At 35.7% G+C, this 288,358-nt stretch overlaps 1 long non-coding RNA gene and 1 pseudogene across 3 annotated transcripts; one reads left to right on the plus strand and one right to left on the minus strand.

The window, feature by feature from the left end:
• Positions 1–21,248: 21,248 nt before the first annotated feature.
• LOC123642239 lies at positions 21,249–177,541 on the plus strand. Of its 3 annotated transcripts, none has more exons than XR_006736409.1 (6): positions 44,719–44,874; positions 45,655–45,777; positions 55,925–56,145; positions 56,628–56,732; positions 166,753–166,826; positions 177,482–177,541. It is a non-coding gene; the product is annotated as an uncharacterized LOC123642239 (long non-coding RNA). The 3 variants fall into 3 exon arrangements; XR_006736407.1 differs by lacking the exon at positions 177,482–177,541 and adding an exon at positions 169,772–169,835; XR_006736411.1 differs by lacking the exons at positions 44,719–44,874; positions 45,655–45,777; positions 177,482–177,541 and adding exons at positions 21,249–21,427; positions 169,772–169,835.
• LOC123642231 lies at positions 61,697–62,706 on the minus strand (annotated as a pseudogene).
• Positions 177,542–288,358: the final 110,817 nt, after the last annotated feature.

The following is a 288,358-nucleotide window of genomic DNA, read 5'->3' on the forward strand; positions in this document are numbered from 1 at the left end:
ATTATCCTTATTTTGACAATTGAGGAAACAGGTTAAAGAAGTTAATTAAGCATTGCCCAAGGTCAGATAGCTTATAAGTGGTAGGAAACTTTGATTCCTGGTTCCAGGGTCTGTCCTCATAACCACTACACATTACTGCCTCTCCAAGTGGTATTTTAGACAATCACTGTCCTCAGCTGCCTCATGGGGAAACTCCTGCAACCCACAGGCCAGTTTGAAAGAGCAAGTGATCAGGTTTGTATCAGATAATCTCCTTCCTCTGCACACAAGGGGTTCAACCAAAGAGATATACCTCACAAACAACCTTGATCTGTTATATCCTGGAAACATGAAATTAGAACAATAGGGATTAGCTGCTTAGCCAAAGGAAACTACAATGAAAGATCTTAGAGAACTGGGGTAGGTTTATAGCATTGCTGTCCCAAAGCTATGTGCAAAACGCAGTTATGGAAGAACAGAAACAGGGTAAACAGAGGAATTCACTCTAGACCACAAATACTCTCTTGGTTTTAATATTTTTGCTTGACTTTCATAAGGATTGTAGCAATTTCCATTTTCTGCAGCTGTTTGGGAGTGCCTCCTTCCCCGACCTTCATCCATGCCAAGCTGTCCATTTTGTGGCTGCTGTTTACGCCAATTGTTTAGACAAAAATGGCAGTTTTTATTTCCACATTTTGGATTAATGTTAAGTTGAATATTTTTTTATAAAATTTTATGTTTTCTTTATAACTTGTATTTCTCGTTTTGTGAAATATGTGTTTACATATTTTGCCATTTTTTCTATTGGTTTGTTGTTTCAGTCCCCCTCAGTTATATATAAGAATTCCTGGTTTATTAATGCTGTAACTTTATCTGTCATATGTTTTACAAATATTTTCCTATTTGTTTACATTGGATATATAATTAATTTCTCGGACTCTTACTTTGTACCTTCCCATACCTGAATGCTCTTTCCAAAATCCCAAAATAATCATGACTCTCGTCTATTTTTAAAACATTTATTTAATAGCTCTTCTACATTTACCAATTAAATTGGAAAAATCATAGATTGGCATACAAACTTCTTTATTGCTTGGTTGCCATCTCCCTTAACCACTTCATTCCTTGTATAATTTTAATAATAGCTATTTTAAAAATCATTTTATTGAAGTATGATTGACATACAAAAAGCTATACATATTTAATGTATAAAACTTGATTAAAGACAAGTATACACCTGTGAAGCCATCAATACCATCTATGCCATAAACCAATCCATCACCTCCAAACATTTCCTCCTGTTCTCTTTACTATTATTAATATTTGTGATAACACTTAATATGGGACCTACCTTCTTAGCAAACCTGTAAGTGTACAATATTGTCAATTGTAGGTACAATGCCATAGGGTAGATCTCTAGCACTTACTTGTCTTGTATAACCAAAAGTTTGTACACCTTGACTAATTAATACCCCCCTGTTTCCCCTCCCCTCAGCCCCTGGCAACTACCATTTGACTTTCTGCTTCTATGAGTTTGGCTATTTTAGATTCATCATATAAGTGAGATCATGTAGTATTTGTCCTGTGTCTACCTTATTTCATTTAGCATAACGTCCTCCAATTTCATCCATCATGTTACAAACTAGAGGGTTTCCTTTATTAAGGGAAAATAATATTCTGTTGTATGCATCTATCACATTTTCTTTATCCATTCATCCATCAGTATACATTTAGGTTGCTTCCATGTCTTAGCTATTATGAATATGCTTCAATGAACATGGGAATGCAGACATTACTTTGAGATCCTCATTTCAATTGCTTTGGGTATATATTCAGAAATGGGATTGCTGCATCATAAAGTAGTTATATTTTTGATATTTTGAGGAACTTCCATGTTGTTTTCCATAGTGGATACACCAATTTGCATTCCCACCAGCAGTGTACAAGGGTTCCCTTTTCTCTACATCTTCACCAATATTTGTTATCTTTTTTATGCTGATATTTGTCTTCCTAACAGGTGTGAGGTGATATCTCATTGTGGTTTCAATTTGAACTTCTCTTATTGTGATGCTGAGCAGCACATTCTCATATATGCTTGTTGTCTATTTGTATGTCTTTTTTGAAAAAATGGCTTGTAGTTCCTCTACCCATTTTTTTAATCAATTTTTTCTTCTGAATTGTTTGAGTTCCTTATATATTTTGGATATTAACTTCTTATTAGATATTATATATGGTTTGAAAATACTTTTCTCTCATTCCATAGGGCCGATTTTCATTGGATTGTTTTCTTTGCTGTGCAGAAGACTTTTAGTTTGAAGTAGTCACATTTGTGTATAGTTTATTTTATTGCCTGTGTTTTTGGTGTCATATCCAAGAATGCATTTCCAAGGCCAATGTCAAAATTTCCCCCATGTTTGTTTTCTTCTACTAATTTTACAGTTTTAAGATTTACATTTAAGTCTTTAATTTATTTTGAGTTAATTTTTTAAATAATTCCGTGACAAGGAATACTGTTTCAAAGTAGCGTTCTTTTTTTTTTTTTTTTTGCAAGAATTAAACAAAATTAGGTTTATTTATTTATTTTACTTTTTAAAATTTCAGAATATTATGGGGATACAAAGGTTTTGGTTACATGAATTACTTTTATACAGTTTGAGTCAAAGTTATAAGTGTGTCCCTCACCTAGATGGTGTGCATTGTACTTGTTAGGTGTGAATTAACCCATCCCTTCCTCCCCCCACCACCTGTTTGATTTCATTGAATTTTACTACCATATGTACACATGAGTGTTAATCATTTAGTTCCAATTTAATAGTGAGTACATGTGGTGTTTGTTTTCCATTCTTGTGATACTTCACTTAGGAGGATGGTCTCCAGTTCCATAAAGGTTGTTACAAAAGGTATTAGTTCACCTTTTATTATGGCTGAATATACATGGTATATGTATACCACATTTTATTAATCCACTCATGTATTGATGGGCACTTGAATTGTTTCAACATCTTTGCAATCGTGAATTGTGCTTTTATAAACATTCAAGTGCAAGTGACTGTTTTGTAAAATGACCTTTTTTCCTTTGGGTATATACCCAATAGTGGCATTGCTGGATTGAATGATAGGTCTACTTTTAGTTCTTTGAGGTATCTCCATACTGCTTTCCAAAGGGGTTGAACTAGTTTGCAGTGCCACCAACAGTGTATGAGTGTTCCTTTCTTACTGCATCCACACCAGCATTTGTTGTTTTGGGACTTTTTGACATTAGCCATTCTCACTAGAGTTAGGTGATATCTCATTGTGGTTTTGATTTGCATTTCCCTCATGATTACAGACACGGAGCATTTTTTCATGTTTTTTGGCCATTAGTCTATCTTCTTTTAAAAAGCTTCTGTTTATGTTTTTGTCCACTTTTTAATGGGGTTGTTTGATGTTTTCTTACTGATTTTCTTGAGTTTTTTGTAGATTCTGGTTATTTGCCCTTTATCATGTGTATAGCATATGAATATTTTCTCCAATTCTGTAGGTTCTCTGTTTGCTCTATTGATTGTTTCCTTGACTGTGTAGAAGCTTTTTAATTTAATCAGGCCCTGCTTATTTATTTTTGCTGTTGCTGTGATTGCCTTTGGAGTCTTCTTCATAAATTCTTTTCCTAGGCCTATATCTAGAAGAGTATTTCCAACCTCTTCTTCTAGAATTCTTATAGTTTCATGCCTTAGGTTTAAGTCTGTTTTACATTGTGAATTAATTTTTGTGAGTGGTGAGAGATGCAGATCCTGTTTCAGTCTTCTACATGTGGCCATCCAATTCCCCCAGCACCATTTATTGAATAGGGATTCTTTCCCTCAGTTTATGTTTTTGCCTGCTTTATCAAAGATCAGATGGCAATATGAGGATGGTTTTTATATCTGGGTTCTCTGTTCTGTTCCATTGTTCTAGATCTCTGTTCTTGAGCCAGTACTATGCTGTTTTGGTTATTATAGCCTTGTATATAGCTTGAATTCTGGTAAAATGATGCCTTCTGGTTTGTTCTTTTTGCTTAAGGCTGCTTTGGCTATTCGGGATCTTTTCTGGTTCAATTTGAAACATAGAATTGTTTTTTCTAGATCTGTAAAATTGATGTTTATATTTCAATGGGGATTGTTTTGAATCCATAAATCACTTTGAGTAGTATAGACATTTTAACAATGTTGATTCTACTCATTCATGAGCATAATATGTTTTTCCATTCATTTACATCCTCTGTGATTTCCTTTCTCAATTCTCCCTGCAGAGGTCTTTCCCCTCTTTGGTTGAATATTTTATTTTCTTTGTTGCTATTGTGAAATGTACTGAGTATTTGATTTGATGCTCAGCTTGACTGTTGTTGGTGCATAGGAATGCTACTGATTTGTGTACATTGATTTTGTAAACTGAGACTTTACTGAACTTATTAATAGTTTTCTGTGTACAGATCTTTTACTTCTTTGGTCAAATTTATTCTGATCTATTTTATTTTTGATCCCATTTTGTAAATGGTATTCTTTATTTAATTTCTTCTCTGGATAGTTTGTTGTTAGTATATAGAAATGCTACTGATTTTTTTATGTTGATTTTGTATCTCACAATTTTGCTTAATTCATTTGTTAGTTCTAACTTGTTTTCTTGTGGAGTCTGTAGGGTTTTTTAGATATAAGAACTTGCTATCTGCAAACAGAGATCATTTTACTTCTTCCTTTTCAATTTGTATGCCTTTTATTTCTTTTTCTTGTCTAATTGCTTTGGTTAGGGCTTTCAGTACTATGTTGAGTAGAAGTGGCAAGAGTCATTCTGCTTGCCTTGTTCTAGACTTAGAGGAAAGGCTTTCAGTTTCTCATCATTGAACATGAATTTAGTTGTGGGATTTCTATATATGGCCTTTATTGTGTTGAAAAAAATTTCTTCTGTACCTAATTTGTTGAGAGTTTTTAATCCTGAAAGCTTTTTCTGCATTAATTGAGATAATCATGATTTTTATTCTCCATTCTGTTAATGTGGTGATCGACATTGATTGATTTGCATATGTTGTGTCATCCTTGCATCTCAGGGACCAATCTCACTTGGTCATGGTGTATGATCCTGAATTCAGTTGCTAGTAATTTGCAAATTCAGTTTGCTTATATTTTGTTTATAAATTTTATAACCATATTCATCAGGATATTGGTCTGTAGTTTTCTTTTCTTGTGATGGCTTGTCTAGCTTTGATATCAGGGTAAGGCTGGTTCTATAAAAAGAATTTAAAATTTTCCTACTTATTTTTTTGAATAGTTTAAGAAGGATTGGTGTTAATTTTTAAATGTTTGGGGAATTTACCTGTGAAGTCATCTGGTAGTAAGGTTTTCTTGGAAGGTTTATATTACTGATTCAATTCTTATTTGTTATTTGTTTGCTCAAGCTTTCCATTTGATTCAGTCTTGGAAAAGGAAGCGTGTATGTTTCTAGGAATGTATCCATTTCTTCTAGGTTGTTCATTTTTGGTATATAATTGTTCATTATAGTCCCTTAGGATCTTTTTTATTTGTGTGGCAATGGTTGTAGTGTCCCTCTTTTATTTCTGTTTCTCTTTTTCTCTTTTTTTCTTAGTGAGGCTAGCTGAGGGTTTATTAATTTTCTCTATATTTTCAGAATCCAGCTTTCATTTAATTGATCTTTTCTATTGTATCTCTATTCTCTACTTCATTTCTTTTTGCTGTAATCTCTATTATTTCCTTCCATCCGCTAGCTTTGGGCTGAGTTTCATCTTCTTTTTCTAGTTCCTCGAGGTGTAATGTTAGGTTGTTCATCTGAGATGTTCTTGTTTTCTTAATGTACATGTTTATCTCTATAAACTTCCCTCTTAGAACTGCTGTTGTTGCATTTTATAAGTTTTTGTATGTTGTTTTTTTGTTTGTCTCGAGATATTTTCCAATTTCCCTTTGTATTTATTCCCTGACTCAATGACTATTCAAGTGTTTGTTGTTTAATTTTCATGTATTTGTGAATTTTCCTATTTTTATTTTGTTATTGATTTTTAGTTTTATACCATTGTGTTTGGAAAAGATACTTGAAATGATTTCAGTCTTCTAAATTTGTTTTGTGACCTAGCAGGTGATCTGTCCTTAAAAAGAGAAACTTGTGCCAGGGCCACCTTATCAAATGCATGCACCTGGTTGTCTGAGCAAAGTGCTCTGAGCCTGTTTGTGGAGATTTTGAGGGAACAGAAAAATAAGAAGTTTTAAAATTTACAATATACAAGTATTTCCCCCAAAATGAGGCAAGGTAGCTACATATTTTTACATTTTATATATCTGAAACATCTTCATTCTAGTCTCAGATTTGATTGATAATGTGTCTGGGTATAAAACACTAAGTTGAACATTATTTCCTGTTTTTTTTTTCTAGATTCTTAAAAAATTTTAAAAGTAGTATGTCATTTTTATTTCCATTTCTTGGTACATGACCTCTTTCTTTCTCTGTGGATACATTATTGTATTCTCTCTGCCACCAATTTCCTGAGACAGCGTGATGATATGTCTTGATGTAAGCCCTTTAATCTATTGTGTGGGAGTCCTCAGTGGGTCCTTTCAGACCTGGACTCTCATGCTTTTCAGTTCTGGAGAACTGATTGGAAGCATGAACAGAAATTTTCTTGAAATTTCTTTCTCTACCCGGAAAATGTCTATTCATATTTTAAATTGAAGTTTAAAGATTACATTCATTGAAAAAATTTTTGAACTACCGTTCCACCTCAAAAACAAAGCACACCATCACTACCACCAACCCAGGGCTATTGTTCTGCTTTGTGTACACATCTGTTGCTCCATTTCATAGTAATGATTTTTACTGTTTATTTCCCTGTCCAGACAATGAGCAATTTGAAGATTGAGACTATATCTTAAAAAGACAAATCTGAAAAAGATATTCCTGACAGATACATATTTGCCTTATTGAAATAAATTCAGTATTTTTGAAAAAAATGAAATGCCCCTTGTAAGATAGCAAGTACTATAAGAAACAAAAGCACAGAATATCCTATTTCTTAGTGCAATGAGTAAGAGCTATGGGCAGCTGAGCTGGGATGTTTGTGGGACAACTTCAGGGGTCCTGCTGCCAGATTTAAAAGGGCAGAGGTTTACTGGAATCTATTTGCATTACCTTGAGTGTACTAGATATGACAATCTCATTTCCTAAAGAGAATGTCTTTCTAATGACACTAGCACGAAGCTACCTTTTCCCATCAAAATGGCTAGGTACATGAAGAACATAAACAGTTCTTTCCATGGCAAGTGAAAGAAAATCAAAGTGAAATTTAAAGACTAAAGATAGGTCATCTGGAGGGATCAGCAGAGAAACTAGTGAGCATGCCAATTCCTTGTTTTGGGAGGAATTGGCTGTTTAAATAAAGTATATATATAAACAACTTATTAATAGTGTTGGAACTCTACTGTGTATAAAGTGCTTAATACATATGCCTGTTATTCTAAGCAATACATGTATATGAAGTTTAAGTAAATATTCCGTGTTTAGAATTATATTGCTTATTGAAAAACCTGGAAAGGCATTATGCCTAATTCAAGATGATGCCTATATACAAAGTGATCACTAAACTAAATATCCAGGTTGAGACTGACAGTGCTTGAGTTGTCGTATTTGTTCTGCTCCTCTGCCATCCCCTAGCTTTACTGAGGTATAATTGACAAATAAAAAATGTACATATTTAAGTAGTACAGCATGTTGTTTTGATATGTGTATATGTTGTAAAATGATTACCACTATAAAGCTAATAACGTACATTTCACCTTACGTAGTTACCTTTTATTTTTGTGGTAAGAACATCTAATATCTACTGTCTTAGCAAATTCTGAGTACACAACACAGTATTGGTAACTATAGTCCCTGTGCTGTACATTAGATATGCAGAACTTATTCATCCTGCATAACTGAAGCTTTGTACCCTTTGATCATCATCTCCCCATTTCCCTCACTTCCCAGTCTCTGGCAACCACCATTCTACTCTCTGCTTCTATGAGTTTGATTTTTTTAGATTTCACATACAAGTTAGGTCATGCAGTATTTATCTTTTTGTGCCTGGCTTTTTTCACTTAGCATAATGTCCTTCAGATTCAACCATGTTGTCACAAAGGACAGGATTTTCTTTTTTTTAAAGGCTGAATAATATTCCATTATATTGAAGGAATTGAGAATATGCTATCCCAAAATATGTTTCTCCAGTATATTGACTATTTTGAATTAAAGGCATTTAAAAAAACAGCAGGTGCAAGAAGATCACTCTGACCTTCATTCTGTTTCTTGACAGTAAAAGATGAAATTCTCTTGTGAGGGATGTCTTCCCTGCACAAAAAGGAATAACATTCTTATAATTAAAGAAGAGAAGCTGAAACTATTTCTGTGAAAAGTGCCATTGGAATTTTGATAGGGATTGCATTTCATTTGTTTATCTCTTTGGTTAATATGGACATTTTACCAACAGTAATTATGAACACATAATGTTTTTGTATTTATTTGTTTTTTAAATTTATTTCATGAATATTTAATGGTTTTCAATGTATAGATCTTTTATTCTCTTCACTATATTTATTTGTAAATGTTATTTTTTGGATATTACTAGGTTATAAATTAGATAGTTGTCTTGATTTCTTTTTTTGGATTGTTTGTTGTTAGTGTATAGAAATGCTACTGATTATTATATATTGATTTTGTATCCTGAAACTTTGCTGAATTCATTTATTAGTTCTAACTGTTGTTGCTGTTGTTTGTGAAGTCTTTAGGGTTTTCTAGATATCAGAACATGGTATCCACAAATAGAGAAAATTTTACTTCTTTTCTTACATGGATGCCTTTTATTTCTTTTTCTTGCCTAATTTCTGTGGTTAGAACTTCCAGTACCATTTTGAACAGCATCGATAAGAGTGAGTATCCATGCCTTGTTCCTGATCTTAGAAGAAAAGCTTTCAACTTTTGACCATTAAGTATGATGTTAGCTGTGGGCCTTTCATATATGGCCCTTATCATGTTGAGGTTCATTCCTCTTATTCCTAATTTGTTGAGAGTTTTTATCACAAAAGGATGTGGAATTTTGTCAAGTGCTTTTTTTTGCATCTATTGAGATTATCATGTGATTTTTATGCTGCATTCTGTTAATGTTATATATCATATCATAGTTATTGGTTCATATATGTTGAAGCATCCTTACATCCAAGGGATAAATTCCACTTACCATAACATTTGATCTTTTTAATTTGCTATTGAATTTGATTTGGTAGTATTATATTGAGGATTTTTGCATGTATTAATATGTTCATCAGGGATAGTGCCTGTGATTTCCTTTTCTTACAGTGTCTTTGTCTGGCTTTGGTATCAGCATAATGCTGGTCTTGGAAAATGGTAATCATGAGACTTGCATAAAACTTCTTATAGTTATAGCAATCTATTTACAAATGATAACAACTTAACATGTACTGCACGCAAAAACCCTGCATATTAACTTCACTTACCCCCATATTTTATGTTATTGATATCATAGTTTATAAAAGATATAAATATCAAAAGACAGCTTATATCTTTTTATATTGTATATCCATTAAAATTTATTGGAGCCATAGTTTTTGTTAATACTTTTGTCTAACTTTCTTACTATAGTTAAAAGTGATTTATATACCACTATTACAGTATTAAAGTTATCTGAATTTGACTATGTTCTTACATTCACACTGAGTTTTATACTTTCATATGTTTTCATGTTGTTAGTGTCCTTCTACTTCAACTTGAAGAACTCACTTCAGCATTTTTTGTAAGGCAGATCTAGTGGTGATGAACTCTCCCAGCTTTTCTTTGTCTGAGAGAATCTCTATCTGTCCTTCATTTCTGAAAGACATCTTTGCCAGGTACTTTCTTTCTTGGCATCTTTTTTCTTTTAGGGTTTTGAATGTATCATCTCACTCTTGCCTGGCCTTCAAGGATTCTGCTGAGAAATCTGTTAATAATCTTATGTGGATTCTCTTGTATGTGACACACTCTTTTCTCTTACTGCTTTCAAAATTGTGTTTGACTTTTGAGAATTTGATTATAATGTGCCTTAGAAAAGATCTCTTTATGTTTCATTGTTTGGTATACTTTGGGTTTCATGGATCTGGATGTTCATTTCCCTTTACAGATTTGGGAAGATTTCTGTCATTATTTCTTTATATACACTTTTGTTCCTTTCTATTTTGCTGTTCCTTTTGAGTTTTCCATATGCATATATTGGTTTGCTAGATTGTATCCCACACATCCATAGGCTTTTAATTGTTTTCATTCTTTTTTATTTTTGCTCCTCTGACTGGATAATTTCAAATGACCTATCTTTGAGCTCACTAATTCTTTCTTCTTCTTGATTGAGTCTGCTGTTGAAGCTCTCTAATTAATTTTTCAGTTCAGTCATTGAATTTTGCAGCTCTAGAATTTCTGTTTAGTTCTTTTTATGATTTCTATCTCTTTGTTGAACTTTTCATTTTAATCACATATTGTTTTACTAATTTTGTTTAGTTGTCTATGTTCTCTTGTAGCTCACTTATCTTCTTTAAGATGGCTATTTTGAATTTTTTAGGCAGTTTGCAAACCTTCATTTCTTTAAGGTTGGTTACTAGTGCTTTATTTTTGTTTGTTTGGTAAAATCATGTCCCTGATTCATGTTCTTGTGGCTTTGTATTGATGTCTATGCATTTGAAGATGCAGAAACCTCTTCCAGTCTTTATAGACTGGCTTCATCTGAGGAAGTCCTTCACCAGTCATCCCACCCAGAGATTCTGGGTAGGCTTGCTGATGGAGTCTGCAGGCTGGCTGTCCTGGTGCCTGGGTCAGTGGGTGATTGGGCCTGGTACTTGGGTTCATATGTGCTGGCCTGGAGTCTAGGGCCATGGAGGCCATCCTGGTGGTTGGACAGGCCTAGGTCCTGGTGCTACAGGGACAAGCCTGGTTCCTGGATCCATAAGGATGCATTGGGGCTTGAGGTTGTTGAGGCTGGCCTGGTGCCTACAGCCTGAGTCTACAGGGGTGGGGGGCCACAGGGATAGTCCTGGGTCCACTGGAGTAGCCTGCAGCTTGGGGCCATGGGGGGTGGCCTGGGCCATGGGGGTTGGCCTAAGCCCTAGTTTTATGGGGCTGACTGGCCTGGCACTAAGGTGGATTTGGAGCTTGGGACTAGGAGATGGGACTAGGTGTTGGGCCCATGGGGGTTGTGCTGGACTCTGGAGCTGCAGAGGCTGTCTTGGTACTGGGATGGGCCTGAAACATGGGGCCAAACTGGAGCCTGGAGTTGTGGGGGTCTGACTGGCACTGGGGTTCACTGGGGTGGGCCTAGTGCCGGGATCCATGGCAAAGTCAGGTGCTTATTTTACTCTCCGTTTCCCTCATAGATGGTATCTCTATGTTGCACTGAGTGGCTTGGAGGAGGGGCAACACAGGTAAGGTACAACTGTCCTTTCTACCCTCTTCAATGCATCTTTTCTTAATTCTGTGCTCTACCCAGATGCTATAATCTCTCATCTGTATTCCTTACATTTTGTGAAGGTATTTTCATGCATGCATGGTTGTTCAAACTGATGTTTCTGTGAGAGGACATGTGTTGGAAACTCCTAGCTGCCATCTTGCTGGTGTCTATTTGTTTTCTATAAAGGTATGAAAGAAAAATAAAAGGGTGGAAAAATGTGGCATCAATAATTTAAATAATTCATTTGTATTTTATCAAACAACCTAAGAATAAACTCAAGGAGCAGTTAAAAACAAAATGTTTACCAATAAACTGGGTTAGTTCATTTTTAAATCTTGTATTTATTTTCATAACAAAGCATAACAATGCCCACAAACAAATATCCTTAGAATATCACAGTTTACCAAGCACTTTCATATATATATATTTTTTTCTTCAACTCTCACTGGTTAAATAACAACTCAGTGCCATAGATTGCATTATTATCCTCCTTTTGCTGATTATGAACTAAGACTCAGAGAGAGAGAGTTTAAATGTTTTTCCATGTTTACACATCCAGTCAGTGGTAAAGTTGTATCCAATTGAATTTTCCAAGTCTTTTCTACTAAACCATAGCTAGCATTTGATTTGTGGTATTTTATTGAATTCTAATATGCTGGCTCTGAGTGAATAGTAAAAAGAGTTTATCTTGTAAAGAGGGGTATAACACAAATAGTTCCCTCCTTCTTTTGCCTCCCTCTATGTCTCTTTATCTTCCTTTTAGTCCTCTCCTCCTCCTCCTTCTCTTAGCTTTTTGTGAAACACAGACACTTTTCAGCAAATCTGATGTTGTGCCTCCCCATTGCAATTCCTTTGCCACAAAGACCATGGGGACCCTGGGGTATGAATAGTGCATGCTAGGAACTAGAGTCAGATATGCCATTAGGTTACTGGCAAAGTATTTTTGGACTACATGTTTGTCGGTAAGTGTGTAAATTAGTACTGTGAACTAAAAAGAAAATCCTAAGCCTTCTGCTAACTGAATAGGCCCCTCTTGGCCAAGGGGACCCCCCCAAACACATTAAAACTGTGTTCCCAGCCATGATATCATAGGAGAGATAAAGCACAATTACATAGGTACGTGATTTCCCTTCATAAATACTCATGACTCTTCCTATAGCTTGTTGAATGTGTATATTTAGCCACCTCACTCAGTATAAAATCTTGTTCCTTTTTCTGTTCCTTTGAAACACGTGTTCCTGACTTCTGGCTGGGCTCTGCTTTCCAACCTATTGGAATGGCTGCCCAACAGGCTGCTACCCTTTATGAGAAATAAAGCTCTCCTTTTCCCAAAGTATTAACCAAATTATTATTTTTTTTTTCAGTTAACAGTTCCTACTATAGATCAAAAGAAGGGGGTAAAAAAACAGATTGCTAAGCCAGCATACAAGAGAAAGGAATAAAAGGGGAGGAAGTAAAAACATAGGATTATATGTATTAGAAATTTGGGTCCATTCAAATTTTTTAACACTTTGAAGTTTACATATTTTCTTTTTCTTTTCTTTCCATTCTTCTTTCTTTTTTTCTCACTTTCTTTTTTCTTCTTTTTTCTAGTGGCAGGATGAACATATTCTAGCTTTAATCTGGTGATTTATATTTAATGAATTAAAAAGTAAATTAGAATAATCATTGAAATTTAATTGGAAATAGACCTAAAGCAGAGGAAAACTTTTCCTCTTTGGTTTTCTTTTCTGTTTTCTGTTCTCTACTGCTCTTTAATTGATTGGGTTGCTTTCCTAGTCATAAGTGAGTTGTTTCTTATAAAATTAAATTGATATTGTCATTTCTGGAGATGGCTCCAAGTGGCAAGAAGATGTTTTTAAAATCAAAAGCAAACTGACAGTTAAAAACAAAACCCAGAATCTCCCAAAGTTGTCTTGGGGAGAGTGTGTGTATGTGGGGACTATGTATTCCTGCTATGAAACCTGTAATCATTCATCCATGTAAAAAGGGATCACAATGTGTGTGTTTTTGCATGTGTCCTCATAGCCTGCCTGACTCCTATTTTTTTATACATGCTACAGTGGTTTGTTTTTCCTCTTTCCTGTAGGAAATAATGAATGAGAATTACAGAAAATATGCTAAGTAGCTGTTTGGGTTAAACTTCCTTAGCCTAATTGTCTGAATATGAGTAGTCTCATAACATGCAGGAGATGAGGTGTTGGTAGGCAAGGAAAAATCTGGAGGAATGCGTGAGTATTTTGCATTTCTAGTTGGGAAACTTAATGAATCACATATTACAGTTGATGACCACTGCTGTGTTCTGTACACAGCATCTGCCAGGCATGGTGCAGCAGGGTGTGCTTATTAGAGGCCATTTGTCACAGAGAGATCTTAACCTCCCTTGCTATTGCTCCCAGGTGCCTGGGTTGAAGTACTGATGAATTAATTGACAAAGCTAAGATTCTTAGAAACAAAACCCACAGAATATCCACAGGCTTTAGTAGCACTTTAGTGACTATGTCATTTCCCTAGCTTTGCCTCTGTTTTCACATCTGAAAAGACAGAGGCTCTAAAAAAAATGACTTGCCTGAAGTCCTAATTTAACCTACATCTTATAACACCAAGCATCAAAGTTTTCTCGTTGAACCATAGAAATCATAACTGTGAAAAACGCAAGTCTGTGTTTGCTCTGTTACAGAAGGCTGAGGCTTCTATTATGCTATTTTAATACTCATCGTAAGAGTGAAAAAGAATGGTCTGCTGATATCTGATGTGCAACCTGAAAATTCCAGTCTCCAGGGGCTCCTGAAATTTCTCAGAATCTATAAGCTCTGAAATATTTCAGGGAGGAATAGAGAGTGGAGGTCAAGAACACAGATTCTGAAGCCAGACTGCTCACGTTTATGGCCTCAGAGTAGCTATTAAATTTCTTTCTTCATCTTTCTTCATCTTTTGTTTGCAAAATGGAGAACATAATAATATGTCCTTCTTAGTTTAGGGACATTACTATGTGCACATCTCATGGACGAATGGCTGTGAGTACTACTCAGAAGTATGGGCTTTGGAGCCTAACTACTGGGATAAAAATCTAGGTTCCTCCACTTGTTAGCTCTATAATCTTGAGCAAGTTACTTAACCTCTCAGTGCCTCAGTTTTCTCATGTGTAAAATGAGAATATTAGCATCTATATGAATTATTTGGCATAAAAAGGGAGAAATAATATATACAAAACTCTTATAATAGTCCCTTGCACATAAGTAGTCAATGAATATTAGCTGTTATTATTACCATTTATACTTAGAATTACCATATAGTTTATCATCCACACTGGAACACCTTTGGAATTTGAAAGGGAACACTATTAAGAATTACACAAGAACAATAGAAATTAACAGTGACTTTCCCATGGCAAACAGAAATGTTGGGTCACTAGTTTAATACTGATCTAGGCAGGATTCACAGGCTATTTCTAGGTAGAAGGGTAGCCTTTCTTCAGGTCTTTGACTCAGAATGAGTCAGAACTCTTCTGAAATGGATTCTCGAATTCTTCCAGCTTTCTCAACTTTCAGCATTTTGATGCTTGGTGTCACCTATGGCCTTCTCTTCCATGTGGCTTCTGGTGATGTGCTCCAAGGCTCAGCCAGGAGGTCAGGCCCTTCTGTTTCTACTCCACATTCTCTTTATAAGGAACAAAACCAATGAAGTTAGAATAAAATTCATAGTCAAATCCTAAATCAGCTTACCCTTGCACATTTTTCTTCCCCCTTCAAAAATATCTTTCAAGGAAAAAGGAGTGAAGCTCAAAATAATACCACATGCATTTGTGATGTCTTCCTCTATCTGCAAAGCCCAGGACAGAGTGCCCCTGGCCTTTTCAGATGAGCCCCCAGGGAAGGAGCAGAAGAACACAGAGAGAAGACAGCATGTGGATGCAAGCTCTATGAGGAGCTTTCTCTGAGCTCTGTTAGAGTCTTTTATCACTCTAAAGATAAAGGAGTCAGTGGGGGGTGTGGGTCTTATACATTAGGAAAAAAGTGGCAGAATTAATTTGACAGTGCATCTGGAAGTTCATTTTATCTTCTCCTGGATTTTGGCAGTATTAAAAGTTTTATCAAATTAACCATGCGGTAATATGATAGGAATGTTTCCCCAAACCATTTAAAACTACTTATGTATATAACTGCAGAAAAGAGGAAAAACAAGTGGGCACAAGTACCAGAAAACTCATTTGTGAGTTGATAATAGAAGTGAATTTTGACTTTAATTTACTTTTTTTTGAGACAGAGTCTCACTCTCTCACCCGGGCTAGAGTGTCATGGTGTCAGCCTAGCTCACAGCAACCTCAAACTCCTGGGCTCAAGAGATCCTCCTGCTTCAGCCTCCTGAGTAGCTGGGACTACAGGTGTGCACCATAATCCCCTGCTATTTTTTCTATTTTTAGTAGAGACAGGGTCTTGCTCTTGCTCAGGCAGGTTTTGAACTCTTGACCCTAAGCAATCTTCCCACCTCAACCTCCCAGAGTACTAGGATTAGAGGTGTGAGCCGCCATGCCTGGCCTAGTTTATATGTATTTTGAATAAATTGGAAAGTTATGGTCGATCCTGCTAAGTGCGAGGGGAGTGATACCACCCAGAGGTATGCCTAGATTTCCCGAAAATACTGTGGCGATCTTAGAGAGCTGAGTTATATATTGAGATTTCTGAGTGGGCTCAGCACCTAGTAGTTTCTCACTTTGGGGGTCTTCGTTACACTGAGGAGGCCTTTGCATTGGGTGCCTTGTAGCCCACATGCATGTATTTTTAAATAGATTTTCATTTTCTTCTGGTTTAGGAGATTAAAGTGCTCATTTGTATTATGAATCTTGTTCAAGATTTACCTCCTCTGTGAAATCTTCTTATCTCTCAAAAGATGGAATTAGACATGTCCTAATTGATCTTAGACTTTACTGCTATGATAACATCTTTCATGATTGATTACAAATGCTGGCTTACAAGTTTATCTTCTGTATTAGTCTTTGAAATTCTTGGAAAAGGAGCTGAGTCATCAGTGTTGAATGAATTACAGAGTCCTAGTATGGACTCCTCAAACCTTTTTCCAAATTGAACAGAAACTCTTTGTGAGCTTCAGAATTACATTTGAAAAGTTGTACCTAGATCCTGTGGTGAATCTGTTCATATTTTCTTAGGCCAGCCTAGATTATAATGTGATGTGTTAGAGATGCCTAGGACCTGGCTTGCATGCAAGTTACGTAAAATTCTTTGGTCTATTGGTTGGCATATTCATTGGTGCTCCTAAATAATATTTTTTTAAAGTATTGACTAAAAACCATCTGCATTAGAATTGTATGGGCAGGTTTTTATAATTATAGATTTCTCTACCTTATCACAGAACTGAGAAATCAGAATAACAAGAAACGAGTCCTGGGATTCTGCACTTTCACCAGACTCTTAGGTAATTTTTATGCTAAGTAATATTTGAGGACCAATGCTTTAGTGTATTATAGGATGGTAAATTTCTCATACTTAAATACACTGAATGACATAAATATTAATAATAATGGCTAAGTTTTATTTAGTACTTATTAGGTGATGGTAGGATCTATTACTATATTATAATTTCACAGATATATTATGAGAATTATGAATTAATGTACCTGCCTAAAAGATACTGCATAGCTGTGAAGTACAATTATTGCTTTATTTCCATGAGCTCACAGAATAATTTGATAGTAGAATTAAAAACTGAATCCAGGAAACTCATTTTGCATCCTTCACTGCTTACTAGAGTGACTTGCAAAAATAAAGAGGAAATGTATTATTTACTACTCTGCTCTAATATTATCTCATTTTTTACTTCTTTTTCTTTGATTCTGTCTATGGGTCCTCCCTGTACAGATGGCCAACTACATATGGCTTGTCATCCTTCTACATTTCTCACGGAAAGCAAATGTAGTTTCACGGTTTTGATGAGGTTCAGGACATACTGCCCCAAAATGTTTTAAGCTGAAGGAATTTGATACAACTACAGAAGCAGAAAGGCCTTTCTGACCTTCCCTGCCTTTCTCCCCTGAAGCAGGTCCTAACCTGGGAAGGATTTTCTGATTTTCCTCTGAAGCAGGTCATAAGATCATCAGGTGAGAGGCCCCCTCCCTATCCTCAGAGGAAAGAAACATCCTTATGTTTGAAGACAAAGGGTCACAGAGAAGAATTTGAACAAAAAGGCCTTGCCAACTTTCTCCCGTTTATTACCATTAGCTCACATCCTTTTTGCCCAATCATATTTCTCCATGACTATTCACTCCTCATTAAACCTACTATAAAAAATATTAGGTTTAAATATTTCTTTGGTTCTTCATTTTCTTAAGAAGGCTCCCATGTCACATAAAACTTACATTAAATGAATTTGTATGCTTTTCTCTTGTTAATCTGTCTTTTGTTATAGGGACCTCAGTCATGAACTTAGGATGGACAAGAAAAAGATATTTTTCCTCCCCTACAGTTTCAAGAAATCATAATTTTTGGATAGTGACACACGCTTATCATTGGCACATGCATGGTACAATGGATTTATTCACTTATACAGGTGAACCTAACAAACAACGGAAGAGATAGAATATTAACAATAACTTCCATCTACTTATGTGCCCTTCCTTTTATTGTATTCTCTTAATTTTATCTGTCAATTTTTTTTCAGTAGTTTTATCCTAAATGTATATGCCTAAATAATAAATTATTTTATTTTAATTGTTTTTAAATTCAACAAAATGGTATTAGTCTCATGAAACTTCTTATTTGCTTAATATTAATGTACTGCATTTTATCCATATTATTGTGGGGAGCTAAAGTTCATTTATTTTCACTGCTATATAATATTTCTTTATTTGGGTATACCAAAATTTTTATTCTAGTCTCCTTTATATAGGCATTTTTAATGTTTACAATTTTGTTTTATTATACACACTCTTTCCAAGAATATACATGTATATGTTTCCTGATGCACATGTGTAAGAGTTTCTCATACATACCTAGGGGCAGAAGTATTAGGTCATAGAGTGTGCATACTTCCAAATTTACTCAAAAAATTTGACCTTGAAGAGACCTTGTCTGTTTTGCCTATTTATCTTAGTAAAGTTTAATAAAAATCTCTAATCTCTCCCAAAGAGATGCAAGACAAGTAAAAAATGTAACTCCAATCACTTTTCTCCATATTAAGTAATTATTATTGCCTACATTTTTTTCTAATTTTTCTCAGATATTGTTTCCCTTACTAACTCATAATGGCAGGACAGTGTACTGATGAGCGTTATGGGTTCAAATCCTGGGCCTACTATGTGCTGTAATTTCTTAAGCAAGATATTTGGTGTATTTTGGCCTGGTTTTTACATCTATATGTGAGGATATTAGTAGTAACTATCCCATAGATTTGTTATGAGAATTAAACTAGTTTACATATTTATACATTTAATATATAAAGCACTTTAAATAATTTCTAGCAATAGTAATACATTAGCTATTGCAGTTTATATTTTATTTGTTCCTAATTGTTTTATCCCTAGATAATTATTGTTAGTGCTTTAGACAATTAATACTTGATTAGATTTACTTATGCTTGCTGTTTCCTCTGCTTACCATTGGTTCTTGCATCCTACTCCTTCATTACCATAAATTTCTAACCTTCTTCCTGAATTGTCTTCTAATCATTTCTTTAGTAAGTATTTGTGAGTACTAATTTTTAAAATTGGTAATGCTTTTCTTTTGCTTTGCTTCTAAGTTGTGATTTAGCTAAGCCTAGAAATTAAGGTTGAATGTTTTAACTCAGCACTTGGAAGATTCATTGTCTCCTCTCTTTATTACTGTTAATGAGCTGCATTCTAAGAGTCTGTTTTTGTTTGTATGAAGATGACCTGTCTTTTTTCCTCTGGGTGCTTTTAGGATATTTTCTTTTTGTTTCTGGTTAACTCAAAATATTATGAATTATATATATTCTTAAATACAAGACTTTATTTTTTTGTTAATTGTAGATAATATTCAGCCATTTGTTTTTTTCCCACAAATTAGTTTATCATACATATCCTGCAATATACCATAGCCTATAGTTTCACAGTTTTAGTAGCTGAGTAAGCTGAAACCCAGAGGTTAAATGGGTTTTCTAACATTAATAAAGAATTATCTACAATGAGTCAATAGAGGATTATTTTAGTAATAATGATAATAATAATTACTATTATTATCACCACAGAAATGAACTCCTTTTTCTGAGTGCAAAGGCCCAAGATTCATCTTTATCTCATTAAATGCCAACCCATACAGAAACGACATTTGAAAAATGAGATCATCCTGAAAAAACAGATCTATTTAATGTTTTAAGATATTGTACTACTTCTGACACTAGGATACTGGAATTACAATGGCGTGGGTGGTGGTGGAAGTTGGTTCTAGTGACTGATTGTAGAGAGCTTTTTGGGGAGATTCTAGGAGGGAGGTCCAGTAGCTCTCTCTAAGTTTATATAAATGTTTCCATTTGTCTTCTAGATGTTCATCAAGAATTCTATTTCAGGTATTCAAATTATCATCCTCTGCAATGGGTTGAATGATGGTTCTCAAAAAGATATATCCCTATCCTCATCTCTAGAACCTGTGACTATTACCTAATCTGTCAAAAGACACAATTAAGTTAAAGATTTTAAGAGAAAGATGCAGGATGGTCCAGGTGAGCCCTAAATGCAATCTCATGTATTCTTATAACTAGAGGCAGAGGGAGTTTTATGAGAGAAGAGGAGGCAATGTGACCACAGAGTGATGTGGCCACAAGCAAGGAGCACCTGGACCCACCAGAAGCTGGAGGAAGCAAGGGACAGATTCTCCACTAGTGTCTTTGAAGGGAGCACAGCCATGAAGACATTTTGATTTCTGACTTTTGGCTTTCAGAACTGTGAGAGAATATATTTGTTATTATAAGCCACGAAGTTTGAGGTAATTGGTTACAGCAGCCACAGGAAACCAATATATCCCCCATCAGAGACATGCTATGTTAAATTCTTGGGAGTTGGGCTTCCTATTTCTCTTGGAATTTTCCAGAGTTTCACTATTACCCCTGGGATTACTGCTGCATCCTGGCACTGGTGAGCTTATAGAATGGTGTGGAATATGGGATGGGGAGAATCCACAACCAGGGAGCTTGACAGTAGGACTTACTGTCAAGATGGGGAAGCTGGGTTGCCATGGATAGAGGCACCTCTAACCCAGATTCACACAGGGGCAAAAAGAACTATTCCACTGAGTAGCTAGAAGTTTTGTGCTTAAAAGATGAGATGATTTGGGAACTAGAGAGGGTGGGTGAGTGTCAAAGACAAGAGGAATAGGACACAGGTGAGCTTAGGAACATTGTGTTCTGTAGTTTATGCAAGGTCTTCACCACTTTTAATTGACTCAGACTTGTATTTGGAGACTCTCATATCGGAGCCTTCTTTCAAGGTACTTCCCACACTCATAGTTATATCAGAGGAGAAGACAATGTCATATTCTTCTTTAACTGGGGTGTTGGGTACTTGGGTGTTTGTTATTGTGTGATTATGTCTTATATGATTTTAGAAATAATCATACATGTCTTATGATTATGTAATGTATTTTTAAAATCCCCTCTACTAGTCAAGGAGTTACAATTGAAATTGACAATAATTGCTATTCTTTTTAGAGAAATAGCCCATACCCTTAACTAGATTGCTATGTATGAAGCATCTGTTTGTGTGGTGCTTGCCAGCAAGTCTAAATGAGCAATATTGAATAATAATAACTTACCCCTCTACCACTGCAGATCCCAGATGTGAACTGACACTTCCACTCCAATTTTTGATATTGGAAAAGCTCCCTGGCCCACTTCTATAGTTATTAGGACATGATCCCAGATTGGCTTCAAGCAAGCATCATGTGGAGCCAATTCACAGGCCATGAGCATGATTTATCTACCTAGTCAAGCTGATTTTCATGGGTAAACCGTATTCTCTATTAATAGAAGGGTATTATAGTATCTTGGTCTGATACGTGCAGCACATTCCTGGGGTAAGGGCACATGATGAAATATGGCTTTAATCATCATACTTTAAATGTGAAAGAAAACTAATACATATCTTGACCCATAACAGGTGTTTAATACATGATCGTTCATTCTGACAGGCATTGACAAAAGTCTAAGTCAGGGGTCCTAGAGTATTTTCAGAGTGGAAAGGATATAAACAACCAAGGCATGTGCCAGGATGTTTGGTACAACCTGTTGAACACTGGCATTTTTCTCTGAGATGTGACCAAGAAGGCTTAGTCTGAATCTCCATGGATTCTGCATGACTTTCATGGGGAAGCTTCCAGACTGAGGCATAGACTTTGGTGGGACACATCAAGGTGCTCTTAGAGGCTTCTTCTTGTCCCATTCTTTATGTAGAAAGCTTAAATCCTTTCCAGTATCTTCCCTGAATGGTCATCCAATCTATGTTCAAAGATCTCCATGGTATCTCATCACTCTTATTTCCACTACTAGAAAGTTTTATCGCTTTTTTCATAGCTAAAATTCCTTTGATTTATTATCTCACACTTTCCCTGGGTCAGAGTCGAGGCACATCTTAAGTGAGTCCTCTGCCCAGGGTCCCACGAGGCTGCCTGCAAGGTGTTGTCCAGGCTATCCCACTTTCTGGGCTTGGAGTTCACTTCCAGACTCACGTGGTCAATATCAGAATTCAGTGCTTGCAGCTGTGTAGGCCTTGAGGTCCTTGTTACCTTGCCGACTGTCACCGAGGACCATTCTCAGGCCCTGAAGGCCTCCCAGTGTTCCTTGCCACAGGCCACCTCACAACATGGCAGCTTACTTCTTCCAGACATTTTTCTAGGTGTTTTTATCTCTATCTTTTTATTTTCTTTTTTTTTGCAACTCCATTTATATGTATACTAAATTTTTGCATTTTTTTCTCCTTGTCTCTTAACTCTTCTTTCTTGTTTTCCTATACCTTTATATCTCTGGGCTGTACCCTGGGCAATTTTTTCATATCTGCCTTGCAGGTAACTAATTCTGTCTTTGACTGTGTTTAACTTTTGTTTTTTAACATACTGACTGAGTTTTCAATTTCAATGACTATATTTTTTCATTTGTAAGTATTATTTATATTTTGTTTTTTCCTGTTCCGAACCTTTCCTGTCTTCCTGTTTGCTAAATGGTGGACCAGCCCTTTAGCCTAACATAAAAGGCCATTCAAAATTTGTCCCCAAGCCCCTGACAAAGACTCTACTTATTCAGGATCCTCTAAGTTCTCTTTTTGACTAGGACTCACCCTTGGACTCTGTCCTTGGGCCACTTCCTCCAGTTTTAGCAAGATTTCTGGATCAGTTTACTGAGAATCACCTACCCTGAATACCTGATCAAATTCCTTATCCCTCACACTCAATATCTCATCACCCTGGCCTGCTTTCAGCAAGAATCCTGTTGAGTCAGTTTAGCCTGAACCCCCTACCCCTGACGTTTCCTCTTGGCAATTTTTCATCCACTGCCTCCCACTATGCTCCTTGGCTATAAATCCCCACTTGTCCTTATTTCTTGTATACAGAATGGAGCCCAGTTCTACTTTTTCTCCCTATTGCAATCGTTCCTGAACATAATCTGTCTTTGCCTCTTTAACTCCTGTCCAGCTCTGGTTTCCTTTTCAATTTGTTTCCTTAGCACTTCAGTGTTGTCTTTGATCTTGTATCTTAAGTCCTCATTCTTCTCCCCATGTGTCAGCCTTCAGAACATCACTATTCCTTTACGCATGCTACTCTTGTTGGAGATCATTTCCCTTCTTTTCCACTTGGTGAGCTTCTGTCCATCCTTTAAGACCTCGCTAAGAAATCCTTTCTTGTCAACCTTTCATTGATTCCTTTATTATTCTGTACTTCTATGACACCATGGACGTAACATTTTTACATTATTACCTTATTAGTCATTTTTCTATTTCTTCCACTAAATTGTGAGCACCACATCATTACCACCCATGTCATATTCAACTTGTTCACCTTTGTATTTCTGCGTTTCCCATTTAGTGCCTAGCACATAGTCAGTACTCCATGAATTTTATTGTTAGATGAAAAAATAAATTTATTTAAATTCACCTACACTACTAAGTACAGACTACAATTAAGTAGTTAATTGTGGTCTATACTCTGTGTATTCTGACACATTATACAGAGAATAAATCTCTAAGGAAAACTATTTGTAAATGAAATTGAAAAGTGAAGCATAACTTCTTATTTTCCAAGTTGCTAGATCTTACTGTTGATAAATCATCAATCATTCTTACCAGCTTTTTAGCTGTTCTGTGACAAAATAGAAAATAATCTTTAAATACTTAATGAACTATAAGATGTATTATATTTAATATAATACTTCTATGAATCCTTTTATGAACCTAAAGAAATTGTAATGTGAATAATTACCCCAAATTGTAGCTTCAGAACTTCTTAAATTGTGGGGTATGTTATAATAGCAAAATGGACTATATTCACTTGTTTCTTGTCAAAATTCACTTGAAGCATTTTCTTGCAATGATTGATATATTGAGGACACTGAAACTCTAGTCAGTAGTTTAGAAATTTCTAACTTTATATCATGGAGTTTTCACTTATTGAAAATAGTTTTTTCTTGTTCACTGCTCTTCTTCTTGGGGGCAACATACCAAATTGGATGACTTAAAGTTCAGGCTGAGAAATTTTGTATTAATACTTACAATCAAAATATCTTCTCTTGTCTGCCAACCTCTGGTTTTATTGTTCTTCTTCTTTTAAATCCTCTTCCAGATTCAATTTAACTTGATGTCAATAAAGGGAGATTTTCTAAACAATTTTTAAAGATTTGAAACAAGCAATTCTACCAAAAAATTAGCTGCTATGACACTTAAAATGTGATATGTCTATGTATTTATATAGTTATTTGAATAAAAAAACCTTTGAATATCTAATAAGGGATGCTTTAGTAATTTTACATCAATAAATAAATGTTATTAACAGACAATGCTTAAAATGACTTCAAAATGTAAATGCTAACATTATCTCTTGGAAGCAGCAGTAAAAGTTGACTCATAAAATTAATCCTCAGGGTAGCTGTTTTTTGTGTAAACTGTCCCTCCAAATATATGAAAAATGAGAAATATTGCTTCTTAGCTAAAATTTAATAAAATGGTCACAGAAATGTCTTTCTGTGAAAAGGGTAAGCTCTTAGGCTATCTGGGCAAAGAGAATTCAAGGAAATGAACTCATTGCTGCTGCTGCTTCTTGTCAAAATTTCATTGGGATGAAGATAGGTCTCTTATCGAAATAAACATGAGATGAATTCCAGAGCTCACTATTCATTTCCTTGCTGTTGGAGGTGCTGTTGGTTTTTCTTGCAGCTGTAAATGATGCTGAAAGAATGCATACTAGAATCTAATGAATTTTATGCTAAGCAATCACAGAAGCAACATACTTTCCACTGTCATCCTATTTATGGAGGGATTTTTTAAAAAGCTATTGATACAGAAAAGTCTATAGAATTCATGATATTTGATTAAGTCTGGCAGGAAAATTCTATCTTTTTGAGCACCGAGGCTCTAGTTTCTGTATCTCTTTCTTTGGAGGATGTTAAAATTATATAGAAAGGGTGCCTTTTAAGTAAGGTAATGCTAGTCCTAGATTATATTTAGAGGTATTTACTTAAGCACAAAGCTACTGGTAAAAGCCTTATAACTCAGTAAAAAGAAGCAATAACAGCTTTTAACTCTGATTGCACTGCTGCAAGATATGAAACAAATGAAACAAAACAATTTATCTTTTTGATGGGAAGAGTGTTCATATTTACCAGAAAGAACAAAACCTACAACATTAAATAACTTGACTTAAAAAAGACTCAAAACTCCAAATAGCCTGATTTGACCGTTCTTGTTCAATATAAAACCGTTCTCTGTGACTGTTTTGTAAGGGGCTAATAACTCAAATGATTTGATCAAAATCTTTCTGTGCACTCATCTTAGCAACAGGAACTAAAAACTATTTCTGATGTGTTATTTTGGATTTTTTGAACAATGCCTCAGAAATATTTGATTTGGTGGCCATACGGAGGCTGAGAGAATAGTTATTTGTATTTAAGGGGACTTTTTAAAAAATGGTGTATTTGCATATAGAGTAATTTAAGAGGGGTGAAAGTAAAGAGAATTCTACACTTATGTCAATTCCATCCACTGTTTTAAGCCACAATTCAATCTTAATTTCAGTTTTAGTTTTCTTTTTTCCAATTAATAATACATAGAGCCAACTAGGCATGAGACACTGTAAGGGAAGCAAAATAGGAAGAAAATGGTCTGGTCTTGGAGGAGTTGCAATCTAGTCAGTTTAGAGAAGAGTCATGAAGAATTGACTTTCCTGCTTGGCGTATAAAACAAGACAAAGCTAGGCAAACGGTTTATAGGAGTGTCGATGGGTGTGGCAATGACCACCGATTTATCAACCCCGTTTGGTTTTTCCAAATTTGGAAATTCATTGGTCAAACTGCAGATGAGGTTGATATAAAAACTGGTATGTTGAAATATTAGTTATGTGGTTCTTAATTTACTCTTTCCTACTTTCAAAGTACTTGTTAACACTGCTGAACCAAAGATCAATGCTGTCTCTGTTTTCTTGGATTGATTTCATTATAAGTAATGGGATGACAAAATTTCAAAGACGTACACATGGGATATGTGACCAGAGTATGTTAGAGTTGAGAATATTGTTTGTAAAAACTATTTTTTGAACAAAGTACATTCATTGGTATGTGTTCCTTTCTTTTGAAAAAATTAATAAGTTGAAAGCTAATATCCACAAGATAAGTTATTTGAGCATTTTTATAACTATCTGCTACTTTTGGAAGACCCCTAAAAGGCAGAAAAAATAAGATAGAACAAAACTACATATGTATACATTTTACAAATGACTATTCTTACAAAACTGATTGGATACCTAATGTTAATGACCCATGGGTTGGAAAGAAGGGGTAATTAATCTATTTCCAACATGTTCCCTCTGATTACATTCATAGGGCATAATGTAGCACTGAGGACAGCAGCGAGAGCTTATGTATACATACACTACCTGGGTTTATTTCTAGGGACTAGGTATCAAGTTACTCAGTATCAATGATTGTGATCAATAAGGTATGAACAACCCAGAAAAGTTTTAATAAACTAAAGGCATTCCATTGCTTTTAACCAGCATGACGGCTAAATGCACAGGCAAAATTTCCAAGACTTATAGAGGAAGAAAAATCAAAATCCTGTAGTCATAATATTTGATAATGATGAAAAATACATTGAATACAATGGAAAAAGGAAGTAGGCATCATTTTTCTCCTGTTGTATTCTTGCTTAAATAATCAGTGTGTTTGGAAGAGTGATTTTGGGGTTGAGATGGATTTTTTTTATAGTTGGAATTTTTTAGGATTAAAAAAATGGCCTTGAAAGAAAATATATACTGGATGCTGAGACAAAAACAACAACACAAAAGAAATATCGCAGTTTTAGTTCAGGTTAGTCTTTTTTCTATAATTATTATGCATATATCACTCAAGTTAATTTATTTTTCTCTAGAAATGGCTTATCTAATATTCATGTGTTAAATAATATCTTTATGAGTTAAATTTTGGGTTTATTTGCTCTGCAAGGTTATTATTGAAAAATGTTTTACAATCAGTTCCTTATAATCTGTGAAGCCTCTGCCTTGTAATGTAATAACCAATCACATTGGTTAATTAAAGTTTTAGTGTATATGCATTTGTATGTCTCATTAAGAAGTAGTGTGGAAATTTATTTTGTATAGTTAGCACTATAATGCCTTAAAAATCATCTTCAACTGTAGAACATAAAGATATTCCCTTATACTTTCTTACAAAATCTATGAAGTTTCACTTTTTGCATTTAAGTCATGAATTTATATGAATTGACTTTGTGTGTTGAAAATTATCATCATTTATTGAGGAGAACCTCATTTCCCCAATGATCTGAAATGTCACCTCTCTCATACGTTGTTTCCATTTATATGTTTCTGGGCTCCCTAGTCCATTGCAGTGAGCAGTTTGGTTTTCTCTGAACTTATATCACATTGCTTTAATTCATCTAGCATTACAATAAGCTCTGTTTTCACCGAGGGCAAATCTGCCCTTCTTATTCTTTTTCTTTATGAGTATCTGGATATACTTGGCTCTTTGTTCTTCTATTAACATTTTAGAATTATGTTATCAAATTTGACCACAAATTCTGTGGTGATTTTGATTAGGATTGCATTGGCTCTTCAGATCAATTAGGAAACAATTGACATTAAAAATGCCTCTTTATTCACAAATGTGGCATATATTTTTATTAGTTTATCATCTGGAATATTTTTTAATGCATAGTTTTCTCTATGGGTTTTGAAATGTTTGTTAGATATATTCCTAGGAAACTTGCAGTACTGTTGCTGTTGCAAATGTTATTTTTTGAAGATGTTTTTCTAACTTTTTTGATGGGATATTAAAAATGCAAATGATTTTTGTGTATTAATTTTATAACCAACCACCTGGCTATATTTTCACTAATTTCTACATATTTTAGGTAGATTGTTTTGAGTTTTCTCAATTATATTATCTGTGAATAATGTGTTTTGTCTCTTCCTTTCACACCCTAAGTCTCCCGGTACTTCTTCTAGCCTGAGGGTTGGGGAACCTGCAGCGTTGGGCGTCACATGTGGGCTTCTGGATCTTTAAGTAAGGCCTTTGGACTGAATCCAAATTTTACAAGATTTAAGTTTGTTCTGTGAAGTTTGGATTCCGTCAAGGGTCCACACTTGGGGATCTGGAGGGCCAGATGTGGCTCTTAGGCCACAGCATTCCCACCCCTACCGGGACGCTTCTAATATTTCACTATTAACAATAACATCTGCGATAGGTTTCTGGCAGATATCTTTTATCAGGTTAAGTTCATTTCTCTTCTTATTTTGCTAAGAGCTTTTATCTTGAATGAGTGTCTATTTTTTCTCAAATGCTTTTTTCTCTCAGTTAAGATGATCATATGCATTTTCTTCCATTTGCTGTAATTTTATTTGTAATGTCAAATCATTCTTGAATTTTTGGGATAATTCTAAATTGCTCTTAGTAGATTATATAGTTTATCAGTTTTTAAATTTAGATTGGCAATATTTTTCTTCAAAACATTTGTTTCTGTGTTTATGATGAGACTATCCTGTCATTTTCCTTTTTTTGAGCTGTCCTTATCAAATCTATATATTAGGATTATACTGGTCTCATTGAATGATTTGGGCAATATGCTCCCTTCCTATATTTTCATTATCTGGAAGACTTTATTTTATTTTATTTTTTATTTTTATTTATTTATTTTTATTATGGGGATACAAACATTTTGGTTACATATAATGGCTTTGCCTCACCCAAGCCAGGGCTTCAAGCTTGCCCTTCCCCCATATAGTGCTTACCAGATCCATTAGTTGTGATTTTACCCAGTCCCACCACCCCCTGAAAGACTTTATTTTATATTGAAGAGATAATATCATTCAAAGTATATTAGAACTTGCATGTTAAATCATTTGGGCCTGGAATTTTTCTTTCTTTAGGTATTGATCAATTTTTTAACAATTTTAGGGCTATTCAGATGTTCTACTTCTTAAGAGTTTGAAGCTCTATTTTTAATGAATTTATTAATTTTACCTAAGTGCATAAGTTTATCGGCAAGTCTCTCTCTGTTTTTCTAGGACTCCACTGAATAGTCATCTTAAAATATGTCAAAGAAATATATTTTGGGGTAAAATATTTTGATTTCCTTCAGTAACAATTTAGAAATTTTTACTCTGAGGGCTTTGGGAGAGTGTCACAGATCATGTAGCCTTTCTAGTGGGTGGCTTGGCTTAGAATCTGAATTTGAAGCTATGTGCTGCCTCTTCCAGTTGGTAGCTTCATGTAAGCTATACCCTCAATCAACTCTTTGCAACAGTTTTCAGTCACCTTTCCAGCACCAAGATCCATCAATCCTGCCTCAGTTCTAAGCAATAAATCTGTAAACTAAATATAAAATCCTAAATCCTCCAACTGACTGAATGGACTCCCTCTTGGCCAAGGGGACCTCAGAAAAACCTTAAAACTGAGTTCCCGGCCATGACAGAAAGGTTGGTCAGACATGCCTCACAATTGATGACTTGCTGGTGTGATTTAACCTTTGCTCTGCATGGCATTAGGTCCTGTTAATAATTTAATATTTTATTGTCACATAGAGTCTGTTTAGTCAATCTTAATGAGCTCTGTTTCAACATTAATGCTGGTCAATTGTTATCTAAGCTCCAGCCCCTCTAAGGGAAGGGATATAATGAGATGTGTCTAACTTCTCTTTTCTTCATGGCCAGGACTAGACAACTAAAAAAAACAAAAACAAAAAAAATATATATATATGAAATTAGCCGGGCATGGTGGTGCATGCCTGTAGTCCCAGCTACTCGAGAGGCTGAGGGAGGAGGATTGCTTGAGCCCAGGAGTTTGAGGTTACTGTGAGCTAGGCTGATGCCACAGCACTCTAGCCCAGGGAACAGAGCAAGACTTTGTCTCAAAAAAAAAAAAAAAAAAAAAAAAGATTTTACTGGGGTCCTCTTAGCCAAGAGGGGGTCTGGTCAGTTGGCAGGAATTTTATTTTAGAATTTTATTTTACTTCACATTTAACGCTCTCAACCAATTGCCAACTAAAGAATCCCTAAACCCACCTATGACTTATAAGCCCCTGCTTCAGGATGTCCTACCTTTTTGAGCTACAGTAATATATACCTTCCATGTATTGATTTATGGTTTTACCTGCAGTTCCTGTCTCCCTGAAATGCTTAAAACCAGACTGTAATCCAATCACCTCAGGACCATTTACTCAAGGCTTCTGGGGTTTATGTTTCCCTTGACCATGGTCACTCGTATTCAGCTCAGAATAAACCTCTTTAAATTATTTTACAGAGTTTGTTTTTTGTCCAATAACAAAGTCTGTTAAGGTTTCCCTCTTGCCTTGGTCACTTTTATTCCTTGGCCACTTTTGCCTGCTTCTGAGCTCAGAACAAGTAGGCCTACAGCCTACTTGGTATTTCACTACTTGGTGTTTCTCTTCCATTTTCCATACACAGAAATAGTTTCTTAATTTCCAAGAAAGCATTTTGATTCACTTATAATTAATTTAAATATGTGTATCCTGGACCATATAGAAATAAAACATTTTTATAACAAATAAGCTTTTAATAATTATTTTTATAATATATAATAAAATTATTTATTTTGAAAATGATAGAGATAAATTGACTATGCTTGCTGTATTCAGTAATAAGATTAAATTATATATGTATAGTATATATGTATTTTTTTAAATTTGAAAATGTTTTTCTTCCATGTAATTACCGCTGGAGGTATCTCATTATACATCTTTGGTTAACTGCCTTTCCTGCTTTATCTAAGTGCTGCAAAATGATATAGTAAAAGTAGCATAGATTTTATTGTCAGATAGAAGGAGTTTCCCATGTCAGCTCCCATAGCAGAGGGATTGAAAAATCTAAATTTCAGTTTCTTTCTAAAAACAAAACGTGACTTCAAATATTGAAAGAAGAATTAGATCAACATGCTATATATTTTTTATTCAACATTACTCCATACAAGAGGCATAAAGTACTTGGTACATAGGTCTTCATTTATTTATCTTGTGATCATGGAAGATTTTTACTAGTTAAACTTTGTAGTTTCTATCTGAGCCAAGATCCAGCTACAGAATTCTCAACAAAGAGCTTCTACCAAATTATAAGGGATGACACTGCAGAAAATCTGTATGTAATTTTAGCTCTAAATCTATCCCTTTCACCTTTTTCTAATACGTTGCTTTTATTTATTGCTGATATTCATCTAGCAAATGAATGTACCATAGGTTCAAAGAAGTGTTAATGTCTCATATGATTTAATGTCAGATGTGTCACTTTTCTTAAACACGCTAGGATATAAAATAAGTCATTTCACAGAATAAATTCTATTTGAGTGGCAATAACTATCAACTGGTAGAAAAGGATATGGACAGAAATGGCTTGCTTGAATAACAGTTTAGCAAAAAAGCACTTGAAGGAGCAGTTGCAAATTGTATTCTACAGCTTGTAAATAGGTGAGGCCAGAGGAGGAGGGGTTTCATGAGTACATAATTTCATGATAAAATAAAAGTATAGATTTAATAAACCTAAGGATTTTTTTTGTTGACAAGAATTCTCAAGAGGAGGAAATGATAAGCATTATTTTCCAAAGGTAGTTGTCTATGAAACACTTTTTCTTAGGGTTTTTATCAGCTTCCCTATAGAACTAGGGCTAATGTGTACTGCTGTCTTGTACCAGCCAGCATCCTTTCTGACTGCTGGGCAATCACTTTAATAGTTTCCGCCTGTGGCATACCAGTTGTTAAGTATTTTGAAAATCACCTTGTATAGTATGCATTTTAGAAAATGGCATTTGAAAGGTGGCATCATTGAAGAGTTATATATAATATTGGGGACATTTATCATATTTGTCTATTTTTCTTTGCTTCAGATTTTTCTTTTATGCAAAAATTTGTATATTGTAATATAATAATAAGTTTATTATTAAATTTCAATTTGTGTATTGATAACTATGGGACATATAAAGTACCAGTCTGGGCATTAAGTTGAAAAAAACACATTTATTTAAAGCACAAGTAATTCATGTCCAATGGAAAAAAAATTGGAAAATACAGAATTCGAATTAAAAAGTAAAATTAAAAAAATCAATTAAAAAATAAAACTTAAATTAATTTGGGAGTTTCCCCCTATTTTTCCTGCTGAGTATAGCTAAAAACCCTGCACGTTATGTATAAAACAAATGGAATAAGAGTCTGAAAGGTTGAAAGAGGAAGTCAGGTAAGCTAGGAATCTTGGGACCCATCACCGTGGTGAATTCCTTGGGTTTTCTTTTTGCCCCATATATCCCAGACTTGAAGCTGAAGAAGCCAGCAATCTGAAACACAAGGGGCAGAGATGTAACAAAAGAAGATCCAAAAAAGTAAACACCGTCTTTTTAATCACCCAAAACACTGCAATCTCATAACTTTTTCTGAAAAGATTCCTTCTTTTTTAAGTCATCAATAAATTATCTATTGCTAAATTTAATTCATATAATGTATTAGTTTCCTGTTGCTGTTGTAACAAATTACAACAAAATTTGTGGCTTAAAACAGTATAAATTTATTGTCTTACAATTGTAAATGTCAGAAGTCTGAACTGGATTGGCAGGGCTGTGTTCCTTCTCTCTAGGGGAGAATCCATTTCCAGGCCTTTTCCAGTTTCTAGAGGCCATGACATTCCTTGTCTTGTCTCTCTCTCTCTCTCTCTCTCTCTCTCTCTCTCTCACACACACACACACACACACACACATTTCTGTTTCCAACATCACATCTTCCTCTCTGACTTTGACTTCCCTATTTCTCTCTCATAAGGACCCTTGTGATTAGATTGGGGTTACCCAAGCAATAATCCAGTACAATCTTATCTCCAGATGTTTAACTTAATCACATCTGCAAAGTCCCTTTTGTCCTCTAACATCATATTCATAGATTCTGGGGATTGGTATGCAGACAGTTTTGGAGGGCCATTATCTTGTCTACCAAATATGGCATCTGTTCTCCTTGGACTCCACAACACTGTATTTCCCTGTTTTATATCTCTTAAATATCTAGTCATTTCTTCTCAAGTTTTTTTTTTCAGATTTTAGTCTCTGCTTTTCTCTTGATTATTGAAGCTTCTCAGTTTCTCTTTTTAGCAAGTGAATCCTAGAAATCTGTTTTATTTCTGACTCTGCTATTGAATTTTCATACAAATGACCCAAAGACATCTGAAATATAGCATGTCCCAAACTGAAATAGTATTTACCCTTTCAAAGGTGCACCATTTTTTTCATTTCTTTAATGTCATCTCCACATACCCTTTGCCTAAGCCAAAGAGTAGTTATCCTTGATTCCTCCATCTCCTTATTTTTAGTGGAAGTCTGTGTTACCAATCTTGGGAAAGGAACTCTGTTTCCAAAAATCAGTTTACTCATCTGTAAAAGAGGTTTTTGCCTAGGGAATCAGTGATTATGAGAATTTCCTATTTCAGTGGATATTGCATGTTTCTGACATATTGTGAGTGAAAATATCAAAGGGAGAAGAAAGGGGGCATGGGGTTTCTGTGCAAGAGGCAGTAAACATTTGCTATATTTTGGGGGTAACAAGTAAGGACATCAGTTCTCACATGTTTGTTTCTAACAGTTGTGAGAAAGCAATGCAATTAGTGTTAGCCCATATTAGCAAATGTGTATGACCCCAACTATTGACAGCTTGGCTTCAAACTCTGGAATATCTGAGGCTATGATTATTTTGCATGTAAACAGGTGTTGGAATGGAAAAAAAATTAAGAACTACTGATCTACAGGGATAGGAAATAAAAAATAAATGCTTCAATAGGTCTAAATGTTAAAAATTAATGATGAAAACATTAAAGCAAGCCTCATTTGATGATATTTTAGTTAAATATCAAAGTTTTTTCATAGCTTGAAATGCTCAGGACAAATCTCTTTAAAATGTCATGGATGACAGCTTTGTAAAACTGTGTGAACCCATCATCCTCACAAAATGTTAAACACTGATGGTTCTAAAGAAAGTAAATGCAATTCTCTTGAATTTAATACAAAATTTTGATAGTGGTTTTTTTGAACTGAATGTACCACCACATAAAGGTCAAAAATTCTTAAAGTGAAATGAAATGAAAGTTATGCCAATTTATCTCTTAAAAGAGAATTAACTGGTAAATTAAGAAAGATGTAAAAAAATGGGTGAATGAAGAGTTAGGCACTAAATTGTGATAAAAAAATATTGAGAAGACCAATTGAGCATTCAAACAAGAGTGAATAGGTATGGATATTGACAGCTTCTCCATTGTGTCCTACTGTTTGTAAAACATGCATGATCTCGAGATCACATTTGGCAGCTATGAAACCAATCCACTTTTTAAACCTACAATCATAGAAAAGAACAAAAAAAGCTTTCAGATTTTTATCATTTTATTTGGCTCCTTTTAGCTCAATATTCCTCTGTGATTTACCTCATTTTCTAATTGTGTGGAGTGCCTTTGATTTTGGACTATGAAACCAACTGGACATTTTAACAACCTGTTTCTCTTGTTCGTCTCTTCAGGAATAATCTTAGAGATGTTTTCAAACCACATAAGTCAAAAAACCTTGGATGAAGTCTATCTCACATCTTCTCTTTGATTCTACTTCCTATGTCCTTGAATGTTTCTGCTCATTTCAGAAAGCAAATAGAGTTTCAACTTTGCATGGCTGCTTTTCCAGAATGACTTTCAAAGACATTAATCGAATCCTTTCCATTTCACTGAAAGTGATTTTGCCCTGCTCTTTCCCTTTCTCAGTTATTAAACAAACACCCCTGAATCATTAAGTTTTGTGGTGTGCTAATATTAATTTGGAATATGACATTACTTTTGAAAATGGTGAAAATCCTAAACTATTTAGGAAATAAGGAGTAATGATGCCACCCTTGAAGGGCATAAAGGTTTTTAGCGTCATAACAATTTCTAACTTCTTAATATACTGCAGTTAATTAAATCATCAACTAGACATATCCTGTTTATTGCTCTTTTAGATTAAAATAAATTAAAGCAGAAAGGAAACACAACTTAATTGGCCTTAGATAAGTTGCTATATTGTTACTGCAACAGTTCTCTTGGAATTTCGTAATCATAATTATGCAAATCTTAATTAGCTAATTATTGTTTTGCAGTTTTTCTTGACTTAAGGGGGAAAATCCATTGGCACAATCAACCATATCATGCTGTGTCAGAAACTTTAAATCAGAAAAATTTTTAGAATAAGTTGTAGAGTGCTTTACTATTTACTGGAGTATAATTCCCTAAGAAACTAACAGAGAAAAAAATCAGAAAATACTCCTTGGATTCAATATTTGTTCTCCTTTGTAGCTGCCAGAACTTTGCTTTGATTTGTTGGAATAAGACTGATGGTAGGGAGACAAGTCATCACGTATGGGTGATTTTTTATCAAAGTAGATACTACCAAAGAGGTTAATGGAGACGTGGTTCTTCCAAGAATACAATGTGAATAAAATTTGAATTAATTTTTGTCTTAGCCCGTCAGAGGTTGAGTTCAGCCATTTTATTTCTACTTTTGGTATACAAAAATCACAAAAGGGGGAGAAACTGTTTCTACTATAACACATCATATGCATTCTTGGAAATATATGTACACTGTATTCTGCAAGGTGGAAGAATGTATATTTTGAGAAAAATATGGTTAAGTAAAATAAAATAAAAATTAACCAAAGTATTAACTAAAACAATGCAAAGTATTTCAGGAGATAACTTGAATAATCCAGAAAGGCAGCTGAACATGGATGTAGAGGGAGAAAGAGTAGAATGGCTTGTGGTAAGGAGCCAGTACAGATGCCAGTGGATATCTGAGCCAGTACAGGTTTCATTAAGTGGGCACAAAGGAAGAACAACCTGCTCTGAGGTTGAACCTTGCAAAGCTGGAATGCTTCTTCATGGAAGGAGATCTGGGTTTAGGCATTCATTTTTATTTATTTTACAAATAGAGTTAATGAACCAGTTTTACTGTCTTCTTAGTTCCTTGGTTCCTTTATCAATGAGTTAATAAATCTTTTCAGAAGTTCGTTGTAACTGGAGTTTCCATCAAGTTGTCCAAGTAAATGCACCCTCTAGAGCCAATTAAACAGTGTAGCTTGGGAAGTAAACATCCTTTCTTGGCTCCTGTAGCAAATTTCAAGGGGCACTAGCACTTTACTTGCACTGATTCTTTGTTTCTCTTTCCTACTTAATTCTGTGCTGTTTTTGTTTCTAGTTCTAGTTTTTAAATAACTCAGAAGTTATTTCTTACTGTGCCAGCAATGTCTGTGAATTTGGTTGTATGGCCTATTGGATGATCTTTTTCAGGTAGAGACCTATTCTGTTGGGTGAGAGATGACAGAAAATTTTATTTCTTAGGTTTGTTTGTTTGTTCAAGAACACATTGACCTTCTGTTAGAAAGGAGAAGAGCTCTTTGAGATCTAGACTTGTGAGTTTTTGTTTTCTTTGTTTATTTTAGTCTATGACCAAAGGTATAGAACTCAAGTTGCATGCTGAATGTCTGTCTTTTCTCCTCATTTTGTGTTTGAAATATTCTCCTGCCTCTGAAAAAATAAGTAAATTAGATATAAAATCATTTGAGAAGCTCTGTTTTGATTGGTTTATAGAAGTTTTTAATGTTTATATAAGTCTGACATGAAACATTTTTATAAAGAAATATATAAATTCCTAGAAAATAAAGAAACTACATATCTAATACCCTTAGCTCATTAAATATGAAATGTCTGCTTTTGAATCAAAACTGTAGTTTATTGTATCATATCTGAAACAAGAAGCAGTAAAATTAATCAAAGCATGTGCTTGAACTATCCACACAGTTTTGCCATCTTAACGGTAGCTTGTTTATGCCAGCAGCACAGAAGCCTGGAGAGTGAGTGGTGATGAAATCATGAAAGGTGTTTTCCACAGCTTGTTGAGAATTGAATATTTTTCCTTGCAAGAAGTGGTCTAAAGCCTGAAAGAAGCGGTAGTTGGTGCAAGGTTTAATGAATACTATGGATGACAGAGAGTTTCTAAGTCCAGCTTCTGTAGTTTGAGCAGTGGTATTTTTTGCAACATGTGATCTTTCAAGAGGATTGGCCTGTCTCTATTGACCAATCTTGGCTGCTTAATCACAAGCATCCTCATTGTTTCATCCAGTTAGTTGCAGTAGATATCCGCTGTCATCAATTGATCAGGTTTCATGAAGCTGCAGTGAATAATACTAGTGCTGGACCACCAGATGTTAGCTTTTTTGGATGAATATTCTGTTTTGGACTGTGTTTCTGTACTTCATCTTTATCCAGCCATTGTGCTGAACATTTAAAATTGTCAAAAAGAATACATTTTTCATCACACATCACAATACAGTATAGAAATGGTTCGTGTTTATGTTGTGACAGCAAAGAAAGGCAAGCTTTGGGATGATTTCTAACACTCATTTAATTCATGCGGTACCCATCAAACCAGCTTCTTTACCTTGCTGATTTGTTTTAAATGGTCCAATATTATTGGAATAATAATGTCAAACCTTGCTGCTAATTCATGTGTAGGTTGAGATGGATTCGCTTCCACTACAGCTTTCGGCTCATCATTATCCACTTTAGTCTCAGGTCACCTATGTGGCTCATTTTCTAGATTAAAATCACCAGAAGGGAACTTCTGGAACCATTGGCATATTGTGTTCATTGACCACATCCTTCCCAAATACTTCCTTGATATTTTGCGTTTTCTGCACAGCATTGGTTCCACGATGGAACACATATTAAAAAACAACACAAATTTTTTACTTATCCATGATTTCACAAAAATTGCTCTAAAAAAATCTGAAAGATAATCACAAGCCAAAAACCATGTATTTGAAAGAATGAGGATGTACCTTTGCAATAAAAATAAAACAAGAAGTGTCAAAGTGAAAATGTCAGAAATAACAACTGTAAAACTTAGTACTTAAGAAGAATATTGGACATTTCATACTTAATAACCTATATATATGCATAAGAACAAACACTCTTGTGTCTTACTTTTATGTTATAGAGTTGCTTTAACCTCTACATGGTAAATACTGTACTGTGATATGCCACCCAGATTTTCTTTTAGGAATAAAGTACTTATTTTCCCTGGAGCTGAGGGTACTGCTGAAATCAGAAATCCGTTAATCCTTTTGGAAGAGCAACTCAGCTAAAGAAACCTGACTCATCCTTATTCACACCTCTTCCAGGTGCAGCTGGTATCCAATGACTGATCAATGTTGGCATATGAAAGTCCTTTGCATCAACTTAGGACAGCTCTGAATGGCCGGCCATCCCAGCACTAAGATGTGTGTTGGCCTGCATTCCAGATGTACTCCCCGCCGCTGCCCAGTACTGTTTTCCTTTCCCTCCCTTACACAGCTTTTGACCCAAAAGAATCTCTCTGCAGAGAAATTTAGCCTGGGGCACGGCACTTTTAGTTTCTTTCTTTCCTTCCTTCCTTCCTCCTTCCTTCCTTCCTTCCTTCCTTCCTTCCTTCCTTCCTTCCTTCCTTCCTTCCTTCCTTCCTTCCTTCCTTCCTTCCTTCCTTCCTCTTTGAGAAAGTGTAGAAAGAATGTGTTCATCAAGTGCATTTATGGAAATTCTGGTATCCTAAATTCTTGCATATGACAGAGAGCTCCCAATTACTTATGTTCTAGCTCTCTGAAATAAAAATTAGTTACTTTGCTGAAAGTTATAAAATACATGGGTGATTGCAGCTCTCCTAGGAGCAACAGTGGCAAATAAATTTAGCTATGGATGTAAGGTTTTGAGATGTATTTTTGTTTATCAAGAGAAATTAAGAGCTAATTGGTCTTATAGGAACATGTGTTGATGTAGAATAGTCTGTACCCTGATAGGTCTTGAGAATGTCACAGAGAATTTTACTGAGGGAACTGCAATCAGTAATGTGAGGGTGATCCTTGGCAGAAAATTCTGAAAGCTCAGTGTAGATAGAAATCTTTGGTACCTAAGCAACAATTCAGAAAGGGTTACCGATGTTAATTACAAGTAAATAAATCTTTCTTATTTCCCAGTGTCTGTCAGAGGAGGGCTACTTGAGCAGTATTTATTTTTCAAAAGACAGGAAATAGATGCAGTTGGCCAAGGCTCCAACTCTGATTTGTCCATTACCTTTATGCAAGATTCATGCAAATCCAGAACCTTATGACTATCACTATCTCTACTGGAATCATTAGCAATAGTTCTATAATTTTTATTAATCCAAGTTCCTTCATCACCTGACCCTTGCCTATCACTTCTGCCTTACCAACTGTGTTCCCTTCTTGCCCGTCCCCTGCTACTCACCCCATAAACCATATGTGGCTTCTGATGTTGGGTTATTCTCTGTGCTCTTGCTCCAAGAAATATCAAGTGGTTAACAAGGTGGAACCTGCAGCCAGTCCAGTCCCTGAATTCACTCTGCCACTTCCAAATTATTAACTATGTGACCTGCAGCAAGTTACTTTGCCTTCTTGTGCCTCAGTTTCCTCATCTGGAAATTGAGAATAACGTTAGTAGCTACCTCATTTGGTTGTGACAAGGATTGAGTGAAGGATTGGTTTGTAGTAGCTCAAATATTCTTTGGTGCTTTATCATTTAGTAGTAATGACATATTCCTGCCTAGGGACTCTTCTCCATTTTTCACTCTGAATCTATTACTGTGTTTATGAGCATATTAAATGTGTGTGCTCAAACATTTCAAATTCTACTTTATGAATATGTATAATAAAAGGTGTTTGATAGAGTACTTGTACATGTACATTATTGCATAATTGTTGACATATTAGTGAAAATTTTATTTAAAATATTCCTGTTGCCTGGAGACAGCATAGGTGCCTAAAAGCATCACTACCAATTTTGTATTGAACAATTGAGGAATGTATGTGGATTTGTTTCTTTCCATAAACAGAATTAAGTGTGTAGAAGACCTAAAGAAAATAAGTCTCTTTCCTTTTATCCTGATCTGCCCAGTACAGAGATAATGTGCATATGCTGGACTTCTCTGGTAATAGGCCCCAAGTAAGACTAGGAGGAGGGGCTGATAGGTTCAAGGAAACTGAAGTGCTCATTCACATGCAGTTCCTGTCTCTGGCTGTTGTTACCACTAAAGGGATCACCCTGTGCTCAGTCCTGCTGCTGTGGCCATGTCTTGCATAAATTCCAGAAAGGCTTCAGGAAGGCTTTAAAATGTAGATATATGTCTTTTCAGGGATTCATGGCACCCTTCTTTGTCTAAGTAATGGACTTTACATTTTGTATTTTAAACTTATTGAGCATTAGTTAATTGCTATAATCCATGCCAACAATGTGACTAAAACTAATTTCCATTAGATCAATTGTCTGATTAATTGGTTACCAGTTAGCCTCCCCAGGCACAATTTTTCTATTCTAAGCACTGAAAATAACATCTTTATAGAAATCCCCCCAAATGCGTACTGTAAGCCAGTTGTCATAGCCCAAAATGAAATTATTTATTCAAGCATTTATTTGCATCTGAATGTTTGACAGTTGTGGAGAATAGCAACAAAACAAATACAGGAAAATATTTGAATATAATTTTTCCTCTTTAGACACTTAATTTGCTGTCACACATTGACTTTAAAACCCTCAATGTGATATACAGAATTTCAAAACATTCCTTTTATTTGTTTGTTTTCTTTGATTCCTCATTAGCTTTCCATGACTTCCCACAGACATTGTACTTTATGCACTTTTCTTCACATCTAAATCTTTCTTTTTTATGCTAATCCCTGTGAGAAAAAAAATTAGCAAACCAATAAAACATGCATCAGTTAACTAAAAAAGACCACCCACATTTAAATATATATTTCTATAAATATATAAGCCGAAGAATATTATAATTCTCTTCTGCTCACTCAACGAATCAGTCAATATATCTTGCAGCTTCATCATTTTTTTGTTGTTCTTTTTCTGTTATACCACTTCAGTCTGGGCCTCCTCATTCTCTGTCCACATTACTGCAATAGATTCCTAACAGGTCTCCCTATGTCTGCTTTGTCACCTCACTGCGTTCTCACTAGGGTCTTCCATTTATCCCGGCCAATGTAATTCCCCACCTTCATCTTGGCCATTTCTCTGCTTAAAAACCAACAGTGCCTATTACTTATTAAAATGAAATTCTTCAGCTTTTCTACCATAAAGTCAAAGACTGAGTTCTGGCCAGTAGGATGTGGGCAGAAGTAATGTGCTCATTTTCCTGCCTGGACCACAAATCCTCCCATACCATTCACCACATGCTTTATCTCTCCCATCATCTTCTGTCTAAATGTAGGGGATCCAGGAGAGACCTATTAGGAGATAGGGGATGGAAGATCCAATAGTTTTAAAAGATTAGAGTCCCTGAATAACTTTGTGGTGCAGAGCTTCTTGCCTCCACATACCATTCCTATCTTGGACTCAGACATAAGCAAGAAAGAAAAGTCCATTGTGTGAAGACAGTAAGGCTTTTGGGATATTTGTTGAAGCAATTAGCCCATTAGCCTCAAACGTCCCAGTTCTGCAATAATAGTGATTAACAAACTTGTGGGAGGATAATAAGTGTGTTTGGAACTTTTTGTATGTAGTTTTTAGAAGTTCCTGGTTATAACTTTTGAATCTAATGGGTTTTTATTTTTGTAATTCATTAAGCAAGTCATTTTTAATCTTATTTTGGAGCATTTGAAAATAATGTTAATTCATTTTTTATTCATTCATTCATGGAATAAACATTTATTTAGCATCTATTATGTCCCAGGTACTATGTTTACACAAAGAGGGAATGAAAACATGTTTATAATTTTAGTAAAAAAATTAACTTAATGAATTATATTACAATCTTACCTTGAGCCCTTTTGCTACCTAATTTTTACACTCAGCATAAAACCTTAACAACACTGTCACTCATCTCAGAATCCCAAGTTACTACAGTCTCATTTTCAGGCCTTATCTGAGACACCCAGAATTGTTCTGCTGCCTGATTTTTCCTAGGGTTTGATGCTAATGAAATAGGTTTTTTTCATCACTAATTCTGAAGGAAGAATTCTCTTTTACTGAATTCCCACTCTAGTACAAATTCAACATAGATTTTCTTGTGCAAGCACTCTTTATTTTAAGCATTCCTTTTCAAATTGTGAGCACTTTGATGGCAATGCCATAGTAAAGAAAGCATCTCCTCTCCCTTCTGTCAGGTGAGTTTTTGAAGTTAGATAATTAGATACAACAGACAGGGAAAGGAAATCATGTTTCAGTACATGGCTCCACCACTGAATCAGTGTGTAATTCATGACCAGTTCTACTTCCAACCATCCTTCTCCCTGTCATTTGATAAAGTTTATCTCTTACCTGAGGGCTTAAAACTGGCATTGACCAGCTCACCAATTTTTACTCCACATCTTGGACGAAATATAGGAATTTCAAGAAAGTCTTGATATTTTGTTTCAAAATTCTGTTTTGCTTCCTAATAGCGCCAATAATTCATTCTTCATATTTCCTGTAATTAGAAAAAATATATGTACATATATGCCAAGAACTTTAGATTTGACTCTTAGTTTAACTAAAATAAAATGCTGACCTCATGGGTTACCAAGTGAACTCAGTTAATACCATTCTCAGGTGTGTGTAAGACTGTTAAACAATTCTTCATAATATCTTTTCACACCTTTCTAAGGGTGAGGGTGGTGGTTGGGGAATGTCAAGAGATGTCAAGAAAGAGGAGAAGGGGATGAAAGAAACCTGGTGACTGGTTTCTGAGCCTGGCTCTGGCACCTGAAAGCTCTAGGCACCAGCCATCATGGGCACCCCACTGCTAACTGTCTGTTTTTCCTGTACTTTAATGGGCTCAAGAAGATGACACTTACCATATTGTACTGCCATTAGCTGTTTGTGTGTCATCCATGCTTGAAGGAAAGGACCATGTGTTACACACCTTTAAATCCTGAAATAAACACATTCAATAGCGTTTTGGTGACCAAGGGAGTGAATAAGTAAGGTGATATCTAAATTTGACCATCACCATAGAAAAATAGGATGATATAATTGAGTTATAAACTTGATTGCTGTATGAATCCTGATTTCCCATCTAGGCTTTTATAAAAAAGGAAGAAAATTAGTACCGGGAAAGAGGAGTGAAGGATTGGGCAGTATAAATGGGAAGGAATGGGTGAAAGTTAATCAAAAAACAAAGACAACAGAAGAGATTGAAAAGTAAGAGGAAATAGGATTTATAGATGAGATCACAGAAAGAGCTATGAAAGACATTAAATTGTTGGTGGGATCAGCCAGTAAGCATCCAAGATTACAGTCAAGTAGCTCCTTATCCCACCTAACAGGATATTGTAGAGATGTAATACAGCAAACCCCAGAGTTTCTCAGAGGGAAGCTGCTCTGCAGATAAGAAAGACCCATTATTTCGTGTTATTATTTTCCTTTCATGTTGGGCGGATGTACCAGTGACAGTTGGAGTCTCCTTTCAGCCAAATAGCTCCCATATGCTACATAATGCTGCTGCTGATTAAAATCCTATGGAAGATTCAGGCTGTATCTGGAACAATAGCAGTATGAATTCGATTTATCAGTCTTCTGGGGAAGCAAAGATAATCAAATTTCCCCCTTCAGCAACTTTGGGACCAAGCCATTTGCTGAGATGACAATAGATGTGAGTCGCATACTTTCAGTTTATATACCTGCTGCCTGTTAATCACTGTTTCTTAAAATTTTGTGAGGATTTTTTTTTCTTCCTAGTCACATCTTAGGGGCTTTGTCATTTAAAGGCAAGGGCACTTCTGTGAAAACTAGTTACAGAAACGTGTGGAAAATTAGGAAGATCTATAGGGAGATAAAGTTATGGGTAATATGAGGAAAAACACTATTTTAGTCAGAAATTTGAGTTCCAGTTTTCTCAGTGTGTGTGCTGTACAAGTGGATTGAGCCCTCTGAGCTTTGATTCCTTCACCTGTAAAACGGATAATGATATTGACATAGAGGGCTGCTGTTGTGGATCAAATTACATAATTTATGTTTGGTTGTGCTTTCTGGAAAAAATCTAGGTAGTCAGACCTGCAAGGAACTCTCAGCATAAATGCTCCATTGAAACCCCTGCACTGGGACTTGACCAAACTTTAACATGGCTTCTAGCAGCCTAAGCCCCTGTCCCTGGGACAACCCAGCTCCCTTTTGAGTTCCTGTGTAGAAAAGCTCTGGGCTGTCAAAAGAATTTTCCCTTTGTTCTAGCCAACACCTAATGCTAGGCCTCCCTTTCTTGGAGTATTTATTTAAAAAGGCTTACAATTGTGAATCCTTTCTCTGTCACTTTGAGATGTATGTTTATCTCCTACAACTCAGGAGTATCCTTCTCAAGGACCAAGAAATACATTCCTTTGAAATGCAATCATCACTGAGAAGAGGGCCTCTCTCTCCCAGGCTCCGTGGGAGGATAGAATTCCAACTTTAGTAATTGTCAGCCAACAGACTCAGCTGGCCCCATGGCATTTACACTGACCAACTCTGTACTCTTTTACTTGAGTCCCTGCTTCAGAATGCCCAGTCACCTCTGTGAAAATCAAAATGTGGCTCAGCATTTTCCCCTGGTAGCAATTACTGAATAAAATCTGTTTTCAGTGCTTTAACTACTGTCCACCTTTGGTTATCTTTGACAGTAGAGACTGGCTTTGTGCTAACACCTACCAAACCCCTGTCCCCAGATCTCTTTTCATGGTAAGTACATGTGTTTATGGATGTGTGTGTTTGTGTTCTGAAGAGGGTGAGGTTAAGCCTTGTCAGGAAAGGTCATGGGAAGAAATTAGGAAAATATGGTAAGGTTGTTTGTTTTCTGAATCTGGTACAGGGGAAAAGGTCTGAGGCTTAGTTTCTGCTCATAATTTTTTAAAAGTCACAAATATAACTTAAAGAAGCTTTCATTATTTTAGCTTAAATCAAAATGAAATTTAAGGTGGCTCTAGCTTTAGACAATGCTGGATCCAGGGATCTGAAGGATGAAATTAGGACTCTACTCCTTCCTCTAGATCATCCTGTCCAATAAAATGCTCCACGATGACAGAAATGTTCTATATCTGAACCGTCCAATACAATTGTTGCATGTGACTATTGAGTACGTGAAGTGTGGCTAATGGCAACTGAGGAAATGAAGGTTTTAATCTAATTTGAATGAGTTTGAATGTAAAATGCCACATGGTAGCTACTCTGTTAGAGAGCACAACTCTGAATCAGGCTGTGCTTGTCTCTTCTTGGCTTTATTCTCAGACGGACTGTCTCCATGTGGTATCACAATGGCTCATGGAAGCTCCAGACTTAGCTAGTTATTAAAAATTATGATCTTACAGAAGGAGAAAAACCATCCCTTCTTCATTAGCCTTGTCAACCCCTGAGAAGGATTCTACTTGGCTTTGCTTGGGTAAATGCATGCAAGCGGATGGACACTCTCACAGTCCAGTCTGAGTTGCATCCTGCTGTAAGCCTTTCAATTCACTGTTCTAGAATTGTTCTGAGGTCACGCAGAACACTTACCAAATGGAGGTTAAAGCAGAAGTGGAAGGACTTTGTGAAAAAGGGCAAAACGTGGAAACACCTCATGGCCTTGGTGACAAAGTGCCACACAAGGTTAGTGACTGGAATATTCTCTCCACAGACAACCTGAAGTCCAGTTCAGACAGCAGCAGAAACCATACAATTTATGGAGCAAAGTACTCAAAATATTATTATCAGCAGCAGCAGCAGCAGCAGCAGCTGAGGTGCAGTCGAGAAACCTCATGTGTAGAGAGTCCTAAAAAGGGCAGGAAAAACATGGAATGTGTCATGTGGCTGCTGCAACTGGTACTCTGCTTCATAGCTCATGACACACATTATCCAAGACTCTCCAAAATAGCGTGAGTGGGGTGGGGTAGAATACCTTCAAGTAAAGGTGGGAGTTAAATACAGGAAATAAGACTTTACCATTGATGTGACAATATCTGTATTCAAAGCCTGGTAAAGCTGAGACATTTGGGTCATTCATTCAAGCCCTTGGAATTATTAGGTACTCAAATTTTATCTGCCATTTCTAGCACAGACAGACATACACATACTATGTTTACCTCTCCTTGAATAAGTACAAAATTTTTCTGTGCTTTATTGATAGCAGTGGCATAAAGAGACATGATAGAGTTAAATTCAGGATTTAATGTATCCTTTAGAACTATGAGGATTCATTTTCTGAAACTCTACGTGTTAGAAAGATTTATTATTGAGAATGTTGGAAGCAAATCTATAGACCAGGATTAGTATTCAGCATTGTATAACAATATACCATATCAGTTGTTAAAATATAAAAATGATTTTTGACCAATTTTATATAGCAAATTTCCTAATTCTCTCAAGTTTTCTCCTATCTGTTATTGCTTTGTTTCTACCTCTAGCCACAATCCAGTAATTAAAGTTTTAATTCCTGATGCAGGCAGGGGCTTCCAGGTCCAAGATAATATTCTAAACTATTGATAGCTATGTTCTGACTGGCCAGTGCTCATGTTTCCCTACTAAGTTTCCCTAAAATCCCCATTGCTAAGCACCATCTTTGAATTCCCAAGGAAACCCAAAATAACCATTTCATGCTCGACCAGCATTTTACTTTATGTGTGTCTATTCATTCATCCAAGTTGTTACTTATTTGTTTATTACATAACTTTTAAATCCTCTTGTGAGCACAGAAATAATGTAATTTGAAATATGTTGCCATATTTGGGAAATCCGTAAATTTTTTACTTTATAACAGATGAATATAGTGAAGAGAAGGAGTTAAATTTGATTTTGTAGTGATGTAGATCACAGTAGCAATTGGAGACAATATAGCAAGTTGGCCAGGAGACCAAGGCTTATCTAGAGACCAAGCCTTATCTGAAGACCACTGCCGACGGTAGCTGTAAGTTACAGTCATGATCAAAAAGTATGGCTGGATAGGGAGTACAAACAGCTGAGACAAAAACTATGATCGATAATCTCCATCATTTTCAAGCATGTAGCCTCAAGTTCCTGCCTTCAGGCGACCATTGGGATCACAGGTAGAGAAATTTGTGGTGTGATTGGCTAAAGATAAATGTGCATGTGTGTGCGTATGTTTGTGTGTTTATATAGTCTTAACATAATTATAGTTATTGGCTTACATAGATTTGCTTAGTTAATTCCTTTTAAAATTGTTAATGGAGACTTTTGTGGAGGTTGAGTGATGAAAGTGTATGGAAAAATGTTGTGGCCTTAATTCAAGCCAGATTGGATCAATAATGCTGAAGACAAAACTATAGCTATTACCAAGCCTAAAACCTTGAGGGAAACAGAATTTTGCAGCTTTTGGCCACTGGGAATAAGAAAACATCGTTTTACAGTGTGTTGATGGTTTGAATTTTTGACAGCTGCTCCAATATAAGTCTCAACTCTTCTGCCAGCTGACAGACACATCCTGCTAGAGATGAAGCGGTGGCTTCAAATAGGTTTTTGACTTCTTTAGACCATCTCGCCTCTTTCCTCACGTACAAATCAAAATCTAGCAAGGTGACTTTTGTCTTTTCTACCTCATTATCCTAAATTGTGAAGAAAATTTTAAGATTGTAAATTCCAAATTTGAACATCTCGGAGATCAAATTTCTATAACTCACAGTCATGCCGCAAGACAATAATACATGAGCCAGCAACTTAGATCTATGTTCCTTTACTTAGATTTGTTTGCTAAGGAAAACTATGGCAACTGCTGTGACTTGTGAAAGTCCAAACTCAGCATTTGAGAGCATTTAGTATTTAGGCAAGTGGTAGAGCAGCAAACTCATTTTGAGTAAGATATTTAAAGAAGAAGGAAGTACCATATGTCATCAGCTGGCATAATTTAACTTGCAAATCACATGTTGGCAAAAGCTAGTTGGCAACAGATGGCTGAACTCTTCTGTGTTTCAGACCCCAAACCTATCCTTTCCCATTTTGTGTTAGAAATCTAATTAAAAGCCTTTTTCTCACCATCAGATTAATTGTAAACAAGCCTTTTTATCTGGTAGGAAACTGACCTGTGTTTAACAAGCTTTCCCCCAAACCCTCTATTTTCCAAGATATTCTTCAAGAAGTATTTTTTCCAAATTGATTTATTCAAACAAGATACAATCTTTTTTTCTTAAGTCTAATGTCCTACTACTTAGGCCAAATATCAGTCACTTATTTATCAGTTAGGACATAAACTGCTATTAACCAAAGACTACTTGCTAATTTAATTTTAGTATCTTTAGTTAATTTGGTGAAATTTGTTGAAAGACACCTCTCTTCCAGTTTTATAATTGCTATCGCAAAGAGTGTTTTATAAAGCCTAATTTTAAAGTATTTTATCATATGGTAACACAATTAATATCAGAAAAAAGGACATGTGTTTCATTAATTTGCCTGTCACTCCCCTAGTTTATGATGAGAGGACTGACACTTCTGGGCCATCTGTTTGTATATAACCTAAAAAACCTATACATGCCAATGGACTGAAGTATTTTGACAGAGTAAATCCAAAGGCATGTGCTGAACATTTCAGTAAGTATTAGGTTATTTCCCCAAAGAATTTTATCATTATTAGATTAATTCTTTTTTATTTTTTAATTTCATTGTAAATTGACAAATTATAGTTATATATTTTGGGAGGTACACAGTGATGTTATGATATATTTATACAATATGGAATGATTAAATCAAGCTAATTAGAATATCTATAAACCTCAAATACTTATTATCTTTTGTAGTGGGAACATATGAATGTATAAAATTCAAAAATTCAAGAAAAGCAGTGCTGTAAAGAGTGGGTAATGTGTGACTGTTTCTTTCCCAACATACAAAGGAACTGTGTGTTTAGTGGTTATGAAAAGAGAAAGTTATCTTCTGGCTTCTGCTTAGGATATGAAAAGCTGGGAAAAAGCATCATTTCTTCCCTTACAATATAAAAAAAATAGATAATTTGCAAATTCACAGTTGTCCTCAGACTCATCAGAGAACTTGTATTGTGAGACAACCAACTGACCTAAAATCTAAGGAAAGATTTTCACCTGAAAGGTGAAATAGACTATGAGCATTTTCTTTCCTGGAGTAGATGCCGGACCCCAAAAAATCTGTTCAGAAGAATTCAACTAAAATTTTTGACAAATTGCTAAAGCCTGACTTTGGTCTAGCATGAGTATATAGAATCCCGGGGAGCTGCAGTCACAAGGGGAAATTACACATATGTTCATGATCTCTATGTTAGGACATAAAGCATGTCTTAAAATTCTCCTTGTTGGATAGTCTTGAACAATTTCTGTCTCTTCAGCAGGGGAAGACTGCAGTAAACTCTGTTTTTTAGTTGTTTCCTATTTAGCTTTTAATTCTTTGCCCCATGTAGCTTAATCAAATATAACACATTGAAATCTGGTAGCATCTGACATACTTTTCTGGGCCTCCCTTTCTCTATAGGATCTGGGATTTTTACATTCTGGATCTATTGAAAGCTCCATTTTTCTTTGTGTGTTTTGTCCCAAGAGATTGCTCAAAGCTCTGTAGTAGAGCTTTATAGAAGCTGCTTTATAGAAGCCATGAAACTCCTGGGTCAAAGTCAAAGGACAAGGGACAGTAATAGCAATAACTCAGAGTATCATAGCATAATTTTCAGTGCCTATTCCCCAAACCCTGATATTCAGAGGACCAGGTGACATCTGTACACAGTAGGGGTGTGTAACCCTCTGACTTGGTTCTTAGCATTTAGCCCCATTCCAAGAATTGGCCTGGGAGGAAAAAATGGCAACCAGAATATCTGCTGACCTCGCTATGGTTCCAGAGTCTCTATGATCTTGGCTCCTCACATTCTCATAGATTCAGCCAATTGCTAAACCCTTAAATCAAAAGGTTCATTATTTTCCTTGTATTTCATCTGGCTTTTCTACTTTTGCTGGAGCTGCTTGCAAAATGCTTCCAGTTAGCTACATTTAGCCATTACATATTTGTTTCTTGTTTATTTTCCATCTCTGTTAGGAATGTAATTCAGGTTCCTTTGGCTTATTCTCTTATAAAAACCCAGTGCCTTGAAAAGCACGTGGCAACTAGTAGGCATTCAATAATATTAAATAAATCGGTGGCTGAATTCAGATAAGTAAAAATAAATAAAACCACAATTTTAAAATTTTGTATTTTATCTGGATGCCTACTGGCTTATATCTAGTAGTTTCCATGTCTAATCACATCTTTGTTGATATATGTTTTCTCAGTAAAATACCCATGTGCATATTTTCAGGACATGGGTTTATTAGTGCTTAGTTATGTCTTTAGATTTAATCAAGAGGCAACGCATGAACGTTCTTTGAGTTTGGAAACGTCACGTTTTTCCCTAGGACCTAAAAGAAGGTATAAATAAACGGAGATTATTTCATTCACATGTTTGATTTATCCCATTTTTGTAGAGTGCTTTCAACTCCCTGCAGCTTTGTGCTTGCTGTCTTCTTCCTTTGATCAAAAACTGCACTTATTTTGGATACAGTTAAAAGGTCACCTTTTATAAGAAGTCTTCTGAGACTTTTTCCAGGTGACTCAGTTACTCTCATCTCTGTGCTCTCACAGCTCTGCGAAAGTTCTTTTGTTAAAGCACTTATTACATTGCCTATTAGTTATTTGTTTACATGTCTGGCTTCCTACCTAATTACTGAGTTCCTTACATGAATATCTTTGTATCCTTTGTACCTGGCACATGGTCAAGCACAGGGAAGTATCTTAGAAAATGTTGGCTGGATGTTTTATTAAGCTTAGAATGTTATTTAGCTTAGGCATATGTACATTTTAAAAAGACAACAAAATGAAACTTTATAATTTTGAAATTTTAGTTAGTAATTCTCTGTGTATAAAAGCTACTGTGACAACAGAGAGGTCTTTTCAGGGCCACTGGACTCTACTATTTTGTTTATTCCTGAACTTATAAACTTTCAATTCCTTTTCATAGCTGATATCCTTGGAATCAGCCTTAATTTTCAGAGATAGGGCTAGTGGTGTCATTTAGATGCTGTAATTTTAAGCGAACCTGAAAGACTCTCCTTTCCCTAAATTGCCTGTATTTGTGTTTGGAATTCCACACATCTGTTGCCTTGTTTGAGCTCTGCAGTCATGCTATAGACTAATCTTAAAACAGAAATACTTCTATGTAGAGACATCCTTCAATTTATTAACCAGATAATTTCTCTTCATGAAAGAAGAAATCTGGTCAAGCAGGAGCTCTGTGTACCTGGAGAAGGGTGGGAACAGCAGGAAGGAAAGAGCAGAGATAGCAAGGATGGCAGCTGGGGACACCAAAGACCAAAGTGAATTACTGACAGCTTTGTCACCAACTTCATCTTCCCTTGAGATGCTATTTTTATATTTTATTGTCCTAATCTACCAAAAAGGAAAAGGTGATGCAAATAGTACTCCAAACATCTTCTTTGTTTAGTGGAATATGGTATATACTATATTATGGTCCAGATGGGGAAAAAGTTAGGGTTTCCAAAAAGCATAGGAAGGCCATTTAATATAGGAAGCAATTTACAGAGATGAAAATATCCCAATATTTTCTATTTCTGATTTAACCATTCAAATCACATATGTAAATCAGAATTATCTGATTTTTGCTGTTTTTACCACCAAATGGTAAGAATTATAATAGCTTTAAGTTAAATCATCTGATTATCTATATATTTCAGTTTGCTTTTCATAGGTAGATGGCAATGTAAGTATCTTGGACCATAAGTACTTCCATTTGGCATGATGTTGCTCTATATTTACAACAGAACATACTTTTGTAAACAGACTGCTATCTCTCACCATCAATATTTAAAGGATATAGATATAGGTAAAAGGGTGATATGGTTTAAGGCTTATGTACGTTGGCCACAACTCAAATTAATATTTACAAGCTTTGGCTTTGTATGCTCTTAGAATATGTAACTAATATATTTCATATACATGATATAATTAACCCTAAGCTTCTATGAAAATATATTTTTACATTGAAGAATTTGTTTAGCAGAGAACTCACTATCTCAGGGAAGTAGGTGAGAACTAAACCAAGGGCGTTTTGTCAGTTCTCCTGCCTGACAATATGTGGAACTTGAACTCACTTCTACCCTTACCCAGTCTCTTTCATTTCCTGGTGGAGCGTGAAGGAACTCGCAATCCTCACCTGTAAGAGACAGAAGAGTCTAGGGGTTTGAAGCATAGACTCCAGGCTTTGGCTTTTAATAATATGATCTTGGGCAAGACACCTAGTCCCAGATTCTGTATACTGATCTGTAAAAGTGAGGTTTAAAAACAATACTTACCTATTAAGTTGTAATGAGTGTTAAATAAGATAATGTAGACAAAGCACAATAATGGCAGACAATAAACACATAGTATTAGTTGCTATTATTATTATAGTTAATGTAACAGTATTCCCACTTCCATTGCCCCCCATGTTTCCATGCAGGCGAAAGAAATCCTACTTCACTCTGCTAGAGAAAAATTCATGGTGGGTTAGAGAGCTTCTATCTTCCTGTTTACTCCTACCCATGGGTGGGAAAGTGTGTAATTTTATTAGGAAGATTCTTTAATTCCTAATGTGTCCAGTTCAGCCCCTTCTTACTTTTCAGATGTGGTTTGCCCACAGGACATAAAATCCTGGTGTTCTCTCCACCAAACCTACCCCAATGGATGAGGCTTGTTGTTGTCTAGCTGTGTCAATGTCTAACTTAGGATGAAGTCTAAGCAAGTCTATTTTAACTGCAGATTTTGAGCCGCATTCTGCAATAAGCTTTATTAGTGGTATGATAATTTTATCACCACATCTCTAACTTTCCTCTTTTACTATTTGTTTTGAAGTTGAATGGGGAAGATAAAAGGGCTATTTATTTGCCTTCCAACTCCCTGAAGTTTTTGTTTTCTAAGTCACTGCTGTGTTCTTTGGTGCTGGTAACTGCAGTTCTCACCATGGAATTCCTTTACATTCTGAGCCTTAGGCAATTTTCTCCATCTGCCAGCTGCCCCCTTGCCAGGCAGTGGCCATTGCCCCTGTTGTACTGTGTTCACAAATGCCTCTGGCCTGGATCCATCACAACTGCCAGGCTGATGTGAGAGATGGTGCTGCCTTAGACGCTTTTTCAGTGTTTGTTACTGCCACTTCCACTGTTGCCATAACAGAGTCATGGGCACCTCGTGTGACCAGCACAAGGAAGGCACATGCCATGCTTCTCAAGAAGCAGTATTGTCTAGTCCCAGACATCATGGCTGGGCCCCAGGAGCTCTCTTCTGCAAGAGAAGTCACACACTTCTCCAAATATTCAGCACATGCATTATGTTTAGTCTATCCACACTGCAAAACCATTACCTTTCCATTCCCATGTAGATTTCCCAATTGGTTGCAAAGATTTTCTTCTTACAAGCATTGCCTTTATTGAGTATGCACACTAAGTCCCTCCCTTTTGGGGACCCTCTCCCCTATAGTGAGAAGAAACCTCCTTTCTTCTGGCATTAGCTGACAGCTGCTAAAATCAATATCCTAGGCAGGGATTGTGAGGCCAGAAGCAAAGGTGTATTGTCAGTCATGCAGGATTTTTAATCATGCAGGATTTTTGGTCATGCATGTTTTGTGCAAACAGCTGCTGCATTTTTAGTTTTGCACTTGGAAGACCTTATCTTAAATATGCTTTGCCAAAGATTGTGGCTCATTTGCTTTCTTTTTCTCTTCTTCCAATTGGAAAAGAAGAAAAGGTCAAAGAGAGAGCTAAAGTGGGGTCAATATGGAGTTGAACCTCTAGCAAATGATAGTATTTACTTATCAGCATCAGATGTTTTTGAGGTATTTGTGTAGGCAGTTCCATTTCAGTATGTATGAATGTATGCATGCATGCAGCAAATCTGCCATAGGTTTTAACAGAGTAGACGATCATGAAATTAATGGTTTGTGATGATTAGTTAATGCCTGGTGAGGTTTCCAGTCTAGTAAAATGTACCTATATATGCTCCCTTGCAACTCTGTAGTGGTGTTTATTTCCTTTCCTAAAATTTATTGTACCAAATATCTTTCTTAAAATCATGCCCCACCAATTGATTTGTTTATTTTATTTTAGAAAATAAGGAAGAGAATTTATGGCTCATGAGACTCAAAAGTCCCCATTCCTTTTGGTTGCAGTTCATTTTTTTGAAACTGTAACTGCTGTGGTGGACATAGTTCTTGTGGTCTGTTTTACTGAATCTCCTTTCTATGCACAGTGTCTCCTCCCCTGTGCACTTTCCATATTACCATGGGTGATATATAGATATTATTCTGACCATGCCACACTCTGCTGTTTTTAAACACTTGCTGGTTTCTAATTTTCTACAGAATAATTATTTTCTGCTCTTTCTTTTGGTATAAAGGGAAAGCCCTTCAATGCCCAACATGGGACTCTTTCTACCTTCCATCCTGGAACACCTCTTTCTTGTCTCCTCCTCACGTCTTCTTCACCCTTCCCTCCCCTGGTGCCCATAATTATGATTAAATGTTCTTTTTTGGAACATATCATTTACTTTTATGCCTCTGAGAATTTTCTCTGACATTTGCCTCACATATTACCTTTAAATTCCCTTCTTTCCCTTGCCTGCTTGGAGAATACTTATCCTTCAGGACTCAACACAAATAATATCTCATTATGAAGTCAGTCCTCCAGTTAATTGCACAATATTGTTCAGTTTGCATGTTTGTCTTACCAAGTAGTTGTGAGCCCTTCAAGGGTTAGATAGTAATTTATTCACAAAATACCCTCCCAGTACTTATGCTTATCGTATTGGGATGGGAGGGAGAAGAGGAGTACATGTCTATCTTCCTATAGTACTGCTTGCTATGGCGTTGCCTTTTCTTTCTACTTGTCACCACCGCAGGTATATATTGTCGTCTAAGGCCCAGCTTGTGTGGGTAGTGGCCACAATAGGGCCTGCTTCTGTGGTATTCAGACCCAAGCTGCCCCCTCGGGTATTTTGAGCCCTTGTCTTCTGGCTGACCCCTGCTGGTGGTCTCATGCTCAAGCCCTTTCCCTCCTGGGGGCTAAACTCTGCCCTGCATTGCATTGGTCCATGACGAGCAGGGAGACTCAAGTGCCGTCGGCCCTGCATGGCTCAGATGTGTGGGCTGAAGGCTGGTACTCCGTGCAGCTTCTTCCCTGGCTGATGAACTCCTAGGTCCTCTCTCCCCAGGACAAATAAATAAATTCCATTTACCCACATAACAACCCTATGTAGTATGTACTGTTACTGTCTCAATCATACAGACTGAGAAACCAAGGCACAGGGAGACACAAAGTCAAAAGAGCCAGGATTCAAACCCAAGCAATCTGGCACCAGAATCCATGCTCTTAACCCAGTGTACCATAGCATCTTTTATGTTAAATCTCATGCTACAGTTGGAAGAAAAATTAACCTTTGTTTATTGCCTACAACATGACAGTTAATTTGTGTATGTATATAATATATATATTTGTTTATTGATTGAATCACTGAGCCATTGAGAAAATGATGGAGCCATGATACAAATCCTGGTTTTATGACTCCAAAGTAAATGATCTCTTTACTAAATACAACTATTTTTGTGGTTCAGATGCCAAAAGTTGTTTTTGAAGATTTATTTTTAAAGAAGGAGTAACTATTCCCCACTTTACAAAAGCATCCATAACAAAGGTGGCTATAGAAAGGATGAATAATTTTCGGCCCTAAAAGGTTTTGCTGTGCACTGACATTTTATCTTCTTTTTTTTCAGGCTGTATTACCAAATGTCTGACTTAAGAAAAAAAATTATAAAAGAAAGACAGACTGAGATTGAAAGCATCCGAATTTTATTCCAGCGACTCAATCCCCATTGTGTGGAGTAGACCAGAATGAATAAATTGAACTTTGTATATTCAGCAGCTCAATTATTAAACATATCCACAGAAACTCATTCTGTCAAATTAACTGTGGAGGTTGTTGTTGCTGTTGCAGGTATGAGAATTTATTTTTTTGTGCTCTGTCATCATAACCGGTTTTCGCTTTTTAAACAGAACATCAAATTAACCCATTAAGCAACGTCACTAACTCCCACAGAATATTTGAATTATGTACAGCAGGATGTGTTTTAATCATTTATTTTAATTTTGTTCCTCATTCAAGTTAAAAAAAAAGTTATTGAAATCAAAGGGTGTAGCATCAAATGACTGTAATTGTTTCAGATAGATTACAGTTGTTAGTACCTAAGTAGAAATATGTTTTTGTATATTTTTGTTTTTGTGTTTATTTTGTGAAAGGACTCTATTTTTCCTATTATTTTCTCTTAAAAATGTGTTAGGTTACAACATTAGTAGACGCTAGAATATTTCGTTTTGTTTTATGCCTGGATACTGTTTTTTCGGACTAACTGACTTTCCTGGGGACTCTGATTCTGCCCACAGCATGAAAACTGACAATTTTCCTTTCTCTGTTTACAGAGGAGAGCTCACTGCACTCATGGAGAGGGGAGAAAGGACCTGACTTTTGGCATGACTGCTTTTGGCCCTATGAACGAATGTTCTCCTAGCACTGGAAAGCTGGTGGTAAGATATGGGAACCACAAATGGGCTATGAGGAAATGTTTTCAATGAAGAAAACAAAATCCCTGACAGGATCCAACAAATGACCAAATCTCAGCATCTGCTGTGACTTGTAAACCCGAATAAAACACTTCTTTGTGTTCTCTGGCACATTGCAACCAAAGGCTTTTCATGAATGAATACTGTGACAACCAGATCCACTGGCCATACAAAAACAAACCATTCATTCCTCATCCCCATGCTGGAAGGTTATCTGGCTGGCTTATCAGCATGACCTCAGAACGTCAGCTGATTATCCTATGGTGCATTCAGCCAGGTCGTTGTGCCCTGTTAGTGGCAATCACAGAGTTCCATCTGGACAGAGGTGGAACAAATTACTTTCACCTTGAATTATTTTTTTTAAATTTTCAAAGATAAAGACTATTGATATTGGCTTTTAAGAGACACATCTGCTGTGCCTTGGGCTGGAGGCCAGATACTTCTGCTGTTGAGTTTTTGTATCATTGTACAGGCTTCAGAATTTCAGAATTACTATGCATTTGTTAAAATCGACTTTTCTAAAGTTTTAGGGAGAATCTTTTGCTTAGGTTCAGCTGAGTAATTTCAGTCCAATACTAAAGATGACATACTGTATATAAGAGAAGTTAAGTGACCGATTCAAGGTTGCACAGCTAGTTCCGAATAGATCTGGAATAGAACCAACATCCTTTGGCCCTTTGTCAGGTATTCTTTCCTTGATATCACACTGTTTTTAAGGATGTTTAGAATATTTTAAGATAAAATTGTTATTTGAATCTGCTTAAACCAGACAACTCTAATTGTTCTCAAATATCCATTATCCTTTTCTTCTCTAGTAATAGAACCCCTAATTTTAACTTGGCAACATGGCCACCTGGAGATGGTAGAGAGGAAGTTAGAAGGAAGTTGGATCCCTGATACTATTCATCTGTCTCGCCAGCCCTAGTTAGCCTATGTTTAGACTTTTATGCAAGGGAGAAATAAACATTTATTTGTTTTAACTGCTGATATTTAGATCTCAGTTACAGCAACTGAACATACAGCGCTATTTAATAACTTGCAAATTTTATGCTGCAAGTTAATATTTTATAACTATCAAATTTAAATGCAATAAATGGTCATTATGCCTGTGTAAATGTTTGGCAATCTTGGCATTAAACTGTTACTATCATCTATTACATGAGATGGCTTTCCATCCATTCCATTCGGAGTCTGTACAATATGTGACCCCTGGTGTGACCTCTCTAACCTCACTCCTGCTGCTCTCTCCTCTCAGCTGGCTCCTGCCATGCTTACTTCTTTGCTTTTCCTAAATATTCCAGATATGCTCAGTGCCACTTCCTCAGGGTAAAAGTTGTTTTGTTGGTATTGTTGGTAGTTGTGCTTTTTTATCCCTCTGTAGCAAATCTCTTTGCCTAGCAATCTGCATATGGTATCTTGTTTCCACAAATTTAGAATTTTGCTCAATTGTTATCTTTTCATTAAATCCTCCCCTGATGGCTTCAATAAATTTCATTTTCCATCACCTGGCATTTGTATACCCTTTGCATTCTTAATTTTTCTCCATATCATTTATTTCCACTTTTTCCCTTTTCATTGAAATAATAGCTTTCTGAGAGCAGGGACTTTGCTGTTGCTATGTTCCCAGAACACTGTCTGGCACCTAAAATTCACTAGATAAATATCTGTTGAATGGATGCATGAGTCAACAATTGAGTGTTTTAACAGATATGAATGATGTTATGATCTACTAAGGGGGATATGTTATGCTGATAACTCAGTTTGTTTTCTGAAATATCTATAAAATGAATATGTTGGCTCCTCTAGAGGTAGAATCTCTTTTGGTGGAAGTATAACTGATTAAAATTTTACATACTGGTAAGGTAAACGTCATTCATTCACAAACATCATTGGATTTCATAGCAGATTACTAAAATCTGATCTTGAAATAAGTAACAAAATCCTAAAATTCTGAGGGCCTTAGGGAACAATTTATCAAATATATTCTCTAACGTATTAATAATTATATGTTTTACTATATTTCTGATCTTTGTTTTCCCAAAGTAAGAAATTATGTGCTGAATCAGCCTTGAAAATAAAAGTAAAATGAAGAACAAATAATCTTTTCTTGTAATGTCATTAACCAAAGGCTCAACTGGTATAGGGGTATAGTGGGAATGGATTTTTTATACTATGATTGTTTTCCAAAAATGTCACATTACTTTACTTTTACAAGTCAAGTTATATCCAGCACTGAAGCTTGAGTTCTGAGGTTAGACCAGAAATCCAGTATCAGGCATTTGTAGGATTCCTTCTTCCATTTGAGAGCTTTGGGCTTACACAGGTCTGGGAAACTAGGAGTAGGGCTGAATCCTAGCTTACGGGAGTTGGAATCCGTACTACCACATTGTCAGCTACCCCAACAGCTGATCGCTGGCTTTCTCCATATGGAGCCTACTGCTCTGCACGGGGTGGTGCTGTCCTTCACCGCCGTGCGCTCTTTGGACCCATGCCCAACCATAGGTCTTTTGTCTCTGCTCTCAACATCATGCTGTGAAGTTTCCTACTCCATCAACAACCATTGCTTTTTCTCCTAGAAACCCTTGTTTCTATCCCTATTGGAAACTTCCCAAATCCTATCTTCTTTCATACTTACAGGGAGCTACTTTTTTCTTCCAACATAATGAACTTTGTGTGAGCCATAAAGTGCCAGGCCACCATCACTGATAGTTTTGAAAAACTAACACTATTTATTTCTGCCTTAATTAGGACACAAGTTTAAGAAGACTTTTAAGGAAAGATTTTAGTGCCAGAAAAAATTGGGAAAGACCTTGAAATAGGCAAACGTAATTTCCGGGCCTTTTATCTAGTACACCCTTCTCAGTTATGTTTGGTTGTTTTCTTTGAGAGCTATTTTTGAATTACTGATGATAATGCAAGTGATTTTTGCTCAGAGAAATATAAATGAAATATGTCAGGTGGACTTCCATTGATTATTTTCCTATAGATGATGAGCAGTTTTGTATTTATTTGTAAATTTATTTTAGAATTCCTGATTGCCTATATGTGGGAGCATTTTGAATTCTTTTTTTGAGGAAGTTGTAACATCTTACTGGTTTCCTCATTTACTGAGTTAAATATAGTCTTGGATATGTGTTGATTTTGTATTTGTATGACAGCCATGTTTTTATCTTTTAAAAAATTATCTTTTATGTTAAAGGCACAATGATGACCTCTGCTTCTTATGAACAGGCTATGGAAAACATGTATTTTATTTTATCTTATTTTTAAGCTTATTTGACCTCCACCATTAGATGATTTATTTTATTTCTAATTTAAAAAAATACAGTTGATTTTGGCAAATTCAGGTTTAAAACTAAGCATGCCAATAATAAATGAATAATTTCTCCAAGTACAAAGGATTTCTCTTGGGAAGGACTGTTATTTTAGAATTTTTTTTTTCCAATTTAGGAAGGAAAATAACCTTAAAATATTATAATACCTAAACAGTGATACCAGTAATTTAGTTTTTATGCTTGTAGATGCTTGTAGAATAAATAATTCAACATTTATTATCACCAAGACTAACTTAAGCCCAACTCCTTTAATAAGGAGATTTCCTTCTACATTTCAGTACTAGACTGATATGCTTGAATGTTACTGAGCAAGTGAAGGATGTGATTTATTAATAAATTGATTACTGATGAAGAGTTTATACACTATCTCCTTTATCATTAGCTAGTACATAGACTTAAGAAAACAAACAATACAATGAACAAAAACAGAACCCCAGTCCTTACCCTCTAAATGGTTTAGATTTCCCTTCTACTTACCTGAAAATATAAAAATATAAATGACCATGTATAGAGATGCAGCACTAAATATACTTGAATGGTTCTATTTTTGTATTTAACTTTTTACTTATTTAATTTGAAAAGATTAGAAAATTATAAGTTTGAAATTAGAGTAGCTATCACTTACACTGGGGGCAACAAACTAAAGAAACAAAAAAATCCAAATGGCTAAAAATAACTAAGTTATAAAAGTATAGCTATAATTTATAATACCATGTATCTCATAAAAAGGAAAACATTAAATGTTTTTTCTTCTAGGTAATGACGATTGTTTTCTCACAGAAAGAAAAAAAAAAAACCAAAAAAACAAAGGCAACTAACGATTTGAGATTAAAATCAAAGGTAACTGGTATTCACCACAGCAATGTCAAAATGACCCATCCAGCACAAAACTTTCTCATTCATAATCATACACAGTTAAGTTACTTTTCCCTGAGTTACATCATAGTCCTCTTAAAACAATCTCCCTTTCAAAAACTATCATATTAGTTAAGCCTGATTATTCTTTCTGTGAAGTTATTAATTTCTTTTATATAGGCCACACAAGTTTAATTGAAATACTTTACTTAAGGATAAGACAAAATAAGTCATTTTCCTTTAAAAAAATATAGGACCATCTGTTTTCAAAGGATAATCACAGCTAGTTCATTAAAATAAATTTTGTACCATGAGCAGTCAAGCTTTTTGAATGATCACTAAGCGTACACCTGAAGATTATCGATGCTATATAAAGTATAAACTTGTTTTAAAGATTTGCGTCCATTTAAAAATCAGAGACAGTTTGTACTGAAGAGTTTTTAAAAAGAGAATCCCGACACATACTGTTAATTTGCCTCAAGTAACTTCTTAGAAATACAGTATAAAAAGTTAAGAACCATAACAGTCATGGTTCAAATTGCAACAAGATTTTCCTGAAACCCAGTACAAAGGTTACTGGCTCAAGACTATATCGCAAAGTAGTATTGGTTTGAGATTTGATTGTAAGACTTTACTTGTTAAAAAAAAAAAAAAAGGTGCATGCTTGGTTATATATGACTTTTAACCTTGAGCTATAGTTATGCTACAAATCATTCCACCCTCCCGATCTAAAGTCAGTCACGTGGAGATACACACATTCTCTGAGCATTGTTTGGGGTCCTCAGTTTTCCAGTTTTGATGGAGATTTAGAAGGCATTCAGAACTCAGTGTGCTTTCATTCAGAGCAGGATGAATTTTACAAATTCCACTTTCCTCCATTAGTGACAGGCCACAGACCCCCAAGTATGCATGCAAAGCATGTGGATGACTGTCTGGCTGGTTGGCAAATTCCTCCACAAGGCGATCTTGGGGTGATAAGATTTCTATTTTCCTTAAAGTTAGTGTGCTGGAAAATTTTCCAAAGCTTTAGAGTTGTTCCCACCCAAAATGAATAACAGGTGTTTACAAGCTTATTAGGCCTTCTAGGATAAGTATTTTGTTGCCTCCTTATACACCAGTTCTTTATCCAGTTGAATTCTTTTTCTAAGAAAACAACTTCTAGTTTACCCATCAGACATAGTAATGCAATGCCACAAAAAGTAGATCCTTCATGAGATTCAAGTTCAGATCCCTGTGCCAGCCCATTGTCATAGGACATATTTTTTCTACTATAGGTGATGGCTTTTTTCATATCCATGCTTGACCAGATGTTGAGCATATAGCAAATACAGGAAACACAGTATACAAATTGCATGTCATTATCACTGACTTCAAGTGTTGCACAAAAACTCTCATCTTCCAGCTGAAGGGCTCTCAAGCCTGCTAAGCAAACGTCTTTATTTACTCAGCTTAAGTAGTCTCTAAGAATAACTAAGCATGAAAGGCTAGTGTAGGTCATTGCTATGTAGTCACTACCGTAAGGACAAGCTGTTCCAAGATTCTTTGATGGATTGAATGGAATACCTAGGTTTGAAGAGCCTTGGAAATCACAGTGATTTAGATTTGACCCTGCTGGTCTAGAGTGAAGAATAGCACTCCAGAAAGACCTGGTGACAGAGGTGAAAGAACCACACATTCAGGCACCTCAGAAAATCCAGCTGCTGTCCCTAACCGCTCCCTGCCAACCTCTGGTCCTCAGTGGCTGCCATTCTTCTCAGAAAAGCATTTATTTTAAATGTTTGCTTTGTGCATTCATTTCATTCTTTCTTAGTGCACCAAAATAGCTTAAAACAAAACGGAACAAAATAAACATTAACAAAGGACATCAGTTAGTCATATTTTTCTTTTTAACTCACCATTATCTGATCTTCATATCAAAATTCTGAGCTTTAATAATGCTCATAAAAACATTTGGGTAAGATCATACCATCAGGAAAGAGTGACAGTTTGACTTCTTCTGCCCCCATTTGGATGCTCTTGATTTCCTTCTCTTGTCTGATTGCTTTGGCTAGGACTTCCAGCGCTATGTTGAATAGAAGCAGTGATAGAGGGCAGCCTTGTCTGGTTCCAGTTCTAAGCGGGAATGCTTTCAATTTTTCCCTGTTCAGAATGGTGTTGGCTGTGGGTTTGTTATATATGGTTTTTATCATTTTTAGGTAAGTCCTGTCTATGCCTATTTTGTTAAGCATTCTTATAAAAGGGTGCTGAATTTTGTTGAATGCTTTTTTTGTATCTATTGAGAAGATTATATGGTCTTTATTTACTTGTATTTATGTGGTGAATTACATTTATAGATTTGCACATGTTGAACCATTTCCTGCATCTCTGGGATGAAGCCCACTTGGTCTTGATGGATTATATTTTTGATAAGCACCTGAATTCAGTTTGCTAGGATTTTGTTGAGAATTTTTGCATCTATATTCCTAAGGGATATTGGTCTGCAGTTTTCTGTTTTTGTTACATCCTTTCGGGATTTGGTATCAGGAAGATGTTGGCTTCATAAAATTTATTGGGGAAGATTCCTTCCTTCTCGATGTTGTGGAATAATTTCTGCAGGATAGGCACCAGTTCTTTGTAGGTCTGATGAAATCTGGGTGTGAAACCATATGGTCTGGGACTTTTCTTTTTAGGAAGGTTTTTTTATTGCTGCTTCAGTTTCAGTACTTGATATTGAACTGTTCAGGAATTCGCTTCTTCCTGATTGAGACTAGGGAGTCTGAGTGTTTCTAAGAATTTGTCCATTTCCTCCACGTTTTCAAGCTTATGTGCATAGAGGATTTTATAGTATTCATACATGGTATTTTGTATTTCTGTGGTATCAGTTGTAATTTCTCCTTTCATTCCTGATGGAGCTTATTAGAGTCCTTTCTTTTCTGCTTCTCATTAATCTAGTAAGAGGTGCATCAATTTTGTTTATTTTTTCAAAGAACAAAATTTTTGTTTTATTAATCTTCCATATACTTTTTTATTATCAATTTCATTTAGTTCTGCTCTGATCTTTGTTATTTCTTTTCTTCTGCTGGGTTTGGGGTTGGTTTGCTCCTCCTTTTCCAGTTCTTTGAGATGATTCATAAGATTGTTGATTTGTGATCTTTCTGTCTTTGGATGTAGGAATTTATGGATATAAATTTTCCTCTCTGGACTCCTTTTGCTGTGTCCCAAAGATTTTGATAACTTGTGTGTCCTTTATAATTTCATTCAAAGAATCTTTTGGTTTCCATTTTAATACCCTCCTTAACCCAGTAATCATTCATCACAAGGTTGTTTAGTTTCCATGACTTTGTGTAGAGATGAGAGTTTCTATTGGAATTGATTTCTAATTTGATTCCACTGTGGTCTGAGAAGATGCCTGGTACAATTTCTATTTTTGTAAATTTGTTCAGACATGTTCAGGTATGCTTTGTGGCCCAGGATATGGTCAATCTGAGAGAATGTGCCATGAACTGATGATAAGAACATATGTTGAGTGGTTTTGGGGTCGAAAATTCCATAAATGTAGGGCAGGCCCATTTGTTCTAAAGTTCTGTTTATGTCCATTGTTTCTTTGTTTATTTTCTGTTTGGAGAATCTGTCCCATTCTCTCAGAGGGATATTGAAGTCCCTGGCTATTATAGTGCTGCTGTTTATAATTTTGTTTAGATCAAGTAGGATTTGCTTTATAAATATGGGTGTACCTGAGTTAGGTGCATAGATATTTAGAATTGTTATGTCTTCTTGTTCAATTGTACCCTTCACCATTAAATAGTGACCATCTTTGTCTGTCATTACTTTTGTTGATTTGAGGCTAAGTTATCTGAAATCAGAACTGCTATGCCAACTTTCTTTTGGCTTCCATTTGCATAGGATATTGTTTTCCATCCCTTCACCTTGAGTTGGAATGCATCTTTGTGGGTTAGATGTGTTTGCTGAAGACAGGAGATACTTGGCTTGTGTATATTTATCCATTTGGCCAGCCTCTGTCTCTTTAGTGGGCAGTTCAAGCCATTCACATTTACTGAAAGAAATGATAAGTGGGGCAGATTTCTGTTCATCCTGTTGAGTTGGACTTTGTTGCTTGTCTTCTCTCTTGAGCCATTGTGGTATCTGACCTTTGTTTTTTACCTTTTGGATGATTTTACACTGGTGAGTATTTCTTGTGCTCTAGAAAAAATAATTCTAAACTTTGTAAGGAACCAGAAAAGACCCCCTTATAGCAAAAGCAATCTTAAGCAAAAAGAACAGATTGGGAGAGGCATCAATTTACCTGACTTCAAGCTATACCATAAGGCTATAGTAACTAAAACAGCATGGCACTGGCACAAGAACAGAGATATAGACCAATGGAACAGAACTGAAAACCCAGATATAAAATCATCTTCATATAACCATCTAATGTTTGACAAAGCAGACAAAAACATACACTGGGGAAAAAAATCCTTGTTCAATAAATGGTGCCGGGAAAATTGGATAGCCACATGTAGAAGACTGAAACAGTATCTTCATCTTTCATTTCTCACAAAAATCAACTCATGGTGGATAACAGACTTACATCTAAGGCATGAAACTGTAAGAATTCTAGAAGAAAATATTGGAAAAACTCTTATAGACATTAGCCTAGAGAAAGAATTTATGGAGAAGACCCCAAAGGCAATCACAGCAACAACAAAATTAAATAAATGGGACCTGATCGAATTAAAAATCTGTGCAGCCAAGGAAACTATTACGGGAGCAAACAGACACCCTACAGAATGGGAGAAAATATTCACATGTTACACAACCGATAAAGAGCTGATAACTAGAATCTATATAGAGCTCAGGAAAATCAGGAAGAAAAAATCAACCCCATTAGAAAGCACACAAAGGACATGAACAGAAACTTTGCAAAAGAAGACAGAATAATGGCCAGTAAACATATAAAAAAGTGCTCGACATCTCTAATCAACAGGGAAATGCAAATCAAAACCACAGTGAGATATCACATAACTCCAGTGAGAATGGCTTTCATCGAAAAGTCTCAAAATAATAAATGTTGGCATGGATGCAGAGAGGTAGAAACACTCTTACACTGCTGGTGGGACTGCAGACTAGTACATACCTCTGTGGAAAGCAATATGGAGATACCTCAAAGAGCTAAAATTAGAACTACGATTTGATCCAGCAATCCCTTTACTGGGCTTCTACCCAAAGGAAAAAGACATTCTATAAAAAGACATCTGCACTAGAATGTTTAGAGCAGCACACTTCACAATTGCAAAGATGTGAAAACAACCCAAGTGCCCTTCAATACATGAGTGGATTAATAAAATGTGGTATATGTAATCCATGGAGTTCTACTCAGCCACAAAAAACAATGGTGATCTCGCACCTCTTGTATTGTCCTGGTTAGGGCTGGAACCCATTCTAGTAAGCGAAGTATCACAAGAATGGAAAAGCAAGCACAACATGTACTCAGCATCAAATTGGTATTTACTGATCAACACTTATGTGCACATATAGTGGTAACATTCATAGGCTTTTGGGCAGGTGGGAGGGCAGAGGAGGGGATGGGTATATTCACACTTAATGGGTGCGGTGCACACCGTCTGGAGAATAGACCTGCTTGAAGCTCTGACTCCAGTGGGGCAAAGGCAATATATGTAATCTAAATATTTGTACCCCTGTAATATGCTGAAGTAAAAAATAAAATAAGATGAATTAAAATAAAAATAAGAATATCTATAATTAATTAGGATTGTATTAAAGTGGAATGTGTAGCATTTCATTCAACTGGGCTAAATTTTACTTTTGTATATAAAGGTTAATATATTTAGAATACTGTTTTATTTTAAAAGAAAATTCATAAGTATATAAATGAAAATATGATTTCAGGAGATATAGTTACACTCTTAAAAATAGAATGGTAATTGATATCCAAAGGAAATCCTTGTATATTGATATGTTTGTGTGCAAAAATACTGTTAATTATATCATACATTATCCCTATCTCTTATGCAATATATTCCCAAAGGCAAAACAGTGAACTGGTTCAATACTAATGGAAATTAGTGTTGATAAATTATATCTAGTTTTTGATAGATAATAGCCTAAATTTATTTAATTTCCAGATATCTCCCTCAATTTACTTTATGATAGAGAAGGTTTAACAGAGTTTTAAGTTTTTCCATTGCTGTTATTTAAGAGGTCCGTGGAAGAAGAGTAAAATTGATAACTGACTTTTAATATTTCACCTTCACTTTATTCTTCACTGTACCTGTTTGAAAAGACTCTGTTTTATTATTAAAATTGATAAAATAAAATATTCAAGAAGTTGCAAGAAGAAAAATAAAATATACTTATAAATAAAAATAATAATCTAAGACCTACAAATTTATTTTATGAATGATCAAAAGTTGTTCAAAGATAGGGTAGAAACCTATACTTAATCATTTTATTGAGGGGGAAAAAAGAATTATGTTGAATTCACACATTCAGAATAACTCTTGCAATAAGCAGCATGACTAAGGAAAATTTCTGAATTGATTGAATTATAATTATATTAAGGCCTTCAGAATCTATTCAGTATAACTCTTTGAGAGCTTTGAGTAATTTAAAAATTCAAAAGCCAACTAAAATTGGCAGAGATCTGAACATTGTCACATACTTTTCGAGCTAGATAAACAAAGGGTAATAAATTGGGGGAGTAATAAGAAAAATTAAATTGAGGAATTAATTTTGGGGAAAAATAAAATGTAATAAATAAACTGAGCAAATATTAAAGAAGAGCATCTTTCATTCAAATATGTTTATTTATATGATGGCATAAATTTTTTATGGCCACCACATAAGACCTATTAATCTGTTAAAAATATATCCTATGAGAAAAAGAGTTACAGCCAATTGGAACAAACTGTTAGAGGATAGTTTATACTGTGCATTTTCTGAATAAAATAAACTCTTCAAAAAGCTTTTTTACTATTTACTAGTATTTGTCTTTGGAAAAAGTTGGTTGTGAACTCAAATAAATTAATATTGACTACCTATCAGGGCTTAACTGAATACCAGATACCAGGCCAAGTAATTTTTCATGTTGCACCTTTTTTAATCCTCCCAAATATCTCTATGAAATGGCACTGAATTCCCAGTTTCCATAATTCCTTGATTATGCTACTGTTAGCATTCTGACTTAACTACAACAGCTTATCTGCTCTGTTATTCTTTTATCCTCATCCATCTCTCTCTCTCTCCTTGTAGAATATCATGTATTATATTACATTGCTGAGTAGAAAACAGCTCAGCATAAAACCACTATTTTCCTTTTTTTAAAAAAGAAACTATTGCACTTTAATCTTAATAACTTTTACCACATTTTGAGCATATTCTATATGCTAGTCACTGTTCTAAACCCTTTCCAAATATTTTATTACTTAAGCCCCAGGATAATTCTATGTGGCAGATATTATCACCCCCAGTTTCTGACAGGAAAGTATTGGCTCAGACATGTTATGTAAATCATCCAATACCACAAAGCCTGTAGGTGGAAGAACTGGGATTATAAATTCTCTTTGACTTCAAAGCGTGTTCTTTTACTTTTTGTAGTATACTGTCTGCCTGGAAATTGGTATTGCATGCTACTCCAATTTTATATACATACTGTATATACATTTGAAGTAAAACTTACATAGAGTAAATTCACAGATTTTAAATGTACAATTCAATAAATTTTGATAAATGTTTATATCTGTGTAATCACCACCCAGTCAAGATATAGAACATATAAATCACTTAAGAAAACTTGCTCAACCTCTTTTCAGTCAATCCCTAAATAGACAAAAACTATTAAGATTATTATTATCATGGAGTAATTTTCCTCCTCTTGAACTTTATAAAATAGAATAATATGGTCTATATTCTTTTACAATTGGCCTCTTTAATTCACCATAATGTTTTTAAGACTCATCCATGTTGTATGTATTAGTAATTTATTGCTTTTCAGTATTATATTGCATATATTTTGTGAATTTGTGTGTTGGTATTTTCTAGTTTTAATGCTATAGTAAATAAAATGTTTTGTGTTTTAAATTTTATTTTCTATTGTTTTGCTACATGAAAAAACAACTGAATTGTGTCTATTGAGAATATATTCTTGAAAATTGCAAAATTCACTTATTCTTATTATGAGCCAAATCGTGTTACCCCTAAATTCATATGTTGAGGCCATAACCCCTAGTACCTTAGAATGTGACTGTATTTGGAGATAAGGTTTTTAAAAAGGTGATTAAGTTAAAAAGAGGACATAAAGATGGGCCTAATTTAATCTGACAGGTGTTCTTATAAAAGAAATTTAGACATACACAGAGACACCAGGGACACAGAAGAAAGATGTAAAGATATAGCAAGGAGGTGGCCATCTGCAAGCCAAAGAGAAAGGGTCCAGGAGAAAGCAAACCTATCTGCAATTTAATCTTGGATGTTTAGCCTCCAGCACTGCAAGGAAATAAATTTCTGTTGTCACCCAGTCTGTGGTGCTTTGTTATGGCAGCGCTTGCAAACTAATACAGTTCTCATATTTTGGTGGTTCCCTTAGGAACACTTATACTCTCAGCAAATAAATAAACTTTCATGTTTTCCTTTACGCTCTTCATATCTTCTTTTTACTGTATTTGTACTAGCTAGTTGTGCCATAATAATGACGAGAAGAAGTAGAAAATAACCATTCACTCCTTGTTCCCAAACTTAGGAGGAAAATGTTTCATATTTGGATACCATTTATCAATAATGGATGTTCCTATTAATCCTAGATTTCTGAGTTTGCCTTTGTTTCTTTTTTTACATTCTCATTTAAATTTAATTTAATTAAAATTTTTTTTTAGTTTTTAAATTTTATTTATTTATTTGTTTTGTTTCACAGTATTATGGGGGTACAAATGCTTTGGTTATATAAATTGCCTTTGTGCTGCTGGAGTCAGAGCTACAAGTGTGCCCATCCCCCAGACAGCATGCACCACACCCGTTACATGTGAGTTTACCTATCCCGTCCTCCCTCCCCATGTGCCCGACACTTGAGGAGTGTTACTTCCATATGTGCACATAGTTTTGATGGATTAGTGCCCCTATAATGTGTTTATTTTTCCACTCTTGTGATACTTCACATAGTAGAATGGGTTCTAGCTCCATCCAGGATAATGCAAGAGGTGCTAGTTCACCATTTTTTAATGGCTGAGTATACCCCATGGTATACATATACCACATTTTATTAATCTACACATGTATTGATGGGCACTTGGGTTGTTTCCACATCTTTGCAATTGTGAATTGTGCTGTGATAAACATCCGAGCGCAGATGTCTTTTTTATAGTATGTCTTTTGTTCTTTAGGGTAGATGCTCAATAATGGGATTGCTGGATCAAATGGTAGGTCTACTTGTATCTGTTTAAGGTATCTCCATATTGCTTTCCACAGAGGTGATTCCTTTTGAACTGAGTCTATCATTACACTATTTGCTTTATATTTGTCCCATCTGTTGTTTCCTCTGTTCTTTGTTTCCTGCATTACTAGAAATGAGTTTAATAGTCCAGTTTAATCTTCCAATTTAATTCCTCAATTGAATTTTTAACTCTATACCTTTGTATTGTTTTTAGAAGTTGCTGTAGAGATTAAGTATGCATCTTTAGCTCACCATAGTTTACTGAAAGTTATTATTGTACCATATTATCCTTCTGTCTTTTGTGCTATTGTGTTCATATATTTTATATTTATATGCATCATAAATCAAACAATATGTTATCCTTTTTTTGCCTTAAACAATGATATGTCTTTTAAAGAAATTAACAGAGAATTTTGGTTTTCATATATGCCACATATTTAGCATTTTCCTGTAGATTTATATTTCATCTTGTATGTTCATCTGTAGTTATTACACTCCCTTTTTCATTTTTTATAATACAGGTTGTAATGGTGATGAATTCTCTCAACTTTTGCTTATCTGAAAATGACTATTTCTACTTAAGTTTGGGTTATATTTTTGATGGAAAAGTAATTCTGGGTCAATTTATATTTTGTAGGATGTAGGACTCTTGTCTTCTAGCCTTCTTTGTTTCTGGTAAGAAGCCAGCTCTCATTCACATATTTATTCTCTTGTGCATAATTTGTCTTTTTCAGTTTGGCTGTTTTCAAGATTTGGTGTTTATCTTTGGTTTCCAGCACTGTGATAGTAATATGCGCAGGTGTGGTTTTCTTTGTATTGATTCAGTGTGGAGTTAATTTAGGTTTATGAATTTGCAAATTGATATTGTCACAAAACATGGAAATTTTTGGTCATTTCTTTGAATATAGTTTTACTCCCTTTTTTCCTTCCTTTCCTTTTAGGATTCTACTTCATATATTCTAGACTGCTACATATTACCCCACGGGTCACTGAAAGTCTAATCTTAATTATTCAATCTTTTATTTCCCACTTCTTCAGAGTAAATGGTTTTCATTAGTATCTTTTTAATATCATTGACCAGTTCTCTTTCCTCTCCAATCTGCTTTTATGCCTATGAAGGAAAAGATTCATATAATATAGTGTAATTTTCCATTCTATATTTTTCATTTAGTTCTTTTTTATAGTTTTCATTTTTATGCTAAGATTTCCTATTTTCTATTCATTATTATTTTTTGTTTACTACCTTGAGCCTATTTTTTTTTCCCGTCCACAGTCTCAGAGATCAGAGCCTATTTTCAATAGCTATTTTAAGTTCCTTGTCTGCTATTTCCACTTATTAGTCTTAATTATATTGTTTCTGTTTCTATTGACTACTTTCTCAGAGAGAAAGAATTGGTCACAGTTTTTTCACTTAATTGATTACCTACTAATTTTTTCTTTCCTGGAAATTCTGATTTATTGTAGAGACTATTGGTTTTGTTATTTTCCCCTGAAGAATATTGCTTTTTATTCTATCAGACAGTTAAATTATTTGCTGATCACACTGAAGTTGTGGAGTCTTGTTTTTGTGTTTTATTAGAGTGGGTCCGTGACAAACCTAAGACGTATACTAATGCTTTTTTAACATGGAAGGACTCACAGTCCAAATTCCAATCCAACTGTTGCCTCTAGAATTCTTCAAGTCCTCCCTATGTGTTTGCCATTTAGGGGTCAGCCAAAAATGTGAGAGAAGATTATATAATTATTTTGAATCTTCCTTCATTGTGGATCCTTTCTTTATGAGATTTCCTTCTTTAATATCCACTTGTTTTGGTAGCTAGACTACTTATTCAACATCTGTCTTTAAACATTCTTCTTTTTCAAGTGATGGGTAATTGACAAAACATTCATGCATACTATGTAAAACTGAGATTTGTGGCCAGATTATTTCTGTCCCAATAGGGAAAAAAGAAAACCAGGCAAAATCTTTCATTATTTCTATTTTTCTATCCTAGTCATTACAGAGAAAGCTGGCTTTGTTTGAAATTGTTTTTAAGACTTATGTAACATGGAGCTGCACATAAAAGCAAAAAGACATTTTTACCCTTATCAAAATAAAAAGTGAGAACTAAGCTAAACACTTAAAAAACTTTCAGATGGCAAGTTTGACCTTGGTTCTAGGTTAATATTTTATATATGAAAAGTCATTCTGTTTATTCCTGTTGGAATATTACTAGGAAAAAGTTATATAAGGAGGTATCAGATAGAATTTGAGACCATTTTAATATGATATGGAAACTATATTGTGAAGAATTATGAAACAATAAAGCCATATTAAATTTCATTATTAAAAATACACTTAAAATCAATAAAATTATTTTTAGGTAGTTTTCTATTTAGTATTACCTAAATTTTAGTGCATTTTAGTTTTTCACAGAATTTTTGTCTCTTAAATATGATATATCTACATTACAAAAATCAATCAGAAACTATAAGAAAGAAAAATATGTCCTATTTCTCACTCTCATAATCTCCTGTTGGGTTTATTTGTTATAATTTTGTTGCATTATTACTAGCTTTTTAATGACTTCCTTTCCTTTTTTCCTACGCATATTTGAAACAAGAGTTTGCATATACTTATGTATGTTCTTTTTATTATAATATGCCCATATATTTTTTCTTGTCACTCTATTTTTTTATAGTCATTATTTTAATAGCTTCACTATAAGAGAGCTTGCCACAGTTGACTAGTTTTATTAAACATTAAAATATTTTCCAAATTTTATTATATATTATGTCATTCATATAACCATGGGGTTTATTTATTTATTTATGTCTTTAAAAGGGAATGATACCTATCTCACAGGTTGTAGTGAGGAGTAAATGAAATATTCTATATTAAACATTTAGTATACTAGGAAACATCTTTGACTAAAAGACAATGTTAGTTCCCCTTATCTTTTGAGACAAATTCTTAGGCCATAGATACCTTGCCACATATCAGTATACATATTGTAGACAAAATGAGAAAGCAAATAATGGTAGACTTATGTAGCATGTGGAATAGGTCACACACTAAACAAGAAATTGGAAAAGCTATGTTCTCTGGAGGCCACATGGCTACAACAACATGGAGACAGGAATCTAGTTCAATTTAATGTGTGAAAATTAAATTGCAATTAACATAAAATTCATATATTTTTTGGCATTAGATATTTGCTATTATATGGGTTTGGGGAAGATAGATAGTATATTTTCTTTATGTCTCACCTCTTTATCTGTGCAAATAGTATTTTTTGCTGCTGTAATTCCGTGATAGAAATTTGGACTTAGAAGTTGACCATGACTCTTTACTCTTAAATGAAATGTACATGTTTTAAAAATTCAAACTGTCACTTCAAGTACATGTCTAAATTGACATACACCCACTCCATAGGAGATTCCAGAAGCAAAGTGACATATTAAAGGACACTGGATCAGGAGTCAGAGCCCAGTTTCTGGTCTAGTACTGTCACTGACATGCTCAGAGATTAAGGCTAGTTAATGGGCTTCAGTTTCCCCATTTATAACATAAGATGCATTTGATTATTTCATTTTTGAGATTCCCTGATCAGACTTATATAGAGGAAATAAATGTTTTAAACATTTAAATTTAAGTGTCATCTAGCTGAGCAGATATTTACTTTTAAAAATAAATAGCATGGGGAATATCTAATGGCTAGAACATCTTTCACACAGAAGTACTGATAGATTAAAATTTTAAAAATCAATTATTTTCACAAAGTGAATGACAGTGGAAAATAAAATAATTCCATTTTACCCTCCTATTAAACTAGATTCCCTTCTCCATGTTGTTGTAGCTCTGTGGCCTTCAGAGAACATACTTTTGTTTTGACATTTAAAGAAGAAAAGTTTTATTGAGTGTAACTTCCAATTAAAAACTAAGGATCTTGACACAAGTATCAATAATTTAGAGCCACCTCAGTGGGGTTACTTCTAACCAAATGGTTCTATCAGTGATAAAAATATCATAGTTTGGGCCAAATTAATTAGTAATTATATATATGTGTATATATATTTTAAACTATACAACTAAATAAGTATAACAATAAAAATATGAGTTTGAATCTGATTTTTCTGGGAAAACTTACAATTACAATCCTGGAAATCCAGTTTTAAAACTCCCAGCATTAAAGTGAGAGTATGGGTGCCTCTATTACACAGAATATGAGTAAATTCCACTGAAGTATTGTCTAACACTAACGGAAGAACTAAGAGCTGGGAAGATAAAGCCAAATTCACTTAGCTAAGAAGTCCTCAAGAAATAGGTGCACTTTCTTCCTCTATAGCTACATGAATGGAAAACTAAATGTACTGTCCTACAGCAAATATCTGTGCTACAGAAAAGGAAACCCACAGAAATTGAAAACCCAATTGTTAAAGTCAAGAGACATAAGTAGATAGGGATGTCAGTTGTGTTAAATGTATGGTGGGGAAAAAACAAGTGAATAAGAATGTAAGAAACGTCTTGCTATGCTGGACTGTTGTCTGTGAAGTTCATAAAGAAATGGAAGTTGACATAGTCCATTACCTACAAATAAAACACATTTTTAGATCAAACATTCATTTTTCACAAGGTCACAAAAGCTCAGCCAGCAAGAAAGCCAAATAGGAATGGAACAAATGGGCTTACTTAGATCATTTTAGGCTGATTAGTTATTCATATCATTTTCAGTTCATAGACTAGTTAGCATGTAAAGATTAGACAAAATGATGGGAAATCTTAATTATATGTATTTAGATCAGTGAAAGAAATGATGCAAGCAAAAAGAACATGTGCATCAATTCCATTACCCTGGCCTGCATTATAAAGCTAAAATGGAATGTGAACAGTGCTAGTGATGGTGGCCATTACTTGTTTAGAAAACTCTGTTACTGGCTTGATAGCAAATACTTCTTCCTACTCTGTTAAACACACATTCTGGCTGTATTATGCAAGTGTCTAAAAGCCTAGGTTATGATGTCCTGAATACTCCAAATCATAATTCAAACCCACCGCATTTCTTCATTGTAGGAGAATGTTCACTCTTGTTATTATTAATATATACGTAAATTGTTTTTCCATTAATTATAGTAAATAAAAATCTTTACCACATTTCTGGGAAAAGATGTAGTAAATAAAAATTAAACTAAAAACCTTAAGGAAATAAGAACATTATTCTAACTATCTATCATTTGCCCCAGGAAGGGTTTGTCTTCCAAAATGGTCAGATATTTTGAAAGTGATAGTAATACATTATAGCCGCGTAGTTACAATGGAGGGCTGGGTTTCATATCTGCCCTACCCCTTATTAATAGAAAAACTTTAGATATATTAAATTTAACAGAGTTTGAGCAAAGAATGATTCACGAATTGAGAAGCACCCCAGAACCAGAATAGGTTCAGAAAGACTTGGGCACTGCCACAAGGTTAGAAAGGATATTTGAACAGAGAAAGGAAGGTGAGGTATAGAAAATGGAAGTGAGATGCAGAAACAGTTGGGTTGGTTACAGATCAACGTGGTTTGAACAGTTGATTGCCTTTGATTGGCTGACACTCCGTGATTGGTACAACAGTAGGTTATAGTCTGTTTATATATCTGGTTAGGTCACAGTTCACGATGTATGAAAACCTTTAGGCCAAACCTAAAATATATAAGAAGGCAGCTTTAGTCCAACCCTAACTGAACATCCCATGTATATACACTGTGGCTTTCATAGTTTGAAGGCGATTATTCTTCTGCTGAGGGATCCAAGCCTTCACTCCACAGCTGATGGCTAGATGCCTTAAAATGGGTGACACACCGTTCCCATCTCAGTGGCCACCCAGGGTATGCAGGCATCAGGTCAGCTTCTACGTGGGCCCCTGTCCTGGCGATGCATCTATCCAGATGCTGCTTCTCTCTTTGTGGTTAGGCCAGGTGCCCCACTCTGGAGTTGTCCCCTGTTGTAAGAGCTCACTGTTCTATGGTCTCCTTCCTGTGCCCAGCCCAGGTGATCTTTACTTATTCTCCAGAGATAATGAGCGCCCACTGGTTATTCCTGGAAAATTCAGTCTTTGGTTGTTCTTGGGAGGCTCACTGAATTGGGTGAACTGTGCTAGGCACATATTATCCAGACTTTTAGGAATAAAAACCTCATTTTAAAGACCAAAGTAATTTCAAGAAACTGCAACATAATACTGCTGGCATCCATTGGCTTCTAAGAATCAGTACCTGCTTTTCTTGAATTTGTATTTTATTAATCATAGCAATGTCTACATAAATGGGGAAAATACTGGTTTACTGTAAGAAAGGCAGTCTAACACTAAGAATACAGGCTGTGGAACTGTTCTGCTTGGATTTAAATATGGCTATGGCTCTACCACTTAGTAATAGTGTGAACTAAAATAAAATCTCCCCCAACTGAATGGGCCCCCTCTCAACAAAGGGGAACCCAAAGAAACCTTAAGCTTGAGTTCCCAGCCGTGAGGGATGGGAGGTCCCACACGCCTCATTACCCTCTCCCTTGCTATGGGCCATCAGGCTTTTGTCCTAAGGGCTAAACTGAAACCAGTCTCGTGATCCAGACCAGAATTCTTCCCTGAGAAGAGACCACCACCCATGGAGTGGTCTCACTAGTCTAGGGAGCATGAGCAGAGAGGGTTTTTGTGTTCTTTTTTCACCTTTTTGACATGAGAGGGAGGCCATTGCTGAACATGGATCCCATAAAAGGGCAAAAAGCTCGATTGCACAGGCACATGTTTTTCTTTTCATAAATATTCATGACTCTTTCTATAGCTTGTTAAATATGTTTATTTGGCCATCCTACTCAGTAAAAGTTCCTGTTTCCGTTGTTCCTGCCTCCAAGTATATGTTCCTGGTTCTGGCCGGGCGCTTGGCTTTCCAGCCTGTTGGAATGGCCACCCACAGGCTGCAACCCTGTGTGAGAAATAAAGCTCTCCTTTCCAAATTGTGAATCTCATTATTTCTGCAGTTAATGGTTGTGTGGCCTTGGGCAAGCTACTCAAGATTTCCATGCCTCAGTTTCTTTATCTGCAAAATGAGCTTAACAATGGTACCTGTCTTGTAAGCTTGCTATAAGCACTGAATAAATTATTACATGTAAGGTGCTTAGAACAGAGTAAGTACGCAGTATGGGTTAGGTATTATTTTTAGATATGAAGCATATGTACTGTTTATTGAGCCTACAAAGCTTGTTTATAGCACAGCACCTCTAAGTTACTTAAGGACAAGCATTTTGGAGATTTGCTTAAATAACATAACTTATCTAGAGCACATGTCCTTAATCTCTACTAAGATATCTGTTTGGTGGTCTTATAAGTTAAAGATGGAAGAATTAATAAATTGGCTCTTGTCATTATTAAGAGACTTTGTATTTTACACCTAGCTGATTTGGAGGCGGCAAGATATAATTTGGAGGCTCATGAAAGATCAGCATTAATCTGCGGATCTATGTGCCGGAAATCCCCACTGCCTTTAGCCAGGTTAATAACATCTCCCTGGGCTCCACTTCTAACCATTAAGAAATTATCTCTTTGTCTCTTCTGGGGCTGACAGGCAGTTTTAGTGATAAATAAAGTTGAAGACTTTCAAAGTAAAGTTTGAATTACTTTGCATATATTTACACATAAACAAAGCAACATTTGGCAATTTAGAATTTGTCAGGATAAAAGACATTTAATAAATTTATCACCACCTAGTTGTTCCAGAGGCAAACACTAATTTTGACGTGATTAATTTAAGCATTCAAAGAGTGAATTAATGAATTTCTAAATAACTTACTATGGCTTGCTGCTACCTTTGCAAATCTTACATCCATTCATGTTGAAATCTCTTTCTCATTTAATTTCTCCCACCTCTCTTAAATTTTTGGGACCCAAACAAATAAACAAATAGTTAAAGACAGATGGAAAAAAGAATTTCTCATTCTTCTAAATGCAAAGGTACATGGAAAAGAAGATGGTGTCATATTTTTTATAATTTACCTGATGTCTAATACATAATAATGAACCACTTTCATGAATCAGAGATTGAGAGAAAAGATTGCCTCTTCTTAGTTTTCTTAACAGAATGAATTTGGCAGTGTTCCTTTGATAGCTTGCCAGTAGGTGAATAAATGTTACTAGCTATAAATAGAGATTGTCAGAAGAGGCTAAGTTATCAAAACAGAGGACAATTTAGTCTGTTCTGGGAAACCAAGCATGAGACTATCATTGAAGTATGTTGTGATAACCTTGGGGAATTTTTGATGTTTATTTAGCTAGCAACTTAGCTTGAGAGCTCACCCTCTGTTGTTTGTTGTCCCTCAATTGAGTTGAAAAATGCAAGGTCTTACTGTCATTCTTGAACTTGAAATCACTATTTGGGTGGTTTCAAGGACCTACTAGGACAATGTGCGAAAAGAGAAAGATCTCCCTTTCAGCGATGGTGTAGATATGCAGGAAGTTAGCACAAACACAGAGCAAACAGATACCTCCCTGGCTTGGGAGAACACACAAGTAGTTTGGAGGAGTTTTCATTTCTAAAGCAGTTAAGCTCTCACACCTATCTCTAACATCAAAAAACTCCCCACTGCTTAGAATAAAATTGAAGCAGGCAGAAAAATATCAAGTCATCAAATATCAAATACCTAATGAAAAATCTTAGAAAACATTAACTATCTTCCTGGGTCTAGAAAAGAGAAGCTAGACTATGAGTTTAGACAGAATAAGTAAATTTCTCTAGGTAACAACAGGTGGTAACAACCTCTGACCCAACTGGGATTCCAAACCAAGACTGTATGAATGTATGGTTTCCTCACATCAAACAAGTGGTTTATTTTTATGAATCTAAAATGTTTCCTCCTAAAAATATTCCAGAATGTTACCTTATTGCAACACAACATTGCATTTGCTGTTTTGAGTCATTTGTCCATAGAGTTGTTCTTAGCCCAATGCAAGGACTTGGCATTCCAATTCTTGTCCAGATGTGAGGAAATAAAGCCTTTGGTCTTTGATCATTCTCTCCTGCTAGCCATCTATATTGACAATCATTTTGCTAAAAGTAAAACTAATCAAGTAAACAACTCATGTTTAAACTATATAAGATTTTTCCTGCAGAATGAACACTGTTAAAACAGTAGTACTTGAGCAAAAAATAACTCTAGACGTTCAGCCAAATATCTTAACCTCCCTGAATATAGTCTTTCTTGTTCCTGTAGCACAGTCACAATGGGACTAACACCAGCCTTCAGGGTAGCTGAGAAAGGAAAAACTGAATCCAGAATATACAAACCCTCACTTGAGAGATACCAGTTTTTTCTTGTCAACTGTTTTTTATTGTTTCTTATGTGGAGATGGGGAGGGTATTGGCAAAAGAAGAGCTGACACTCACAATGGTCTCCAGCCACTTATTTTTTGGTCATTATTATTCCAAGTGTGTTATAAAATTGCTCCCTTTTTACACTCTTGTCAATGCACTTCCAAAGACCAAAGAGCACCAGGAACACACCTGCCATTGAACGGAGTTGGGTTTATTGACTTGCTGCAGTCAGGGAGAACACGTACTATGGGAAACAATGCCTCAGCAGGAGTGTTTCAGAGAGGACTGCTTATAGAATTTTGGCTTCTGTTAGGTGCTGTAGGGGGAGGATTCCAGGAAGTAGGACTGTGACCTGGATTGCAGGCCTTTAGAAAGCAGGGATAACTCTATGTTTGCATCATAACAATTCCGATCTAAAAGGCAAAAAGAATGAATCAAGCCTAAACCATCTTTGGTAAAAAAGTAACAGTTACTCACATTAGCCAGGATAAGCAGATGTTTGGTCATTTTTATGACTGGAAATGTGTATGATGGCATCTATGATCAGACAATATTGTTCAGTGGTCTTATTTTGGGTCCATCTGATTCATCACTGCCAGAGTGGCCTTACATCAGGTTGGTGTTGTGTGAAACTGTTTATGTTCAACAGGAGATTACCATGGCCTCGCCATAAATGCTAGTCTAACTCCTGGCTGTCACAGGCTGTTTTTCTCTTTTTCACTACTAAGCACATCCTTCAGGAAATATGGAAATTCCAAGATTAGTTGTTACTATCCGAATATTGGTTGGTCTCATACTTCAGCACAGAAGGTATTGAGGAGTTAAGATGACATATATAATCTAAGGACCAAGGATGTGGAAGAACAACACATTTTTCTAATAGATCTTTAATTCAGACAAGGTATTCATTTTCCCAGACACAATTTTCTACTTACTAGAACAAAGAGCAGGGTGCACAAATATAAAAAGGTTGAAGCTGTTAACCAATTTTGTGGATATGTCTCTATATAAATGTATACATCTATGTGTATGTTCAATATTTAAAGTAGATGTTGATTGCCACTATAAGGTGAGAATTATCACAGTTACACTGTACATTGGTATCAAATTTGAGAATTCTTTTACTTAATTGACTCCAGAGCACTTTCTAGTTTAAGGAAATTTCTCTAAAAAGTCATAGTTACTACCTTACCAAAGGACTTTGATTTAAGAAAAGTTAGAATGTAGGCTGTAGGAAAAAAAATAGCTCACTTAAATTCAAGAGTTTTGTATTCTGGACTTTGCCATTAAAACACTGTATAACCATGGACAAGTCATCTCACATCATTCTCTCATAGTCTTTTCTTAAAAAAACAAAAAGGTTGACATACAGCAATGGTTTTAAGATCTTGCTTTAGCCTTAGTTACAAAGATACTTCACAGTTCCTGTACATCCTTCACACTGTATTCTTTCTTCCTCTAATGTTAACATCTTATGTAACCATGGTAAAATTATCAAAACTAGGAAACTAACAGTGGTACATACTGATTATTAAGCTTAATAATTAGTTATTATTAAGAGCTTTCATTTCTTATCCACTAATGTCTTTATTTTGTTCCAGGGTCCAATCCAGGATCTGACATTGCATTTAGTTGTCACGTCTCTTTAGGCTTCTCCAATCTATGACAGTTCCTCTGCCTTTCCTTGCCTTTCATAACCTTCACACTTTTAATAGTACTGGACAGTATTTTGCATAATGTCCTTTGATTGGTGTTTGTCTGATTTTTTTTTCTCATGATTAGATTGAAATTATGAATTTTTAGTAAGAATACAACTTCTAAACCCATTATATCAGGGATATGTGACATAGATATGTCTTATTTGGTGATGTTACTCTTGATGGTTTGGTCTAATGCCATCTGCCAGTTTTATTTATCACTCTTTTGGAAGGTCTATGGTTTTGGAAAATGCATAGAGTTACCTTCCCACCACCACAATAACATGCAGAATTATTCAATCGCACAAGAATTTTTCTCATTTTGCTCTTTTGTTCCCACCCTTTCCTATCCCCAATCTCTAGCAGACACTAGTCTGTTTTCCATCCTTATGGTCTTTGACTTTTCCAGAATGTTATTATATATAAAAAATAATACAATATGTAAACTTTGTATTTGACTTATTTGACTTAAAAATGCACTTCAGATCCATCTGTGTTATTGTATGAATTGGTCATTTGTTCCTTTTTGATTTTTCAATTTCATTTGTCAATGAATAAGAATAATAAATATAGATTTTGTCTTATAACCATGAAATATGAGATAGAAGTGAAAACAAGTGGCAAGAGTGATTGTTTTACATTGTTTTATCCATATCTTTCTTTATGACTATCATTGATTGGCATTTTTAATCATATAAAGTTTTTCTCATGGATTAACTATCAATTGGGGACAGGCTGAACTTAATTTTCTGGAGAATTTAAAATTTTCCACATGCCTTATCAAATCCAGTCTTTGCTGTATTTTTCTTATAAAAGGGAGGATGCTCAGTAATGTCTGTTAATAATGACAATATGCTAGCAGCAACTCTGGACTAAAAAAATGTAAAGTAGTACGTCATGCCATTGCCTGGGGGAGGGGAGGTGGGCATCAAACTCCGTTTAACATCTGCAATCATCTTGGAGTTGTTAATTTACCGGATCTCCCATTTCCTACTTATTCAGCCTCATTTCAGTGACTTAGAAACTTTTGTCTAAGAAAATGACCCACATAAATGGAAAAAAAAAAGCAGCAGAGCTGAATATACCTTATAATAAAATGGGGGTTAGGAAATAATCAATGTTAAAATAAAATGATCATCTAAGCATACAGTGATATTGGAGAAAGCTTATGTTTTGTAACTATTTTTTTCTGAAAAGTCTTAGCAATTAATTCTGTTTTTTGTTAATTTTAGCACAGATAATCTTAAGGGTTTGTCAGCAATTTCCTATAAAGTATAGGCTGTGGAATATCTTATCAATAACCCCTGCATTATTGTTCTATAATAATATGCGTTAACTTGATAGACGAGGGGCCATTACAGTCTATCACTGCAGTGATCCATACATTGAAGACTCCCTAAGTAGATGTTGACACAATATTGCAGCAGTGATCCATGAATTAAATATGCTTTGGATCTGAGTCATTACAAGTTTAATGGGAAAAATGCACCAATTCTACTGAAAAATGCCAGTTTTGACTCTGTGATCAATTTTTACATAAACACATTTTCAACATCTCCCAGTAATGAATGTTCTTTCTGAACCATCCTTGCTTATTGTTATGTGAATTCTTCAATATTCAAAGTCCCATTTTATATTGCCTATTTGAAACTCCTTGAGTGTCACAGAAGAGATCTATGGAATAATTGCACAATAGTATTCACATGAATGTAATTTTTTTGTGAATAATGGCAAGCACTTTTTTTTCCTTTTTAAGGCCTAAGCATAATAAATACTCAATAGACTTAAAATGAAAGAAAATTAAAATTTTATTTGGTCATTATTCAGTCTATTCTTCATTATAAAACATTTAGGAACTTATTGTCAAGGCACAGTGAGCACAAGAAATGTGACAATGTTCCCTTGTACTTAGCATTTACTTCCTTTATTCCATCATTTGATTTCACATATATTAAATTTTTCTTAGTACATATTATGCAGGATAATATAATAGTAATAGTTTCTCAAACATTTATAATGGAATTGTTATTGTATTCATATTAGATTGACAAACATTCTTTACTCTCCTGAACACATACTGAGTATTGCTTCTGAAGAGAAAGGATGCTAATTATGGGGACAGAAAATTGAAGAAAAAGGAAAGGAATGAAAGATAAAAAAGGTTTGAAGGAATAACCCGAAATAATTGGGTAAAACATTCCTTTGAACTGGGAGGTAAGTTGAAGAGAATAGGTAGAAGAACAGGAGACAGTGAGAAGGAATTTAGACAAGACAAAAATGTTCTCAGTGGGCTCAGGTTGATCATGAAGCCAAGGACTGAGTTATTTTGCCATTACGCTCATATAGAAGTGGAGACCTGGAGAAAATAAAAACCAATTTAGATGTTCTGTTGTTAGCAGCTTTGTAGTCTCTTCCCGCAGGAACGTCCATTCTCCAATTCTTCCCCAAAGCAGCTGCCCCCAGGACTGTCTTGTCTCTCGGCTCTGCTTTCATGCTCTAACTTTCTAATCCCTGAGGTCTTGAAAATAAAACAAAACCAAAAACAAACAAAAGCTTTCTCCTATTTTTAATTTTTAAACTAATTCTCATTCTATTTGTCCATTTGTTTTCTTTCATGCCTTTTCAGACCCTGTAGGGTTTTTTTTTTTCCTATCTTTTTTCTGTCCTTGCCTTGTCTTTTCTTCTCTTCACTTTGTCAGAATCATAATGTTCAGAGTATTCCTGTGAGTGTTCATTCACGTGTAGGATGTACCAGGGATCCCACTGCTCCTGTATCAACCTGGGGAGGCCAGGGATGATCCTGCTATGGTAGCGGAGGGGGTTGGTCTGCATTGCCAAATGGTGTGGAGAGTTGTAGGGGAGAATCAGAACTGGGATGTGCGTGTGTGAGTGGGTGGCACTAGGTAACCGTGAGACTGAAGCCTGGAACAGGGAAGAGAAAGAAGAGTGGCAGGTCTAGTAAGAAGAGGTAAAATAAATGCATAAAAGGTTGAATCAATGAAAATGCACCCCTTACCTACTATTTTCCAGGGCTTTGCAATGTGCTTTCATATACATTATCTCATTCATTTCTCACAACAATCCTGTAAGGCCTACATGTGTGTCTTGGGTATGAAATTGTCAATTTAGGTGGCTTTAGCAACTGCAGCTTTGCAATTCAGTGGCCACCTGAGACTAAATGCGAGCCGTGATCATTGAGGATAGACCTAGGACATCTGAGCAGTAATAAAACTAGGAGATAATCACTAGGGAAGAAGACAGGATAGATACTGGGAAAGATGAGATAATATTGCACGTATAAAACACTGCACTATCATTACAATATGTGCTTTAAATATCAAAATCTGTCTTTAAAAAAGACCAAACGATCTCCTCCTATGAGTCTAAATATATAGTGGAACAAATATAGCTGTGTCTACTTATAGATTGGCTACTGACCAAGATGGCCTACGGCTCCCCTCAGCTTGACTAAACTTTGGACAGTTTTCTTCTTAACTATAGACCTCTGATCTCCCTTTTCTCAGAGCATTTACTTTAGAAAACTTGTAGTTGCAAATTCTTCTTCTGTTCTTTTGAAGTATAAATCTCCTCCTACCTTCTTGGCAGTTTTACAAACCAGGAATATCTTTCTTTAGGACCTAGGAGCCATCCTTTTGAAATGTAGTTAACCAGAAAGATAACACCCAGACCGCCCAGTCTCCATGGGAGGGCAGGAGCCCAACTTTGATAACGGCCAAGCAGCAAACACAGATGGCCAAACACATTGGCCAACCTACCCTCTAAAGTCCTCCAAAATCTTTCCACTAGCCCACCCCAGCATTTAAAAACCCTCCCGCCTTTTGATGCAGTGGAGTTGGGTTCAGTCTCTCTCCTGTACAGCTGCAGTCTTGATCCCTATTGCAATAGACTGGAATAAATGCTCCCTTGCCTGTTTAACTCCATCAGGTACAATTTTTCTTTGACATGACTCACCCTAGGTAAGTGTCCATTTGTAAGGCTAAGTATACAGCATTCTTCATCTATCAAAGCATAAACTTCAATAAAATAAATGGCCCTTGATCTGTAATTATTTGAGTGTAATACTCTAGAGATAAAGAGATGGTTCAGATGATCTTTGAGGGCAGTAAATCTTTTGATCTTTGAAATTTAACCTCACGTGGTTAAAAAGAAGTACCCTTCACTGTGCAAAGAAGCACTCCTTCAGAGAGATGTAAAATATATTTTACAAATGTGATAAAGGAAAACACGATCAGGTGAAGTTTAACACTACACACACACACACACACACACACACACACACACACACACACACATGCACGCATGCATGCACACACACATTTTAATTTGCTCCTAAAGAGATTTTCTATGTTACAGGAATATAGTACAACTGGCAAATACAAATAAAGAAAGAAATTGGAAATTAAAGAAAAATTAAAGTGAGAAAACAAAATAAATCTAGTGTTTTATGGGAACCATGCCACTAAGCCTGCACTATTACTAAAAGGGCATCACAATTTGGCCTTGAGCTTCCAAGTAACTAACTAAAAAAAGAAAAAATGGTCAGTTACAAGATCCCAGTACCTGGAAAAGGAGAAAAGCAAATAAAAGAGACAGTTTGCTTTGGAGTAACCCAGGATATTTAAATATAGAAGAAATTTAAACTAACTAAATGTGGTTAGTATTAAACAACATCATCAGGTGAAGTTTAATAACATACCCCCCGCTTCACACACACAATATGTACTCTAGTAGGCAAGTTATGAACTGCACTCTAAACTAAATGTAGAAATATATTTTGTAAGATTATTTTTATGTCTCTTGACATGGTGTTGATAGAAAAATTCCAAGGTTCATTTTTGTAAAAATAATCATATAAGGGACACCTGGTTCCTAGCACCTGGTTCTCTGAGAGTCTTGTCCAATCTTTAATTTGGCCTAGCTAAAAATATAAATACAAATCCTTAAGAATATGAATTCCCACAAGTTGAAGTTTTCATGAAAATTGGGCTGTAAAGAGATTAAGGTTATATCCTTGGGCAAATTTCTATGAACTCTAGATTTAAGGCAATTATGTATGAATCAAGATTAATAGAAACTGTGATTTTGACCTTAAACAAAAAATACTTTGTGTCATAATGATTATATATGTTAACGTAAAAACTTGGAAATAAAGAAAACATGCAATAAAAATCATAAATTCCATCTTTAATGGAAGAGATAGAAATATAGAGATCAAAATATTGATGTTTTGAGTATGTGCTTACAATATAAAACCATCAGACTGTTTTGAGAGGTAGGATAGCATAGTTCTGAAGGCTTAGACTCCCAGAGTTAAATTGTTTATCTGTTCTTCTCTCTTTGTATGACCTTGGGTAAATTATCTCAACTCTTAAATCTGCCTTTGTGTTTTAAACTTAGTTTTTAAAGCTTTTTTTTCATAATGTCTTATTCTTACCTTATAAATTCAACTTTTTTTTCTTCATCTCTGATTACTTAACATATTTATTTAAATGTATTTTAAGTTTTATTCCATTATTGTATTTTTTTTTTTTTTTTTTTTTTGAGACAGGGTCTCACTCTGTTACCCAGGCCAGGGTACAGTGGCGTCATCATAACTCACTGCAACCTCCAACTTCTGGACTCAAGCAATCTTCCTCCCTCAGCCGCCTGAGTAGCTGGGGCTACAGGTATGTACTACTATGCCTGGCTAATTTTTCTACTTTTTGTAGAGACGGAGTCTCACTCTATTGATCGGGCTGGTCTCAAACTCCTGGCCTCAAGAGAGCCTCCTGCTTCAGCCTTCCAAAGTGCTAGAATTACCAGTGTGAGACATCACACCTGGCTACCATTATTTTATTTCATAAAGTTTGAGTTCTGCTGACTCTCATAGTGATTTGTTTCTTTGTATAGTTCGTGACTTTTCCCATGAATTTAGGTTTGGCATGCCTCTTCAATGGTTGTTCAACCTACTCTGAATTGTAGAGACATACCCATGAGGAAGTGCTATTTTCCTCTGCTGGAAAATACTATTTATCCATTTTATGCCATGGGGTTTCCATCTGGGTACTGTGATTTCGGATCCAATATCAATAGATGGTGTACTGGTGGGGCTTGATTTCTTGTACAAGCTCTTTCTTCCAACCATGGCTCCTAATGAGCAGCTCAGATTTTGTACCATTTTCCCTAGCCAGTGAGTAGAATTCCTTTATCCTTATTTCATGGGCAAACAGCCCATTTTGTTTTCTGGATTGATGCACAGAGCTTATACCCAATTCTTCACTTTATACAGGGTTTAGGTTTCATCTCCTGAATTAGTGAAGGCATTAATACCCAGTTCTACCAGGGTGTCTCAGCTCCAATAACCCCAAGTTTAAGCTCCATTCATCTCTGTAACTTTGATTTATCTCTGTTTTTTCTCCTGGGGTTATTCCTTTCTTTTATATGGTTACACTTTATCCAGCACTTTCATTTGCCTGGTGCCATTGGCTGGAGGGGTGAAGATGGGATGGGAGTGTGGAGTAGACATTCCACTATTAACTGAATCCACTATTTCAACTGAGAATTGATTTACCCTACCTACAGCTCCATTTCCTCATCATATTAATATCTATATCAGAAAGGATTTTTCAATAATTAATAATATAATACATGCAAAGTTCTTAGCACAGTGCCTGGCACATCGACAGTGTCCATATTAGCTATTATTATCACTAACTAATCATCATTAAAAATTTTATATATAAATACAAGTTGTCCCAAAAGTCACCATACATAGGGAAACTGGCAGACACGTGTGTGCGTGTGTGTGTGTGTGTGTGTGTGTGTGTGTGTGTGTGTGGATGGATAGATAATGTTGGTGAGGATTTAGGGCACCTGGAAGTCTCATTCACTGTTGGTAGGAGGATAAGATATTACAAGCACATTGGAAAAAAGTGTGGCAGTTTCTTATTAAACCTAATATGCACCTATTCTGTGATTCATCAATTCCATTCTAACAGAAATTAAAACATATGTGCACAGAAATGCTTGTATAGTAATGTTCTTAGAAAGTGTATTCATAATAGTCCAAAGCTGGAAATGTCCATCAACAGGTAGATGGATAAACAGACTATAGTACATTCAAATGATGAAATACTATTTAGTGATAAAAAGAAAAAAGAACTACTTATAAACAACAATATGGATGTATCTCAAAAATATACTGTGTGAAAGAAGTCTGAAGTAGAATGTTCATATTACATAACCTATTTTTATGACATTTTAGAGCAGGTAAACTAATCTTTGGTGGAAAAAAATTAAAAACAGTGTTTTTCTCTGGGAGGAGTAGGGTTAGGGAGTAACTGGGATGGGGCATGAGGAAACTTTCTGGGGTGAGGTAATATTTCACCTCTTGATATTTTACATCAAATACTAAGAATGAATCTTTAAAAAATGGGATTTAGGTCATACAGGTTATGCATCTGTCAAAATTAATTAATTGGTACTATTAACATTGTGCATTTTATAGCAGGTACATTTAATCTAAAAATTGTAGATAAAATAATGATACAATGTTGAAGTGTTTAGGTAGAAATCTGCATCTTACTTGGAAATGCATTAAAAATATAGATAAATTGATGGCTGTGTGGAGATATGGACAGGTGAATAGCTACATGATAAAGCAAATATTAAAAAGTGTTAATTGTGGAATCTTTAGTGGTTAGGATGCAGGCATTTATTTAAACCCTTTTTCAATTTTATTGTGTTTTCAAAAAATTTTATGGAAGACTACTTAGAAGAAAACTGGAAGTGATCAAAACCTTGTTAGTTTTTTTCTTATCTCTTAAAACCGTTCAAACCATCCCCTGGCTTCCTATGATACTGTAGTTCCAGCTTTGTATGACTGTTGAGAGCTGAGGGTCCATTTTGAGCTCATACAGCCTCAGTCATAATACAGGTAGTTTTCCAGTGCTAAAGACCAAGGGAAACTGGCTTGAATTTATTCTTAGAGTGCCTCTTTTTCTTGCAATTTATCATGGTCTCTGTGATGGCCTAGAGTGTCTTGTTTGATGTGATGAAGGCACGTGTGCTCTTTTGAAGTTATATATTTGTATTCTGTAGCCCTTAAGGACTTTGCCTGACTTTAAACCATACTACATAGAACTAATGTATAAATGTTTTTTATCTATTGGTTTTTCATTTCATACATGCACATCTTGATTGAATGCTAAAGTTCTCAGTAGGGTCTGTATTCTATTTATTTTGCATTCTCTACTCAGAGAATATTGTACGGGGCCATAGACACAGGGGATACTTAAATGACAACAGTGTCTTGTTATTTAGGTGTTTAAAACCTTCTGAAGCACCCAGGTAAGGCTTAGTTCACTCAGAATTTGGTTGGCTGGAACTAAGATTGTATAATTTCAGTCAACTATATAGTCTTTAATTAAAAAAAAATCTGTATTAAAAAAGTTCCAAATAGTTTTTACGTGGACATTTATTTCATTTCTATAGAGGAGAAAAGTTATCAACAGCTATTTAAGCCCCCTGGTTATAAGGTCCTCCTATACCCCCAGCATGTCTATGATAAAGATGCCAATGAAGGGTGAGAATCCATGTGGAGACAGAATTATAAAAACCAGTAAACCCAGGACAATTAGAGATCAGATGAAATTATAGGTCTTAAGTGGTCATGGAAGAAAGAAAAGTATATGCAGGTTCATAGCCCTGAAGTAATGAAATTCTCTTAACAATATGTTTACTGTACAAATTGCCAGGGAAATGCTTAAATAAATAAAGAATAGGAGGCAGGATTATGTATAAATATGATGATAAGTTCTGAATCAACCTTCCAAGTAACAAGAATATTTTTACCTTTGAAATAAACTATTCAGAGCCAAATCTCACATAAAAGAAATCCCTTTACCAATAGGTAAAAACAACAATTAAATATGTTATAAGTTGTTTCAAAAGTCAATAGGCCATAGAATATCAGTTCAACTGTACCTTTAAGATCCCAAAACATGCCTAAAGTACAAATCAAAAAAATATCAGGCCACTTACCAAGAGCCACCATGTTATTATTATAAGGAACAAGAATCCCAAGGGTTGAGGTTAGCTATGTTCAGGAAGGTCTCCCAGAAGTAGGCAGTTCTGTATTAAGATTTGTAGATGTTATTTTTGAGAATAGTGAGGCTAGCAGAGAAGGCAATCATTGAAAATGCTATAACATGTGACATGATGAAAATATGCTGAAAAGGGATATTGAAAATATAGAAAATGGCGTTGGGACATCTGGGGGAAATAAAAACTTTTCAATTATTAATATTTCCCCCAAATAGATTATCTAAAAGAGATAAGTAGTCTTGTCTCTAGAAACTCAAAAGATACTCACCCATTTTTTACTTAGATTGAATGAAATAAAATATTCAGTAAGACCATAAACATACTAGCAAGAAAATATTACAATTACTCATTTGATTTCTCAGATATGAAAAATTATTATGACACTGAGGAAAGGATAACCTTAGTAGGAAATAAGAATATTACAGTCTACTTTTAAGGTTTACTGCTAGTTTTAAATTAATTGAATGTCTGGACCCAGATAGTTTACATTTGTACATTCTGTGTCTATAACCTAAACTTCAGATGACTCTTAGATCAAAAAATATAGAATTTTCAGACTCGTGGAATCTTATAATTGAGTTATGCCTGGCATTTACACAATCGTCCTGTTTATTTCTGGGCTTCTCAGATATTAATATATCAGTAACACAAATTTTTATTTAATGATATTTATGGCAATTCAGAATCATTCCCCAAAACATATATCTTCATCTAAAGCTTTTTGTGTGTATGTAAATACACCAATATGAACGAATATAATTTTAATTTTTTGCCAAATAAATATATCCTTATCAATTATTTCAAATGGTTTTCCACCATTGTGTAAACTGTGTAGTCAAATTTTTGTCACAGATGTAATCATGGTTTCTGATTAAAAATACTAATCAAGGCCGGGCGCGGTGGCTCACGCCTGTAATCCTAGCACTCTGGGAGGCCGAGGCGGGTGGATCACTCGAGGTCAGGAGTTCAAGACCAGCCTGAGCAAGAGCGAGACCCCGTCTCTACTAAAAATAGAAAGAAATTATCTGGCCAACTAAAATATATATAGAAAAAATTAGCTGGGCATGATGGCTCATGCCTGTAGTGCCAGCTACTCGGGAGGCTGAGGCAGTAGGATCGCTTAAGCCCAGGAGTTTGAGGTTGCTGTGAGCTAGGCTGATGCCACGGCACTCACTCTAGCCCGGGCAACAAACCGAGACTCTGTCTCAAAAAAAAAAAAAATACTACTCCGCTAAGAGAGCATGATGTGCCTTCTTTCCCTAAAGCCTTCACCTATAAAATTTGAGGGACGATAGGACTAGTTATTTTTCTGTTCTTGTAATTTTTAGTACTCTTACATGGCAATGGGAAGATGATGGTGTCTATTATCTATTAGTGGTTACATATCTGATTATTTGCTTTTAACATATCAATCATAAGGCTAGGGCTAGAATTAAGTAGATTTTTATTTTTAGGGTCTTACTTGATCTATGACATGTCTGCTGGCTAAGAGGCAGTAATGAAGGCTATTTAGCCCACAGTGCTTCAGGAAATAGGCTTAGCAATCCATAAATCCTATGTTTTACTTTATTTACACCATTCACACATGCAACCTTTATTCTGTTCATCTACTTGGAGTCTAATTTAATTTACTAACGAATGTGCATTACTCACTCAACCGTGAAGTGGCCTTGATTCAACTATAACTATTGTAAGCTAATTGTGCTCTGTTGGATTTAAAGCTGATAATGATGTGCAGTGACAGGTTTAACAAATTTTCTATTACCACATTCAATTACTTTTGGTGCATCCCACTTATCAGTGAGCCAAACACTTAATTCATTTAAAGTTTTAACAAAGAATATGGGATGAGATGATTCATTAGGGAGACTCCCAGGACAGGTCTTGCACTCTAGATGTTATTAAATAACTCCCTCTAGGTTGCTTTACAGGTTGATTTTAGAACTTGGCTGTGTTGTAGAAAATGTAGTGTTTATTTGCCATGTTCCTATCTGGAAACAAATTATCCAACATGCTGTGATTGTATTAATATATATGTCAGCAAGTTAATATTTGAGGCTTATGAATTCATAAATAAAAATGGAGTTATTTTCAGAGATCAGTGATAATACGAGGGTTAATTATTTATTTTATAATTGACTCATTTCTGAGTCTATATTTATCAATGCTATCCTATTAAAAAGAAGTTAAAAATAAAGATCATCTTATCTCAATTACATTTCTGTAATTATCCAAAGATGAGATTAATACTTAGCAAAATTGACTTACAATATTTCAGTCTTTGAGCAAGTGGAATATCTACTAAAAGATCATTTTAAGGTATGCCTATAGGTGAAGACAAGTTTATAAATCTAAAGGTTGATGAGAATCTGGATGAAGATTCTTAAGCTAGAAAAAAAAAAACCAAAAAAAACCCAGAAGATGGTGACAGCTTTTTTCCAAATAAGTTAACATGTATATCAAAAAGAGGCTCATTACCCTTTACAAAATAAGATATGACTATGTATGCAATGGTTAGGGTCTCTTCTTTATTTTGGCCTTTCTTATCAAGAAGGAGTTGAGTAACGTAGACATTCATCACTGTGGTCATGGTAGGTTTTAAATTACAGAATAATCAGATGCGGGGTTGTAGGTCCACCTGTCAGGCTTCGTATAGGACAGCTGGTTTATTATTGGATATATATACCCAACATGACAGTGATAAACAGTGATTCATAATAGGTCTAGAAATCTCTTTGTGTATGTATTTGCTAAAGGGCAATTTTAAAATCAATCTTTCCTATACTTTCCAGGGTGTAATGATTATCAGTTACTTGAAAGTATTGGCATATTCAGGAGAAGATGTAACCAACATTGTGACTTCTATAATTAGTGATGCAATTTTACTAGGTTACATACTAGTTTGTTTTAAGTTTGTCTTCTTTCCTTCACAACCCTAGCCCAGTCTTTGAAACTTCTCATATTCCAGACTGATGCATTTGTATTCATCCAGGAAAAGTGTGATCTAAAACTAATGTCTGTTCTTGAGAATTTTATTAATAGTTTAAGGTTTAATTTAAGGTCCAGTTCTGACCTAGACTTTGGGAATAATCCTCTATAGTAGATGCTATTGTGAATGCCCCAACTCCCTTGTCCCAAGTGCTTTCACCTCCAGCTGCTGAACCTGTTGACTCTTAATAGCTCACATGTGCCCCCTTTTGAGTAAGAGAAGCAAAGGTACGAAGATGGACCCCCGCCTCAATGTGAGCCCACCTCTGTGGTGTAACTCCTGCTCTATGACTGCCCATGGGACCAGCCTAAAGCTTGCCCCCACGACAGATGCATCTGTGTTTAACTTCTTCTCCTGCCCTATCTTGTTTGCTTCACTTGCCTTCTAAAAGCACACCTTCAATTAATCACTTTCACTAAAATCTACCCCATTTTGTGCTGTGCTTCTAGGAAAGCCAACTTGGGACACTCCAGATAAGATATACAGTTTAAAAATTAGTCACTCAGATAGATTTCATGATGATCCATAATTATTGGTCATTTATATATTTGACAGTGGTAATAAACAGTATTTTAGATATCATTTTCCATGCCCTCTGGGAACCTATATTCTATGAATACTATTAAAATCTTGCCTTGATAAGAGCATGAAAATGTGTCCAAAATGTTTTTGAATTTTTACATTTAAAATGGTAATTTGAGGGACTTTCTCATACATGAATAATAACTCATCTTTTGGCCAATGGAAGTTGCAGGCAATAGTGAAAAAAAGAGACTAGAGGCCTGAAAATTTAGTCCTCATCCTTGGTGTTTTTTTTGTTTTTTGTTTTTTGTTTTTTTTTTAATGTGAACTTTAGGCTAGTCATCTAACTTCTTTATGTTTTATGTAACTCACCAGAAAAAAAAAATAGCAATAATAATAAACAGCTAAAATTCTTTCAGTTAGGATACACTATGGACTGGCTATTTAAATATTCATTCACTTGGTTATTTCAACAACCCTTGTTGACTTGATTGTCTTCACCACAGAAATAAAGAAATTGAAGATTAGACTCTTCATGTACTCTGCTCAGTATCACACATCCTCTATGCCACAAAGCAGGAATTCAAACTCAGATCGATTGAATTCTTCAGTTCAGGCTTTCCCCACTGTCATGCCTTATCTCTCTGTACTTCCTAAGTATCCTGAGCGGGCAATTAACTAACGGAGGTGCAGTAATATAGACAGTGGTTGAAAGGGAGAACAGACGGGGGCAATCATTGGCTTTCTTGCATTATTCCATATTTCCCACACTTTCTTTTGCTCCTCTGCTGAAAGAAATATTTTTTCACTGAAGCAGAATAGTTTTTGCAAAATTTCATTAGTAATTATAGTAGTATTCTGTGGCTGCTGTAACGATTTACACAAAGTTAGTGCCTAAAACAACCCAAATTTATTATCCTACAGTTTTGTAGGTTAGAAATCTGACATAGGTTTTATTTGGGATAAAATCAGGGCTTCATTAAGGCCAGGTTTTTCTCTGGAGAGTCTAGAAGAGAATATTTCTTTGCCTTTTCTAGCTTGGAGAGGCCATATCCACTCCTTGGCTGATGCCCCTTCCTCCACATTCAAAGCCAATAACCTCACATCCCTCTAACTCCTCTTTCATCATCACATCTCTTTCTCTTACCACAGCTGGGGAAAGAGTCTGTTTTTAAGGATTCATGTGATTAGAATTATTGCTACCCAGATAATGCAAAATAATCTTTCCACCTGAAAGTTCTTAACTTTAATTATATCTGCAAAGTCCCATTTGCCATATAAGATGACATAGTCACAAGTTTTAGGAATTAGGACATGGACATCTTTGGGGAGAGGGTATTATTCTGCCAACCACAGTGATGGAGATGTAGCAATAATTTTCATCAATGTAAAGTTTTACAAAATAATGATGATACCAAATTTTGAGAAGGATCTTTTTTCTCTTCTAATTATTTCCTAGTGTTTCCTATTCTACTTTCACTTCTCCCTGCCAGATATTGGGAACAGCAATATGACAATCCCAAATCTGTTTATAATGGAGACCAACAGAATGATCTCTCCTTCCCTGGACGAAGTTCCTTAGGGAAGCAAAGCCCAGGGGAAGAGCTAGTGAAACAATCTGTGATTAGACTATTGGATTCAACAGTACTGATCATGACTAAACTAATGGCAGCAATTATAAATATACTCAGTATCTGGAATCCCACAAGTATACAAGCTTAATTACACTCATATACATCATGATTTTTGATCTCATATTTATATGATCTCATTCTTTATCTGCTGCACAAAACCCTTGAAGACTTCTAAATTTTTCCTACAAGGTGAGCCTGGCTTGACCAGGTTCTATCATTAAGGGTTAGTTCATATACCTAGAGACACATGCCAGAGAAGATATAAAAGTAAAAAAAAAAAAAGAAAAAAAGGGTTAGTTCATTTGCATGAGATTTTCCCTAATTATAAATCATTGCCGTGAAATGAAAACTCTGCTACCAAGTTCACAGGGAGAGGTGAATGTGCAGCTCACTCTTATTAAGACTTGAAAAAAAAAAAAAACAAAGACGAGTTCTGCTTGGTCAGATTCCACTTCATTTTGTAGAAGCAAAAATGTAAATTGTTTTGCAGCTCTACTCTCTCTCCTTATTTTCTATGTTTCTCTACAGGGTCTTTTTGATCTGAATATACCTTCCTACATTTCTTACCTTGACTCAGTTAACTCCTCCAATTTGATTCTTTTTCCTCATTTAATTCAATAGATTCTCATCTAATCAATTTGGCCATTCACCTCTTCCTGCAGGAAAGAGTTTATGAAATATTATGGTTTTTCTTGGCCTACATTTTTTTTCCATAAGAGGTACTAATTGCCATATACATTGTGCACTTATCACAAATCTAAGGGCTCTATTGTTCAATGATTTTGATATGCTTAAAAATTAGATTCTCTTAAAACATTACTATAGTTTGTTCCTTGATTATGTCTTGATACAGCCATAAATTAACCATTATGTTATTTTCTACTTTATCTAATTTTGATTAAGGTAATCCTGTTAGTGTAAAGGATTTTTGCTTCTTTCAAAATCAAACCTTTTACAAACTTTCTTTTTCATTTTCTCTTTTATTTTCCAAAAAGTGATACATTTTTTGCAGATAAGTTCATGTGTGTATAAATATGTGATACCATCTTATTATTTTTTAGGTAATGATTTCCCTTGGCAACCTAGGTGTGTTAATAATCATCTAGGAGTGTTAGTAATTGTTATTTTCCTTAAATTTCTCCATAACTTTTCAGTTGCAGTTTTCAGAGATGCTTCTTAAGCTTAGCTAATTATTGTATCAGAAGCAATGTCTTCTAGGCCTGTATTTGGATATTTTATAATTTAGTGGGTTTTTTTTTACTGCTGTTACTATTTTTTCACCCTAATGTATATACTTGGAAAAGGCAACCTTGGACAAATTGCTGAGATGATGTGCTAAATCCTCAAGAAATTAAAATTGGTACCAAATGTGTACTCAATGATATTTTAAAATGCAGGTGCTTGAAGAAATGTTAAGGTACATTGAAGCATATTCTCAGGCTCAATTTAAATAAACACTCCAGTTAACATTTGTTTAGTAATAACAATAATTATAAAATTATAATAAAATAATAGCTTTGGTGGGCAAAATACTAAGATGGACCACACAGTTCATACTCTCTGCTAGGAATTCCCTCCCCTGGAGTTCAGGAGAGAACTGTGAATATAATGGGATGTCACTCCCGTGATTAGGTTACTTTAAGTGGCAAAGGTGGGTGTAATTAAGGTCCCTAACCAGCTAGCTTTAAGTTGATCAAAAGTATATCCTTGAGGGCCTGATCTCATGAGGTGAGCTCTTTATAAAAGGATTTAGAAGTTGGAGATTGCAAGATAGGAGGAAGAAAGAAGCAGCAGCAGATGCTGGCTTTGAAGAAACAAATCCCCATGCCATGGAAGAGCTATGTGGCAGGGAATGGGGGGACTCCTCTAATTGCTGAGGTCCTCTGGTCCCCAACTGCAAGGAACTCATGTCTGCCAACAACAGGTGAACCAGGAAGAAGCCCTGACCCCCCATGACACTGCACCCCCAGATGAAACTGATAATAATCTAATATCTTGATTTCCTCTGGGAAGACCCTGAGCTGAGGACCCAGCTAACCCATACCCAGATCCTGACACATGGAACATGTCATGTAATAAAATTGTGTTTTCAGCCAGTAAGTTTGTGGTGATTTGTTATATGGTGAGAGAAAACTAATACAATTGGTAACACTTATTTAACTCTTTCTATGTTCCAAACTTTGTGCTATGGATGTTACATAGAGAATTTTGTTTAATACTCATGACAGCCCTATGTTATGAGCCCTATGGAACAGGATTTATTATTTTCAAAATTTTACAGGTGAGAACATTAGGCCCTAGAGAGGTTAAAACACTTGGTGCAGGTCACAGAGCTGGTTGATGAAGGAATTAGGATTGAACGTGTGCTTTAATCACTTCACTGGATTATATTCTTTAATGTGAAACATTTCCCGGAATAATGCAAGTCAATTTTGTTCTGATTACCACCTGTTCAAATACTGTCTCTTTCTGAGGCATATCCAACATAATGTGACAAAATACCAAAGAATAAACAACCTTTCATGAAATCTATTTTTTCTAGATGATTTCTCAAAGACAGCTTTATATGACTACTTCACCAATTATAGAAGAAAGTCTTCTGAAAATAAATCCTTTTTAAAAAGTTATTTAATTGCTGTTTTACCTAGAAGAAGAACAATCTATTTCCATCTATCAGGTAGTAATGAGAAGTCATTATCTTGCACTCTTCTTTAATTAACATCAATCCTGATTAGTCAGAATAAATTAGGCTCTTTGTCTTTTTCCATAGCTGTGATTCTTCTGGTACAGGAGCCATTCAATTATGTGTTATCATGTGTTATCACTTACAAAAGATGTCAGTCTAATTATATTACCTTGTTTCAAATTTTACTTTTAAGCATATTTCAATGTTAAAATGCAAATTTTTGCTTCTTTTTTCTTAAAAGGTATGAAAGAATACAGTAACGTTCTATAAAATAATTTTTTATATTAAAACAAATTGCACAAGGTTTAATGAAGCTTGGGGATTTTAGTAGGAATTCTGATGAACATAATGGTAAAAATATCCAAGGTATGATTGACTGTTAGTACAACTGGGCGTGCACTGTAGGGCAGGACAAAGAACTATTCTGACTAGAATATGGAGGAGAACTTTGAAAATTCAAATTGATAGCTTGGTATATCTATATGGAAACTAACCATCACCATTTAAAATGGGTACATGGACACTATCTAGGGGATGGGCACGCCTATAATTTTGACTCAAATGGTACAAAAGCAATTTATGTAACCAAAACATTTATACCCCTGTAATATTCTGAAATAAAAAAAGAAGATATTTAAAAACATTATTTTCCGTTCCTTTGTAGGGTTTTATGTATTCATTGAGAGAGCTACTATTTTTTGTGCTTTGTGATCAAAATGATACCCTTCTACTGTGATCACTAAAAGCTGAGTGATGTAAATACAACCGTAACTTTTTGTTGGTGGGACAGAAGTATCTATATGGGACCTGCATTGCCTAAGTAATTGGCCCTGAAATAGAAACAATTATTGGCTGAGGCAGGATGAACACATGTAAACATCAGGCCCCTCCAACCCCCATGTTATTTCCTGGGTTAGGGCTGAGCCAGTTAATATACCAGTTTGAACAAAAATGAGAAATTGCACTGTACCTCACCTTGTTTGAAGAGAAAACTTTATTCTCTAATCATATCTAGAAAATCTTTTTAAGATCAAAGATCCTGGAGCAGGAGAGATTTCTAGGCCTGTAAGGTGGAAGTCAAAAGGTTAAAAACAAAGGGTGGTTTTAGCTGCCCTGGGCAACACCTATAAATTACGCTTCTTCATGTGGCTGCAGCTTTCTTCCTGTGCGTCCGTCATTTGCTTTCACATTTTCATCAGTTTGGCAGCTCTACAGTGACTTACTACCCCAAACTCCCTGCATTCCATTTTTTTTTTGTAACTACAGAAATAGACTTAACATTATTTTCCTCTAAGAATTTTAGGTTGTGCTCTTTCTGTGGCATTTATTTGTTATTTTTAAGGTTAACTGATCATGTTTGAAATATAAATGAAAATGGTACAGTCTTCATCTTTCCTGAGCTAGCAATATTACAGATCATAGACTTTGCCCAGGAGAAACCATGCTCTGTGTTTGCAACTGAAATGATTTTTATTGGGAATTTTTGCTCTCTTTCCATTATTTGACATGACCACCTGACAAAAAACTTAATGTTTGGGTATGGCACCATTACAAAGGATAAAACAATCTTAAATGTAGAGTCATCTCCTGCTGAGATGATTTAGAAAGAGGAAGGGGAGAATGCTTTTGTGAATTTTGCATTCTTCTATTAGTTAATTCTTAATTCTTCTATTTACATAGAAGAGCAAAACATATCAGCATTATTGTAGAAACTTGAATATCAGAAACAGAATAGACTACAAACATAAAGACATGTCTTATAAAACAGTATTAAGCTTGAACTGCTGTTTTATCTTTGATAAGCAATTCAGTAATAAGTTTTTGGTATTTATAAATTCAGTTCTATTGACTATAACCAAGATTTGTTGAGCACATGTTTTGTACTTTGTGTCCTAGGTAATCACAGTTCAAATGGGCACAAGAAGTTATATATGGCACATGTATTTAAATTTTTCAGAATAATTTTGGAGCTAATATTGAGACTCAAGAAAAAATTTTAGTTATTCAAGCAGTAGTTTCCAGACATAGGAGACTAGTTCCTGCCAGACTGTGTGATGCCTCTGTGCCTAGCACAGTGTCTAGCACAGCATTCGGCACATATTTGTTCATTTGAAACAGTCTTACTTAAAAGAGTAGAAATCTTTTCTTCTCAGTCTGTGTAACCTTAGCACCTAATATAAAATCCAAAGCACTAATTAATAATAAATGCTGACTAAATATTTGTTTTCAAAAAAGTAAATTTGGCTATGTCCTTCTAAAATCCATTTTAATTTGAGGATAATGTGTTGTTTTTCAGCCTTATTTTGCATCTTTCTAAAATTACAAGGTGTGTTAAAAAAAATGTCCAGGTGGTAGGAATTAGAAAACATGTGTTAATCTTAGAAGGAGAGACGGATAATGGAGAAATCTTTATGAGCTCATAAATCAGTGCTTTCTAAAAGTGTTGTCTGAGCACCATCTGCTTTGGAATAACTTACATTGCTGCTTAAAATGAGGATCCCTAGGCCCACTCTGGGACTATTGACTCAAGATCTGGGGGTAGGGCTCAGAAACCAATAGTTTTTCAAGCTATGGTGTGTAGATAAGCAGCATCAACAATACCTGCAAATGCACAGTCTCAGGTCCTACTCCAGAAATACTGAATTAGAACCTGTATTTTAACAAGATCCCCAGGGGATTTAAATGCATTTTAGAATTTGGGAATCAGTACGTTGAAGTTTCAGAACTATGACTAACCATCTTAAATTATGGATTGACTCGCATGCCTAAGGATCTACTTATCAGTTTCTATTATTAGGCCACACTCCCACTATGCTATTTCCTGCTGAAACTGGAAAAAAAAGTACTTATTTTTCAAACCTGTTCCCATGAGCATATTATGAGATTATACTATAACTGTCTTTCTCCTAGACTATGAATTCCAAAACAACAACAGTACCTTTTCATCTTTTTACCTCCAACATCTAGTGCTTACAGAGTAAGTACTTAATGTTGAATGGATAACTAGAAACCACTCTCAGATCAGGGAAGACACACACATGTCAAAAATGGGAGAAAAATAAGAATATTTTTATGGTTTTTGTTTGTTTGTTTGTTTGTTTTGAGACAGAGTCTCCATCTGTTGCCTGAGCTTGAGTGCTGTGGCATCAGCCTAGCTCACAGCAACCTCAAATTCCTGGGCTCAAGTGATCCTCCTGCCTCAGCCTCCCAAAGAATATTTTTGTGAAGTTAATAACTGCAATTCTGATTTACACCTTGTTCTCTGCTGAGGCATAAATTGGCTAATATGGAAAGGTAACAATTTTTGTGATTGTGTGATAAGAGGGTATAACTATGTCACTAGCCTTCACCTTTTCCAGGCTCAGACATCACAGGTTAGCTCTGACTGAGTTCCAACTGCACAGAGCTAACTCACCATTACTTTTAGCCAGTACTTGTGTTTCTATGCCTCTCAGATTATAATCCTGAACTCCCCATTTTAATAGCCATAATTCTAATGTCCCATAACCATGGATATGTGGGAGGCAGAGCTCGAAGTGGTGAGCAGGCATGGGCTGGGAGAAGCAGAACGTAGGCAAAGCTCTGGTGTTTAGAGACTTTTTTTCTCAATTTCAGCCTCAAGGCCATGTTTCAGAAAACTACCAGAAATCTGAGTTTTGATATATATTATTTTGTAACTATATCTATTAATCAATCTTTCTGATGCTGTTGTTTATGTTGTATTTTATATATCACCTCAGATACATTGTGCATATTTAAACATCAAGTACAGTCCATTCTCATTATTCCCAGTAGTCATATTCTATAAAGCCACCCAAACATTGAGTTAGTGAATACTGACCATTATTCATAGGGGAAATACAGGATTAGGTTCCCTGGAGCTTTTGTTTACAACATTTTCCTCAACCAATAAATATATACTCTTGTTTTATATGTCTTTCTGCTTAAAGACACCTTATTTAATATATATTGTTGATTCATTAATATTGACTTCACAACCAATAAGCACTAAAACTGATACCTGAACTAAGCTTATCCAGGTACTTTAACCATAAGGCACATCACAGCCTTCTTGCGCTTACCCAAGGCAGTACTTAAGCACTACAATTGGGGGCCAATTTAAATATCAAAATAGCCCCTCCAAAAGACACTTGTTTACACTATGAGACCGACTGGAAATAAAGTAGAAGTTGCCATGATCCTGGAACAGGTACATCAGGTGGTTCAAAATTTTTGCTGCTTTGTACATGTTCAGGAATGACCACAGAAGTGGCATATTTATTTTGGGGTTACTAATAAATTTTAGTGAGTTGGTGAATTACAAAATATGGAATCTGCAAATGATGAGGATACAATATACTGTCTTTTGGGTATTCAAGGACTTTCCTTAGTGTTTAGTAAAATATCTACACAGAGATACAAATTGAATTAATGAAATGAGTCCATCTTTTTCCTGGATAGAAAAATCTTCAAAATTAGCCTGTGGCTGACAGGTCAGGATTAGGTAATACAAGTTTGTAGACATACATATAAAGAATTATGTAAAAATATAAAATTATTAGGCCATATTCCAAGTAAACATAACTAAAATTTGTTAGGTCCTAAATTAACTTGGGGCAGGCACTATGGTGACAACTTTACATATACTATCTCCTTTACAATGCTCATTATGGTAAAGTCATATGTTCAAGTCATACCTCTAGTAAGTGCCAAATTAGAATACAGAATTTTTGTTCTTTCTGAATTGTAATTTTTTAATTAGTGGGGATTATTATGTCCACATTTTTAAAAAAAATTACTTTTAAAGCTTTTGTTAATTTTCACATTATAACTTTTAATGTTATTTTCCATGAAAAAATATTTTAAATTCTTCTTGCAGTTTAGTGCTTATTGTATTTGTTTTATATTTATTTTTGATGTTGACTTTCTTTTCTTATGTGTATGCAGTTAGTATTTAAGATTATGAGAAGCTGCATTAATAGTAGATATAAAAATAAGCTTTAGTGGGTAATCATTAACTCATCCTTTTGTGGACAGAAAATATTTTATATATCTGAAGAGGCTAAATTTAAAGCAATTTGGAGTTGTAGGGCTTGGACTGTGTGGTAGATTGTCTTTTACAAAGATGGTCACAAAAATATCTCTCGTCTGCATTGAGCCCTTACAATTCTCCCATCAAGAGGTAGAGTTTATTTTTCTACCCACCTGAATTTGAGACAGCCCCGGACTGGTTTGACCACTAGCATATGCAGAACTGACACTGTGCCAGTAACAAGCATAGCCCTTACGTAGCTTCTGCTTCCTGCCTGTTGAAAGCCAGCCACCATTTAATAAGTGTTACTACCCAAGCCCAAGCCCATGTGGAGAGGCGTAAAGGATGAGAGGCTATGTTAGAAATAGAAAAACCAGGGAAAACTAAGGTGCCAGATATGGGGTGAAAAAGCCATGTTGGAAGTTGATTGCTCAGCAGCAGGTTGATACCAAGCACCTGGTTGATACCAAGATAGATCAGAGATGAACCATCTACCTGAGCACTTCCTGACTTCATAACCTATAAAATTCTGAGTAAAGTAAAATAATCAGTTGCTCAAAACTCTTGTATGCTGGCAGGCACCTGAAGCTGGAAGAAGCAAGGAATGGATTCTCTGAGAAAAACCTCTGAGAGAGCAGCCCAGTGATACCAATTTCAGAATTTTGGCCTTCAAAGCTGTGTGATAATAAATTTCAATTGTTTTAATAAAAAATAAATAAATAATCAGTTGCTTTATGCCACTTCATCTTGAGGTAGTTTTTAATGTAGTAACCTATAATCAGAACAGTGTCAAGAAAGCGTACATAGCTGCCCTGCTAAAGGGTCTTTATTTTTTTAAAATATTTGATTGGCCAATGAGAGCCTATTTGCCCAGTGAATTTGCTTCAGCCTAACCAGTTTGCTACTCCTGTTCTGGAACAACAGGAAATGGAGTTTACTTCCCATATATATTACTTACTATGTGACTGGATAATTACTCAACAACCTAAAGTCTCAATTTCCTCACCAATCAAATGGGGTTCCAGTGAGAATTTAATAGTTTAATGAACGAAAACCACTGCTATCAATTATAATCATTCTTCCCTTATTCTTTTAAATATAGCCATTTATTTTCAGGGCTAGAATGAATGAAATTGAATTGCTTCTTGGTTTAAAATAACTGCTGACATTTTTACTGTGATACTAGGTGTGTCAGTGATGGTGAAAGAGCACTGCTTAGAGAGAGAGAGAGCATGGGAGAGTGTGTGTGTGAAAGAGAGCACCTTTTCCTTTGGTTTGGTTTATGAAGTCATTCTGTTAAATCACAGGTTTCTATGTGTATTTTTCATTATACTTTTATGTACTGTAGAATACATACCTGCTCTACATTTTGTGAAATTTGAAGTGTTAACATGTGTTTATATTTCTACATACACACAAATTCTGAATTTAATAACTTTTGTATATTTTTCTAGCACATAAAGTAATTTTTGTGTCTTTGAATAATTGCTTACCTATTAAAGATAATGAGGTTTATAGTTGCAGTCGTTGTCATTCTCTAATTGTACTTTCACCGATTAGCCTCCAGACCAAATCTATGTGAAGCAGCTCCTTCACTTTCACTTTTCCCACTTCTCTCTCTCTGTCTCTCTCTCCACATACACATACATGCACACACACATATATACATATATAATTAGGTTTGGCTTTTCAAGTCTGTGCCTTTGGTCAGGAATCCTACTTACAGCAGTACCCTGAGATATTGAGTTCCTCTTATTTCAGTTCCTTATGACCATTTGTCTGCCTACGTGAGGTATAATAAAATATGACAAGGCTCAACATTATGGGTAGTGTTTGTTTTAGGGAACCCTAAAACTGGATCTCCATAAAAGTTTCACATCAGGGTAGACATGGAGAATAGATATGAACAGAGAATAAAATTAGCAACTGATTTGAAAATCAGTGATTTGTCTTATTTCCATGCTGTATGTGGAGCTCTTGTACTTCCATGTCAGTAAAGTCTTAATTTTCTCTGGCATCTGCCATCATGTTTCAGCACATCATGCTAATTCATCCTGCTATATAAGTTATAAAATGCAGGAAGCTTAAATAAGCCCAGGAAGGGCTATTCATCACTCCTTTTTTTTAATGAAACACAGAATATATTTGCTTTATTTACAATGTTGGCTTCATGCAAATCAAATTTATGTGAAATATTATTGCATCAAAAGGGTGTAATGTGCATTTCTTGCATGGTACTAAATTTATCCTTAGGAAACAAAGACAAGTAAAATGGCAAATAATCTCTAATCCAAACTTGTCAAACAGTCTTTTTCATCAAATTTGTACTTTTGTGAGTTATATGATTATTTATTCTATAAACTCCAGTATTACACAGAGAATCTGTATTCTACTAATTTTCAAAAAGTTTCATTTCATTAATCAGCTCATAATAGGGCAAAGGGGTTTCACTGTATTTACAGATGAGACACATTCATTGTCTAGCCTGGCTATTGAAAACCTGGCCCAACACCAACCTAGGGGCCACTGTCCAGCAATGAACTCTGGGCCCAGCAGCCTGGGTTTGAATTCTGACTTCCCCTAAACTATTGAGTAAGGTCAAGGAACAATGGACAGTGCCAATAATAAAGGGGCTGATAAAGAGGTATAAGACTTAACCCTTGCCCTCATGAATTTCTGGGCTAAATCTCTGAGAGCTTGTTTGGAGGTTCTAGCAGGGGAGCACAGCTACTTGTATACCCTTGACTGAAGAGAACGGTCCTCCTCTGTTGGAGAAGGTCATCGTCCTCTTCGACCAAGCGCACAACTTCAGGAGGGACGTACATGGAGCAGTGAGGGAGGAAGAAGATACTGGCCTAGCCAGCCGGATCAGCTGAATCAACCGTGGCAACAAATAGGGTGACAGGTGTCACAGCCAGATCGCCCTCACATCCTGGGCCAGACCTTTGGTCAGTAGATATTGAGAATGTGAACATGTAAACATCTACACCATTCTCAGAGCATTTCTTACACAGGTTGGAATGGGATATAAACATAAAAACATAATCTATGTTTTTTAATTGAAGAGAATTCAAGTAATTAGCTAAGCATTCAGAAGTACAGGTTGAGCAACCCTAATATATAAATCCAAAATTCAAAATGCTACAAAATCTGAAACTTTTTGACACCAGCATGACACCACAAGTGGAAAATTCTACACCTGACCTCATGTGATGAGTCATAGTCAAAACACAGGCACACAACACAGTGTTTATTCAGAGTCCCCAAAGGAATAAAGACCTTCTCGGCCACCTTGGTATTCAATACCCAACCTATGCTGCTTTCAAGTAGTCTATGTACAAATATGAATGATACCACAAGGGACTATTATAGGTGCAAATCAAGATAATGACTAAAATTTATGATAATCAACTTAGGAATTTAAATTGATGAGTGAATTTCAAATGACACTGGAATGTGTCTTTGTGATTTTAAAATTCCCCCATTTGTAATATTCTCTGCTTTTACTTCCTGTATTTCTGTGGGTGAAACTTAACATTTAACTTATAAAAATGTTAAACTAGTATAAGGAAGAGTAACACAAAGGTTCAGTATGGAGCAGTGCTTTCTGGTTCATTCACAGATAAGCCAGAACAGTCCAGGATCTTCAGGAGAGCACCAAAAAAGGACATCGATCAGCCTGCCCTGCTAAAGATTTAGAAGTAAGCACAAGGAGCCACTCCATTTGGTTCAGGATTACAGAATTAGACGTGAGTGGGTGAGGCTCCATGAGCCCCTGTCTGTTATGTAATGAAGATGATTAACTTTCTGGCTTGCTGAGTAAAATGGCCTTTGTAACAGAATCAAAACCTTTTCTGAAGGTCAGACATGCTATATTTATTGCTTCCTCGTTGTCTATAAGCCAGAACATTCTCTCACTGTTGTGATACAAGCTAACAAGAGCCAAATAAATCTTTGATCCTTTTGGCTCACTCTGCCATTAAACACAAGCCATTGTAAAGTCATGAGAATTACCTGAGAAGGATGTGGAGAAATTGGTTGGTTCAGAAAAGACCAACTACAGTGATGAAAAGGATGAAAAAGATGACCTGTCTGAAAACACTAAGGAAGCTAGCATTACTTAGCTGAAAGACGAGGAAGCTAAATGGTAGCTTAATAACTATCTTCAAATTTCAAGAGGGCTATTACTTCTGTTTTATCCATTTCTACAGAATTTGAAACAAGGAATTATTCTGAAATTTTTCTGTAACTAGTATATTTGATTCATTTTATACTAATATAGTTTTTTTCCCATTTAAAAATCTGAACTTGTATTGGCATTGTTCCATTTGAAAGAGTAAGTTATGGCAAGTGATAATCAAATGAAAAGTATTATTCTCTTTTGCTGCTTCTTATATCTGAGGGATGGTATTTTTTTTCCTTTGGCATAAGCAATCTTTGACAAGCTTTTGCCATTTATCAAACTCAAATACCTAGAATTAAATTTTTCTGTTACTTGGCTCCAGCTATGCTGTGAGTTATTATTGCCAAGCCTTAATAATAATGACAAAAGAAGGAAATAAACATGTTGAAGTTAAACTGTAATCTTTGTTACTTTATAAACTGAAACAAGACTTGGAATCATTATCTTGTAGATTTCTGGATAAAGATTAATTTATGGGGTCTCTAACTTATTTTGAATCAATTAGTGAACATTAAGTGTCAAGTATTGTTCAGTGCTAGGTATTTGGATGAAAGAGAAAAAAAGAAAGAGTAAGGCATGACTTCAGAGCTCAAGATGCTTATAATCTGGTAGCAAGGATAATTTAATGAATTAGAGGCTGGTGAACAACATCTAATCGCATACATGTTTAGTACCTCAAGGGAAGTACCAATCCTGGTTGGGCCAGTGCACACACAGCTAGGAGTCTAAATATTAACAGGATTTCTTGTCTGTTAACTCTAGTATTCCCACTAACATAGCTCAGTTCATTTTAGTGCCCCTTCCTGCCTCCGCTGTCATCCCTGGCATATTTCCATGAGACTATTTTTTCTGTCTGTTTTTGTTCAGTTGATTTTTGCTTTGTTTGTTGTTCTTTACATCTGAGTTTCTCCTTACTCATAATTTCTTTACAACTTTTTGCCTGTAAAAGCCTCAATTCTATCTCCTGGTTCTGCCATTTGCATCCTTTTATTTCCTGTTTCTGTGAGCCACCCTCTTGTAATATTTCTTAATTCAAATTCTAGAGAAGGGGCATCTGATTATGCCCACTCATCTGCATAACAGATCACATCACAGGTCCCAAGCTGACCCTGGGTCAGGAGCCAACATACATCTGACTTGCTCAGTAGGGCTCTCCCTGTGACAGAGGCTATGGCCCTGGCGGTCTCCTTTGGAATGAGTAAGACATAGCAAACATCATAATTTGCCTTTAAATTTTGAAGAAAGTATGGAATTTGGAAAATTGAAAAGAAAAAGATCAAGATTGAAGGAACATTTAGGGAAGACCTAGATATGCAGGTGAACACAGGGATGACAGGGCTCAGAGAGAAGACCCACTTTGTTTAGGGAGAAAGCATGCTCGGGGCAGCGGTATAAATTCATCTGGTTAGGCAGGGTGAGGAAAGGAAGGAGAAGCTCTCTAAAGCAAACTAAGACTTTATACTAATTGGTCTTGAGTCAAGAATTTAACAAAAATAGTTAAGGGACTATAACTGGTCCCATGTACAAATTAAATATTAATACCCGGTTAGGGGTTCTAAAATCAATTTACAAGAAACAACTTTAAAAAAATTACCTTTGACTGTGATTAGTAAGTGAATCTTTTAGAGAGAAACTCAGGACATATTTGACTATAGGAAGAGCTTATATTCCTTTCACTTAGAGAAATACATAACATTGGAGGAGCTAGAATATGATAAGCTGGGAAATGAAGAAATAGTATTGTAAGTGTAGACAGAGGAAATTCACACTTCAACCTGACTTTAACCCTAACTGAAACCCTAACCCTAATTCTAATCCTAAAAGAGATCACCTCTAAAATATCCCTTTATTCTCTAAGATATGAAAAGCTAAACATTTCTAACATCTTAATCTTTAGAGGGACAATGTTATTTATAATTAAGTCAAAAATTTTACACACACACACACACACACACACACACACACACACTGTCACTGTCTTGTGCTTTTTAGTTTGAAGTGGCTATGAGATTATACTATTTTTTTCCTCTATTTAGAAAGACATATGTCATCGATCATTATTTTATCATATGGTGACTCTACTTTAAAATTTTGGTCTATTTCCATATTAAAGGAGGAAAAAAAGGTAAATGACAATGTAATCAATAAAATTGAATATAAACTTGCTGATTCTTCTAATTGTAGAATTTAGTGTTTGTGGATGCCAATTCTCTCTTCCTAGACAGGTGCTTTGTATCCAGGAACAAATCAATGCATGGCATTGAAAATCTTCTGCTCTCAACACTATGCAATTTATCAAGTGATATCTGAAAGTATAACTGCTGCCCACAATAAATTCATAATTTATTTGAGCACGCAAAACTCATATACATAAAATAATTCATGAACGAGACATATTCATGCATTTTAGGTAGACAGAATCTGCTTTCATTGTGTTTGTAGAGATCCAATTTTAAAATATATTACAATAAAGTAAATTCTTAACTGGAAATATATATTCTGAGACTATTATCTTTGTCTTTTGAGGCATATTTGGCTTGCATACTAGTTAAAGAAAATTAGTTAAGAGAAATTGTTAATTTCAAATTTACCTAACATACATTCTCTATTATATGTTATGTAGTCTCATAGTATATTATCTCATTTAATCTGCAATTTCAGCACACTATATGTTCTTTATTTTTAGATAAGAAATGGCTTAGAGAAGTTAGGTAATGTGGCCAAAGTTACACACCTACCAAATGTCAATGCTGAAATCTGAAAATTGATTTTTCTCATTCTAACTTTAGTAGTCCTTTTACTATCTATCTACTATGCTGTGAATGTTTGTGTCCCCTCTAATTCATATGTTGAAACATAAGCCCCACTGTAATGGTATTAAGAGGAGAGGACTTTAAGGGTTGATTAGGTCATGAGGTTGGAGCCCTCCTAAGTGGGATTAGTGCCCTTATAAAAAAGGCCTGAGGGAGCTAGTTCACCCCTTCTGCCACTTGAGGACACACAGAAGATGCTATCTACAAGGAGCAGGCCCTCACTAGACACCGAATCTGATGGGCCTTGATCTTCCCAGCCTCCAGAAGAGTAAGAAATAAATTTCTGTTTATCAATTACCCAGTCTTAGAAATTTTGTTACACCAGCCCAAACAGGCTAAGATACTATCTCATAGCCTTCATCCAATGACTCTATGGTTAAGTGATTGAGAATTGATTATAGCTCTTTACTAGGCATTATCAATTATCCATTCAAAGCTGTAAAATACAAAACATAGAGAAGTGCCTACTACTTGCCCAGATATAATAAATTCTATCATTCAGATGATTAGAGTTGAGCTGTTAAGATGTTAATTGAGTGATATAACACCAAGTAAGGCAAAGGTCAGAGAGAGTATAGTTAACATGGATTAGCATCAGCAGGAGGACCTCATGGAGAATTTGACTAATTTCTTGAAAGTTTAGTAATAACCATATGAATAAACATCTTTGTTTTCACTTCTTTCTTTCCTCTCCCCTTCTTTTCTTCCGATCTTTCTTCTATTTGTTGCATAACTAATATGTGTCACAGACTACTTAGTGGGATTTTCAAGTGTAAATTACTTTCATATATAATATCTCATGTTATCCTTGTAACAATCTTTTAGGTTAAGCACAGCTGCTACCTCCACTTTCTGATGAGTTAATTTTTAGACATTGTTTTCCTTGTTTGTGCCTTACATTCTAGTATAGGACCCCAACCTCATATAAGTCCCATCAAGAGTTGCTTGCACCAGTGTTTATGAACCAATCTACAGTTAGCTGATTTTCCAGGCTCTAGTAAGGTTTCTTCTGGACAGTACTTCATCTGCTGTGTTACGTTCACTGGGTATGACCACCCAAGGGTGTCTTTGCTGTCACTCTCTGGTTCCCTTTGGGAACCAAAACTGAACAAAGCTCTCTAGAACAGTTAGGAGACTACTTTTTCTCCCTCTCTGCACAATGCCTTCGAGAATTCCAAATGTCTCACAAATTTTTAGGAGTTAGTTTTTAGTCAGAGCAGAATTTCAAGATCCAAGATGTGAGTTCACAGGGAGCTCAGGTAAGAAGAAACACTAGGGCTTGCTTCACTCTGACCATTAAGACTGTTATTGCTCAATCTTGTGCTAGGCTTGCATTCCCTAGGGATGGTTTCCTCAGTTCCTTTTGCAAACAGGTTCTTAGACATGCTTTGGTGGTTTTTCCTGAGTCCTAGTAGTGATAGATAAGGGTAGAAACTATGAATGAGGGGTAGGTCTAGAACTAAACTTTTAAATTCCAAAAGTAAAAATCTTTTATGTTTTTTAAAAAATTGATTAATAGTTGATATATTTTAACCATATTCCTTTTCATTCTAGGATAGGATTTAGAGGGATAAACAGTGGGAGCTCAGATAGGAACAACTTTGACAAAGGCACAGAGAAGTAAATGAATTTATTTTATAAGAAAGACAAGAGTTCTCATTACCATATAAGATTGCTGCTGGATAAGGAAATGTGTAGAAGTTTGAATGCCAGACAAAGAAATTTCCAAATCTTTTCTCAATCTCCTTTTAATATCCCATTAAACACTTTTCAAGCCATGGTTTATTTGTAGCCTCCTATGATGTGCAGGTTATAGTTTCCTCTTGTTTCCCATGATTTCAATCACTTCATGCTTATAAATACAAAGAGAATTCCTGTATTAACTCAAATATTTTAGGAAGATGAATTCCATCAGTTAATATTCTTTAAGGTTATAGAAAAAACATACCTTAAATTCAGTGTTTATAATAATACAAAATGGTTTACTTATAACATATCCATGTCTTCTGGCAACCATCTGCTGCACTCGGAGCCCCAACATTGGCTTTTTCTGAAAATAAAAAAGTAATACAAAGAAAATATTTTAGAGCTACTTTTAGATCCAAATTCAAAACTTTGGCTTGGACTAGGACTCAGTGGGACTTCATTAGAATTGCTGCAGAGGATTTGATTGAAAACTCAAAAGAGTTTCTGCATTCCTTCTGCAGGCAGCAGGTCTGCAGAATTCACAATAATACCCCTGAGAAGCATTAAGCAATAAGTCATGGTTTCTCACTTTCCCGTCCCATTTGTTTGAGAAGGTAGTTTTTCTTTTGTGAGAGAGGGTGAAAATGAGGTTATTAGTTTCAGTTTTCGCTCTCGTCCAGAATCTTGCCAAGTTTAGATCTTAAGTCTTCAGCTGTTTCTCTGCCTGATGAATAAAGAAATGTGTCCTTTATAAATAAGATTAGTATTGAGAATTGACATATTAACAGAAAGCATTTTAAATCGACAGATTTCCAAGTTAACCTATGATTCACAAATCAACTTCTATTATTGTTTTCTCCTATCTTCCATACCACATGAACAGTGGCCAGGGACAGAACCCAACTTTTCCTTTCCCTTTTTTGGGTTAACTACACCATGAAAAGCTCTTTTAAAGCACTGATTTTTCTAGATATGAGTTGCACATTCTAGATAACCTATAGCATATTTGACTACTAATGTAGCACTGGTTTTTTAAAAATTGGTAGTATAAGCTATAGCATTACTTTAAAAATAAAACAGAAAATATTAACAGTAGTGACTAATGATTATTTTTTTCCTTTCCAAAATTTTTTGATTCCAAAGATTTTCTGCTGTGATCAAAGATACTTTTATATATAAAAATAGATTATTTGTGGCCAGGCGGGGTGGCTCACGCCTGTAATCCTAGCACTCTGGGAGGCCGAGGCGGGCAGATTGTTTGAGCTCAGGAGTTCAAGATCAGCCTGAGCAAGAGCAAGACGCCGTCTCTACTAAAAATAGAAAAGAAATTATACGGACAGCTAAAAACATATATATGTATAGAAAAAATTAGCCGGGCATGGTGGTACATGCCTGTAGTCCCAGCTACTCGGGAGGCTGAGGCAGGAGGATTGCTCGAGCCCAGGAGTTTGAGGTTGCTGTGAGCTAGGCTGATGTCACGGCACTCTAGCCCAGGCAACAGAGTGAGACTCTGTCTTAAAAAAAAAAAAAAATAGATTATTTGTGGTCTGTGATTTGAGGGACAGGCACCAAGCTCAGCTTCCCAAGAACAGCCTCCTACTCATCAGTGAGAACTTCTGAAATTCTCTTCTTAGTGATTTCCTTTGGGACTTAATGAGGGCATGACTCAGCATCAGAGGCAGCAACATTACTCTCTCAAAGAGGAGAGGGGTCGTGATCTCCAGGGTTTCTTAATGCCTCTGTGCTGTTAGGTATCACAGGTCTTATTCTGTACTTTATTGCACAGCATTGCGTGAAGGAGTTTAGTTTCCGTGTTAAACTGTTAGATGCTTCAGGCAGGCAATGAGGATGTCATTGATAAAAAGAGATGACACATACGATGAAAGGAGATTAAATGGACCCTAAATTACAGGAAGAACAATAATGTGACAGACCAAAGTTAAGATTATGCACCAAGACATTTAATGCATTAGTTTGAGAAGGTGGAGTAACTAGGAGACCACCACGGCCAGTTCCGCTACTGATCCAGACAACCAGGGCTCCTGCTCTGGGTCCTCGTGCTTAGGAAGGCCCCACCCTTCTGTCCTCTGACTGTGTTCCTCCTCTAAGCACAAGGATTTGTGGGGTCCAAACAGGGGTGGGGAACCTGCAGCCTTGAAGCTACATGTGGCTTTCCAGATGCCCTACCAAATACAAACTTCACAGAACATATCCATTTAATAAAAGGATTTGTTCTGTAAAATTTGGATTTAGCCAAAAGATGGCACTCAAGGAACTAGAAGGCCACAGGTTCCCCAGCCCTGCGTGATCCTAGAATTCGTTACTTCACATCCAGTGCCTATGTGGATCACTTCCCTGTATTCGTCCATCTGTATGCATGTGTTCCCCTAGATCCAAGCAGGATGTCCATTTATACTCTTTTCCAGGCCCAGATAATGTTCCCACAACCTGACCATGTTTGTTCATAATACAAATTAGGCTGAAAATGGGTACCTGTGTGAGCCTGGAGGTTATCAGAGAACAAAGGAGAAGGGAGTCTAATAAGTTCTTTACTTACGTTCCTAGGGCTTGGCTAGCTTAGGCCTGGATTTGCTCCCACCTGTCAGCAAATTCACATAGAAAAGATCAATGATGTATATATGGAAATCTGAAAAGCTCAGTTTTACAACTTTGGAATTGGTTGGTCCTATTATAGGGCTGTAGGGGAAAAGGTAGATAGAGCATCATCCCTGCAGATAAAAGCCCAGTAACAGAAAAATCAGTAGTTAAAAGGGATAGCAGGGTTGAGAGAGGATTTGATTTCAAAGAGGGGTGTTGGAACATGCTTATTAGGCAGAGAGAAAGGAATGAATGGAGGGGAAGGAAAAATTACTTTATTATATATTGCTATTATCAAAACATATCCTTTGAGTTTACTGGGTAATAAAATTTTCCTCTATATTGCAAATACCTTACCATTACATTTTTTGGGGTAGTATATAGAGTTTTCCTATGATGTATTACATCTATATAGAATATTCTACATAAATAAATTTTAATTTACTACTCCTTAATGTAGGACTGGTAATACTAATTCATCTAGTGTTGGTGACAGTTGCTTTGATGTCCTATGAAGGAACCTATAACTTTGCAGATTACTATGGACTGAATCATGTTCCCCAAAATTCACATGTTGAAGGGCTAAGCCTTAATGTGTTGGCATTTGGAGATGGGGACTTTGGGAGGTAATAACGTTTAGATAAGATCATGAGGGTAGATTCTTCATGTGGGATTAATGCCCCTATAAGAAGAGAGCTTGCACGCTCACTCGCTCGCTCTCTCTCTCTCTCTCTCTCTCTCTCTCTCTCTCTCTCTCAATCGCTCCACCATGTATAAACATAGCAAGAAGGCAGCTGTCTGCAACTCAGAAAGAGAGCCTTCACCAGAAACTAACCATGGTGGCACCCTAAACTTTGACTTCCAGCCATGAGAACTGTGAGAAAATGAACTCTGTTGTTTAAGCCACGAAGTCTATGGTATTATTTTGCTGTGGCAGATGAAGACACAGATACAGAAATAACAGTGATGATGTGAGGCATAGGGATGAATATATGCTGAGCCCTGTAGGGCCTTTCCTGTAATTTATTTTATTTTAAAAGGCCCTAGAAGTCACATATTTTTTCTTTGACTACAAAAAGAGGCTTACATAACTGCATGCCAGAACACAGTAACATATCTGCCTTTCTGTACAATTAATTAGAGAGTCTATGGATATAGCATTTTTCTTCCTGGTGATGCTGGGCCCCAAGAAAATCATTTTCTCTGCTATTGTGATCAGTGTTCTCCAGCTGGACACCATTCAGAACCTTGACTCTGATTTATGTATCAATGACCCGGCAGACCACAGACTTGCATATTCACTTGAGCAAGTTTATTTATCTTGCATGCATGGTTAATGGAAGGTAAGGAAGTTAGTCCCCACTATTTTAAGAACATCTACATGTACAACTTGAAAGTAGCTTATTTCAAATCATAAATATTGGTCTCAATCAAAATAACTGTTGCTAATTCATCAGATATGGCATGAGATGCATTGCTTTATCCTCTGAGCAGAAGTACAGGTATAAACAATAGTAAAAACCGTGTCTTTTCCCATAAGATTAAAAACTATGATAAACGGTTGAATAATAAATCAATATAAAATAACATTTGTTGTGATGGCTTGCATTCTCATCCTTATATCAAGTCAGTGATGTCATATTAAAGAGAGAAAAATGATTTAAAAATAATTCTCACCCTGTGTTGTTGACTGGAGGTAGGTTTCCATTTTTCAAAGACAGTTTAGAATGGGCGATGTGTGCTGGAATGGAATAGGAGTGTGGAGGAGATGATGTGATCAGAGTTCTTGATGCCCCACTCCTCTCAGGAAGCTGAACTATGAGGCAGCCTTCTATTAAGCAGAAAGCATATGAATTAAGAAGGATCATGCAAGCTGGCTAGTCCTGGTTCCTCTCTGGGAAAGAAGTTGCTATCATTCAGAGCTGCAGCCAGCCTTTGCCTGCATCACACCATAGATAAACTTCTTAAAATACATTGGATCTTGACTTTAAGTCAGGAAAAAATAGTTTAGACCCATTTTACCCTGTTCTTTCCTGTTAAGCACAACTATGAAGCATAAGAAGCAACCAAAGGATTACTCTAAAAGATGTTAAAGCTGGCTTGAGATCCCAGGGTCAAAGGAGTGGCACAGCAGCAGAGCATTTTGCACACTCTCACCTAACAGAGGATGCTCACTAAGACCTGGCATTTCTGAATACTCAAAATAGCAACTGTCGGCAGCTCTGGTGGGCTCATTTGTCCCTAGATTCAGTGGGAGTCCCATTGACCACACCTGACACTACTAGCAAGGAGAATTGATTGGGACTCCTGAATGAAATGCTAGATGAAATGTTAAATGCTAGTATGCTGAAAACTAAAAATTGCTGATGAAAGAAATCAAAGAAGGCCTAAATAATTTGAGAGATGTACCATGTTCATGAATTAGAAGACTCAAGATAGTAAAGATATCAATTATCCTATAAATTGTTATATAGGTTTAATATAATTTCTACCAAAAATCCTCAAAAAACTTTTATAGCTATAAACAAGCTTATTCTAAAATTTATGTGGAAAGACATAGGACCTACTATAGCTAAAACCATCTTGAAAAAGAAGAACAAAATGGGAAGAATTAGTCTACTAAATATTAAGTGTTATATAATGTGATATTGGTAGAAAGATAAAAATACATACCAATGGAACAGGGTGCAAGACACAGAAATAGAACTCTGCAAAAATGCTCAACTGACTTTTTACAAAATGCAAAAACAACTCAGTGAAAAAATATAGCCTTTTCAATATATGTTGCCAGGAAAATTGAGTATCCACTGGCAAAAAATGAATGTTAACCTTAACCTCATACCTTATAAAAAAATCAATTCAAAATGTATTATATATTTCAATGAAAATGTGAAACTATAAAACTTTAAAAAAAGAGAAAAATATTCAGAATCTTGGTCTAGATGAGTTCTTAGACATGACACAAAAGTATCATACATAAAAAGAAAAATTGATAAATTGGATGTCATCAAAATTAAAAATTACTCTGAGAAAGCTCATGTAAAGTGAATGAAAAACAAGCTGCAGACTGGGAGAAGTATTTGTAAACTATATATCTTATGAAAGACTACTGTCTGAGTCCACTTGTGCTGCTATAACAGAATACCTGAGACTGGGTAGTTTATAAATAATCTAAACTTATTTCTCACAGTTCTGAAGTCTAGGAAGTCCAAGACGAAGTGCCAGCAGGTCTGGTGTCTGGTGAGGGCTGCTCTCTGCTTCCAAGATGGCTGCTTGTCACTGTGTCCCCATATGGTGGAAGGTGGAAATGGGAAGGACAAAATGGGCAAAAAAGGCCTCACTAGTTCTATTCAGCCCTTTTATAGGGCACTGATTCATTCATGAGGGTGTGGCCCTCATAACTAAATTTCTTCCCAAATAGCCTCACCTCTTAATATGACCATAATGGGGACTATGTTTCAACATTAAGTTTGGAAGGGACAAAAACATTCAAACAATAGCAACTAGTATCTAGATTATATAAAGAAATCCCAAAATTCATCAGTAAAAAGCAAAAACAATTCAATTAGAAAGTGGACAAAAGACATGAACAGATATCACACTAAAGCAAACACAAGGATGGCAAATAGCTGTACAAAAAGAAGTTTGGCATCATTAGCCATTATAATAATGCAAATTTAAGCCTTAAAATGTTATTGCTACATAATTATCAGAATGGCTAAAACAAAAAAATAGTGGCAACACCAATGCTGGTGAGGATATGAAAAAACTGGATCACTCATCTATTGCTGGTGGGAATGGGAAATGATACATTCATTCTGGAAAGAAAGTTTGATACTTTCTTTAAAAACTAAATATGCAACTACCACATGACCTAGCAATTGCACTCCTGGGCATTGATTTCAGAGAAATGAAAATTATGGTCACAGGAAAACCTGTATAAATTTGTGCATAACATCCTTATTAGTATTGGCCAAACCTGGAAACAGCCCAGATACCCTTTAGTGGGTGAATGGTCAAACAACTGTGGTACACTCTTATCATAGCAATAAAATATCACAACAATAAAAAACAACAACTTGCATGACTCTCTAGGGAATGACGCAGGACGGAAAAAAAAGTAGGCCAATCCCAAAAGATTAGAAGCTGGATGATTCCATTTAAATAACATGTTTGAAATGACAACATTTTGGAAATGAAGGACATCTTAATGGATTCCAGGGGTTAGGGATGAGGGTGGCAGGAAGGAAACGGGTGTGGTTATAAAATGGCAACACAACGGATATTCTTTATGGTGTGGAAACTTCAGTATTTTGACTATGGTGGCAGATACATACATGAACCTACACAGGTGATAAAAGTGTACAGAACTTATTAATACATGCACCCCCACAAATGAGTACAAGTTAACCTGGGGAAATCAGAATAAGATTGGCGGATTTTATCAATGTTGACATCCTGGCTGTGATATCATACTACAGTTCTGCAAAACATTATCCCTGGGGAAATTAAGCAAAGTGTAAATAGGATGGGTCTATATTATTTCTTACAACTGCATACACATCTGTAATTAATGAATAAATTTGTCAATTAAAAAATAATACCCAGACAATAAAATTTTTTCCTTTGGAAACGGCCTAAAATTCTCCAGCAGTAGACTTGTATCTTTTTCCTTAGCCTGTAGTTACTACTGTAATAATGTTTTTCACTATATGTATAAGACAAAGAAAACTATAAATACAAACAAAAAAAACTATAAAATTTTCTCCATCCAGCTGCTATATTGACTTGCTTTTTGTAAGTCACAGGCAAATTCTTAATTTTTGAAAGATTACATCGATGACATTTCCAAACCACCTAAAATGTCTATTTATAGTAGTTTCTAACATTTTAAATGTAATGAATCAATGCTTATTTTTCAAAATTCAGCCAATTTTTAGTGACTATCAAGTAAAATTTGACAAAAGTTGTCAATTACAAATAATTAAGGTAATTAACTGATTTTTAAGTCATTATACTTAGTTTTATAATACCATCTTGTTTTAAATTTTCAGAGGCCATCCTTCTAGAAAATGTGCTCAAATGTAGTCAACTGCTTATTCTTGTTAAAGTCTTCTCTATTAACATCGCATTAGAAAGAGGGGTACTGCTGTCTATTTACTGTAAGTAAGCATTAAAAAGCAGAGTCCCTCTGCAGAGGCGTAACATAGTGCCATACTTTAGGCCAGGATTTGAGTCCAGGATCTGCTGCTTACTGGCTGTCTGATATTTACTAAGGTAATGCACTTTCTTTATCTTTGGAAAGGGAGAAATATCCAGCACTTTCTCTCAAAGTTTCATGCTTAACACAGTACCTTGGCATGTAGAAATTTCTCCATGCATTTAACTACCATTACAGCTCCAGGTGCACCAATTTAGATGGCTTTCTAGAGTTTTGGTAAGTTCTACCCTGCAAAGAGTTTTGAACCTCTGCTCATTTGGTATTTTGATCTTAAGACAATGTTGATAAACTAATATTGTAGTGAAGCATGGATATTGGTCTGTGCTCATCTTTTTTAGGTACTAAAGACATCTGTATCTTTTAACAAAGCAGTATTTTGAAATTTTTGCTTTTTGTCTTTCTCTAAATGTAGTTTGGAATCTATATTGTATAATGGTCCTTTAGGATTGACCTGACATCTTAATACTACAATAGGAACACTGTGTTTTATTTATGGTTTAGTTAGTAGTGTTTTCTTATACAGGTTTTTGTAAATAGTCCCTCCTTTTAGATTGCTGAACTACTCTGGCTAGCATGTTTTCATGTTTTTACCTATTGCTAGATGGTTAGAAAGTATTTTTCTGCAATTGAAAAAGTCTTTACCCCCTTTTATTTTATTTCTGGATCCAGAGCTCTTTTAGAAGAAAGTGAAGTTTGAATTCAAATAGACAAGATTTTAATCATATTCATCTAATGGAATATTATAGTTCTTTTCCCCTTTAATGCATGCTTTCTCTGTAACAACCCACCAATGGTTATCATCAGAAATACATAATATTATTTCCAAGCTATTTTGAGCTATATCATTACTGATGTTGATTAAAACACACATGTCATTGTAGTCACAACCCAACCTAGAAACATGATCTCATTAATTATAGTATGATTTAGTGAATATATAATAAAACATTTAAAAATAATTTCAATTTTATTTCTCATTGCAAATGTTTACTGGGACAATTTATATGAAATATCATATGGAATATTATTTATCTGTTACATAATTATCCATTTTGCCATTCAAATGCAATTTGAATTTTTTTGTCTTTTTAAAATATTAATTTGTTTTATAGTTGCTAAGCAGAATTGTTTAGAAAGGGTTTTCATTCAACCATTTATTGATGGCCCAACATATATTACTCTCTAAGTTTAATGAAGATAATGGATTTATTGTGCAAAAAGTTTAAGTAATTTGCTATATTTACACATATAAGAAGTGTTAGAATTAGGACTAAAAGTTTGTGTTCTTAGTAGTTCTACTATGATTTCTACTGTACTGCATTATTCATCAGAACATTTTTTAATACTGTTATTTCAAAAGTAAACTAATTCAAATTGCTTCAGTTATTTCCAATTCTAAATCAATGCCTGAATTTAAAAAAATTATATTTGTTCACATAAAAGGGTCATGGTTACTTTTGCTTTTACACTAATAATTTTTTTGGTGGAAACTTTTATGGAAGGCATACTTATGATGTCTTTTGGCAGCTATGAAGGAAAAAATATGAGTTATAGAAACTTTATATTTAGTTTTTTCCTTTATATGAACATTCCTTGTAGACTTCTCCAGAACATGGACTAGTCTTCTGGGCCTTGCATATTAGGCAGTAAAAATTCTCGGCGTGTGCACATTATATACTGAGGGAGAGCTAGTTTTATTCTGCCTTTGTCTCCATGCCACGCCCTCCCTATTCACAAATACATTGGATAACCTTAAAATGCTCCTGATATCACTCCACTTCCTCCTTTTAATTAAAAGTTTGGCAAGGGTTTTAAATGCAGAATCTGGAAATCTTGGCTGTATGTACTCATGGCTTCAATTAAAATAAAAGAAAAACGTTTTTTGAGATTAGTACAAATTTTATTTTATTCTCCCTCGTCCATTCCCACCAGCCACTAGTTAATTTTTTTTAATTTGAGGCAACTCATATATTGCTACATTTAATTTTACCTGTCAGCATTATTTAATTAATATTTCATTTTCAGTGAACACATTTCATTTATAAGACTGGCAATGTGAGATATCTTAAATGGTTGGTTTTTGGTTGTTCTGTGGCATATTTTTGTATCTTTGCAAGTCAGCTTCTTGGTAAGAGGCTTTTTTTTCCCTTTAGATTTGTTAACTCTTTCTTTTCAAATCACAAGTTTTCTGTGTTTTAGGCTATGTGTCACAAAAATTATATTAGTCATCTTCTACTTTGCTGGTTTTAACTGTATTCTGTGGGTACTTAGTCTTTTAAATGTTCCAGAAGATCATTATTCTTCATTTTGATTTGTTGGAGGTGAAATTCATTTAGTGGACTGAATGTCATTTTTAAATCATAATGATATTCTTTGTTTTGTTCTGTTTGTTCAGCTTTGTTACAATAGACAGCAGCAAGAGGTTAAAATTTTCTGTAAGCCAAATAATAAAATTAAGAAAAAATACTAGTCAAAACAAAATTGAAGTTTAATAGTTCTCCATTGAGATATAAAAGTTGAAGGGTGAAAGAGAGTATTGTTTTGGCCATGTTCATAGAAACTCTCATGACCTAAATGTTGTTCAGTGAACCAAAACATAAGTTCTCAAATTAATATGAAAACTGATGTCTTTACCTGACATTTTTTTCCTACTTATAAAAAAGTTAATGTGCCTTTTATCGTCAGAAAATATTAGAAGCATAAAGGAAAATATTTCAAAAAAATCATGCTAAAAATAGTTTTGTGATATTCTGTGCAGCAATGTCTTCAGTAAAAGTCAAATATCAAGTTCAATTATATCTAAACAAATATACTTTTAAAGAGAATATTGTTTCTAATATAAATGTAAGTATTCTTAGTCTATAAACCCTTTGTGTGCGTTATAGAAAATGACAACATCCCACTCCACTTATTCAGCATCCAATCTGCAATTTCAGCCATTAACAATTATCATTTAGCATTAGACTGACTTAAACCAAATTATACCAAGAATAATTTAATATGAAGGGTATTACAAGTACAGTGAAGAACAAATTATATTACTAAAGAACTATTATAAATTGAAAAATTAATGTGAACATATCAGTTTGAAAATTTTTTTATTAAAATAGTTTATTTTCCTTAAAAATTATAGAAAAATTATAATTCATTGAGAATTATTGAATAATACAATATAATTCAATCATTATTATATAAAGAGAGTAATTTTTTAAAATAGATATTGTGAAGTTTTTAGATTTACTTCACTGAAAAACCATTATTTAGCTTTATCTCAATTGGATGTTTAGGTAGCACTAGTTTACCCACAGTGTAAACCATACAGCTTCTTTCTCATGTAGAAAGTTATATTTCTATAGCTAGTCTAGATTTCCAGATTTTGGTAGTTTTGAGTCTTCGTTGATCTTTACATTTAGATCATTGAAACGTAGTTCTTCCTCAATCCATTTAGTTCTTGGAATTCTTTGACTATTTGTAGTTCCCTGAATGTTTGAATGTTCCATGGTTTCTGTCCCTTTCTGGGGGAGCTTTATACAGTCTGCTCTTCCTGACTTGAATCTCCCCAACACCAGCCTCTCCTTAAACTACTCCCTTTCCCATCTCAGTGTTCACAACACCACATTGCAGTGCTTTATTTTTCTGTGTGTTTAACTTCCAGACTGAGCTATATATACTGCGCCAATGTAATAAGAACTGACACATAATAGCAACTCCATAAATATTTGTAGAATGACTGCAAGTTAGAAATAAATGCTTCAGAATATTGATAAAACTATTTTTTTTTCCACGAAGCCCAGTGAAATCTTCCAACCCTACAAATACATTTAAAGATAGAAATAAAAGGAACTAACAATCATTGATATTACTCTGCTATGTGCTGGGCAAGGAGCCAGTTTTTTTGTATACAATATCAGAGAGAAAGTACCAATAATTCTAAATTCCTCCTTCAATAAATGAATAGATTAGTGGGTAATGATCTCAATATTATTAGTTAATTAATATCCCCATCATAACTCTATTCTTACACTCTAATCTCTACAAACCATACCCACACTTGTAAGGTTAATGGCAAAAATAAAATCATTATGATGTCAGAAACATACAAATAAAATATTTTGGGGATAATTAATATGTGTCAAAAACAACTTCTTGTCTTACAGTAATATATGAAATTATACCCTCTCATACATGCTAAATTGTAGATATAATATATAATATACATGTTCATTATGAAGTGTTGATATATAGTCACCAAAGAATGTAGAAGAGGGTCAGCACAGTCTGAAGTACAGCTCCCTCTTACGTGTCTCTGTACAAGAGAGCCAATGTTGTCTATGTATTTTCTATTTCTCTTATTCTTGTTTCTCTATGGATTTGTGATCCCACATTTCTTATCCTATATCAGATTTTAAATCCTTAGAAATTGGTTGATCATATTTTTTTTCTTTTGTCAATTTCAATAATTTTGTCTATATACAAAAATGGAGCTGTTGACCCACAGCTAGTATTTGTAACTGACTTTTCTATTCTAGTGATAGATTTTTATTGATCTAGTTATCCACTCATAGCTGTTTTGATCAGCAGCACATTAACACACACACACACACATAGTAGCTGTCCCTCTAAATTATGTGACCCTAGAACAAAACAACATGTGTAACCTATGAGCTATAGAGACTATAATCTGGTTGGGGCTTACTTTGCAGAGCATACTAACCAGGGAAACTAACTAAATAACTCCTATTCTGGTCATACCTATCCCTCAAGAAAAACTTATAAATTACTTACTAATTCCTATATGCTTATGGTAATGTTTAACACTGTGAATAGGACAATCTTAGAGCTGTGTCAGTAATAAATATTTAAAATCATGAAATTATCAAGAAATGGAAGAAAAACACTCAGCATTCTCATTTTCCTTCAGTCTTGTTTAAAGAAAAAGTAACCTCTGTGGTTGGTTAATACATTTTTTTCTCTGAAAATTTGATTATATCTCAGTTAAAGGGCAATTAAAACAGTATGCCATCTTTTTGTATGGCTGAGTAGTACTCCATGGTATACATATACCACATTTTATTAATCCACTCATGAATTAATGGGCACTTGGGTTGATTCTATGGCTTTACAACTGTGAATTGTGCTGCAATAAACATTCTAGTGCAGGTGTCTTGATAAAAAGACTTTGTTTCCGTTGTGTAGACACCCGGTAGTGGGATTGCTGGATCAAATGGTAGGTCCACTTTTAGCTCTATGAGAAATTAATGCCTTTTGCAACAATTTAGATGGAACTGGAGACCATTCCCCTAAGTGCAGTATCTCAATAATGGAAAAAGAAACACCACATGTACTCACTATTAAATTGGAACTAACTGATGAGCACACGTGCACAGAGGGAAGCAAAACTCAGTGGAAATCAAGCAGGTGGGAGGTGGGGGGAGAGTAAGGGCAAAAACCTACCTAATGGGTACAATGAACACTATCTGCCTGATGGGCACACCTATAGCCATGACTCAAGCATTACAAAAGCTACCTATGTAACCAAAAAATTTGTATCCCCTTAATATTTTGAAATTAAAAATAACAAGCATGCTAACCCTACCAAAGCCTAAGATACAGTCCTAGAATTTAGCATATTTGCTATTTCAATGCCTGCATGAATATCTTTTAAAGAGTACAGAGAAACCTTGCTTTTTATGTGAGGTCTGTGCCATAAAGAAGTGTTATCTTCTAATCTCCAATAGGTTCTGTCAGTATATTCTTTAGATTCTCATGCAGAACATGAAGTTATAACAGGCTGAATGATGACTTCCCAGTAAAACCACATCCTGGTGGTTTCAGAGTGGTGGTAGGCTTTTGCTCTTCCTGGAAATATGTTAGGCAACGTTGAAAAATGAAAAACAAAAACAGAGGAATGCACTACATGTGTAACAAATGTCACGCATGGTTTTCCAAATGGATTTTTCATAGAGCATGAAATTATAATAAAGCTGCTTTTAAATGGTTTGAAATTATTATTTGAGCTCAGATGCTAACTCAACAGATTATACTCTGAAAAAATAATTATTTGCATCTTACTTCATTGTTTTGGAACTGATAATTGTGATTCAAGATTTCACAAATAAGGATTTATTTTAGATGAAAATGGAGCCTCTAAATTGTAAACTCAGAACATATCTACAAAAAAAAACAAATTTAAAAAATAATTCTCCTTCTAATTACACTTTTATGTAACCTACAAGAGCCCAAATCCCCCCATGTATCAGTTTACCAGTTGTTTTGCAATCAATCTTAATGGCCATAGTTTTCATTGACAAGAATAAGAAGCAAATAAAAATAGCTATAATGATTTTCTTTATGAAATCATCAAAATGATAGTCATTTAATAATTTGGGACTCTAGAATCGAAAGCAAGCTAGAGACAGTAGGCTTCTCAAGCAGTAAAAAAACACTAATGCTAATAGCAGCACCATGACTACTTTCTCGGAGAGTTGGCAAATTATATCAGTGATTGATATAACTTGGTTTCTCATTTTTTTCCACCAGTAAAGTTTGCTGGAACATTGTTTATCATTACATTATCTGTCCTATTGTGGCTGTGATAGTGGTGGTGAAGGGAGGCCACAGAAGGGAAAGGAGGTGGATTTAATGTCTTGGGCCAGTTCTTCAAACATATGTCTGCCTAGAGCTTTCAAACTGTGTTAAAAAGTGCCACCATTGGTTTCTTTTGAATGCTAAACAGGTCAAAATTAGAGAGACTGTGAGCAGCAAATCACAAATTTGGTCATTTCAATTTAAAATTGAGGTAACTTAGTAAAGAAAGTTTGTGTGCCTATTAAAAAATAATATGTATCCAGAGGGAGGGTCACTTTTCTGGGATTGGGGAATTTTTCAGTTTTATTTTAAAATTTGATATTTAAAATAACATTTAAAACAATATCACAAATGGGGCATACAATACATATTTACCATACATCTTTAAGTATATGACCTTGCTATTTTATGTATGAGTGGTAGTTTTTATAGGTTTCAGAATGCGTTAAAGTCATTTAGAAAATGTTTTCATTTTCTTTCCCTTAAAGTTAATATCTTTTCTGCATGCTATTTACCTTGTGTTATTTTCTTCCTAACCTTCATTCCAATTTATCGCTTATCCTTATGCATATTCTTGCTTAAGCACTCTGCCTAAAGAAAATAATATAAACATCTTAAATCTCTTTTCTTTCCCTGTATGAAACAGATGGGGAGGAGTGATGGGTTAATGAGGGGGTCTGTTAGAAGGTGGATTACTTAAATTTTAACGTCTTTCTCTTTTCTTCATTGCATTTATAGTATTATCTTGTAGTGCAATTTTTTTCTACTTAGGAACTCATGGTTTTTGTTTTCAAAATGACATTAAATTTTAAGCACCACTGCATAACATTTTTATCTTCTGTTAGCATTTCAAGAAGGCTGAGGTGTTATTTGCATTTACTCACCTCTAATTCACTGAGTTAAGAATGACACTGTCAGAGAGAAAAGGGAAAATGCTGAAAATGATATTTTCCCCTGTGTTTTTCCAGAGACTCAAGGCTTGAAGCATTTTAAACAAAACAAATATCATCCACTATAGAGTCTCAGGATCTGTCTCCTCCTTTCAGCTGGGATCAGGTTCAAATACCTGCATATTAAATAGTGTCTGATCCCCTAGGACAACAGTTTATGGATTCCCTTCCTGAACCTCTGTAACAGACAGTGAAAGATGTGATGAGAGTTGCAGGACTTGGAGAACTGGGAAAATAGCCAGGATTTATCTGATGCCATTTTCACTCTAGTTTCAAAATTTTCTCAGGTTAAAAGATCAGAGCTCCGATTTGGAATTAGAGTTAAGGAAATGGAGAGAGCCCAGAGTCCCCTGGTAAACTTTCCTTTTCACCCAAGTGGATTTGAATAGTTCTCAAACCACTATGGAGTTTGACTGGTTTCATAATGCTGATCAAACAAAGTTTTAATTTTGCTTGATAAATGAAAACTCTACCTTGAGCCAGTACAGATGTAGCTGTTAAAATTGACTCTGCTTAAATAAATGATTTTAAAAAGGTTCTGCATTTGTCTAGATCTATCTGGGGACCTTATTTTATGTCTTTGGTTGATATTAAGATAAGCTTTACTGATGAACTCAGCTTTGTTTTTCTCTTTAATATATTCTCCATAAAAAATCTTTTAGTTAAATCAATTGCTTTATAATGTCTTTATTATCAGGCTGTATTAAAATACATTTTATTTGCTTTATGGATGACATTTTTTGTACATTCCTTTATATACTTTAATATTAGTCCTGACTTGCCATCACATTAACCTGAATTTGAATTACATTCCCAGTAATAAGAATTAATTTTGCCGATCCATTCAGCAAAATTTCCAGTTTATGAGGCATCTGTACATTTTCCAGAATGGAGTAGTCTGTATGGTATGGTTTTTAAAGAAATCTTCTATAGCTATCTGCCCCAAATAATTCTACCCACCAAGGTGCAAGCAACTCCATCAAAAGTGATACATTCTTTTAGTTCTTAGGTGTTACTTAAATTTAAAATCTCTGTTTAAAATAATGTATCTCTGGGAGGTATAATACCTTAAGCTCCCACACATTAATATTTTAGAAGACATTGAGTGACAGTCTGTGGAAAAGTCCTAATAGTCCCTAGAAGGTAGACTCTAAGGGAGAAGTCAGCTGTCTGTTATGGAAGAAAGGATTGAAGAGGAGAAGTAGGAAACCACCAAAGGCATATTGCTATGTATAATTCTACACTGCACATATTCTCTCCAGATCTTCTTGCAACAAAATGAAAAATTATCATGTGCGAATTCTCTAGGTGAGTCAGAATATTTGTGTGTATGTCTGTGTGTGTGTGTGTGTGTGTGTATGTGTGTAGTGAATCTGTTTCTATACATAGGCTTGTAGGGCTACATAAACTGCTAGTAGCTTGGTTTATTATTTTTTTGTTGGAGGCATAATTTATTTATTGGTATTAATGTTTAAACAATTTGTCAGAAAAATCAATAAGAATATTCAAATTTTAAAAATATGGGATGAACATATTTCCATTACTTAAGATTCCTTACTTATGGTGTCATTATATTAATGTGCAATTATATATTTAATCATACTTCTGTTATTGTTCCAATTATTAATTATATACATATCATAGTTATACATTTATGTGTGTATATGTGTTAGAATATTTTTAGTATAAACTCTTAGATGAGAACTAAGAAAAAAGTTTTTAGTTTTGAGTCAAACTATTGGATCAAAAGGAAAAAAACATGTTTAATATTCTTACCAAATTGCTTTCCAGAAAGGGCATCATGAGTTTTAATTTTTACCAACCATGTATAAAAATAGAAGTCTCATAATATTTAAAATGCTTTCTCAAAATTAGCAGGAAAATAGTGTCTAACTGTCACCTGAATTTGCAGCAGTTTTATTACTAATAGCATTCAAAAATGTTTACATGTTTCTCAGACATGTATTTTATTTGAATATTTTAATTCTTAAATTTGACTATTTTTATTATTATAGTACTTTTTAAACTTCTTATGTTGAGATAATTATAAATTCACGTGGAGTTTAAAAAAATAATATAGTCATATGCCCTTTAATCAGGTTCTCCCAATGGAAACATTGAACCCACAGTGAAGATATTGACATTAATGCAGTCAATATACAGAACATTTCATCATCACAACAATTCCTAGTGTCATCTTCTTATAGCCACACTCATCTCCCTCTTGCCCCCACTGCCTCCTTAATCTCTGGCAACCACTAATCTATTCTTTTTAATAATTTGTCATTTCAAGAATCTTATGTCAATAAGATTATACAATATGCAAACTTTTAAAATTGGCTTTTTCAGTCACCATAATTCTCTGACACTTCATCCAGATTTTTGCATGTATCTATAGTTTGTTTGTTTGTATTGCTCAGTAGCATTCTACAGTATGAATGCACCATGGTTTAACGATTTACCTGTTGCAGGTCATCTGGGTTGTTTCCAGCTTTTTGCTGTTAGAAATAAAAAGTGTTATAAACATTCATATACATGTATTTTCATGAATGTAAATCTTCATTTCTCTGGGATAAATGGTAGTGGGCAGTTACTGATTATATAGTAGTTGCATGTTTAGTTTTTAAGAAACTAGAAAGTTATTTTCCAGAATGGCTGTTTGCATTCCTACCAGCATGTATGAGAGATGGAGTTTCTTCCTTTTTTTTCCTAGCCTTTAATGTTGTCACAATATTTTATCTTAGCCATTCTGATAGGTGTATAGTGACAGCTCATTGTAGTTTTAATTGCATTTTCCTAATTTCTAAATAGTTGAATATTGTTTCATGTGCTTATTTTCTTTCTTTTTTTATTTTTCTTCACCCAAACATCGGCAACCAATGTGTGCTTATTTTCTGTTTACACATCATCTTCGGTACATTTTTTTGGTGTCTGAAGACCATTTTCTAATTGGATTGCTTATTTTGTTTTACTACATTTGACAATAGTCCTTTGGCTGATAATCAGTTTGTAAATATTTTCTCCCACTCTGTAGCTTGTTTTTTTCATCCTCTTAACAGGATCTTTTACAGAACAGATATTTTAATTTTGAGGAATTGCAGTTTATCAAGTTGTACTTTCATGGATTATGCTTTTGTTAGCCTACCAAAAACCTTTTTGCCTTGAAGCTTTTCTTCTGGGTTCTTATCTAAAAGTTTTATAGTTATACATTTTACATTTAAGTATATTTTGAGTTTTGACTTTGAGTAAATTTTTATGTAAGGTGTCTAGATAGTAAGACTTCAAATTGGGTAGATTGATTCCTCCCAATGTATTTTTCTTTTACAAAATTATTTTTAGCTATTCTAAATTTTTTGCCTTTCTATATAAATTTTAGAGTAAGCTTATCTATATTTATAAAAATTGTTGTTGGGATTTTGATAGAAGCTGTGTTAAAACCATTTAGCAAGCTTGGGGAGAACTGACATCTTTAGGATATTGAGTCTTCCAATCTATGAACATCATACGTCTCCAAATTTATTTAGGTTTTCTTTAATTTTTTCTTCATCATTTTGTAGAAATTATGATAGAAATCTTGTACATGTTTTGTTGGAGTTACCCCTAAATAGATTATTTGTTCAGACTGATGGTAAATGGTAAGGTATTTTTAATTTTGGTGTCCATTGCTAGGATATAGAAATAATTAATTCTGTATGCTTATCTTGTTTTGTGCAGCCATGTATAACTCACTTATTAATTTAGGAGCTTACAGATTCATTGGGATCACCTATGTAGACAATGCTGTTACCTACAAATGAAGATCATTTATTTCTTTTAATCTGTATGCTGTTTATTCTCTTCTCCTACCTTGTTGCACTGGCTAGAACTTCTAGGACTATGTTGAATAAGAACAGTAAGAGCAGATATTGTGCTATGTTTCTGATCTTAGGAAGAAAACTTTCAGTCTTTCACCATTAATTATAGTATTAGCTATAGTTTGTTGCAGATGCTTTTCATCAACTTAAGAAAGTTTCCCTCTGTTGCTATTTTCCTAGATTTTAAAATCATGCATTTGTGTTGCATTTTGTCAAATGCACTTTATACATAGATTGGTATAATCATGTAATTTTTTCTTCTTTATCCTGTTAATATGATGGATTGCATTGATTGATTTTCAAATATTGAACCAACTTTGCATCCTTGGAATAAACCCACTTGGTATTGGTATATAATTTCTTTATATATTGCTGAATTTTATTAGCTAATATTTTGCTAGGGTATTTGCATTTATATTCATGAAGGATATTGATCTGTCATATTTTTATTATATTATCTTTGTTTGCATTTGAAATGAGAGTAATACCAACTTCATAAAATCAATTGAGATGTCTTCTTTCTTCTGTTTTCTGAAAGTGAGTCCTCTCCTAGTCCTCTTGCAATAAATCAAAAACATCCATGTGTAAATTTTTGAATGCTGATCTCGGGGTGAATCAGGATGTGTATGAGTGTGTGTGTTTGTAATTGAGCTGTTTCTGAACATGACTTTATGGAGGTCTACAATAAGCTGCTAATAGCTTAAATTACTTTTAAAATATTTCTTGAAAGCAGGGAAATGATCATATGTGAATTCTTATTATGTGGCCTGGAAGAAACATGAAAATGTATTATTAATTTTTAGTAATAGATAACTATTTCATAGTAAGTTCTATAGCTCTTTTAAATCAGAACACTTCACAGAAATATCCAGATTACCTTGAAATCGTCTATCCAGACAGAATCAGGCCAGGATAAGGCAATAATCCATAAGGGATAATGTTGACCTGATTTTGCCTATAACTCACACTGGAATTTTTACTGCAATAGTCAGTGGGGGCCACTTAAGCCACACTTCATATGTTACAGCATCTGGATTAGTTTGTGAAGAAGACAATAAAATGAGTAATTGATGGTAAGTGAAGCAACACTCTGTAATGTGGACAATGAACACTATAATTTTCAATATAGTAGTTTCAAAGTTATTAGAAGAAAAACAGTAATACAAATCGACATATAATTTTATAGTAATTTCCAGTTTCTTCCTAGTTAAGAAACTGATGAAAACTTTTAGAGTACCATGGACCTATCTTTGGTCCAAACTGGATTTCTCTTCCTTGTATTATTCAGGTTCTTCTCATACTTTGCAAATACCTCACATAACAATGCCCTGTCTTGTTCTGTTCTGAGATTTTTTTTTTGTTTGATTGGATTAGAATGTTTTTATTTGTTATTTTTCATGGACCTCTTTATGAAAATGTCCTATATCCTTGTTAGAATAATTTACTATGTACTAAGTCTTTATCCCATATAATATGCTGAAGATGTTTGTATTCTTGTAACATGTTTTGAACAAATCTCCCTAGATTATATTGCATAGAACACTATTCTCATAAAATATTACATACCCATTATGAGAAAAAAATATTTTTAAAAGTTGAATGCTACCCTTAGCACTGAGCTAGGGGTTCGGGATACGAGTTGAAAGTAAAAAAGCTTTCCTGTCTGTACAAAACAAAAATTCTTAGGTTATACCAGTGGACATTTTTCTGGTGACAGGACTCAAAAGATTTTATTTTTAAAACATTTTTTCTCAAATCCATATGGGGTCTGGGGAACACAATGTAAGATTGTGAAGATTAAAATTTGTAACACCTAATTATGATAAACATTCAAAAAACCACTGAAAGTATATTCCTGCCAACCCAAAGTCCTAGCTCAGTCAGTTACCAGGGGTTCTACCTCAGTGAATTTAACCACATATAAAGAAGGTAGTCACAGTGCTCAAAAAAGGAGAAAGGACTAATAGGCAGCAACGATTTGTATAAAAATGATTACTATGAGAATTTCCTTTCCAATTCAATTTTGACACAAGATAGATGACCATTTAACAAAATCTATTATAATCGAGATTGAGGAGATTATTAAGTTGATTCTTTAAGAAATTAAATGAGTCTTCAAGAAATTAATTAAGCCTAGCAATTCCAGATAGCTAAATACATAAATAATAATAATAATAATAAGGTCATGAGACATGTGGTGGAACAATGCAGACTTGGTAAATTGGCATATTAATTTGTTTTTCATAAGTTTCATTTTCTACAATTCCTTTGAATAAGTTTGCGACTTGCTACAAAAGCACATAGAGGTATCTGAGGAGTTATAGAAAGAGTTTTCTATTAGGTGAGTAGTGAGCAGAGATTGAATGGGTGAGTAGTGGTTAAATGGGCCGACTATGTAGGGAGGAAAGCCCTGCAATGAGCTATGGGGCTGGAACAAGGTGAATTTAAGTAATTGAAAGAAAGTGTGGCTGAAACCAGAGACTGAGGTGGGTTTGGTGTAGGATGAGATTAGAGAGGAAACAGCAAGACTATACAGCTTGAAGGGCAAGTTAAAGTAATATTCTAATCCTAAACTCAATGGGAAGGCTTTTCTAAGTTTTCAGGGCTAGTGGTGCTGGTATTCATCTACATTTTGAAAAGCTCATTCTAGGTGCAGTATAGGAAACATCAGGAGAAAACAAGAAGGCAGGAAGGCCAATGAGGCTGTATATTGCATTAGGAAGGATAAAATACTCTGGTGGCTTCTACTTTGGTGATAGGAGCTAAAATCAAAAGGAATGGGCAGATCTTAGAGATACTGAGTGGTTAAAATTGACAGAATGGCTGGTGGTACCATTCATGAGCCAGAAACACTGGATTAGGACCAGGTGTTAATGAAGCTGTAGTCATAGTAGAGATAGCATAGGCAAAATACAGAGGGAGAAGAGAAAGTGTCCTGCAACTAAATGCTGAGAAATCTAACGTGGAGTGTTCAGACAGTGAAGGGTAGGTCTGCAGAAGAAACTCAAACAGGGCAGCCAACTTTGGAAGTGGAAACTTGGAGAATGCAGTTTCTCAGAAGCTCAGGATACAATGTGCTCAACTGTGTGCTGCTGGAAGGTCCATTGGCTTCATAACATGAAAATCATCTATGACTTTAACAAGAGATCTTTCATTAGAAAGAAGAGAAAATCCAGACTGGAGTGGGCTGAGGATTGAATGCTAAGTGAATAAACAGACAAATTTAGGAATCCCTTTGAGATGTTGAGCATTAGAAAGACGGCAAAAACCAGGGCAGTATTTAGGGTATGGGATTTAGCCTCACCCTTCATCATGAACCTGTTCCTTCTTATCTGATGTAGTTTGCAAAACTGCTGCCTCAGGTACTTGTCTTATAGATTTTTTTTGAATCTTTTGAATACTGCCACTTACTCTCAATCTAATTTGTAGAGAGGAAATGATTTCCTAAGCTTTCTGTGTCAGTCTGGGCATTTGCATAACCAGTAGTGCATAACTTTAATTAACAATACCATTTTTCTTAAGTGATTCAATCACAGTGTGTTAATACCATTAATATAATGTATTTTAATTTAATTCTATGCCATTAACTGGGAAATGTACCAACTTGCCAATAACTTATTTGACCTGTAAAAAGAGACCATGATACTGATTGTGTTTACCTACAAAATAATTTGGATCATTATGACTCAGAGTCATTGAATAATTAAGAATCTATACTAGAAAAGTTTAAATGGTTCTAAAAGCATCTTTTCTGTGTTATTGACCTGAGAGTTAGTGAATATTCTTGAGTAGAGGTATTTGCATTGCTACATGATTTTTATATTCCAGTATTATCATAAATTTTTTCTTTTGCTTCTATTTTCAGAGAAAGTCAGTACATTCACATTTTCTCTGATTAAAATATTGTTTGAGTTAGAGTAAGTGAAATATTTTAATAGGAAAGGAAGAAGAAAGATGAAATATTTTGGCTGAAACTTTATAGGAGTTGAAGTTAGTGCTTTAATAATAGTAATATATTTCGAAATTAGTTCTCAAAATTCATTATAATTGTTATTTGGCTCTTCAAGGATTATGAAAAGAAGCACATTATTGAAGGGGGAAACCTTAATTACTAATTCTCTTCCTCTTTAAAAATTCACCTAATGGGAATTCTAAGATATTTTAATCAGTCACAACTTATTAGTAGAAATTTCAGTTTGGGAGAAATATAAGAGTAAGGGCATGTGAAATTCTACTGATTGCAATTTTTATTTTGGAAAGAGGTAGTAAAAATTTGAATGGAATAATTTATGCAACAACATTTACTGGGAATTTATGACAATCACCAAATTATTTTTGCTTAAAAAGACTAACTTTATGTGCCTTTATTAAAATGTTTTTTCTCTCTAGTGATGTGCTTTATAACTTTTATCTTAGTAATCTGTCAATTGACTATAAATCCAAACCCATTCTCAATCCTTTTACTAGCCCAGTTTTTTTTTATGAAAACTATGACTGTCACTTTTACTGTGCTTTAACTTGAATTAGTTACAAAGTCCCCTTAAGTATTAAACATTTATTCAATAAACATGCATTAGGTGTCCCATGTGCCAGGCAGTGTTACAAATTCATGTAAGTGTATTTGAAAGGTTTAGTGTCTAATAAAGTGAAACGTATATTTAAACACATTGATTCAATTAGGGTTACCTGTGCTTTAGTAGGCAAATGTGAAGGTTATAATGAGGGCTTCAGAGAAGACAGACCATAGAAGGTGCTAGACAGATGGTAGGAGGAATAACTGATAAGATTTCAGACAAAAAGTGACCCTTGAGGTGAATTTTGACAAATGTTCATAAATTCTGTAGGTGAAAGGACTGAGGAGGAGAGAAATGGGTAAATCAGCAAAGGAAATGTGTAACCAAAGGTAGGAAGCAGAAAACTTATTTTAGTCTAAGAACTACCAGCTGCGCTATGACTACAGACAGTATTGGAATAGTAATGTCATGATATTAATACATGGGGGCCCAAGCACGCAGAGTGGGTGAAGGATCTTTCTCTGATAGAGTTTATTCTGTATCATGTGGCCAATGGCAACTTTTGAGGAGTCCTATTCAAAGAAATGTCATAATAAGTTTTAGATTTTAGAGATATTGCCCAGCCAAATGTTTAGTGGAAATATGTTAAGGCCAGAGAACAATTAGGAATCTACTGTAGTGCTCATAGAGGAGTTAATGTGGATTGAACAAAAAAAAAGGGGCCATGGATAAGGATAGACAGGACAGATCAGGGATTGGTTAAGGAGATAAAGTCTTCAGGATATGCTAATTGATTAGATATGTGGATGGAAGAAGACTCTCAGATCTCCGAAGTCCAGTGCTTCTTTCTCCAAAAAAGAATACAGGGAAGGAGCAGATTTATTTTAGGTAGATGGAGAGGGGTTGTATTAATATATGCATTTTTGTACCTGTTGAGTTTAAGCTGGATTTAAGTGTCAAGTAGTCAATCAGACATTTAAGTCTGGCATTCAAGAGTCTAGTCCAGATGCAGATGTAGATTAATGAGTGGATGTACTGAGTGCTCATTATGTGCCAAGCATTGTTTTAAAGCACATTAATTCATTTATTCCTCATGAGAATCATATGAAATAGATACTATTATGATCATCTCCATTTTACAGATGAGGAAACTTAGTTACACAGTGTTAAGCAACTGGCTCAACATTGTTAAGCTAATAATGGAGAGTAAGGATTCAGATTGAGTCCAGGCAGTCTGGACCCATTGTCCTTAACATCATATTGCACTTTTTCTCCAATATCTGAATCTCTGATACATGGACAGAATCATCCTGGAAATTAAAAATTTAGTGGTTACATACAATATTCTGCCATTTCAATCCAAATAATTAAAAATAATTTTCTTTTCCACTTGTTTCTCTTCCTAAATCCAGTAATTCTATTAAAGAACTCATTCTCCTAGACACAATGCTTAATTCAGGGCATATTTGATTTATTCTATTTCCTTCTCCCCCATATTCAGTGAGTACTTAGTCCAATCAATGCTCTCACATCTGGCATCTAAATATGGAATCTCTAGTACATACTTAAATTCACACTCATTATCTCTTGCGTCAACCATTCTGTTAGCCTGTAAATTGTCTCTTCATATTCATTATTTCTCTGCTCTGAATTTATCACACATACTATGATTTAAAGTACAATTCAAAAGTCACCAGTTCCTACAAAGACTTTCATTATGCTATGCATAGATTATAAAGGCCTAAAAGCAGGGTCTCTTTTTTATTTCTTTATCTCCAATGCCTATCACAGTTACTTACGAATAGTAAATGCTTAGTAAAATTTTATTGAATAGGCAGGTACATGGATGTGATCTCTCTCCTACCAGAAAATCCTGAGTATTGATGATACTAATCAATATTAAAGTACAAATTATTACCTTAGTGATACCTTATAGTGTTACATATCACATTTTTAATTTCTATCAGAAAAGATTCTGTTATTTATCATTAAGTTAACTACAAATTACCTAGCACAGTATGCTACCTATAACAGGGCTCAATACATAATTGATGAGTGAATAGGTTTTTAAGTCAATCAATTAAATGATTTTGTATAATAATAGAATGCTAATAAGAAGAAAATGTGAATTCTTATCAACTAATATATAATGAGTATTGAAAATCTAACAAAGATGATATATGGATGCTTTAGAAAAGATCTATAAAATATGTTTGTCTACATTTGGTATATAACACTAAGGCAAATGAATTAGCTATTCCTATCTCATTTTATGGTCAAATTCACATTTTTAAATTCATTATATCTCAAATATGTTTTTTGTGGGAAAGCCTTATCTGTTTAACTTTAAAAGTGGAAGAACAAAGATATTAATATAATAAATTCCAAATTCTTGTGTGGTTCTAATTCAATGCTCAGGTCAGAACTGATGTTCAATAAATGTTTCCTTAATATATATTTTACCATATTTTTTTATTTAACAAAGTATGCTGAAATGACTCAATTGACTTGTTAGAGAACTATTGTAGACATAATTTATCTGAATTGGATAAGTATTTAAAAATTAATGTAGCTGAAATGTGGAAAGATCTGTTGGGACATAATATAATCAAGAACATTGGTAACTGGCTGAGTGCTGCTTCTTGAATTAATGTCAACATAGAGGCCAGAGCACTGTTCTCCTTGGTCCTGTTTGAGTTCGCATTTTAGTTAACAGCATATGTGAGTAACTGGGAGCTGTAGATTGAATAGGACATGCAGCCAATGAGGCCATAAGGCAAAAGGAGCAAAAAGTGGGTGTACAAATAATACGTTCAATGACATGATTGGAATCTCAAGACATCTTAAAGAATTTGAATGAAAGGTTAAATCTAATGATGAAATTTAGTAAGAATCAGTGGACTTTGTATCTAAAAACATCTACTTTAAGGGGCCATGATTCATAGCAGTACATATTTTAAAAAGTTAAGGAGTTTAGTAGATTATAGGCTCTATAAGTCAACATCTTTTTGTGTATGGCTTCTAAAAATACTATTACCATCTTGAACTGTTTTACAGAGGTATGGCGTTTAAGCCCAGTGGATGATAAACCTATTATAACTTGCACTAATGAAACAAAAAATTAGGTTATTAAGTAGGAAATATCCGATTTCCTCAAGTACTAAGTTTGACAGTTAATATCTCTGACATTTCATTTTGACATTTCGTTTTTATTTTTATTGTAAAGGTACATCCTCAGACTTTCAAAGACACATTTTGGCTTGTGATTATCATTCACATTTTTTGTTTAGAACAATTTTGTGAAGCCATGGTTAAGTTAAAAATTCACGTTATTTTCAAATATGAGTTCTATCATAGAACCAATGCAGCACAGACAGCACAAAATATCATCAAAGTGTTTGTGAAGGCTGTGGATAATGAATATACAGTACGTGGATGGTTTGAGAAGTTCCATTCTAGTGATTGTAATCTTGAAAATGAGCCACATGGGTTACCTAAGACCAGTGGATAATGATGAGCTGAAAACTGTAGTGGAAGCGAATCCATCTCAGCCTACATGTGAATTAGCAGCAAGGTTTGATGTTACTATGCCAACAAAATTGTACCATTTGAAACAAACAGGCAAGGTAAAGAAGCTGGATAGATGGGTTCCACATTAATTAAATGAGCATCAGAAGAGAAATCATCTTGGTGAAAAATGGATTCTTTTTGACAATCACAAGCATTGGGCACTATGGTTGGATAAAAATGTGCTGAAACACAGTTCAAAACTGAATATTCATCAGAAAAAGCCAATGGGTGTCTGTTTGGTGGTCTAGTGCTGTTATTATCCACTATAGCTTCATGAAACCTCAATAAATGACAGCAAATGTCTATTGCAACCAACTGGATGAAATGGTGAGGATGTTTGTGATAAAGCACCCAAGACTGGTCAATAAAGACAGGCCAATCTTCTTGTAAGACAATGCTCCACCACATGTCACACAATCAATGCTGCTCAAACTACAGAAGCTGGACTTAGAAACTCTCTGTCATCCACAGTATTCACCAGACATTGTGCCAATTGACTACCTCTTCTTCCAGGTTTTGGACCACTTCTTGCAAGGAAAAATACTCAATTCTCAACAAGCTGTGGAAAACACCTTTCATGATTTCATCGCCACTCGCTCTCCAGGCTTCTTTGCTGCTGGCATAAACAAGCTATGGTTAAGATGGCAAAACTATGTTGATAGTTTAGGCACATACTTTGATTAATTGTATTTTTCTTGTTTGAGATGTAATAAACTACATTTTTGATTCAAAATCATACATTTCATATTTAATGACTTAATATAAAGTAATCACAACAACATTGTAAAAAGCATCCAGTGTTATGTTCAGTAACAGGCATAAAAATTAGAGTAAATTAAAGTTTCCAAGAAAATATTTACAGGATGGTGATGGTGATTGGAAAACGTGTGATAAAACACTGATGACATTAGAAAAATGTAGTATGGAGATAAAAAAAAAATCTCAAAGACAGAAAATATCAGATGCTTTCAAATATTTAAAGTAGAGATTAGCTTTACTCTATGTGACTCCAAATGGCACAATGGTTTGGAGCCATAAAAATGGAAATTTTATCTAAACAAGCAAAAATTTGTTTTAAAACAATATGAGTTTTTATGTGTCTATCAAACTATCATTTATTGTGCAAAGTTTGGTGTGAGTTCCTCGTATTCCAAATTAAGTGAGATATGCTTGCTGCCTTCAAGGAGTTCATAGTCAAGAGAAAAGCTAGTTTTGTATTTATCCAAAGATAGCATGAGCTGCTTCTTAAGGTAATAAAAAGGCTGTTAATGAAATGTGTTAACACATATGCGACAGGCAGAGTTCTAAAATGGCCCCCAGATTCCCCAATTATTAAAACTATGATGACTCCCTGTGTATCAGTTATTTAATCAACTACTAATCCAGGACCCCTTGTGAAAGTATTTTGCCAAAGAAACCAAATCAAAACCTTAAGAAAGGAAATTTACCTTGGATGAGCCTAATCTAATAAGGCGAGCCTTTGAAGGGGCTGAACTCTCTCTGGAGGGGGAGATTCAAAGCACTAGGAGGATCTGACACACCATTGCTGAGTTGAGGTTGGAGAGAGCCATGTGGTAAGAAATGTGGGCAGCCTCTGGGAACTAAGAGTGGCCCCTGCTGACACACAGCAAGAAAATGGGGGGGGGGGGGCTCTGTCCTCCAACTGTAGGGAACTGAATTTTGGTAACAAGGAGAATGTGTTTTGATACACATTTTACCCCAGTCTCCAAATGAGGACTCAGACTGGCTAATACCTTGACTTCAGCCTTGTGATTCCCTGAGCTGGGAATTCAGTCACCCCATGCCAGACTTCTGAGCTACAGAACTGTGAGCTAATAAATAAGTATTGTTTAGGCCACTAGGTTTGCAGGACTTTGTTATGCAGTGGTGGAAAACTAATATAACATGCTGGTTTACTATTATCAGGTACGTCTCAGACATCAGGTGAGAGAGCTGCCACAATATGCTTCGAGGGGGACACATACCTCTTCTTTGTCTCTGAATTGTAGAATGGAGATCTAATGGAATTCAGAGTCAAATAACAAAAGACATTTATTAAATTAGTTACAAAAGAGCAGTGAATTCCATCATAGCCCAAAGCCCAGAGATGCAGATACAGAACTATAAACAAAATACAATGTCTAAAGTTATCTGCATATGACATCCATCTCGGTTAACTACCAGAAAGAAGTAATACGCATATTGATAAAATAAATAGCTGGTAAAATTTCAGATTAAACTTTAATTGCTCTATGACTATAAAGAAAGAAATTCTGAAACAGATAATGTCTGACAGCACTTCATAGGACAAAAGAAAGTACATACTCATAAAACTCTAAAACCATAAGAAAATTTGCCCTTGAGCTATGATTTCTATCTTTCTTTCGTATGTTTAGAAAACATGTCCTAATTACCCAGACATGAATGAATTATAAAGGTCTTCCTGTCCCAAAGATATAATTGGCCTTCAAATATGACTTGATCCATTCGTTTTAAACATTTTTTGTTCAAATTTAAAACTACTAAAAATATCGATGCTGGCTTTTTCAAAAAGGAGATGTCAGAAAGAAACAAGGATTTTTGAGACTCACTTTCTCTGAGATTCCTTCTTGCTGGGTAAACCCTTTAGCTATGCTGTTGCCTTTCCTGTGAATTAGTCTGCATTTATGTGTATAGAAGAGCCTAAGTCAGATATACTTTCAAACACCTCAGACCAAATATATGTAATTATTTTCTATTCTCTGGAACATTCTTTCTTAGAAGGAAGTAACAACAGAATGGCTGACTAAAAGAAGACTCAAGCAACAAAATCCCTGTTTCCCTGTTCAAATAATCCAAGATTTAGAAGAAAGCATAATTTTCAAATATCAAATGATACAGAAATATTTCTATTATGAAAAAGATGAATATCAACTATGTAAGGGTTTTCATTAATTACAACGACAAAGATTTCTTATTACTGTGAAAAGAATATATATGCATAAATATGTATATATGAACATATGCATATTTAGTGGTATGGGGGGTGTAGACAAGTGCTCCTGAAAACTCTTTTATAAATTTCTATATTGCTTCAACTTTCTAGGGCATAGTACAATATAATAGTTTCTACCCATCATCAGGCTTACATTTTGCACGATATTCCACAACTTGATTTTTTTTCCTACATGTTGGCCGTAAGTTGCAAATCACCATCTCTATTTACAAGGTGGCGTTAAGCAAGTATCTCATTTACAAGCATGCTTTGCTCATAAACAAGCATTCAGTATTCCTCTTCTCAGTTGTAAAAAAGTATTTATCTGAAGGTGAATTTCCATTCAGCTTGAAATGCTTTGCTTTTTTTCACTTCCCTCGTTAGCATGCAGTGATTGGCAAGTTACCCTCCAGACAGGGCACCATCTTCTGTGTGTCATTTTAGGAGTAAGCACCCAATAAAGCATTGCCAAAAGGAAATATACAAATCTATTTTGAAATTCAATAAATTCATAAGCCATGCTACTCACCAAGGCCTGTGGGAGCATATACATCATAAAACACCACTGTAAAACTATAAATATTTCAAGCAGTTAACAACGGCTGAGAACACACAGCTGAAAGCTTGGGTAAAGATGGGCAATGCACAGTGCCCTAGTCAGAGCAGATGTGAGGTCTGTGAAGCAGTAGCAGTTTGTTTTTTTTTCCTAGGCCAGTATAAAAGCCCAGTCCCAGCTGGCACCTAGCTCCTTTATATTAGGTTGCAGAGGCACAGGGAGCCATCGCAAGCTCAACCCCAGGTCCTGTTTGCTGTCTTACCATCTTCTTTCCTTACTTCACCCACTTTGTCGGTGTCTATTTCCCACCAGCTCAAGATAGGAAGAAATGACCTACACAGGGGATGTGGTAGAGAGATCAGGGTTGATGGCCCATGTCGTCTGCTAGCACTTTCTGGGGTTATTGTGTCTCAGCCTCAGTTGTCATCCAGAGCAAACTAGATTCAACCTCTCATCCTATTAATGGATACAGTTGTGTTTCATTTCACTAATATTTGCTCTCAGTTTTTCTTCCTACTGTTATGTTTGGATATATTCTGTTCTTTTTTCAACTTCTTAAGTTGGTTGCTTAAGTCATTTATTTTCAGTCTTTCTTATTTCTTAATATGAATATTTTAGGCTTTAGCTGCTGTCTATAAGACATGATTGGTAACATATTATCTATTGTTTAATACTTGACATTTTCTCTTTTATTATGATTTATCCATTGACCTCTTAGTTATTTAGAAGTATCTAGTTTTCCAAACACTATATTTATTTCAATTATCTTTTTGTTGTCAATTTCTAATTGCATTTTGGTTGGAGAATAGTCTGCATGAAACTGATTTTTTAAAATTTGGTGGTATTTGCTTATTTTATGGTTTATGATTATGGCTTAGCTCATGGTTAATTTTGTAAATTTTGTCCATTTTCTGATTACTAATTTGGAGGTTACATACTTTCTTTTAGTGCATTATTCTAGTATTGTACTAGTGTCATTTAATCTGTTTGTATTCTTTTCAGTGGTTATTCTGGTAATTTTGATATACATTTAACAAAAGCTAAAATTAATTGTACTCTGTATAATTTTATACTCTTCCTGAATAAAATCAATCACCTCACATTAATTCCTCACAGTTTATGTGCTGTTCTTGTCAAGTATTTCTTCGCTGAGTTTTTATTTGCCCTACAAACTATATATTATTGTTTTATACTATCAGAAGTAATCAAATAAATATTGTGATTTTTTGCTCATTATTATTCATTCTTGAATCTTACAGCTCTAGTGAAGGTTTTTGGTGGCTAGCTCCCAAAGTTTGTCTAAAACAATTATTGTTTCACTCTTATTATTGAAAAACAATATATCTTTTCTTCTATTAGCACTTTGAAAGTACTATTTCTTGTTTTTGCTACCATTGTTGATATTAAGATTTAAGTCTCTGTCAAACTTCAGTTTCTCCTGGTTGATTTTAAGTCTTTGCTTTTGGTTGTCTGCATATTTAGTTTTTTTTTTTTTTATTTGTCCTGCATAGGACATAGAAATGTTGAATCTGATTAGTGGTATTTTTCATCAGTTTTGGGATATTCTCAGCCATTATCTCCTCTAATGTGGCTGCTCTCTCATTAGATTCATGGTGGGTCTTCAATGCTTTCTTCTTAACCTGATTTTCTTCCCTTTCTTTCTTTCTTTTCCTTTTCTTTCCTTCTTTTCTTTTTTCTTTTTTGCCTCTCTGTGTTATTTTCTTATAGTATTTTTAGAGATTTCTCCCAATCTGTTGGGTCATGTTCTCCTACATTTTAATACGCCATGAGACATATTTTTGTGAATATACATATTATTACATCTCTTTGGTTAACAGTTAAAGGTGGAATTGTGGGATCAGAGGTAAGGTAAATATTTAACTATATGAGAAATTGCCTAACTGGTTTTCCAAGTGTTTGTACTAGTATCTCATAGTCCCATAAGTAATCTCTGAGAGTTTCAGTTGCTCTACCACCTCACAATACTTAGTTTGCTGGTGTTTTTGATTTCGGCCATACCATTAGCTTAAGATTGTATTTCATTGTGATTTTAATTTATGATAACTCCGATAGTTTAGATATTAAGTACATTTTCCTATGCATATTGAACATTTGTTATCTTCTTTTGATAAGTATATGTTGAGATAATTTGCCCATTTTTATTGCATTATTTGTCTTTTCATTGTTGCATTATTAGTGTTCTTATTACTGAGTAATATAGAACATATAAAGATTTTATTCTTTTCATTTCCTTAACATTGTCCTTTGAAGAACAGAGTATATTTTTATTTTTAAAAAGGCCAATTTAGGCCAGGTGTGATGGCTCATATGTATAATTATAATCCTAGCACTTTGGGAGGCTGAAGTGGAAAGATTGCTTGAGACCAGGAGCTCAAGACCAGCCGAAGCAAGAGTGAGACCTGTCTCTAAAAAAAAAAAAAATAGAAAAATTAGCTGGGCATGGTGGTGCATGCCTGTAATACCAGTTACTTGGTTGCAGTGAACTATGATGTCTCCACTGCATGCTAGCCTGGGCAACAAAGTGAGACCCTGTCTCAAAAAAAAAAAAAAAAAAAAGGCCAATGTATTGCTTTTGGAAAAAATCATTAGTGCATTTTGTGTTGTTTCTAAGAAATCTTACCCCAATGTCACAAAGACTTTTTATTTTCTTCCAGGTTTTATATTTAGATCTATAAAATATCTTGAATTATTGTTATTTTTATATTGAGAGAGAGGGCTCAAGTTTCAAATATCTATATTACTGGACTTTTCCTTGAAGAATATGGATAAACTTCACATTTTAGCATTATCCCAAGTCAGCAATGTTGATTTGGCCTTCAAAGCTTAAAGTAAGAATAGAAAAGACCATTTTCTGAACCTGTGATATAATTTCTTGCAATTCCTCCAGAATCCACCTGCCTCATAAAATATTCTTAAGATGACAAGTTTTTTGTTATGTCACTTTTATGAGCTTTAGAGTATCAAGTAACAGGTACATTGGTCATTCAGCTGCCTTGGCCTGTCAGTCATAGATTTTAATTGCTCCCTGTGCTTAAACCATGAACTCCTCTTTGAATCAGTTGAGAAAGTCTTTTCCTTTTACTATTTCACATAGAGGTGTGATGAATGACTGGCTGGTTATCTTTGACTAAACCCAACTGGCTTCAAGTTTCACTTTAGTGTCTTAAAGTATAATACTTAGGAGCAATTGTAATACCTAAAATACTGCATCAATATTTTTCCAAATATGTCATTAATTTAGTTGTAGTTTAAAAATTAGACATAATTTTGATGAAATAATTAAGATATTAATATATAAAGACTCCATTTTCTGTTGGTCACCTAATAACAATACCCAGATGTTTCCAATCATCACCTGTACTCTTTCCCGTTGTGAATAGAAACTAGTAACAGAATTTGGAGAGTTCTTGATTTTTAACTTCTGTCATCAATTTTCAGTTTTAATAAACCTCTCCCATCTTTGCTTCTACTCCACCAGGTTGTCAATAGTATTTTAGGCTTTCTGTGTAACCTTTTTTACGTCTGTAAAATGGTCCACACTTTACATGATAGCAAACTTAGAAAAGTGTGCACAGAACTCAGTTTTGTAAATCATTTTCATTAAAGAATACAAGCTGAATTATATTTCCACACAGCTTGATGGATTAAGGATGAAACACATATTGTAAAATTTTCATCCTTGTTAACTGATGCATTTAGCACATGGCAATTTGAAGTTAGAGCTTCTGTGGCAAAGGTCAAAGAGCAAGTGAGGCTTCATCAACCCCTGTTACTGATAAGCCTGAATCTAAGGAAATGTAGCTATTCACTACAGCAGTGCTGCACACAGATTGCTGAATATATCTACAAATGGGAACTCTGTCAAAATCATCAGACTCCTGGATTTCAGGAAATGAACAATTACTGCCCTGAAACAATTCTACCACAAGCTCACTTGGGTTAACAAGTCATCTTTTGTTGTATGTCAGTGACTGTACGTCTAATATTCATTTCTGTGTGCTTCATGAAACAGAATATTCAGAAGCACACAAGTGGAAGTAATGGATGCATGAGAAGACATTCTTTCTCGTCAGTCCTTGTTTAGCCTTTTTCTCTTCTCCAGTGGTGTCAGGCAATATTAATATTTAAGTTTTGCAGAGAGAAATGGTTAGGTTAACTGTACAGGATATGGTTACTTTTTTCTTACAGATATTAGCACTAAGCAGTTTCTGATTCAACTTCTCTGGAAAATGGTTACTAGCAGGAATTCTCCCTCACCTAAATGACTTAGACAGAGGTGGGGATATTAAATTGTTGGCACAGGAAACATTAATTATAGAGGCTCATATAACTTTAGAAATCATGTAAAGCATGACTGAGGACTGAAGGCAATTACAGCCACCTATATATAGCTCCCTGTCTTCATATAATATAAAAAATACAAGAAGGAAAAATTGAAGCTTCCCAGAAATCGTCCCTTCAGAATAACTTGAAGACAGACAATGCTGGAATTTCCAAATAATTGTGAATCAAAAGAGGAAAAAAATGACTAAATCCTAGTGCGTGACCTTTCACACTTCTGACCCCACTCCTACTATGCGGCCAGGATTCTGGTGAGCAAGAACAGACCACGAGAATCTGTGGGGAAGGCAAAATGGAACCAGAGAAGGAACCTAATGTTGATCTTAAATTGTTGTATGAAAGACTAGGCCCACCTTCAGCCTGAAAATACGGACAAAAGCTTCTGGGAAGTTAAGAGTGTGAACTACAGGAAACAGGATCACAAAATTTGCATGAATAAAGAAGTAGCTTCAAAAAGCACAGGTTCTGGAGGAGAAAAGGAAGCCATAAAGGAAGTGAGATACATTTTTTAGCAATTGAGTAGTAAAGGGGGAAAGAAGTAAAAAGGGACGATGTATGAGAAAAAGACGACTTAGTAGCCCTTTCTTCACTGCCACAACAAACTTAAAAACCTGCTAAAATATCTGGACTTTGCTAAAATAGGAAACTTTAATACCATAAAAATTAGGAAAAGTAAAATGAATAAACCCACATAGAACCCCTTGGTTCCCATGGAAGGATGTGATTGGCTTGTTTGACTAATTCTAAGAAACCCACCACTCAGGAATAAACAGCAATGGCATCTGTTCCCTCTGGGAAAGAAGTCATCTGGCTCCCATCTGAGAGAGCAGAGCCAGGAGGTGAGCTTGAGGTCAGGCTGTTGGAGGCCTCCCTATATACTAGATGGCAAGGTAGCACATAATACTGGCCTTATTTTTAGGTCTTCCTCCACACATAACCATACTGAAGAGAGCTGAAAAGAAAGGAATGAACCTAAAAAAACTTTGAAAAACAGTATGTTGACTCTATACCATAAGGCTAAGGAAAAAAGATAACTTTATTCCAGTATTGAACTCTAGTTACTGCATATTTTTTTACAAGGTTATGGGTTATGAGTTCTGAAAATGCTTTATGTATACTAGAACTGAACAAATAAGAAAATTTATTGTAGATAATAAGAACCAGGTTTCTCACTGGTGGAGAAAAATGATATACATATAGAAAAGGGGAAGGCTTAAAAGAACTCTGCTGGATTGGAATAAGAGGTGGGAGTGACAACTCATGGGATAGATGCATAGAGAGAGAGAGAGAGGTACGTACATACATAGATGCATAAAGGATTAAATGTAGATGTGCATATATGCATGGCTTAGAGTGTGTGTGTGTGTGTGTGTGTGTGTATGTGTGCGTTTCCCAACTTCCTGTGTGGAACACCTAGAAGCCATAAAACCCCTATAATAAGAGCACCACATAATGTTGAGATTATGGTTTCTAAAGTTCATTCTCTGATAATGGAAATCAGAGCTCCTTGGGGAAATGGTTAATTCCAAAACTGGGGCAAAAAGTAGGAGAAGCCTGGGATACTGTGGTGCCAGAAAATAAGGAAGTGTTGAAAAAACATAAAAGATGGGGGAAATTGGCAGTTTGAGCATCAAAAGAACAGTAATGGTAATATTTATAACATGATTATAATATGTAATATAACTTTTACAGTGGAGACATGTGACAGACATGACCTTAACCAAATGACAAAGGTTAACATCACCAGTAATAAGGCATATCAACATCAGGCACATCCTGATATAAATCATGGAAAGGGGCCTATCACTTCTGTAGTATTTTTGCCAATATTAATAACGTCAGTCTAGTCATGGGAAAAACAAACCCAAATTAAACAAAACAACCGATCAGTACTCTTCCGAAGTGTCAAGGTCATAAATGATTGTGAAGATTGTTAAATGAGGAGAGACTAAGGAGACAACTATTAATAAATACGATGAGGAATCCTGGATTAGATCCTGCAACAGAAACAATAGGGACATTAGTAAAACATTGGTGAAATTTGAATAAGGTCTGTAGTTTATTTAATATCATTGTATCAATGTTAGTTTCATGGTTTTGATAATTGTACTATGGTTATATGAGACATTAATATTAGGGAAGTGGAGTTAAAACTATACAGCTTTACTCTGTAGTACATTTGAAACCTGTAAGCTGAAAGCATTTAAAAAAAAAGGTAAAAAATTTTATTTTCAACTCTATAATGATGTTTGCATATCTCATCATACTGTAAATATTTCCATGTATAGAAAATTGGGCTTAGCTATAGCTAAATAACTCTTATCATTAAGCTTGTCACAAATATAGGAAAGATTTTACATTGGTTACATGTGTTATTTACTGTGCAAATAATATTTCATCAAAATTATGTAATAATTCTCCTTCAAGCTAAGATAAAAGCCAATGTGGAATGAAAAAGAAAAAAAAAGCAGCTTTGATTCTGAAAAGGAGCCCTAGAACTCTGATAAATTCAAATATACTTTAGAATTATAGAAAGAAACCTGACTATCTCTTGCGGAGAACAGTATAATAATCCTATGTGTATGGCATTCTCTTTTGGGTTGTATTTTTTCCAAAACAGCCTGGGATGGAGCTTGTCATCTGTCCTCCTGATAGTCAAAAGTTGCAACTTATCAGCTTCATAAAGATAGCGAATTTGGGCTAAATTTAAGAAATATATGAGGTTGTCACTTTCTATAAGAGGCAAGAGTATTGGGAAGCATATATTTTTTACCCATACTCTGTGTATATGTGTGTATGATATTATACACACAATACAATCCTCTAACCCTTCATTAGTAAATGTCTCTGTAAACCTTAATTAATTCTTCCAATTTTTCCTTCAGGTTATTACCTTGTCTGCCCTTCCTAACAATGCAGTTAGATATTGATCTTTGATCAGGAAATCCTTGAAACTATTGCCCTAATCTTTCAATAGGTTTCATCATCAAGCATTGACTATTTTAGACTTATCTGTATCCATCGCTTGGGACATGCTTGCACTGACCCCGAGTGTAACAGCAGGCACCATTTCAAAATGGGTACCATTTTTCCCCCTATCCTCCTCTTTTCTTTTTTTTTCTTTCATTCTCATTTCATGATGCCCACTTTATGTAACACTGATGCTAATGAGGAGGACTCCTGAAGATTACTCTTATCTTCATTTAAATGCAGAGGATCCATTACCTCTATCTGGTGCCTGTCACCACACATTTCTGAAACACAATTAATCAAGCATTACAGCCTTCTGTCATCAGATCAGCCTAAAGATGTAGATGTCATCCCCGTATGAGCCTGAGGTAGTGTTGGGATAGGGAGGTCTGTCAATGCCACTAAGCCTCTCCTCCTTATAAAACAAACTGAGTCAGATTCATTTCAGTGGTGTTAAGGAAATGGTTGGAAAATCTCATATATTCATTGTGTGTCAGGCATATAGTAAATGCTCAGTCAATGTCAGCAATAATGATAAGTATTATTATAGTTAATGGAGGATCACAATCCTTGTCTAGACGTCTGCAAAATTTTATGAGTGACACTAAATTCTTTTAAATGTGTTGAATGGCAAATATGGCAGTGCAGAAGTTCCTGATTTGCTTTCTCAGGTAGAGATATATTTTCATAGTTAGGTGTCCTTTCTTTGATGGCCAATCATATAAAGGACCAACTTAAGTGCCTTTTTGCATGGTAATGACATTTTTTAGGGTCACTCTGCTATGCTGATAAATACCTAAGAATTTTATGGAAGTCTTTCTGTGAAAAATCTCTCCTTTGAATAATATAATGATAAATATCATTCTTCTATCACGGTCACCAAAATGTGACAAGAAAAGCAGTATCCAGTATTTCATCATTTAACTTCTGGTAAGTTAAAAATGATGGAAATCTAAAATAAAATAAATCTTATGGAATAAAACTTTGAAAAATTCATGCTTTTAAAGCAGGTCCTTGAATTCTGTTTTAATGTTTCTTCATTAGATTGATAGGATCTAGATTTCTTTGCAAACAGACTTTATCACAGGCACATGCAATTCATCATTGCTGTTGCCCTCATTAATCTTTTTAATCTTTTCTCTGAAATAATACTTCCTGCTTTAACTCATACACTTAGAAAACAATGAAATGATATCCCATCAAGTTGATCTATGTGTCTCAAATGTGTTTAAGATACTTTAAAGTCTTTGTCATTTATCTGTCTTTTGAACGTGGGCATTATGAATTGTTTTTTTCTAAGAGGATAGAAGAATATATATTCGTACCTGCTCTTCCTTTTCCAGGAATATTTATTATCTGATTTAAAAAATAAAAGAAAAATTAAAAAAATTAAGAAAGGGAAGAAAGTAAATGAAATTGAAATAGCCCATTAAAATAGAATGACATTGTTAAAATAAGAAAGGAAAGAAGAAAGTAGTCAGGGAAGATAGGAAGGAAGAATAGGGGAGGGAGAGATAAAACATGACTGAAATAGAGCATTAAAATACAATAATAGTGGAAAAGGAAAGTACTCTTTTTTTGAATATCCTTTTGATTGAATAGATATGGAAAATAGCTATCTGAGGATGAATCATTTATTAATTTTTTTCTTGGATACCATGTTGGTGCTTGAAACTATTTTCAATATGCTACACTTGCAGGTTGAGAAAAAAATTAATTTTTTTTCAGACTTGTAATGTTAATTTGTACAAGCACTTAATAGATAACAGGATCTTCATATTTATAGGTGGTGAATAGTCAAACTTATATGAATGCTCATTTACATGTCAAGATGGTCTTCAATATAATTAACAATAAATATCTAGGCTATGAATTATAAGTAGACATAGAAAGCTTTATTATTTTAAATTTTAAAAACCTGTTTACAAAATCATTTTTTAAACTAATTTAGAAAAAAGGGAAATGTGTTCAATACACAAAAATTTTCCACAAACTGAAAAGGAAAGAATAGGCTACTTGATATAAAAATGAGCACACACAGTTAATTTAGAGAAAAGTAGTTGCAAATGATTAATCAAAGATCACAGGTCAACAATGCTGTTGACATTTTCACTCTTAAGTTGTGCAAAAATTTTAGAAGTTATTGCATCCATTGTTGGAGAATGTGGGAAACAGTTCCTCTCATACACAACTTGAGATTGTAAGTTAGCACATCTTTTTTGGAAAGAGATATGGATTTCTTTAATAAATTAAATAAAATTATTTAAATTAAAATTTAAACTATCCTATGCTCTCACCCAGCAATACCACTTTTGAAACTCTAACCTATAGAAATAAAAGAAAGCTATGTAAGGATATAGGATAGATGTATAAGGATAGCTCTTTAACTTTTGATTTTACAAAAAACTGAAAATCTCTGAATATTCATCAGTAGGAAATGGTTCACTAAATAATATATTCTGTACTCTCTCTGTTTCTCTCATCTCTCTATACCTCTTGATCGCTAGCTCTATCTTTGCCTCAATCTCTATTTATGTATTAAGGCTGAAAGGGAAGCCATGGTATTTTTAAGCACAAAACACAAGTTGCAGGAAGCATATGGTGGTACTGCCCAAGTTTTGTCAAAAACCAATCTGTAGGCTTGTACAAACATAGAGAATGATGTAGATATATACATCCCACACTGTAAATATTTCCTTCAGTAGGGTGGACTGAAGAGAAATATAGGTGGAGTCTGCTCAGTTTTATTTTCCACACTCTTGTGTTATTGGATTTGTTGAATCAAGTATCATTAACTCTGTAATTAACAAAAACCTAACAAAGTTTAAAAATCAAGGTCTTCCTCATTCACGCTCTCCTTTCTTTGGGTAATTATTCTTATCTTAGTTTTCTGTAAGAAACCTGTCTAATGACTTTGAGAAGGCATACTCAGACAGCATCCTGGAGTAGATTTCCCTCTGGCAACTGGGCAGATGTGTCCGTTGCATGTAGAGGAATAGTGACGTTAGAAACACTGATAGGGCCCTTTCAATCTCATCATCTCATTTTGCTTCTCATAGTGACTCTTCATGGCAGTGAAGGAACTGAAGCTCACAGCAGTTGGGTGCCTTGTCTGAGGTTGTCCAGATAAACAGAAAACACAAAATTTAAAACCTAGATCTTCTAATTTCACACACACTCCTCAGGGTAAAGTTTCCTTTTGGTGATATCTCCCTCTCTGCCCCTAAATGTTATCTTTAATTTTTATTAAGAAAAAAACTTTAACCATATGAATTTTTAAAATTTTTCTTTTTGGAGGATTTTCGGGTAGGAAGAGTAAGAAACATACCCCAAATATGCGTCAGGCCTATCATCTTCCTCAGGCTGGCTGGCTGGGCAAGAAGTTTGACAGTGTGATTGTGAATATCTGCCAGTGTTTTAGAGAAGACACCACACTGCTTATGGTGTCTAGAATAACACATTTTTAAGAACATATGAAACAAATCAGTTTACTTCTACTAAAGACTATGCCTGCACATCTCTTTTCTTTAAATTATCCTAACCAGTATTTTCCCATGTATATATCTTAATGTCTCTGGCTTTTCAGTTTTAGGTCCAAATATTCATCTAATTTTAGGTCCAAATTTAAGGGACTCTGATTGAACTTGACCCTTGAGATTTCGTTCTATCAGTATAAAGCCTTAAAGAACTGCAGGGAGCTCAAACCTTGTGAGAATTTACATTGACATTACTACATATGTTTTTCCTGCCTGATAATATTAGCTATGAATTACTGGCTAATATTTGTCGAACATTTTCTCTAAGCCATACACTATGCAAAGAAATTTTCATATTTTATCTCATTTTATCTTTACAACGATGCTATCAAGTATTACTGCCAGTTTACATATATAAAGTAACTAAGCCTCAGAGAGGTGAGATAGCTCTCCCAAGGTAAGGCAGTAATTGGCCAGAAAGGATTTGAATCAGGTCTACTAAACTCTGCAACCCATACTTCCTTAAGCCTGGTGAAAAGAAAAAAAAAGAAAGAAGAGAAAACAAAGAACATTTAACCTTACAAAAACCTACTTAATAATGCAGAAAGGCACTTTAAAATTTGGGGTAGATTTCTTGAAATGCAAGTCTCATCTTATTCTGTTTTAAGGAACAAAATAAAACAAAAGAACATATGCAGGACTTCCTTGGAATGTTATCCTGTAGTGAGCTTTAATGATTTCTTTCCATGTTATACAGAGAACTAGTCTGGCCTCCCAGTCCCTGGAGATGCAGTTTTATATTATGCTTTTTGTTTAAAGTAATTTTTATCCTCTAAGTGGATAACAATTCAGTTCTAGGTGAACCGAAGTGATTTGTAAAAGAGCAAAGAGCTGTGCAACATTCCAGAACAGTGAGAGAATTCTCTACACATGTAGGAAGCTGTTGGCTGAGTGAAAATAAGATAGTGGCTGCATCAGCTGTCAAAATTGTAAGGAATACCATTGGGTCTGGAAATTCCAATTTATGCTTTCAGTTTTTCTTTGATTATTGAGGAAGGAAGGAAGCAAATAATTACTGAGAATTTTCTGGGCCAGATGTTATGCTAGGTAATTTTCACAAATTTTCTAATTTACTGCACTCGGAAAACCTTTTGCGAATCGCCTATCCCCATTTTACCAGAGAAATGCAAGATTCTGCAACTAAAATATGACAGAACCAGAAATCAAATGTATGTCTTTCCAGCTTCAAAATTTGAAATTGTTAGCCATGTGGAAATTTCTGCAGATGCATACTATGACTTTCCTTCAATTTATTTCATCTTCAAACTTCTAGAAAAAGTTGTCAAAGAATCTCAGCAACTTCAGATAAAAAGAAGTTTTATGAAACATTTTTCCAGAACTTTTGGGCAAAATATTATACACATAAAACTACACATATGGCTATCAATTTTGTTTTTGAATTGGGAAAATGCAAAGCAAAGTACAATGGTAGCTCTTTATGTTTTCAACTGCCAGTAAGACACCCAAAAACACAGTAGGTATGGTATCAGTATTGGTTAAATTGAACTAAACACAAAATCTCTCCCTCCTAAGAACCACTAGTCTATCTGTTTGACATAGAAAAAGATTTAAGAATCCATATGTGATCTAGATTTTGATTTATATTCTGAATTCCAGTTCATCAAACAAATTTCTGCACTCGGAAGTTCTGTTAGTTCCACATTCCTCATGCTACTCTTTGTTCCGAAATCTACATTAGACATTTTGCCTAATGTCTTATATCTAACCATTTTTTCTTAGCTTTCAAAGTCTTTAATAACCTATCCTGTGATAACCATCTAACTTAAGGGGAGAAGTACAGAGGGAACATTTGAGTAAGAACCGAAGGGAAGAGAAGCAGTAGAATACTGTTGTGAAAGTTTTGTGCCTCTAAAATTCTTGGTTTGAGTCATGTACATGTTAAACACATGTAACTGTGTTTAATGCCCTGAGTGATATGTCTGTGCCTTGTTAGTCTGTAAGAAAAATGTACTGCATTTCCAATTTACTCTTTTCCCACTTTCTCCATCTCCCTTCATATCCTTGGCCGCTCTGTGGACACCCTCCCTGATCTCCTTCCATTACTGGAAATATCCGTGTCTATCCTCAGATTATTTTGTTCTTGGGCTTTCCTCCTGACCCATTTTTCTGATGTTCTTCAGTCAACACACTTGGTCTATCCTGGACTGTGAACACAAGATATAAAAAATGGAATTGTTATAAACTTGAGTAAAACATAATTAACAAAAATGAAATGAGAGATAACATTGCAGTGACAGTGAGTTGCTGTCTACTTAAGAAAATATAAAACCCAAATTTGAATGGTTATTGACATTAACTCCTGGAGTTTCTTTAAATTAGGAACATCAGTTCTGAAGCAAAATTACTGGTCCAAGTGAGTATTTCTGGATCTAGAACAGAGAAATGGTAAGTGATAACAGAGAGTGAGTCTTCTTTCTGGTATTTGTTGCTGTTGTTATTGTCAGAAATTATTATAGTTTAGCCAAAAAGTCTACACTGGGGGTCCAAGTTACTTTCCATACAATTGCAATCTGGTATTCACGTAGTTAAGATTTTCAATGAAGGCAAATAAAAGAACACTCCTGCCTGGATCTACAGCTCCATTGATTGGCAGCATGGAGTAAACTAGCAAAATAGCCTACGGTTCACTATCTTCTTAATCAATATGGTGTTGTTTGTGAATTCTGGCTCTTTATGCTGTGGATTATAGAGTGATCTTATAGCTACAGGGGGTGGGCTCCTCTCATTTGTTTTCTGATTTTTTTTGAGGGCTTTAATAATATGTGGAAGTCATCCATTAGGCTACCCAGATTTGGTTAGCTCTAGGCTTTACCTCTGTCTTCCACACCATGTGGCCATTGAAATGGTAGCTCAATGTCTCCAAGATTTGATAGAGAGATTTCCATGTTGAAAATGGGGTACAAGGTGAATTCCATTACATGTATGTACTGTGTAGTGGTAAAGTCTGGGTTTTTGGTGTACCCATTATCCAAGTAGTGTGCTTTATACCCCAAGGGTAATTAAATTTTCATCCCTCACTGCCTCCCATCCTCTTCCCTTGGGAGTCTCCAATGTCCATTATACCACAATGTGTGCCCTTTTTGAGCCATAATTTAGTTTCTACCTAGAATTGACACTATTGGCATTTATTTTTCTGTTCCTGAGTTACTTCACTTAGGGTAATGGCCTCCAGTTCCATCCAAGTTGCTGTAAAAGACATTATTTCATTCTTTCTTATCACTGAGTATTAGTCCATGTACACATATACCACATTTTCTTTATACATTCATCAGTTTATGGGCACTTAGGTTGACTTCATATCTTTGTGATTGTGAATTGTGCTATGATAAACAAACAGGTGTGAGTGTCTTTTTTATAAAATGACTTATTTTATTTCAGGTAGATCCCCAGTAGTGGAACTGATGGATGGAATGATAGATTTACTTGTGGTTCTTTGAGAAATCTCCATACTGTTTTTCATAGAGCTTGTACTAATTTACATTCCCACCAACAGTGTATAAGCATTCCCTTTTCACGGCATCCACACCAGCATCTACTGTTTTTTGACTTTTTAATAATGGTCATTCTGACAGGAGTAAAGTGATATCTCATTGTGGTTTTAATTTGCATTTCCCTGATGACTAGTGATGTTGAACATTTTTCATATTTGTTGGCCATTTGTTTCTCTTTTGATAGAATAATACTCTACTGGTATTTCAAGTTTATTTTTTTATTTCAGCTCATTATGGGGGTACAAAAGTTCAGGTTATATATATTGCCCATACCTCCCCATCCTGAGCTTCAAGTGTGTCCATTCCCTAGACAGTGCTCATCACACTCATCATGTAGGTATGCACCCATTCCCTCCTCCATCCCCCCAGTCAGAACTTCAAGAGTGTTCATTCCCCAGACAGTGTGCATTGCACTCATCAAGTAGGTATACACTCATCCCTTCCCTCCAGCCCCCACCTCTGTCCGATACCCAATTGGTGTTATTCCCAAATGTGCACTTACATGATGATCAGGGAAACCAGCTTGCTGGTGAGTACATGTGGTGCTTATTTTTCCATTTTTGGGATACTTCACTTAATAGAATGGGTTCCAACTCTCTCCAGGAGAACCAAAGAGATGCCATATCACCGTTATTTCTTCTAGCTGAGTAACATTTCATGGTATACATATACCACATTTTGCTGATCCATTCATGAATTGATGGGCATTTGGGTTGTTTCCACATCTTTGCAATTGTGAATTGTGCTGCTATAAACATTTGGGTGCAGGTGTCTTTTTTATAGAATGACTTTTGTTCTTCTGGGTAGATACCCAATAATGGGTTTGCTGGATCGAATGGTAGGTCTACTTGAATCTCCTTACCTTTCTGATGTCTTCCCCAGAAACTAGAAGAATTAACTATCTACTATTCTCTGCTTCCATAGCACACTGCACAACTTATAAAAGCACACATCATGTTGTTTCCTTATCTTTCTCTTTCCCTCTATTCTATGACTTTCCTGAGTGCAGAAAGTGGTGTCTAATTTCCTAAAATGATTGTTGTTATTATTGTTGTTGCTGCTATTATTGTTATTATTTAATCATTGGAGATAATCACAATAACTGATATTTTGGAAGGGTTCAATGTTTGATTTTTAAATGGATGGGCTATGTTAACATTAATTTCATATAATTAAATGCTGTATTGAAGATCAAGAACTTCTGACTTCTAATTCTTCAGGATTGACTGTGGGTTTTTGACATTTTTTTGCTTCTAGGTCTACCCAGTTCTGCTGTATATTGGCAGCCTTTCAAGGTTCAGAAATGATGCCTTGTCTATTTGTATTACACCGGTCCCCAGATCACCATAGGTTCTTAATAAATCTTCTTTCTAATCAGCTTTTGAAAATGGAGCTTCCAGCTTTACTGCAGTCAGTTATGTAGATGGCTGTCACCAGGGCCTTCTATTTAACTACAACCACCTTTCCAGAATTGCTTTTCTTTCCTCAGCTCCATTTATGAGGCTGCAGCTTTCCAGAACCATATGTTGCAGCCAAATTGTGCTTTCCCCTAGTAGTAGGATATCAATTTTTTTTAACACTATGTTATTTACTAGTCCCTTGGTTATACAAGAAAACTAGGAATCTCACACATGTTAGCAATTGTAGCTCCAGTAGCTAAAGATTTACTACAGGCAGGCATACGTTTACAAGCTGCTTTTCAGATCTCATCTCTTACCTTCCTGGTGTTACAGGAAAAGTATATGTCAGCCTGAATCTTGAGCGTGCTCTAGAGCTGGACATTCATTTGTGTGTGTGTGTGTGTGTGTGTGTGTGTGTATTGGTCTGGATGAGTACATAATCCAAGAGAATGATGCTTTTAAATTTAGTTATGTCTTTAATATTGTTATTGGTGTTACATGTCTGTGATTATTTCCCCACTGGCAAACTAAGCCTTCATTACAAAATCCAGTCATGCAATTTGAATGCTTTAGAGATAAGGTTAAGGCTCTGTCAGAGCACTTAACCACAGGTGTAAAAATGTTGTGATTAAAAAGAGACTGCAAATTTAAGTAGGAGTAATTAGAAGTGAATTCTTAATTGCAAAGTTACACAAGCATTTATGCTTTGCTTTGCTATCCCAGGTCTTTGAAAAGTGCTATATAAATGCAAATTGCTTCTCACATCATTCATGCCATGTATTCATGACATTGAAATGTGCATTTATACTGAACTAAGCTTAATAAAATACTGAATATAAAATATCTATTAAATAGAGCTACATTACCATCGCCCCCAAAATGCATTTCTGTATTTTTCTTTTTAAACACGTACCTATGTTGATGAGATGCAAGTTCTGTCTTCACATCTGATTAAGAGAATTAAGTATAAAAATAAAATTCTTCAGATTGATTAAACTACAAAAGTATAAGCAGTTTTTAAAAATATTATTATTGTAGCTTAAAAGCATTTAAATTAGTTTCTGAATGTGAAACACATGACTATTGTACTAAATTCATTGTCTTTTGGCAATGTAATATGCTTTACATCTTCTTCCAAGACTCATGGAGATAGTAATTAATTAATTATCCAAATGTATTGGTACTACAGATACTTAAACCTTTGTTTTGACCTCTTGATATAATCTCCACATCAGAAGTTTGGGTTGTGGATTAAAGAATGTAACCTTTATGAAGACCTAGATTTAAAACCCATGGAGAATGACTAGGGTCTAATTTTCACAAATCTATGCCAGACAATGGTAAATATCATGTCCGCCTATGCTTACATGGTTCATGTAAGTGTAAACAAAAAAAAAATTATTTTAGGGCAGTGCTCCTCAATCAGGTATGTATCATTACATCATTTGAGGATCTTGTTATAGATTTTGATTCAGTAGATTTGAAATGGGGCCCAAGATATCGCATTTCTAACAATCTTTCTTGTTATACAGGTGCTATTATCTACAGACAACACTTAGAGTAGTAGGGTTTTAGGTCAGGGGTCTGTACTTTTTTTCTGTGAAGATAAAGATGGCAAATATTTTAGGCTTGTGAGTCATAGGGTCTCTTTGGCACCTAATCCATTCTGCCATTATAGCACAACAACAGTCATTGTTAATACATAAACAAATAAGCATGATTATCTTCTGATAAAACTATACTTAAAAAAGCAGGAGTCAAGTGGATTTAGCTCCTGGACTGTAGGTTGTTTATGATTCTTTTAGGGAACTATGGGTGTTCTAACAAACTCATCTATACTTGAAACTTGCACCTTTTCAAAATTAATACAGCGAAGATTAAATTCAATTCTTAAATGATCTTCAATGATTTTCAGGCTCTGAAATTTATAAATATAAATGTATAAAAGCCTTATTTACATTTATTTGTCTTCCATTTCCTTCCCTTCCTGATATCTTCATTTCCTTTCCTCCTTCCCCATGTTAAAGAGTTCCTAGGCAACAAACACATCAGGCAGAATATGCTCACAGAACCCTCAAGAGACTCTTCAAAGAGCAAGGCTGTTGAGTAACAGAGTTTTTTTATTCATTGGGTGATCTCTCCCTTGTTCATTTTTCTACCTCAAATAATCCAAATTCTCAAATGAAGCCACATAATTAATCAACCAGGTGGTATTGGAAACTGAAGTTGAAATGCATGAACAGATTCTCTACATCCAATTCTTTTCCCTATCTGGGTCTAGATAATAAGACTCCTCCTCTGGACAGACCTTTATATATTTCCAATTTTCTAACATCAATTCTGGAGTTCACTTAACGACTCCAGAGTGGATATTTCATTAAACTGGTAAGGTAGGTTCACAGGTTCACATTCACTATCCCAGAGGGAGCAACTACAATATCAATGTCTAAAGTGCCCTTTATTTCTGCATTTCAGGGGAAATAAGAAATGTGCCAAATTGTGTTAGGAATATTTAACATTGTTAACTATTAGGACTGTTACTATCATCATACAATACCAGGTAATTATTATGGCATTTTTATTAATTTGACTACTAAATAGTCAAGAATTTGAAAGCATTTATATACCATTTCTTTTTGAAATATGAGAAATAAAAATAAAACCCTAAGCCTCCAAATCTACTGAACAGACCCCCTCTTGGCCAAAGAGACCCCAGACAAACCTTAAAATTCAGTTCCCCGGGCTTGACAGGACCGGAGGTCAGACTGGGCCTCCTTATACCTCCTCTCTTCCTTAACTGCCTCAGGCTTTCTTCCTAAGGGTTAAACAGAATCAGGATTTGGAAAGACTTGCTCCACGGCTGATTTCAATCAACTGCCTAATGCTGCTCCTCCCTTCTGCAGTTCCAGCACTGCAGCTGACCAGCATTCCTTCCTGATAAGGGCCCACCTGCCATGGAGTGGTTCTGGCCAGGAGGCACACAAAGGGTTTCTGTGTCCTCTGCTTCACCTTTTGACATCAGAGGGCCAAAATCTCCACCCTGGGATCAGGCTACACCCACCATATTTTGTACATGTGACATATGAAGGGGCAAAGACCTCAATTATGCATGCATGTGTTTTTCTTTTCATAAATATTCATGACTCCTCCTATAATATGTTAAATATTGTATATTTGGCCACCCTGCTCATCATAAATTTCTGCTCCCCTTGCCCTTCCCTCCAAGTATGTGTTTCCAGCTTCTGGCCAAAGGCTATTGCTTCCCAGCCTGCCAGAATGGCCAGCCTGCAGGTTACAATCCTTTATGAGAAATAAAACTCTTCTTTCTAAATTTATGAACCTCATCATTCTTCAGTTGACAAATACAATATAGCAGGTAAACAGTGTTAATAGAAATAATAGATTAGAACAGGATTAGATAAACTTTAACCTGAGGGCCAAATACATCTCACCTCCTGTTTGTGTATGGCCAGCAAGCTGACTGCTTTTTACTTTAAATGGTTGCAAAAGAGAAAAAAAATCAAAAGATGAATAATATTTTGTGACAGAAAATAACATAAAATTTAAATGTCAGTTTTTATAAATTAAGTTTTATTGGAACATAGCCAGACTTACTTGTTTTTGTATCATCTGTATGATCTATGGCTACTTTGCCCTACAATGGCAGAAATGATTAGTTAAAACACGAGACTGTGTGACCCTCAAAGCCTAAAACATTTACTATCTGTGTATATACTGAAAATAACTTTAGCAATCCCTATACTAGAACATAAAATGTCCCATCATTTATATCTGTATACTTCACTAAAATTGGGTTATGCTTAACTGATTAATTAGTTAAAACAAAGCAGTTAAGAAGGTTGAGTACCATGGAAAAGGTATTTAGAGTAAAGAATTAAAGAAATTGGTTAGAATATCTGGATCTTATCTAGTTTACAAAATAACAATAATTTTCATAAAAATTAACATTTCATGCATGCTCACTGTCTACCAGGCATTGTTCTAAGAGCTTTGTGGGCCTCATGGTTCTTGTTACAACTAGTCAACTGGAATTATCTCACAACCTACATTAACCATTTGAATTAGGCACTATTGTTATCTTCATTTTGGATATGAGTAATTGAGACTTAGAAGGGTTAAATAACTTGCCCAGTGTCACCCAACCAACAAATGGCAAAGTCAAGATTTGAACAGAAACAATTTGACTCTTTTTTTTTTTTTTTTATTTCAGCTCATCATGGGGGTACATAAGTTCAGGTCATATACATTGTCCATGTCCCGCCCATCCCCCCGAGTCAGAGTCCCAAGCACGTCCGTTCTCCTTCTCCAGACAGTGCGAGATCAATGTTTTAAGCATATAATAGAGCTTACCAATAGTTTACAAAGATAGTACCAATTTTCTAATATATGCATTGATCATTAGGCAATTTGTATGTGGGAAACCATCCATTTGCTCACAATCCTGTGGACTTCTGGCCTGAATGTGGTCTCAGTTAATTTGCAATGAAATGAAACTTCTGTAGATTATTATTAATATCACTGAGCTGTACACATCTTTTAAAATTGATTTTCATATTTCCCTCAGTGTTTGAGTGACTGAAATAAAATGAAACCAGGCATATTAAAGTTTAATCTGGGTAAAATGGAAGCTTTGGGGAAAGCTGAGGAGTATTTTCAGTATACAGAAAATAGCAGTATTGTGAAGGGCTTTACAGAGCAGAAGTGACTTAGGGTAAGGCCTCAAAAAAGGGCAACTGCATTATACTTTGCATACATACAATTGTGACCTTTTTATTTACCTGGTAGTCTCATTACAATTCTTAAAGGTTGATAACCTTTACTTAAATACATTTTTTACTATGCCATACCTATGCATGTATGCATACATAAAATCAGGTGAACAGAGGGCATAGTCAGGGCTTTCATTACTAAAATTAGATGCATCACTAGCTTTATCCTCCACTAAAAATTTAGCTAGCACAGAGGACAATAGGTTATGTGCATAAAGCAATTAGTGATATCAAGACCTAGACAATCACCTAAATCCAGGGCGAGCTACCTTAACATAAATTATTTATTTACCCTTGACTTACTATACTGTGCTGGGGGGATTTCCTAGGGCTTAGAGTGAGTAAATTCTACTACTAGCAAACATGGTTGCTATGCAATTCCACTGGTGGAATTAAAATCTATTGGGGTAAATGTGGGGTTAATTGTAGAAATGAAATTGTAGAATAAAAAGTGTTGTTTTTATTTGTTTGTTTGTTTTGAATTGAGGAAATCACAAGAAGAGTGCTTTGAATTCTCCGTGTATTTCTTTGTCCCCTTTTTGCATCATAGACCTCCATTGCTGACTTTCAGGCAGGTCTGTTTAAAGAGGCTTTTGCCCAAGTGATTTGTGGGGCTCTCTTGAGTGAGTAATTGGGCATTCAGTTGGAAGCTTTATTTGGACAGTGGGCTAATAGGCTAATTCTGTAGTCAGAAATGCAGAATTTCTATGTAGACAATGATTTCTTTTTTTTTTTTTTTAAATAATAAGTTGTCAAGCCAATTTCCATTTTCCTTCCAAGCATTTTGCTTTCTTTTGATGGCAGGCACTTTTGGTAAACAGATTATGTTAACTGTATTCACTTCTCCATCCACAGAAGAAATATTGTTTTTCCTCTAAAGAGAAACTTAAATGTGATATTTATAATTCACATGAAGGCTGTGGGAACTAGCATCAAGTGCTTATGATTATATTCAGATGATAAAAAATGTAATAAATGTCTAGTAGAGCTTGCTTATTACTGTTGGCCTCAAGTGCAACATCATTTAAATTCAAACAGCGCTGCCCTCTGCTATGAAAAAATGCCCAAAGGGCAAAGAATTGTCTCCAGGGCTATTCATTGATGTAAGTTAAACCCTGGTGGAGAACAGTTTTCCATGGACAGTATGAAAGGGAAAACCAGAATGTTTTGTGGAAAACTACTTATTTCAATAAATAATTGCATTAGATAATTGAGTCTTTCAATATGAATTTAAAGAGAGTTAGGACGGAAAGATGAATAGTAACATGTAGTAATAACTTAGCGTGAAAACAGCCTTAGCGGCCACTTTAGAAATGAACATACAATTATTAAAGCCCCATCATCTTATTTTATTATTTATTAGAGGTCATGGTCTGTTAAGTTCCCTATAATCTGATGGAAATATGAATTTTGACTTAGTAGTACTGTATATAACCCAAATCTAATGTTGGATTTGGTTTTATTAACCTAAGGAAGACAGGAAACACACACACTTCCACACCCACACATACATCTCCCACAATTTGCCGAAGGGAAAAAAATAAACAATGAAATAAAACAACCAAATAAATGAATTGGGAAAATACAGAAAACCTTGGGGAGGAAAAATAATTTCCTGGCCTCTATATTTCTTTTTAGATTTGTTTGTTTTGATTTCTTAAATATTGATGAATATTTGTGTCAAATGATATTTGAATTCTTTGGCAGGAAGCATACATTTCTTAAAGAATGTTAGGAAGTAGCATTTGAAAGTATAAGTGGAATGATTTTAAAAACAACTATTTCTTTCCCTTTTTAAGAAAATAAAAGTAACATTTTTGTCACTGATTTAATATATAATCATGAACAGCTGTCATTATTTTAGTCATTTATCATAATTGTACCTTACTTCTCTTTAAAATCAAATGAGGTAGCAATATTTACCCTGTTAGGATATTGATATGGGATATTGATAGTATGTAATGAAAGAACTATTTAAATATATCAGCATTATTTCAATGCGTTTTCAAGCTACCCCAAAATATTTAAAATAAACAAAATATTTTCTTTAATTTTTTTGAATACCTAGACCTGCTTTTTCTTTTATTAGTGGAAGGAGAAAGCAGTATTAACCAAATTCTAGTCAATTCAGTTAAGCAGTTATTCCCGGTCTTCTCTCAAAGAAAATAATGTAAGTGCAAAAAACAGGTACCTACTTTTATGTTTGATTTAAGAAAAATAGGTATATTTTCCCAGACACTGTTCTCAGCTCATGGCCTTTGTCACCATGCTCCCACATGCCTCTGAATTCCAGTATCATCCAAATCAACCGAAGTTATCATCTGTCTTCCTTCCTTTAATGTTTTGCCCTAATGTATTTGAACTATCTACTACTAGACCATTCTACTCAGATGATTCCTTATTTATTGCCACCCAGGTTTCTGATTTTCCTTCTCAGCATGCTCCTTGTATTTTCTAATTAGATCATCGAGCTTCTATCACTCTCTTCTTAAAAAAATTTCATTCCCTGAAGAGCCAGCCCATCGCTACACAATCATACTATCATTTCTATCAGTCAGCTCAAGAATGAAGCACACTACAGCCAAATAGGCATCTTGGACAAACTCAGTTCCTTCTTCCCTTTGACAAAACTGATTTTCCATTCTGGAGCACAGTGCACTGCAAATAATCATAACTGAGAAATAAAAAGATGAAAGGTAAAATGAGGTAACCCCAATACAATGTTTTCAGCTATACACAAAATCTGGCTTTCTATCTGTTGTAAGCTTTCAGAATTCCTATGAATATGATTAGTCATTTTGTTTTAAAGATTTCCTTTCATATGCCTTAAAAGAGAATTCAACATTTATCTTTTCTTTTTTTTTTTTTTTTGAGACAGAGTCTCACTCTGTTGCCCGGGCTAGAGTGAGTGCCGTGGCGTCAGCCTAGCTCACAGCAACCTCAAACTCCTGGGCTTAAGCGATCCTACTGCCTCAGCGTCCCCAGTAGCTGGGACTACAGGCATGCGCCACCATGCCTGGCTAATTTTTTCTATACATATTTTTAGTTGTCCAGACAATTTTCATCTCTATTTTTAGTAGAGATGAGGTCTCGCTCAGGCTGGTCTCGAACTCCTGACCTCGAGCAATCCACCCACCTCGGCCTCCCAGAGGTCTAGGATTACAGGTGTGAGCCACCAGGCCCGGCCAACATTTATCTTTTCTAAATTACATTGTTACTTCAGCACTAGTAAATATATTTCTTCCTCCCTCCCTCCCTCCCTTCTTTCCTCCTTTTACTCTTTGCCTCTGTGTCCCTCTCTTGGGAATAAGAACTTCTCCTAAACAACAACAGCACCAATATAAATATCAATGAAGATAAATATACATCTGGAGATTACAAACAGGTAAGGTGTGAAGAGATTTTTCATGTAAAAATAACCTATTTATCACTTTTATTATGTTCAAAATCAATTTATTTAGTGAATTCATGTTACTAAAAGAAAAAAAAAACTTTACATTGAGGAGTTAAGTGTTTTCTACTTAGCTTTAGTTTTTAGTTTACATTTTTAAATGAAGTTTTAGTATCTTCTTTAATCTATAACAACTATGGAATCTTAGTATTATTAACACCAGCTGACGGAGTAAACTAACTTTACTTTAATTCATGTTAATTCATGAGATGAATTCATTGACCACAGGAGGTCAAATAGGGTTCTTAAAACTAAAAGCTCTGGTCCCCTGCTTTGATAATGTTACTATAGTCATTTTATATAAGCCCCAAGTGAGTAAAAAGAATAGTTTTGTTCAATTTCTAATCCCAGTTTCTTCATGATACATAAATCATACTAAACCATTCCTCAAATTTATCATTTATCTTCTGTTTTAACATTTTAGTGATGAGAAAATCACCATACCATTTTAATAACATAATCATGAGAAATGACTTCTTTATACTGACCTATAATTGACTGCTTTTCTATTCCTGGTGGTCCCACTAATATTGCCAAAACTGAATGGTGGCTAAATTTGGTAGATTATTTTTTAGAGGTGGCCAGGAGCAGAGTTTTCATGGGGAGTACCTTCTGATACATTTTAATATGTTTGTTATAGGTATGTACATTTACCTTTGCCCCTTGAACAACATGGTTTTGAACTGCACAGGCTCACTCACATGTGTATTTTTTTCAGTAAATATATTGGAAAACATTTTGGAGATTTGCAACAATTTGAAAAAACTCACTGATGAACTATGTAGCCTAGAAATGTAAAAAAAAATTATGAAAAAGTTAGGTATGTCATGAATCCATAAAATATATATAGATATTAGTCTATTTTATCATTTACTACCATAAAGATATACAAATCTATTATAAAAAGTTAAAACTTATCAAAACTTAAGCACGAAACACGGACTGTACATGGTGCTATTTGCAGTAGACAGAAAAGTAAAGAAGCATAGAGATGCAGTATTAAATCATAACTGCATAAAATTAACTGTGGAACATACTGTCCTATTGTAAGAATTTCATAGCCACATCCTGTTGTTATTGTGGTGAGCTCAAATGTTGCGAGTATCCACTTACAATGCCGTGTGACGCTAATCGTCTCCACACGACTAGTTCGTCTCTCCAGTAAATTGCATATGGCAATAAAAAGTGATCTCTCACAGTTCTTGCATATTTTCCATCATGTTTAGTGCAATATCATAAACCTTTAATTATTCCATAGTACCCATGTGATGTGCCAGTAGAGATGTTGGAAGTGCCCCCAAGAAGTATAGAAAAGTCATGACATTACAAGAAAAAGTTGAATTGCTTGATATGTACCATAGATTGAGGTCTGCAGCTGAGGCTTCCCACCATTTCAATATTAATGAATCCAGAATAAGGACAATTGGAAAAAAAAAAAAAAAGGAAATTTATGAAGTCATTGCTGCAGCTAAGCCAGAAGACACACAAACCCTGAACTTTTTGTGAAATACTTATCTCATATTGAAAATGCAGATTTTATGTGGGTGCAGAATTGCTATAAGAAAACCATACCTAAGACTCTAAGACAACTTGAGTTGAACAACAACTTAAAGCACAAGGAAGGTGAAAGATCTAAATCTGAAGAATTTAATGCCAGCAAAGGGTGGTTTGATAATTTTAGAAGGAGGTTTGGCTTTTAAAAATGTCAAGATAATAGAAGCAGCAGCTTGTCCTGATTGAGAGACAGTAGACAAGTTCCCAGCCGTTACAAAATCATTAAGGAGAAATAATATCTGCCTAAATAGATGTTTAATGCAGATGAAATCACCCTATTCTGGAATAAAATTCCCCAAAGGACATTTATTAGTAAGGAAATGAACACCAGGATTTAAGGCAGAAAGAGAGAAGCTAGCAGTTGGGGTTTAGGTTCAGGACTGCCCTTATCTATAAAGCTGCTAACTTCTGAGCCTTGAAGTAAAAAGGTAAAAACCAGATGCCAGTCTTTTGGTTGTACAACAAAAAGACCTGGACAATGAGAACACTTTTTTCTGGACTGGTTCTATTAATGCTTTGTCCATGAAGTCAGGAAGTAACTTACCAGTCAGGGATTGACTTTTAAAGTTCCTTTGATATTGGATAATCCCTCTGGTCCCAGAGCCCCATGTTCAACACTGAAGACAGTGAATTGGTCTAATTGTCCCCAAATGCAATGTCTCTAATTCAGCCTCTAACTCAGGGGGTAATAAGAGCCTTTATTGCTCATTGTACACAGTACTCTAAGGAAAGGGTTGTCAATACTAGGGAAGAGAACACTGATAGAGAGACCATCATGAAAGTCTGGAAGGAGTATATCATTGTTATGGAAAAATTGTAAAAGCCATAAAGCCCAAAACAGTAAATCCCTCTGTGTCTAGCTGTTGTGCATGACTTCATAGAATTTACACAGAGCCAATCAAGGAAATCACAAAAGAGATTATGGAAATGGCAAAAAAGGTGGGTGGTGAAGGGTTTCAAGATAGGGATCTTGGAGAAATTCAAGAGCTAATAGACACCACACCAGAGTAAGTAACAGAAGATGACCTGATGGAGATGAGTACTTCTAAACCAATGCCAGAAAATAAGTCGACATCAGACAATCTGGCAAAAGGGTTCTGATTATTCAACAGTGCTTTTGACTTCTTTTACATCATGAGTCCTTCAATGATATGGCCACTAAAAATAAAGCAAATGGTGGGAAAAGTATTGTTACTGTATAGAAACATTTTTAGAGAAATGAAAAAGCAAAAAAGTCAGACAGAAATTGTGATGTGTTTCCATAAAAGTACACTGAGTTTGCCTTCCTCTCCTGCCTCCCCTTTCCACCTCTTCCACCTTTTCAGCCTCTGTCACTTCTGAGACAAGACCAACCGCTTCTCTTCCTTTTCCTCCTCAGCCTACTCAACCTGAAGAGAGTGAGGATGAAAATCTTTATGAAGACTCACTTCCACTTAATGAGTAGTAAATACATTTTCTCTTCCTTATGATTTTCCTGAAAACATTTTCTTTTCTCTCTTGTTTTATTGTGGGAATATAGTATTTCATACATACTACATATGAAATATGAGTAAATCAACTGTTTATGTTATTAGTAAGGCTTCCATGCCACAGTAGGCTATCAGTAGTTAGTTTTGGGTGAGTCTTATACACAGATTTTCAACTGTGTGGTGTATTGGTACCCCAATCTCTGCATTGTGTATGATAACTGTGTATGACAGATGACACTTGTTATCAAATAAGGATATTGCTGCCTGCCCTATCACTAATATTTAGGTATTTACCACTGCCAATGACTTTCACCTCACTTCAAATAATAACAATTGGAAAAGAGGCTCTCTCAAGTACTTGCCCTACTTATTCTTTGCTATTTTAATTGTCCACTGGGCTATAAGCTTCCTGCTGGCAGAGTTCCCATTGGTCTTGTTCAGAGCTGTATCTCTAGAACTTCACTGTCTAATATGATAATCATTAGCCACATATAGCTATGTAAATTTATATTCAAACTAATTAAGCTTAAGTAAAATTATAAATTTAGTTTCTCAGTCACACTGATTACACAAGTCCGCAATGACCACATGTGGCTAGTGACTACCATATTGGATAGGGAAGATTTAGAACACTTTCATCATTGCTAAAAGTTCTGCTGAACTGCATTGTTTTAGAGCCTAGCATAGTTCCTGGGGGGAAAAAAAAGAAATATACTAACTGAATTAGTTTATTGGGAAGCAGAAATCCCATTTACTTTGCCTTTATGAGAGAAAGTACACTTTGGATGCTAGCATAGGAGTATGTGTGCTTCTAGGGGTTTTGCTGTTGTTGTTTTTGCTTGTTTGCCTCTGTGGGAGGAGGCTGAGTGCCATTCTTATCCCCCTATAATCTAATTCCTAGACCAGAAATACAGGCAAGAATTATCATATCCTAAGAACAAAAATCTCATGAATCATTTTGAACACTGATACATATTTATTACATGGTGGTAGTAGTGGGGACCTTCTACAAATGATACTTCTTACTGAACTGTATTAAAAGAACTCAGCAATAAAAGAATCTGAAGTTTCAATTGCATCATGATAACTTCTTTGACTAAATGAGATATGCCAGGAAAGCTTTGAATGAAGTAGGTATATTTAAGAGAATAGCAAAAGTGCTACAGAAAAACAATTGTTAAAGAAAGGTGATTTTTGATCAAATATTCTTTCTTTAACTTTCTCTCATTCTATAAATTTTTCATTAAGTTCCCCAAAGTAAAGATTCAATTTAAGTTCTGTCATTCCATCTCTAGTTCGCAGTGCTTAGACATATTAACACCCTGTATTACAAAATATTGTGTACTGGCCATAGACCCCCAAATAATAGAATTTATTGTTTTCTTGTCATTGATGAAATCCAGCTAGGCATTTTAATATCTGTTCACTGTATAGAACTGTTTCCTTTTGGGGTATGATATCAAAACAAGGAGAAGATTTACAGAAAATTGCAAAGATAATACATAGAGTTTCAGTATAACTCACACCTGTGTCAGGATATCAATGAGTCAGTTGCTATATCAATCTAATAAACTTTTATAAGTTATTTAAAAAAACAAGGAGAAGAAAGTGATGAGATCCTTTCAACCTGGTGCTTGTAGTTTCAACTGAAGTGAAGGGAATATTTTTCTAAGCCACAGATTAAAGAAGAGCATAATGGAAGCATGACAATTTGAAAAAAAGAAAATGACATAACTCATTAATATTTCCTCAGTGTTATTTTATCTAAGGAATTCTAGGGAGCTCTGAAGTTACTTATCCAAAATTCCTCATTGGGTCGGAGAGGTCATGTGACCACCAGAGATCTTATGAAATCTCAGCAGCTCATTTGAATCCTTGACACTTACATGAATGGTAGAGAAAAGAGACTTTTGAAATGCATTCTTGTGACAAAAAATATTTACTGAGAATTTATTAGTGTCAAGCCATTGAATGTCTTCAAAGATGAGACAGACATAGTTTCAAAGAATATACATAAGTTCAAATAATTGCGTTGGTGCCCTCTGTCTGAGAGACACACTCCTGGGCATCTACTCTTATCAAAGACAATAGGATTGTGGATGACTTAAAAGGGTGACTATTCATCTTATTTAATTGACATTTTATAAAGTAACACTTATCAGACTTCAACAATAAAGCACAGTATTTACTTAGAAATTGCTCTAAATACTTAGCAAAAATATGCCTTGTCAGAATAATATTCATTGATGTTTCCCTGCTACCAACTAGAAAAGTTACTGACTTCTTACACTTCAGCTGTGAAACATAATATAGCTATTTAGAGGACAATTTCTGTTGGAGAATGTAAAAATGCTTTCATTCATTCATTCTTTCATTTAACAAGTATTAATTCTGCATCCACTGTTTAGGTACTGAACTAAATGCTTGGGATTCACCATTGAACAGAACAAACATTCTTGCTTTCCAGGAGCTTACATTTTAGTAAAGTCATAAAATTTCATAAAGACATGTAAGTTTCCCACTGTATTAGAAGATGATAATTATGAAAGACTAAATCCGTGGAGCAAGATGAGAAGCATTGGGAATGGTGGGTGAGGGGGAGATCATGTTTAAAGAGGATGGTGAGAGTTGGCCTCACTAATGTCTTTGAGAGAACCCTTGAGAGAGAGAGAGATTTAATGTAGAAGCTTTGAAGAAGTTTCTGGACAGTATCATGACTGGACATAGGATAGCACCTAGTTTGTTTAAGGAATAGCTAAGAGGCCAATGGGACTGGAGCAGAGAGAGAGAGAGAGGTGAGATCATAGAGGTACAGGTGCCAGGGCAGGTGCCAGGTGTGAAAGGGTTGACCTTACAGTGAAATGCAGAGCTATTTCAGGGTCTGAAGCAGAGGAGTAGCATGTTCTTGACTCACATTCCACTTAAATGTTGTTGGACAAAATAAATCTTACATAAATTTATTTTAAAATATGTATGGAAAAGAGTTGGAACTTACACCCAAGTTAATGTCACATGGCTTATTCAATAGTAAATATTTATCAAGTATACTCAATATGTGCTAGTAGGGATTTCAAAGTAGAAATTTTTTTGACAGGTTTAATGATTTTCAGGTGCATACTTCAACTTTAGATATTTATATTTCTAATTGGGTCTTATTTGTGTGAAGCTATTCAATAAGTATGTCTCTAAAGAAAACAGGTGAGCTCTGACAAAAATTAGGCAATGATCTCATTGTTATTGTGACTTTTAGATAGGAACTGGGATGAAACTGCAAGAATTTACTGTGGGTAGTTTTTCCATGCTACCTTTATGTTTACTTTAAAAGAAACTGAAAAAAATAATCAGATGGAAAGATGCCTTTAGGAAACATAGGTAAGGACAATGCTAAATTTTTCTTAATGGACCTATTTGCAAAACCAGTTTGTATCATTTCTACTGAACACATATCAGGGGAAAATTATTCACACAAAACCAAACCATCACCAACAGAGCAATCTGACAAAATGAGCCTATTCTCAGAAATCTGCAAATTGTTTTCATCTTGAATTTTCTTTCAAACCAATCTAGGATACCTGGGTATTGTTAGCATGACCACATAATTTTAGGAAAAGTAGGAAACAAGTTCTGACCAAAAATACATGTATTGCCAATACATCCTTACTCAAAAAAGTGTATTCTTTAAATATTTTACTCCTTTACAGCATGGTTTGAACTAATCTGACTTCCTTCACATTGTCTTTAACACCTGTTCATTACTCTTATTTCTGCTACAGACACAGTGGAGCAATTTAACACAAAAACACCAGTTTTTTCTTTGTTTTTTACCTATGTTCCTCAAGAGCTGGAAACAAAAGACTAGTTTTAATAGCTTATTAACTCCTTTCTTTGGACCAGAACTTTGGCTTAAAGAATTATTGTCTGCATTTAAAGTCTGTGAAATGGGCTACCTTGGGAGATCTTAGGGAAATTTTGAATCTATCTTAGCCTTATATTCTCACCTATAAAAGGAGATAATATATTTGAAGATTAAACAATCCATGTTGATCTTCTAGCACAGTGTCTATTATGCAATAAGTGCTGAGTAAATTTTTAATATTATCATGCATCTCATAATCCATGTTACTTTTTATAACCAGATTAATTTTTATAAATCATTCTATGCATTACCACCCTAAATAAAAGACTTTCAAGAATTTACTACTTTCCATAACATAAAATTCTTTTTTCTTAGACTTGTATTAGAAATTCCTACTGGCTAGAATGTCCCTGTAGTCTGCAATGAAATAAACTCAAACTAATTTTCCATGGATATAGCCTACAACTTTTTTTCTTAAGGTCTATTTTAGTCAGACAGATCTCCTCACTCTTCCTAAACCAATCCCTTACAATGTGCCTTGCAAAGTTGATCTCCTTTCCTGTTTTTTTTCTTTTTTGAGACAGAGTCTCACTCTGTTGCTCTGAGTAGAGTGCCATGGCATCAGCCTAGCTCACAGCATCCTCCAATTCCTGGGCTCAAGCGATCCTCCTGCCTCAGCCTCCCAAGTAGCTGGGACTACAGGTACATGCCATGATCCCTGGCTAATTTTCCTATTTTTAGTAGAGATGGGGTCTCGCTCTTGCTCAGGCTGGTCTTGAACTCCTGAGCTCAAATGATCCTCCTGCCTCGGCCTCCCAAGAGTGCTAGGATTACAGGCGTGAGCCACCAAGCCCGGTCTGATCTCCTTTCCTTTACTCACACAATTACCCACACCTAAAGTACTATTTTTTTCTTCTTTCTTCTGCAAGTTTGAATCCCATTTATCTTCAAGGATTGGTTCTAGATAAATTTTTCTATAAAGTAATGACTACCCTTCTTCCTTAAACTCTATAGTACCTCTATTGCCTCTTTATTTATTTGTCATGTATCATATGTTGTTGCTGTCTGACTTTTTCTTTGTTGATCATTGATCCCCAGGTAGTTTGAAAGCTCCTAGAAATGAAGAAGCATATTATTCGTATACACTATAGAACACGGCACAATACTAGGCACAGAATCAGACCCAAATTTTGATTAACGTGCTGTTCCTAATATGTAAGGATCCGTGTAGTATGTACATTCAATTTAATCTTAGTGAAGGGATGAGGGAATTTTTTTTGAGAGCAGTGCAGATATGTGTCAGAACACAAACCAAGGGCAGTAAATCATTCAGGCATTGATAATGAAAGTCTTGGAAAAGATATTTTATTAAAGAGATAGTAATCTTTTTATGAATACTGTTTTAGGTTTTGCTGCGACTTTATTTGGAACCAGGCAGATGCTGATAATCTAAGCTGATCATGATCTTAGGATCAATTCAATCATTATAAATGTTAGAGGCTTGCTCTGTGTGTGTCTGAGAGAGAGAGAGCAAGAGAGAGAGAGACCTAGAGAGAGAACGAGAGAGAGAGAGAGAGAATAGTTCTGCTTTCACTATGTGCCTATGGTAATAAATACATATAAAGCAACATAAACTAGATTTAATACTTGATTATTGGAAGAAAATTTTTAAATGAAACCTATATTCTTAAAGATGTTCAGTAAGAAAATCTCAAGGAATATATTTTAGAGTACAAATTTTAAAAGGTAAAATATTGAAAAGAAATTTTAGATTAGGCAATACATGCTTTTTCTTCTTATTTTTCAGAAGAGTTGAACACAGCTGCACCTCCTATATATATCTGAAGTCCAACGTTTCCCAATTTGGGGAGGGGGGGATCTCTCCATTTGTCAAATTACTTTCTAGAAATTGAAGATCTAATAATGAATGCCAACCCTGGTTATAAAAATTCTGACTATTATACAGTCACTAGCCTAGTGCCATTTACTCTAGATCTTAAATTCTTCTAATTGAAAGACTTATTCTTTCATTTCTTAGGTAAGTAGAAAATAATTAATTATAGTGATGATAAGTTTTTAAAGATCTGAAGTATATCTCTCTTCCCCATAATAGCCAGTAAAAGAGTGATGGAAAAATAGAATATGTTATTGAACCACGTTTGTTCTAGATCAACAAAAATCTTTAGGAATTAGGAGATATATATCCACTTTTTCCAGACTTGCTTAACATTTTCAGGGAATTATTTGAATGTAGTGGTTTTAAATATGAATCATTCAATGTTTAGCTGATTACTATCTGCATTGATGACATAATACATGTTATCTCATTTGACATCAAATAATTTTGGTTGATTTTATAACATAATTCTGCAAATTCAAGAAATAACCACATCTGTTTTTAATGTTTTCCTAATAATTTATTATTCTGACATAATTCAAGTTACAGTTTTATCTTCATTTTAAATTTTTAAAAAAAGTGATTGCTATTCTCATTAGGTTGTACTCTACAAAATTTGATTACAGTGTTGGCCATCAACAATTTTTCCCAAATAATTTTCTCTGTTTAGGTTTCTTTTTGCTTTTATAAAATGATCATTTATCTTGTGCTCCATTGCTGCTTAACTTTCAGCTCTTAAAATGTGTAATATGAGGACTATATTAAAAATGTAACTTATTTAGCTAATATAATTTTAAATTAACAAATTTTAATTATAAGCAAATAAATGCTTAGACATAGAAATTTCCCAACTACAAATTTATCCTACAGATGCATTCACAGAGGTATGTAAAGACACATGATCAAATATACAGATCAAACAATATGGAGTATTGTTTTCTAAAATCAAAACTTGAAATAGTTCAAGAGACTCATGAAACAAATTATTATATTAACATACATTAGAATATTATGCAGTTATTTAGAAGAATGAGGCAGCATTATATATATATAAATAAAATAATAATATATAAATTCTAAAACCCAAAAACCATATTACAGAACAGGGTTTATTTTTTTTTTTATTTTTTTTGAGACAGAGTCTCGCTCTGCTGCCTGGGCTAGAGTGAGTGCCGTGGCATCAGCCTAGCTCACAGCAACCTCAAACTCCTGGGCTTAAGCGATCCTACTGCCTCAGCCTCCCGAGTAGCTGGGACTACAGGCATGAGCCACCATGCCCGGCTAATTTTTTGTATATATGTTTTTTTTTTTTAGTTGGCCAGATAATTTCTTTCTATTTTTAGTAGAGACAGGGTCTCACTCTTGCTCAGGCTGGTCTCGAACTCCTGACCTCGAGCGATCCACCTGCCTCGGCCTCCCAGAGCTAGGATTACAGGCGTGAGCCACCGCGCCCGGCCTCAGGGTTTATTTTTTGATCTAATATATTTAAAAATATAATACATATTAGCATAAAGAATAAGTAATGTATATTAATATATATTTTTATATTAATACATCCATAAATGTCTATATATCAATTCACAGGATATGTCTGAAAGGATTAGCGACAATGATTAATAATGAATTTCTCCATTTTAGTTAATTTATCCAAATGACTCTTTGGGGTAGGAATTAGGCAGCCTAAACTTGGGTGTGGGCTAGATTTTAATCTTCAATTTCTCCTATACCATTCGAATATTTTATTATGAGAATAAATTATTTTTATAATCAAACAACACTAGCATAACTTAACACTTTTCACTTTTTTTCCTAGGTGTTAAGAGAAGTCTGAGAAATATGAAATGAACACCTTCACCTCAAGAAATAAAAAGACAGGAATTAGACAGCAGAATTTTTATTATTGTTTGTAAGAATAAAAGATGAATGTATTAAGGACATGAATTTGTTGTATTCATCATTCAGAGAAAAGATTATAGTTGGCACTTTCTGACATTTTCATAAGAGAGCTGTAAAACTATGCAATTTCATAAATTTAGAATGACATTTGAAAGTATATCCTTCTATGTAATTGTGTGGCTTTGTTGTCCTTCTGTCAGTTTTGATTGACACTTAATAATTAGGTGTGGAGATATAAAGGATGGTGATTTTTTAAAAAGTAGCTTGCATACAGTTGGAAATTGTCAATTCTCCTCGCAGAATGCCTGAGTGGAACATCAAGATCACAAACTATCTTTTTCCAATTTCTCTGAGTAAAAGAAGAGGGTTGTATGTTATAAACACAATTTATTGAAAATTAAGAAGACCAAATCTCTTTGAGTATAAATTAAAGAAACACTCTGACCAAAATATTGGCTAATTCTCCTAATGGTTAGCATTTAGAAGCAAAATTTCTCCATTTTATCAAACGATATGACCCTATTCGATTTTCATAAATACCTTAATAATGTTGGATATATTACTTTATTATGTTAAAAAATCCATATTATATAGGAAATGGGGATTTCATCAATCTAAAAGGAAAGAAATCAGAATATAACCTTGAATGGAAATGTAGAAAATAACCCATTTCTTTATTAAATGTTAGATTTAAGCCCATTAAGTTAATATTCCCTAAAATTCTGGAACACAAGCCAAGATATATTTGATATATTTGGGGTCAGCTCTGTGATGTGATTGTGTGGAGAATTCTATTCATGGATTCCATTTTTTCCATCCAAAAATATAAGTTTTTTGCCATTTGAAAAATCAAAAGTAATCATTTTTTGGGGCACCATCTCTCTAAAAGTTCTCCCACATTGTTATTTTTTTAAGATTCTTGTTAACTTTTCTTCAGTAAAATCACCTTTTTGCTAATTCTCAATTACCTTGCTATTTTTGTTGACTTTTAAAAGCCACAGAAATTATCTTGATTATATTAAAAACTTTTGTGCTATTGTGACAGCCTTATGTTTGTACATTTCAAGTTTTCTCATTTCTCACTTTCCTTTCTTTATTACTGTGTTAGGCAGATATGACCTTGTATTACTATTTTATCTGTTCTTGATATCTTTCCTAATGTTTCCTAACATAATGTCTAAGTAATCACTAGGAAAATAATTTTTAGAAATTACTTGAGTGTTTAAAAATTAAATATATGATTGTGATAATATTTTTCTATTAAGGTCAGACCTTAGATACATGTTTTCATTAATCATTATTTATTTGGAAATTGAAAAAGATAAATTACATTCCATGAGATACATTGATGCATATTTTATATCAGAAAGCTAAAGTTTGATGAATTATGAAAGAAGAGAGAAAATGAATTGACAGATTATGTGTCTTTTTGGGTACTGGTTGAAAAAACAGAATGGTGTCTGAAAGTAGAAATAATGTGAAATGTAATGAAGTACTGCAAAAAAGGTGATGCTAATTTTAAAAACTTTTTTTCTTACTCCTTGATATCCAAATGACTGTTGTGATTCTTCCTTTCACAATATTTTAGATTTGAAAATTAGGTTAATAAGATTTAATTCAGGTTTTAATTTTAAAGAATTTTTAAAGATGCTTTATTGTACTGGAAAATTTTTACTTCTGTAGAAAACCAGAAGAATGATATAGTGACATATAGAATGGTGCAAAGGAAACAATGCTTACCCAGTTGCTGAAAGGTTTAGGTTCCGATGTAGTTATGCACCTAGTTGGACCTGATTTCGAACATGTCACTATCCGTGGCTGAGCCTTTATTTCCTTTGTAAAAGGGGGCAAAATTGAATGTGAAGGGCCCTGGCAGCAGTAAGATATTATGTCTCTATAATATGAAATCCCTTTTGGAGTCAGTATGACGTGTTAGTGTATTGCCACATCAGCTCATGCAGGTTATAGATAATAAGACTGAACTATATCTGTGGATTGATTATTGATATTGTTGATCTTGATTATTGATTATGATGAATGAGAATTTCATTCATTTATCGACAAATATTTAATTAGTACCTACTGAGCTTCAGATTGAGCTATGGGGAGCTGTGGAATGAAGATATATGTTCATCTAACTCTGTCATCATCTCACAATTATAATGAAGAATAAAACTTTACATTCCACTTGAAAGACAGAAGTATAGATGGAAACAAGTTAGGTAAAATGATTTTGAATTAACACATATTACTAAGTTATATTTATATACTAATTTATAGCTCACAAAACGTGTTTACATATTAAAATATTTCAATTTTCACAATAGCTCTTGAGCAAGTTATAAAAGACATACACACAAACTGCTATCCCACATAAAGTGTATGTGAAAAGCTGCCAGCTTTGGGTGGTCTGAGAGCAGGAAAGTTCTGCAGAAGGGCCAGACTGCAGCACAAGCCACCTGCCTCTTGGGCCTTAAACTGTGTTGGACGTGTTTGTTGTGGGGAAAAATAAAATGACAGAGTATGTGGTAAGTTTCAGTAGGAGAAACCCAATATAGTTTATTCTGGAGCAAGGCTGTGCAGAGAATTATATACCTTTTGAAGTTTCTCCTTTTTTGCTACTGGACAGTGGTAGAGATATAATACCTTACTATGGGTCCTCAAATGACCATGTGGTCAGAGCTTTCCTCAGGAGCTGGATCTGTGATTAAGATGAGTAGATCCATCAGAAATTTGTTGCAATATGGAAGTAGAATATCTGGGATCAGGCACAAGCAATGCCAGAAGGCACAAGTTAAGCTTGTTTTTTAAACAGATGGCTGGGACTCCCCTGCACCCCCATCACTCCCCAACCATGCACTCCACCCCTCCTGCCACCATGTTATTCACTTTTGCACCCGAATCTCTCACTCTGCTTTCATTTATGGCTATAAGCAGATTGATGAAGGAAAAAAAGCAGAGCTGGGTTCATAAATATGTTGGCTTAAGCTATTGGTGAGCAAAAAATTGACCATGGTGGGGAGGAGTAAGAGTCTTCAAAGAAGCCAATGGTGAAGGAGAAACCATCCTAATGGGCAAGCTGCATTTGGTATAATTGTTCATCCCTTTCCTGAGGAAAGAGAGTGGCCCAAAGTTAGAATATATTGAGATTCATGAGTGATAGTAAATGGCTTGGCTGGGTGGCCAGGATTTGGAAGGAGAAAAAAATGGAAGACAGAGGACAATGAGTTCTAGGTTAGAGATACATAGATGAGCCTAGGTAGTGTGCACAAAATGTGAATGTTTTTGTACTGCATGCTAATACCACCGGAGAGCACCCATTATGGAAGAGGCATTACGCAACTAGGTAGACAAAATGACTTAGCCAATTAAGGTCAGCCAACCTTGTCATTATCATTGGCCACTCCAGTGCTTGGACAAAAGGCACATGGATGTATTAGCCATGGTGGTAGAGAATATGGACTCATGTTTATCAAGGCTGATCTAGCTACTGCCACTGCTGAACCTTCAACCTATTAGCAACAGACACAAATAATGAGTCCCTAATATAGCACTTTCTCTCAAGAAAACCAACCAGACACTTTGGGGCAAGTTAACTGTATTGGATCCCTTTTACCATGCAATGGCAATGATTCATTTTTCCAAGAATAGACATATTTTCTGAGTGTGCATTTGCCTTTTCTGACTGCAGGATGTCAACCAGCACCACTAATCAACAGCTTACAGAGTGATCCACCAGAAGAGGATCTCACTTAATATCATGTCAGGTCAAGACATCCATTTTAAAGCAACAAAGTGTGGGAGTGGGCACGTGACCATGGAATCCATTATCCCTATTTCACACTATTCCAACTGGAGACTGTCAGCCTGATAGAGCAACTAAATGGACTGGTAAAGGTAAACTGAGGTGCTAACTTGGAGATGATTCCTTACAAGGATAGGGCACCATCCTCTCGGAGGCAGTATACACACAAGATCAAGAGTTAGCCAGATTTTCTGTAAACATTCAGATACAAATTATTTTAGGTTTGCTGACCATGTGGTCTCTGTTGCAGCTACTTAACTCTGCCATTATAGTATGAAAGCAGCCTTAAGTGATATGTAGGTGAGTGTGTGTGACTGTGTTGCAATAAAATTTTGTTTATATAAACAGTCAAAGTGACAGATATGACCTAAGGACTATAGTTTGCCGGTCTTTACAGTGAAGCAATGGCCTTTGTGTGGTACTCTGCTCCTAACAGGTCAAATATGTAACTTTGAGAAGCAAAGAGTTGAAGCAACAGTAGCCTCAGTTGTTATCAACCCTATTTGTACTTTCTGTCTCACATGTTTATTATTATCCCTAATTGTGCTTTCTGGGAATTTTGTGCTGTCTGTATGACTCTGGGCTTTGTAGATTTAAAACTCCTGATGCCCAAAGGGTGAACACTTTTACTAGGGGACATAACAAGAGTCCCATTGCATGATAAGCTATTGTTGTCACCTGGGCACTTAGAACTTCTTCAGCTAAGGGACAAACATGCAATAAGAGTCACCATCCTGGCAGGAAATTGACTCTGGTCATCAGGAGAAAGTAAAGCTGATGTTACCAAATTAGGAAAAGGGAGTCTATGTTTGGCTCCCAGGTGATCCCCCTGTGTACGTATGAGAATCCCTTACCTTATTTTAACAATAAAGGACAAGTACATCAGCCACAGTCTTGGAAGAACATGGTGACTACAGACCCAAGACCTGATGAAGTGCTAGCTGAATATGAGGGGAATTTAGTAGAATCTCCTGGGTTGTTTTTTTCAGTAGATCTCCTTAGATGAAGGAGGGAGATGCTTAGTATTAATTACAGCTCTAAGATCAGCTATAGTGGCATGGGCTTAATATATCCCACCAATCTTCTTTCTGTAATTCCAACCCAGTAAAAAAGCCCATTATAACCATGACCCTGGCTGTTTCTAGTCAGAAAATATAAGAAGGAATAGATCTGAGCAGTACATGGGATGCAATATAGTGGATGATGTTATATGTTGCCTGGATCCTCCTTTAGAAATGAGATATTTATTCTTATAACTTCTGGGATGCTACCAGCTGACAGAACCCAGCTCTTAGTCCTCTATGTAAATTGTCTTGGGCTGGAAAGTGCTGCCTAGTCCCTTCCGATGTTAAATCACCTTCCAATGAGCAGCTTGCAGTCAATGACTGGTCAATGTAAGTGTGTAAAGGTCTTATACACTCACCACGACGCAAAACAACTCTTAAGGGCTCCTAGCTGTTGGCTGAGGCCTTTGTTGAAACTACACACAGCCCAGTTTCCTTCATTATCCAATACTACTTCTTTTTCTTCCTCCCTTTCTTCCCTTCCCTTTCACAGATATTGATTCCATGTGCTCTCCCTAATAAATTTCCTGCCTGATGATCTCCAATTTCAGAATCTTATTCTTCCTGTAGCAGGGGGAATTCAACATTTATAGCCAAACGATTTTATCCAACATCACCAAAGATTATAGTTTATGATGTTCGCTAAGCCCCCCAAATCATCTGATTCAAATCTGACAAAGATACAAAAAGGGTTCCCTCTTTGACTCCCAGAGGCCTTCTCTCTTCACTTTGCTGGTCCAGCCTTTTCAGTAGAGCTCCCCAGTGGACTAGCTGTTAACAGTACTCGCCTCAGAGTGCTGGTTATGATTTAGTGCAATCTCTGCATATATGTGGAACTGTCAAAATGGAGAGCTCTTCTGGAAGGTGGTTTGCTTGATTACAACTCTGTTGATGGCTTCTGATCGTACTGACTACATCAAGGTTTAAAAGTCCCAACAAAATTAAGAAACCGGATAGGGGGCACATAGGATCTCTATTTGTACTTTTGTTTTTCCTTTTTTTTTTCTTTCCTTTCTTTTTTCTAACAACTCTATGTGCATCTATAATTATCTCAAAATAAAAAGTTTAGTAAAAAAAGCTCACTAAAATAGGTTTCCCAGCCTTCCCCCAAATCCCTCAACAGGATGACACACTCCTTCTCCTGTGAAATGTGTCCTGAGTGAAATGGCTGGGATCCATCGTGGATTTAGAGTGAAGATTTCTGAGCCTGTTCCATGGCTTTGTCTCCCAGTTTTCCCTTGAGGAAAGTCTAGCTCTAGATAATCACCTGCTTCCAGTCATGCCTCTAGAGCCTCCATATTTCCCATGAGGTATTGGGGCATGTTATGCAGGTAGGCAGGGGGTTCTGAAGGTACACATACTCACTGTTTTTAATTTCTGCTCATATTGATATTCTACTTAACAATTTGTATGAATGAGACCTGCTTTGAAAACATATACTGCTTTTGAATTTCATGCTATTTTAAGATATTCATTTATACAAAGAAATGAAGAATACTGGAAATAGTAATGATGTAGTAAATACATCATTTTATTTTGCTGTTATTTAAATCTGTTTAATTGTCAGAGACTGTAGTTTAGAATATAAATACTAACAATGTATTGTGAAGTTATAACATATGGAGAAGTTAAATGTTTGACAGTGATAGCAAAAACTCCGGAAGAGGAGAAATGGAGGCATAATGTTGTAACATCTTTATCTATGCACAAAATAATATACTATCACTTGAAACTAGGGTGTCATCATTTTTTAAAAAATGTCTACTATAAAGACTACAGCATCTACTAAAATTGGATCATAGAATTAAATGTAAATAGAAGAAAACATCTTTGTGACTCTGGGTTAGGCAAATATTTTGTAGCTATGACAATAGAAGCATAAAATGTGAAAAAAAAAGATATTCTATAGAATCTTAACTTGAGTGACTTTCTTGAAGCAGTGTTTTGGAAAGTGGGAAAGATAATACTGAATGTAACTGAAAATTTGTGAAAAATGACCTTATAAAGAATATATTTACAATCAAATAAATTAAGCTGCAAGATACAAAGAAGTAAATCGTAGTAGACCCACATCAGATGTAAGCCAACCAAATCGAGAAGTCTATGTTTGTGCGCCATGAAGCCTTATGTTCAGGCAGGAAGCAAGTAGGGTCCATCAGTGTATCAGGGGGCAATCTAGGCATAATGTAACTCAGTGCTGAGGCTGATATAGAGCCCACTGCAGGCACCTGAACACAGGGGAAGGTTTAAAGACTGGTGGCATTGCCCATATCCTCAGAAGAGCATTTCCTTTGAAGAATTGCACTGTTTGCGCCCAGATATTTAACATCCCTTTCAGGCTTGGTACTGAGGTTGATTGTTTTCATTTAAAATCTAGTTAAGCCACTGGAGCAATGGTTGCTAGGAAACTGGCCCTTATGTGGAGGCTGTTTTACCGTCTCACTTCTAGTCACACTGTTAATTAGGAAGAGCCAAGAGGTTGCAAAGTTTATACTCACTATGTCCCTCTGAAGGAGCACTGAGACTGAAAACCACTTTTCCAGCATTTTCTACTTCCCTATATTCAAAAACTATTTGTGTAATGTATTCCTTTGTGGTTTTGATTAAATTGCCTTCATTAAATAGTCCTCTACCTCTCCCATTGCACTTATTTTCTAAATTCTCTAAATGCAGATTTTCATTTTGAATAGAACAGTCCTACCTACCTCCCGGGGTAAATTATTTATTTGTGAGAACAACTGAAGGGTTAACACTTACAGTTAGTAATTTAAATAGTGGAGACCTTTAAAGGAGAGCTAATTAGTTAAATAAATCACAAGGGTATTGTTTGTACTGCTTTTCTTACGACACTGACAAAATCTGGGGTTGTAGAGACAGATATGTACTATTTCCAGTCTGAGGCCTTGGATAGCTTCTTTGGTGCCATTTCTTCTTTTTACCTTCCTCTAAAATAATGTTATTTTCTCAAGTTGCTGGGCTGTGACGCTACCAATTTCCTGAAATGGTGGGAACATGATCTTCCAATTCAATATACTTAAAAGGTTGGGCAGAACTTAATAGCCCGAGAAAATAATATCAGCAAATTATGGGTTCTGTCATCTATACCAGTCATGCAGATTACAGAATCTCAGATTAGCATTTACCCAAGGCATGGAAGAAAGACATTATAAAGACATTTAATATTTTTCACATCTCTTTTTTATTAACTTGCTTCATTTTCAAGAAAAGATATGTGGGAATGTATTCTGAGGCCACATCTACATGTGACATGTGACAGGAGAGTCCTGCAGTTTGCTAGTGTTTCAGGGGATCAGAACAGAGTTTATTAATTCAATAAGTATTTTTTGGCACCAATAGGAACTCTGCTAGTGGCGCAGGGTAAAAAGAGCAATTATGTTTCCTTTGCTAAAGGAACTTTTATTCCATTTCAATAAGAAAAAAAAAACTGCACACAGAAGCGTGTGAAAACCTAAGAAAATATTTATTGAGGACAAGGACTGATTATTTGCATTCCTGAACTATTTAAGAGACTGTGCAATAGCTGTGCTTATCCTGGTCTGCCATATATTGTACTGTCACAATCTAATATAATCATTTGAGCACACAAAGAAGGAAAACTATCTTAACAAACACCATCTCCCTCAGATATTCACTGTAAATGCCTTACTATGATATTAACATCACTCAAAACATTTCTGAACACTTCCTTGAAAGTTGCCTTCAAAGTCTGTCACTCACTTTTTTTTAATTATGCAAAGTAGATGTACATAGTTTTGGGGGACATGTGGTAATTTAACACATTCATATAATTTGTAAAGATAAAATTAGTGTACTTGAGATATTAATACCTTCCATATTTGCCTTTTCTTTGTGCTAGAACCCTTCTAATTCTTCTCTTCTAGCTATTTGGAAATATACAATAGACTATTGTAAACTACAGCCACTCTACTGCTCTAACAATAGGTCTTATTTCTTCTATCAAACTATATATTTCAGTCACTCACTTTTTGAATATCCTTTATCATGGCACGCATACAGACTTTTAAGTTGGGTTTGGGTATTGGAAACTATTGAATGTCATTTAAAGACAAGTCTGGTGTATATCATGGGTAATCCTTGAATATGATTTTATTTTAAAACTAAGATGTGATTCCAAAGTAATGAGATCCTAAAGAATTTTATTTTATGTTCTGGGAAGCAATCCTTCCTAGTAGATAGAATAATAAAAATGTTTAACCAATTGGCAACATGGTTTAAATAAGTACACGGCCTTTAAAGAGGCAGCACTTTCATGCAGGTGTCAACCGTGCTTTTCCTGGCCAATTTTATATTTAATCTTCTTATAAAGTTAATGAATTAAAAATGATAGTATTTTTTACTTTGTTTTGGCTATTAGGAATCTCACACCCAAATTAATGATTAATATTTTTTAAAATCCCAGTACATTTTTTTTTTTTTTTAATATTTTTTTTTTATTTCAGCTCATCATGGGGGTACATAAGTTTAGGTTATATACATTTTCCATGTCCCACCCATCCCCCCGAGTCAGAGTCCCAAGCGCGTCCGTTCTCATTCTCCAGACAGTGCACCTGGCACTCATCATGTAGTCGTACCTCCATCCCCTCCCCCCCCCACCTCCCCGGGTCTGCACCTTCAAGCATGACCATTCCCCAGAGGGTGTGCAACGCACTCATCATGTAGGCATACACCCATCCCCTCCCCCCACCCCCCATCCCAGTCTGATATCCAATTGGTATCCTTCCCTGATGTACATTTAGGTGATGATCAGGGAAACCAGTTTTCTGGTGAGTACATGTGATGCTTGTTTTTCCATTCTTTGGATACTTCACTTAGTATAATGGGTTCCAGCTCTCTCCAGGAGAACCAAAGAGATGTCGTATCATTGTTATTTCTTATAGCTGAGTAGTACTCCATGGTATACATATACCACAGTTTACTAATCCATTCGTGGATTGATGGGCACTTGGGTTGTTTCCACATCCTTGCGATTGTAAATTGTGCTGCTATAAACATTCGGGTACAGGTGTCTTTGTTAAAGAATGACTTTTGTTCTTCTGGGTATATGCCCAATAATGGGATTGCTGGATCAAATGGTAGGTCTACTTGAATCTGTTGAAGGTATCTCCATATTGCTTTCCATAGGGGTTGCACTAGTTTGCATTCCCACCAGCAGTGTATGAGTGTTCCTGTCTCTCCGCATCCACGCCAACATGTGTTGTTTTGGGATTTTTTGATAAAGGCCATTCTCACCGGGGTTAAGTGGTATCTCATTGTGGTTTTGATTTGCATTTCCCTGATGATTAGGGATGTTGAGCATTTTTTGATATGTTTTTTGGCCATTCTTATGTCTTCTTTTGAAAAATTTCTATTCATGTCCTTTGCCCATTTTTTGATAGGATTGTTTGATTTTTTCCTGCTGATTTTCCTGAGTTCTAAATAGATTCTTGTTATCAGTCTTTTATCTGATGTGTAGTATGCGAAAATTTTTTCCCATTCTGTAGGCTGTCTGTTTATTTTCATGACTATTTCTTTGGCTGTGCAGAAGCTTTTTAATTTAATCAGGTCCCAGTCGTTTATTTTTGTTGTTGCTGCGATTGCCTTAGGGGTTTTCTTCATAAATTCTTTGCCTAGACCAATGTCTGTAAGAGTCTTTCCTACATTTTCTTCTAGAATTCTAATTGTTTCCCATTTAAGGTTTAAATCTGTTATCCACCGTGATTTGATTTTTGTGAGAGGTGAAATCTGTGGGTCCTGTTTCAGTCTTCTACATGTGGCTATCCAGTTTTCCCAGCACCATTTATTGAATAGGGACTCTTGTCCCCAGAGTATGTTTTTGTCTATTTTGTCAAAGATTAGATAGTTATATGAGGATGATTTTATATTTGGGTTTTCTGTTCTGTTCCACTGGTCTGTGTCCCTGCCCTTGTGCCAATACCAAGCAGTTTTAAGAACCACAGCTTTGTAGTATAGTTTGAAGTCTGGCAAATCAATACCTCCCATTTTGTTTTTATTGCTTAAGATTGCTTTTGCTATACGGGGTCTTCTCTGATTCCATACAAAGTGTATAATTATTTTTTCTAAATCTGTGAAAAATGATGTTGGTATTTTAATAGGAATTGCATTGAATCTATAGATTACTTTGGGTAGTATAGACATTTTAACGATGTTAATTCTTCCAATCCATGAGCATGGTATGGATTTCCACTTATTTACGTGTTCTGCAATTTCCTTCCTTAGCGTTTCATAGTTCTCTTTATAGAGGTCCTTTACCTCTTTAGTTAAATATATTCCTAGATATTTTATTTTCTTTGTTGCTATTTTGAAAGGTATTGAGTCCTTAATTTGGTTCTCTGATTGAATGGTATTGGCATATATGAATGCCTCTGATTTGTGTGTATTGACTTTGTAACCTGAGACATTACTGAATTCGTTAATTAATTCCAGGAGTCTCTTGGTTGAGTCCTTGGGGTTTTCCAGATACAACATCATGTCATCAGCAAAGAGTGAGAGTTTGATCTCTTCTGTCCCTATTTGGACACCTTTGATTCTGCTCTCTTGTCTGATAGCTCTCGCAAGGACTTCCAATACTATGTTGAAAAGTAATGGGGACAGTGGGCAGCCTTGTCTGGTTCCAGTTCTGAGTGGAAATGCTTTCAGTTTTTCCCCATTCAGTATGATGTTGGCTGTGGGTTTGTCATATATGGCTTGTATTATTTTTAGGTAGGTCCCATTTATGCCTATGTTGTTAAGTGTTTTTATCATAAAAGGGTGTTGAATTTTGTCAAATGCTTTTTCTGCATCTATTGAGAGGATCATATGGTCTTTATTTTTGCTTCTATTTATGTGGTTAATTACATTTATAGATTTTCGTATGTTAAACCACCCCTGCATCTCTGGGATGAAGCCTACTTGGTCATGATGAATTATTTTTTTAATCAGCACTTGGATATGATTTGCTAGGATTTTATTGAGAATTTTTGCGTCTACGTTCATGAGAGAAATTGGTCTGTAGTTTTCTTTTTTTGTTGCATCCTTTCCTGGTTTTGGTATTAATGTTATATTGGCTTGGTAGAATGTGTTGGGGAGAATTCCATCCTTCTCAATATTGAAGAATAGTTTATGTAGGATGGGCACCAGTTCATCTTTGTATGTATGGTAAAATTCAGGTGTGAACCCATCTGGACCAGGGCTTTTCTTTTTGGGAAGGTTTTTTATTGCTGTTTCAATTTCAGTTGTTGATATTGGTCTATTCAGGAATTCTATTTCTTCCTGATTGAGCTTGGGAAGGCTGTGTGATTCTAAAAATTTGTCCATTTCCTCCTCATTCTCCAATTTGTGTGCATAAAGATTTTTGTAATATTCATAGATAATGTCACGTATCTCTGTGGCTTCGGTTGTGATTTCTCCTTTCATGTTCCTGATGGAAGTTATTAAAGATTTTTCTTTTCTGCTCTTGGTTAGTCTAGCCAGTGGTGTGTCTATTTTATTTATCTTTTCAAAGAACCAACTTTTTGTTTTATTAATTTCCCTTATAGTATTTTTGTTGTCTTTTTCATTTAATTCTGATTTGATCTTAATAATTTCTCGCCTTCTGCTGGGTTTGGGGTCAGTCTGTTCTTCTTTCTCCAGCTCTTTGAGTCTATTCATTAAGTTGTCTAGTTGTAAATTGTCTGTCTTTTTGAAATAGGCATTTATGGAAATGAATTTTCCTCTCAGGACTGCTTTAGCTGCATCCCATAGATTTTGATAAGTTGTGTCACCTTTGTCATTTAATTCAAAGAATGTTTTGATTTCTGACTTAATTTCTTCCTTTACAAAATTGTTATTCAGGCGAAGGTTGTTTAGCTTCCATGACTTTGAGTAGGAATGAGAGTTCCTGTTAAGGTTCATTATTATTTTTATTCCATTGTGATCTGAGAAGATGCAGGGTATGATTTCTATTTTTTTAATTTTTTTAAGACTTGCTTTATGACCTAGGATATGGTCAATCTTAGAGAATGTCCCGTGAGCTGATGAGAAGAATGTATATTCAGTGGTTTTCGGGTAGAATGTCCTGTAGATGTCAGTCAGGCCCATTTGTTCTAGCATTCTGTTTAAGTCTACTATGTCTTTGCTTATTTTCTGCTTGGAGGATCTGTCCTGTGCTGTCAGTGGGGTATTAAAATCTCCAACTATTAAAGTGTTGTTGCCTATGATTTGGTTTAGATCGAGTAGGATTTGCTTTATGAATCTGGGTGCACCTAGATTGGGTGCATATATATTAAGTATGGTTATGTCTTCTTGTTGAATTGTGCCTTTCACCAGTATGTAGTAACCGTCTTTGTCTTTTATTACTTTTGTTGGTTTGAAGACTAAGTTATTGGAAATTAAAACTGCCACACCAGCTTTCTTTTGGCTACCATTTGCTTGAAATATCAGGTTCCATCCTTTTATTTTCAGTCTAAATGCATCTTTGCCGGTTAAGTGAGTTTCCTGAAGGCAGCAGACACTTGGTTTGTGTTTTTTTATCCATTGGCCCAGTCTATGTCTCTTGAGTGGGGAATTCAGGCCATTGACATTTAGTGAGAGAACTGATAATTGGGATAGATTTCTGTTTATCTTATTGGGTAGAACTTCATTGCTATGTTTTCTCTCTTGAGCCATTGTGGTGGCTAGAATTTGATCTTTAGCTCTTGGGTGGTTTTACATTCGTGGGTCTTTGTTGTGATGATCCATGTGTAACTCTCTTTTGAGTACTTCTTGGAGGGGTGGCCTTGTCTTGGTGAATTCCCTCAGTCCTTGTTTATCCGAGAATGTCTTAATTTCTCCTTCATATAGAAAGCTTAGCTTAGCTGGGTACAAGATTCTAGGCTGGGCATTATTCTGTTTCAGAAGAGTGAGAATGGGGCCCCAACTTCTTCTTGCTTGTAAAGTTTCAGTTGAGAAATCTGGCGTAATTCTAATGGGCCTCCCTTTGTATGTTACTTGTTTCTTTCTCCTTACAGCTCGAAGAAGGGTCTCTTTAGTGGATATTTTGGTCAGTCTGACGACTACGTGGCGTGGTGTTTTCCTATTTGCTATGAATCTACCAGGGGTTCTTTGAGCTTCTTGAACCTGTATATCTAAAGTTTTAGCAAGGCCTGGGAAATTTTCTTCTATTATGTCTTCAAATAGTTTATCCAGCCCTTGCTTATTATCTTCTTCACCTTCAGGGATGCCTATAACTCTCACGTTAGGTTTCTTCACATAATCCCACATTTCTTGAAGACTCTGGTCTTTTTTCTTATTTCTTTGCTCTATCTCTGTGACTGTCTTATTTAATTGGAAAGAGTTATCTTCGATTTCTGAGATTCTGTCTTCTATTTGATCTACCCTGTTCTTGAGACTTTCCACTGTGTTTTGTAGCTCCCTGAATAAATCCCTCATTTCTAGGAGTTCAGTTTGGTTTTTTTTCAATACGTCTATTTCTTTAGTGAATTTTTCTTCCAAATCCTGGAATTTTTTTGCGGTTTCTTTGCGGTGGATATCAATTTTTTCTTGTATATCATTCAGCTTATTTATAACCCAAGACTGAAATTCTTCTGGTAACATGTTGGTATTCTGAAACTGGCTTGTGCCAATTGGAGGAGAGTTGGTATTTCTCTTTGGGGGCGAGGTTTCCGTTTGGTTTTTTGTGCTCCCCATATTTTTCCGCTGAGCCCTTCCCATCTGGCTCTATCGTTAGATCTTTTCTCACAGCTTTAGTCTAGTTAACAGCACGTCTTGTACTCTGTTCTTAGGCTGTGGAACAGTCTAGGAATGTTGCTTCCTTTATCTGTAGGGGGAGACTGTTGTGTGCTGTTTAGAGTTTCTTTTTTCTATCTCAGTTGGGGGACTGCTTCTGGTGGGTCCACCCCCAGAGGGCTGGCTTGACCTAAGACCAGTTTGGCAAGTTAAATCATTGTGTTGCGGACTTTCAGTTAGTAGGCAGGATTCACACGATTTGCAAGCAGAAAGCCTCTTCTCCGTCTCTTTCCCCCCCCCCCCCGGCTTTTTGGTTCTTCCTCTGGATGTGTGGTTTCTGTCTCCTTCAGCAGGAAAGACACTGGCTAGGCCGAGGAGGCAGTGCCCTCACTCCCTCAGTGCCCCCGCTGCTGCAGCTCCCACGGGCAAAGGTCTACACTGTCCCAGTGTTCCCAAGGTCCGGGCTCCACGCTCTTGCGTTTAGGGAAGCACTCAGTGTTCACACCTGGGAAGGGGACCTGGAGAGGGTCTATGGATCAGGGGATGGAGCCTCCTGGGGAGTCGCCTGGCACCCTATGGCTCTGCAGCAGTTAGACCTTGGCCCGCACAATTGTTCCTGCCCACCCGCAGATCACTGGCACTGGGGGGTAATTTTCAGGGTCCGATAGGAATCACAGCTGGGGGTCTGGAGCACTCAGGAGTTTACAGTAGCTCCTGGGCTGGAGGGACACCGGAAAGAAGAAAAGAAAAAGAAAGGAAAAAAGAAAAGAAAAAAAAAAAAGGAGAGAAACAATATGAATAACAAGAAGAAGAAAGAGAAAACAAGAAAGAAAAGAGAAAGAAAGAAAGAAAGAAAGAGAGAGATAAAAAGAAAAAAAAGAAAAAAAAAATCCCACTTTAATATTTCAGGCTCGGGGCCCCTCGCCTCGGTGCAGGTCCGCGTCTGTCCCTTTAAGAGATAGGGCTCCGGCACCGCGGAGGCCTGCCAGAGTTCAAGGTCCTTTCCGCTTAGCTGTGGGAACCGAGATGGCCACTGCGCGTCCGTCGGTCGCAGGCGCCAGGGGAAAGCGTTCAGAGCTCGGCAGGCGCCAGGGCCCACAGCGGCTCCCCAGCCAGAGAGCTGCCGTACGGGAAGAGAAAAGCAAAAAAGTCCCGCTTTAATATTTCACGCTCGCAGCCCCTGGCCTCGGTGCAGGCCCGCGTCTGTCCCTTTAAGAGATAGGGCACCACGGAGACCCGCCCGAGTCCAAGCTCTCTCCCGCCTATGTCACCTGTCCTCGGAGCTCCGCGTCTCCCGCGGTGATTCTGCACCAATTTCAGTCAGATCCCTGACCGAGTGGATGTGGGGGTCAGTGGGGAGATCAAGCCGCTCTGCTGTGGGGCTGTACTCGCCCCACTCGCCGGTGAGGCAGGCACGGCCGTCCCGCACTCCGCTGTCTGTTTTCCGTCCCGCACTCTCCAAATTATCTCGGTCTGATTTCTCACTCGCCTCTGTTTTTTCCTGTTCCCCGTGTCCCACGGTGATTCTCCGTGGGTTCACACCGCCGTTCCTGTGGAGAAGCAATCCTCTAGCGTTGTGGCAGGTGGAGATCCACGCCTTCCTCTCTGGGAGCACAAATCCAGGAGGTCACCTCCACTCCGCCATCTTCTGATCCCCCCAGTACATTTTTGAGTAAACTTACCCTGAGTCTCATTTTCTAGTTACTTAATTTTTCCCTTTCGTTTGTTCCTCTTATATGTTTCTATCCTATGGCAGTGTATAAGTTTTATACATTATTTCAAATATCTTTGGGAGAAAAGCTGGGTATAAATGTATGCATTCTTTTAAACTTCAATTTTTTATTTATAGACACATTTCATAATAATTTATGAAGAGTTATGTATTTTTCTTTTAAGCAAATAGAGAGGTGAAGATAATTGAGAGGTTTTTCAGTGAAAGATCAGCGAAAATGTAGAAGAGGTTATGCACTCCATCAAACCTAACTGCATAGTAAATAGACTCTATAATTCCTTTGGACTTTATAACAGATTTACTCAAAATCTACCACAATATTAGATAACAACAAATAGTGATTTTCTAGATTATAGAGATTATCAGTGAACAAGGTAGATATATTCCTTAATTTTGAGGAATATGAGTGTCCTGGAAGTCATAAGTACTATTCCATCTACTTTTTGAGTGAGACATGATTTAAAAGGATCTGTTTCAATGTGAGAGAATGTGCGTATATTACATATACTTCGCGTGTGTGTGTATATACCTCCCCCACACACATCTAAGTATGCACTTTGCCAAACACACAGACTTTTACTTAGGAATGCAAGCTATCATCAACTAATTTGGCACAAAGTGATAGGGTTAGCTTTTTTGAGTTTTTAAGAATTATTGGATTTTAATACTTGAATTAATCAAGTGACTTGATTTCATGTATAATGATGATGTAGTATTTGCAAATGATGTCTTTCCAATAAGTTGCTTTGAGATTCAGAAAACAGATGTGAATTCAAATTAATAGTCAAGATCCATTTTCATCTTACTTAGGATGATAATGTTACATGATGGAGGTATTAAACACTTGAGTCTTCACATGTTAAGTTCTGTGCAAAACATTTTTAGAAATTGGCATAGCTACCCTGCTGCCCTACAATCTTAGATATCAAGATAACCGATTACATATGACACCATGAAAATTAATTCTCCTTTTCTCTATTCCTCATAGTATTTAAGAGCATGGACTTTGGAGTTAGATAAATCTGGGTTGATTATTTAACAAATTATATAATTTCTTTGTTGCTTAATTTATCTACAGTAAATGGAGATAATTACACTTATATACTTGTTTTGAAAAATATGCACATGTAAATTGCTTAGCTCACTAGGTCATCAATAAACATTAACTAATAATAGTAAAAGTAGTAGGGATAACAGTAATTATTCAAGAAACAATTGAGGATTATTATATATTAAAATGCAAATTTAAATGATATTTCTGTGTGCAAATGCTATTAATCTTGTGGTCCTATAAAGCATCTTTAGTAGTTTGCCTTGTAGCTTTAGAGTATGAGGCACCTGTGCACGGGGAAGTGCAATAGAAGGGCAGCAGAGATGAAGACTTAGTACTTTTGATGACCTTAGCTCTACCATCACTTCTGAGATAGTAAAAACTGCTTGAGACACCCCAATGATCTCCCTCCCCTGATAATGCCTACACTTCCCCCTCTCTATTCTCCTTCCTAGCCAAGAGAAGTTGGACTGGGGACACGAGAAGAGGGGCTGGGAAGCACAGACTGTGGGAGTGGGAGTGCACACCCACATCTCTTTTGCCTCTTTTTCTGGGCAAATATTAATAGAAGGATAAATGTGCCTGTCCTTGCATTTAATCTTGTTCACGTGGCTGATTTCTGACAAAGGCTGTTAGCAGAAGTCATCTTTGTCACTTGTAGGCCATAGCATTGAATTGCTAGGGTGAGACCTCCAACGGTCTGTTCCTTGTTTCGTGATCAAGGAGGCTCAGTGTTCTGAATGCTGCAGCTGCCGGATGCTGGTGCTCCTAAGTGCAAGTAGGGTGGGATTATCCTGGACATATGGCAGACTCCCTGTGAGCAAGAAATTAATTTTTGGTGTGTAAAACCATGACATTATTTTGTGTTACCACCCCTAGCATAGTTTGAGTAATGTAAGTGGGTAGGAATGATTTTGATTCATTATGTCTCTCTGTGTCTCTGTCTCTTTCTTTTTGTGCCTCTCTCTGTCTCCCCCTTCCAATTATAATTATTAGTATTTCTTGTGGGCAGAAAAAAAAAGTAAGTTGAAAAGAAATACTCAATCGATATAAGAGGAATTCAATTTTCCATGTTACAAAGGTGAAGAAAGATGAGCAGAAAAAAAATAAGTTTTATTAAAACATATAGGCTGGTTACCCTATATTCTTCCCTGTCCACATAAGTTCAAGGTTCTCCATAAAGCAAGTTTTTGTAATAATAAATATAAAGTTGTAATCTCAGGTCTGCTATAGATAATTTAGTGCTCTCCTATTTGACAGTGTTCATTTTGACATGAGTTTCTTTAACTAGTAGGAGAAATCTTAAGGGATTTGAGATACAAGGAGGTCTCCCACCTACCACAAACTAGGAAATAAGCAAATAAAAGGGGAAATACAGGATTACAATACTTCCCCAACTTTGAAAAGAGAGGTACTTTAGTTCATAGTTCAAAAATCTTTTGTCTGATACACAACCTATCTGTTAGGGCTTCTTATCTCTTTTTGTTCTATACTCAAGAAATCTAAAGAAATAAAATCCCTATGGGAAACTGAGATAAGTCTGCTTCAGTATATTTAGAAAGACCACAGCCTACCCAAAGCCCTCTAATTATAAAAGTTTGTGAAATTCTTTGAAGCTCAGGAAGATAAAATACTAGAGGACAGAAGAATTTAGGAGAGACAGGAACCCAGAGTCAGTGATACACGACCTCTGCCTAACATTTCCTTGGTACCATTTCACCTCAGGATGGCATATAGTTAGGTCTGTGTGCACAGATTTCACAAATGTTAAATACGTATTATTTTTTCACATTAGCTACCACTTTATTGTAACTAGGACAAGGCATGAAGCTGGACCTTTACTTCACTCAATCTTACTTAATAGATTCAGCAATAAGGTAAGCAGGGCACGCAGGATTTTGAAAAGTTACTTACTGGAGATTTTCTTTCACATAGTATCTCCAAGAAGGCTGCAGAATTTTTCTTTTTAAAACTTAATATAATCTGAAAATTTTCTACCCCATGACTTTATGTTTAACTAGGTAGACAAGTACAATGAAGAATGTGTCCTCTCAACCAACGCCTCTAGGTCCAGGAACTCACAGCAGCCTTGACCACAACCTCAACCTCCTTACAACCACCAGGCCCTTCCATGAGCCTGACCCTCTGACCATCTCTGCACTCTGTTCTAGTTCCAGATCAGACCAGTGCTAGGGGATAGTCTCATAGAGAGGAACAATGAAAACCTTTCCATCTCTAAGTATTTCTAACAAGCGTGTGGCAGGGAGCCTGCAAAATTGGCAGAATGAAGTAGAAGACAGGTTATTTATTCATGACAAAGAGCTGTTGCCGTGATAAAACAGCAGACGTGTGTGTGTGTGTGTTTGTGTGTGTGTGTGTGTGTGTGTATGTGTGAAAGAGAGAGAGAGAGAGAGAGAGAGAGAAAGTATGTGTGTATGTCTGCTCTGTAATTCCAACTTGGTGGTGGTTTAGCCTTGAGATTGGTCATGTACCTAAGAATATAGTACAGCAGTGAAGGATGCCTAAATTAAAACAACAAAATCAAAACACACCTAAAGTTATTACCTTTAAAGACGGAAAAACTGTAATGTCCATATCGTATCTTTACATACCTGGGGCAGGTGGTGTCTCGAGCAGAAGTGACACTGAAGGGAGCCGACTCAGTCATACTGGTGCAGGGTGGAGTGAGGGTGTGGGGTGGGAGCATCAGGACCGCAACTGTCTGCCCGGAAGTGCCCAGGCCGTGGCTACCTCCCAGTGCTTAATTTTCTCTAGGATGGTCACAGATCTCATAGGCAGCGGATTAGACAAGAAGAAGATCTGAGAAATGTCAGACCTTCTAGAGTTTGTTAAAAGTCTTTGTGTTTATCTTTTTTTACATACTAGAATGTTGCTGCTAGTTTCTTATCTACAGAATAAGCCAAGAATCTCTAGCAGGTGCTCAACACATGTTTATGAAATATTAATACCTTGTTTCAAGTTGGTCCCCCTGTGTTGCACTCTGTAGTAATGTTCCTAGTGGAGGACAGATGTTTGTGGACAGCAGTCCAGGGGTGCAGCCTAAAACTACGAAACTGGCATACAAAACTGAATCCATGATTTGTCATCATGACTGCAAAATCTTAGCCGATGGGATAAGATCCTGGCAAGTGACTCTGCTTTTCGCAGTTACCACTGCCAAATGCACCCAATGAGCTCTGAGACCCCCCCCCATGAGACTTCAATATACCTCCTAAGGTTCCCAAGCCCTAGTTTGAGTAAACCCCCTGACATGGAGTCATATGTTCATATAAATTGGTATAATCACAGGAAGTCAAAGTGTTCTATTTTGCAGCTGAATTTCAAAATGAGCTGGATAATTTTATGACCAGCAATAAAACTAGTAGTTATGAGAGCTAAAATTAAAAAAGCTAATCAGATCGCATGTTTCAGGACATAAACTTGTCACCATGTGCATTAACAAGATTTTTTTTCCCCCTTAGATGGCAATGCAGTATGTTGTAGAGGATTTTCACTTTTTAGTCATCTATGCCATATGTTTTTTTCCTGGGCAATTCAATTCAGCATGCATTTATTAGGTGCCTACTGTGCACAAAGTACCATCACAGGCAAGATTTCCATGGAGTCAAGGCACTTAAAAAATAGCATTAGGCATAATCTAGTCGCAGAGGAAGATGTGTGCAACCAGAACTTATGCCCATGGGGCATCAAGAGTCACAGGATTCCCAGAGATTTGAGTAGCTAAAAGATGTGTAATATTCCTCACAACAGCTGTAAAGGGGATATTATGACCAGGAGTTAGTTCTTTTCAAATATTAACATCTCTTTCCAAGGCTGAGATGAAGGGAGTCCACACATCCCTGGGGAGAGTTCTCTGTAACAACCCTAAATGTCAGAGAATACCTAAGGAACCAAATTTGAGAACAGAATGCTAGAAAAAGCCCAGTTTGCCTTATCCTGGTATGAAATTTTTATCAAAGAGAGCTTTAAATATGAAAAAGCAAATATCCCTTTAGGGGATTTAAAAAAAATCCATAATCTCTTAAAGACAAATCTATCTCTGTGTAAACTTTGTCTTATTTGGAGGAAAGTTTTCTTCCATCTATGGCAGAGGGAGCTGCGGTTCTAGACAGGAGTTGATTGGGAATACTAGAGAGTGGGGAGGCAAGGGGATGCCAAGAAACTAAGGGTGCTGGTGGGGAGAGGAGAAATAAGGCATCAGCAAGGTCAAACGCTGTATGCTACAGGGAACCAGGTAGTGAGAAACACCTCTGCAGATGTCTGGTATCGTTTCCCCTGCTTCTTGGAGGAAGACGGGAAATTGGGGGCAATTCTATTTTCACTGTGGGAGGAAAGAAGACTCTGTTGAAAGGATGGGAAATGAGGAAGTCTAGAGAGGTGGTGTGTGGGCTTCTATGAGGTTAGCAAAGCCTGGGCTTCACCTATAAACAAAAAAACTACTATGTGAAGCAAAATAAAATAGGCGAGATATATTAGAGGAGCAAAGAATGGGCTGTGGAATTTCAGAAAAATAAGCAATTAATTCTGAAGAGGCGAGGGAAAGCTTTCAGAGAAGATGGTATCTTAACAGAGATTTAGAGGATAAGCAGGAATTCAGTTGACAAAGGAGGTATTACTGTGTGGGGCATTCCAGTGTCAGCAGATAGCATAAGCAACAAAAGAAAATAGGTTAAATGTTCCTGTTGTTCAGCGTAGAATTGATACTACAGTGAAATTGAACTACAGTCTCTTTGTTGGAAAAGATGAGACAGAAAACCTAATCTCAGGTTTGTAATTTCTTCAGTAGACAATGGGGAGTCTTTAAAGAGAGGATGGTGGTGATCTGAAGTATTCTTCAGGGCATAATTCTGTAAGCACTGTGAAGATTGGCACTGAGACTCAAGAGACAAGAAGCAGATCATTCTTCCTGCTTGGAAAATCATTCCCTCTCTCTTTGCTTAGAGAAGGGGCTCACCACTAGGTCTTGGTTTAGACATTCACTTATCACTTTCCTGATTCTTGGGTCTACATTAGGACTAAAGAATAATTTTCTATGCATTTGTCCATATCTGCCTTAGACTATCAACTCCATTAAAACATTTATTATATCTGCCTTCTTCATCATTCAGTGCTTTCTTTCTCATGCCTGGCCCCTAATGGATACTTAATGCATATTTATTGAGCAAATAAAGAAATGTGTGAATACTTTGAATAAATCTGTTGGGACACAAGGCATAAGAAGAGTAATGACTATTAGAATGAAAAACACCAGAAACATGTGGAAAATTGTATCAAAAGGATTGGAGACATGTGAGATGTAGAAAGAAAGAGAGAGATTTTAAAGGTGCCTCCAGTGTGTCTAACCTGTGTGTTTGGTAGAATAGTGATGCTACTTCAACTATCCAGTTAGAGTTTGGCTTCTCGCATAGAGTCTCTTTCCTCTATAAAAGAGGTTTTGGTTGAGGTGTCCAGAGATCACTTATTAATCCTAGAAATAGACAGTGGTCTCCCATATATGTACGCTCCAGGCTGATTACTAAGATAGGAAGGTAGGAATAAGATCCTGATGCCAACTAAACAGGGTCTGATGATACTCTTCTTGGGAGTGATTCCTTACCGTATAACAATTCTGATGGAAAGAGGAGACAGAATTAGGGAAGTTTAGATTTGATAGTGTAGACAGGGGGCAGCCCAGAAAAATTGTCTTTGGACCCCTTCCCTATATTCAGATAATATATCTGAAAAAGGTGAAAAAATTTTATTGAACAATTTTCTAGCATAAAATGGTTCAAGTCTATGAAGGTCTATAACATTGGCACCATAGTGATAAAATAATCCACAGAGATTTTCATTCTACAAAACAAGAGAGTGGCTAAATTGTACCCAGTTCCATGGAGTTAGTTATGGTGCCTAGGCTGGAAGTTAAATATTCCATATAGAGGTACCTGTTTTGGAGCAGATGTACTAGATGGATTACTACATAATGAAATACGTTTAAATATGTTTATTGTAATCAAAATTCATTGTTTCTGAAAAGAAGAAAATTAAAATTCTGTGCCTTTTTTTAAAAAAAAAGTTAATTTTCATTGAAAAAACATCTGCCTAATTCAGTAGCCAAATATCAGAATGAAAAAAAGAAAATTCTCGGAGCTGTGATTCAAAACTTGAAATAATTAAATTCTTAATTTAGAAAGAAATTATTATAACTGGTCATATTTTTCTGCACATCTATCTAACAGAATTTTGTATTTGGATGATTTCATCTTGTGTATCCAACCACTTGGCGATTTAGCCATTGAATATGCACCTGCTTCTCAGATTGGCAAGGCAACAATTTACTGTGAAGAATCAGTTGTTTTGAATGGCTAATTGGTTACAGGTGCAATGAATTAACCATCTGCCTTAGAGATCGACTCAACTAACAGGGAAGGAAAATGCCTTTCCTTTCTGTTACTTCAGGAGCACATCGATCCTAGAGGTCAGTGGGATGTGATGCTAACTTGGCTTTGTGTATCCTGTGGGGAGGGAGCTGAGGTGAATAAAAGGAAAAAAGTAAGTTCAGTGATTAATCAGAAAATATTATAGAGTCATGTTTGAGACTGTAGTTTATTAGTACTTCAGCAATAGTCTAATTATCCTTTGAATAAAAAAAACCTCCCAAACATTTCAAAGGAAATAAATATTTGGAATATATCTATAAGAGAGCAGTGTAACCCCATAGGTGGATTTACACTGGTGCATTTGATGTTGTCTTGGTTTAGGTTTTTATTTTCTAGCTGTTCTTTCTTTGTTTAAATCTAATTTTCAAAACTTTCTGAAGGATTATGACAGTAAGCTATTGTGTCACAATACTGAAAATAAAACCTTTTATTTAATTAGGTGACTTTCTGATTACTCAGCTGAGGTGAGTCATAACATTTCTAAGTGGACAACAGCCATTTTTTTTCCCAGACAGTTACAATCTCCTGGCTCCAAGAAGATAAAATGAAACTCTTGTTAACTAGGAGATGGCAATCCGTATTGGATGACTAGGTAGGAAATAAATAATGTTAGGTTAATTTAGTCTGACTATACTTCTTTGCCTTCAGGTAAACACTTCACTTTTCTTCCCCACACCAAATTGAACCCACGTTTTATATGTTGTTTAGTTTACTAAGCCTAACTTTTAATAAACCTTAAATATTTCAGAGTTCCAGTCAACTTAACATGTTTCCATATTCTAATGTGAGCAATATATTCTCCTCAGTCACCTGTCTGAGATTCACAGAATCCCATAGTCTGTTCTGATTAGGTATTTTTCTATAAGCCCCTCTGCCCATCGACATTTATCTTAAGGCATCAGCAAAATGGAAATCCTTTTTTTCTTAGAAAGTGGTGTGAAACTCTTCAAAGTGCAAGCACCCCAAAAGACAATTTGACTTCCAGTTGGTTTTGTAAGATATCCTGAAGTTCAGTTGAATCAGTTAAATGAGTGAATACTTTTGCCCTTTTTAATTATTCTCAGCAAAACACAATTATTTGTGCCTATGTGGTTGCCCTGATAAAAACCACATGAGCTCTTGCCGTCGTTGATAACAACAATCAAAGTAGCTAATTAGGAAGGACTGTTCTCTACATCACTTTAGATATGAGAGTATGTGATGGAAGTAACATTCATAGGGCAGGTGGGAGGGGGAGGAGAGGATGGGTAAATTCACACCTAATGGGTACCGTACGTGATGTCTAGGGGTTGGGCACACTTATAGCTCTGACTTGGACGGTGCAAAGGAAATATATGTAACCAAAGTGTTTGCACCCCTGTAATATTCTGAAATAGAAAAAAAAGGAGAGTATGTGAGAGTGAATGGGAATCTTAGGTGTGATTCTTATTTTCCAAATATGCTTCATTTCTTTTATAAAATATCCTCCAATATAAACAGAATTATTTGGGAGAATCGTATTTTGAAGATTCCAGTTAAGGATTAGGTCTTGATAGGCTTTTTAAAAAATTTTCTGTCAGATAACATTTGGAATTTGATTAGATGAAGTACAATGTCACTCTAATTTTCTGTACCTAATTGAAATGTCATAAAATGAGATATCTTTCAATAGAATGCCATTTAAATTTCTTTTTCACATTTAGAAAAAGAATCATACGTCTGAATTTTAGATTCTCCTTGAATATATATAAAATTTTATTGCAACGAATGTCTTTATATAACAAGACATTTCTGACAAAAGCTCATTCATTTCAATCACCATTCAATAAAACAATACATCAGATCAAAAAATTTAGGTTAAGATTTTCTTAACATCATTGTAAACAGTTATGGTTTATATAAAATTAATAAATTGCTATAGAAATAATTTGAGGTATTAATTACCATTACAGAAGTAATGTCCCTCACTTCCATATATATGTTTCCTTTTGTGTCCCATCCAATGCAAAAGTTGTCAGATAGTAAAGATTTTACTGCTTGTTCTTGAATGCATACAAATGTTCATATTGATTTTCTCTTAACAAAATAATTAGCCCTTGATGGTATAGCTCAACTATATTCCCTCCCTTTGTTTCTCTTTTAGTGATACTCATTCTTCAATGTTAATTGATGTTGATGAAAATCCTTGTTTTACACATGCTGTGTTTACAAAGATTACTCATGGTAGAACTGAGAATTGTATATTTTAACTGTAGTACCTGTGCTATCATCAAAGTTGGAAGTCATCGTAGGAATCCTCATTCAGACTACTAATTTTTTAAATATTTTACAACAACAGGACTTCTTCAAATGAAATGTAAGATACAGTAGAAAAACAATACCACTCCAGCTGATGCAAGGATAAAGTGCCCAGATCCATCCTTTGTGGCTTCTCTGTCGTGTTCTGAGCATCCTTAACATTCTGGGTAAAAGAGTGTGGGAACTACTGCTCTTTTCCAACCACATATTTTTCCTGCTAGGAAACTGAGGCATAGAGAAATCATTTGGCTTAAATAAAGCAACCAGTGAGTTATTAACAGAGTCAGAAGGAAAACTAAGCTGTCTTTAACTCTAATCTATTTTTTCTACTCTTAAAATACAAATTTTAATACATGAATTATCCAGATTTTTTTTATTGGTTAAAATGCCCTAAATCACTTACCACTTCATTTGACCTGCCCTGTGTAGATGAAGACACTGTGCCACCCGCTTCTAGATGTCCACTTCCCTGAGCTCATGATAACCTTAAATCCCAGTGCCTAGGACTTTCAATTTCTTAGACAGTTGATCATGTCAAATGTTTAGCACAGGACCACCAGCTAGCTCCAGGCTACTAATGAGTTTATTAAATCTTCCCCAATCTATTTATTTACACAATTTCAACTGGGAAAAATGCATGGAAATGAAACATCTCATTCCCGGTACTGTCCTGAGGCAAAAAGAGACAATGATACATATCCCCAATTTAGACTAGATGAAACCAGCAGCATTTCAAATAGAGAAGGCACATTGTGCGTTTAAAACCAAGTTAACCTTAAAGGAGACATTTTCTCCCTGTATATCTGTGCACAGCTTCAACTGATGACACCATAAACTGTGTATATGAACCAAAGGACATTTTTCTAAAGAAACTAAAAATAGCAAACTAATTCATCTGTTGCCTTAGAACGTCCTCTTCCACTATCTTTCCTGTAGTGGTGGTCTCTGTGGCAGTTACAGGGTGCTAAACAAATAAAAAGTGTCTTATTGAATTAGCTTGATTGCCATATTGATCTTGTGCTTTTGTTCTTAAGCACAACAGTAAAAGAAAGCAGTCAAGCAAGGTTTCACTTGAAAAACAGGAAAAAAAAAAAAAAAAGATTCCAGGGCAGAGAAACAATTGGGTCCAGTTAAGAAACAGTTAAGAAAGTTTTTTGGTTTGGAAGAATAGCTTTTGTTTTGTAATGTGACTTTGCCAGTTAGTCCCAATGAACTTGAGCACATTTTCTTGATAATCATGAAGCATTATCAGTGAATGCGTGAGCCGCACGCATTTTATAGTTTGTTCCACTGTGCTGAGTCTTTTCTCTACCTACTGTGCTCCAAGTAGTTACCAATATTAAATTGTTAATAACTGATCAACATTGTAAAAGAAGGTCTCAAAAGAAATGATGTAATTAGATTTTATAATTGAGTTTTAGCTAATATGTTTCTACAAAGTTCAGGTGCTTAGATTACATTTCAATTTATACTTGCCATCTGCTAGAATTTCCCCCTCTCTCTTTAGCATCCTGATAAGATCTCCAAATTTCCAAATTAGCTTTCATTATTCAAGACTCATGGTAAATTTCAAATACCAGATTGATTTCTCAGTCTCTATGTTCTCTATGTCTGCTTATGGCTTTATATTTTTTTTAAAAAGCCATTTCATCTATTATACACATGGATGTTAAGAATTCTTTACTGTGCAGTATTCTTATAGTTAACAGCATGCTCTTTTATAACATCTCATTGGAAATATTTATGCTCTAAAACATTATTTTTTGAATTGTTAAATATAAATCATTTATACTGCAATACTTTATGGGAGAAGCATATGCTGAATTTTAATGGTATTTTAGTCTGCAATCCAAAATTGTGAATGCATACATACAAAACCATGAAATAGTTAATGAAATACTTCCATCAATTGTAGGCTGGCTATATAGGGTTATATCTTCTATCTAGCTATTTATCTAAAAAAATATTTGATATAAGGTAAATGATGTTGTCAAATCCCCTCAGGGTATTCATGTAGACAATACAGAGATTGAGGTTTAGAGAATAACTGTTCTAGTTACTAGACAACTGCAGTGGGAATCAGAATTAGAATTAACTAGAAAGCAGCTTGACTTTAGCCTGAACGTCAAGAATCAGACTCCCCAGGGAAACGACCTCCCACATTTTGACTGAGCTGTACAGGTGACTCTAACAGTGACATTGATCTAGAGAGATTTTTTTATAAAAAATGATAAAGGGCTATTTTTTGTTGTTTACTCCTGAACACTTACATATTTTTTTTCTCTTTAAAACTCATCTCTGGTTATGGATTTTTTTTATTTCAAAATATTAAGGAGGTACAAATGTTTTTGTAACATGGCTTGAGTCAGGGCTATAAATGTGCCCATCCACCAAACAGTGTTCATTATATCTGTTAGGTGGGTTTTTTCTTCTCCTCCTCTTGTCCCTTAACCCCTGTCTGATTTCCAATAACTTTTATTCCCTCTGTGCACTCCTACACCCATCAGTTAGTTCCAATTGTTTTTCCATTGCTGACATACTTCACTTAGGATAATGGTCTCCAATTCCTCCCAAATTGCCGCAAAAGGCATTAATTCATCCTTTTTTATGGCTGAGTAGTAATCCATGATATACATATACCACATTTTGTTAATCTACTCATGAATTGATGGGCATTTGGACTGATTCCACATCTTTGCAATTGTGAATTGTGCTGCAATAAACATGCAGGTGCAGGTGTCTTTTTGATAAAATGACTTATTTTCCTTTGGGTCAATACCTAGTAGTGGGAATGCAGGATCAAATGTAGGTCTACTTTTAGTTCTTTGAGGGATCTCCATAATATTGTCCATAGAGGCTGTACTAATTTGCAGTCCCACCAACAGTGTATATGTGCTTCTTTCTGCATGCATGCCAGCATCTGCTGTTTTGGGACTTTTTAATAAAAGCCATTCTAACAGGGGTAAGGTGATATTTCATTGTGGTTTTAATTTGCATTTCCCTGATGATTACTGACTGACATTGAACATTTTTTGATATGTTTATTAGCCATTTGTATCTCTTCTTTTGAAAAGTTTCTATGCATGTCTTTTGCCCACATTTTAGTGGAATTATTTTTTTCCTGCTGATTTGCTTGAGTTCTTTGTAAGTTCTGGTTATTAGCCCTTTATTGGATGTATAGCCTGTAAATATTTTCTCCCATTCTGTAGGTTGTCTATTTGCTCTGTTGATTGTTTCTTTAGTTGTGCAGAAGCTTTTTAATTTAATCAAGTTCCATTTATTTATTTTTGTTGTTGCTGTGATTGTCATTGGGGTCTTAATCATAAATTCTTTGCCTAGACTGATATCTAGTTTTCCCTACATTTTCTTCCAGAATTCTCATGGTTTCACGCCTTATATTTGAGTCTGTTGTCCATCCTGAATTAATTTTTGTGAGTGGTGAGAGATATGGACCTTGTTTCATTCTTCTGCATGTGGCTATCCAATTTTCTCAGCACCATTTATTGAATAGGGCTACTTTTCCCCAGTGTGTATTGTTGTCTGGTTTGTCAAAGATCAGTTGGCTGTAGATAGATGGTTGTATTAATATGTCTGGGTTCTGTATTCTGTTTCATTGGTCAATGTCTCTATTTTTCTACCAATACCATGCTGTTTTGGTTACTATAGCCTTGTAGTATAGGTTAAAGTCTGGTAATGTGATACCTTCAGCTTTGTTTTTTTTTTTTGGCTTGGAAGTGCTTTGGTTATTCAGGCTTATTTTTGGTTCCATATGAATGTTATTAATAGTATTGTTTTTTTTAATTCAGTGAAAAATGACATTGATATTTTGGTAGTGAATGCATTGAATGTAGATTACTTTTGGCAATACGGTCATTTTAACAATATCATTAATAATTCTTTTGATTCGTGAACATGGGATGTTTTCTCATTTGTTTGTTTCATCTACAATTTCTTTCATTAGTGTTTTGTAGTTTTCTTTATAGAGATCTTTCACCTCCCTTGTTAGATATATTCCTAGGTATTTCACATTTTTTTGTAGCTGTTGTAAATGGGATTGAGTTTTTGATTCTCAACCTGATGATTATTGGTATACAGAAATGTTACTGATTTTTGTATGTTGACTGTATCCTGAAACTTTAATGAATTCAGTTATTAAATCTAGGAGCCTTTTGGAGGAGACGTTAGGGTTTTCTAGGTATAAGATCATACCATCAGCAAATAGAGATAATATGACTTCCTCTTTTTAAATTTGGTGTCGTTTATTTCTTTCTTTTGCCTGAGAGTTCTGGCTAGGACTTCCAGCACTATGTTGAATAGGAGTGGTGAAAGTTGGCATCCTTGTCTTGTTCCAGTTCTTAAGGGGAATGCTTTCAACTGTTCCCTGGTCAGTGTGATGTTGGCTGTGGGTTTGTCATATATGGCCTTTATTATCTTAAGATATGTTCCTTCTTTGTCTGGTTTGTTGAGGGTTTTTATCATGAAGAGATGCTAGCTTTTATCCAATGCCTTTTCTGGATCTATTGAGATGATTATAAGGTTTTTGTCCTTAAGGCTGTTTATATGATGAATCACATTATTGATTTGCATATACTGAACCATCATTGTATCCTTGGAATAAAATCCACTTGATCGTGGTGCATTATCTTTTTCCTGTGGAGGAGGATTCTTTCCTTCTCAATTTTTTTCAGGAGGATTGGTCCCAGTTCTTTGTGTTAAGTTTGGTAGACTTTGTGAATACATTGGGTACTGTGCTTCTGTTGTTGCTAGGATATGTTTTGTTACTGATTCAATCTCACTAATTTTTATTGGTCTGTTCAGGATTTCTATTTCTTCCTGGTTCAATCTTGCGAGATTGTATTTTTCCAGGAATTTATCCACTACCTGTAGGTTTTGTAATTTGTGAGCACATAGTTGTTCATAGTAGTCTCTGATGATGTTTCATGTTTTTGTGGTATCAGATTTAATGTCTCCTTTTTCATTTCTGATTTTTGTTTGTTTGGATCATCTCTCTTCTTGGTTAGTCTAGTTAGCAGCTTATCAATTGTGTTCATCTTTTTGAAAAACCAACTTATTGTTTCATTGATCTTTTGTATTTTTTTTTGGCTTGTATTTCACTTAGTTCTGCTCTGTTCTTTGTTATTTCCTTTCTTCTGCCAATTTGGATTTGTTCTTTTCTAGTTCTCTCAAGAGGATTGTTAGGTTGTTAATTTGTAATCTTTCTACTTTTTCGATGTAGACATTTAATGTTATAATCTTCCCTCTTTGAACTGTTTTTCCTGTATCCCATAGATTTTGGTTTGTTGTGTTTCCTTTTTTATTTGCCTTGAGAATTTTTGAAAATTTTATTTATTGGCTCATTTATTATTTGGGACCATGTTGTTTAATTTTCATGTAGTTGTATAATTCTTAAAGTTCCTTCTGTTATTGATTTCTGGTTTTATTCCATTGTGGTCATAATAGTATTGTACTAATGATAATTGAAATTTTTTAAATTTATTAAGACTAGTTTTGTGGCCTAACATATGATCTATTCTACAAAATGTTCCATGTGCCGTTTATAAGAATATGTATTCTGCAACTTCTTGGTTGGAATGTTCTGTAAATGTCTCCTATGTCCATTTGGTCTTGAGTCTGCTTCAACTCTGATATTTCTTTGTTGATTTTCTGTCTGATCTGTGCATTGCTAAAAGTGGAGTGTTGGAGTATCCTACCATTACTGTATTGCAATCTGTCTTTCCTTTTAGGTCTATTAACATTTGCTTTATATATCTAAATGCTCTGATGTTAGTTAGGTGCATATATATTTATATCTCATACTCAACAGCAAAAAAAAAAAAAATTCAATAAAAAATGGGCAAAAGGCCTGAATAGATATTTCTTAAAGAAGACATACACACAAACAACAGGTAAATTAAAAAATGCTCAATGTCATTAATCTTTAGGGAAATGCAAATCAAAACCATAATGAACTAGCTTCCCATGCCAGTTAGAATGGCTATTAGCAAAAAGACAAAACATTGTAAATGCTGGCAAGGATGTGGAGAAAAGGGAACTCTTATACACTGTTGGAAGGAATGTAAATTAGTACAGCCATTATGGACAACATTATGGAGGTGCCTCAAACAATTAAAAGTAGAACTACCATATGATCCAACAATCCCACTATGAGTGCATATGTAAAGAAACTTAAATCAGTATTTAGAAGAGATATCTTTACTTCTATACTAATTTACAATAGCCAAGATATGGAATCAACCTAAGTGTCCCTCAATGGATAAATAAATTAAAAAATGGAATAAAAATTCCATATAGAATGAAATATTATTCATCCATAAAATAGATTGAAATTCTATCATTTGCAGCAACATAGATGAGCCTAGAGGATATTATGTTAAATAAAATAAGCTGAGCATAGAAGGACAAATGTCACATGATCTCACTTATATTTGGAATCTAAAATAGTTGATCTCTGGAAGTAGTGAGTAGAATAATGGTTCCCAGAGGCTGGGGAGGGCTGAGGGAGGAATGGGGAGAGGTTGGTCAATGGATACTAAGTATGGTTATATAGGAGGAATAAAGTCTAGTGTTCTGTTGCACAGTAGGGTGATTATAGGGAAGAGAGGATTTTTAATGTTTTCACCCAATGAAATAATAAATGTATGAAGTTATGGATATGCTAATTACTCTGATTTGATCATTACACAATGCATAGACATGTATCAAAACATCACACCATACCCCATAAATATATACAATTATTATGTGTCAATTAAAAACAAAATAAATATTAAAAGTGTAATTCAACTATTCCTTTAATGATGAACATTTGTATGTTTAAAAGACTAGTATTTCTTATTAGTTAATTGTTTTTATTTTTAATTTTGTCAAATAATGCTTTAATAAATGTTTTGTGCATAGGTGCTCATATGCTAGAGCCTTTATGTCTTTATGATATATTTCCAAAACTAAAATTACTGCTCCAAAGAGGGAGAAAAACTTTTTTTAACTTTAATACATATCACTATGTTACTTGCTCTAAAACTTTGAAGCAATTCTCATTTCCAAAAAAAAAAAAAAAAATGAGTAACCATTTTTCTGTGTAATTTCCAGTAATGATTGTGATTATTTTTGTTGTTGTTGTTGTTAATTTCATCTCTTATTTTTTGGTGACTGCATTGTTCTTTATTCTACAGTATTTCCTGTGTTCTTAGTGTAGTAGGCATCAAGGATACATTGACAGGCAAGACAGAAAGAATGCTAGCCTTCCTAGAATCTAGGAGGCCAGAAAGTTAGTTTATTATTAATTAACAAATGCATTTATTATTATAAATGGTGTAAGTGGAAAGATACACTGTGCACAATCCATTTGCTTGGATTATGCTTAATTTTATTCAGTCTCACCAATAATCACAAACTCATCAATTTTATCTTATCTTTTCCAGAGGAAGTAACACCTAAGCAGAAATCTTATAGATCAGAAGGCACCATCCAGATGAAGACGAGATGGGATGAGGAGACCCTTTCAAACAGTGAGTCAATCAAGTGCAAAGACATGGAAGAACTAGAGAAATTGGCTAGCCCATGGCATAAGAAGTATGGACGAGTCCTACAGGGGACAGGATTTTGCCTTTTAAGCAAAGTTAAGAAACAATAAGTGATAACAATAAGAAAACGCTGAGTAACATTTATTCCAAATAGTAACATGACAAAATTTGTCTTCTAGAAGGATCTTTTAGTTTGTACTACGCAAAACTGATGGGCTAAGAATTCAAGTGAGGGATGTTAGACCCTTGGGCTAAGATATTGGGAGAGGAGATGGAAAGAAGCAATTGGAGTTGGCAAAGCGAAAAGGACTTTGTGTTTAATTGATGAACCAAATGAAGTAGAGAGGAGGGATTTGAAAATAGTTCCCAGGTTTCCCGTGTAAACAATTGAGTTGATGGTGGTTCTGTTAACTAAGAAAGAATATACTCTGGTGCATAACCATGATCCAAGTTTCCAGGGAGGAATGGGTTTAATGTGAAACATGTTGAATTTGAGTGCCTGCCAAATGCCCTGGTAGAGCTATCTAATTGTCAGCAGGGTAGATGTGTCTGACGCTCAGGAATGAGCCCTGAGTTGGAGATAAAAGTTTTTCTGTCATTCGGCTCCTTTCTTGAGAATAAAATCTCAAAGGGGGTCAAATGGCCATGAACATTTTTATGGTTCTCAGTATTCTTTACAATATTTTTTACAAAAACATTCTTATTACATTCCTATTAGTAATATACGACTATAGCATTTTCATCTCATAATTGCTATCACTGAATAATGTCATTAATATATGTTCTCTTTAAATAAATGAATGAGGAAAAACTTTTCTTAATTTCCACTTCTTTAGTTTGTATGACAAACAAGGTATATTTAATTAATTCTATTTCTTCTTGGGTGAATTGGTCATTCCCGTTTTTTGTCTTGTTACCTCTTGTGCTGTCACCTATGCATAACAGTTCATTCACTAAGTAATCATTTGTGAGGCACCTATCATCATGCGTTAGGCAATTACAGTACAGTTTAGAACTCAAAATAAAAAAGAGGAAGCATGAGATACATTCTCTGCCTTGTGACCCAGAGAAACAGTAGCAAGAAGATTAAAATAATGTGTTCTTAGTGTCATGAGAGAGGTATGTCCAGGTTGATATGGAAGTGTCTTGAGGGACACCTGCTCCAGGCTTGGCAGTGAGTGAGATAGAGAAGGAAATTGCATCTGAGCTGAAAAGTGGGCATCCTTAAGCCAGGAAAAGTTGGGTTATGGGAAAGATTAAGGGTGTGTTGAGAGTGGGGCGTGTCAGGTAGAAGCTTGTAAAACAGTAGGGGGAAAAAACAGAGATTCAGGTATAAAAATTATTTCAATAAGACTAAGGCGTTGAATGTGAAAGAAGAGAAAAGCAAATAATAGAAGGGTGGGTGGAGGTCAGATTATAAGGTTGGCTGTGTGGTAAATCTGTATTTTCTTGATATTTTACTGAGTATGTCTCTTTTAGAAGTGCTTCTATTTTACACAGAAGCCACACATGCACCTCATTTCCATAGAATGAAATTTGGTACAAGATACTACATTTTCTGCTCATTTTGATCTATTTGAATGGTGACATCAATGAAATAAGAAAGATTAGATACAAACAAAAACATTGAAGCTGGCTTACATTCTATTTTATTTGTGTTCTAAACTTTCTTCCTTCTAAACTCAAGGCTGTTTCCCTAGTGTGAGTGAGTGTTCAGTGATTTTTGAATGTTTCAAAGTTGACTGCCTACATGATTTATCATATCGCAAATTTTGATGGGCTAATACAAATTTGGAAATATGGAGTTAATTATATATGATATTAAAGACTCTAATCATAAAATAATAATTTATAGAAATAAAAATATGGACTTTGAAAAAAACAAAAACCAAATACTAGTTTCTGAATCTCATACTTTTAGATGTTTATTTTCCTCCAGGAAAAATGACCGCTTAACTTTTAGGTTGTGATTATTTACCAAGTAGTTTGTGAGATGTAAAATAAGCTGTCAGTGAATGTAAGCAAAACAAAACAAAACAACAAGAACAACAAAACCAAAATCTGCTCTCTGGTTAGCACAGGAGATTTAGTTATTGTTTCCTGTTTTAATTGGTTGTATTTGCTTGGATTATGCTTACTTTTATTCAGTCTCACCAATAATCACAAACTCATCAATTTTATCTTATTTTATTTTATGTTTTTATGCCCAAGAAATTGAATGTTGAATATAAAAATCATCTCATATATAATCCATTTTAGATTTTTCCAAAGCTAGAATTTCCCTAGTTTTCCTAAAAATGTCCTTTGTAACTCTTCCCTCCCATTAAATCTACTAGCCAGTCAAGGTCCACACCTTGCATTGGTTGTCAAGTCTCTTTGGTCTTCTTTAATCTAGAACAGGTCTTCTGATGTTTATTTTTTCACTTTCATGACATTGGTATTTTTGAAGAGTCTAGGGCAGTTATCCTGTAGAATATCCCACAATTTAGAATTATTGAGTTGTTCGCTTCTGGTTAGATTCAGGTTATATGTTCTGGCAGGAATCTCCATGCCATGAGACCATGTACCTCCCTCTGCAGCACCTCAGGAGCTTGTCATGTTGTTAGTTTATTTTGCCTTTTGTGAAGCTAAAAACATTTGTACCCTTGTAATACTTTGAAATTAAAAAAAAGTCATCCATTTTAACTGGAACATGCATTTTATAAGATTAAGTAGAGCAATAAAATACCTACTATTTTAACAGAAAACTGTGGTTTGAGACCTTGTATTATCTTTTTATTTTGTAACATAAAGTCAGGTACTTTAAATAAAAGAATTATTTGTACACATTGTAAATGTATTTTTTTGGAATGTGTTTGGCAATATTTGTTTAGTTAATAAGCTCTATAATCATATGTATTCAAATAGAAGTGAATTTTACAGCAAATTCCTATTATTTGTCATGCAATTTTCATATATGAACTTTCACCCCAGTCACCTTAACTGGTAGATACCCAATTCAATCCCATACAAACTTTTAGTTTGAAGTATAGAAAGAAAAGAATTACTTTCACTGTAAAAATAGAGGATAAAAATTTACAGGTTATAAATACTCAGTAAATAAAAAAATTTGCCTAAATAAATAAATAAATATCAGAAATAGTGTAAAACTGTCTATATGTATGCCTAAAAATAACCCACAATACCACAGCAGATGTGGAAAGACAGAACTTTGATACCAATGGCATATACTGATTGCAATTGTATGCATACAGGCAAGTTGTATCCTTAGAATATTTTGAATCTACTATAGCTGTTTTATTTAATGAATCACTAGAACTTTCAGTAGAATTGAGGAATTGATGAGCACTAGAATGGATGAATACTAGAATTTAGCTCATGAATGTATCATCTAAGTGTTCCTTGAACAAGCATTTCTGTATTCCTTCTGTGTGTTAAATGCTCTTATAGGTGGTGAAGGTAAAGACACAAACATGCTCTCAAGAAGACTATATTCTATTAAGGGACTAAGACAGCAAATAAAGAAAAGGACAAATAAACATATTTCCAACCTTTTAGTGAATTAAGTAGTGTGATGGAATAAAAAAATTTAGACAGAATGACTTATCTGAAAAGTTAACATTTACAGTGAATCTTCAAGATAGACAAGAGCCACCAATGTCTGTTATATATGACATTGGAAAGATCAAGTAGACAGATGAAAGTATGAGTCTGGAGTGGAAGGGAAAAGAAACAGAGATGTAAATTTAGAGTCATAGTATATAGTGCTGTTTAAACTCATGCATGGGCATATAATCATCTAGGAAGAAAATACTGTTAGAGAAGAGAACAGGTTTTAAAACTTGTCCCGGGACCACTCCAGTATTTTGGGTAAGGGAGAGGAAGGTCATCCAGGAGAAGGCCAAAGGACCACAGAAAGTTAGAAGGATCTGACGTCTTAAAAGCCTAAGCAAGGGGAACTTTATTGTCTGGGTTGTTTGAAACAAAAGGTAAAATGAGAATGGAGGGCTTTCTATTGGATTTGGCAATAAGAAGTATTTAGTGATTATTCTGTGGAGAAGTGAGGCAGAAAGCAAAATTGGAGTAATTTGAAGAGTAAATGGGAGATATGCTACTAGTGTATAGAAAACATTTCCAAAAAGGGCTTCTACACAGAAATAAAGTGATAGCTAGAGGAGGATATAAGCTTAAGAAAAAGTACATTGACGATGTAAAAGAGAAAGAAGATAAAATCCTTAAGCAAATAAAAGAACATAAGGTCTAGTGTTCAAGTGGGGAGTTAATATTCTATAGGAGCATGGACATTTCTTAATTGAAATAGAAGAAAAAAGAGTATCTACTGTCTTTCTCTCTATATACATATATAACGATTTGTGTATTTAGTTGTTAAGAAAATGAGGTAGAATTTATCTGATAGCTTTTCCTCAATGAATACGAATTTAGGTCACAGACTGAAAAAGAAAAGACAGTTCCTTGGAGGTTTGACGATAAATTGTTATCTTAAATAGTAGGAAAACAAATTTAATGATGAAATGTAGAATAATGGCTAGATAATTCTAAGTGTTCTCTTGATATCTGGGGTCAAGAATTTAAAGTGAATCCAGGCAGTAAGATTCTGTGTTTCTCTATCTGTATGCATGTGTTGGGTTCCGGACAGGAAATAGATTGTAATTTGAATTTAACTTGAGTTATGTTTTGTCAGGTATATTCAAAGGAGAGAAAGAGAATAGGGGGATGAAAGTTAAATTCAAAAGTAGATTATCATGATAGACCACTGGGTTACAGCTGAGTAAGGCAGCAAGTGAGAACATGGAGGAGGCAAGAGACAGTGGGCACAGCTGCATCAAGAGTTTGTAGATATTGATGAAATTGAAGTTGAAGAACAAGTATTAAAACCTGGAAAAATAGATGGTAGTACTCAGAGAGAATGGAGATCTAATGGAAATCAGAATGAAATAGCAACCAAAAGTGAAGTCAATTCTTCATCGAAAAGCAGTGATGTTCATCAAAACTGCAAGCCCAGAAATGCACATATAATCCTGAATGCATTTAAATACTACATTTAACTAAGAAGCTACCAGATTGAAAATGACATATAGACATATATCCTAATGAAACAAATAGTCTGGTAGGTTAATTAATTAAATCCTTATTGCTTTGTGACAATAAAGTAAGTAATTCACAAACACAATTTTATAAACTAGAATCTTTCTTACAACACAACCATAGAATGACAAAGTGAAAATACATTTATAGAACTACAAAAGCATAAGAATATTTTTCTTTAAACTTAAAATCTGGTTTTTTTTTTCATAAATTTAGAAAACATTTATTATGACTCTCCAGGCATGAATGAGTTATATGTCTTCCTGTTCCAAAGATGTAACTAACTGTATTTGTAGATGACTCAATCTGTTTATTTTAAAAATATATTTCTTTCGGCCGGGCGCAGTGGCTCACGCCTGTAATCCTAGCACTCTGGGAGGCCAAGGCAGGTGGATCGCTCGAGGTCAGGAGTTCGAGACCAGCCTGAGCAAGAGTGAGACCCCGTCTCTACTAAAAATAGAAAGAAATTATCTGGCCAACTAAAATATATATAGAAAAAATTAGCCGGGCATAGTGGTGCATGCCTGTAGTCCCAGCTACTCGGGAGGCTGAGGCAGTAGGATCGCTTAAGCCCAGGAGTTTGAGGTTGCTGTGAGCTAGGCTGACGCCATGGCACTCACTCTAGCCAGGGCAACAAAGCAACACTCTGTCTCAAAACAAACAAACAAACAAACAAAAATATATATATTTCTTTAAATTTAAAGCTACTAGAAACATTGATTCTGGCTATTTGGAAAAGGAGATATCAGAAATAAATGAGTGAGCATTTTCACCCACTATCTCTGAGAATCCTGTCTAATAGGTAATTGAGTTATAAACTCCTTTGCTATGCTGTTGTGATTTTATTGAATTCAGCCTACATTTGTGAACACAGGAAAGCCTAAGTCAGATATGCTTTAAAAACCTGAGACTAAATATATGATTATGTTTCTATTATCTGGTACATTTTTTTAGGAAAAAGTAATAATGGAATGCCTGAGAGAAGATCCAATGCCTGGACCAATCACACAAGATATAAAAGAAAGTAGAGCTTTTACATTTCAAGTGATAAGGAAATATTCTAGTGAAAGACAAGAAACATCAACTATGATAAGGACTTTTGTTATTAACCACAATTGCAAAGACAGTTTTATTTCTTGTTATCTTAAAAAACATATACGTGTGTGTGTACTCTTGCGTAAGATCACGTACGGGCAGTAGGGAGGAAAAGAGAGGGATATGTGCAGATGATTGTTCCTGAAACCTCTTTTATCAGTTTCTATGTTGTTTATGCTTAAAAGTGAGATGAAGAAACTATGAATTTTAGAACTCTAGGTTCAGTTAGAGATGGGTTTTATCCTGGAGAGTACAACTGAATCATAAGGAGACAAGTTTGTGAACATGTGTAGAAGATAGTGGTTATATTATTGGACTTCGGTTTAAGCCTGTCTTCTTTTCTAATATTAATATTAAAAACTATGGTTTTACATCTCTATACTGTTTTAGCGACTTCCTATATATTTTGATATTTTTCATTCTAATTTAATTCCATTCAAAATACTTTCTAATTTATTGTGAGATTTTTTTTCTTTGCTCTATGGTTATTTCAAAGTATGTTTATTAATTTCTAAATATTTGGAGCATTTCCATATAACTTATGGTTCTGGATTTCAGAGTTAATTCTCTTGCCATCACACAGCATATTCTATAAGGCTTATTACTTTGAAATATATTAAGACATATAGCTTAGCACATGGTCTGTCTTGACAAATGTTTCATCCACACATGAAAAGAATGTGTATCCTGTGGTTGTTGGGTGAGTACAATGTTCTCTAAATTTCAATTAGATAAAGACAGTTAATGGTGTCATTCAAATCTTCTTTATTCTTACTGATATTTTTGTATAGTTATTTTATCAATTACTTAGAAAAAGTGTTAAAATATCTCATTTAGATTATAGGCATGTTTATTTCTTTCTTTAGCTCTGTTTTTGTTACAAGTATTTTAAAGCTCTGTGATTAGGTGTATACTCATTAAGGATTGTCATGTCTTCCTGATGGGATTGACTCTTTTATTATTATGAAATATCATTATCTGTGGTAATATTTATTCCCTGTCTTAAAAGAAAAATTAACCTACAAATAAAATGTATAGCAGCTTGCTTTCATTTGTGGCTCTATATTGATTATTATTCATTTTCTCTTAATTATAGATCATATTTTCCTATTTCTTTACATATCTAGTAATATTTTATTATATATTGGGTATTGTGATGATAGGTTGTAGATACTGTATATTCTGTTACCTTTCTCCAAAGAGGGTTAATTTTTCCTTAGCAGACAGTTAAATTAATGGTAGATCATCCTGAACATGTGGAGGATTAGTTTTATGTTTTATTAAGATGGTCTGTTTTTGTTTCTGTTCTTAGCCTTAGTCCTGAGCTGTCATCTTTTGTCTTAAGGCTTAGCCCTTCTGGAGCTTTAATAAAATGCCCAAGCTACTCATCAAAAGCCCCTGAAACATAACAGGATTCAGACTTCACATTCTTTCTCCCTTATGTAAATCAGCTGAAGTGTCTGCTCATTTTTTTCAGATTCACAGATGTTCCACTTTTCTGAGTCCTTGAAGTCCATCCTATGCCTGTGCAATTTAGAGGTTAGCCAAAGTTTGAGATTTCAGGGCTTGTCCCTCTGTGCTTATCTCCTTTCTGGCATTTTCCCCTTCAGTTTCCAGCTGTGCTAGCAGCCCCAGATGCTGTTCTCTGAGATTTCAAGCCGGTAAGACTTGGGCTTTCTGCTTGAGTTTAAACTTCCCCATGTCACATAGACAGAGATGCCGCAGGGAAAAAGTCATATAAACACAGATCTTCTCCCAATGCAGTTTCCTTCTTTCTAGACTGAATCACCTCTAATTCTGGCTTGTCTTTGGGCATTTCCTAGCACCTTCAAATAATTGTTGTTTTTAAATGTTTGGTTCATAGTTTATAGTTTTTCCTCCTGAAAGGATTAGGCTGATAAAAGCTTCTGCTCCATTGCTCAAGCCAAGACTAGTACCAAATGGATTTGGCATAGCACAAATTGGTTAATTTATTTGTAATCACGAAATGTTCACTCACCACCCAATGTTCTAGGAAATGTTCCAGGTATTGGAAAGGATAAATATGACTAATTACTTGCTTTAGTTTAGCAAGAAGGACAGACTCTCCAATATTGGGAAGAACAGATGCCCCAAAATGTCTATGATCCAGCAAGAGAAGTGCTGAGAGAGAAATGCTCTCAAGTGCGATGATAGCACAATTCAAGGGGCCAGGGACCTTACCTGCTCATGTTTTTGCAGAGGAGATAATAACTGTATCGGATCTTGAAAAATGTGTCAGGAGTTCACCACATAAAAAATGTTGTAACAAGTGTGAGGAAGAGTGTTTTAGACAAAGGTAACATACATACCAAAGAAGTATGTGAAACTGGATGGTTTATTATAAAAAGGAAGATAAACATGACCAGTCAAGATTTAGTTGTAAACATGTGATGAGGCCAAATGGTGAATAATGTGTAATATTAATAACAACAACAAAAACTACTACCAGTCATTCAGCACTGATTATGCAAGTACTTAGGCTAAGCACTTAGCACGTGTTTTCTTTATTGATTGTAACCACAATCCTATGCATTAGGTACCATTATGATCCCCAGTTTTTCAGATAAAGATTTTGAGGCTTAGCCAGATTGATTTGCACAAGGCCACCCAGTTGGTAAGTGTGGAGTTGTGATTCAAACTCATCGTCTCCAATTTTGGACCCTACATATTTTCTTCTAAAGAGATTGAAAGTGATATTATACGTAAGAAAAGTTGAATGATTTAAAAAGATCAGTGTCTTTATTATGTTTAAATCTAGAAAATTTAGCTTTATGGAAATATGAAGGATTACAGAGAATGAGATTAGAAAAAAAAGTTATAAAATTCTACACACAGTACTTTCTAATGATATTCAAATTACCTAGCAGTTCACAGCTGTTCCATGGGTTCAAGATCTTCCCTGGTTAATGATAGGAGACAAATGAAGGAGTCAAGAAAGTGGAAGATGGGGCCAGAAAATTCATACGTTCTTAAATTTAACACAATTGTCAACAGTTTAGAGTTTTGTAACAATGCCATTATCCCTTCCTCTTTCTTCCACCCTATTTTGTAAAACACACTACCTAATGTAAATCAGAGAACATTCTGGTTAACCTAGATGACTGATGATAACTTCTTCTTAGCTAGCTTCAGATTAGGGTTTGGTGTGATAACTGTTTCTTCCATTATCTTTCTCATCTTTAGTGATCATACACAAAGGATGTATTTAGAGGCAGGCTAAGTGCCAGTCACCACCATTGGAGGGTTTTTTGTAAAGCTTTTAATGACTCTATTTTCAGACTGTACACAGCCTTTTACATGTTGGGAAGGAAACTTAACATAGCATTAAAAAGCCAAATAAAACATTTATGGAATGTTTTAAGGCATACACCTAGTTTGAGTCTTCTTACAAGATCCATTGAGTTTCTTTCAGTTCATATAGCTATAAAATGCACATGGAATTTTATATCTTTAGCATTCTTTTGTTTATTCAGTTTCATTTTTGAATGATGCTTTTTAGAACATGTTCTTGGGTCATTGGTGTTTGCACTTTCCACATCCTGAAAAATGAAGTTTCCCAGATGACATGAAATGAATAAAATAATTGAGGTTAAAAACTGACCACCTATGTTTGAATTTTGGATTTATATTTCTAGCTGTATAGGTTAAACTAATTTCTTTCCTGTCTTCTTTAATTTCTTCACAGAAACATCAGAGGTAATAAGAATACTATTTTATAAGATCCTTGTAAGAATTAAATGAGATAAATATCAGGAACTACAAACATATTAAATGTCTTAATATTATTGTACAAATGTTTGCAAATTTCTTTGAAATTTACTAAGAGATACTAAGTTTATTATAAATCTATTTATAGCCAAGCCTTGCATTTTCTCCGATTTTATTTTTTAAACTTTCAGGTTTTAGGTCCATAAGATCCTATAATCACATCATGAGATTTATTATGTTTGTCTGAGATTTACTTTTTTCGACAGAAAGTCACTTGTGAAGCTTTTACTAATTTGAATTACCGATTTGTATAGAGAAATGATTTCAGATCCATTCTTAAATCAGTTGGGCCAGATAGCTAAGACAAATGTATTTTTCTGTATTAAAGTAATTTAAATCTGCCCATATTCATTTTCTAGGGCTGTCAAAACAAATTATCACAAAGCTGGTAGCTTAGAACAATAGAAATTTATTTTCTCATAGTCCAGGACACTAGAAGACTAAAATCAAGTTGTCAGTAGGGTTGATTTTTTTTTTTTCTGGAAGCTCTGAGAGAGTCCATTCCATGTCTCTGTGGTTGCTGGAAATCTTTGACATTCTGGGCTTACGGATGCATCACTCCAATATTGTCTCCATATTCACATCACCTTCTCTCTGTGACCAATCTTCCTCTCCTTTCTTTTTTAAGGATGTGTCATTTTATTTAGGACCGTCTAAATTGAAGACAGTCTCATGGTGAGATCCTTAACTTATTTACATCTGCAAAGACACTATTTCCAAATAAACTCACATTCATAAGTACCAGGGCTAGTACTTGGACATATTTTTTGGGGGATCAGTATTCAACATTGCTGAATGCTGGATCTGGTACACTGTTGTAAAAATAGTGATGCTCTGTGATAATTGCCTAGGCACTAAAGATATATGAATTAAATATAAATTGTTGTCATCAAGCACAATTAAGTGTAGTGAAAATAAACTTTATGTAAGAAATTATTTACTTTTCAATAAGAATACTTAATTGAACACTAAATTATCTGGACTAGAGAAATATACAATAAGATAGGTAGTATTTTCCACTCAGGAGTCAAAATAGAAACATTTAAGTGGAATTTGAAATAACACTTATTTCAAGCTAATTTTTGATTATCTTATTGGCACTTGGTAAGAAAAACAATTCCCTATAGTATGTACTGCATTTTGGATTGTCTTAAATTTACTCACTTGCTTAATGAATGGAATGTGAATTTTGTAGTTCAGCCACACTAACACTGGGTTTACATGTTATATAGCCACTCTTTTGCTGTGTAATCACAGGAAAATAAATTAATATGTCTGTGTCTCAGTTTTCTTATCTGCAAAATAGGCAAGATCATGCTAACTTTCTACAATTGCTATTTGAATAAAATGAGGAATTGAATAAAAGGGGCCTGACACAGAGAAGTGCTTGGTAAAATATATTTCTCCTTCCTAAAGTTGGTTGTTCAAATGATGCCCAATCTTACCAGGTACAAAACAGAACAAAACTAACAAACATAAAAGAGAAGGCATTTTTTGTTGACATTTTTCATATTATCTTTCTCCAGGCAAGTTAGAATTATAGTTCATGGATGGTTACTCATTAATTTTACCAATACCTGCTTGTGTTAGATAAGGGATACAACAAAACATACACACATACAGGTATGTCAATTTTTCACAGGATTAGTCGTATAATAGATCTAATCACATACTAACCATTTATGGTGGTCTTTCTTACTGTAAAAAGTGAAGTCCAATCAAGATAACTGTACTCACTATAATCCACTTCTACTTAATTTTTGTTTTTATATTAATAAATGGGAAACTGAGGAGTGATCAGAGTAGTCATATTAAGTGACAATCTTAAGGCATTGCAATAATTTTATCCTCAAGTTAGTAGAAACATTTATGTATGCTCTTGTTCTATTCAGGCTGATGATGCCTTGTGATAGCCTAAATTTCCAGAAATGTATGGAGACTGGCTAGCTGTCAGGAAGATCTACAAGGAGACTTTCATGTTGGTAATTTGCAGAACTTGAGGGTGTGGTCCTTTATCTTTCAAGTGCAAAATCTTGATCTTGTTGGTGATCCAGAAATCAGGCTCAGCGATCATGACTCCTTTGTTCAGAGACACTGAAATACACAAACAAAAGACAAATTTATTGCCACATGTTCTTGCTCATGCATGGGAACTAAAATCCTTGAGCTCATAGAAGTAGGAAGTAGAATTATAGTTTTTAGAGGCTGGGAAGGTCAGGGGCAGGGGAAAGGAGAGGTTGGTTAACATATACAAAATTACACAATTACAGCTAGATAGGAAGAATAAGTTCTAGGGCTCTAAGGCACCGTAGGGAGACTATAGTTAACAATACTTTATTGTATAATTTCAAACAGCTAGAAGAGAGGATTTTGAATGTTTCCAACACAAAGAAATGCTAAATGCTCAAGGTGATGGATATGCTAATTACCTTGATTTGATCATCACACATTTGTATTCACACATTACTCTGTATCCTATAAATATGTACAATTTAAAAAAACTAATTTATTGAGTAAATGGGCCATATTGCTTTATGATAAGAACTATGACAATGTTTATCAAGAAACTTAACCATATTGGTATCCATTTACTTATAGGTTGGTATTGGAAGCAGAGACTCACACTTATGTATAATTATGTTTCTTTATAATTTTACATGTGTTTCTTTATGAATATTCATGTTTATCAAATACTTCATAGCAAAAATAAAACCACTAATAAATGTTCAAAAATAAGAAGAGAACAGCACTTTATAAACTGTGAGCCTCAATCCATGACAAGTCATGGAAACAATATAATGGGTTGCAAAGAGCATATTTTTAAGAACTATCTCAGTTTATTAATGATAGAATTGAGGCACAGATAGGCTAAATAAAGCACCTAAAGTCATGTAGCCAAGAGAAGCTGAATTTTTTAATTCAAAACTCCCACATTCTTTCACTAGGGTTGGATGCTACTGGAAGCTGACCATATAACATGGTCGGACCACGTAACATGGGTCTTCCAGGAGGGAAACTGGGGTTCGTGTGTGTATGAAGGTGTGCTTGGCATGGGTGAGGGGAGCTGGCCATCATGGTGAAAGATAAGCAGAATTGTCATCATTCTTATTCTTAATATTTCGCTTTCTTTTTCTCTTTGGATTATCACAACTATACTAATTGAAGCAACTCTGGGCTGGATAGTGTGAATTTACCCGATATTGGTTTTAAGAAATTGACATGTCTCTAACATGTAATCCAAGTCTTTGATCCCATGGAAAACCAGGACATAAGAGTTAAACATATTTATTTGTTGTAAAAGGTCTTGTTTTGTTTCTATTTCTAGTAAAATTGTTTAAGCATATAGAGAAGTGTACAGGTAATATCAAAATTTTCATGAATCTAACACTAAGCTCTTCTAGTTATACCAATTTAAAAAATACTTGTTTCAAACCTTTATCTCAGAAAAGTAATTCATATGAAAGTCTATATTGAAGGTTGACTTTTGATTTCAATACAAAGAAAGATTGTCTTCCGTGTTCTTCATAATCATTATAGGCACATGTGTAAATGTGTGTGGGTGTTTATATAAGAAATATGCCTTGATTGACAGATGCACCCTTTAGAGCTGAGCCACACCCTTTCAAACTTTTTTTACGTACATATTAATGACTATTTTTGCTATTGGGTAGATACTCAAAACACCAAAATTATCTATATCTCCCACATGTAATAAGAATCTTACTAAAATAATAAAACTGTTATAGCTGCTTCCAAGCTTTGAAAGAAAAACAGGAGGAAAATATTTCATTAGGGTGAAATTATAATTTTTTTCTAATTAAACTTATGTACATAAGAGATACTGATTCATTCACACAATTTGACAGTGTTGTAAACTTCAGCACCTTTTAGCTCAGTGGATTTGCTGATATCTTACAATAACTATTGCATTTTTAATATGGTCTAGGTGCCATTTGACACTGTAATAAATAAGACAAAGGTCCCTCATCTCAGAACTTGGATTAAGAAAAACACTAAGGACACATATATACCAATATATTGTTTTTTTTTTAAAAAAAAAACAGATTGTATCATTTCTGGAATTCATTGCTATGCCAGATTAAAACTAGGCCAGATTAAAGGTTTGGGGGAGTGAGGAAGTAATTTTAGATAGAATAGTCAGGAAGTCCTCCCTGAAGAGGTAACATGTAAACAGAAAGTTTAATTATTTGATGGAATAAGCCACAGTATATTTAGGGATGAACATTCAGGAAAGAAGCAATAGCAGGTATAAAGTCCTGGGAAATTCCAAACCTCCTACCCTTTCCCCAGTCTTCAAATTTACCACATTTTCCCTCACCTTCCACAAATGACCTCTGCTTTTAATATGAAGAGAGCAGAGGTTAGTAGTCAGAAACTCCTTACCTTTCTCCTTCACCATGAACCTTTCTGCATCCTCAACATTCTTTCAGCCTTTACACTTTGTTATGGATTTAATTGTGTCCCCACAAAATCCATCTGCTGGAGTCCTAATCTCTAGTACCTCAGAATGTGACCTTATTTGGAGATAGTATATTGAGAAAGGTAATTAAGGTAAAATGAGGTCATATGGGTGGGCCTTAATCCCATACGTCTTTACAAAGAGAGGAGATTAGGACCCAGACATGCACAGTGGGAAGACCATGTGAAGACACAAGGAGAAGATAGTGTCTACTAGACAATAAGAGAGGTCTAGGAAGAAACCAACCCTGCCAATACTTTGATGTCTGACTTATAGTCTCCAGAATTGAGAGAAAATAAATTTCTGTGGTTTAAGCCACACATTCTGTGGTATTTGTTATGGCAGCCCTAGTAAACTAATACAGATGCTCCTCAACACGATAAAGTTTTGTCCTAATAAACCCACCATAAATTGATAATATTTGAAGTTGAAATGTATTTAATACACCTAACCTAACCTATCAAACATCATAGCTTAGGCTCGCCTATCTTAAATGTACTGAGAACACTACAGTTGGGCAAAATCATCTAACGCAAAGCCTATTTTATAATAAAGTGTTGACTATCTCTTTTTTTATTTCAGCGTATTACAGGGGTGCAGATGTTTAGGTTGCATATATTGCCTTTGCACCACCTGAGTCAGAGCTTCAAGCATGTCCATCACCCAGATGGTACGCACTGCACCCATTAGGTGTGAATATACCCATCCCCTCCTTCCCTCTCCCACTTGCCCAACACCCGATGAATGTTACTATATGTGCACATAAGTGTTGATTAGTTAATACCAACTGGATGGTGAATACATGTGGTGCTTGTTTTTCCATTCTTGGGATACTTCTCCTAGTAGAATGGGTTCCAGCTCTATCCAGAATAATACAAGAGGCGCTAGATCACCATTGTTTTTTGTGGCTGAGTAGAACTCCATGGATTACATATACCACATTTTATTAATCCACTCATGTATTGATGGGCACTTGGGTTGTTTCTACATCTTTGCAATTGTGAATTGTGCTGCTATAAACATTCTAGTGCAGATGTATTTTTTATAGAATGTCTTTTTTTCCTTTGGGTAGATATCCAGTAATGGGATTGCTGGATCAAATGATAGTTCTACTTGTAGCTCTTTGAGGTATCTCCATATTACTTTCCACAGAGGTTGTACTAGTTTGCAGTCCCACCAGCGGTGTATGAGTGTTCCTATCTCTCTGCATCCACACTAACATTTATTGTTTTGGGACTTTTTGATAGAAACCATTCTCACTGGAGTTAAGTGATATCTCGTTCTGGTTTTTATTTGCATTTCCCTGATGATTAGAGATGTTGAGCAGTTTTTCATGTTTGTTGACCAAAGTCAGTCTGTCTTTTGAAAAGTTTCTGTTCATGTCCTTTCCCCACTTTTTAATGGGGTTGTTTGATTTTTTTTCTTGCTGATTTTCCTGAGTTCTATATAGATTCTAGTTATCAGCTCTTTATTGGATGTGTAGCATGTGAATATTTTCTCCCATTGTGTAGGTTGTCTGTTTGCTCTCATGATAGTTTCCTTGGCTATGCAGAAGCTTTTTAATTTGATCAGGTCCCATTTATTTATTTTTGTTGTTGCTGTGATTGCTTTTAGGGTCTTCTTTATAAATTTGTTCCCTAGGCCAAGGTCTATAAGATTTTTCCCAATATTTTCTTCTAGAATTCTTATAGTTTCATGCCTTAGGTTTAAATTTGTTATCCACTGTGAGTTGATTTTTGTGAGAGGTGAGAGGTGTGGATCCTGTTTCAGTCTTCTTCATGTGGCTATCCAATTTTCCAAGCACCATTTATTGAATAAGGATTCTTTTCCCTAGTGTATGTTTTTGTCTGCTTTGTCAAAGATTAGATGGCTATATGAGGATGGTTTTATGTCTGGGTTCTCAGTTCCATTCTATTGGTCTACATCTCTGTTCTTGTGCCAATACTGTGCTGTTTTAGTTATTATAGCCATGTAGTATAGCTTGAAGTCTGGTAAATTGATGCCTCCCAATTTGTTTTCTTTGCTTAAGATTGCTTTTGCTATATAGCGTCTTCTCTGGTTCCATGGAAAGCGAAGAATTATTTTTTCTAGATCTGTGAAAAGTGATTTTGGTATTTTAATAGGGATTGCATTGAATCTGTAGAGAAATCACTAGCATTCCTGTATGCCAACAACAATCAAACTGAGAATTAAATCAAGATTCCATACCCTTCACAATAGCAACAAAGAAAATAAAATACCTGGGAATATATTTAATTAAGAAAGTGAAAGACTTCTACAAAGAGAACTATGAAACACTGTGGAAAAAAATAGCAGAGGAAGTAAACAGGTGGAAAATCATACCATGCTCATGGGTCAGCAGATTCAACATTGTTAAAATGTCTACTCTACCCAAAGTGATCTACAGATTCAATGCAATCCCTATTAAAAAGTGTTGAATATCTCATGTAAGTTATTGAATATTCTACTGAAAGTGAAAAAGAGAATGGTTGGATGGATACCTAAAGCATGATTTCTGTTGAATGTATATCACTTTTGCACCCTCATAAAGTAAAAAAATTGTAAATTGAACCATCCTAAGTAGGGGATTGTCTATACACACTTACACTAGAGGAATCTCTTCTCCCTAAGCTAATTTCTACACCATTGTTTTCAATACCTCTCTCCAGGTATCATCTTTCTCTTTTGTATTTTCTACCTTCTGTTTTCTATTGTTTTTCCTTCTTTTAATTATACATACTCCATACATACAACAGTACTCCTTTATTTGTGGGGGATGCCTAAAACTGTGGATAGTACTGAACCCAACTGCTGTCAATCAGAACAGATGTTCATGTCTTTTCCATCTTAAACAAGCACTTATCAAACACAGCCATAACTTTTGAAGTTTGAGGTGCAATAGAAAAACTAGCATGGATTTCTTTTCCCTTCTTCACAGATTTCACTTGTAGAAGACCCATTCTTACCATACATCTTACTAACCTCAGCATATAATTTTTTTCTTTCCATATTAAATCAAAAAATTTCACATTTTCACTGAAAGGAAGCATTTTATGACTTCTCTTTGGCATATCTAAATTGTCGACATCACTACTCTTGTGCTTGGCACCATGATTAAGTAAAATAAGGGTAACTTGAATATAAACACTGCAATAGCACAACAGCCAATCTGATAACTACTACGGCTACTAAATGACTAATGGGTGGGTAGCCTAGACTTCATGGATACCCTGGACAGAGGGATGATCTACATCCCAGGATGGGCACAGCAGGATGGAGCAAGATTTCTTCAGGTTACTCAGAATGGCGTGGAGTTTAACCTACAAATTGCTTATTTCTGGAATTTTCCATTTAATATTTTCAGACCAAAGTTCACTGCCAGTAACTGAAACCATGGAAAGCAAAACTGCAGAGGAGGGACAATTGTACATGCATGCAGATTATACATACATTCAAAGTCTTTGCCATCTGAGAGAAAAGAAAACTACCACCACTGCACATGCAAAAACAAAAAAAAGGAAGAAAAGAATAAAACCACAAAAAATATTTTGCTTCATGTTTCCCTGTATCTTATCCATTTTGATATTTTTCTTCAATCAATTTACTGAAATAGTAGCCTATATGTCTTTCATCTACTTCCTCATATTTCGTCTGCTTCTCACCCTAACTCAGTCTAGATCAAGCTTTCCTCACTACAGCACTGTCATTGCCCTCTACAAAATGACTACCATCCCACTTATCAATGAGGAAAGGGGGACTCTCAAAGGTTCTGTAACTTGCCCGAGGTCACACGGCTAGAAATAACATTGTCAGGTTTTAAACCTGCTCTAACTCCAAATATTTTTCTCTTAAAACATAATTTTAGTGCATGATAAAGCTCATGCTTCAAAGAAGCATTGACTCAAAGCCATCTGTGGGAAGAAATAGAGTCATGATGGGTCCAGGTGGAAGTAATTCAAGACTGAGCGACAGGACCCAGCTTAATCCCTTGCCTGTCCTTATGAATATGGGAGGCATATCTAATTTTATGAATACAGAGAGTATTTGATGCCATCTTTTAAATGTCCAGTTTGACTAACTTGCTACCCACATTAACCTTGAGAAAGGAATGCTAGGGCATTGGAATGTATAACAGGAAAGATTTAGGAATAAAAAATATTTTATTCGAAAGAAAAGAAATGGCTGGAGTTGAAAGTCATGAACTATTATTATGAAAAAAATTGTGTTTTACAAGGCTTTCACAAAGATGGTATTGTCATTTCAAATTAAATAAGAGGTAAAATGCCAAAAAGATATTGTGAAAAATTATAAACCTCATATAAAGCAGGAACAAATTTTAATGATAATAAATCATGTTCATTGTGTGGTTATGTCCCAAGTGCTGTTCTTGTACATTACTTGTTTGTGTTGTTTAACCCTCACAACAGACCTGTGAAGTAGATAACATGCCTAGATGATTTTTATCTATAAGTTCTATAGTTATCAAGTTCATGTGGATAATATATCAAGCTTTAATTTTAGTGATAAATAAAGGAACAACAATATGACAGTACCTCAAAAACTTATTAGTAAATCTTAAAATTAGGCCAGGAAAAGCAAAAGAGAAGTTATGAAAAAATAGTCACATGGGATATCAGATTTTCTGTTGCTCATTCAAACTCAGTGTACTTTTCTGAGAAACTTAAAGTGAGAAAGCTTATAAAATCATAGTAAAATTTGGTCTAGAAATCCTATATATCAGATGTAATGATGTAATGTATTTTACATATTTTGAAACTTAGAGGAAAGATGCCTTTATTAAACTTTTTTTGTCTCTAATTAAAGTTATGAAACCTCTAGTAAGTGGGTGTCAGGCAATTTGGCAAGGGAGGTAGAATAATCATGTATAATCATATCATATATATGTATGTACACAACACACACATATATATAGTAAGTACCTGTATTAAAATAGGCAAAATTTTGAAATCCTTTATAAGAAACAGACAGTTTGGCCCATTTGAGGAACAAAATATGAAATTGTATCTTAGGTCACTGAAAGGAAAATTGGGTCTTAATCAGACAATTTATAGCTTGCCACAGCAGCAACCAAGTAATTATATCAGGGTGCAGAAGTAGATGTAATTTAACAAGAGTTCAGATGGGACTTTTGACAGTCTATCATAGAAAAAGTTAATGAGCAAAATGCAAGACTTCAGTCTAAGTGCCAACCTAGCTAGAAAACTGACTGTAGCCTAAGATATACAGAATAGCAATAAATTGTAGCAAATCCTCATGGAGAGGTGACAAATGGAGTCCTTTGGGACTGATTGCCAGGTCCATTACTTTTTTAACACACTGTATAAGTTATGGTGTCTGAATTAGTTGATAACATTAAGGATCCAATTTGATCTTTTGGAGGAGAAGTTATTGGATAGAATAGTTTAGTAGCTCTGACTTTTTTTTTCTGAAGCGATGACTATTTGGACAAATTTTGAACTCTCATCTTCTACACTTAGCTGAAAGAGAAAATTTCAAATTCATCCCTAGAAAATATATATTGCTTCACTACTGCTGCTAATTATGTGTGAATTTCTAATACATCCCTATTGGTCAATAAACATGTATTGAATGCTATATATGAGAACTGCCTTGTGTTTTAAAAATAAATAAATAAATAAATAAACCCTTCATTTTCCTCAAGTGTAGGAGACATTTGAATACTGGAAAAATTATAATATACTTTTGTAAGGGTGCACAGGGTAAGGATTACATGAGCACAGAGGAAGGGAACCTCCCTAGTTCAGAGTTTGGAGAAGGCTTCCTAATAGAGGTAATATTGGCCTAATCTTGTTGAATAAGTGAAAGTCATTAGGGAAAAGAAGTGGTGAATATGCAGTAGAGGGCACTGTGTATGCGCAGGTAAGAGAGAGCATACACCCACCCAGAGCACTGTGAGCATATAATCCAGAATCTAGTAGTAGATTGTTTGTAACAATGGCTGTAATTATTCCCCACCCTGAATCCGTGACTTTTTAGCTCTTCCCATCAAGAAGTTGAGTCTATTTACTCACCCCTTGAATCAGGAGTGGCTTTGTGACTTACTTGGCTAACAGAATGTGGACAAAGAAATATGCCAGTTCTGAGCATATACTTAAGAGACTTTGACATTTCTCTTCACTTTCCTGGGAACTTGCTCAGCCACCATGTGAGAAAGCACGAGCTGAGCTGCTGGAGGATGAGAGACCATGTGGAGCAAAGACAACCACTCTGGTTGAGGCCACACTAAAACAACCTGCTACAAGCCAGCCTGGCAGCTGGTCACAGACGCATGAGTGTACCCAGCTGAGACCAGAACCACCCAGCTGAACCCAACCCAAATCACCAAACTGAGGAATGTATTATAAATGATTGTTGCTCAAGTCACAGTATTTGGGGTCACATGTTATGCAGCAAAGCAAACTGACACAGTAAAACATGAGGCTGAATGGAAGAGCAGGATGAAGACTATGCTATGTCTTTTGGGCTTTATAGTGAAGGCAGTAAGACTAGTATCCTAAAATTTCAAGTTGTGATTCTTTCTAACATACTGACAGTTTCAGAAAACTCTAGATGTATCCTGCAAGGACATTAAAATGGTACCATCTATAATCACTTATTTTTGAGTACCTGGAGGAAAAAATAGTATTTAAGTGTATCTAATGGTTGAAACAGCTTTATACATGTCTAACTCCCAAGTTGGGTTCAGCTGTGCCAGAAAAATGTAATCCTATCCTACCCCATGTAAATGCACTCAGGAAAGTATATTCTGGGGAAGGAGAACACTCCTCTTGAAATGGCTTTTTGAAGCCTTTCTTATAATTTATAATATTGCTGCCCAGAATCCCTTCCTATGTTTTAGTTTTACCAACCTATCTTTGTCCTCCTTCTTTATTCTCATCTGCATGTTCCTAGTAATCTTACATGTATTCTGAAAATTATAAGTTGTCATATAGAAGCTGTTTGGCTGATGTACAGTGATGAATGTCCTTTAAAGTGTATGCTGCAACTACCTTTGACTGAAGCATGTGACACAGTCACCTATGGATATACAAGGTTGAACAAGTAACCTCTGATTTACAAAGCAAATATTATGCCAGGCCAGCACTTGCACTTCTGGGGAAATGCTCTTCTGCTAATAGCACGATTGAATGTGGCATTGTTTGAAAGTACAATCAAGGTGAGGCTCAGGGAGAAGAAATGCTGCTTTCAATCTTTTGTGTTTTTTTCCTCCAGGAATAGGGAGGACCATAAGACATTTGTCACCTTTCCCCATGGACTAGCTCTATATTTGAAAGGTATATGTGTGTCCTGGTGCAATAGTTATTGATCTTGATCCTTGATATCAGTGATTATGGTTAAATAATCAGCAGCTCTTCGCAGACCATGTATCTTCTGACCAGAATGATAATAGTTTTGAAATGGATTCAAAAGAAAATAAATCCCTGACTTCAAGGTGCACATGGATAGGCAAGGCTAACCAACCTGAGTAAAAATTAGAGAACAGCATATTTATAATGTTCTATTTTATTACAAGTACAGAAAACTAAATTTGAAAACAGGGTTACCAAGTGTGCATGTTATAGAATTATAGAAGCTTATTTCAATTGACTGGTCAGTCATATTTCGTACTTGTCGTGTTCTGTCTGATGTAATTCCTCAGATGGCAATAATATTACTGCTGAGAAATTATTCTTCTTCAAAGGTATTTTTCTTTACAAAAGGGGTAGGAGGCAGAAAACCATTATAAGCCTGTTCTCTCGGCAACCTTATTTCATGTCTAGATCCTGAATCCCATTCTTCCATCTAGCCTCTGATGAAGGGCTTTGAAAAAGTTCATCAGTGGCAAAGTTAATTGGGGTCTCTTTGCTCTCTTAAAAACGTCTTCTCTCCTCAGGGATTCCTCAAGTTCCCTGTCAAGAGCCACTTATGGCAGCAAGACATCTTGAGATGTCTCTTTCGTCAGGGGAGATAATATGTATGTGACTGAAAGGTGGTGTTTACACATCAGGGGGCAGTGAGCAAGATTGTCAAGCAGCAAAGTTTGTCTCAGCCCTTCTTTACCTTCCCTTTCTGAAGCTGCGGCCCTCCGCTTGGGTTCCCCCAGCATGTGCTCAAGCCACCGGCTCTCAGGGAGAGCCGCTCACCTGGGGGCCCGTCCGAATCTGCCCGCTGCGCAATAGTTCTTGACCTTTCCATGTCCTCTCCTCCCTGTCCCAGCGTGTCTAACACAAGCCCATTCTCTTCAGGGCTGTTTTCTACTAGAAAGTGATAGACCGGCTTGTATTAAGATAGCAGTAGGTTTTAATGACACCCTTTCACTCGTTACCTACCTATGACATAACACAGCACATTTCAACAGGGGCTTGAAGGGCACAAATATTGAACTTAAAAATAGGAGAACAATTTCAGCCATGGTGTGTGGTAATTTGGTAACTTTAAGCAGCCAAAAAACACTTGTAAAGCCTTCTTTTTGTTACAGTGACCATTTATTCTTTCCTTTCTCGGGGTTGTTGAGAATCAAGTACATTTGATTCTATTTTAAAAAAATGTAAAACTGTTGGAGTTGCTCAGCCGATTGCCTCACCCCCTCTCTGTTGCTCTGCCAAAGCCAGCAGCAAAACTTTGAACATACCTTCATTTGAACTTTTATCCTAATACAACAAAAACACATTACATTTAAAAAATTTATATTTTTGTGCTTTGAAGGAGAAAGAAAGTGTGTGTGGGGGTGTGTGTGTGAGTGTGGGTGAATTTATCTCTGTGTATGTATATGCTGCAGGATGGTTCTCTGGGTGGCTTTGGACAGACTCAGTTCTCTTCCATTTCTCACTTGTACTTCTCAAGAATAATTGTAGAATGTGCTGGGAATATAATATCCTGAGATGGGGAAGGGACTGGCTGGAGCATCTCAGGCTCTTCCTGTATGTCCTAGAAAATAGGATGTCCTTCAACACTTTGGCCCCCTGTGTCTTGGCACCCTGGTATATAGGGTACATAACCTGGGGCACGCTGCCTTTCAGCTCCCTCAGCTGTGGCTCAAGTGGGACATGCACAGTGGAGACACCATCTGCCCCGGGCGCTTTCATGATCCTTGGGTAACTGGATCATGATGAACGCCAGGCTTCTGTTGTCCCTCGATGCCTATCTGTGTGCAGTAAATCTGCTTCATGTACCTTGTGTGCATGGATATTCTGTCTCATCAGGCTCAGACCAGCTGGTAACCAGTGCATGCTGAACCTGCTTCACATATGTGTATGTGTGTATGGTTGTGTTTACAAGGGGCTTGCATTAGCTTTCTATCACTGCATGTTATGATATAATTTTTATTGTTTCACACATTTAGCAGCTTAAAACAGCACCCATTTAAAATGTCTGTAGGTCCAAAGTCTGGGCAGGGCTCATCTGGGTTTTCTGCTTAGAATCCTACAAGGCTGATATTTAAACATTGGTCATGGTTGGGTTTTCATTTGAGGGTCAAGGTCTTCTTCTAAGGCCACTTAGGTTGTTAGTAGAATTGATTTCTTTTTAATCATAGGGCTGAGGTCCCTGTTTAATTATAGGACTGAGGTCCCTGTTTTCTTTCTGTCTATTGGCCAGGGCTGCTCTAAGTTTCCAGAAGCTGCCTGCTATTCCCTGCCATGGGGCTTTCTCTACAACATTGCCATTTGCTCCTTGAAGGCCAGCAGGAGAATGTTTCTGATGCTTTGAATCTGTCTGGCCTCTCCTTTCTCTTATCTCTGTATTCTCTTTCAAAAGAGTTCACCTGAGTAGGTCAGGCCCACCCACCCTCAAGGGTTAGGTATAGCACAGGATATGCACACCAGCGGTAGAAATTTGGGAGGCTTGCCTAGAATTCTGCTTACTATAGGGCTTGTTTTGTTTTTCTTCTAAATATTCACTGAAAGAAGTGGAGAATAAATGAGTAGTTGTAATAAGAAGAGAAAACAGGAGCCCTCTCTGAGGCTGTAGGTGCTATCTCTACTGAAACCACAGATCCAAACACATGGAGCTCTCTGCCTTTCTCTGGAGACAGCATTGTCCAGTAGAACTTTCTGCAATGATGCAAATATTCTCTATATTCTCTGTCCAAAACAGAAAGTGGTAGGTACATATGGCTGCTAAGAATGAGAAATGTGACTAGCAAACTGAAAAATGAATTTTTAAATTTTTACTTTTAAATAATTTAAATTTAAGTAGCCAAATGACTCTAGTGGCTACCATATTGGAGAATATAGCTAGAGAGAAACATATAACTTCCAGCCCTTCTTTACCTTCTAGAAATACAGACTCACCTTCCACATGGTGAAATATTGTGTTTGGTGCTTATATCCGGCCTTTATTGTCCATCAGTGCCTGGAGTTTCAGTTTAAATCCCAGTACTATCTCTATACCTCTATTTTACTTCTGCCTTTGCCTTTTTGCCAAATTCACAGTTTTAGATGTTGAACCATTTCCTATATAAATTCATAATTGGAAAAAGTCTTAACGTCATCTAGTCCAATATCCCAAAGTAGAAATTCTTTCTCATGGCTACCCATCTCACACGCATGCATACCAACATAGTTATTGTTACCTTTACTGAACATTTACTGTCTGTGCAAGACACTGAAGTAGTTGCTTCATATGTAGTTTCATTGAGTCTTCACAATAAGCTCATGTGGTATTAGTATTGCTATTTTGGAGATGAGCAAACCTAGTCTTGGAGAAGTTAAGTGATTTTCTAAAGTCTCACAATTATTTAGTGCTGAAATAGAAATCAAACTCAAGTTCTTTATCTACAATCACCCTTGATTTTAGCTTCTAAACTATATTACCATTTCTAGTGAATGCTTTTGCAAAGTCTAATCAAGCTGTTTCTAGTATTAGTGATGGTGAGCCCATAACTTTGCAAGGCAATGCATTCTATTAATATTTACTGGCAGCTTTAAGAGAGCTTAGGTCTTTCAGAGCTTCTTTTAAAAAATGGCTAAGTCATCCACTTCTCTGTGTTTTCTCCCTCAGATTTTTTTTTTTTTTTAAACTCTGTCACCTGGGCTAGAGTGCCGTGGCATTAACCTAGCTCACAAAACCCTCAAATTTCTGGGCTCAAGAGATCCTCCTGCTTCAGCCTCCTCAGTACCTGGGACTACATGCCTGGCTAATTTTGTCTATTTTTAGTAGAGACTGGGTCTTGCTCTTGCTCAGGCTGGTCTTGAACCCCTGTTCTCAAGCCATCCACCGCGCCTGGCCCCTCCCTCAGTTCTGATCCAGGTTTTAAGTGTTGTTCCATAAAGCATGAGCTGTACAAATGTGACATTCTTTGATCTTGAGCTCCAATCTTTCTTCCAACAATTTCTATTCATTATTCTCAATTTACCTCTTAAGTTGTTCTAAACAAATGGATTCCCTTAGGTTTTAGGGTAGAGATTAAGAGCCAGAATTTGGAATTCAGGCAGATGTGAGTTTAATTATTGGCTCTACATTTTACGAGTTGTGTGACCTTCCATTTCTCCATGCTTCTTTCTTATCTATAAAATGGAATAAAAATATCTACCTCAAAAAATTATTTCAAGGAAGAAATAAAAGTTTAGTGAAGCACCTGGCAGAAAGTCTAGCATTTAGCAGACACTCAGTAACAGGCAGCTACTCTTATTATAGTCTTGTTATAATTGGAGACAGCTTTTCATGCCCCTGCCCCACCAAGTATTTTTCTACCTTTGGCACAAAATAGTTCTTTCAGTGGTGCCTCTGGGAACAAATGGTTAAGTCACTTGCTTCTCTTGTTTTTCTCCTCTGAATTTCATCCAGGTTTTAAGTGTTGCTCCACAAATTGTAAGCTCTAAAAATGAATGTATTTTATGAACTTTTATAAATATGAAAGATTCATACCTTTGTATCATGTTTGAAGCTAAATCAGATGAATAAGGTTGTCCCTGCAGTCAGAGCAGTAAGAACTGCATAGGTTTTTATAGGAAAACATAAAGAAAATGTTGTCTGGGATAGAGAATTAAGAATGAGATCCTGATATAATGCAACAGTGTCACTTCTGCTGCAGAGGGTTTGATTATGCAAACTTCTAGGTCCAGTGCAAAATAAAAATGTGAGGCCACTTGTTCAAAAAGCAAGAAAAAATGGAAGGTATTAAAATGTAAAGCTTTTTCTTTTCTCTTACAGTTTGTCTCTTGATTTGTCAGGGTTTGTTATACTTGCTATTTAATGTTCTAAATTAAGAAAAATTAGCCTTTTTAATTTTAGCATAACTTTTAATTCTTATGTTTATATTATACAATGCTGGTTTCAAATGCAAAAGTAACAGCATTTAACTCACATCCAGAATCACCAAAATTGCACCAATAATAATTCATATTTAGTAGCTCACATATGCATGTTTATTGTTCTTACCAGAAAACTGAAAATATTGCATAAACCTAACTCAAATGTTTTAATTTCTCTTCTTGAAGTGTGCACTTTATACAAACACACTTTACCTGCATCTTTCTGAGTGAGTAAGAATTGAAAGGGAAAGGATCTGTGAGTCACCTTATCTTTCTTTTTCCTTTTATTTCATCATTTTTGGCATTTGTATTTGGTTATTACAGGGAAATAACATGAATAAGAAGGATATAAAAGGATTCCTTGATCATCTGTGTTTCTTTGAATGTCATTGTCTTCTTCCTGTGTTTGAAGCAAGGCCTGGTTCAAAAGGAAAAGATGGCATCTCATGGTTGTCAGCTCGTTTGCTCAGTTTAAGAAGTAACTCACTTACCTTGTATTTGCTCTGAGTCTCACTGAACTTTAATGCATGGCGGTTCCACCAGAATTATGTTCTCTCAGTGTAAGAGAAAAAAATGGCCTGAAAAAGGGTAAAAATGTTTTCTGTCTCTTCAAAACCCCCTCATCCTTTCTGGGAACTAAAACCTACATCCCTGCCTCAAGCCAGTGAGTGGTCAGGAGGAGCAGGAAAGTGTCCTTTGTTCTTTGTGCACAGGAAATGGCTCAGGGGAATTGCCCAGGTGGAGGTCACAAGATTGTCTTAGCCAAAGATGGGACTATGGGATTAATCAGAACCTTTAAAAGCTCTGTACTTCTGCTCAGAGGCAGGACATGGTTACTTTGAGATGGGAGTCTGCCAACCTCCTCATTTGCTGACAAATTAATAAACTTCTCTTTCCTTCTCCTCAAACTATTTGTCCTCATTCTTGTGATTCAGCCTCGGGGACAAGTACGGAATATTTGGTAACATCAGGATGTCATGAACACTATGTGCTAATGTGGCAGCATGAAATGGTGTACACATATGGTGCTTAGCCTACAAAATATAATTCAAAGGTAAAATTATTAAGAATTTCAAGACAGCAATAGGGTAGCATTAAGTCTAATGTGGGGAATTTCTGCACATGAGCCCTGCATGACAGTGTAGATCACATCCACGAAGCTAGCCCTCATTTGGAGAGAGAGAAATAAAGTTTTGGTAAATTCAAATTTTGATTTAATTTAAAACTTATTTAAAATAATCCAAATATGCTATTATTTCCATTTACTCTTTACCCAAATTTACCAATTATTAACATTTTTTCATTTGTTTTATAATTCTCTCTCACTCTCCTTGTCTGTGTTGTGTGAATTTTTTTCCTGAGTCATATGATAGTAAATGTCAGATAATACCACTTTATCCTCCAAAATTAATTTTTTATTTTCTAAGAAAAATAACATTCTCTCGTAATGTCTATGGTTTGAATGTTTTTTCTGCTTCAAAGCTCATGTCGAAACTTAATCTTTAACACAACAGTGTTGAGATACAAGACCTAATGAGAAATATTTAGACAATGAGAACCTTACCCTCATAAATAGATTAATACTGCTATAAAAAGGGATTGTGGGGGTGAATTTACTCTCTCTTACTTTTCTGCCATGTAAGAATACACTGTTCATCCCTTTTTGCCCTTCTGCCTTCCTTTATGTGAGGACACCACAAGAAGACACTCAATACTCTTGCTTTAATTTTGGACTTCCCAGCCATCAGGCCCACAAGCCAATAAATTTCTATTCATTATACACTACCCAGACTTTGATATTTTGTTATAGCAGCACAAAATGAGCTATGACATAAATTGGTAGCAAAAGTAGGGTGTTGCTCACAAATATCTAAAATGTGGAAGCAACTTTTAAACTAGATAATGGGTAAAGGCTAAAAGAGTAGTGGGCTTTGGAGGGCTTTGGTGGGCTTTGGAGGAGTGGGCTTTTAAAAGTCTATATTTCTCTGAACAAAGCATTAAGGGTGGTCCTGTTGAGAACTGTGAAGAAGAGGAGAGCTGCAGGGAAAGTCTAAAATGTCTTAGCGATAACTTACATAGTGTGAACAGAATTTTGGTAGAAATATAGATAGATAGATAGGAAAGGCCATGTGGATGAGGTCTCAGATGGAAATGAGGAATAAGATATTGGAAACTGGAGAAAAGGCCTTCCTTCTTATGAAGTGACAAACAACTTGACTGAATTGTGTCCATGCCCTAGGGCTTTTGTTGTTGTAACTGCAATGGGGTTTTGACCTAGGTCTAGTTGCTTGTAGCACAAAGATCTAATTATTGAGATAAGGAGGATTGCCAAGGAAGAAAGGAATTTGAATAAGATAGACGTCTTTTTGGGAGAAGGAGAGAAGCTGTCTTAAATCCATCTCTCCATCTACCAGAGATCATGGGCTTTAAAACGAGGGCCCACGTACCTTGAGGCAGATCGTGGTGTAATTAACAAGGGGCTACATGCATTGGAGGCAGGTTGTGGGGGATGGTGAATCTTGGCTTCAGGCAGTCTGCCCAGGGGCCTTCAGAATCTCAGCTCCTTTGTCTTTCAGAAAACCCACAATTTCGGGAAAACAGTTGAAAAAGTCAAGCAGTTAGCTAAGGGAGAGGATTATTTAAAACAATAGAGGTTATTGAAATTTGTTCATGAGGCTAGTTACAACTTTATAGAAGGCAGAATTTAATAGCCATAAAGTAGAATATCTGGCAAGAGAGATCTGTGAGTTGCAAAGCTTTTAGCAGGCTTGTGGCTTCTCTTAACTGCATATAATAAAATTTGAGATGAGAGAAATGACTTAAAGATCAAAATTTACAAACAAAAGGGAAGCAAGACATAGCCATCTAAAGAGTAAAAAGTTCTATTTAGGAAAGAAAAACCAATGTGGAAGCCAAGTGACCATTTGATAAGAAGATTAGGGTAGATAGAAGGAAGCTAGATGTTATTCCTCAAGACAGTGCGAGAATGACCCGAAAGGCATTTCAGAGATCTGCAAGGCTGCCATTCCCTTCACAGGCCCAGAGTGTCAGGGCCTTGAGGGCATAAAGGTTTTGAGGAATGTCCCAGGGTACCCATGGGACCATAGTGCTCAGTGTCCAAAGCCACCTCAGGCCTCTGCTCCCTACATGTTGATGCAGCACTCCTTGGCCACCTCAGCTATGGCTCAAGCATGCCCAGGTGTGGCTCCAGCCACTACTTTGGAGGTACAAGCCATAAACCTTGATGACATCCATGTGGTACTGTGAACTAAAATAAAATCTTGAGTCCCCTAGCTGACTGAATGGACCCCTTCTTGGTCAAGTGGACCCCAGAAATACCCTAAAACTGCGTTGCTGGCCATGAAAAGGGAGGGCAGACATGCGTCATCATGCCTCCCTCCCTTCTTGGAGATATCCTTTGTAACTCATTAACAGGCCTAATGCTATGGAAGTCAAAGCTTGAACCATACCTGCAGGTCCTCAATTTACCCAACAGATCTCATGAGTCTGACTATAAATCTGGTGGCTTATCTCTGATTAACAGACTTCCCTGTCTTAACTTAAAATATTGCAAGCCTTTAGACCAATCTTCATTTCTTTAACCAATTACAAATCAAAGACTCTTTAAACCCACCTGTAATCAGTATTCCCCTGCTTCGAGATGTCCCACCTTTTCAGGCCAAACCCATGTATACTTTCCAGGAGGTGATTTGTGACTTTATGTGTAATTCCCATTTCCCTGAAATGTATAAAACCAAACTGTAACCCAACCATGGAGAGTCCACTTGCTCAAGGCTTCCCTGTTGTGGCTCTGGGAGATGGTCCTCATACTTAGCTCAAAATAAACCTCTTTAAATTATTGTACAGAGTTTGAGTTCTTTTCCACTGAAAGTGCTAAGTCTGTAAGCACACAGAATGTACAACCAGTGGCTTTACCTAGATTTCAAAGAGTGCTGCAGAGACCTGCCACAGTGGCAGAGCCACCATAGAGAGTTACCACCAGGGCAATATCTGGTGGAGCCATGGGGATGGAACCAGCCCCAAGACCCCAGAACCGCAGAGACACTAGTGTGCAACACCAGCCTGGGCGAGCTGCAGGCATGCGACTCCAACCTGTGACAGCTGCTGTGTGGGCTGAGCTCAGTGAAACCATGACAGCAGAGCTTCCTGAGGCCTTGAAGGCCCAATCCCTACCTCAATTGTGTCTGGAAGGTGGGACATGAAGGCAAAGAAGTTTATTCTCAAGGCTTAGGATTAAATATTGTTCATTCTATTCAGTTTTGAACTTGCTTGGGAGCTGTTACTCCTTTCTTCTTGTCCATTTCTCCACTTTGGAATGAATGTATTTTGCATGTGATAAGGACACAAATTTGGGGGGCCAGGAGCAGAATTCTTTGGGTTGAATTTGTCCCCCAGAATTCATGTGTTGAAAACTTAATCCTCAAGGAGACAGTGTTGGCAGGTAGAACTAATGGGAGGTGTTTAGATCATGAGGGCTCTGCCTCCATGAATGGACCATTAATACTTGTTCTTAAGTTATTTCTTTCAAGTCCAAGATGCAGTCCAGAATAATGCATTGCATTTAGTTGTCATATCCCTTCAGTCTCCTTCAATCTGGAATCGTTCTTCTGTTCTCCTTTGTCTTCATAACCATGAAATTTTAAAAGCGTATAGGCCAATTCTTTGGTAGAATATTCCTCAATTTAGGTTTGTATGATGCTTCTTCATAGTTAAACTCAGACCATGCCTTTTAGACAAGAATATTACAGAAGCGATGTCATCTCCTTCTTAGTGCAGATTGTTGGGGGCCATATGGTGTCTCCTTGACCCATTATCATATTAACTTGATGACTTGGTTAAGGTAGTGTATTTGAGGTTTTTTTTCACTAAAATGTTACCTTATATCCCTTGTAATTAAAAAATTTGCAGAGAGATACCTTGAGACTACATAAATAACCTATTCCTCAGAAACTTACACATTGTAGTTTTAGTACTCATGATGAAACTTTCTTGAATCGATCACTACTATGATGGTTACAAAGTGATGATTATTTATAGTCATCATTCCTTCTACACTTACTAGTTGGCATTCTACTGTGAGCCTGGAATTTTCTTTCAAAATTATTTACTTATTTATTCAGTATAAATTAGTAAATACTTTTCTTGTGGTTGTTCTATAGATTATATTCTATTATTACTTATTTTATTTTATTGTTTTTTTTTTTCTTCACATTTGGCCAGTGAAGGCCTTTTCAGGCTGAATCCTGTGTCTTTTTGATGTGCCCCATCACTTTTTGAACAAAAACACTTTATAAAACAAAAGGTTATCCAAACTAATTTGTATGTTCTCTGACCTAGCCGTGGAGTCAACCATTTCTCCAAGGAGACCTAGATCCTTTTAATGAATCATATTAGAAACCATGATCTGGTTTCATTGCTTATTGCTATTGGAATGACATTGCTTCTAGGCCCTTTTAGCAGATAGAGCTAGAAAATGTGTGTGTGTGTGTGTGTGTGTGTGTGTGTGTGTATGAGATACATACATGAATACATATGTATGCATATATGTATATATTTTTATATATATGTACACACATTTATATATGCATATATATATATATATATACACATTCCTATCTATGAACAAATTGGAAGTATTAGCCTAACCTCATGTTTTTTTTATTTCTAATGAATGAGTACAGAGATTATTCTCCTTTTCCATATTTCTATTTCTTCAATTCTGAGAACCTTGCTTCCCATTTTCCACAATGTCTCAACCTTATAAAATACAGCAATTAATTTCAAGACTGCTAATTCCTACAACTTAGAAAGCAAATATTAACTGAAATTCAATATTCATTTTCAGTTCTTTTAGTCTTATACTCAGGGTATATAATCAAAGCAGTGTGTTTAGAAGTTACTTGAGGTAATTTCTCATGTTTTATCATTCAGTGTGGTTATGTTACCTTAAATGAAGCAAGACTCAACTGTTTTGTGTCTATTCCATTTTAGGGGATGTCTCCTTCTTATCCTTATTGATTTTATGTGTTTTTTCAAATATGCAAAATATTAGCATGGCCCCAAAAGTCAAAGCTATCCCAAAAAAGTGGAATAAATGGGGTAAAGGGATGTGATACCTTTGTTATACCTTTCTGTACAGCCTTTCTTCCACTCTGTCCCCACCCTTTTCCGGTAGGCAATCAATTTCATTAGTTTGGAGTAAAATTTTCCAGTGTTCCTCTTTGCAAAAATAAGCAAATACATGACCATCTTATTTCCTCTTCTTCCTTACTGCCATGTGTAACACTTAGTAAGTGAGCAATATAATCACAACTGAACATAACATTTGGTAAGTAGGCTATGTCAGTAATCACAACCACCTACTTCACTTACCTCTCTGAAGTCAATAGACACCTCTTACTAATAAATTTCAAAATGGTTCTCCCTCTCTCCATTCTAAGTCTGCTAATTTTTATTGTTTCTCTGTATTATGCAGATTTTACATTGTGTTTAACTGTATTAGCCTCATTTTTATTTGTGCTTCTTTCTTTTTGGCCTTGACATCGTATTTTCCCTTGGAGAATTTGCTCTCTAAAGAGATATTTGGGTGTCTTGATCATGGAATAATAAACATTGTCTTATATCCACGGAGGTCAAGAATCTGGCCACATTCTAACATAGTAGTTTCCAAATGTCAAATGTTTGGACAATTATGACATAATCATCTAACAATCTTCAAAGTAAAATACTTGATGCCACTTTTGACCTCCTGTAAGGAATTGCCTGATGTGGTCTGGAAATTTGAGAATCAATTTGTTTGACATATCTATGCCTTTGAATTGAAGATTTTGTGGCTGACATTGACACAAATCTTTTAATTTTTTTCCCCCCATAATTTGTTTTAATATGAATTAAAGGACTTTGAATTTTCTTTTTTGTTTGTGTTAATATCTAGAAACATCGTCTTTGAACTTATGTTTCCTTCCTTCAGCCATAATGAATTTTTTAAAAAAAAGTATTTGTGAAATAAGTCCACTATGATATTGATTTTAACTTATTCAACCATTTATGGAACACTTACCATGTGCCATACACTGTACTAGGCATTTAAATTATTTCTAATCTTTGATGTCTTCTTATCAAATGTATATAATATTTAAGAATTGGTCTAGCTGCTAATGGATGACTGGGGCATGAGGAATTACTTTATATAAAATTCAAAGCTATTCATATATACAGAAATATAGACAATTAAGTCAATCAGAATTTAATTGATTACAGATTTTTTTTCATTTAGCAAATGAAAATGAAACAAAAACAAATAAACAAATAATACTGGTGAAAAGAGCCCAGGTTATAAAGATTTTATTATTGTTTTTATTTTTGTTCCCTTAAATGAAGATCCTGAAAGAAAGAGACAAACAAAATCTAAAGTTTTTTATTTTTTCCTAGTTCTAGCATCTAATGTTGTGCCTAGTCCACAGCTGGAGCTCAAAATGTGTTTGAGGGTTAAATTAAAGAAATTTAATGTGAATAAAATAAGTTGCTATTAGTTTTCATGTGCTTAAAGATGTATTTTAAGTTTGCATTAGCTCTTCTCACCAATTATACTATTGGGACCATCAAATTTCAATTCAAATACTTTTGAAATTTATCAACTTTTCTCCTTTGTGCAAAAAGAGGCAAAAGACCTAAAAATAATACAGGCATAGTTGTAAGTGTCATAGATTTCTTTATCTTCATAAATATATCTTATTTTGTTCTGTATCTTCATACCATAACAGTCTTGATTAGAAGCTGAAGTGCTGCAGCAAGAACAATCGTATAATTAGAAGATAATCATTTACTCTGGCAATATCTTGAAAGTTAAGAGTTTTAAAGAACAATGAAAATTTCTATGTGTTTGATTGGAATGTGTTTATCTTGATTAACAATTTACAAACATTTATTTCTATAAACCTTCTCTGAGCTCTCAAGAACAGGTTAGGTTCCATAGGATTTGGTGGGTGATACGTATTTTTAATTCTAAAATAATCAACAATTTATAATGAAATCAATAACTCATTCCATTTATTTCCTCCATGGAAGGAGAATTGCTTTAAATAAATCATTTCAATTTATAGTTCTGCAGAGAAATGCTGAAAGTCAAAGTAATCAAATTAGAAGGTCAAAGTTTCAAATGAGACATAAGTTGAACAATCTGCACTTGTCAAACTTGAGAAAAAATTTTCAAATAACGTCATTAATATTGAAGAAACAGGTCCATATTGATGCTTGGGAAAGATAGCTACAGAGTTATTAATACATAATTGCCTGTCATTGAGAGCATCTACACCACAGGACAACTTGATAATCGGATTCTGCACAAAAGAAATAGACTTTTTTAAAGGGAAGTCGTGATGGGAGTAAAATGAATTCTTTGTAAACACATAAGAGAAATTGAAATAAAATGCTTTTGGATTGCAGTGGTGAAAATATTTCCAGAACTAGAGTTCTTTAACTGATGACTTTTATGGAAGGTAGTTAACTGTAGTACTCATAATGCTAACTTATACATTCACTGAGACTTATCACTTATGTAGTGCTTTTACACCCAGAAAAAATCCTATTTGGTAAACAAGTTGTTCCCCATTTTAGACATTAAAAATTTGAGGTTAAGGATTTTGCTTAAAATCTTACAAAACTTTTACAAAAATAAGAAAATATATGCCCATTTTTAAATTTTCTTTTTCTTATTCTTATTTTCTGGGCCTCAAACCCAGAACCATTTATTGCATTCCAGTGCATTTTTACCAATAGAGTAAGCTAGTTAACACCTTCCCCTAATCTCACTTCATTAGAAATTACAAATTTTTCCCAATCAATTTAGAGACAAAATGCCATATCTGGAGATCTGAAATCCAGGGGTCTATTTGAACAGACATGAGCCTGGGTTGAAAACAAAAAGTAGGAGAAAGTTTATAGCTACTGTAGTCTCCCATTATCTGCAGCTTTGCTTTCTGAAGTTTTAGTTACCTGTGGTTAACAGCAGTTCAAAAATAGCATATGGAAAATTCTAGAAATAAAAATTCATAAGTCTTAAATTTCAAGCTATTCTGAGTAGCTTGATGAAATCTTTCACTGTCCCATGTGGCCTCTCCTGGGATGTGAATCACCCCTTTATCTAAGCCATATAGGCTACATGCCTCCTGTTAGTTGCCATCTTGGTTATCAGATCAACTGTCTGGTACAGCAATGCTTGTGTTCAAGTCTCCCTTACTTTAGTTAATAATGGTCCCAAAGCTCAAGAGTAGTGATGCAAGCACATTGTTATAAGTTTTCTATTTTATAATTAGCTATTATTGTTAGTCTCTTTCTCTGCCTAATTTATAAACTAAACTTTATTATAGGTATGTACATATAGTAAAAAATGGTATATATAGAGTTCAGTAGTATTTGAGGTGTTAGGCATCCCATTTCAAGACTGGGGTCTTGGAACATATCCCCTGTGGATAAGGGGAAACTACTGCAATACTTTTCACAAGGATGTTTTTAGGAGTAGTGATGCAAGATTGATATTGAATGGAATTCCTCTTTTTAGCTTATTTCCATGAAAATATATCAAGTGATAATGCATTTGTTTTTTTGCACATATGCATTTATATTTGAATGAAAATTTTAGTTAAGTGTTTTTTCCTTTATGCCCAAATGCCTTGTGAATCAGAACAGATGCCTATTAAATTACAAACACTATTTTATGCTACTTTCTACTGGCTATTAAGAACTAACTTTTTAAATCTTCTTTCTCATATTGTCCTAATAGAAGTAGGGTACCTAGATGTAACAAATAAAATTATAAGACACCCTAACTTTGAATTTCACCCTAGTTAAATTTGGCTACCGTAGTTAAATTCGAATTTCAGATAAATGACAAATAATCATTCATATTAGTATGTCCCTAACATTGCACAAGACATAATTATCCTAAAATAATTATTCATTGTTCATCTGAAATTTGAATTTAATAGGACTTCTTGAATTTTATCTGGCAAATCCTCAGTAGAACCAATGGGAAATTAAAATGGTTTTGTCATTGGTTTATGTGATAAGCAACAACCAGAAGTTAAAGGCAGAGTCACTGAGACAGAAATAAATTGTCCCTGAGTATGATTCAAAATACTTTGAGTAAGGGAATTTTTTTTTTTTTTACCTACATAGCTGAAAGTCAAAGTAAGAAACAGATAGGCACCAGGTGCAGTATGACCCATAGTTCAATGATGTCCTCAAGGATTTGCTTCCTTCTCTCTCTTGTTTTGGCAGCTCCCAGGCTTCCCTTCTTGTGTGCAGGTAGCTAAAGTGGTTCTTGGATCACATCAAGAAGTAGCAATGTCCAGAGGCAAAAAAGAAATTTCTTCTTTCAGTGTTGTTTTCTTAAGAGCCAGGAAATGTTTCCTGGAAGCCTTATGAAAACCCAGCTTCATGAACATGTCTCCCTTCCACCTCTCCCTCAAACCAGTCATCGTCCTGGGTAAGTGGATCATGAGTGTAATCTAATCACGACACACGTGCTAAGGTAGGTATGAGGTCAGTTTTCCATGAGGCACATAGAGGAAAAGCAGACAACCCTCCTCCCCAAAATAGGTTCTATTAGAAAGGAAGAAGATGGTTAAAAGATAATTAGACAACCAATATGTTCTGTTAGTTTTTAGTTTTCTCTGGTATGCAACATTCATATTCTCATTTAGATAGGGGAAACTTCAGGGTTCCTAGAAAATTAAATCTGGTAACACACAGAACAGCCAGTCTTATAGTGAAACTTCAAATGTTTCCAATTTCATTGAGTATCTCCCAGGAGGTTCTGAAGAGGTAAGAAGTCTATAGTAAACAGTTGAGCTCATCACTGAACAACAAACAGTTGTAAAGAAATAATATCATTTTAGTGAAGGGGGAAAAAAGGAGACCAAAACTTTCTTCCTGTTAGTCTAAGAGATCTTTCATGCTTCTCTAGAGTAGACCTGGGTTTATCGTGTCTGATCTTATTTCAAAGACACAAACAGAGCTACAGGGAACTCAATTTCTCTCAAGAGCAGCATGAAAACAACGAGTCATCTCTAGTGGGATTTTAGTTTGTGTTTACTGAGAGTGTGTGTTGTGTGATTAAAAAACAAAGACAAGAAGATAATATTATGTCATTAATTATAAATAAGACTGTATATTGAAATATAACAGGATGGATTAGGGAAATTATATTCTTATACAGTAGAAATTCCTAATTTATATGGGCCAGATGAATATCTTCATACTTGGGATTTGGAATAAGCAGAGCAACTATAATTAATTTGACATATGAATTAACTATTCTTGTGTTTTTTCTTTCTGGCTTAGCTTAATTTGGGAATTTCTCATATTACAAATGTGTAGGATTCCTGGGCAAGTGAATGCTACACAAAACATGGCTGTTATTGTGGTCTGGTAGTGCAAATAAGTGATTAAAAGAACAGAATACAGAGAGCAAGCAGACACATACTCACCTTCTATCCTGCAACACACATATACACACTCCTGGGAACTCTTTCATCTAGCTGCCAAGACGTTAGCCCTTACTGTTGTGAATGCATCAATTCATGACCAGTGAGGTCAAGGTTTCTGGTTCTGATTTCTGAGCATAAATTCCTAGAGTTGCTACTCTAGGGGTGGAGAGTCCTGTCTTCATCATCTCTGGGTGAGGTTGAGACATTCTACCTTCCTGGGAAACACCAGGAAGCAATTAGCCTCATTATAAGTAGAATATAAATAAAAGCTGTAACCTTGTAAATTGTATCAAGTGGTAAAAGTGGGGAACTGAGTGATAGGAATGTTTCAATTGTAATTATGAAGAAATAGCATTTTAGAAAGGGTTTTAGAAAAGAGCACAACTCTCAGGCTATATTCTACACCATCCAAGAAAGCCACAATCAGCTTTGGCAAAAGGAGTATTGAAAAACCATTATGGCTTAATCAAAATGTTCCTGACTACCCTATTTCTCTACAAGTCTATTAGTAACAAATATTGTATCTTGATTGTTTTAACATAGCTTTATCTTCTAGTATGGACTGAGTATCAGGAATGCCTATTATATTTTTTGGTACAAATTAAGAGATTTATTTGGTTTTTATTGAGCTTGGACAGTATTCTAGCCATCAGGGACAAAAAGACAAAAAATACTGAGATACGATGAGCGTAGAAATGTGAAATAATGGTACACTGTCATAGCTATTTCGTAAGAATGCTTTTTACCTTCAGGGAGCTTATATTTTTGTAAAAATAAAATTATCACATACCAATAATTACAGTAAAGGAAAATCAAATTCTTGTAATAAAAATATAGATAAAGTATAAACATCAAGTTGTTATAAATATAACATGGGCTGGAAGTACGTGGGGCTTTCTACAAAGCCTTTATGAAGGCTGTGAAGTTTGAGATGGCTGTGAAAGGGCTGGGGGGTTAAGGTAAAGAAGACAACAGAGAGATACATGTGAGAAGAAGTATGAAGGTGTGAAATAAAATGTACAGACTTGTAAATAGTATAATATGACTGGATTATAAGGTATGGGGTTGTTAGGTGGACTTAAAAGGCCTTTCTGTAAATCATTTGAATGATGATAAGATTATGAATTAAGTCAACTAGTAAATGGAAAGTAGAAACTGAAATGAGATGTCAATGAACAAGTCTCGGTCACCAAATAAATACAAAAAGTGAGAAAAATGGTAGGTCATTAGGATTATTTAGTAAATGTTTCCCATTCTCCTTCCAGGCATGTAGTAGTTTTTGCACTTTCTCATCCCCGTGAAGTGAGGTGTGACACTTTGACTTGCTTTGGCCGATAAATACGAGCAGAAGTGATGTACGTTGCTTCCAGGTGTCGGTGTGTTAAGCACTCTGACACGGTGTCTTCCGCTGACTATGGTAATCATGGAAATGTGTGTAGAGATGGATCCTGTTAGCTCAGATTCCCAAACAACTATGATGAGTAGAGATCCCTGAAAACCCATGTTGAACATGTTGCATTAGCAAGAAATAAATTCTTGGTCTGTTAAGCAGGTGAGATCTGGCAACCGTTATTTTTCGTGGTACAATCTACCCTGATCAATAAGCATGCTATTCAACATTCCAGAATGCACAACTAATTCACCAGGACCTGTTTGGCCCGTGTGAACTCATAAATTCATTATTTAAACCTGATGCCATGCCTTGATTTAGAATTTGAACATATCAAAACTTCTGTATATCAAATCTTGCAGATTAGCTAGCTGCTTTTTACCATAACTGTTAGATTACTTTGATAGAAGATAAAGCCCCCCCCCCCCGTTTTTTTTTTGCAGTTATAAAGCAGAACATACCAGTGAAAGTCACTGACAAGAAAATATTTGAAGAGCATAGTAGCAATTAGTACACCAGACAGATCTTTAAGGACCACTGGATTCACATTTTAAAATCACAGTCTTATTTGAGTCTGCAATGCAAAACAAAGGACATATGTAACACTTCCCAGGAAAAGACAGAAAAATGGTCCATTCTGATTGGAAAATGATAGTCATTGAGGTACCTATAGTGAGCAGAGAGTTGCATCTACGCAATTAAATTATCTTTTGTGTCTGCAGTGCAGGGGGCAATGAAAATAAAGAGACTTGTTGCAGAATGTGTTTTGCAGTTAACTCTTGTTCATATGTGAGTTGTGAGCTCTCTCTTATACGGCTTGTTTCCTTCTTGTCCAGAGCTTTGTGGACCTGAGGCTGAGTCTGTGAGAGCAGGGAACTTTGTCTAGGGTGGCAGGCTGTAACTCAGCCTTTACAGAAGGCTGCTTCTCTAAATGCCATCTTCTCCCTGAACTCTGGGAAATTCTATAAGCTGGGAAAAACATCTGTCCTATAAGCTTCTGCAGGGACCAACTGGCTACATTTACCATGACTAATTTTTGTTTACTGTTATCATTATTATTGTTATTCCATTGATTCTTCCTTGTGTTGTTGCAGGCACACCTACACTGTTTTAGAATATTATTGTTTAATCTTTACTTTTTATGAATTTGGAAAGAACAAGAAAAATCAATGGGAAGAAAAGACAATTTAGTAACTAATTGAAGTTAACTTCTAGATAGCCTTCTTGAGGTACACTCATAGGATAATAAACAAATTTTTATCACTCATACTCACAAAAATATATATTTAAAATAAAAATATGAGTTTCATTAAGCATTATTTATTCGTACTATATATTATGTAGTCTAATATCATACACAATGCACAGAGTCAGAGGGATCTGCTGTTCAGTCGATTATCATATTTGTTTTGGAGGGAAGTGGGGAAGGAAATGATTACCTACCTATTGAGTAGCCACTGAGTGCTCTTAAGTTACCTAAATCTGTTTGGCACTACCAAAGTCTGGGAGCCACATGCTTACTTCTCCTCCTAAAATAAACTTTACAGAAATACTAGAACCTTTTGTCATTTGATTATCTTAGGACATGGAAACTCTGGCAAGGTGACAGTGTATTGTTGTTGTTGTTGTTACTGTCAGTAGTGAAAAAAAAAATTGGGGGGCCCACAAGAAGAACCAGTGCTACAGTGGACTTAGAATGTTAAAAAGAAATCCAGAGCCATGAGATTTGTCAGAAATGCCAAGTATGATATCTGGGCACCCTTCTTCCCTCTTACATTCCAGAAACCTTTAGAGCCTAAGAGTTACAACCTAAGGCCTATTTTTCAAACTGGGTGTCAAAAAACACTAATGAGACATAAATATTATTTAGTGGGTCATGATCACAATTTTTTCAAGGAAACATAAAAGAATAAAATAGAATGCATTGCCTATTATAAGGCAAACATGATGAAATTTTTATTTAATGATAAAAATGCATTACATATGTGTATATACATATATAGATAGATACACAATTGATCACACTGTAAAATGTGTTATTGTAGTAAAGATAGTTATGAAATAAAAATAGTTTATATTTCAACAACCTTGCTTATATGTGACACATTGTTCTACATGGCTAATACTAAGTCATTTAATTCTTACATCTTTTGCTATTATTTTCCCCATTTTACACACTGAAGCAAAGACGTTGAGTGGTTTACTCGATTTTGCAGAACTATTCAAACCTACCCAGTTTTGCTCCACAGGCTACTGTCATGCCCTATAAGCTATCTACACTGCTCTCTAAAAACACTGAGAACACTGGCCTGGGTGACCATTGGCACAGGGCAGGAAGGAAAATTTCTGTCAAAAAAATAAATATGGAGAGTGCATCTTTTTTACAAGGACAGGGAATTCCAGACAAGTCCAACATGTATGAAGAAACAGGTGATGGAAAAAGAAAAAGTAGCAGGTAAGAACTCCAATGCAGTCAGAATTGTTTATGTAAAAAATGTAAACAAGGGATTCTTACTTAATTTACCTGTTGGAAGTCAATCCATTCTAGACAGTTCTTGGATATTTGGGCATTTACAAAGCAGCTTGGATGATCCTTGCTTCCACCTGACTTGAAATTTAGATCCTGAAATTTACACTTCCCTTATTCTTTGGAAATACTTTTATAATTGCCTAAATTTCAGATTGGGAAATGTCTCCAGAAAGTCACTCTACACTTATCAGTTCAATTTCCCTTTTATGCTTTATTTATTCCATTTTAAACAACTCTGTGCTTCACATATTTGCCAAACATTATCAGCCTCTCTCTGGCCAAACTAAACAAATTTAAATGTTTTTATAAGAGTTTATGAGTCATCCTCCTCCTGCTGTCCTTGGAACACAGCCCCCCAAGGACCGTTGCTTTCTCTGCAGCGATCCAGGTACCATTGACGCTCACAGAATGGGCACAGCCCCTTGAGGCACAGACCCTGGGGCTCACAGGAGAGAGGACGCTGTGGATGAGTGGTAGGGGTCCCTAGAGACTCTGGGAAGATGTATCACCTTTAGAAAGATTCCACCTTTTAGCTGCTTCCCTGGAGCCCCAGAATTTCCAGCTTCTATAATCTGAGTGATTTCAAACAGATGGTCTTGCCTGTGGAATCTCTTGAAAATGTCTTATTTATTTTCCCTCCAGGACAAGAAGGATAACTTGTCTCTTCTTCTATAGGTTTTTAGAGATTGAATTAATTATCCTATTAGTAAAAACAGGTCACTTTCACATCTACTTAGAGACAAATGTAAAACACACACGTCTGCATACATACACCCAGATATAGACAGTGGGTCTGTATCAATTTCTTGGTATAGGAAAAACTTGCTGAAATTGATCCTTTTTAATACACACACACACACACACACACACACACACACACACACACACACACACACACTTATTTTTGTCCCGTCAAGAATATAATTGCATTTCATTGTGCTTTTAGAGATAACTATGAAATAAATATCGCCTGACCTGAAAAACGCAGCATTTCTTTTTCCAGAGAATTTATGGGAAAAGCTGAAACTCTTTGGATACCGAGATATAATAGAAACAAACCACATTTCTTCATAACAAAAAGACTAGCAGCTGCATTTGCAAAGCCACTGCTTCGGAGACTGTGGTTTCCAAGATGTTGCTTATTCCAAACACTAGGGGGCACTGGTGATTTACTCAACTCTTCTCAGTTCTTGGGCTCTAAAAAATTCAACGTGTTGCCAGCAGCTTTTCAACTTTCAATGGGCAGGAATGGAGTGGAAAATAACTGTCTAAAAGTCTGTGTTTTGAGAGAGAGAGAGAGAGAGAGATTAGAAATATTCTCTAAAGAGCCTACCAGGAGAAGGAGAAGTGACCAATCTCTCTTCCATCCTTACACAGAAGTTGCACTGGGTTCAAACTTCATAACTTGTTAAAGCTAATGCCCGAAATGAAGTTTGTAAAACAGAAGATGATCGGTTCAAATCCTACGTTTGAACATACTATTTCCCTTTTCACTCTTATTTTTGATGTTACATGATGACACTGGTTTCTAGCTGTCAGAAAGACACTCGAGGTCACAAGGGCCGATAAAATGGAATATGTTCATTTGGACATAATGAGGTGAGACAAAAAGGATAAGGACAGTGAGAGTATAAGCCACCTTCCTAAATGGAATTTAAAATAGAAGAGCAGAAACTGTAGTTATTTGTATGATGCTCCAGGTGCTTTGAGGCAAGAGGAAAAAATAAACAGCAAAGGTAAAAACAACTGAAAACAAATTTAAAGAGACACCAATATTTGGTGTGAAGCATTGAAGTGAAATAAGATACCAATTAAAAACATTGACAATAAATCAGTTAGGTGTGACTAGGATACTCAAAGCTATAATAACCAGAGGCACTGTACAATCTGCTTGGTCCATAATTATTTTTTCCATTATAATTTGTTCTAAAAATCCATTTCATATTTTCCCAAATCTTATAGTTAGAGAATTTAGGGAGGGAAGCCAATTTTCCTTTCAGAATATCCTCTTACCAAGCCATGTCAGTTATTACTATCCACACAGAGGCAAGGTGAGAGGGAGGCCATTGCATGTTCTCAGGATATTTGGGAAAGGACAACCTAATGGTGGCCAAGGTGAGTTTTCTTCCTGCTTCAGTGCAACTCCCTGAAGAACTGTGGCCATTGCAGCCTTGGAAGTCTGCCTGATCCTCACTCATTTCTCTCTTGTATCACAGGTAAAAGTAAATCATCTGTTAATACAGCACACTGTGTTCTGTGGTGGTATGTGATGGCAAAGTTTGTTAGGCAAAGTCACATGCAGTCACATTAGGAGGAATGTATGTCCAGTATTATAACCAACTCAGCTCCAACTCCGGGGTTATCTTCTCCTGGCTCAGGTATCACCTTCTTACTCTCTAATAAATTAGTTTCTCCAATCCCAATGAGCTTCCTTTGACCTAAAGACTTATTTCCTTTGGTAACTTGCTTCCATTTCCCTTCGTAACTGGTTTCCATTTCCCAAGGAGATGACTAGATTGTTTGCTGACTTCAAGAGTCCTGTGGTGTCAGCTGGAGGAGATAAATGTGGTTTACCAAAAATGATCTTTAGAGTAGTTTAGCCACCCAGAAGCTCCTCAGTTTAGAAGGAGGATGGAGCAACTTACACTACATGATTTTATTACCAGGAAAATTTGCCTTTCTTCTCATTGCAAGCAGATTATCCTCTGAAAAAACAGCATGATAAAGAGTCCAATATTATTAAAATGCACAAGACATTATATCTGAAATATATAATTGTTTTGTTTGTAGAACGCCTTTCTTTGGTGGATTTAGGTCTTAAAATGTACACGCACATACATATCATTAAAACCAAAGTGTTTATACATTACTTTTATAAAATAAAAATCCTCGTAACTGCTTTGCAAGCCTCTGCATATTCTTTTACATTTTTATGATCAAATACTCATATTTATACATAAATGTTTATGACAAGAGCCAATTTTTAGTTTTATTTTCTGGACAACGGCTGATAAATTTTGAGCCATTTTTGTTCGTTTGGAAAATTGTAAAATGACCTGAGCTTAATTTGTTATAGTAAAAAGTAGAATAGGTTGCATAAAAAGCTGACTTCTTTTCTAAATTATCTCTTCTTCAAACAACATCATTTTAACTATATATGCTTTGTGTATGTATATTTGTGTTTAGCTATTATAACAACTATTTCATATATATGCACACACACATTTTTAAACTTTTACAGTATATAGTTTAAAGAACTTTACCCTCCCTTTAAAGATTTCTTCACTTTTTTGTTTAAAGGTAAAATTCTTTACTGAGAAGATTTTTATTCTGGGGTTAACTAGTTTAGAAATTGGGGCCAACTTATCTTTATTCTGTTTACTGTGAAAGACTTTTAGGACACATTTGGGACATGACTTCTTTGGTGAAGTCTGCTCCAGTGGAAGAAGCATAGGATAGAAAAGTCTAGATCCCTGAATCCCTATTTGGAAGAAAGCTACCCGGAAGAGCAATCCAATCCCACCTTGGACTGTGATGGCAGGTAGAAATGAATGCTTGTGTTAAGTCACTGAGATTCTAGGGTTGTTACAACATTAATTACTCTAAATCATAGACCCAGTACAGAATTTAATAACATAGTTTTAAAGAACAGGCCCCAGATGTACTCTATAGAAAAAAGATTCCATGTCCAAGTAAGTTGGAAAAAAAACTACATACTGCATTTCTCTCTTAAAGAGTCACAACATGCACTATCAATTTTAAGGCTTTGAAAATTCCCACAGTAAAAAAAATCTGTTTAACTCTGTTTAACTCAACACTTGCCAAATGTATATGATCACACAAACAGATAATAGGATTGACATTAAGCTGGAATACAATGGTATAATCATACAAGTTGTTCAAAATATTAAAATTATTTTATTCTGGTTGGGAAATAAACATTGCCTGAGGCCCCCCCCCCCAAATCCCTGCTTGCACTGGCCCAGCACTAAGGTAACCTAAGTAGGTACTTTTAGTGAGCTGTTCTGGTACCCACGAGCCAATGAGCTATCCAAAGAACCCAGCATGACTCCTGTGAGGTAACCTCCATCACTAGAAGAAACTCCTTTGTCCAGAGCAGCCCCCCACTCTGTCAAGAGAAACAGGCAAATGTGCAATGCCCTTTTGATCCCCTGAGGTTTGGCCTCCCAGTGTAGGTAGCTATTTCCCCAGAGATATCCTCACATGATCTTTTGTTACATGTGGCCACTTGTTGAAAATTATGTCCTCCAAAATATTCCCTGCTAGCGGTTATATGTTTTTAATCCCACTTCTTCACAGAACCACCAGCATTTTAATCAATTTTTGTTGAAACACAGACATTTAAAAAAATCCTAACTTACTGCCTTCCCAATATATGGTGAGAATAAAAGTAAACCTATTATTTACTTTTAATGGATGCTTAAAAAGCATTTGACAAAAGTCAACATCCATTTGTAATAATCCCTCTCAGACTATTAAGAACAGAATAAATTTTCCTCAACCTGATAAAGGACAATTAAGAAAAACCTATAGATACCATTGTTCTTAATAGTGAAGGGCTGAAATTTTCCCCCTAAGATCTGGAACAAGGAAAGAACATTCCTTCTCATCACTTTTCTTAAAAATAAAATAGTGGAAAAAGCATATAGATTTGTAAGAAAATTTTGGGGTTAATTGCAGATTACATATTTGTCAAATAACTACTAGAACTAATAAATGAATTTAGCAAGGTTGTACAATACAAAGTAATATACGTAAATCACATCTATATCCATATTGGAAAATAATTTTTAAAATGCAATTTATAATATTATCAATAAGCATGAAGTATTTAGAAATAGATTTCACAAAATACATGCAGGACTAAAAACTATAATATATTGCTGATGAAAATTATAGAAGAGTTAAATAAAAAAAGAGCCAAATCATAATTATGGATTAGAAAACTATGTATAGCCAAGTGGTTTCCATCAACAGTTATGAAACAAACAAAAAAATTATTGATTACTGCTGTTTTTTATTTGACAAATCTTTTGCTCCTATCATGTGCCAGGTACTTTTAAAGGTTGGAGATAACAGTGATCAAAACAGAAAGGTATGACTGTCCCCCTAGAACTCGTTTGGTATTGTGAAGAAGCTGACAATATAAATAACATAAATAAGATGGAAAATTCATTACATGGTAATAAGTAGTAAGGAAACAATGAAGAAAAAAGGTGAGGGTAGGGGGTAGGGTGTATGGGGAGTTGCAATTGTCTTAGTGTGATCAGGGAAGGCTTCAACTGAGAAGGTAACATTTGAGTAAAGACCTGAATGAAGTGATAGGACTTGGCCATGTAAACATCTGAGAGTGGAGCATCTTTGCCAGAGAGGGCATAAAACCTCTGAGGCAGGAGAGACCTGAGGGATTAGAGGAACAGGCATATGAGTATTGTTACTGGAGCTAATAGCATATGCAGTCAGAGAGGTCACAGAGAACCATAGTATATGGCCCTTGTAAGCATCTGGAATGCCTTAGTTTTTATTCTCAATGTTATAGAAGGCCTTTGGGGACTTTTGAACAAAGGAGTGTCATGATCTAACTTTCATTTTAAAAGGAAATTAGGGAGAACCATTAGGAGCTTTCATAAGAATCCTGAAAAGAGATGGTGATGGCTTGGACAAGGGTAGTAGTACTGGATGGGGTGATATGTGGTTAAATTCTTGACAGACTTTGATGGAATAGACAACAGGACTTACAATCAAAGTAGGATGTAAAAGAGGATGGGATTGAGAAGTGAGTCAAAAATGATTCCAGCAATTTGGGCCTGAGCAATTGAGAGAATGGTACTCCCATTTAGTGAGAGGTAAAAGACCACCAAAGAGAAATGTTTGGTGGGTGGTATGTGCAGGTGGTACGTGGAAGATAAGGAGCTCAGTTTTAGACATGTTAAGTTTGAAATTACCAATTAGACATCCAGGTGGAGATAGTGGTTCAGCGACTGAATATTCAAATCTGTTCAGGGAAGAGGTCTGAGCTGGATATAGAAATTTGGGAGTCACTGATATATAGATAATGTTTAAAACATAGGACTAGATGAAAATGAGATGAGGATCAAGGATTAAGTGTGGGTGGATAAGATAAACTGTCCAAGGACTGAATTCTGAGACATACCCACAATAAGAGATGGGAAAAGGTGAAAAAAAAAAAAACAAAGGAAACTGAGAAAGAGCAAAGAAGGAGACAAAGGAAAACCAGAGAGAATGTGGTGTCTTGGTTAAAGAATTAGGGTTTTCAAAGTATTAAAATTTTATAAATGAAAGTGGATCCAAAGTTATTCTTATAATAATGTCACTTCCACTATTAGCATCCTGATATGCTTTTATGAGTGAGAAAGAAAATGACAGAATTACAGCTAGCAGCCTAGAAATTGTACACAAGCAGCCTGTCTAGTCCACACCACTGTGCACCATGTGACCATTAGTGATAAATGGTGAATAAATATAATAATTAAAACAAAACAAAACAAAACCAGAAAATCAAAAGAACCCTACCATGTCAGTTTCTGGTTACTTTACCTTTTATTCCATTCATATATGGAAGGGGAGGGCTTTGTCAAAATCTAGTTATATTCATGTAACAAGTCATATTCGTGAACAGTCTTTTCTGTATGCTGAATTACAAAGAACACTCAGAATCTCAGTGAAGATTATGTGGAGGTACCTCCCTATACAAATCTGCGTTAGTTAATCCGTCAGAGCTACATGTATGACTTCTTATAACTTCTCAACATGTGTTCTCAGAGCATTTCTTAATGTAACAGCATTATCAGTAATAAGCTCTCCATTTTATTAGGTTTTTCAAATAGCAGAGCAAAGGGTCTGTAGATTAGATTCTGCGGCTCCATAATGAAAACTCTGGCCCTGTGCATTTCATAGCAAGTACTTTCTATGGTGATTGGCTTGTAACAAAAGCCAATGTTAACTCACAACTGATAGGTAATTATTGATATGCAACCTCCACAGTATCATTAGAGTTGATGTAAAACACAGGAGCCAAAGGAACTATTAATATTTCTTCTAATTACATTTTAGTGAAGCTACTGTGCATTTTTTCATGGTATATTATAGAATGTGTTTCTTTCCATAATGAGCTTATGCAATGCTTATTCGAAACACAGATTAATCTATTTGCCATAACAGTATGGACCATGTTAGCCAAGGGTATTAGAATGACTTAATATTAGAATTGAAATTCTTAGGATATGGCATTTAGAATTTTATTATCTAAACTTGTTACCACTCTCAGTGTTCTAAAAAAATCCCAGTTTTCAAAAATATGCAACTAGTGTTAAAAAAATTACCCCCAAAGGGAAACAGTTTTGCTTAATGTTGCTCAGTTTCATCACTTGATTTAGATCTTATCAGAGTGATAGACATGATTTTTATTTTCTTACTTAAATATAATTTTCAACAGCTAGTTTGTTGTAGTATCTGCTGCTGTTTGGGTTTTTCTGTTGTTGCTGCTATTGCTGTTGTTTTGCTGTGATATCTGCATCTGGGTTGCCTTGTGGTGGTGTGATGCCTGATGGAATGCAGAATCATGCGGCTTTGGACTTTGTGTGTCTTCAATGAGTATTTCTGCTCTGCCACTCTTGATTGTGCAAAGCTGTACAGGCTATTTTGCCTCAGTTCCAGATGCATAAAGGAATTAAAATGAATACTACCATAGTGTTTTCACTGAACACATGCATACATACATACATACTATTTTTAAAGAACCTAGCATATTTTCTTGCTAGTTTAAGCCATGCTTGCCTATCTTCTATATTATACGTTATTTCTCCACTATTATCATAATGTCTGTCTGCTTATCTAAATTGCTATCTGTCCATCTTGTTATGCTATTGGTTTTCCATCTGTCTAACAACCCATTAGTATGCCTATTGATTCATTTGTCTTCCCTTCTTTTCATTCATCTATCTGCTGACCTATCCACCTACCTCTCTGTCTTTATCTAGAGTTATACATCTATTTCCATTTTAATGACATGCCTACTGTATTGCCAAAACAACACTTTGTTTTTACCTAATAAAATACCTTAAGTCATGAAATCAAATGCCTTATTTTTTTTCTAGTTTAGACTTCTCCAATCACAGATGCAAAGTAAGTTGAATTGACTAATATATTAATATTATTATCTTGTAAGCAGCATAGATACTACATAAATTAGTATTAAGGAGTCTTGACTTTCTTTAAATGTCCTTCCTTAAACAAAGCTTTTCCAAAATATTTTGGGCAATTTAAATTTTAAATTATTTTTCCTAAATAGTTCAGAGTAATTGGGTTGAATTTTAGCTGCAAGTTTCAGAGCAGTTGAGTCCAATTGACTTAAGACATAGTGGGGCATGGTTGCAATTCCACTTCTTCACTCTTTAATTCCTCAGCTCTGTCCTATTTTGTGTCTATTAGAGGAAGCAATATGTATCTTTCTTTATTCACCTACTTTTGTGAACTACCAATCTTCAGCAATTATGACACACTCATGGTTCCCCCTCTACTCTAATTCAGTCAAGTGAAGTCATATACCTACTGCTGGGCCAAAAACACTCACCAGAGTGATGTTATGTACTAATTAGACAAGCTTGGCTTGAAGGATAAAATTTACAACTATTGATTTTAGATAATCAGATTTTACTTTTGAGCCCTGAATTGGCTTATTTTTTTTTAATCCCTTGAGATAAGTAGAAAGCTGTGGAAACAAAAACAAAATTGGTGTTACATATTGGGAAAAATATACAGTCATTCAATGCTTTGAGCAATAAGATAGTTTATTAAGAAACACAAAAATTTACAGATAACAAAAAGTTCTGAGTTAGAGCATTTCTAAGTTTGCTGACCTTAGTGGCTGAGTGACATCATGAGAATCCAGGTTCTTTCCATCTTTCCACCTTGCCATCTTTAGCATGTCCCCCTACCTCCTCAAATGGTGGCAAAATGGCTGTTGCAATTCTAGAATGTTGAAAGACATGAAAACCTCCAGCAGGACAGTTCCTTTCTTCCTCTGTGTCTCTTTTTAAGAGCACGGAAAATTATCTCTGAAGTTCTCCACCAGGTCTTCCCTCATATCTCATTGGACATACGTGGGTCACATGCCCACCTCTAAATTGATTCCTGGAAAACAGATGGAAACATTATATGTGGCTGAATCCATTCAGTCATGTTGGGTAGGAAGACTTGTGAATAAAATCAATACAGTTAGTTCTGTACTATGAGGGAGAAGGCAGACTGGCTGCTCAGGGGCTTAGCAACAGTGTCCACAGCAGTATTGAAACCATATTAATTGCTAAGGTAAATTACTCCTTTTCATATTATAGTCTATTAGCAGAGTAAATCACATAATCATAACTTTCGGTTGACTTATAAATTTTTTTTTCATTTGTTTCTTAATATTACTTAGAACAGCCTTGAGTCTGTATTGGACCATTTTTTTTATTTCCAAAATAATATGCTTGATTTGTCATTTAAAGTATATTTATTTTCCTCATTTTGTTGTGCACACTAACATAAGTTTTTACAATTTTCTCCACCTTTGAGTGTCATTTTAAATTAAAGTCTTCTTTAATCGCTATGTGCTTTATATTTCTCAAAAGCAGAAAGGCTGGATATCACTATTATTGGTTTTATTTTCATATAGAATTATGAATAGATGAATTTCTTAAGAGGAAAATCACATGTGAATAAAACTAGGCAAGGGCTACAGATACTCAGCTATAAAATAAAATGAAATATATGCATTTTAAAATATTATATATTTGCTTTTACCTGCCTAGATGTTCTATCCTTATCTTGAAACTATAACACTAGTAAGAGGTTATTTTTGATTTTCTAATTCTCTTTTCAGTCATCTGAGATAATTCTAATACACAGCCAAGGACTCACTGTTCAAAACCTTCTAAATGTATTTACCTTTTAACACTGAGGCATTTGAAATCCATTGATCAAAAAAAGGAAGGAAGGAAGGAAGGAAGGCAGGGAGGGAGGAACACTGTGGTGAAGAGAGGCCTCATGATAATGCCATGCTAAATGTCAGGTCTCACAATAGGCATTTATGATTATGATTATTTTACACAGAGTGGTAGGAGGTAATCGCAGGTAAGTAGAAGCGTTCTCTGTTCCTTTTTAAACATGCCATATAGGTTTCTGTATACTCAGACTACTTCTGCCACTGGCTTTATCTGAATCCTCTAGATCAGCGGTCCCCAGGGACTCGTTTCATGGAAGACAGTTTTTCCTCTGACAGTGGAGAGGGAAATAGGGGGGTGGAGGGGATGCGGAGCTCAGGTGGTGATGCGAGCAATGGGGAGCGGAGCTGCTATAAATACAGATGAAGCTTCATTCTCTTGCGCACTCAGGCAATGATCTGCGGCCCTGTTCCTAAAACAGGCCAAGGACTGGTACCTGGCATGGTCTGGGGGTTGGGGACCACAGCTGTAGATGAAATAATTTTGACTTCAAAGACTCATACAGCTATACATTTTCATTAATTTTCTTAAAGCAAAGTATTTGTGTTTTCTTGTACGGAAATAGTTTCACAAATATATTCTGGCAGTCTGTATACCTTAATCACATAAAACCTACTGAAATGGATTAGAAAAAATAAGTAATGTAGAAAAGGACTGAGAATTTATTGAGTACCTATTACATTTCAGACACTATATTTAACACTTTCCAATTTATACCCTCATTTAAATCCTTGCAGAAATTATCTAACCAATAAGAAACTGATTTTAGCAAGTCAAATCACTCAGATAATAAGTATAAAAGCACTTAGCATAAGGCCTACCTCAAAAATGCTCAATAAATTCCATTATTATGAATATATCTTCGCCCAGACTCATACTACTAGTGTTAGATGAAGCCTTATTTCAAATCTGGTCCTAGTAGATTACAAAACTTACTTTTTATTCCAATATTCCATGATGCAATTGTTTTGTGAAATATGCACCTCATTAGCAATTATTTCCTCTTCTTTTAGCATTCTACTCACCAAATAGATAGACAATGACTATAGCCCAAAGTCAGAGTAAAATATCTGCACAATAGCTCTTCAGTGTTAGTGTGACAAGGCCTGCAAATACTGCTAATTTGAATTAAAATGTGCTGAGACCAGTAGTTTCTTGGTAGTAATAGGCTTCAATGTTCTTTAGAGGGATGTACTTGTTCTTCCTGCACTTTTAGTTATCTGAAACTCCCTATAAATTCCAAGTGAATATATGATATCCAAAAGTAGTATTTAAGCCACTAAATTATTTCTACTATTTAGCCAAAACCTTAGGAAATGGTTGGCAGTTGTTGTGAGGTAGTTTTAGGTCACTATCTGTTCTGTTGAAGTGAGTTTGATGGAAATACCCAAGGACTCTGCTCCATTAACATTCTAGGGCTCATCATTTATACAATATTTCTTCAAAAACAAAATAGTAATAATAATACCAAAAAACCCATCCTGGCTTTTTCGTTTGTCAAATTTCTAGGACATTAAGTTGTACCGTTATTTATGAGGACTACTATATATGAAAGCCCATGATATGAGAGTTTAAACAGAGAAAGTAGGATGATCTCTGCTCTCAAAGACATTGAAATTTATTAGGAAAGTAATTCAAGCAACCTATTACCAATCAATATGCAAATTTCATAGACACAGTCATCATTGTCATAATTCAGACTTTGGAAATGTTGGGCTCTCTGGGATATCCTGCACATTATATTGATGAGGAGGGACCAGGTGCTTTGGTTTCCCTAAGAAGAAGTACACCTATATGCTTGAACAAGGCAATCATGAGCAAAAGGGGAAGGGGACTCTGGATGAGTCCGAAATATAACTTTTCTAAAAGATTTACCAGTTTTGTGTGCTTGTCTTTCAGATTTGGCAGGGAGCCAAAAGAAATGTCTTTGCCTTCTTTATGTTGTACTGACCTTGAGTTACTGCTAAGTCTTTGGTAGACTCTAATAGATCCCCACAGCCTCAAGAGAGGGTGATGTTGAGCACAAACAGATGAGGCAATACAGGCAAATACAGGCTTCGTTCACATTCACTGCTCCACAGATGTATTTGTAGAGCAAGCAACAACCTATCTTTGGGACCAGGTAGAGGCAGTAGTTCTAGATATTTCAGAACTAAAGATCACTTTCAGAACTCAAGTGATTGGAAACCCACCTGGAAGCTGGGGTCAAAGAAGCATATTATATTGAGGTGTAGAGGGACAACCTAGCAACAAAGATCCACCCCTACGGCCCTCCCATAGTCTGAGATATGAGTGGCATTTCTCAAAATACTGTCACCAGGATTCCCATGTCACGATAATCTGAAAATTGTTTTTTAAATGAAGACTCCTGAACTTTAGCATAGATTTGTCAAATCAGAATCTCTGGTGGTGGCTCTAGGAACATAAACTCAAAATGAAGCCTGAAATTGAATATTATGCACACTAAGTTTTGAGAAATACCAAGTTAGGGGACAGTAACCCTTGAAGCAGAGAAAAGGGGCTGCTGCTGGCAGTGTTGCTTTCACACGTGTAGGTGGGATGATGTGCAAGACCTTGCTGGTCACATTTTCATGTGATCAACATAGTGATGTTGTTTGGTTTTAAGCTGCATTTTTTTTTTTAATTTTTCAGATTGTCATCGCACTTTTTCACTCCCCAGCTTTAAGTTTGACCAAAGAAGACCATCTTTAATTTTAGTACTCCAGTTCAATCTGTAGACATTTCTGTTTTTCAGAAGCATGTATATAATTTTTAAAATCATGGCTGGGGCTGGGCATGGTGGTTCATTCCTGTAATCCCAGCATTTTGGGAGGCCAAGACAGGAGGATCACTTGAGGCCAGGAGTTTGAGGTTGCAGTGAGCTATGATGGTGCCACTGCATTCTAGCCTAGTCAACAGAGTGAGAACCTGTCACCCCTTCCCCCACATGGTATCTGTTAATTAGATCTTTAGCATATACTTATAATGATTGCATTTTTATTTTTTTTCTCATACTCATAAATACATATGCACGTGGGTGGGCTGTCTTTCAACCTTCTATTCACTTGAGTTGTTTAGTAATGAGCATGGCCCCAGGAATGGTTGAATGGTTATAATCTGGTATTTTATTGATCCTGTCCTGCCATTTGATATCAAATGGGATTTAGAAATAATGCTGCTCACAGAGCTAGAAGTGATGCCTGTGACCACACTGAGTTAGATGACAATCTGCCTATAGCAATGCTGGTATCATGCTTGATCTTCCATTCCTGACTTCACAGATTCATAGAATTTTAGAACTTCAAGGGGACCTAACAGTCCATGTGGCATACAGAAATACTGGCACCTGATTAATTAGAGTTAGAACCCAAAACATGGAACTCCTGGTCCCAGACCCTCTTTTCTATGCAGGTTATTAATTTGATTTCAGGTTTCCTCACCAATCAAGGCATTTAAGGACAAGGTAGCACACATAGAAGATTTTTATTACAGAAATTGGATTAAAATGCCTGGTAAAATATTGAGCTAACAATATGAATTTCCAGGCACGGGATCATGTGAAACCTTAATCTTCTATAATACCGGTCAAAACAAAATGTTGCAATAATTCTAGTTAGTAATTGCATTTTTGTCTGGAGAATACAGTCATGGATTTTCTCATTCTAGATTAGTTTTATAATGCATGTGGACTCTTCATGAAAAAGTCTTACTGGAGAAGTAGAAAGAATCTGCACATGTTAAATATGTCTCCAATCTCAGAGTGAGGTTTATCTCATTATGTGATCCTGTTGATGAGAATTGGGTTCAGACAATAAAATATTAACTCATTTTAACAGGCGTTGAATACCTACTATGTGTGAAATGTGGTACAAACATTGTGGTGGATTCAGTGACTTAAAAAAAGACACTATCTTGTTGAGGAAACTAGCCTCTCCATCATTAACAGAACTTTTTGTTCTAACTGCTAAAAATGCAACTAACAAAAGTACCAACACTTTACTCCCTGAACAAATCTCAAACCCCCTTTACAGATTGTCAATGTTAGTGTATCACTTGCTCCTTTGAACAAGGACTATTCCTCCACTTTGAAAAAAAAGCCAAAACATAATTTTGGTCTCTTTGCAAATGTTTATTACTAGTTTTTATTTTCTTTTTCAAAAATGTTTTTAAGTTTGTCTACAAAGATCTTCCTTCCTTGAGGATCACAAAAAGCCATTCTTGTTGGGGTGGAATCTTCAGTTATACTCAAGTATAAAAGGAACCTATAAAATTGAGCCAAAGTAACTGCTCTACTTCTGGCAGGTTTTACTCTTTTTCTCCATTTAACCTCGAATACTATGATTTTTTTATTCTATAACAATCCTTAATGCTTTCACCAGAGGAGTTTATAATCTATTTTCAGAAAATACATACTCATGCATGTATGTGTCTATGTGTGTATATACGTATATTTACAAATATGACTAAAGACACAATATGTTAAATATAATAGAAAGATAATGTTATGGATATAAGGAAAAAATATTGCTTGCTGGGGAGAATATGAATATTCTAGACTTTTAAGGTAATTTTTGATGTCATATTTGTAAACAATTATTAGTTCAAACTGTCAGAATTTAGTACTATTGATGGTGTTGATAAGGACCGGATCCAGCAAAGGCTGTGAATTATTTCACTTTTTGGTTTTCTCTCTACCTCGGGGACCCACTTCTTTCATGTTGCTGCTTCTTTTCACCTGCAGAACCTTTTCTTGTGCATATATTTTCTGTCAGTCATTGCACTGAGTATTAGACAAGAAACTGATGATGAGAGTGTGATGGTAAGTAAGGGCTGGGATAGAGGAACCCACAAGGTGAGTGGGAACACATTTATAGGCATCTAAAGAGAATCAGCTACTTAGGACTAGATGGCAACAAAAGGAATTCATGACTGTCTTTGTGCCATGGGCTTCTTTGGCAATCTGCTGATGCCCATAGGCCCCTTCTTAGAATAATATGTCTAGATGCATATAATAAAATATATGGGATTTCAAGGGAATCAAGAATAATAAAATACAGTTGTCAAATTATTTTTTTTTTTTCTTTTTTGAGACAGAGTCTCACTCTGTTTCCTGGGCTAGAGTGCTGTGGCATCAGCCTTGCTCACAGGAACCTCAAACTCCTGGGTTCAAGTGATCCTCCTGCCTCAGCCTCCTGAGTAGTTGGGACTACAGGTTCATACTACCATGCCCAGCTAATTTTTTCTATTTTAGTAGAGACAGGTTCCCATGGTCTCGCTCTTGCTCAGGCTGGTCTCGAACTCTTGACCTCAAGCAATCCTCCCGCCTTAGCCTCCCAGAATGCTAGGATTACAGGCATGAGCCACAGCACCTGGCCTGTCAAAATATTTTGAAAAGAAGCATTAAGTAACAAAAACTAGCAACAGACATAACAACTAGTATAATTTTGAAGTGGTAATATGCATAAATAGTATTTTTGGAAACTTGCAACAATTGTAAGATGATATTTAAAAATCTGTAATTTCTTTGGTGTCAAAATTGCAGGTACCGCTGACATGACAGTGATTGATGCTGACGTTTGTAGTTGAAGAAACATTAAACTTCAGTTATATTTTGATGAAAATAGAGAAGTAACATTTTGCTCCTACAAGTTCATAGACTTCCCTAAATTCTCTCTATAGAATGATGCTTTGGAGGACCATGGGCCCCAGGCTAAGAACACTGCACTAAAGCAAAATGGTACCTAAAAGTCAGCTCATAGAAGTAGAGAGTAGAATAGTGGTCACCAGAGGATGGGGGTGGAGGTGGTGAGATGAGGAAAGGGCAGATGTTTTTCAAAGGGTACAAAGTTTTATTTAGACAGAAGGGATGAATTTCAGAGCTCTATGGCACAGCATGGTGACTATGGTTAATAATAATGTATACTTCCAAATTGCTAAATGAGTAGATTTTAAATGTTCTCACCATCAAAAAATAGGTATGTGAGGTCAGCACTCCTCAACTTTTTGGCACCAGGGACCAGTTTCATGGAAGACAATTTTTGCTCAGGTGGTGATGCAAGCAATGGGGAGCGGATATAGGGGCCGTAAATACAGATAAAGATTCACTTTTGCTCACCTGCTGCTCACCTCCTGCTGTGTGGCCCGGTTTCTAAGTTTCATGGAAGAAAATTTTTCCACGGAAGTTGGGGTGGGGTGGGGATGGGGCGGGAGGAGAGAGACAGAGTTTAGGTGGTGATACGGGTCCTGGTTCCTAACAGGCCACGGAGCAGAGGGGGTTAGGGACCTCAGTGTCAGGTGATAGATATGTCAATCAGCATGCTTTAATCATTTCACAGTGTAAACACATATAAAAACATCAAATTGTTCCCATAAATATGTATAAGTATTATTTGTCATTTTTTAATAAAAGCTAAATGTGAGTGCAGTTTAGGTGGAGAAGGGAGGAAATGTGTTTTGCACAGAGGCTTCAGTTCTCTAATATAGTGCCTCAGGATTCCTAAAAGTTCTCAAAGACCTTTACTTTTTACTTCCATGTTCTTTATATTTGAAAGTTTTCCCTTTCACTTAGAGGTTTGCTTTTTGTTAGATAGGAACAATAATCTCTGTTAACTATTTTATCTACTTTATGTGTTACTAGAATTGACACGAATATTTCTATTCTAAACATATATCCTTGTCATTCTTTTTGAAATACTGTCTCTATTTGGAAATCTTGCCTGTGGCAAGCCTGAGGGTCAGGAATTCTAGTCAGATAACCTAGGAAAAATTTTATGCATCTTCCTCTATGATGATTAATAAATTTAACTTTGGTTATTTAATTCTAAATTCCTGAATTTCTCTAGTTATTTTTTTTAAACTAGTTAACTTGGTTGCTTCAAAAACATTATATATACATAACATAAAAATTGAAGCATATATAAAATTCATTGTACTATCAAAAGGAAAACTTCTCTGCACCATACCCACACCCCACCGGACAGCTAACCCTTGTTAGTCTTTTGTATATGTCCTTTCAGAATATATGTATATATATGCACACACACACACACACACACACACATATATAATTTGGTTTGCATAAAATATATGATCATAGTATATAAATAGTTAGACAATCAAATGAGCTAGTTGCATTGTTCTTTCATCATAGCCTAAATTATAGGTGTCTTTAACATTTGTATCATTTATTTTTATTTTTCCAAGTAAGGCACTTTTTGAAATGCTAAGATTCTTACATAACCATTAGTTGACATCCTTGAAAATTTCCATTGGGACAAAACTGGGCCTGACACAAGGGAAGGATCTTCTGGGGATCATGTAGGTTTAGAGATGCATCATGCATTGGAAGAGAAACGGTCAACAAAATAGTTTAGAATGTAAGTGGTTAAATTTCAGAAAGATAAAATTAAGGTGAAGGGGAAAAAAAAAATCAGCTGCTTCTCTATTGCAGTCACTGCCCTGACACTTTGCACAGCAAAGCACCAGCGGAGAAAGGAGAGTGGGTTGTCAGTGGCTCGGCAGGTCAGATTTTCATGCCTCATCAGCCACAGCATATTATCTTCTGGGCGCCTTTGTGATTTCCCTTTTTGTTTTTTTCTCTGATACTCATATGTTGCTCATGTTCTGCACCAGTGAAAAAGTAGCTAGAAAACAAATATAGACATGCACATACACTCACCTTCTCCTACTTATATTTAGCTACTTAGAGATACCTCTGTTACCAAAGAACTTCAGTGAGCTGTGAAGGTTAGTGAACAGCCCTGACGAATTTATTACTACTCAACCTTTATTTCAAGTGAAGCTGAAAGGGTTATTTTAGGATGAAAGGATATTTCTAAGACCAAGTTAAGTTAAAAAGGAGTATGAGATATGTTTAAAGAGTAGGTAGGTTAATGGTAGGCTCCCATTATTTCGGAATTTAAACCACAAATCATATATTGGTGGCACTAAACCCAACTGATTATCAGAAACGTTGAAAACATTGTTCTCAGAAAGCCACAAACACAGGACCTGTGTTTTTGTAGATCCCACAGACAGCTCTAGGCTTGGCAGCCTTGAGAGACTTATTTGTTGTTCTTGTCACTAAGTGATTACAGCAAACATACATTCTCAGGATGTGGAGAATGGCTATTTATTGTGGGTAGATATAGTGCCTGCGGTGGCTTTTTTTTTTTTAACCTGTTGTTGCATTGGTTTAGCTTTGCTCCAAAATTACTTATAATAAAAAACTACACTTCTACTTAACCAATTATCTACCTAGCATTTTAATGTGTAAATTTATGCTAGAGAAAAAAGAGAAAGAACCTAAAAATATAGGGTGAAAATTATAACATTAGTGAGGAAAAAAATTAGGTAAAATTTTTTCAGTTTCACTTTAGCATGAGTATCTTATCCACGGTAATAATTGAACTTTGTACATTGCTAGGTTTTGAAAGATTTCATAAAAAAATTTATTTTAAAAAAAAGAAAGAAAAAAAAAGACATGACTTCAGGCTATTTGCTTTGATATCGCATTCCTTTATGTATACTTGTATTTATCATCTTTGTTGATTCACCTGCCTGATGTCCTCTGTTGTCCCGTGAGCTTCCTCAGATAGGGGACAGTGCTCTCCAGCCTTTCCATCAGCACTGCCTGCACCATGCCTAGTACTTCTTTTTCAAATAAAGGTAAAGATAAAACAAGTTCCTAAAGATTAATGAATTTCTTCTGTGATTTCTACAGTTAAAAGAGGACAAAATCACCACGTTTGAGAAGGAATGATTAAATACTCTTAGTATGTATCATAAAACTATGGACTTGTAAAGAGAATGAGTGTGTTACCTTCTTAGCAGTAGGAATTAGTCTTCAAGATTAATTCTAGTCACTGTGAAATAGTCCTTCAAAATTCCTTTACTTTTACATTAGTAATATTTGCTAAAAACAACCATGATCTCAATAAATATGATCAGTATGCTTCTAAATTGGAGATTCTATGCTATTTGAATTTTATGACCACAAAGCAATGACTCTCCAATGCCATTAGATTCTGTCTTAGATATAACATCTTGTGATCAATAATCCTGATTATGGAATAATGTAGAAAAGGAACAACACAATGCTGCTGTCTTCTCTCTCTCCTTTCTCTTTTAAGAACAAAGGTAATCACAACCATGGAAACAAAAAAATACCTTATCAACAAGTAGAAATAAATCAAATAAAAATGATGGCATTTAGACTGCAGTGGCAGGCTTGACTTTTTTCTTGCCATATACCTTAGCCAATGTATATGATCTATAATATATTAACCTTACCATTCTCATTTGTAAAATGGGAATCTTAGGTGATTATGTTATGATTATTCATGAGATTGTTGTGAGATTCAAATAGCAGAATATTTTTAATCACTCAATATGCTGGAAATCACTAAATAAATATTAGTTTAAAATAGTTTCTTGAATTACACTAGTTCCTTTTGTAAGAGAGAGATCTTTTAAAATGAACAAATATTATAAATGATGTCTAATTCCTATAATATGTAAAAACCATGGTGGGAAGGTTAAGAAGTTTTACAAACTCTTTCAGAACCAGGATGTATTCATTCTAAATGCCTATGAAAAATGATTCATATAGAAGAAAAATTCAGAGTAATAGATCTTGGTGTCTATAAAATGTAGCACGCTAGAAAATCCTATATTTACCTTATTATTTAATTCAAAGTAAGAAAATTCTTAACTCAGGCACGGTCTGAATTATATAGGCAGAATGGTGAAATTTAGTTTCTGAGGCTTTCCAAAATATGCACATTTTGTTTATAAAACGCTTTTTAAATATAGACAATTAAATTTATTCAAAAGTCCAAGAGTAAGAGACAGAATGACAAAAGCAGATACATCAATGATATTCCTGAATGTGAGACAAATGTTTAAAATGATGGCAAGGGATTTTAAGCTGGAAAGGAAAGAAAATGAAAATAATAAATAATAATAATGGCAAAGACTGGTACTACTAGTTCCTTAGAGCTTTTTGTATAAGAGAGATAGTAGTCCTTTTTCATATATATTGTAAATTTCCCTCCATATTTTATCTGCATTTTATGACTTTTTTATGGAAAAGTTTTAAGTTTGTATTTTCCTATATGTATGATTTTTTTTATGGTTTCTGGCCTTCATATCATGCTTAGAATGGCTTTCCTTTCCCAATACTTTTTTACAAAAAAAATAATTAATCACTTTAAAGTAATTTACAATCTTATTTTATAAATATTTACATTTCTGGCACCCCTAGAAAATTTATTTGTATAAGGATCGAAGAAAAGATTATCTCCTACATACATATTCCCAAACAACTAGCTACTTGACCCGATAACATTTACTAAATAATGCATCTGCTCTGTAACCAATTAAAAATGTTGCTTTTATCATAGAATACATTATCACATATATTTAAATATTTTTCAGATACATTCCCACATATATTTATACATTTTTCTAGATTCACTATAATTTTCTATTGATCTATCAATTCTTACGCCAGAACTACATTGCTTTAATCATTACAACTGTATAATGATTTACTCCATGACACGCAATTGCTGCTTGACTTCTATGACATTGTACATTCTTTGTTCCTTCTCTGTTCTGGTTTCCACTTTGCTGTCTCTGGTGTAAGTTTGCTTACTCTGCCTGTCCCTGAAATCCTGGTACTCCTCCAAATTCAGTCTGTCATTTTCTTTTGAGTCTGACATCCTCCATGTGCACTCTTGCTTATTCCCAAAGCCCCAACAGCATCAAAAATTCACTGACGACTCCAAAATGCAGACCTCTGGCTCAAAATTCTTTATTGTGAGTCAGCCATATTCCTCAAGCATCGTGTAGATGCCTTGCAGCCATTTGAAATTCAAAATGTCAAATATTCATTATCTTCTCCATCCCACTCCCTCCAAACTTTCTCTTCTTCCTGTGTCTTCTATGCTGTCTCATGACTGATACCACTGTCCACCCAGTTGGCCAAGCTAGACGTCTGGGATTAACCTGGTCACTCTTGCTTGATCGCTCTCTTTTTAATTGGCTTGTTATGCCAATGTCAACTACTTCTTCTTTTTACCTCTAGATGATGTTCCCATCCTCAAGGCACAAGCCTCACTTAGGGCTGCCATTATCTTTCCCACAGGCCACTTCAGCCACCTGGTCCCTTTTCAATAAATCCTTCCTCTGTTATCCAACAGATCTTCCTAAAATGTAAAACTAATCATTTCATTTTATTTACATAAACATCTTACTATCTATCTGTGTTAAGATAGTCCAACTTTTAAATAGTATTTAAAAGACCCTGCATGGTCTCACCTTTGCATACCTCATCTCTTGCCAATGCTTCCCTTCTACTCATTCTCTGGAAATAGGAAGCTTCTTTATGTTCTTCAATTACATCCTGTTCCCTGGTGTCCACAGGTCTTTGTATAAGCTTTTCCCTCTGCTTGGAACACCTTTGCTCCTCTTTTCCTGGCTGGCTGCTGCTCATCCATCTGACCTCAGCTGAGGCCTGACTTCTTTCTGGAAAGCCTTCCTCAAGCTCTCCTGTGTGGGTTTGGTACCAGTGGACGTTTTCCTATAACAACTTGTGCTGCTTTGTTCTAACACTGCTTTGGAAATGCCAGGCTAAGTCTTTTATATGAGGAATCAAATTGCAAAACATACAAAAGAATGAATTTTGCTTGATGTATTCACTACTATATCTCCAGTACCCAGGAGAATGCCTGGGCATTCAGAGTGCTTTCTGAATATTTATGGAAGAAATGAATGAAAGAATGAGGGAGAGATATATCATTTACACAGTGTCTTTTTCTTTCTCTCTCTCTCACATGTAATAAATATACAGGCATACATACACACATATGTAAAAATATCATTTACAAATTCTATATATAACATATTAAAAATGAATGCTGTGAAATATTAGTGATTTTTTTTGTGAGTATTGGTATTGTAGGCAGCTTTAATTTTCTTCTTTTAGTGTTTCTGTATTATCTAAGACAAAAAAATCAGAAAATCCATAACCAGGAAAAGTTATTCAAAGTAGACTCACAATTCTCTTGATTAAAACTCTTAAAATACATTATTATTCTAGAATACAAATATTTTGGGGTTTTTTTGTATTCATTTTCTAGGGTTGCTACAAAATAGTACCACAATCTGGTGGCTCAAACAACAGAAGTTTATTCTCTTCTAGTTTTGGAGTCTAGTAGTCCAAAATCAAGGTGTCAGCAGACCCATGTTTTCTCTGAGACTCTGCAAAGAATCCTCACTTGCCTCTTCCTGGCTTCTGATGGTGACTGTTGAACCCTGGTGTCCCTTAGCTTTTGCAGCTGCAACATTCCAATCTCTGCCTCGATTGACATGTGGCATTCTCCTTCCTCTGAGTCTCTTTTGTCTCTTTTTATAAGGATACCAGTCATACTGGATTTAGGATCCAACCTACTCCAGAATGATCTCATCTTAATTTAACTAATTACCTCTGCAAGGATCCTAATTCCAAATAAGGTCACATTCTGAGGTGCTGGAGGTTAGGACTTCAACATATCTTTTGGGTGGGACACAATTCAACTCATAGCGAATATAAAGCATGCTTTTGTGTCTGCTCCTATATATGTAATGATAAATAATGAGATTACCTAGCCTCTGCTTTTAAATTCCTAACAAAACATACTGACATGTTATGACACAAATGTAATTACCCATCAGTCTTTACCATGTTAAATAATATATTTTTCCCCTTACTGTGTTTTTTCTATTCTGCTACTATGGAAAGTATTTCTACCTTTTTCTATTTATTATATTAGTATGAGTTAGGAATTGAGTTTGGCTGCAAGGAGATCTAGCTACACTGGGATAAACATAAAAGGACATAAGTTTCTCACATTCTGAGCAGTCGTAGGGTAGGCAATTATTACTATTGGTTTAGCATTGTTGGGAGCGGTCTCTGATTACGGGTGAGCACATAGCCAATAGAATCATTGCTGGGAGCCTTGTCAGGGCCCTCTACCAATCACTTCCCACCACGACTACCTGCAATGGTATATAAGCCCACTGTCCTTTCTGTTCGGGGTCTCTCGCCATTGTAACTAGACTAGATGCCTCATTAAACTGCTGTTGGAAGAACTCCAGTTTGTTGCGTCGTCCTTGCAGGCGAGTGCGGCGCGACAAGTGGTGCCGAAACCCGGGAACTTCTCGCACCGGCGGAGACGACCTCTTTGGAGGTGAGTTCAGAACCACAGCAGCTGGGGCGGCTTTATTTTGGACCTCTGCCCTCTTCTGACGCCGGCACCGGGTGCTTGTGACCTACCCCATGGGGAACTCTCCTAGTTATCCCTGACCGTGTCCTGCGCCATTTTGTGCAGGACGTGGACCGGGTGGCCCCATGGTTTCTCCACTCGGGGTCTTTAACGATTCCGAGTTGGGATAAGCTAGAGCAGGACCTTCGCCGTGCCCGAGAGTCTGGTCCCCTTTGGGAGTGTGTTCTCCCTGTGTGGGCACTGGTGCGCTCCTGTTTAGAGGACGACCGTTGCAGCGGTCTGGTCCGGGAAGGTCAGCAAGTACTCAGTGATTATCAAGATAGTATGTCTGAGAGAGGCAAAGTGGGTCCGGCTCGGCCGGGGCGGCCGAGGAAAAGGCCGAAAAAGAAACGTAAGTCCGCGGGTAAACAGGAACGGCGGGGACGCCCGCCGCCTGAAAGGGACATGGAGGAGGTGGCTCTCAAAATGGCCTCCCTCCACATGTCGGCTTCCTCTTCTTCCTCTTCTTCCTCTTCTTCCTCTTCTTCCTCTCGTCCTTCTTCCTGTTCTTCTTCATTGTCTAGCTCTTCTTCCCGTTCGCGTTCTCGCGAGGCGGAGGAGGGGCTGTCTCCGCAGAAGAAGGCGGAGCTGGAGGAGGCGGCGGCTAGATATGAGGCGGAGCGTAATCGCCCGCCCCCGTACGCTACTGCCCCTCCTTTTCCCGTTGCGGGATCCGCCCCTCTAAATATGGAGGGCGGAACCTCGTTTGTGCCTCCCCGAGCTAGAAAGAAGATACAGAGGGAGTTTGCTTTCCCCGTCTTTGAGGACACTAATCAACATGGCTTTCACGAACACCTAGATTACCCTAAACATCCCCTTCTTCAGTTTGCACTTTGCAATCAGCTTATCTTTCCTCATCTGACTTCCCCTGAGCCTCTAATTGGGGCTACCATTGTTTACTCTTCTCCCCAGCACGTTGAATGTGCTATCGTTGAATTGGTTCTCCGAACCGTGCCAGAGCCCCTTAATATAATCTCTGATTCTGCTTATGTTGTTCAGGCTGTCCGTCACTTGGAAACAGCCCATTCTCTTAACTCTCGCAGCACGGTGTTCTCCTTATTCTGTGCTATCCGTGCTGCCATCCATTCGCGCCGGTCCCCATTTTTTATAACGCACATTCGGGCCCATTCCCTTTTGCCGGGCCCCATGGCGCGCGGCAATGCCCTGGCGGATCATGCCACTCACGCTTATTGGGTTGGCTCTCCGTTGGAGGCAGCTCGCCAGTTTCATTCTCTATACCATACTCCTTCACTGACGTTACGTCTCAAATTTGGCCTCTCGCGGGCAGCCGCACGCGATATTGTGCTGCAGTGCGCGGCCTGTGCACCTTTTCGTCCAGCACCTCATGTAGGTGTCAATCCTCGTGGTCTTCGGCCACTCCACTTGTGGCAAATGGACGTCACTCATTACTCCTCCTTTGGCACTCTTTCTTATGTCCACGTTTCTGTTGATACCTGCTCTGGCATAATTCATGCCACTCCCTTGACAGGTGAAAAGGTAAGTCATGTCATCACCCACTGCTTAGAGGCTTGGGCTGCCTGGGGTAAACCTCAGGTTATCAAAACTGACAATGGCCCTGCCTATACCTCACAAGCTTTTCGTCAATTCTGCACACGCCTAGGCGTGGAGCACCGCACGGGCCTTCCCTACAACCCCCAGGCCCAGGGTATCATAGAGCGTGCCCATGGCACCTTAAAGGCCTATCTCAAAAAACAAAAGGGGGAGACGGGGACGAGCCCTTTGGGCTTACGTACCCCTAAGCCTGTGCTCTCTCTCACCTTGTTCACTTTAAATTTTCTTTTGCTGGATGATCAGGGGCGCTCTGCTGCGGACCGCCACGCCAACCCCGGTTCCCCTTTATCAGAGCAGGTCTTGTGGAAGGATGTCCTGCTTAACAAATGGAAAGGCCCGGATCCGGTTGTGAGGCGGTCCAGGGGAGCTGTCTGTGTTTTCCCGCAGGACACTCCTGATCCAGTGTGGGTCCCGGCACGCTTAACGCGGCGAGTGCAGCGGTTGGTGGATGTGGAGGATGCAGATGATGGGGCGTCCGCTGCTGGGGATGCTGCTGCTCCTGACCTTTCTGCTGCTGGCCGCATCGGTGATGACGGACCGGCGCTGGGCCATCCTGTCGGTGTTCCCGAGACCGATGCCGGTGACCCATGATGCCCAGATCTTCCCCCGGCTGTTTGCTACTAATGCCTCTTTGGGCCTTGCCAATCTTACATGGAACTCCTCCTCAACATTTGAGACGTCGGTCCACGCTATTCAGCAGCGTAATCTGTCTTTCCCCTCCACACCTGTTTGCCTCTGGCCCCCTTTTATCTGGATCACTGCTACTTCCTCTGGTCCTGGTGTTCTCAATTGCTCCACGGCAAACTGCTCCTATGCCTGTTGCTGGAATGCCTCCAGCCAGTCCATGGCAATTGTTGCCCGTATGCCTCGGCATATTCCTTGGCCGGTGGAGGCTCCTAGCTTCTTGACCCTTTTCCGACAGCGAAGAGATTTTGGCGTTACTGCAGCTGTAATTTCCACATTGGCAGTGACTGCCGCACTGGCAGCCGCTATGGCTGCAGCGGTAGGCTCTGTTCAGACAGCACAGACGCTGAACAACCTATCGGCATCTGTGGCTACAGCTCTGGACACACAATCCGCCGTCAACGCGCATCTGAAGGGTGGTATCATGATACTGAACCAACGTGTGGACTTGGTCCAGGAGCAAATAGATGCCTTATGGCAGCTGGCACAGCTGGGCTGCAAATGGCGTTTCACAGGACTATGCATTACCGCGGTACCGTTTGATAATGCTTCCGCCGCGGCCAACAAGTCTCGTCAATTATCTGCTATGTTGACAGGACACTGGTCTAGTCAATTTACCGCCTTGACCCGGCAGTTGCAATTGGAGATCACCCACATTAACTCCACACGCCTGGACTTGACAGTGACCAATGGTCTCTTTCCTACATTTCAGTCAATAGTCCAAGGACTTCGGGACTGGGCTGGCCTGGGGTCCCTAGGGTTCATGGGGATCCTGGGAGCAGGTTTCGTGATCTGGGGGTTCCTGCGCATTCATGCACAGCGCTGCAGGGACCGAGTGGTGGTTACCCAAGCCCTAGCCGCCCTCGAGTGTGGTCAATCCCCTGGCATCTGGCTACAAATGTTACGCTCCGAAGGTCAAGACCGCCTCCCCTCTCGCACAGCGTGACATGGCCCATGCACTCTGAGGGGTTTCCCCATTGCACCAGATTGTGGCGTGTCACCCCCTTACCAGCCGTTGCACCTCCCAGAGTCTCTGCTCATTGCACGGGAGACGGTGGCCTTTGCACCTGCTTCAGGGACTCCACCCCCTGGATCCGGACCTTGAGGTTGGAGTCCCCAAAGCTTGTGTTGCAAAACAAAAGGGGGAGCTGTTGGGAGCGGTCTCTGATTACAGGTGAGCACATAGCCAATAGAATCATTGCTGGGAGCCTTGTCAGGGCCCTCTACCAATCACTTCCCGCCACGACTACCTGCAATGGTATATAAGCCCACGGTCCTTCCTGTTCGGGGTCTCTCGCCATGTAACTAGACTAGATGCCTCATTAAACTGCTGTTGGAAGAACTCCAGTTTGTTGCGTCGTCCTTGCAGGCGAGTGCGGCGCGACACAGCATCTTAAGTATGTCATGGCCAAGGATTTGTGATTTGGGTGGCCTTTGACTTGACATCTTAAAATATATGCTACATAGCCATTATTTTATTCTAAACAAGAAAAAAGAGAAAGGCATGAAAAAATAATAAAGAAAAACAGAACATGTCACCCTTTTTAAGGAGCATTTTCCTCAAGCATCACCCAACAATTTCTATGACAACTGACTAGCCGGAATGGTACCACCTGGCCACCACTTTCTGCAAGAGAAGTTTATAAATGAAGGAGTTTTTGTCTGTACACATTGCCGACCCCAACAGAATCAGGATTCTATTCCTAAGGAAGAATGGAACAAAGTTATTAATGAGTGACTAGCTATCTCACTCATCACTCCCTATACTCCAAGACTTGCTAAGGAAGGATGGATGGGAGAAGGGACTTGGCAGGGAAGACATCCAATGTATCTCTTTCCTTCCCCCCATCCAACCCATCATGCACAGACACGTACACTAAGTTAATCCCAGTGGTGAAGGATTGTGTGATAGTTTGAGAGAAATAATTGTCTAATTAGGTCAGGTTAATTTTTCCAAATGTAAATTAAATATGTGACAATATGGTTGGATACTGAAACAAGAACTTTAAGCGTAGCCTGTGCAAATGGTTCTCATTGATCTACTGTCTGGTCCTAGGTTTTGACAATGGTTTTACAATCATGGAAAAATAAGAATAAAAAGAGTAGTCTGAAAGGTTTTTTTTAATTAATTAATTTATTTATTTTTTATTTCAACATATTAGGAGGGTAATATGTTTAGGTGTAGGTATATTGCCTTTGCCCCACCTGAGTCAGAGCTTCAAACATGTCCATCCCCCAGACAGTGCGCACCGCACCCATTAGGTGTTTGGTTAAATTGATTCAAATTGACCAGGCGTGGTGGCTCACACCTGTAATCCTAGTGCTCTGGGAGGCCGAGGTGGATGGATCACTTGAGCTCAGGAGTTCAAGACCAGCCTGAGCAAAAGCGAGACTCCATTTCTAGTAAAAATAGAAAAAAAAATTAGCCGGGCAACTAAAAAAAAAAAAAAAATAGAAAAAATCAGCCGGGCATGGTGGTGAGCACCTGTGGTCCCAGCTACTTGGGAGGTTGAAGCAGGAGGATTGCTTGAGCCCAGGAGTTTGAGGTTGCTGTGAGCTAGGCTGATGCCACGGCACTCTAGCCTTGGCAACAGAGCAAGACTCTGTCCACCCGCCAAAAAAACTGATTCGACTTGAAGAGTGACCCTTCATTTTCAGATCATGTCTTGCTTACCTTTGCAGGGAAGGTATTAAAATATTCTTTGTTATATAAAATGTTGATAATAAATGACAATCTTTCTGTTTTGCTGTGTGTGAATATTCTTAGTAAGAAAAAAACTATGTTTAATCTCTTAACGTAAAACTTTTTTGTCTCATGAAATCCAGAAATTTGAGAACATAAGCAATTATTCATCTTGGTATATATTTGGCACATAATTCATATAAATAACTGTAAATATTTATATATTAGTATTTATTTTGTCCTTTGTCTTTAGACAGAAACATTTGCCTACATAACCTTGGTTTTCTTGAATTCCCCTTTTGTCCTGGTATCAGCTTGGATACCTTCTAAATAGTATGACATTTAGAAAATGGGGGCATGGTGACGACTAAAATATACAGAGCAGACTACAGATGTTCTTTGACTTATGATGGGGTTATGTCTGATAAACTCATCAAAAATAAAAAATAAGTCAAAAATACATTTACATTTCCCTGATGATTAGTGATGTTGAACATTTTTTCATATGCGTATTGGCCATTAGTAGATCTTCTTTTGAAAAGCTTTGGTTCATGTCTTTTGCCAATTTTTTGAAAGGGTTTTTTATGTTTTCTTGCTGATTCACTTAAGTTCTTTGTATATACTAGTTATTAGCCCTTAATCAGATGTATAGCATGCAAATGTTTTCTTCCATTCCTGTAGGCTATTTACTCTATTGGTTGTTTCCTTGGCTATGCAGGAGCTTTTTAATTTAACCAGGTCACATTTATTTATTTTTGTTGTTACTGTGATTACCTTTGGAGTCTTCTTCATAAATTCTTTTCCTAGGCCAGTGTCTGTAAGAGTTTTTCTGACCTCTTCTAAAATTCTTATAGTTTCATGCCTTAGCGTTAAGTCTGTTATCCATCATGAATTAATTTTTGTGAGTAGTGAGAGGTATGGATCCTGTTTCAGTCTGCTACATGTGGCTATACAATTTTCCAAGCACCATTTATTGAATAAGGATTGTTTTCCCCTGTGTATGTTTTGTCTGCTTTGTCAAAGATCAGATAGCAATGCTGATGGTTTTGTATCTGGGTTCTCTGTTCTGATCCATTGGTCTATGTATCTGTTATTGTGCCAGTACCATGTCTGTTTTGGTTACTATAGCCTCTTAATATAGCTTGAAGTCTGGTAAAGTGATGCTTTTTGCTTTGTTCTTTTTGCTTAAGGTTGCTTTTGCTACACAGGATCTTCTCAGTTCCACACAAAGTATAGAATTATTTTTCTGGATCTGCAAAAAATGACGTTGGTACTTTGCATTGAATCTGTAAATCACTTTGGGTAATCAAAACCACAATGAGATATTACGTAACTCCAGTGAGAACAGCTTTTATCAAAAAGTCCCAAAATGACAGATGCTGGCATGGCAGAGAGAAAGGAATACTCATACACTGTTGGTGGGACTGCAAACTAGTACAACCTCTGTGGAAAGTAGTATGGAGATACTTCAAGGAACTAAAAGTAGACCTACCATTTGAACCAGGAATCCCACTACTGGGTATTTACCCAAAGGAAAACAATAATTTTATAAAAAAGACACTTGCAGTAGAATGTTCATAGCAGCACACTTAACAATTGCAAAGATGTAGGAACAACCCAAGTGCCCATCAATACAAGAGTGGATCAATAAAATGTGGTATGTGTATACCATGGAGTATTACTCAGCCATAAAAAGGTGAACTAATACCTTTTGTAACAACCTGGATGGAACTGGAGACCATCCTTTTAAGTGAAGTATCACAAGAATGGAAGAACTAAAACCATATGTACTTACTAGTAAATTGAAACTTATAGATCAATACTCATGTGCACATATGGTAGTAAAATTCAATGGAAATCAAGCAGGTGGGAGGGGAAGGAGGGAATGCGTAAATTCACACCTAACTGGTACAATACACACTATGTGGGTGATGGGCACACTTATAACTTTGATTCAAGCTGTATAAAAGCAATTCATGTAATGAAAATGTTTGTACCCCTGTAATATTCTGAAATTTAAAAAAAGATGATTTTATCAATGCTAATGATACGATGAATGGGTAATTCTAATAATTGTTTAATGTACGTGTTTACCAAACTGTAAAGCATGTAATGAAGTGATTAAACCCGCTTTTTAAAAAAAATTATATATATATATATATATATCTCAAGGCTAAGGTGCTGAAGATATAGATAGTATGGTAATCTTTGGGCTTAAGACAAAAGTGAATGGAGGTCAGGGGTGCATATATTTGGTTATATGTAAAAATTATTCTAGAAAAATAAAACTTCAAAATTGGATTTTCCTGTTGTATATTAAAAATGATTGGTTTTAAAAAATACATTTAATAAACTGTGATAAACCCATCATAAATTTGAAAAAGAAAGTTGAACCATTGTAGGTCCAGATGTTCCTCTATTTATGATGGGGTTATGTCTGATAAATCCATCAAAGATTCGAAAGGTTATTGTCAAACCATTGGAAATTGGAGACCATCTGTATTTTGGCTGGATGTAAGACTAAGCACTCTACATATGTTAGAATTTTGTTCTTAATGTCCCTCATAGAGGTGCATACAAGTGTTATTAAACCACAGACAAAAGATCTGATATTCACAGAATTTGAGTGATTTGCCAAAATATCACAGAGGGTAAAGGGAAAGCCAGGATTCAATACAAGTTCTGTCTCCTTTAAAAGACTATGCTTTGCATCTGTTGACAGAAAACATGCTACCCCTTTAATTCCTGTGAGTGAAGATATGCCTTCATACAACATAAGTCTTGTTTTGTTATTCAAGCAAACTAGTCCTGTGCCTACTGTTAGGAATATTATCCCCTGCAGGGGTGGTCTTCTGCAGAGGACAATCTTTCTCACATATTGTTTTCTAAATTGCTTGTTTATGAAGAATACAATAACAATATTACAAATATTTAGTGTTGTGTTTGAGTCTTTAAGTAAAATATAAAAGTATACTAGCTTCCTTGAATTTTTTAGGTTGTAAACCAAAAAATTTAGATCCTCCAGAGCTCAACCAGTCAAAATAACCGAGAGAACACAGATGTGCAATGATAAAAGGGACTAATGCTGGCTTTTAGTTTGGGAGCAGCAACAGGAAGGGTTGAGAAGTGGCGCAGCTAGAGGCTTCCTGACTACCTAAAGGGGGCAGTTACCACTAGCCCAAGCAGGTTATTAAAATGTGGGAACATGTGCCAATTTTCTCCCAGAACTTGGATTTTTAAGAGAACCTTGAAATGCTGAATTTCAAGCCTGCCATGTTCAAAGGCTGGCAAAGAGCTGAAATTTTAACACTTTACAGGTCAAAGTGGATGGATGGACACAAGTCCAGAGGAAAGGTCAGTCTGTAGGCTAAACAGCTTGGAACATCTGAGTCAGGTTTTTTTTCATATACACGTGTAATCAGCATGATATTGGACGTGAAATGATTAACCAGTAACATCATAAGCTGTTTGTTCAAAGGAACAGGGATGCTTTGCAAGTGTTAAATTTCGGCATGACTGAAAACAGAAAAAAGATTCTTTCTAGGAGAGGATTTTACAACTAGTCCCACTGAGCAAGCACACAGATAAGCTGACAAATTTCTTCAGTTACAGAGACTGAGTTGCGATGTAACACCACTGTTTTCAGACTTAGAAAGGATTAAACATAATAAAAATATCACTTTAGAATTATTAGGGCCCTGGGGCAAGAGAAAGGCATTTAGAACCTACTAGAATCTTTGGGAGCAGTAGGAAGTGCTCTGCAAAGAAGCTGGCTCTGATGTGACAAACTTTTCTTAGAAAATTGGTTAAGGCTCATGAACAGCTTCTTACTGAGGAGTTAGAGGAACCAGTATCAGAATCCACAGAAAGTGCTTTAAACTTCCTGCTGGCTTTCACATCAATTACTTTTTAGCACTTTCAGAGGCCCAGAAACTGTTCAAATGCTCTGTTGTTAGAATGATAGACTGAGAAAGCCCCGACTCTCAGACTCTCAGAGAGTTTACATTTTCCAATAAGCAAGAAAATAAATAAATAAATAATGTGATCTCAGTGACAGATTCTCTAAGGAAAATAGAAAAGGAACTCAGAGAGTGATAGGGTGAGTGGATGTTGATAGATTGCACATGGTTTGGGAAAAGCCTGATGAGCTCAGACCTCGATGGTGAGAAATAGGAGCTCTGAGAAGATACCCAGGAAAATGCTTCAGCAGAAAGGAAGAGCAGTTAGGAAGGCTTTGAAACAGGAAAATGTTAAGTATCTCAGCCTCACCCTTCCTGCTGCATTCCAGGCACTTGCACTTGAAACGCTATTAATTTCTATGAATGCATTTTCATTTAAAGAAGAATTGTGTAGGATGCAGTGTTTTCTCTCTCTCTCTCTCTTTTTTTCTCTCCCTCTCCCTTTAATGAAAAGCCATTTAGGTAAAAGTCAATGATACATAATAAAAATGGAGTGTCTGAAAAAGAGAAATAAAGATATATAAAATAATTTCATTGAGTTTGGTGTGGGGAAACGAACAAACCAGAAAACATCTGAGACCGGTTAAATTTAACAGTTCTGTTTAATCAAGACAAAGTTTCAAAAACTGGGCACCACCCTGGACTGAAGATGATTTCAGAATGCCCCCAACCTCCAAGGTGGTGAGTTATATTTATAACCAGAAAACAGGAAAATGACATACAGAAATTACCTGGTTTGTGCAGTTCAGGTGATTGCTTTATTTGGGCATCATTTGGCAGCTTTCAGCCTGGGATTAGTGAGGGGTCAGCTGCTATGATTGGCTGAAACTCAGTAGCTTAGTTAACCAGGATATACTCCTAGGTTAGGTTGCAACTTCTTTACACCTCAGGCTAGGGTACAGCTCACTATGTCCGGAGGTTGCTTGGGGCCAAACTTAATATAACAGGTGCTGCCTCTAATAAATTCTTCATGGCTCTCCTTTTAATGATAGAGAAACAGCTCCTGAAACAGGATCTGGCTACAGCTGATGCATTTACAAGAAAACCCAGAGGCCTCAGAGGAGGCAACACGGTGGGGAAAACAGGAAGCATCTGTGAGCATGGGAGAACTGTGGAGCTGGGGTGGAGTGGCCCTGCCAACTTCCCAGGGCATCTCATTTAGCCCCATCTGAGGAAGATTCTTTCACACGTACCACACCACATGGATAAAATAGAAGAGTGCCTCACATCCCTGGCCAGCTGCCCAGTCCTAATAGTTCTGCCATGTTGTCTGGACCTGCCCTAATACTCTTACCCATGGTTGCATCCAGGATTGAAGTGACAATTTTTGAGGCTGACCAGTTTTAGACTGAGCCCATAGCCAACATTTCCCTGTACAGTGCAGGTAAATATCATATATTACTGGACTTTTCTCCACCAATTTCTAAACCTCTTTGGAAACATGAGGATCCACGTTACCTTTGTATTCTCTACATAGGTATTTTTCTGGTTTTATTTCAGAAGGTGGGATATTTCAGCCAGAACTAGTTCTAGGAAAAATTGTAAAGTACACAATTTAATTTCCCTGACCTCTTAGCTTCCTAGTTCTGGATAATTTTGTCCTTTTTTGGCTACTCATTCTTAGATTGCCAATATCCTTGTACTTTTTTCCTCAGCACCAAAGTAAAAAAAAAAATCCCTGCAAAAAGACCTGATAAATTTATTTACACTAAGGAATAAAGAACAGTTCCCTTAAAATGTTCCTCTCACTCTCTTCTCAGGAGAGTTTGTGTTATAGCTAGTCCAAGAGAGCTTTCAGTGCAAGAAAAAAAACAATGCCTAGGAGACTTCAATCTATGGCTCTCAGGTACTTGTGTATACATGGAAAGTAAGATTTATAGATTTGTTTGTACAATACCAGTGTATTGGTTCATTTTATCTTGCTGTAACAGAATACCTGAGACTGGGTAATTTATAAAGAAAAGAAACTTATTACTTACTGTTCTGAAATCTGGGAAGTCCAATGTTGAGGGCCTGTATCTGGTGGGCTTCTGGTGAGGGCCTAGTGTTACATCATGACCTCATGATGTGGGGAAAGGCACCACAGGGTGAGGGGGGCACACTGAGAGCCCAGCTGGCTTTGTAACAGACACACGTGTGATAACTCACTCCAGTGGTAACACATTAATCCAATTAACCCGTGAATGGATTAATCCATTCACGAGGGCAGGATCCTCATAACCCAATCACCTCTAAATGCCCCACCTTACTTCTTCAAACTGTTAGGTTGGGGATTAAGTTTCAACATGAATTTTGGAAGGGACAAACATTCAAATAATAGCAACTAGTTATGCAAATACAAATTCAATCTACACATTACTGGAATTTAAATATTTCCAATTGGAGAAACTCAGGTGCCTTGAGTTATAGGACATGTTTATATACACTCATCCCAAACACTTTTTGTTTCATTTTACTGCTCCTCAATAGCACTCCCTCAGTCCATTCGTCCTTTCTTCTTTCTTCCTTTCCTTCCTTCCTTCTTTTCCTCCTCCTCTCCTTCTTTCTTGGCTTCCTGCCTGCCCTCTCCCTCCCCTTCCTTTTTTCCTCTGGCATTTCTTGAGCATCTGCTATGTTCTGCACACTGCCCTGGACATTGCGAGTCCTGTGTAAACATGAATAAGATGCGGGTCCTGCCTTCAGCAGCTGGCAGCCTGGAGGAGAATGTTGAGAAGTCAGAAAATAAAAGGAAACTAACAAGAGAATTGCAATAG

The sequence above is a fragment of the Lemur catta genome, chromosome 1 (assembly GCF_020740605.2).
Source record: "Lemur catta isolate mLemCat1 chromosome 1, mLemCat1.pri, whole genome shotgun sequence".
NCBI lineage: Eukaryota > Metazoa > Chordata > Mammalia > Primates > Lemuridae > Lemur > Lemur catta.